At 47.4% G+C, this 288,358-nt stretch overlaps 1 pseudogene; it reads left to right on the forward strand.

The window, feature by feature from the left end:
* Positions 1–62,328: 62,328 nt before the first annotated feature.
* On the forward strand, positions 62,329–170,215 carry LOC138296732 (glutamine synthetase-like; annotated as a pseudogene).
* Positions 170,216–288,358: the final 118,143 nt, after the last annotated feature.

Below are 288,358 nucleotides of genomic sequence, written 5' to 3' on the forward strand. Positions count from 1 at the left end.
CAGTCTTTTGCCCTTCATCCTTCATTGGTGATCATTGTTCCAGGTGGTAAGACGGTGGTTGGACTGTCCCAACACCGTTATTGCGAATTTTCATATTCTTGGTTTAATTCTTAAATGAGTAACAGATTACTTGCGTGCTACCATTTCTTGCCATTTATATGGTAGTTTACAAATGGGCAAGACGCGCGATTTGTTTCATCAAGGTTTGACTTTGTTATTCATTGCATGCTACCATTTCTTGACATTGGCATGGTGGCTTAAGAATCGGCAAGACGCGCGATTCGTTTTATGGTGTTTAAACATTGTTGTCCATTGTGCGCTACTATTTCTTGACATTTACATGATGTTTTACGAATTGGCAAGACGCGCAACTCGTTTCATGAGGATTTAACTTTGTTGTTCATTGCGCGCTACCATTTCTTGACATTTACATGGTGGCTTAAGAATCGGCAAAAGAAGCGCAATTCGTTTCATTGTACTTTGATCTTGTTATTTATTGTGAGCTGTTATTTCTTGACATTTACATTGTGTTTTACGAATGGGCAAGACGCGCGATTCGATTAATGATGATTTGACTTTGATATTCATTGCTTGCTACCATTTCTTGGTATTTTACATGATGAAACTCGAATCGGCAAGACGCACGATTCTCTCCTCGATTTTATTTCATGTTGTTTATTGTATGCCACTATTCTAAGATATTTATGATGTAATATTCGAGTTGACAAGTTATGTGATTTGTTTCCTGAATCCATATTGTGTTATTCATGGTGCACAATCCTTTTATGATGTTTACTATATAAATATATATATATGCAATATGCGCAATTTGTGTTGAAACATTTTAAGAGTACACAGAAGGCCAGAGTTTCTAGATGCAATATTGTATGGTCCTAGTATACATTCTCAAAACAGGATTTATATGACTGGTTTAAAATTTAGTCAGAATGTTTTTCTGATTCTCATGTAAAGGAAAGTATTTGAATAAGAAAGTTTTCATTTAATTCATCTTGATTCCCCTACAGGTATCCGGCCATCTTGAAACTTAGTCATTTTAAACTTAACTCTTAGATTGTTCATGTTTTCAGAGTGACTAGGCTTAGAATCATAGTCTAGTATTGATTTCAGGAGATATAATTTTCATACTGTGTGTTCTAACCTTTTTTTTTACTACAGGTCTCCTTCCCAGCTGTTCCCTTCCTAATCCCCTCTTCCCCTCTTGAACTCTCTCAGTCTCTGTGATTTATCTATCAGAGTCTTGGAGCTGTTCAGTGGTGGACGTGTTGGGAACGTGCACAGACCCCGAGGATCTGGTGACTCTGACAGGGTTGTAAAATGGGCTGGGGTGATGGTGTAGGTATGTCCATGGCAGAGTCCAGTCTATTTGTTTCACAGGTGCATTGTCCAAAGGGGCATAGGAAGTGGAGCAATGGCAGTTTAAGGATGGACAGGGTGAAATAGTGGGACAGAAGGGTGACATTCAGGAGAGACTTATTTCCTGGTGGGGGTCTTGGCAATGTTCTCTGTCTTGTTCCTGGATCTCATGGAACGTTTGCAGGGTGGTTCTCCATCTGCAGGGGGTGGGAAGCTGGTGTCCTGTTGTTCCTGTGGCTGTGCCTCCTGTCCAATAGCGCTGGTGGAGGTGGAGCGCTGTTCATCTTCCAGGCTAGTGTCAGGGGCCCGTTGGTGTGCCACTGTGTCCCTCCTGGTATTGAGAAGGTCTGCCAGCACCCCTGCAATGGTGGCCAGGGTGGTGTTAATGGACTTCAAGTCCTCCCTGATCCCCAGGTAGTGTTCCTCCTGCACCCGCTGTATCTCCTGAAACTTGGCCAGTACCGTTGCCATGGTCTCCTGGGAATGATGGTAAGCTCCCTTGATGTTGGAGAGTGCCTCGTGGAGAGTGGGTTCCCTGGGCCTGTCCTCCCCCTGTCGCACAGCAGTCCCCCCAGCTTCCCTGTTATCCTGTGCCTCTGTCCCCTGAACCGTGTGCCCACTACCCCCAGGTCCCTGATCATCCTGTGTTAGTGGGGTTGCCTGGCTTCCCTGTAGTGGTGGACACACTGCTGATTGATGTGTCCTGGGGACAGAGGGATGGGCCTGCTGGGTGGGTGCTGTGCTGGTGTTTCCTGAGGGGGGAGGCTCTGTGGTGGTTTGTGACTGTGTGAGGGGAACCGACTGTCCCGAGGTCCTTGATGGGCTGGGCTGGTCATCTTGATCCAGGCGTGCAGAGCTGCTGTCATCACTGTGGGTCTTTTCTGTGGGGGGACTGGATATGTCTGGCACCTCCTGTCCGGTGATGTTGGGTGTGGGTCCTGTTGGAGTGTAAATGCATAGGTATTGTATCTGTGTGTTCCATCTTGTGCAATGGGTGAGTGACTCTCTACTCCTGTGCTTGCATTATTGGCTTGGTTCTTGTGAGATTGGTGATTTTGGGGCATGAATGAGTCTCTGTACTGGACATGCTTTGGTGATGGGTGTCCATGCATTGGTGTTACATGCAGGGCTTGGTTTTGGGATGTGTGGGGTATCTGTGGGTTGTTGGGGTGATGGTTGTGAGGGTAAGGGTGGCGGTATGTGATGGACAAGGGTGGGGTGTGGGGGATATGTCTTACCAGAGTCCAGTCCTCCTGCTACTCCTGCGAGGCCATCAGGATGCAGTATTGCCAAGACTTGCTCCTTCCATGTTGTTAGTTGTGGGGGAGGAGGTGGGGGTCCACCGCCAGTCTTCTGTACAGCAATCTGGTGTCTTGATACCACAGAACGTACCTTCCCCCGTAGGCCGTTCCACCTCTTCCTGATGTCATCCTGTGTTCTTGGATGCTGCCCCACTGCGTTAACCCTGTCGACAATTCTGCGCCATAGCTCCATCTTCCTTGCAATGGATGTCTGCTGCACCTGTTATCCGAATAGCTGTGGCTCTACCCGGACGATTGCCTCCACCATGAACCTGAGCTCCTCCTCAAAGAACCTGGGCTGTCTTTGAGGTACCATGATGGGGTGTGGGTGATGTGTGAGGTGGTGTCTGTTGTGATGTGTGAGGGGATGTGTTGGTGTGTGTTGTTTGAGGTGCGTGGATGTTGTGTAAGTGATGGTGTTGTGTCTGTGGATGCTGGTGTTGTTTTAGGTAGTCTCTCTCTCTCTGGCCTTCTTTCAAAATTTTGGTAGTAAGGATTTGTGGGTGATGTGGGTGTGTGCTTTATATTGGATTGGGTGTGTGGGTGTGGTGTGTATATGTGTATCAGGTGTGTGTATTTGGAATTGTCCAATGTAGTTGTGTTTTGCAAATGTGTGTGTATTTTGAGCGCGGCAGTGTGTACCGCCAATGGATAAGCGCAGTTTAAAGAGGGTCGTGATACTGTGGGCATATTCCTGTTGGCGTGACGGTGTCGGTTTTGGTATCGCCAGCTTATCACTGATCTTTGGTGTGGTGGACTTGTGTGGGTGTCTGTATTGTGGCAGATTCCGAGCTGTGGGTCGTAATATCTGTAGCGGACTTCCGCGGCCGCATAGGTATGTTGGCGGTATTCTGCACAGCGGAAAGCGGGATTTACAGCCAGGGTTGCAATGAGGGCCTGTGTGTGAAGTTTAGAATAATACATTTTTCAGTACTGTACATTTTGTTTGTAGCTAAAGAATAAATCAAGTTAGATTATTTTAAAGGAAATGTAATGTAAGGTGGATTTGTAGAGCCGTGAGGGTGAGGGTAGGCATGTGAGGACAGACAGTCTTGATGGTCCAGCAAGAAGACTAATTGAAAAGCTAGGTCTTTAGCTGATATGTGGGTGGAGGTTGTTCCAGGATTAGGCAACTTATTGGGAGAATGAGCGATGTTCCTTTCTGCTTCTGTGGATGTGAGGTGCGTGTATGTGAGAGTGTGAATGACACTGAGCAAAGCTGTCTGCTGGTTTATGGAAGTGAAGCCAGTGATTGAGGTAGGCAGGTCCTGTGATGTTTAGTAACCACCCAACCCTGAGACATGCATGGCAGTTCTCCACAAGGCCTGACTTTCTGGGTGTGTGAATAGGTGTGAGAAGGTGTCTCTTTCTGTGAGAGTGAGTGTGACAGTGTCTGTCTGGGTGTGATAGTGAGTGTGAGCATGTCTGGGTGTGAGAGAAGGTGTGAGAGGGTGTCTCTGGATGTGAGAGTGGGTATGGGAGTGTCTTTGTGAATGGGTGTGTGAGTGTGTGGGTCTGTGACAGTCTGAGTGGGTCTGTGAGTGGGTGTATGAATGTCTGAGTGGGGGCATGAGTGTCTAAGTGGGTGCATGAATGTCTAAGTGGGTCTGTGAGTGAGTGAGTGTGTGAGTGAGTGAGTGAGTTTCTGAGTGGGTCGGGTCAGGGAGTAGGGTCATGAGTGTCTGAGTCGATCTATTAGTGGGTGCATGAGTCACTGAGTGGGTCTGTGAGTGAGAGTGTGAGTATGAGTGGGTGCATGAGTGTCTGAATGGGTCTGTGAGTAGGTGCATGAGGTTCTGAGTGGGTCTGTCAGTATGAATGTGAATGTCTGAGTCGGTGTGTGAGTGGGTGTGTGAATTGTCTGGGTGTGAGAGTGAGTGTGAGAGGGTCTGCCTGGGTGTGACAGAAGGTGTGAGAGGGTGTCTATGAATGTAAGTGTGGGTATGAGAGTGTCTCTGTGAGTGGGTGTGTGAGTGTGTGGATCTGTGAGTGGAAGTGTGTGACAGCGGATGAATGTCTGAGTGGGGGCATGAGTGTCTAAGTGGATGCATGAGCATCTAAGTGAGTCTGTGAGTGACTGGATGAGTCTCTAAGTGGGTTGGGCCTGTGAGTGGGTGTATGAGTCTCTGACCGTGTCGGAGTGCATCTGTGAGAGGTTGCATCAGAGTAGAAGTGGGCATGTGATGGTTGCATGAGGGTCTGAGTGGGTCTGTGAGTGGGTGCATGAATGTCTAACTGGGTCTGTGAGTTGATGTGTGAGTTGGTCTGTGAGTGGGTGCGTGAGTGTCTGAGTGAGTCTGTGAGTGAGTGCATGAGGGTCTGAGTGGGTCTGTGAGTATGTGCGTGAATGTCTGAGTGGGTGTGTGAGTAGGTGTGTGAATTGTCTGGGTGTGAGAGTGAGTGTGAGAGGGTCTGTCTGGGTGTGAGAGAAGGTGTGAGACGGTGTACCCGGATCTGAGGGTGGGTATGAGAGTGTCTCTGTGAGTGGGTGTGTGAGTGTGTGGGTCTGTGAGTGGAAGTGTGTGACAGTGTATGAATGTCTGAGTGGGGGCATTCTCCACCTCGGCAGATGATAAAACCGGTAAATCCACGCCAAAAACTATCAAGGAGCAGGTGTGTTCCATAGCCCCAGCTTCAACCAAGCGGCATCCCGTGCAGTGCCTGTGAATGAGTGAATGGTAACTTCCTCCAGGAAGGGTAGATCGTAATCGGCTTCGCTGAGCAAACGCAGCCGCAGCGCGCATGTCTGGTAATGAACCCTCAACGAGAACATCAACAGATCAGCATCAATCACTGAGGGGCGTTGCTGTGAGAGACAAACTTCTAGTGCCTGTTCAAAAGAGCACCAACAGCACCAAAACACGGGCTGCACACAATCCAAAACCGGTCTGAATGACAGAGACCAGTCACACCCCAAATGTTCCAGTAGTGTTGCTCCAAAGTGCTGCATCATGCGTTCACGACACAGCTGCGCTGATGGGAGCGCCCTCATTTGTCCTTGTTGCGGCGGGACAGCCATTGCGGAAAAACAACAGCAACAGCAAAATGCCGCCTAATAAAGCCAAAGTTATCAGAAATACCCCAAAAATGCTTCCGAAAATGTAATGAATAGCCAGAGGTATTAAACCGAATATGGAGGAAAAGGTGTGAACAAAACCAATACCAACAGCTTTGAAAAAATGTGCTATTCCAGCCGTGCTGGAGGCATTAAATATACGTCCCACGAGTTCACCAAAGTGTCTTGGAAAGTTTGTATTTAACAGGGACTGTATTTCCATTGATGCCCTTACCACCTGAAGTGCGTAGGTCTCGAGTGCAGATGTAAGGGCCACATGCTTCTGAAAGAATAAATCCTTCAGTCTACTTAACTTGTCAAAATTCACCAGTAGCAATGTGAGACCAAATATCTGCTACCTCCCTAATTTTAGTGGGGGGAAACAACACGTTCCCGCAGCATGTAACGACCTTAGAGACCGAAACAACGTAAACTATTCCGGTCTGCATGCCACAACAGTCTTCACTATTGAGAAGGACGTAGCTGCTGTTTGAAAGCACCTGGAATGTGCGTTTAATCATGGGGACTGGAACTCCCTTCAGATAGCAAGCCAAGTTTGCAACCGAGGCATTACACGCCCCATGCAAGGACAGCTGCTTACAAATCATCAAATGGTTGACTGAAGTCTCGCATTCACTACCACTAAGAAAGACCTCTTTTATACCATTGAGACATTTGTACGAGAAGGGAAGCTCCCACACCTCATGGATGTATTTATCTCCCAACTTTTCATATCTGCCTACCGGAACATGTTTCAAACAAGAAGTGAATTGTAATGTAGAAATAGGCAGATTAATAACCCAGTGTATCAACCACTCTGCTGAGGGAAGCTCGGCCACGGTAAAAGGCAATCTTTCTATCTTTTCAATGTTAAGCATGACATAAGTCACTTCCTTTTTAGCCATTAGTTGTTGTTGTCGCGTCAAATTAAAGGAAAAAATATTTCCCTGGCAGTGATGTGCTGCCACGGAACGCGACCTGCCTTTAATGTCTGAAGTGTCCAACCTAACTGCATAATGGACCTGGTCTGACTCTGTCCATGATATAAAGAAGACATATCAGATCGTATAATGTCTATAGCAGAAGAAACAATGTTGTTAATTGTGTATATCCGGTTGTTGTAATTTAGTAACGATTAGATTAAGCATTAGCAGAAGACATCTTGTATTTAGCATCTATTGTGAACATTTCGCGGAATCCATTTGTATTCATGGCAGCCATTTTCTCTGCCACATGCTGCCATGTGCTCGCCATGTGCTCTGTCCTACCTTCCTGTTAACTACTCTTGAAAATCTGTCTAGTGACAAGTTATGTTTAGCATCTCCCACTTTGCACATGCCCAGTAAGGTCTGCAGCTGTTAGTAATTAGTAACCAACAGTAATGTGTATACTACTCCTTAAAAACTGTTAGCCCCTCCTACCCGTCGACTGTGCATTTCCATATGACCTTATATGTATATACGTCTTGCTTCTATAACTGTACCATCTTCTTTTAGCCCCTGCGTTGGTATAAAAGGACCATGCTCTCTTAGTTCAGTTTGCTACTTCAAACATTACCGAAGGGTGCTGTTTGAACTGTAGTACCACCTCATGAGGTTTAATAAACGTTGTCTTTTATTTCAGTTTCCGTGCCAACTTCTTCCTATATGGTCTGAGGACTTTGTGCAGAGAAGGGCGAACCCCTTGCACTAGTAGGCTTTGCTGAGGCTTACTTCGACACGGTCGGACAAGGTGTGAATCCCACTATCCACAACAGCTAATGTCTTTTTCAGATTTTCCTGATCTATCTGCCTTAACCGGGCTGCAGCCTCTTTTTGGGAGAGTTTCCATATTTCATTGTATACCTCATACAAGAAACGCTTCCTACGTGGTATCTTTGGGCCTGACAAAGAATGTGTACATTAGTGTTGTTAGACAGGAGACTGAGGTGTGTCTTAACCACATCTAGTGAGGATGATTTTAGCCAATGTTGGCACAATTTTCCTACACTATATGTTGTAATTATTTCAGCATGTTCTGGTGATATATAGCGAGGGTCTGACCTACTCATTCAGAAACCCCCTGAGGAGGTGACAAAACATTGATGACACCCGTTGGTATCTATTGGCCACAATAACCACCCGCCTGGATGTGTCAATGAAGCATTAAACATACCATTCTGGACCCACTCATTAAGCTCACTAAAGGTTGCATTTGTGTATTTTTGCCAGTCATTAAATTTTGCAGGGGCAGGTATACTGGGCATGTTTAATTCTCTAATTGTAGCTAAGCCTAAGCAACTGGTCTGTTGTACTGTCATTTAAAAAAATCATTTGTACGGGGATGAGACATGCTCTAAACAATGTTTCACTACCCTTGGTCTGCCAATTTTTTGTTCCCCAAACACTTTTCAAATCGCCATTTTTTGACCAATATTCATAACCTTCAATTGATAACCGGGAAACAAAGGAGTCCGAATATATAAATTTTGTGTTGGTCAACAACATTTGTTTATCCCTAGTCGGAGTTATCTTAAAATAATATGACTCAGCATTTTTTTGATGATGCCCAGAAAAATACGCACATTTTTCAAAATAAGTTTTCGAACTCCCTTGCGGGGGAGTTGGGCAATGTTCCTATTGTACATAATCAAATATCGTTTTTGGACTGCTCGCTTTATGTATGAAGTGGTGCCCATAATAATTATAGCAAAACACGTCACCATAATTGTCTTTAAACTGGTAAACATCTTCGTTTTCATAGACAGTATAATATTGCAATTCTGTCATCATTGAATCAACTGTTTTCACATCCCAATCATCAGATACAATGCCTGGTATTACTATATCGTACATAGATAACTTTAACACATACGGTATTTGAATTATTTCAGTGGGACTATATATATCAAACATTACTTTATCCCACACAATCCCATCCGGAATTGGCACTGCAGAAATATTCACAAATGACAAGTCTCTTCGAACCTTATGTGACGAAAAATGTGGTTTCATTACCTCCTCCACCTATTCAACCGCTGATCTCTCGGGAAGAAAATGACCATGTATTATCAGAAAAAGGTAGTAACAAACCCAATCCAAAGAAAAAACGCTAGGACAGTCAAGGAAAGCCACACATAGTTCCATGGAAAAATGAAATACGTATCTTTAAGCCAATGTATCAGCTTACGTGCACCTGACAGTTTAGTAGTCGAGGAGGCAAACAACTCCGATAGACCGTCGTTGTAGTCGGCAAAGTAACCAGAGGCAGTTCGTGCAAAAGGCGTTGCCGTAGTCAGTGGAGGAGTTGGTGTTTCCTGTGGTGGTACACTGTAAATAGCACCATCCGTCTTGCTTGTAGTCATAGTGACTTGATCAAATGTTTCTAATTTGCTTGTCGTTAGTGGAACCAATGCAAGATCATCATCATCCACCCTCCCCAAGCTCGGAGAGGCATCAGTGTTGGTGTAAACAACTTGAAGCGGAACTTCTTCTCCAGTAGTGAGAGGGATTCGGGAACTACTGGATGTTCCTCTTGGCCGGCTGTGTAGAATCGGCCACATGTTGTACCTTGACATTGTCAATGGAAACAAAGCGGTTTTCTTTGGCACCTGGCAACGGTGGTAGAATAACAGTTCTGGTACCGTGTATCCCCAACACAGGGACTGGTGCTTGATAAGAAGGGCCAAATTATTTTTTCACTGTGACCTTTTCACGCACAAGATCCCCAACTCTGGGAATCCAGCCGGTAGGTGTTACTGGCACATCCTTAATTCCTGTGGAGGCAGCACTTTTAGAAGAGTTATCTTCACGGAACTGCTATAATTCCTGTAAAACAGTGACACGTTCATTTATGTCAAAAGGTGTTTCCGCCGCCTCCACACCAGGACCATCAAGATCTGGAACAAACATTTGTTTCCGAACAGGCACTCATATGAAGTACGACCCCCCCAGGGACCTTCTAGGCAGGTTATTTAGTGCTCTCTGAACTCCATACAGGTGGGTTAGCCAACTACGACCCGTACCTAAGACTCTGGCCGTTAAGGATTGCTTAAAATCATGGTTTAATCGCTCCACAACAGAATTTCCCTCAGGATGAAATGGAGACGAGTACTGGAGCTGGACCCCCAACGAAGCCTTGGTGTCCCTGAATGCCCTTGAGGCAAAAGCAGGGCCCTGGTCCGAATGGAATGCCGCAACTGCATATGTACCGACAAAGACTCGCAAATCTTAAATAACAGTCCGAGCGTCAGTCGAGCGTTGTGGCCACACCCACACAAATATGGAACAAGAATCAACAGCGACTATTATATATTTGTATGCAATATCAGGTGTTAATGGACCGCAATGATCCAAGTACACACAATGTAATGGTCTATTTGGGATTAAGAGGGGTGTCTGCGGCGGGCGCTTAGCTGTGGAAACTTTAATTTGTTGACAGATGTCACAACAAAGGACACACTGCTTAGTCTCTTTATAGAGACCAGGCCACCAGTAACGGGCCTGCAAGAGTGATATTTTAGTCGCCACGCCAGCATGTGCGGATGCCACCCCCTCATGCACTGCTTTAATCAATTGTGATCTTACATCTTTATTGGGGATGTTGCGTACACCTATGCCTGGAATTTTAACTTCAGCGTCCAGCATACTTCCCATCAAGTATTGATATTTATTTGGAAATCCTTTAGGGTAAGGCGTACCATCAACCGTAGCTTTTATGGCAGCCATAATGTCTGTGTCTGGTTTGGAACTCGAACGAGTCACTGCAGCTACAGTGGTAATGCCACTGCCGACTTTGCGTCTTCATCAGCCAAAGTATTTCCAGCAACGTGTATCCCAGCGCGCTGGTGTCCAAGTGTATGCACAACATGGACTTTGGGTAGCGTCTCTTTCAGGTCTGCTACCTTGCCCCACAGGAGTCTGTGTTTTATGGTGTTGCCTTTCGAATCTCTGAACCCATTCAAGCGCCAGTAATGCAGGTATTCGTTAAAAGACTGGACGCAATAATAAGAATCACAAACAATCAGTGTAAACTGTGTCGGATCTGTGTGTTCTAGTGCCACTAGTATAGCCTTTAGCTCAGCCAATTGTGCAGTACAATCCCCTAAGGTCTGTGTATAGGTATGTTGGGGACAGAATTTCTCCCCCTCCATATAGCCGCTCACGACCGCACATGCAGCTGAGTATTGATGTTTGGTTCCAATCGCTGGTTGCGCAGAGCCATCGCTGTACATGACTACATGATATCGATCAATAGGCAAGGTGTCAGCGGGAACTGGATATTCTACTTCATATTGTAGAAATTCCTGAGTTTGTAACTTTGGGTCATAGATGTAGTCTACATCAGTGGCTGTTAAAGACGTAGCCCATTGTATTCAACGTTGATGAAGTGCTTTTGCGCTCGTGACGCTAGCTTTTGTAACAGCCTCAAGGGCCGGAATAGGAGAAATGACAATAATGCGTTTTCCTTGGGCAAGAGGTCTTTCTTTAATAACAGCCATCTGGACAGCAGTGAGAATGTTCTCCGTGGGTGCAAAGCATTGTTCTGCAGCGGAATACAGGTGTGATTTATATGCAATCAGGACTGTCTCACCTTCATTAAAGGTGACTTATGTAAAACCAATGGCCCCAGCTATCACCCTGATGACCAAATGTGTCTTATTGTCCCGTGTGTGTAAATGTTTTGCTGCTAGCATGTCTGCCTGTAACTCTCAAAGAGTATGGGGGTGATTCTCACCCTGGCGGGCGGCGGAGTTCCCCCCTCCAGAATACCGCAACGCGGTCATTAGACCGCTGCGGGTATTCTGGATTTTACACTGGGCTGGCTGGCGACCGCCAAAAGGCCGCCCGCCAGCCCAGTGTAAAACAACCTTCCCACGAGGATGCCGGCTCCGAATGCAGTGGCACCCGTCGCGAATTTCACTGTCTGCAATGCAGACAGTGAAATTCATTGTGGGGCCCTCTTACGGGGGCCCCTGCAGTGCCCATGCCATTGGCATGGGCACTGCAGGGGCCCCCAGGGGCCCCACGACACCCCATACCGCCATCCTGTTCCTGGCGGGCGAACCGCCAGGAACAGGATGGCGGTATGGGGTGTCTGAATCCCCATGGCGGCGCAGCGAGCTGCGCCGCCATGGAGGATTCAGAAGGGCAGCGGAAAACCGGCGGGAGACCGCCGGTTTTCCACTTCTGACCGCGGCCGAACCGCTGCGGTCAGAATGCCCTGGGGGGCACCGCCAGCCTGTTGGCGGTGCCCCCGTCATTTTAGCCCTGGCGGTCGACGACCGCCAGGGTTAGAATGACCCCCTATGTGTATGTTCAATTGTCCAGTTTTTGCTTGAAAAATCAGGAAGTATCACTTCATATAAAGGTTTTATGCGTGTAACATAATCAGGAATGTATGTTCTACCAAAATTTAGAAAGCCCAGCAATGATTGTAGTTTTTTAATCGTATTTGGTGGTTGCAATTGTGCACATTTTTCTAAAAATTGTGGCGGTAGGCTTTTCCCTTCATTCGACAGCTCATATCCCAGGAACAGGACGCTGAGGAAGGCAATTTTAGATTTTTTTAAATTAAGTTTGTAGCCAATTTCGGCAAACCCTATAACAATGTGGGTTTCCCATCTTAAATGTTGTAGTGACTCGTCATCCATGAGATATATATCGTCCACGTATGACAATGCTTCAGGGTCTATCTCGTGTAAAATAACAGTCACACAAGCTGCAAACAGCCCTGGGCTGTTTTTATACCCTTGAGGCAAACAACAGAATTTTCTGGGAGCCTAGTGCGCTAAAGCTTGTTAAATCTCTACTTTCAGGCGCTATATTCTGGCAGAAGAATCCATTCGAGATATCTAAAGTCGTTTTATATTTTTTTCGCACAATGTTGCTCATTAGTGCAGTGCTATGCGAATTTTGTATAGCATATGTCCGTTTAAATGTCTGTAGTCCAAAACTATTCTGTTTGAATGGTCCGGTTTAGCTACAGGAAACAAGGGATTATTCGTCGGTGAGACACAGGGTTCAATCACCCCCTGGTATTCTAATTGCATAAGTATTTCTCTCACCGGTGCCCTTGCTTCATGTTTTATGGGATATTGCGGTTGTGGCTGAGGTTCACCTTTAATGGGAATTACATGGTATAGAGAATCCCTATCCCACCCTACGTGATTTCTATATACCGCAGGTGCTTGTGCTAGAGCCCGTTCTATAGAATAGGACTCAGCAAGTTCCTGCAGAACAAGGGGCGAGAAGGAAGGTTTAATAACCTCCTCTCCATATGGGCAGGTGCGGACAAAATCAGGCGGACAATCTTGTTCAGCCAACAAAATGTCATATATTTTTACTACACGATCCCAGAAGATTGCATGTATGCGTTCAATGTCTCCTAATTGTAGAGTTACTCAATACACCCTATCGGGTTCGGAGACACGCATATCTGATGTTTCTACTTGTATGAAGTCATCAATTGCTTTCACCTCCAGATGCTCTACAAGATTCCGGTGAACTATTGTGACCTCTGCCGCGCTGTCTAGCAGTGCTAGAGCCCATTTCTTGTTCTTCAAGAGAACCCTCAACCTGAGTGGCATGTCTAACTGAGACAGCTGCCACTTTTTTCTTTTTAAATTGTTGTTTTTGTTGTACCCGTTTCTCTTCCTTCTTAACAGAAACCTCCGAAGAGCGTTGTGATTTCTGTCTCGGTTTCACGTACTCTGTTCTCCGCTCTGATCGCCCACCTCTCTCATTTCTCTTTTCCGATGAGTCCTGAAAGGAACGAGATTGGCGTGTATCAGTATATTGATATCTATCAGGCATTTTTATATTCTCTCTATTTCTGAGATTATACCTATTCTGTGGGGTCTCCGTGCGTGAAGATTCTCCCCTTTGTTTTTTAGGCGTTTGTTGTTTTTTCTCCCAGCGTTTCTTATTACCCTCAGGTTGTTGTTTAGTATTTTCTTTATTAATTTTACCCTGAAATTGAGGTTTTTGTGGTCTAGCCCCAAGGCTATCTCGACCGATACTGGAATATGTTTCTGCTATTATTTTAGGCAGCTCTCATTCCTGATCTTGGTGCAGAACGTCACAGAGCCGCATGCGCACTGCGAGTGTAACTGCTTCCCCTTTAAGGTTACTTAGGATGAATGAAGAAACTGTGGCAAAGTTGCCCATCAGTTGCATTCCCAAGTCTAGGGCCGGGGCAGCCCTGTATTCATCTTGAATTTGTTTAAGCACTTCCGGTAGATTGGCTAGCGTCGGTGTACCGTGTGCCATTGTATAGAGCGCGGCAAATACCGTGCCCCATGTATTACAGTGTTCAACTGTATGAACCATCCCAAAGGGCAAGCACATAGTTAATATTCTATGTTTATCCTGAGGTCCTGTATTGGGAAATACTTCCTCCAGCGTATTCATTTTTTGTGCTAGCCAAAACGGAGTCTCCTCTCGTTTGGCTGGGACCTTACCCATAATAGAGTGTACAGTCACAGGATTTATACCTGGTGTTACTGCATGTGGTTGTGCTGGAGCAGCACGCGCTGGGTTTGTATTTAGTGTCTGCATCACAAATTGTACTAATCGTCTATACAGTATATTGCTGTCAATTCAATATATGAGCGTCGAACCTCAGCTACCACCATATTCGCAACCGCAGGATGAGGTGTATATGTGGCCAATAAAGGCCAGGTAGGACCATCATTACTTAGTGGACCTAACCTTACTGGTAATATTGTATGGGGTAAGGCGCCATCAAGCCAATGATTATGTTCTTGATAAGATAGAGGTATCTCTAAGTATGCGTACGCCCTGTACTGTCCAGGGGCGTTCGCAACTGTATATGTATGAAATGTATTTGTGTTCCCATCAACTGTTGGAAATGTGACCCAAGAGTAAAACAGTTCTGTTCTATAGGCTGCGCGAGCATCCACCACAAATGTGACTGGACCTCCCTGTGCTGTAAGACCATGTGCTAGTAAATGTGTCGTAAGTGGTTGTCTCATGTTAAGAGCTATTTGTACAGCCTGGGGATTCGCCATTATAAAGGCACTAAGAGTTCAGAGAAGGCACACCAAGATGGGTTTTTTTCCTTTTAAGATTCAAGCTTGAACAACCACCCGCTGTAAAATAGGGTTACCTATAGGGCGGTGGTGGAAATCCTCAGTACCACGGACGTACGTCTCCGTATATGGAACTGAGGGGTCATTATATAAAAATCAGACCGAGATATGCTGGTGGACCCGAAAATTAGAGCCTGACCAAACGTTGGCAGCGCCATGTCGCGTAGGCTCTCATTATCCTAATGAGACTACTGCATTTTGAGCAGCAAGATCGTTCACAGTGTGGAGGACTAAGTCTGACCCACGGTGAAGGACCCTTGTCACTCTAAATCCGGGTTTTGCTCCGGCTAACTAGCAGTGCCTCATCTCTCCCAAATGGGAAAGACAGTTGGGCAGCCGAGCGCATGACATCTTGGTGCTTCTCAGGGAAGTCGTGGTCACTCAGGTCACAACCGGTTCTCTCATACACAGTACGGTCTCATATATAAATGACAAAGGCAGTTTAAGTTTTAAAGATTGGTTTAATAAAACAACTGCATTTTAGATAGCAAAGCGTGAGCTGCAATAACCCGAACTACACAACACAGTATGATTAAAATAGTAACGATGAGAGTGAAGCACAAGAATAAGGCTATCATAGTGCTGCTAGATTATTTTCTCTCTAAGTTATATTTCGAGCACAGCATGTGAAGCCCTAAGCCTGCCTTTCAGGTTCCCCCGGGAGGACATCAACCCTCATACCTGAGCAAAGGCCTGTAATATGCATCAGCATCTGCAACGGGGCATTCAGCATCTAGTTGTAGGTTCCTGGCCAGAATCTCCCTCTTGACCTGTGCTAGGACTAGGAAGTGTTTTTATACTAACACGCAGATGTTCTAAGAAAATGTCCCTACTTAAGGATGTGTATTTTCTATGAATACAGGAGACTAAACTTCTACCACGTTTACCGGCAATGTACCAGACTGTAACCTTGACTGAAGCACAGGACGATCAAGAATGCATTATTTGAGAACACAGTGCTGAACTAAGCTAAACAATGCGACAGAAGAAATTAAAACAAGACCGTAAAACTGGTTAGTGTAAAATAACAGTACAAAGTTGAATAAAATATATCTAGGGCACAGCGGCCTAGTATGCTAAACTAACGTGCATGAAGCTATATTAAAAATGTCTACACTACAATGTGAGTGGTTGCATCAGTGTCTGAGTGGGCCTGTGAGTGGGTGCACAATTTTCGAATTGTGTGTGTGAGTGACTGCATGAGTCTCTGAGTGGGTCCGTGAGTGGGTGCATGAGTGTCTGAGTGGGTCTGTAAGAAGGTGTGTGAGGGTCTGGGTGGGTCATTGAGTGAGTGCATGAAAGTCTGAGAAGGTCTGTGATTGGGTGTGTGATTGTCTGAGTGGGTCTGTGAGTGGGTGTGTGAGTCTCCAGTGGGTCTGTGAGTGGGTGCATGCATGTTTGAGTGGCTCTGTGAGTGGGTTGATGAGGCTCTGAGTGGGTCAGTGAGCGGGTGCATGAGTGTCTGAGTGGGTCTGTGAGTGGGTTCATGAGTATCTGAGTGGATCTGTGAGTGTGTGCGTAAGTCTCTGAGTGAGGCTGTGAGAGAGTGCATGAGTGTCTGAGTGGGTCTGTGAGAAGGTGTGTGAGTGTATGAGTGGGTCTGTGATTCGGTGCATGAGAGTCTGAGTGGGTCTGTGAGTGGGTGCATGACTGTCTCAGTGAGTCTGTGAGTGGGCGCATGAGTGTTTGCATGGCTCTGTGAGTGGGTGCATCAGTGTCTGAGTGAGTTTGTGAGTGGGTGCATCAGTTTCTGAGTGGGTCTGTGAGTGGGTGTATAAAGGTCTGAGTGGGTCTCTGAATGGGTGCATGAGTGTCTGAGTGGGTCCGTGAGTGGGTGCATGAGTGTCTGAGTGGGTCTGTAAGAAGGTGTGTGAGGGTCTGGGTGGGTCATTGAGTGAGTGCATGAAAGTCTGAGAAGGTCTGTGATTGGGTGTGTGATTGTCTGAGTGGGTCTGTGAGTGGGTGCGTGAGTCTCCAGTGGGTCTGTGAGTGGGTGCATGCATGTTTGAGTGGCTCTGTGAGTGGGTTGATGAGGCTCTGAGTGGGTCAGTGAGTGGGTGCAGGAGTGTCTGAGTGGGTCTGTGAGTGGGTTCATGAGTATCTGAGTGGATCTGTGAGTGTGTGTGTAAGTCTCTGAGTGAGGCTGTGAGAGAGTGCATGAGTGTCTGAGTGGGTCTGTGAGAAGGTGTGTGAGTGTATGAGTGGGTCTGTGATTCGGTACATGAGAGTCTGAGTGGGTCTGTGAGTGGATGCATGACTGTCTCAGTGAGTCTGTGAGTGGGCGCATGAGTGTTTGCATGGCTCTGTGAGTGGGTGCATCAGTGTCTGAGTGGGTTTGTGAGTGGGTGCATCAGTTTCTGGGTGGGTCTGTGAGTGGGTGTATAAAGGTCTGAGTGGGTCTCTGAATGGGTGCATGAGTGGGATTGTGAGTGAGTGCATCAGTTTCTGAGTGGGTCTGTGAGTGGGTGTATAAAGGTCTGAGTGGGTCTCTGAATGGGTGCATGAGTGGGATTGTGAGTGAGTGCATGAGTGTCTGAGTGGGTCTGTGAGTGGGTTCATGAGTATCTGAGTGGATCTGTGAGTGTGTGCGTAAGTCTCTGAGTGAGGCTGTGAGAGAGTGCATGAGTGTCTGAGTGGGTCTGTGAGAAGGTGTGTGAGTGTATGAGTGGGTCTGTGATTCGGTACATGAGAGTCTGAGTGGGTCTGTGAGTGGATGCATGACTGTCTCAGTGAGTCTGTGAGTGGGCGCATGAGTGTTTGCATGGCTCTGTGAGTGGGTGCATCAGTGTCTGAGTGGGTTTGTGAGTGGGTGCATCAGTTTCTGAGTGGGTCTGTGAGTGGGTGTATAAAGGTCTGAGTGGGTCTCTGAATGGGTGCATGAGTGTCTGAGTGGGATTGTGAGTGAGTGCATGAGTGTCTGAGTGGGTCTGTGAGTGGGTGCATGAGTGACCGTGAGGCTATGTGAGTGGGTGCATCAGTGTCTGAGTGTGTCTGTAAGTGGGTGCATCAGTGTCTGAGTGGGTTTGTGACTGGGTGCATCAGTTTCTGAGTGGGTCTGTGACTGGGTGCATAAAGGTCTGAGTGGGTCTGTGAGTAGGTGTGTGGGTCAGTGAGTGGGTGCATAAGAGTCTGAGTGGGTCTATGAGTGGGTGCATCAGTGTCTGAGTGGGTCTGTGAGTGGGTGCGTCAGTGCCTGAGTGCATCTGTGAGAGGTTGCATCAGTGTCTGAGTGGGATTGAGAGTGGGTGCATGAGCGTCTAAGTGAGTCTGTGAGTGAGTGGATGAGTATCTAAGTGGGTTGGGTCTGTGAGTGGGTGCATGACTGTCTGACTGGATCTGTGAGTGGATGCATGAGTCTCTGAGTGGGTCTGTGAGTGAGTGCATGAATCTCTGAGTGGGTCTGTGAGTGGGTGTGGAGGGTCTGTGAGTGAGTGTGTTGGTATCTGAGTGGGTCTGTGAGTGGGTGCGTCAGTGCCTGAGTGCATCTGTGAGAGGTTGCATCAGTGTCTGAGTGGGATTGAGAGTGGGTGCATGAGTATCTAAGTGAGTCTGTGAGTGAGTGGATGAGTCTCTAAGTGGGTTGGGTCAGTGAGTGGGTGCATGAGTGTCTGACTGGATCTGTGAGTGGATGCATGAGTCTCAGAGTGGGTCTGTGAGTGAGTGCATGAATCTCTGAGTGGGTCTGTGAGTGGGTGTGGAGAGTCTGTGAGTGTGTTAGTATCTGAGTGGGTCTGTGAGTGGGTACGTGAATGTCTGAGTGGGTCTGTGATTGGGTGCATGAGAGTCTGAGTGGGTCTGTGAGTGGGTGCATGAGTGTCTACGTGGGTCTGTGAGTGGGTGTATCAGTGTCTGAGAGTGTCTGTGAGTAGGTGCCTGAGGGTCTGAGTGGGTCTGTGAGTGGGCGCATGAGTCTCTAAATGGGTCTGTGAGTGGCTGAGTGAGTTCCTGAGTGGCTCTGTGAGAGGGTGCATGCATATCTGACTGGGTCTGAGATTGGGGGCATGAGGCTCTGAGTGGGTCTGTGAGTGGGTGCATGGTTTCTGAGTGGGTCTGTGAGTGGGTGTTTGACTGTCTAAGAGGATCTGTGAGTGTGTACGTGAGTCTGTGAGTGGGTGCATGAGTATCTCAGTGGATCTGTGAGTGGGTGTGTGAGTCTCTGAGTGGGCCTGTGAGTGGGTGCATGAGTGTGTGAGCAGGTCTGTGATTGGGTGTATGAGTGTCTGAGTGGGTCTTTGATTGGGTACATGAGAGTCTGAGTGGGTCTGTGAGTGGGTGCATGAGTGCCTCAGTGGGTCTATGAGTGGGTGCATGAGTGTCTTCATGGCTCTGTGAGTGGGTGCATCAGTATCTGAGTGGATCCTTAAGTGGGTGCATCAGTGTCTGAGTGGGTCTGTGAGTGGGTGCATCAGTTTCTGAGTGGGTCTGTGAGTGGGTGTATAAAGCTCAGAGTGGGTCTGTGAGAGGATGCATGAGTGTCTGAGTGGGTCTGTGAGTGGGTGCATGAGTGTCTCAGTGGGTCTGTGAGTAGGTGCATGATGGTATGTGTGGTTCTGTGAGTGGGTGCATCAGTGTCTGAGTTGGTTTGTGAGTGGGTGCATTCGTATCTGAGTGGGTCTGTGAGTGGATGCATAAAGGTCTGAGTGGGTCTGTAAGTAGATGCATGAACATCTGAGTGGGTCTGTGAGTGGGTGCATGAGAGTCTGAGTAGGTCTGTCAGTGGGTGCATGAGTGTCTGAGTGGGTCTGTGAGCTGGTGCCTCAGTGTCTGAGTGGGTTAGTGAGTGGGTGCATGGGTCTCTGAAGGGGTTTGTGAGAGGGTGTGTCAGTGCCTGAGTGCATCTGTGAGTGGTTGCATCAGTGTCTGATTGGGCCTGTGAGTGGGTGCATGAGGGTCTGAGTGGGTCTGTGAGTGGATGTGTGACAGTCTGAGCAGGTCTGTCAGCGGGTGCATCAGTGTCTGAGAGGGTCTGTGAGTGGGTGCATAAAGGTCTAAGTGGGTCTGTGAGTGGGTGCATGAGTGTCTGAGTGGGCAGAACGTGGGTGTGTGAGGGTCTGAGTGGGTCTGGGAGTGGGTGTGTGAGGGTCTGGGAGTGGGTGCATGAGTGTCTAAGTGGGTCTCTGAGTGGGTGTAGCAGTGTTTTAGTGGGTCTGTGAGTGGGTGCCTGAGGCTCTGAGTGGGTCTGTGAATGGGTGCATGAGTGTCTGAGTGGGTCTGTGGATGGGTGTGTGAGTGTGTGAGTGGGTCGGGAGTAGGCGCATGAGTGTCTGAGTGGGTCTGTGAGTGGGTGCCTGAGGCTCTGAGTAGGTCTGTGAATGGGTGCATGAGTGTCTGAGTGGGTCTGTGAGTAGGTGCATCAGTGTCTGAGTGGGTGTGTGAGTGTGTGCATGGGTCTCTAATTGGGTCTGTGAGTGACTGTGTGAGTCTCTGAGTGGGTCTGTGAGTGGGTGCGTGAGTGTCTGAGTAGGTCTGTGAAAGGGTGTGTGAGGGTCTGAGTGGGTCTGTGAGTGGCCGTGTGACTGTCTAAGCGGATCTGTGAGTGCATGTATGAGTCTGTGAGGGGGTTTGTGAGTGTCTGAATGGGACTGTGAGTGAGTGCATGAGAGTCTGAGTGGGCCTGTGAGTGGGTGCAAAAGGCTCTAAGTGGGTCTGTGAGTGGGTGCATGAGAGTTTGGGTGGGTCTGTGAGTAAGTGTGTGACTGTCTAAGCGGGTCTGAGAGTGCGTGCGTGAGTCTGTGAGTGGGTGCATGAATATCTCATTGTATGTGTGAGTGGGTGCGTGAGTCTCTGAGTGGGCCTGTGAGTCAATGCATGAGTGTCTCAGTGGGTCTGTGAGTGGGTACATGAGTGTCTGAGTGGGTCTGTGATTGGGTACATGAGAGTCTGAGTGGGACTGTGAGTGGGTGAATGAGTGTCTCAGTGGGTATTTGAGTAGGTGCATGAGTGTCTGTGTGGCTCTGTGAAAGACTGCATCAGTGTCTGAGTGGGTCTGTAAGTGGGTGTATCAGTATCTGAGTGGGTTCATGAGTGGGTGCATCAGTTTCTGAGTGGGTCTGTGTGTGGGTGTATGGGTCTCTGACTGGGTCTGTGAGTGAATACATCAGTGTCTTAGTATACTTGTGAGTGCTTGCATCAGTCTCTGAGTGGGCCTGTGAGTGGGTGCATAAGTGAGCTAATTGGTCTGTGAGTGGGTGTGTGGGTGTCTGAGTGGGTCTGTGACTGGGTACACAAGAATCTGAGGGGATCTGTGAGTGGGTGCATGAGTGCCTCAGTGGGTTTGTGAGTGGGTGCATGAGTGTCTGCATGGCTCTGTGAGTGGGTGCATCAGTAGGTCTGTAAGTGGGTGATTCAATGTCTAAGTGGGTTTGTGAGTGGGTGCATCAGTTTCTGAGTGGGTCTGTGAGTGGGTATATAAAGGTCTGAGTCCGTCAGTGAGAGGGTGCATGAGTGTCTGAGTGGGTCTGTGACTGGGTGCATGAGTGTCTGTGTGGCTCTGTGAGGGGGTGCATCAGTGTCTTAGAGTGTCTGTAGTGGGTGCATCACTGTCTGAGTGGGATTGTGAGTGGGTGGATCAGTTTCTGAGTGGACCTGTGAGTGGGAGCATAAAGGTCTGAGTGGGTCTGTGAGTGGGTGCAAGAGTGTCCGAGTGGGTCTGTGAGCAGGTTCAGCAGTGTCTGAGTGGGTCTGTGAGCAGGAGCATGGGTCTCTGAGTGGGTATGTCAGTGCCTGTGTGCATCTTTGAGTGGTTGCATCAGTGTCTGAGTGGGTGTGTGAGTGGGTGCATGAGGGTCTAAATGGGCTTGTGAGTGGATTTGTGACAATCTGAGCAGATCTGTGGGTAGGTGCATCTGTATCTAATTGGATCTGTGAGTGGGTGCATAAAGGTCTGAGTGGGTCTGTGAGTGCCTATATGAGTGTCTGAGCGGGACTGAAAGTGGGTGTGTGACTGAGTGGCTCTGTGAGTGGGTGTGTGAGGGTCTGAGGGAGTCTGTGTGTTGATGTGTGAGTATCTGAGTGGGTCTGTGAGTGGGTGCATGAGTGTCTGAGTGGGACTGTGATTGGGTACATGAGAAAATGAGTGGGTCTGTGATTGTGTGCATGAGAAACTGAGTGGGTCTGTGAATGGGTGTATGAGCATCTAAGTGGGTCTGTGAGTGGGTGTATCAGTGTCTGAGTGGGTTTGTGAGTGAGTGCCTGAGGGTCTGAGTGCATCAGTGAATGCGTCTCTGAGTGGTTGCATGGGTCTGTGAGTGGTCCTGTGAGTGGGTGCGTCAGTGCCTGAGTGGGAATGTGAATTGGTGCATGACTCTCTAAGTGGGTCTGTGAGTGGGTGCATAAGTGTCTGAGTGGGTCTGTGAGAGGATGTGTGAGGGTCTGATTGGATTAGTGAGTGGGTGGGTGAAATTCTGAGTGGGTGTGTGAGTGTCTGAGTGGGTCTGTGAGTGGGTGCGTGAGTTTCTGAGTGGGTCTGTGAGTGGGCGCATGCATGACTGAGTGGTTCTGTGAGTGGGTGCATGAGTATCTGAGTGGGTCTGTGAGTGGGTGCATAAAGGTCTGAGTGGGGCTGAAAGTTGGTGTATGACTCTTTCAGTGGGTCTGTGAGTGGTTGTGTGGGTGTATGAGTGGGTATGTGAGTGGTTGCATGAGAGTCTGAGTGGGACTGTGATTGGGTGCATGAGTGTCTGAGTGGGTCTGTGAGTGGGTGTATCAGTGTATGAGTATGTCTGTGAGTGGATGCCTTAGGGTCTGAGTGGGTCTGCGAGTGGGTACATCAGAGTCTGAGTGGGTCTGTGAGTGGGTGCATGGGTCTGGGAGTGTGTGTGTTAGTGCCTGAGTTGGCGTGTGAGTGGGTGCAGGAGTCTCTAAGTGGGTCTGTGACTGGGTGTGTCAGTGTCTGAGTGGGCCTGTGAGTGGGTGAATGTGTTTCTATTTGGGTCTTTGAGTCACTGTGTGAGTCTCTGAGTGGGTCTGTAAGTGGGTGCGTGAGTATCTGAGTGGGTCTGTGAGAGGGTGTGTGAAGGTCTGAGTGGATCAGTGAGTGGGTCAGTGAAAGTCTGAGTGGGTGTGAGTGTCTAAGTGGGTCTGTGAATGGGTGGTTGAGTGTCTGAGTGGGTCTGTGAGTGGATGAATGCATGTCTGAATGGGTCTGTGAGTGGGTCCATGAGGCTCTAAGTGGGTCTGTGATTGGGTGCATGAGAGTCTGAGTAGGTCTGTGAGTGGTTGCATGAGGGTCTGAGTGGGTCTGTAACCTGGTGCATAAGTGTGTGAGTGGGTTTGTGAGTGGGTGCATGGGTCTCTGAGTGGGTCTCTGAGAGGGTATGTCAGTGCCTGAGTGCATCTGTGAGTGGTTGCATCAGTGTCTGAGTGGTCCTGTGAGTGGGTGCATCAGTGTCTGAGTGGATCTGTGAGTGGTTGTATAAAGGTATGAGTGGGTCTGTGAGAGGGTGCATGAGTGTCTGAGTGGGTCTGTGAGTAGGTGCATGAGTGTCTCAGTGGGTATGTGAGTGGGTGAATAAGTGTCTGTGTGGTGCTGTGAGTGGGTGCATCAGTGTCTGAGTGGGTCTGTAAGTGGGTGCATCAGTGTCTGAGTGGGTTTGTGAGTGGGTGCATCACTTTCTGAGTACATCTGTGAGTGGGTGCATAAAGGTCTGACTGGGTTTGTGTGTGGGTGCATGAGTGTCTGAGTGGGTCTGCGAGTGCATGCATGAGAGTCTGAGGGGGTCTGTGAATGGGGCATGAGTGTCTGAGTGGATCTGTGAGTGGGTTCATCAGTGTCTAAGTGGGTCTGTGAGTGGGTGCATGGGCCACTGAGTGGGTCTATGAGAGGGTATGTCAGTGCCTGAGTGCATCTGTGAGTGGTTGCATAAGTGTCTGAGTGGTCCTGTGAGTGGGTGCATCAGTGTCTGAGTGGATCTGTGAGTAGGTGCATGAGTATCTCAGTGGGTATGTGAGTGGGTGAATAAGTGTCTGTGTGGTGCTGTGAGTGGGTGCATCAGTGTCTGAATGGGTCTGTATGTGGGTGCATCAGTGTCTGAGTGGGTTTGTGAGTGGGTGCATCACTTTCTGAGTACGTCAGTGAGTGGGTGCATAAAGGTCTGACTGGGTTTGTGTGTGGGTGCATGAGTGTCTGAGTGGGTCTGTGATTGTGTGCATGAGAAACTGAGTGGGTCTGTGAATGGGTGTATGAGCATCTAAGTGGGTCTGTGAGTGGGTGTATCAGTGTCTGAGTGGGTTTGTGAGTGAGTGCCTGAGGGTCTGAGTGGGTCTGTGAGTGGGTGCATCAGTGAATGCGTCTCTGAGTGGTTGCATGCGTCTGTGAGTGGTCCTGTGAGTGGGTGCGTCAGAGCCTGAGTGGGAATGTGAATGGGTGCATGACTCTCTAAGTGGGTCTGTGAGTGCGTGCATAAGTGTCTGAGTGGGTCTGTGAGAGGGTGCATGAGTGTCTGAGTGGGTCTTTGAGCAGGTTCAGCAGTGTGTGAAGGTCTGAGTGGATCAGTGAGTGGGTTAGTGAAAGTCTGAGTGGGTGTGAGTGTCTAAGTGGGTCTGTGAATGGGTGGTTGAGTGTCGGAGTGGGTCTGTGAGTGGATGAATGCATGTCTGAATGGGTCTGTGAGTGGGTCCATGAGGCTCTAAGTGGGTCTGTGATTGGGTGCATGAGAGTCTGAGTAGGTCTGTGAGTGGTTGCATGAGGGTCTGAGTGGGTCTGTAACCTGGTGCATAAGTGTGTGAGTGGGTTTGTGAGTGGGTGCATGGGTCTCTGAGTGGGTCTCTGAGAGGGTATGTCAGTGCCTGAGTGCATCTGTGAGTGGTTGCATCAGTGTCTGAGTGGTCCTGTGAGTGGGTGCATCAGTGTCTGAGTGGATCTGTGAGTGGTTGTATAAAGGTATGAGTGGGTCTGTGAGCAGGAGCATGGGTCTCTGAGTGGGTATGTCAGTGCATGTGTGCATCTTTGAGTGGTTGCATCAGTGTCTGCATAGGTGTGTGAGTGGGTGCATGAGGGTCTAAATGGGCTTGTGAGTGGATGTGTGACAGTCTGAGCAGATCTGTGAGTAGGTGCATCTGTATCTAATTGGATCTGTGAGTGGGTGCATAAAGGTCTGAGTGGGTCTGTGAGTGCCTACATGAGTGTCTGAGCGGGACTGAAAGTGGGTGTGTGACTGAGTGGGTCTGTGAGTGGGTGTGTGAGGGTCTGAGGGAGTCTGTGAGTTGATGTGTGCATGAGTGTCTGAGTGGGTCTGTGAGTAGGTGCATGAGTGTCTCAGTGGGTATGTGAGTGGGTGAATAAGTGTCTGTGTGGTGCTGTGAGTGGGTGCATCAGTGTCTGAGTGGGTCTGTAAGTGGGTGCATCAGTGTCTGAGTGGGTTTGTGAGTGGGTGCATCACTTTCTGAGTACATCTGTGAGTGGGTGCATAAAGGTCTGACTGGGTTTGTGTGTGGGTGCATGAGTGTCTGAGTGGGTATGTGAGTGCGTGCATGAGAGTCTGAGGGGGTCTGTGAGTGGGGCATGAGTGTCTGAGTGGGTCTGTGAGTGGGTTCATCAGTGTCTAAGTGGGTATGTGAGTGGGTGCATGGGCCTCTGAGTGGGTCTGTGAGAGCGTATGTCAGTGCCTGAGTGCATCTGTGAGTGGTTGCATCAGTGTCTGAGTGGCCCTGTGAGTGGGTGCATCAGTGTCTGAGTGGATCTGTGAGTAGGTGCATGAGTATCTCAGTGGGTATGTGAGTGGGTGAATAAGTGTCTGTGTGGTGCTGTGAGTGGGTGCATCAGTGTCTGAATGGGTCTGTATGTGGGTGCATCAGTGTCTGAGTGGGTTTGTGAGTGGGTGCATCACTTTCTGAGTACGTCTGTGAGTGGGTGCATAAAGGTCTGACTGGGTTTGTGTGTGGGAGCATGAGTGTCTGAGTGGGTCTGTGAGTAGGTGCATGAGTGTCTCAGTGGGTATGTGAGTGTGTGTATGAGCATCTAAGTGGGTCTGTGAGTGGGTGTATCTGTGTCTGAGTGGGTTTGTGAGTGAGCGCCTGAGGGTCTGACTGGGTCTGTGAGTGGGTGCACAAGTGTCTGAGTGGGTCTGTGAGTGGGTGCATCAGTGAATGTGTCTCTGAGTGGGTACATAGGTCTGTGAGTGGGTCTGTGAGTGGGTGCATCAGTGCCTGAGTGGGAATGTGAATGGGTGCATGAGTCTCTAAGTGGGTCTGTGAGTGGGTGCATGAGTGTCTGAGTAGGTCTGTGAGAGGATGTGTGAGGGTCTGAGTGGATCAGTGAGTGGGTGTGTGAAATTCTGAGTGGGTGTGTGAGTGTCTGAGCTGGTCTGTGAGTGGGTGCGTGAGTTTCTAAGTGGGTCTGTAAGTGGGTGCATCAGTATCTGAGTGGGTTCATGAGTGGGTGCATCAGTTTCTGAGTGGGTCTGTGAGTGGGTGTATGGGTCTCTGACTGGGTCTGTGAGTGAATACATCAGTGTCTTAGTACACTGGTGAGTGGTTGCATCAGTCTCTGAGTGGGCCTGTGAGTGGGTGCATAAGTGTGTGAGTTGGTCTGTGAGTGGGTGTGTGGGTGTCTGAGTGAGTCTGTGACTGGGTACACAAGAATCTGAGGGGATCTGTGAGTGGGTGCATGAGTGTCTGCATGGCTCTGTGAGTGGGTGCATCAGTGGGTCTGTAAGTGGGTGATTCAATGTCTGAGTGGGTTTGTGAGTGGGTACATCAGTTTCTGAGTGGGTCTGTGAGTGGGTATATAAAGGTCTGAGTCCGTCAGTGAGAGGGTGCATGAGTGTCTGAGTGGGTCTGTGACTGGGTGCATGAGTGTCTGTGTGGCTCTGTGAGGGGGTGCATCAGTGTCTGAGTGTGTCTGTCAGTGGGTGCATCACTGTCTGAGTGGGATTGTGAGTGGGTGGATCAGTTTCTGAGTGGACCTGTGAGTGGGTGCATAAAGGTCTGAGTGGGTCTGTGAGTGGGTGCAAGAGTGTCTGAGTGGGTCTGTGAGCAGGTTCAGCAGTGTATGAGTGGGTCTGTGAGCAGGAGCATAGGTCTCTGAGTGGGTATGTCAGTGCCTGTGTGCATCTTTGAGTGGTTGCATCAGTGTCTGAGTGGGTGTGTGAGTGGGTACATGAGGGTCTAAATGGGCTTGTGAGTGGATGTGTGACAGTCTGAGCAGATCTGTGAGTAGGTGCATCAGTATCTAATTGGATCAGTGAGTGGGTGCATAAAAGTCTGAGTGGGTCTGTGAGTGCCTACATGAGTGTCTGAGTGGGACTGAAAGTGGGTGTGTGACTGAGTGGGTCTGTGAGTGGGTGTGTGAGGGTCTGAGGGCGTCTGTGAGTTGATGTGTGAGTATCTGAGTGGGTCTGTGAGTGGGTGCATGAGTGTCTGAGTGGGACTGTGATTGGGTACATGAGAATATGAGTGGGTCTGTGATTGTGTGCATGAGAAACTGAGTGGGTCTGTGAATGGGTGTATGAGCATCTAAGTGGGTCTGTGAGTGGGTGTATTAGTGTCTGAGTGGCTTTGTGAGTGAGCGGGTTAGGGTCTGAGTGGGTCTGTGAGTGGGTGCATCAGTGAATGCGTCTCTGAGTGGTTGCATGGGTCTGTGAGTGGGTGAGTCAGTGACTGAGTGTGAATGTGAATGGGTGCATGACTCTCTAAGTGGGTCTGCGAGTGGGTGCATAAGTGTCTGAGTGGGTCTGTGAGAGGATGTGTGAGGGTCTGATTGGATTAGTGAGTGGGTGGGTGAAATTCTGAGTGGGTGTGTGAGTGTCTGAGTGGGTCTGTGAGTAGGTGCGTGAGTTTCTGAGTGGGTCTGTGAGTGGGTGCATGCATGACTGAGTGGTTCTGTGAGTGGGTGCATGAGTATCTGAGTGGGTCTGTGAGTAGGTGCATAAAGGTCTGATTGGGGCTGAAAGTTGGTGTATGACTCTTTCAGTGGGTCTGTGAGTGGTTGTGTGGGTGTATGAGTGGGTATGTGAGTGGTTGCATGAGAGTCTGAGTGGGACTGTGATTGGGTGCATGAGTGTCTGAGTGGGTCTGTGAGTGGGTGTATCAGTGTTTAAGTATGTCTGTGAGTGGATGCCTTAGGGTCTAAGTGGGTCTGCGAGTGGGTACATCAGAGTCTGAGTGGGTCTGTGAGTAGGTGCATGGATCTGGGAGTGGGTGTGTCAGTGCCTGAGTTGGCCTGTGAGTGGGTGCAGGAGTCTCTAAGTGGGTCTGTGACTGGGTGTGTCAGTGTCTGAGTGGGCCTGTGAGTGGGTGAATGAGTTTCTATTTGGGTCTTTGAATCACTGTGTGAGTCTCTGAGTGCGTCTGTAAGTGGGTGCGTGAGTATCTGAGTGGGTCTGTGAGAGGGTGTGTGAAGGTCTGAGTAGATCAGTGAGTGGGACAGTGAAAGTCTGAGTGGGTGTGAGTGTCTAAGTGGGTCTGTGAATGGGTGGTTGAGTGTCTGAGTGGGTCTGTGAGTGGATGAATGCATGTCTGAATAGGTCTGTGAGTGGGTCCATGAGGCTCTAAGTGGGGCTGTGATTGGGTGCATGAGAGTCTGAGTAGGTCTGTGAGTGGTTGCATGAGGATCTGAGTGGGTCTGTAACCTGGTGCATAAGTGTGTGAGTGGGTTTGTGAGTGGGTGCATGGGTCTCTGAGTGGGTCTCTGAGAGGGTATGTCAGTGCCTGAGTGCATCTGTGAGTGGTTGCATCAGTGTCTGAGTGGTCCTGTGAGTGGGTGGATCAGTGTCTGAGTTGATCTGTGAGTGGTTGTATAAAGGTATGAGTGGGTCTGTGAGTGGGTGCATGAGTGTCTGAGTGGGTCTGTGAGTAGGTGCATGAGTGTCTCAGTGGGTATGTGAGTGGGTGAATAAGTGTCTGTGTGGTGCTGTGAGTGGGTGCATCAGTGTCTGAGTGGGTCTGTAAGTGGGTGCATCAGTGTCTGAGTGGGTTTGTGAGTGGGTGCATCACTGTCTGAGTACATCTGTGAGTGGGTGCATAAAGGTCTGACTGGGTTTGTGTGTGGGTGCATGAGTGTCTGAGTGGGTCTGTGAGTGCGTGCATGAGAGTCTGAGGGGGTCTGTGAGTGGGGCATGAGTGTCTGAGTGGGTCTGTGAGTGGGTTCATCAGTGTCTAAGTGGGTCTGTGAGTGGGTGCATGGGCCTCAGAGTGGGTCTGTGAGAGGGTATGTCAGTGCCTGAGTGCATCTGTGAGTGGTTGCATCAGTGTCTGAGTGGCCCTGTGAGTGGGTGCATCAGTGTCTGAGTGGATCTGTGAATAGGTACATGAGTATCTCAGTGGGTATGTGAGTGGGTGAATAAGTGTCTGTGTGGTGCTGTGAGTGGGTGCATCAGTGTCTGAATGGGTCTGTATGTGGGCGCATCAGTGTCTGAGTGGGTTTGTGAGTGGGTGCATCACTTTCTGAATACGTCTGTGAGTGGGTGCATAAAGGTCTGACTGGGTTTGCGTGTGGGTGCATGAGTGTCTGAGTGGGTCTGTGATTGTGTGCATGAGAAACTGAGTGGGTCTGTGAGTGTGTGTATGAGCATCTAAGTGGGTCTGTGAGTGGGTGTTTCAGTGTCTGAGTGGGTTTGTGAGTGAGTGCCTGAGGGTCTGAGTGGGTCTGTGAGAGGGTGCACAAGTGTCTGAGTGGGTCTTTGAGTGGGTGCATCAGTGAATGTGTCTCTGAGTGGGTGCATAGATCTGTGAGTGGGTCTGTGAGTGGGTGCATCAGTGCCTGAGTGGGAATGTGAATGGGTGCATGAGTCTCTAAGTGGGTCTGTGAGTGGGTGCATGAGTGTCTGAGTGGGTCTGTGAGAGGATGTGTGAGGTCTGAGTGGATCAGTGAGTGGGTGTGTGAAATTCTGAGTGGGTGTGTGAGTGTCTGAGCGGGTCTGTGAGTGGGTGCGTGAGTTTCTAAGTGGGTCTGTAAGTGGGTGCATCAGTATCTGAGTGGGTTCATGAGTGGGTGCATCAGTTTCTCAGTGGGTCTGTGAGTGGGTGTATGGGTCTCTGACTGGGTCTGTGAGTGAATACATCAGTGTCTTAGTACACTGGTGAGTGGTTGCATCAGTCTCTGAGTGGGCCTGTGAGTGGGTGCATAAGTGTGTGAGTTGGTCTGTGAGTGGGTGTGTGGGTGTCTGAGTGGGTTTGTGACTAGTTACACAAGAATCTGAGGGGATCTGTGAGTGGGTGCATGAGGGCCTCAGTGGGTTTGTGAGTGGGTGCATGAGTGTCTGCATGGCTCTGTGAGTGGGTGCATCAGTGGGTCTGTAAGTGGGTGATTCAATGTCTGAGTGGGTTTGTGAATGGGTGCATCAGTTTCTGAGTGGGTCTGTGAGTGGGTATATAAAGGTCTGAGTCCGTCAGTGAGAGGGTGCATGAGTGTCTGAGTGGGTCTGTGACTGGGTGCATGAGTGTCTGTGTGGCTCTGTGAGGGGGTGCATCAGTGTCTGAGTGTGTCTGTCAGTGGGTGCATCACTGTCTGAGTGGGATTGTGAGTGGGTGGATCAGTTTCTGAGTGGGCCTGTGAGTGGGTGCATAAAGGTCTGAGTGGGTCTGTGAGTGGGTGCAAGAGTGTCTGAGTGGGTCTGTGAGCAGGTTCAGCAGTGTCTGAGTGGGTCTGTGAGCAGGAGCATGGGTCTCTGAGTGGGTATGTCAGTTCCTGTGTGCATCTTTGAGTGGTTGCATCAGTGTCTGAGTGGGTGTGTGAGAGGATGTGTGAGGGTCTGAGTGGATCAGTGAGTGGGTGTGTGAAATTCTGAGGTTCTAAATGGGCTTGTGAGTGGATGTGTGACAGTCTGAGCAGATCTGTGAGTAGGTGCATCAGTATCTAATTGGATCAGTGAGTGGGTGCATAAAAGTCTGAGTGGGTCTGTGAGTGCCTACATGAGTGTCTGAGTGGGACTGAAAGTGGGTGTGTGACTGAGTGGGTCTGTGAGTGGGTGTGGGAGGGTCTGAGGGCGTCTGTGAGTTGATGTGTGAGTATCTGAGTGGGTCTGTGAGTGGGTGCATGAGTGTCTGAGTGGGACTGTGATTTGGTACATGAGAATATGAGTGGGTCTGTGATTGTGTGCATGAGAAACTGAGTGGGTCTGTGAATGGGTGTATGAGCATCTAAGTGGGTCTGTGAGTGGGTGCATCAGTGTCTGAGTGGCTTTGTGAGTGAGCGGCTTAGGGTCTGAGTGGGTCTGTGAGTGGGTGCATCAGTGAATGCGTCTCTGAGTGGTTGCATGGGTCTGTGAGTGGGTGTGTCAGTGCCTGAGTGTGAATGTGAATGGGTGCATGACTCTCTAAGTGGGTCTGTGAGTGGGTGCATAAGTGTCTGAGTGGGTCTGTGAGAGGATCTGTGAGGGTCTGATTGGATTAGTGAGTGCGTGTGTGAAATTCTGAGTGGGTGTGTGAGTGTCTGAGTGGGTCTGTGAGTAGGTGCGTGAGTTTCTGAGTGGGTCTGTGAGTGGGTGCATGCATGACTGAGTGGGTCTGTGAGTGGGTGCATGAGTATCTGAGTGGGTCTGTGAGTAGGTGCATAAAGGTCTGAATGGGGCTGAAAGTTGGTGTATGACTCTTTCAGTGGGTCTGTGAGTGGTTGTGTGGGTGTATGAGTGGGTATGTGAGTGGTTGCATGAGAGTCTGAGTGGGACTGTGATTGGGTGCATGAGTTTCTGAGTGGGTCTGTGAGTGGGTGTATCAGTGTTTAAGTATGTCTGTAAGTGGATGCCTTAGGGTCTAAGTGGGTCTGCGAGTGGGTACATCAGAGTCTGAGTGGGTCTGTGAGTAGGTGCATGGATCTGGGAGTGGGTGTGTCAGTGCCTGAGTTGGCCTGTGAGTGGGTGCAGGAGTCTCTAAGTGGGTCTGTGACTGGGTGTGTCAGTGTCTGAGTGGGCCTGTGAGTGGGTGAATGAGTTTCTATTTGGGTCTTTGAGTCACTGTGTGAGTCTCTGAGTGGGTCTGTAAGTGGGTGTGTGAGTATCTGAGTGGGTCTGTGAGAGGGTGTGTGAACGTCTGAGTGGATCAGTGAGTGGGTCAGTGAAAGTCTGAGTGGGTGTGAGTGTCTAAGTGGGTCTGTGAATGGGTGGTTGAGTGTCTGAGTGGGTCTGTGAGTGGATGAATGCATGTCTGAATAGGTCTGTGAGTGGGTCCATGAGGCTCTAAGTGGGGCTGTGATTGGGTGCATGAGAGTCTGAGTAGGTCTGTGAGTGGTTGCATGAGGATCTGAGTGCGTCTGTAACCTGGTGCATAAGTGTGTGAGTGGGTTTGTGAGTGGGTGCATGGGTCTCTGAGTGGGTCTCTGAGAGGGTATGTCAGTGCCTGAGTGCATCTGTGAGTGGTTGCATCAATGTCTGAGTGGTCCTGTGAGTCGGTGCATCAGTGTCTGAGTAGATCTGTGAGTGGTTGTATAAAGGTATGAGTGGGTCTGTGAGTGGGTGCATGAGTGTCTGAGTGGGTCTGTGAGTAGGTGCATGAGTGTCTCAGTGGGTATGTGAGTGGGTGAATAAGTGTCTGTGTGGTGCTGTGAGTGGGTGCATCAGTGTCTGAGTGGGTCTGTAAGTGGGTGCATCAGTGTCTGAGTGGGTTTGAGAGTGGGTGCATCATTTTCTGAGTACATCTGTGAGTGGGTGCATAAAGGTCTGACTGGGTTTGTGTGTGGGTGCATGAGTGTCTGAGTGGGTCTGTGAGTGCGTGCATGAGAGTCTGAGGGGGTCTGTGAGTGGGGCATGAGTGTCTGAGTGGGTCTGTGAGTGGGTTCATCAGTGTCTAAGTGGGTCTGTGAGTGGGTGCATGGGCCTCTGAGTGGGTCTGTGAGAGGGTATGTCAGTGCCTGAGTGCATCTGTGAGTGGTTGTATCAGTGTCTGAGTGGTCCTGTGAGTGGGTGCATCAGTGTCTGAGGGGATCTGTGAGTAGGTGCATGAGTATCTCAGTGGGTATGTGAGTCAGTGAATAAGTGTCTGTGTGGTGCTGTGAGTGGGTGCATCAGTGTCTGAATGGGTCTGTATGTGGGCGTATCAGTGTCTGAGTGGGTTTGTGAGTGGGTGCATCACTTTCTGAGTACGTCTGTGAGTGGGTGCATAAAGGTCTGACTGGGTTTGTGTGTGGGTGCCTGAGTGTCTGAGTGGGTCTGTGATTGTGTGCATGAGAAACTGAGTGGGTCTGTGAGTGGGTGTATGAGCATCTAAGTGGGTCTGTGAGTGGGTGTATTAGTGTCTGAGTGGGTTTGTGAGTGAGCGCCTGAGGGTCTGAGTGGGTCTGTGAGTGGCTGCACGAGTGTCTGAGTGGGTCTGTGAGTGGGTGCATCAGTGAATGTGTCTCTGAGTGGGTGCATGGGTCTGTGAGTGGGTGTGTGAGTGGGTGCGTCAGTGCCTGAGTGCGAATGTGAATGGGTGCATGAGTCTGTGAGTGGGTGCATGAGTGTCTGAGTGGGTCTGTGAGAGGATGTGTGAGGGTCTGAGTGGATCAGTGAGTGGGTGTGTGAAATTCTGAGTGGGTGTGTGAGTGTCTGAGCGGGTCTGTGATTGGGTGTGTGGGTTTCTGAGTGGGTCTCGAGTGGGTGCATGCATGTCTGAGTGGTTCTGTGAGTGGGTGAATGAGCATCTGAGTGGGTCTGTGAGTGGATGTGTGACTGTGTAAGCGGGTCTTTAAGTCCATGCATGACACTGTGAGTGATTGCATGAGTATCTGAGTGGATCTGTGAGTGGGTGCATGAGTCTCTGAGTGGGCCTCTGAGTGGGTGCATGAGTGTCTAAGTGGGTCTGTGAGTTGGTATGTGAGTGTCTGAGTAGGTCTGTGATTGGGTACATGAGAGCCTGACTGGGTCTGTGAGTGGGTGCATGAGTGTCTCAATGGGTCTGTGAGTAAGTGCATGAGTGTCTGTGTCACTCTGTGAGTGAGTGCATCAGTGTCTGAGTGGGTGTGTGAGTGGGTGCATCAGTGTTTGAGTGGGTTTGTGAGAGGGTGCATCCGTTTCTCAGTGGGTCTGTGAGTGGGCACATGGGTCTTTAACTGGGTCTGTGAGTGAATACATCAGTGTCTTAGTACACTTGTGAATGGTTGCATCAGTCTCTGAGTGGGCCTGTGAGTGGGAGCCTGAGTGTCTGAGTGGGTCTGTAATAGGATGTGCGAGTGTGTGAGTGGGTCTGTGATTGGGTACGTGAGAGTCTGAGTAGGTCTGTAAGAGGGTGCATGAGTGTCTCAGTGGGTCTGTGAGTGGGTGCATCAGTGTCTCAGTGGGTTTGTAAGTGGGTGCATCAATGCGTGAGTGGGTTTATGAGTGCGTACATCAATATCTGAGTGGGTCTGTGAGTGGGTGTATAAAGGTCTGTGTGGGTCTGCAAGATGGTGCAGGAGTCTCCAAGTGGGTCTGTGACTGGGTGCGTCAGTGTCTGAGTGGGCCTGTGAGTGGGTGAATGAGTTTCTAATTGGGTCTTTGAGTCACTGTGTGAGTCTCTGAGTGGGTCTATAAGTGGGTGTATGAGTATATGAGTGGGATTGTGAGAGGGTGTGTGAAGGTCTGAGTGGGTCAGTGAGTGGGTCAGTGTAAGTCTGAGTGGGTGTGAGTGTCTAAGTGGGTCTGTGAATGCGTGGTTGAGTGTCTGAGTGGGTCTATGAGTGGATGAATGCATGTCTGAATGGGTCTGTGAGTGGGTCCATGAGGCTCTAAGTGGATCTGTGATTGGGTGCATGCGAGTCTGAGTAGGTCTGTGAGTGGTTGCATGAGGGTCTGAGTGGGTCTGTAACCTGGTGCATAAGTTTGTGAGTGGGTTTGTGAGTGGGTGCATGGGTCTCTGAGTGGGTCTGTGAGAGGGTATGTCAGTGCCTGAGTGCATCTGTGAGTGGTTGCATCAGTGTCTGAGTGGTCCTGTGAGTGGGTGCATCAGTGTCTGAGTGGATCTGTTAGTGGGTGTATAAAGGTATGAGTGGGTCTGTGAGTGGGTGCATGAGTGTATGAGTGGGTCTGTGAGTAGGTGCATGAGTGTCTCACTGGGTATGTGAGTGGGTGCATGAGTGTCTGAGTGGGTCTGTGAGTGTGTGCATGAGAGTCTGAGTGGGTCTGTGAGTGGCTGCATGAGTGTCTGAGTGGGTCTGTGAGTGGGTTCATCAGTGTCTAAATGGGTCTGTGAGTGGGTGCATGGGTCTATGAGTTGGTCTGTGAGTGGGTGCGTCAGTGCCTGAGTGCATCTGTGAGGGGTTGAATCAGTGTCTGAGTGGGCCTGTGAGTGGGTGCATGAGGGTCTGAGTGGGTCTCTCAGTGCATGTGTGACAGTCTCAGCAGGTCTTTGAGTGGGTGCATCAGGGTCTGAGTGGGTCTGTGAGTGGGTGCATAAAGGTCTGAGTGGGGCTGAAAGTTGGTGTATGACTCTTTCAGTGGGTCTGTGAGTGGTTGTGTGGGTGTCTGAGTGGGTATGTGAGTGGTTGCATGAGAGTCTGAGTGGGACTGTGATTGGGTGCATGAGTGTATGAGTGGGTCTGTGAGTGGGTGTATCAGTGTCTGAGTGTGTCTGTGAGTGGATGCCTTAGGGTCTGAGTGGGTCTGCGTGTGGGTACATCAGATTCTGAGTGGGTCTGTGAGTGGGTGCATGGGTCTGGGAGTCGGTGTGTCAGTGCCTGAGTGGGCCTGTGAGTGGGTGCAGGAGTCTCTAAGTGGGTCTGTGACTGGGTGTGTCAGTGTCTGAGTGGGACTGTGAGTGGGTGAATGAGTTTCTAATTGGGCCTTTGAGTCACTGTGTGAGTCTCTGAGTGGCTCTGTAAGTGGGTGCCTGTGTATCTGAGCGGGTCTGTGAGAGGGTGTGTGAAGGTCTGAGTGGATCAGTGAGTGGGTCAGTGAAAGTCTGAGTGGGTGTGAGTGTCTAAGTGGGTCTGTGAATGGGTGGTTGAGTATCTGAGTGGGTCTGTGAGTGGATGAATGCATGTCTGAGTGGGTCTGTGAGTGGGTCTATGAGGCTCTAAGTGGGTCTGTGATTGGGTGCATGAGAGTCTGAGTAGGTCTGTGAGTGGTTACATGAGGGTCTGAGTGTGTCTGTAACCTGGTGCATAAGTGTGTGAGTGGGTTTGTGAGTGGGTGCATGGGTCTCTGAGTGGGTCTGTGAGAGGGTATGGCAGTGCCTGAGTGCATCTGTGAGTTGGTGCATCAGTGCCTGAGTGGGCATGCGAGTGGGTGCATGAGTGTCTGAGTGTGTCTGTGAGAGGATGTGTGAGGGTCTGAGCGGGTCTGTGAGTGGATGTGTGAGTGTCTGAGTGGGTCTGTGATTGGGTGCATGCATGTCTGAGTGGGTCTGTGAGAGGGTGCATGAGGCTCTGAGTGAATCTGTGAGTGGGTGTGTGAGTGTCTGAGTGGGTCTGTGAGTTGGTATGTGAGTGTCTGAGTGGGTCTGTGAGTGGGTACATGAGAGCCTGAGTGGGTCTGTGAGTGAGTGCATCAGTATCTGAGTGGGTCTGTGAGTGGGTGTATGAATGGGTGCCTCAGTTTCTCAGTGGGTTTGTGAGTGGGTACATGGGTCTTTGACTGGGTCTGTGAGTGAATGTGTAAGTGTCTTAGCACACTTGTGAATGGTTGCATCAGTCTCTGAGTGGGCCTGTGAGTGGGGGCATGAGTGTCTGAGTGGGTTTGTGAGTGGGTGCACCAGTGTCGGAGTGGGTTTGTGAGTGGGTACATCAGTTTCTGAGTGGGTCTGTGAGTGAGTGCATCAGTGACTGTGTGGGTCTATGAGTGGGTGCATGAGTGTCTCAGTGGATATGTGAGTGGGTGAATGAGTGTCTGTGTGGCTCTGTGAGTTGGTGCATCAGTGTCTGAGTAGGTTTGTGAGTGGGTGCATCAGTTTCTGAGTGCATCTGTGAGTGGGTGCATAAATGTCTGACTGGGTCTGTGAGTAGGTGCATGTGTGTCTGAGTGGGTTCTTGAGAGTTGAGTGGTACTGTGAGTGGGTGCAAGAGTATCTGTGTTTTTATGTGAGCACATTCATCAGTGTCTGATTGGGTCTGTAAGTGGGTGCATGGGTCTCTGAGTGGGTGTGTCAGTGCCTGAGTGGATCTGTGAGTGGTTGCATCAGTGTCTGAGTGGGCCTGTGAATTGGCACATGAGGGTCTGAGTGGGTCTGTGAGTTGATGTTTGACAGTCTCAGCAGGTCTCTGAGTGGGTGCATCAGTGTCTGAGTAGGTTTGTGAGTGGGTGCATCAGTTTCTCAGTGGGTCTGTGATTGGATTCATGGGTCTTTGACTGGGTCTGTGAATAAATACATCAGTATCTTAGTACACTTGTGAATGGTTGCATCAGTCTCTGAGTGGGCCTTTGATTGGGGGCAAGAGTGTCCGAGTGGGTCTGTGAGTTGGTGCATCAGTGTCTGAGGTGTCCTGTCAGTGGATGCATGAGGGTCTGAGTGGGCCTGTGAATGGATGTGTGACAGTCTGAGCAGGTCTGTGAGTGGGTGCATCAGTGTCTGAGTGGGTCTGTAAGTGGGTGCATGGGTCTCTGAGTGGATCTGTGAGTGGGTGCATCAGTGTTTGAGTGGGCCTGTGTGGGGGAGCATGAGTGACTGCGTGGGTCTGTGAGTAGGTGCATGACTGTTTTAGTGGGTATGTAAATGGGTGAATGAGTGTCTGTGTGGCACTGTGATTGGGTGCATCAGTGTCTGAGTGGATCTGTAAGTGGGCGCTTCAGTGTCTGAGTGGGTTTGTGAGGTGGGTGCATCAGTTTCTGCATCTGTGAGTAGGTGCATAAATGTCTGACTGGGTCTGTGAGTTGGTACATGAGTGTCTGAGTGGGTCTGTGAGTGGGTGCATGAGAGTCTGAGTGGCACTTTGAGTGGGTGCATGAGAGTCTGAGTGGGACTGTGAGTGGGTGTACAAGTGTCTGAGTGGGTCTGTGAGGGGGTTCATCAGTGTCTACGTGGGTCTGTGAGTGGGTCCATGGGTCTCTGAGTGGGTCTGTGAGTGGGTGCATCAGTCCCTGAGGACATCTGTGAGTGGTTGGATCAGTGTCTGAGTGGGCCTGTGAGTGGGTGCATGAGTGACTGCGTGGGTTGTGAGTGGGTGAATGACTGTCTCAGTGGTATGTGAGTGGGTGAATGAGTGTCTGTGTGGGACTGTGAGTGGGTGCATCAGTGTCTGAGTGGGTCTGTAAATGGGTGCTTCAGTGTCTGAGTGGGTTTGTGAGTGAGTGCTTCAGTTTCTGAGTGCGTCTGTTGGTGGGTGCATAAATGTCTGACTGGGTCTGTGAGTAGGTGCATGCGTGTCTGAGTGGGTCTGTGAGTGGGTGCATGAGAGTCTGAGCGGGTCTGTGAGTGGGTGCATGAGTGTATGAGTGGGTCTGTGAGCGGGTTCATCAGTGTCTAATTGGGTCTGTGAGTGGGTACATGGGTCTCTGAGTGGGTCTGTGAGTGGGTGCGTCAGAGCCTGAGTGCATCCGTGAGTGGTTGCATCAGTGTCAGAGTGGCCCTGTGAGTGGGTGCATGAGGGTCTGAGTGGGTTTGTGAGTGGATGTGTGACAGTCTTAACAGGTCTGTGGGTGGGTGCATCAGTGTCTGAGTGGGTCTGTGAGTGGGTGCAGAAAGGTGTGAGTGGGTCTGAAAGTTTGTGTATGACTCTCTTAGTGGGTCTGTGAGTTGTTGTGTGAGAGTCTGAGAGTGTCCGTGAGTGAGTGTATGAGTATCTGAGTGGGTCTCTGAGTGGGTCTATGAGGCTCTAAGTGGGTCTGTGATTGGGTGCATGAGAGTCTGAGTAGGTCTGTGAGTGGTTGCATGAGGGTCTGAGTGTGTCTGTAACCTGGTGCATAAGTGTGTGAGTGGGTTTGTGAGTGGGTGCATGGGTCTCTGAGTGGGTCTGTGAGAGGGTATGGCAGTGCCTAAGTGCATCTGTGAGTTGGTGCGTCAGTGCCTGAGTGGGCATGCGAGTGGGTGCATGAGTGTCTGAGTGGGTCTGTGAGAGGATGTGTGAGGGTCTGAGGTGATCAGTGAGAGGGTGCGTGAAAGTCTGAATAGGTGTGTGAGTGTCTGAGCGGGTCTGTGAGTGGATGTGTGAGTGTCTGAGTGGGTCTGTGAGTTGGTATGTGAGTGTCTGAGTGGGTCTGTGAGTGGGTACATGAGAGCCTGAGTGGGTCTGTGAGTGAGTGCATCAGTTTCTGAGTGGGTGTGTAAGTGGGTGCATCAGTGTGTGAGTGGGTGTATGAATGGGTGCCTCAGTTTCTCATTGGGTTTGTGAGTGGGTCCATGGGTCTTTGACTGGGTCTGTGAGTGAATGCGTAAGTGTCTTAGTACACTTGTGAATGGTTGCATCAGTCTCTGAGTGGGCCTGTGAGTGGGTGCATCAGTGTCGGAGTGGGTTTGTGAGTGGGTACATCAGTTTCTGAGTGGGTCTGTGAGTGGGTGCATCAGTCCCTGAGGACATCTGTGAGTGGTTGGATCAGTGTCTGAGTGGGCCTGTGAGTGGGTGCATGAGTGACTGAGTGGGTTGTGAGTGGGTGCATGACTGTCTCAGTGTTATGTGAGTGGGTGCATCAGTGTCTGAGTGGGTCTGTAAATGGGTGATTCAGTGTCTGAGTGGGTTTGTGAGTGAGTGCTTCAGTTTCTGGGTGCGTCTGTGAGTGGGTGCATAAATGTCTGACTGGGTCTGTGAGTAGGTGCATGCGTGTCTGAGTGGGTCTGTGAATGGGTGCATGAGAGTCTGAGTGGGTCTGTGAGTGGGTGCATGAGTGTATGAGTGGGTCTGTGAGCGGGTTCATCAGTGTCTAATTGGGTCTGTGAGTGGGTACATGGGTCTCTGAGTGGGTCTGTGAGTGGGTGCATGAGGGTCTGAGTGGGTTTGTGAGTGGATGTGTGACAGTCTTAACAGGTCTGTGGGTGGGTGCATCAGTGTCTGAGTGGGTCTGTGAGTGGGTGCAGAAAGGTCTGAGTGGGTCTGAAAGTTAGTGTATGACTCTCTGAGTGGGTCTGTGAGTTGTTGTGTGAGAGTCTGAGAGTGTCCGTGAGTGAGTGTATGAGTATCTGAGTGGGTCTCTGAGTGGGTCTATGAGGCTCTAAGTGGGTCTGTGATTGGGTGCATGAGAGTCTGAGTAGGTCTGTGAGTGGTTGCATGAGGGTCTGAGTGTGTCTGTAACCTGGTGCATAAGTGTGTGAGTGGGTTTGTGAGTGGGTGCATGGGTCTCTGAGTGGGTCTGTGAGAGGGTATGGCAGTGCCTGAGTGCATCTGTGAGTTGATGCGTCAGTGCCTGAGTGGGCATGCGAGTGGGTGCATGAGTGTCTGAGTGGGTCTGTGAGAGGATGTGGGAGGGTCTGAGGTGATCAGTGAGAGGGTGCGTGAAAGTCTGAATATGTGTGTGAGTGTATGAGCGGGTCTGTGAGTGGATGTGTGAGTGTCTGCGTGGGTCTGTGAGTGGGTGCATGCATGTCTGAGTGGGTCTGTGAGAGGGTGCATGAGGCTCTGAGTGAATCTGTGAGTGGGTGTGTGAGTGTCTGAGTGGGTCTGTGAGTTGGTATGTGAGTGTCTGAGTGGGTCTGTGAGTGGGTACATGAGAGCCTGAGTGGGTCTGTGAGTGAGTGCATCAGTATCTGAGTGGGTCTGTAAGTGGGTGCATCAGTGTGTGAGTGGGTGTATGAATGGGTGCCTCAGTTTCTCATTGGGTTTGTGAGTGGGTACATGGGTCTTTGACTGGGTCTGTGAGTGAATGCGTAAGTGTCTTAGTACACTTGTGAATGGTTGCATCAGTCTCTGAGTGGGCCTGTGAGTGGGGGCATGAGTGTCTGAGTGGGTTTGTGAGTGGGTGCATCAGTGTCGGAGTGGGTTTGTGAGTGGGTACATCAGTTTCTGAGTGGGTCTGTGAGTGGGTGTATAAAGGTCTGAGTGGGTCTGTGAGTGGGTGCATCAGTGACTGTGTGGGTCTATGAGTGGGGCATGAGTGTCTCAGTGGATATGTGAGTGGGTGAATGAGTGTCTGTGTGGCTCTGTGAGTTGGTGCATCAGTGTCTGAGTAGGTTTGTGAGTGGGTGCATCAGTTTCTGAGTGCATCTTTGAGTGGGTGCATAAATGTCTGACTGGGTCTTTGAGTAGGTGCATGAGTGTCTGAGTGGGTTCTTGAGAGTTGAGTGGTACTGTGAGTGGGTGCAAGAGTATCTGAGTTTTTATGTGAGCACATTCATCAGTGTCTGAGTGGGTCTGTAAGTGGGTGCATGGGTCTCTGAGTGGGTGTGTCAGTGCCTGAGTGGATCTGTGAGTGGTTGCATCAGTGTCTGAGTGGGCCTTTGAATGGGTACATGAGGGTCTGAGTGGGTCTGTGAGTTGATGTTTGACAGTCTCAGCAGGTCTCTGAGTGGGTGCATCAGTGTCTGAGTAGGTTTGTGAGTGGGTGCATCAGTTTCTCAGTGGGTCTGTGATTGGATTCATGGGTCTTTGACTGGGTCTGTGATTGAATACGTCAGTATCTTAGTACACTTGTGAATGGTTGCATCAGTCTCTGAGTGGGCCTGTGATTGGGGGCATGAGTGTCCGAGTGGGTCTGTGAGTTGGTGTATCAGTGTCTGAGGTGTCCTGTCAGTGGATGCATGAGGGTCTGAGTGGGCCTGTGAATGGATGTGTGACAGTCTGAGCAGGTCTGTGAGTGGGTGCATCAGTGTCTGAGTGGGTCTGTAAGTGGGTGCATGGGTCTCTGAGTGGGTCTGTGAGTGGGTGCATCAGTGTTTGAGTGGGCCTGTGTGGGGGAGCATGAGTGCCTGCGTGGGTCTGTGAGTGGGTGCATGACTGTTTTAGTGGGTATGTGAATGGGTGAATGAGTGTCTGTGTGGTACTGTGATTGGGTGCATCAGTGTCTGAGTGGATCTGTAAGTGGGCGCTTCAGTGTCTGAGTGGGTTTGTGAGGTGGGTGCATCAGTTTCTGCATCTGTGAGTAGGTGCATAAATGTCTGACTGGGTCTGTGAGTTGGTACATGAGTGTCTGAGTGGGTCTGTGAGTGGGTGCATGAGAGTCTGAGTGGGACTGTGAGTGGGTGCATGAGAGTCTGAGTGGGACTGTGAGTGGGTGCACAAGTTTCTGAGTTGGTCTGTGAGCGGGTTCATCAGTGTCTACGTGGGTCTGTGACGGACCATGGGTTTCTGAGTGGGTCTGTGAGTGGGTGCATCAGTCCCTGAGGACATCTGTGAGTGGTTGGATCAGTGTCTGAGTGGGCCTGTGAGTGGGTGCATGAGTGATTGCGTGGGTTGTGAGTGGGTGCATGACTGTCTCAGTGGTATGTGAGTGGGTGAATGAGTGTCTGTGTGGGACTGTGAGTGGGTGCATCAGTGTCTCAGTGGGTCTGTAAATGGGTGCTTCAGTGTCTGAGTGGGTTTGTGAGTGAGTGTTTCAGTTTCTGAGTGCGTCTGTGAGTGGGTGCATAAATGTCTGACTGGGTCTGTGAGTAGGTGCATGCATGTCTGAGTGGGTCTGTGAGTGGGTGCATGAGAGTCTGAGTGGGTCTGTGAGTGGGTGCATGAGTGTATGAGTGGGTCTGTGAGCGGGTTCATCAGTGTCTAATTGGGTCTGTGAGTGGGTACATGGGTCTCTGAGTGGGTCTGTGAGTGGGTGCGTCAGAGCCTGAGTGCATCCGTGAGTGGTTGCATCAGTGTCAGAGTGGCCCTGTGAGTGGGTGCATGAGGGTCTGAGTGGGTTTGTGAGTGGATGTGTGACAGTCTTAACAGGTCTGTGGGTGGGTGCATCAGTGTCTGAGTGGGTCTGTGAGTGGGTGCAGAAAGGTCTGAGTGGGTCTGAAAGTTGGTGTATGACTCTCTGAGTGGGTCTGTGAGTGGTTGTGTGAGAGTCTGAGAGTGTCCGTGAGTGGGTGTATGAGTATCTGAGTGGGTCTCTGAGTGGGTGTGTGAGTGTCTGAGTGGGTCTGTAATTGGGTGCATGAATGTCTAAGTGGGTGTGTGAGTGGATGTATCAATGTCTGAGTGTGTCTGTGAGTAGGTGTCTGATGGTCTGAGTGGGTCTGTGAGTGGGTACATCAGTGTCTGAGTGGGTCTGTGAGTGGGTGCATGGGTTTGTGAGTGGGTGTGTTAGTGCCTGAGTGAGCCTGTGAGTGAGTCCATGAGTCTCTAAGTGGGTCTGTGACTGGGTACCTCAGTGCCTGAGTGCACCTGTGAGTGGGTGCATGAGTGTCTGAGTGGGTGTGTGAGAGGGTGTGTGAGGGTCTGAGTGGGTACGTGAAAGTCTGAGTGGATGTGTGAGTCTCTGAGTGGGTCTGTGAGTGGGTGCTTGAGTGTCTGAGTGGGTCTGTGAATGGGTGCATGCATGTCTGAGTGGGTTTGTGAGTGGGTCCAAGAGGCTCTGAGTGGATCTGTGAGTGGGTGCACGAGAGTCTGAGTAGGTCTGTGAGTGGGTAAAAGAGTGTCTGAGTAGGTTTGTGAGCTGGTGCGTCAGTGTCTGAGTGGGTTTGTGAGTGAGTGCATGGGTCTCTGAGTGCATCTGTGAGAGGGTGCGTCAGTGCCCGAGTGCATCTGTGAGTGGTTGCATCAGTGTCTGAGTGTGCCTGTGAGTGGGTGCATGAGCATCTGAGTGGGTCTGTGAGTGGATGTGTGACAGTCTGAGCAGGACTGTCAGTGGGTGCATGAGTGTCTGAGTGGGGTCTGTGTGTGGGTGCATGAGGCTCTAAGTGGGTCTGTGAGTGGGTGCATGAGAGTCTGAGTGGGTCTGTGAGTGGGTGTGTGACTGTCTAAGCAGCTTTGTGAGTGGGTGTGTGAGTCTGTGAGTGGGTGCATGAGTATCTGAGTGGATCTGTGATTGGGTGCGTGAGTCTCCGAGTGGGCCTGTGAGAGGGTGCATGAGTGTCTGAGTGGGTCTGTTGTTGGGTACATGAGAGTCTGAGTGGGTCTGTGAGTGGGTGCATGAGTGTCTCAGTGGGTTTGTGAGTAGGTGCATGAGTGTCTGTGTGTGTCTGTGACTGAGGGCATCAGTGTCTCAGTGGTTCTGTAAGTGGGTGCATCAGTGTCTGAGTGGGTTTGTGAGTGGGTGCATCTGTTTCTGAGTCGGTCTGTGAGAGGGTGCATGGGTCTCTGAATGGGTCTGTGAGTGAATACGTCAGTGCCTTACTACACTTGTAAGTGGTTGCATCAGTCTCTGATTGGGCCTGTGAGTGGGTGTACGAGTGTCTGAGTGGGTCTGTGAGTGGGTCAGTGAGTGTCTGAGTGGGCCTGTGATTGGGTACATGAGAGTCTGAGTGGGTATGTGAGTGGGTGCATCAGTGTCTAAGTGGGTGTGTGAGTGGGTGCATAAGTGTCTGAATGGCCTGTGAGTGATTGCATCAGTGTCTGAGTGGGACTGTAAATGGGTGCATTAGTGTTTCAGTGGATTTGTGAGTGGGTTCATCAGTTTCTGGGTTTGTCTGTGAGTGGGTGTATAAAGTTCTGAGTGGGACTGTGAGTGGGTCCTTGAGTGTCTGAGTGGGTCTGTGAGTCGGTGCATGAGTGTCTGAGTGGGTTTGTGAGTGGGTGCATGAGTGTCTGTGTGGCTCGGTGAGTGGGTGCATCAGTGTCTGAGTAGGTCTGTACGTGGGTGCATCAGTGTCTGAGTGGGTTTTGAGTTGGTGCATCAGTGTCTGAGGTGGCCTGTCAGTGGGTGCATGAGGGCCTGAGTGGGCCTGTGAATGGATGTGTGACAGTCTGAGCAGGTCTGTGAGTGGGTGCCTCAGTGTCTGAGTGGATCAGTGAATGGGGCATAAAGATTTGAGTGGGTCTGTGAATGGGTGCATGTGTGTCTGAGTGGGTCTGAACATGGGTGTGTGACTGAGTGGTTGTGTGAGGGTCTGAGTGGGGCTGTGAGTTGATGTGTGAGCATCTGAGTGGGTCTGTGAGTGGGTGCATGAGTGTCTGAGTGGGTATGTGATTGGGTGCATGAGAATCTGAGTGGGTCTGTGAGTGGGTGCATGAGTGTCTAAGTGGGTCTGTGAGAGGGTGTATCAGTGTCAGAGTGTGTCTGTGAGTGAGTGCCTTAGGGTCTGAGTGGGTCTGTAAGTGGGTACATCAGTGTCTGAGTGGGTCTGTGACTGGGTGCGTTAGTGCCTCAGTGGGCCTCTGAGTGGGTGCATGAGTCTCTAAGTGGGTCTGTGAGTCTCTGAGTGGGTCCTTGAGTGGGTGCTTGAATGTCTGAGTGGGTTCTTGAGTGGGTGCTTGAATGTCTGACTGGGTCTGTGAGAGGGTGAGTGAGGGTCTGAGTGGGTGTCTGAGTGTCTGGGAGGGTCTTTGAATTGGTGCTTTAGTGTCTAAGTCGGTCTGTGAGTGGGTGAATGCATGTCTGAGTGGGTCTGTGAGAGGGTCCATGAGTGTCTGAGTGGGTCTGTGAGTGGGTGCATGAGTGTCTCAGTGGGTTTGTGAGTGGGTGCATGAGTGTCTGTGTGGCTCTGTGAGTGGGTGCACCAGTGTCTGAGTAGGTCTGTAAGTGGGTGCATCAGTGTCTAAGTGGGTTTTGAGTTGGTGCATCAGTGTCTGAGGTGGCCTGTCAGTGGGTGCATGAGGGTCTGAGTGGGCCTGTGAATGGATATGTGACAGTCTGAGCAGGTCTGTGAGTGGGTGCATCAGTGTCTGAGTGGATCTGTGAATGGGGGCATAAAGGTCTGAGTGGGTCTGTGAGTGGGTGTATGAGTGTCTGAGTGGGTCTGAATGTGGGTGTATGACTGAGTGTGTGTGTGAGGATCTGAGTGGGGCTGTGAGTTGATGTGTGAGCATCTGAGTGGGTCTGTGAGTGGGTGCATGAGTGTCTGAGTCGGTATGTGATTGGGTGCATGAGAATCTGAGTGGGTCTGTGAGTGGGCGCATGAGTGTCTAAGTGGGTCTGTGAGAAGGTGTATAAGTGTCAGAGTGTGCCTGTGAGTGGATCCCTTATTGTCTGAGTGGGTCTGTAAGTGAGTACATCAGTGTCTGAGTGGGTCTGTGACTGGGTGTGTTAGTGCCTCAGTGGGCCTCTGAGTGGGTGCATGAGTCTCTAAGTGGTCTGTGAGTGATTGTGTGAGTCTCTGAGTGGGTCCTTGAGTGGGTGCTTGAATGTCTGACTGGATCTGTGAGAGGGTGAGTGAGGGTCTGAGTGGGTCAGTGAGCGGGTACGTGAAAGTCTTAGTGGGTGTGTGAGTGTATGAGAGGGTCTTTGAATTTGTGCTTTAGGGTGTGAGTAGGTCTGTGAGTGGGTGAATGCATGTCTGAGTGGGTCTGTGAGAGGGTCCATGAGGCTCTGAGTGGGTCTGTGAGTGAGTGCATGAGAGTCTGACTAGGTCTGTGACTGGGTACATGAGTGTCTGAGTTGGTCTGTAAGCTGGTGCATGAGTGTCTGAGTGGGTTCGTGTGTGGGTGCATGGGTCTCTGAGTGGGTCTGTGAGTGGTTACATCAGTGTCTGAGTAGGTCTGTGAGTGGGTGCGTGAGTGTCTGAATGGGTCTGAAACTGAGTGCATGACTGAGTGGGTCTGTGAGTGGGTGTGTGAGGGTCCGAGTGGGTCTGTGAGTTGATGTGTGAGTATCTGAGTGGGACTGTGAGTGGGTGCATGAGTGTCTGAGAGGGTATGTGATTGGGTGCATGAGAATCTGAGTGGGTCTGTGAGTGGGTGCATGAGTGTCTAAGTGGGTTTGTGAGAGGTTGTATCAGTGTCTGAGTGGGTTTGTGAGTGAGTGCCTCAAGGTCTGAGTGGGACTGTGAGTGGGTGCATGAGTGTCTGAGTGGGTCTGTGAGTGGGTGCATCAGTGTCTGAGTGGGTCTGTGAGTGGGTGCATGCATCTGTGAGTGGGTGCGTCAGTGCCTGAGTGGGCATGTGAGTGGGTGCATGAGTCTTTTATTGGGTCTGTGAGTGATGGTGTAAATCTCAGAGTGGGTCTGGGAATGGGTGCATGAGTGTCTGAGTGGGTCTGTGAGAGGATGTGTGATGGTCTGAGTGGGTCAGTAAGTGGGTGCGTGAAAGTCTGAGTGGGTATGTGAGTGTCTGAGCGGGTATGTGAGTGGGTGGATGAGTGTCTGAGTGAGTCTGTGAGTGGGTGCATGCATGTCTGAGTGGGTCTGTGAGTGAGCACTGTGAGTGGGTGCATCAGTGTCTGAGTGGGTCTGTAAGTGGGCACTTCAGTGTCTGAGTGGGTTTGTGAGTGGGTGCATCAGTTTCTGAGTGCATCTGTTAGTGGTTGCATAAGTGTCTGACTGGGTCTGTGAGTAGGTGCATGAGTGTCTGAGTGGTTATGTGAGAGGGTGCATGAGAATCTGAGTGGGACTGTGAGTGGGTGCATGAGTGTCCGAGTGGGGCTGTGAGCGGGTTCATCAGTGTCTAAGTGGATCTGTGAATGGGTGCATGGGTCTCTGAGTAGGCCTGTGAGTGGGTGCGTCAGTGCCTGAATGCATATGTGGGTGGTTGCATCAGTGTCTCAGTGGGCCTGTGAGTAGGTGCATGAGTGACTGCATGGGTCTGTGAGTGGATGCATGAGTGAATCAGTGGGTATGTAAGTGGGTGAATGAGTGTCTGTGTGGCACTATGAGTGGGTGCAGCAGTGTCTGAGTGGGTCTGTAAGTGGGCGCTTCAGTGTCTGAGTGGGTTTGTGAGTGGGTGCATCAGTTTCTGAGTGAGTCTGAGAGTGGGTCCATAAATGTCTGAGTTGGTCTGTGAGTAGGTGCATGTGTGTCTGAGTGGGTCTGTGAGTGGGTGCATGAGAGTCTGAGTGGGTCTGTGAGTGGGTGCATGAGTGTATGAGTGGGTCTGTGAGCAGGTTCATCAGTGTCTAATCGGGTTTGTGAGTGGGTGCATGGGTCTCTGAGTGGGTCTGTGAGTGGGTGCATCAGTGCCTGAGTGCATCTATGAGTGGTTGCATCAGTGTCTGAGTGGCCCTGTGAATTGGTGCATGAGGGTCTGAGTGGGTCTGTGAGTAGATTTGTGACAGTCTCAGCAGGTCTGTGGGTGGGTGCATGAGTGTCTGAGTGTGTCCGTGAGTGGGTGCATAAAGGTCTGAGTGGATCTGATAGTTGGTGTATGACTCTCTGAATGGGTCTGTGAGTGGTTGTGTGAGAGTCTGAGAGGGTCTGTGAATGGGTAAGTGAGTATCTGAGTGGGTCTCTGAAAGGGTGCCTGAGTGTCTGAGTGGGTCTGAAATTGGGTGAATAAGAGTCTGAATGGGTCTGTGATTGGGTGCCTGAATGTCTAAGTGGGTCTGTGAGTGGGTGTATCAGTGTCTGAGTGTGTGTGTGTGAGTGGGTGTCTGATGGTCTGAGTGGGTCTGTGAGTGGGTACATCAGTGTCTGAGTGGGTGTGTGAGTGGGTGTGTGAGTGGGTGCATGGGTATGTGAGTGGGTGCATCAGTGCCTGAGTGGGCCTGTGAGTGGGTCCATGAGTCTCTAAGTGAGACTGTGACTGGGTGCATCAGTGCCTGAGTGCACCTGTGAGTGGTGCATGAGTCTCTGAGTGGGTCTGTGAGTGACTGTGTGAGTCTCTGAGTGGGTCTGTGAGTTGGTGTATGAGTGTCTGAGAGGGTCTGTGAGAGGGCGTGTGAGGGTCTGAGTGGGTCAGTGAGTGGGTATGTGAAAGTCTGAGTGGATGTGTGAGTGTCTGAGTGGGTCTGTGAGTGGGTGTTTGAGTGTCTGAGTGGGTCTATGACTGGGTGCGTGAGTGTCTGAGTGGGTCTGTGAATGTGTGCATGCATGTCTGAGTGGGTCTGTGAGTGGGTCCATGAGGCAGTGAGTGGGTCTGTGACTGGATGCATGAGAGTCAGAGTAGGTATGTGAGTGGGTGCATAAGTGTCTGAGTGGGTTTGTGAGCTGGTGCATCAGTGTCTGATTGGGTTTGTGAGTGGGGACATGGGTCTCTGAGTGGGTCTGTGAGAGGGTGCGTCAGTGCCCGAGTGCATCTGTGAGTGGTTGCATCAGTGTCTTAGCGGCCCTGTGAGTGGGTCATGAGCTTCTTAGTGGGTCTTTGAGTGGATGTGTGACAGTCCGAGCAGGTCTGTCAGTGGGTGCATGAGTGTCTCAGTGAGTCTGTGAGTGGTTGTGTGACTGTCTTCAGGTGTGTGAGTGGGTCTGTGAGTGGGTGCAAGAGTATCTGAGTGGATCTGTGAGTGGGTGCGTGACTGTCTGAGTGGGTCTGTGATTGAGTACATGAGAGTCTGAGTGGGTCTGCGAGTGGGTGCATGAGTGCCTCAGTGGGTTTGTGAGTAGGTGCATGAGTGTCTGTGTGTTTCTGTGACTGAGGGCATCAGCGTCTGAGTGGTTCTGTAAGTGTGTGCATCAGTGTCTGATTGGGTTTGGGAGTGGGTGCATCTGTTTCTGAGTGGGTCTGTGAGCGGGTGCATGGGTCTCTGAATGGGTCTGTGAGTGAATACGTCAGTGGCTTACTACATTTGTAAGTGGTTGCTCAGTCTCTGATTCGGCCTGTGAGTGGGTGTACGAGAGTCTCAGTGGGTCTGTGAGTGGGTCTATGTGTGTCTGAGTGGGCCTGTGATTGGGTACATGAGAGTCTGAGTGGGTCTGTGAGTGGGTGCATCAGTGTCTAAGTGGGTCTGTGAGTGGGTGCATGAGTGTCTGCATGGCCTGTGAGTGGTTGCATCGGTGTCTGAGTGGGTCTGTGAGTGGGAGCATTAGTGTCTGAGTGGATTTGTGAGTGGTGTATCAGTTTCTGAGTGGGACTGGGAGTGGGGGTATAAAGTTCTGAGTGGGTCTGTGAGTGGGTGCATGAGTGTCTCAGTGGGTTTGTGAGTGGGTGCATGGGTGTCTGTGTGGCTCTGTGAGTGGGTGCATCAGTGTCTGAGTAGGTCTCTATGTGGGTGCATCAGTGTCTGAGTGGGTTTGTGAGTTGGTGCATCAGTTTCTGAGTGGGTCTGTGAGTGGGTGCATAAAGGTCTGACTTGGTCTGTGAGTAGGTACATGAGTGTCTGAGTGGTTCTGTGAGTAGGTGAATGAGTGTCTGAGTGGGTCTGTGAGTGGGTGTATCAGTGTCTAAGTGGGTCTGTGAGTGGTTGCTTGGGTCTCTAAGTGGGTCTGTGACTGGGTTCATGAGGATGTGAGTGGGTCTGTTAGTGGATGTGTGACAGTCTGATCAGGTCTGTGAGTGGGTGCATTAGTGTCTGAGTGGGTCTGTGAGTGGGTGCACAAAGGTCTGAGTGTGTCTGTGAGTGGGTTAATGAGTGTCTGAGTGGGTCTGAAATTGAGTGTATGACTCTGAGTGGGTCTGTGAGTGGTTGTGTGAGGGTCTGAGTGGGTCGGTGAGTGGTTGTGTGAGTATCTCAGTAGGTCTGTGAGTGGATGCATGAGTGTCTGAGTGGGTCTGTGAGTGGGTGCATAAATATGTGTGTGTCTCTGTGAGTGGGTGCATCAGTGTCTGAGTAGGTTTGTGAGTGGCTGCTTCAGTTTCTGAGTGGGTCTGTGAATGAGTGCATAAAAGTCTGAGTGGGTCTGTCAGCACGCCATGAATGTCTGAGTGGGTTTGTGAGTGGGTGCATGATAGTCTGAGTGGGTCCTTGAGTGGGTGCATCAGTGTCTGAGTGGGTCTGTGAATGGGTGCATGGCTCTCTGAGTGGGTCTGTGATTGGGTGCGACAGTGCCTGATTTCATCTGTGAGTGGTTGCATCAGTGTCTGAGTAGGCCTGTGAGTGGGTGCATGAGGGTCTGAGTGGGGCTGTGAGTGGATGTGTGACAGTCTGAGCCTGTGTGTTAGTAGGTGCATTAGTGTTTGAGTGGTTCTGTGAGTGGGTGCAGAAAGGACTGAGTGGGTCTGTGAGTGGGTGCATGAGTGTCTGAGTGGGTCTGAAAGTTGGTGTATGACTCTCTGAGTGGGTATGTGAGTGGGTGTTTGAGAGTCTGAGTGGTCTGTGAGTGGGTGTGTGAGTGGGTGTGTGAGTATCTGAGTGGGTCTCTGAGTGGGTGCATGAGTGTCTGAGTGGGTCTGTAATTGGGTGCATAAGAGTCTGAGTGGGTCTGTGAGTGGGTGTATCAGTTTCTGAGTTTGTGTGTGAGTGGGTGTCTGATGGTCTGAGTGGGTCTGTGAGTGGGTACATCAGTGTCTGAGTGGGTGCATGGGTCTGTGAGGGGGTGCAACAGTGCCTGAGTGGGCCTGTGAGTGGGTGCATGAGTCTCTAAGTGTGTCTGTGAGTGACTGTGTGAGTCGCTGAGTGGGTCTGTGAGTGGGTGCATGAGGGTCTGTGTGGGTCTGTGAGAGGGTGTGTGAGGGTCTGAGTGGGTCAGTGAGTGGGTATGTGAAAGTCTGAGTGGATGTGTGAGTGTCTCAGTGTGTCTGTGAGTGCCTGAGTGGGTCTGTGAGTGTGTGCGTGAGTGTCTGTGTGGGTCTGTGAATGGGTGCATTCATGTTTTCAGTGGGTCTGTGATTGGGTCCATGAGGCTCTGAGTGGGTCTGTGAGTGGGTCCATGAGAGTCTGAGTAGCTCTGTGAGTGGGTGCATAAGTGTCTGAATGGGTTTGTGAGCTGGTGCATCAGTGTCTGAGTGGGTTTGTGAGTGGGGGCATGGGTTTCTGAGTGGGTCTGTGAGAGGGTGTGCCAGTGCAAGAGTGCATCTGTGAGTGGTTGCATCGGTGTCTGAGTGGGCCTGTGAGTGGGTGCATGAGCATCTGAGTGGGTCTGTGAGTGGATGTGTGACAGTCTGAGCAGGTCTATCAGTGGGTGCATGAGTGTCTGAGTGGATCTGTGAGTGGGTGCATGAGGCTCTATGTGGGTCTGTGAATGGGTGCATGAGTGTCTGAGTGGGTCTGTGAGTGGTTGTGTGACTGTCTAAGCAGGTGTGTGAGTGGCTGTGCGAGTGGGTTCATGAGTATCTGAGTGGATCTGTGAGTGGGTGTGTGACTCTCTGAGTGGGCCTGTGAGTGGGTGCATGAGTGTCTGAGTCAGTCTGTGAGTTGGTGCATGAGTGTCTGAGTGGGTCTGTGATTGGGTACAGGACAGTCTGAGTGGGTCTGTGAGTGGGTGCATAAGTGTCTGTGTGGGTCTGTGAGTGAAGGCATCAGTGTCTGAGTGGTTCTGTAACTGAGTGCTTCAGTGTCTGAGTGGGTTTGTGAGTGGGAGCATCTGTTTCTAAGTCGGTCTCTGAATGGGTCTGTGAGTGAATATGTCAGTGTCTTACTACACTTGTGGTGAGTGGTTGCATGAGTCTCTGATTGGGCCTGTGAGTGGGTGTACGAGTGTCTGAGTGGGTCTGTGAGTGTGTCTGTGAGTGTCTGAGTGGGCCTGTGATTGGGTACATGAGAGTCTGAGTTGGTCTGTGAGTGGGTGCATCAGTGTCTAAGTGGGTCTGTGAGTGGGTGCATGAGTGTCTGCATGGCCTGTGAGTGGTTGCATCAGTGTCTGAGTGGGTCTGTAAGTGGGTGCATTAGTGTCTGAGTGGATTTGTGAGTGGGTGCATCGGTTTCTGAGTGGGTCTGTGAGTGGATGCATTAGTGTCTCAGTGGGTTTGTTAGTGGGTGCATGAGTGTTTGTGTGGCTCTGTGAGTGGGTGCATCAGTGTCTGATTAGGTCCGTAAGTAGGTGCATCAGTGTCTGAGTGGGTTTGTGAGTTGGTGCATCAGTTTCTGAGTGGGTCTTTGAGTGGGTGCTTAAAGGTCTGACGTGGTCTGTGAGTAGGTGCATGAGTGTCTGAGTGGATCTGTGAGTGGGTGCATCAGTGTCTAAGTGCGTCTGTGAGTGGTTGCATGGGTCTTTAAGTGGGTCTGTGAGTGGGTGCATGAGGTTGTGAGTGGGTTTGTTAGTGGATGTGTGACAGTCTGATCAGGTCTGTGAGTGGGTGCAGTAGTGTCTGAGTGGGTCTGTGAGTGGGTGCATAAAGGTATGAGTGTGTCTGTGAGTAGGTGCACGAGTGTCTAAGTGTGTCTGAAAGTGAGTATATGACTCTGAGTGGGTCTGTGAGTGGTTGTGTGAGGATCTGAGCGGATCTGTTAGTGGGTGTGTGAATATCTGAGTAGGTCTGTGAGTGGATGCATAAGTGTCTGAGTGGGTCTGTGAGTAGCTGCATGAGTGTCTGTGTCACTCTGTGATTGAGTGTATCAGTGTCTGAGTGGGTCTGTAAGTGGGTGCATCAGTGTCTGAGTTGGTTTGTGAGTGGGTGCATCAGTTTCTGAGTGGGTCTGTGAATGGTGCATAAAGGTCTGAGTGGGTCTATCAGTAGGCACATGAATGTCTGAGTGGGTTTGTGAGTGGGTGCATGAGAGTCTGAGTCGGTCTGTGAGTGGGTGCATCAGTGTCTGAGTGGGTCTGTGAGTGGGTGCATGGGTCTCTGAGTGGGTCTGTGATTGGGCGCAACGGTGCCTGAGTTAATCTGTGAGTGGTTGCATCAGTGTCTGAGTAGGCCTGTGAGTGGGTGCATTAGTGTCTGAGTGGGTCTGTGAATGTGTGCATGAGTTTCGGAGAGGGTCTGTGAGTGGGTGCAGAAAGGTCTGAGTGAGTCTGTGAGTGGGTGCATGAGTGCCTGAGTGGGTCTGTGAGTGGGTGTATGACTCTCTGAGTGGGTCTGTGAGTGGGTGTGTGAGGGTCTGCATGGGTCTGTGAGTGGGCGTGTGAGTATCTGAGTGGGTATGTGAGTGGGTGTGTGAGTGTCTGAGTGGGTCTGTGATTGTGTGCATGAGAGTCTGAGTGGGTCTGTGAGTGGGTGTATCAGTTTCTGAGTGGGTCTGTGAGTGGTTGCCTGAGGGTCTGGGTGCATCTGTGAGTGGGTACTTGAATGTCTGAGTGGGTCTGTGAGTGGGTGCGTCAGTGCCTGAGTTGGAATGTGAGTGGGTGCATGAGCCTTTAAGCAGCTCTGTGAGTGACTGTGTTGGTCTCTGAGTGGGTCTTTGAGTGGGTGTGTGAGTGTCTGAGTGTGTCTGTGAGAGGGTGTGTGAGGGGCTGAGTGGGTCAGTGAGTGGGTGCGTGAAAGTCTGAGTGGGTGTGTGAGTGTCTGAGTGGGTGTGTGAGTGAGTATGTGAGTGTCTGAGTGGGTCTGTGAGTGGGTGCATGAGGCTCTGAATGGGTCTGGAAGTAGGTGTATGACTGTCTAAGTGGATCTTTGAGTGGTTGTGTGAGTGTCTAAGCGGGTCTGTGAGTGCATGTTTGGGTATGTGAGTGGGTGGATGAGTATCTGAGTGGATCTGTGAGTGGGTGTATGACTCTCTGAGTGGGTCTGTGAGTGGGTGTGTGAGGGTCTGCATGGGTCTGTGAGTGGGTGTGTGAGTATCTGAGTGGGTATGTGAGTGGGTGTGTGAATGTCTGAGTGGGTCTGTGATTGTGTGTGTGAGAGTCTGAGTGGGTCTGGAAGTGGGTGTGAGTGCCTAAATGGGTCTGTGAGTGGGTGTATCAGTTTCTGAGTGGGTCTGTGAGTGGTTGCCTGAGGGTCTGAGTGTGTCTGTGAGTGGGTGCTTGAATGTCTGAGTGGGTCTGTGAGTTGGTGCATCAGTGTCTGAGTTGGCCTGTGAGTGGGTGCATGGGTCTGTGAGTGGGTGCGTCAGTGCCTGAGTGGGCCTGTGAGTGGGTGCATGAGTATTTAAGCAGCTCTGTGAGTGACTGTGTTGGTCTCTGAGTGGGTCTGTGAGTGGGTGTGTGACTGTGTAAGCGGGTCTTTAAGTCCATGCATGACACTGTGAGTGATTGCATGAGTATCTGAGTGGATCTGTGAGTGGGTGTATGACTCTCTGAGTGGGTCTGTGAGTGGGTGTGTGAGGGTCTGCATGGGTCTGTGAGTGGGTGTGTGAGTATCTGAGTGGGTATGTGAGTGGCTGTGTGAATGTCTGAGTGGGTCTGTGATTGTGTGCGTGAGTGTCTGAATGGGTCTGGAAGTGGGTGTATGAGTGCCTAAATGGGTCTGTGAGTGGGTGTATCAGTTTCTGAGTGGGTCTGTGAGTGGTTGCCTGAGGGTCTGAGTGCGTCTGTGAGTGGGTGCTTGAATGTCTGAGTGGGTCTGTGAGTTGGTGCATCAGTGTCTGAGTTGGCCTGTGAGTGGGTGCATGGGTCTGTGAGTGGGTGCGTCAGTGCCTGAGTGGGCCTGTGAGTGGGTGCATGAGTCTTTAAGCAGCTCTGTGAGTGACTGTGTTGGTCTCTGAGTGGGTCTGTGAGTGGGTGTATGAGTGTCTGAGTGTGTCTGTGAGAGGGTGTGTGAGGGTCTGAGTGGGTCAGTGAGTGGGTGCGTGAAAGTCTGAGTGGGTGTCTGAGTGTCTGAGTGGGTGTGTGAGTGGGTGTGTGAGTGTCTGAGTGGGTCTGTGAGTGGGTGCATGAGGCTCTGAATGGGTCTGGAAGTAGGTGCATGACTGTTGGAGTGGATCTTTGAGTGGTTGTGTGAGTGTCTAAGCGGGTCTGTGAGTGCATGTTTGGGTATGTGAGTGGGTGGATGAGTATCTGAGTGGATCTGTGAGTGGGTGTGTGAGTCTCTGAGTGGGCCTCTGAGTGGGTGCATGAGTGTCTGAGTGGGTCTGTGAGTGGGTGTGTGAGTGTCTGTGATTGGGTACATGAGAGTCTCAGTGTGCCTGTGAGTAGGTGCATGAGTGTCCTTGTGGCTCTGTGGGTGAGTGCATCAGTGTCTGTGTGGGACTGTAAGTGGGTACCATCAGTGTCTAAGTGGGTTTGTGAGTTGGTGTCTGTGTTTGGGTACTTGAGAGTCTGAGTGGCTCTGTGAGTGGGTGCTTGAGTGTCTTAGTGGGTCAGTGAGTAGGTGCATGAGTTTCTGTGTGGCTCTGTGAGTGAGTGCATCAGTGTCTGAGTGCATCTGTTAATGGGTCCATCAGTGTCTGAGTGGGTTTGTGAGTGGGTGCATCAGTTTCTGAGTGGATCTGTGAGTGGGTACATGAGTGTCTAGGTGGGTCTGTGAGTGGTTGTATGACTGTCTAAGCGGGTCTGTGAGTGCATATTTGAGTATGTGAGTGGGTGCATGAGTATCTGAGTTGGTCTATGAGTGGGTGCTTGAGTCTCTGAGTGGGCCTGTGAGTGGGTGCATGAGTGTCTGAGTGGGTCTGTGAGTGGGTGGGTGAGTGTCTGTGATTGGGTGCATGAGAGTCTGAGTGTGTCTGTGAGTGGGTGCATGAGTGTCTCAGTGTGTCTCTGAGTAGGTGCATGAGTGTCTGTGTGGCTCTGTGGCTGAGTGCATCAGTGTCTGAGTGGGTCTGGAAGTGGGTACCATCAGTGTCTGAGTGGGTTTGTGAGTTGGTACATCAGTTTCTGAATGGGTCTGTGAGTGGGTGCATGGGTCTCTGACTGGGTCTGTGAATGAAAATATCAGTGTCTTAGTATACTTGTGAGTGGTTGCATCAGTGTCTGAGTGAGCCTGTGAATGGGTGCATGAGGGTCTGAGTGGGCCTGTGAGTGGATGTGTGACAGTCTGAGTAGGTCTGTGAGTGGTTGCATAAAGGTCTGAGTGGGTCTGTGTGTGGGTGCATGAGTGTCTGATTGGGTCTATGAGTGGGTGTGGGTGTGTGAGTGTCAGAGTGAGTCTGAAAGTGGGTGTATGACTCTATGAGTGGGTCTGTGAGTGGGTGTGTGATGGTCTGAGTGGGTCTGTGGGTGGGTGCATGAGTGTCTGAGTGGGTCTGTGAGTGGGTGCATGAGTATCTGAGTGGGTCTGTGAGTGGACACTGAGTGGGTGCATCAGTGTCTGAGTGGGTTTTGAGTTGGTGCATCAGTGTCTGAGGTGGCCTGTCAGTGGGTGCATGAGGGTCTGAGTAATTTGACCCTCAGAGAGCCCTATATCACACCCCTGATGCCCGGGTACATCCACCTTGACCCCATAAACCCCTTTTTATTTTAGTTTTGAGCCATGGGGACCGTGTCTCATAACCTAAAATGGCAGTGACAACTTTCTGGTCAGGTTTGCTGCCAGCCAATCACAGCATTCCTGTTGGCGTGTGCATTCGCAAATTCACTGTGATAATCGCAGAAAATCGCAACGGATCTGCTGCCCTAAGATATACAAATCTAGCTTTCTGTCAAATTTGGTGTAATTCCATCCAGCGGTTAGGGCTGTTGTCGTGTTCATAACTCCTATGGGAATTAACATATGAAATGCACTTTATTTTACCACCCCTACCTCTTTTTCTCAGCCCCCGCTGAAAAGATCACCCTGAAACTTTTATATGTGCAACAAGAATCACTGGCACACTTTTTTTGGGAAAATGTTGTTAAGACTTGTCAAATGGCACCAATGATACAGAGAAGTCAAAAAATTATTTTCCTATGGAAACATGGTCCTAACTAAACTACCTACTGGCTATATTTGGGCAGACAGAAGCTGCTGATGGGTGTCAGATCACCAGTGTTGCTTGGTGGGACGTTGCAGCTCTTCAGCATGTGATAATTGAACTTCGCCTCACTCTTCTAAAAGAGACGTCCGGCACTCAAGAAACCATTGTTCAATTTAGTTTTATTCCATTTTAGGAGTGGCAGAAAAGAGAAAATAGCATACAGCATTTGCAAGTTTTGGTGTTCAAGCCTTGTTCATGATGCTGGCCGCCATCTCGTCCATTATTTTAAAGTAATCATGAACACAAAAAATGCACTGCACATCTCAGCAAATTCTGCGCCATATTGCGAGGGTACATTTCAAAACAAACTATAGTATTACGTCATATTTAGTTGTTTGGTGATCTTTTTTCTTTACAAAGCATGTTTGTTTATACATATCACTTCCAAAATATGAAACAATATATATTAAGGATACACATAATTTATCAACATCACATCTTCTATAAAAACAGATTATTGTCCTTTCATTTCCATATTGCTCAATCAAGTCCAAGTGGGCTATTTCATTCATTTTAAGATTGGTTCTTGAAATCTCCTATTTTATTGTTTTTGTAAATCATAACAGTGTTCATTTTATGTTTCATCACTTTTTCTAGCAGTACCTGAACATTTTTGACATACTACCTTGAAACTAATGCTTCCAGCATAGACATCAGCTCCTACTTTAAAACTTAAAAAGGTGCTTATAAATATTCAGGTCATGGGATTCCTTCGAAGCTAGTCTCAGACTATATCGTGATTTGAACCTTTGCAAGCCTCTCTCTCTCTGTCACTCCCCTTCATTGCTTGGGGCACACTATCTATAACACTGAACTTCAAAAGAGTTTAATTACCTGCATGGAACTTATAAAAGTGCCGGGTCACTGGATATCTACCATCATTTTTTCTTATAGTCCTTATTTGCTGTTTTGTGCAGGGGCAATATGTTACTATCTAAGTATTCTGCATATTCTGTGTTATAGCTCTGCGCTTTATGTATCTTGATGTTCTTTCGGAAAGGGGTGGTTATTTCTTTCAGATTTACTCCATGTTTACAGGCTTTACACTTACTGCATTCTTACCCCCCCCCCTCCCCCAGAGGGTTTGAACCAAGTTTATTTTTCCTTGATCTCACCTTTTACCAGGATATCCCTCAGAGATTTAGCCTTCCTGAAAGTGATCTGTGGTCTCCTAGGCATCTCTTTACCTATAACAGGGGCGTTCCTGGTCATATGCCAATGCCTATAGAAAATGGCCTGGAATTTATCATGCTGACTATGATAACTTGAGATGAATCTCACTGTGCTACCATTTGGTCCTTTTACCCTGTCTTTGCAAACAAAATGTCTTCTCTCATCTATCTCCACACCTTTTCTCTTGCCATGGCCAGAGTTTCACTTGAGCATCCTTTGGTTCTCAAACTTGTCATCGTCTGAGCCTGTACCTTCTCAAAATCACCCAGGTTGCTGCATATTCTCGTAGCATGCGATAAGTTTCCATAGGCTATACTATTCTTCAGGGTTGCTGATTGGAAGTTTTCTACGTGTAAAATGCTGATTCCTGTTGTAGGCTTCTGAAATACTGATGTTGCCAATCTTTTGCCCTCCACCCTTAACTTCACTTCTTAAAACTTAAATTATTGTTTACTGATGTTGCCCATAAAAGACAGGTTAAGATCATTTTTATTAAGTTGTTCAACAAATCAGGATGCGGCCAAGCAAGATGGCCGGCGGGGCGCGCTCTCAGTGAGCTCCCACTCCCCGGCCTAATCCTATATTTATCCTGGGGAGCCCATGATTGAAGATTCCCTCCCATGGCTGGGGAAGGTGTCCAGACCTTAAGGAAACCCTTTGGTGCCTGATTTAGGGCTTTGATCCACGGTTTCTGGGCCAAACAGATCAGCCTGAAGTTGCCGGGCGGCAGGAGACAGAGGTGTGCGCGCAGCGGCCCGTCGGGTGTGCCACGCTTGGATCGGCATAGCAGGGGGCAGATCACCACCCCACCCCGAGTGGAGGAATCCCGGATCGGCTGGCCTAATAGGAATGCTGTGCCGCTGTGTGGGTGGATCCGGTTGCCGAGGTGCTGCGGCCCAGCGTTGGAGTGGGTCTGTGCGCTCCAACGCCTGCAGAGGGCCCTGGCTGGGCCGACCTGTCAGTATTGGTGCACGGTGAGGAGAGGGGGCCTGACAACAAATTTTGGATTGGCTGAGTGGGGGCAGTGAAGGAGCAGCTTGTAGCTCCTGGACAATCTGTGGTGCTGCCTGCATGGTTTGGCTGCGGACTCTAGAGTGGTGACTTGGCTGGCCAGTGAAGGGCTAGAATCCCAGTTGTGGGCCTGCCTGGTGAAGCCATATGGGACTTGCTGCTTGGGACTCCAGCGGTAGAACGAACACACTGTCCCCCGGGCTGCCTCTCTACGATAACAACGCCATGCGGCTGGCGCAGTGCACAGCCTAGCGACTGCTCCTGCTACTGTGAGTGGTGCTGCATTTGTTGGGCACTTCTGCTCCCCGTTTGGATTGCTTGTGGTGTGAATGTCGTATGGTCCCTTGCCAACTGCGTTATGGGACAGAACCGACAGTCAGCGGCATCACAGGGAACACCATTGAACAATACACCACGCTGGTGCCGCTGCCCCAGCGCCAGGCGCAATCTGTGGGGTCTGAGAATGCTCTGGGTGTGCCCGGGACCATTGTTGAGCCTTCGCGGGTGGAACTTCTTGCAGCTATACAGGGCTCCAGGGTGGCCCTCGAGGGAAAAACAGAGACGGTGGCGGTGGAGGTCAAACTCCTGCTGGCGGATCACAGGAAGGTCTCGGAGAAGGTCAAGGTAGTGGAGGGTTCCATAGTGGAGCTGCAGGCCGAGGTGGGCTCTCTACGCAAACAGATGATGCAAGTCAACTCCAAGGTCGGAAGGTTGGAGGCTAGATCGGAGGATGCAGAGGGCAGGTCACGTCCGTATAATGTCAGTTTGCTGGGTTTCCCAGAACGTGCAGAGGGAGACAAGGTGGAAGGATTCGTGGAAAGTTGGATAAAGGATGTGTTGCAACCAGTTGGATTGTCCAGGGAGTTTGTGGTGGAGCGAGCTCGCAGAGCCCTGGTGGCGCCACCTCATCCTGGGGCACCCCTGAGATCTATCATTGCCTGACTATTGAATTATAAGGACAGGGACTGTATCCTGAGGGCAGCTCGCGAGTCTGAGAGAGTGATTTTTGAGAATTATAAAATCTACATCAGACCTCTAGAAAGGGGTTTATGGAGGTGAAAGCCAAGCTCCACGCCATGAATGTCAGATACATGTTGCTATACCCGGCACGCCAGAAGGTGATATCCAGGGGGAAATCCCACTTTTTAGATCGACCGGAGGAGGTTTGGAGATGGTTGGAGATCTGGGACAAAGCTGCTCCTGGTAGGATGGAGAGAACCGGCTTGACTGTTCATTGTCCTTCAGGCCCGGCTAGCCCAGATTGGAGATCTTGCAGGGAGAGACAGTGGGAGGGCACCGCAGACCAAGTAGTGGACATGACTGCAACCACCAGAGTCGAGATTCAACAAGATGGGACAATGGCTGTGGTAACTCCTCGTTCGACTGATGGGTCGAAAGGAACGATGGTCCTTGGTGCAGAGGTGCTCACTGTAGACACTTGACCTCGTTTCTGGCTTTGGAATGCCAATGTCGTGCTCTCTTGATGGAAGGCCTGGATCCCCGTGGAAGGTGTCTGGAATGTCTATTGGGGGTGCTGCGATAATGGGGGACACTGTTGAACTTTGAATTTGCATATGAGTTGTATGATTGGGGGGGACAGCCCATTTATTGCATTTTATTAGTAGGTACTCAACTACTCAAATGTTGTGGTCAGGGTGGAGGGTGGTCACTCCACTGTTGTGGTAGGAACTTGTAATTGGGGAGTTGGGGCTTAGGCTGTTGTCCTGGCAGCAATTATATATATGGATCTACAGTATGGTTTGATGTGTTTGCATTACTGTCCATCTGGGGTGGGAACTGGGGAGCTGGGTTGTTTGGTTGGCCCAGTGTGTAAATGTTTGCAGTTTACAATAGCAGTGAATATGTGTGTACAGGAGAAGGAATGGGATCTTACTCTGGTTTGTCTCCCTGGCAGGGAGGACAGGAATGAAGGGCAAGTAGGACGGAAGGGGAAAACTTTTTTGGTATGGGGCGGCAGATTAATATACTGACATGGAACGTCAGGGGGCTGAAGAATTACACTACATCGTATAGGGTGCACTCCTTTTTGAAGCGTCATAAGGGTCATATTGCCTGTCTCCAGGAAACACATATGACTGAGGAGGAAACTCAAAAGTTAGCAAAGAAATGGCGGGGTTAGATGTTTTCCTCGTCTTTCTCCTCCTAAGTGGGAGGATTGATGATATGGATTTCCCCTGTGGTCCTCTTCACTCATGTATGCAGTGAGGTGAAAGTTGAGGGGAGATATGTGCTTGTGCAAGGCACATTAGACAGGGAGCACCTCACCATACTGAATATATATGCACCCAATGTGGATGATCACTCCTTTTATGACTGTATCCCTGAGATTATAGGGGATGGGTTGGACGCGCCTCTGATTTGGGGCGGGTGATTATAACTGTATCCTAGATGGTGAAAAGAATTGTCTCCTGCCCAGATTGAGGACTAAACCACTGATGGCAAGATCCCTGAAGGAGGTAATGCTATGGGATGCATGGAGGGCACTATATCCGGATGGCAGGGAACATACATGTCACTGTAAGACACACAATGCACATAGTAGGCTTGATCGGTTTCTCTTGGGTGGCCTGAACTCCTCGCAGATTTTGGACGTTAGTCATCTGGGCTGGTTTCTATCTGATCATGCACCTGTGTTGATGCAGCTGCGGTGGGGAACAGATAACACTGAGCTAACATGTAGTTGAAGGATTCCTGTGGGCTTTCTGGAAGATGCTGGGTGTCGTGATAAGGTGGTGGTAACTATCAAGGACTATTTGGACCTAAATTGGTCCACTACGTACTGTAGAGGTACGGAATGGGAAGCATTGAAGGCGGTTGTGAGGGGGGGTGTGCATTGGTACCACGTGTGGGGTACGTAAACAAATGGAGCAAGAACTTACTGAGTGGGAGGACAAGTTGCCGGAGTTGCAGTGTCAGACACCATTTACACAGGAGACTGAGAGGGAACAGCTTCGGCTGTACAAATTGTGAATAACTGTTGGGACACATTAAGCAAGGTAACACTTTGAGCATTCAGACAGCGTCTGCATAGGGAGGGAGATAAATCAGGTACATTTTTGGGATGGATCCTAAAAAGAGAAGTGGAGAATCCCCCCATATTGTATATTAGGAATCCTGAAGATGAGAGGATTACCAAGCTCAAGGATATACTTAAGAGTATCATGGGCTGGTGCGGTAATGACAGATGATGATTTGGCAGGGTTTCTACAGCTCATGTGGCTGCTGCGCTTGGAGCCAGAATGTAGGGAGGCTCTTGAGAAAGCAATAACAGTAGAGGAGGTGAGTGAGGCGGTGGAGGCAATGGCAAAATCTAAGTCACCAGGGGGTGATGGGTTCACGATTGAGCTATATCAAGCATTCCCCTACTTCTGCGGGAGAAATTCTTAGTGGTGTTTGAAGGTGCGCTTCAGCGTGACATCCTGCCGGAAACCATGTGCCAGGGCATTGTTTGTTTGATGCTTAAACCTGGGGGGGATCCTTGTGATCCCTCCTCCTACCGCCCGCTTACAATGTTGAATAGTGATGTGAAGATCCTTTGACAATATTGGCCACTAGGCTTTGAGGAGTGATTCGGAGATTGGTGCATGAAGATCAATGTGGTTTCATCTCGGGTCGTAGCACGACCTATAATTTACGTTGCTTGCCACATGTGCTGCATGAGACTGTGGGTGGGAAAGATGAGCTAGCGCTGGTGTCATTGGACCTGGAGAAAGAATTTGACACGGTGGAATGGGGATATCTTCTAGCAGTGCTGCGGGGTATGGGGTTTGGCCCACAATTTTGTGCGTGGGTGAGGCTGCTCTATGCTGCACCCATTGCGCGTGTTGGGGTGGGGGAAGAACTCTCAGAAGCATGGGAGATTGGCGGGGGAACAAGGCAGGGCTGTGTGCTTTCTACGCTTCTATTTGCCTCAGCTGTGGAGCCACTGGCGATTTGGATCAGAGTGGGGCAGGCTACACATACCGTCTCTTTATATGCGGATGATGCGCTGGTGTATCTTCGTGAAACCAGTGTTTCGGTGCCTGAGCTCTTGCAGTTGTTGGAGGTTTTGGATCTGTGTCCGGTCTTTGAGTGAATAGGAAGAAGTCACTCCTGTACCCGTTGGGTTCTCTCTGTGGTGCCCCCAGGAGGGGCTACCAAGGGTTGGGTTCCGATGAGGGATTTGGAGGAGGGAGGATTGGCAATCCCTAACATTAGATATTACTGCTATGCAGCGCACCTGCAGCATGCTGCAAAGTAGACGGTGGACGACTGACTCAGACAACTGGGAGAAGAGACTGTTTGTAGGATTGTTGGGTGGGAAGACACTAGCGACTACTGATGTCAGGTGGCCCGTCTGAGTCAGATGTACCATATCTGGTTAGAACTACTGCCTGGATATGGGAGCAGAAGGCCAAGAAGGTTCTCAAAGTGCCCGTTTGATAGAGAGTTAAAGATCTGGGACTTGGCCCCCTTCGGGGATATGGCAACCTTAATGTCAATGGAAGGCTGGAGATTGGGAGGATGTGCAGTGGTGGGAGACTTAAGCCCCATCTGAGAGTTTATGTCATTCCCGGATGCTAGGGGATGCGTTCGGACTGGGCCCAGGTCAGTTCTTGCAATATGCCAAGATGGAGAGTGTAGCCAAGGAGATCTGGTGTGGGTTTCCACCGGCCCCTAAGGCATCAGTGGTATTGAATGGACTATTGAATTGGGCCAATGAGACACATCTGATTACTTGGTTTTATAAGGCCCTTCGGGAGGACCAACCAGGTCCTACGAGTGTTGCACGCAGGACATGGGAGCGTGATTTTGGAGAATCTCTGGAGGATGCAGACTGGGCAGTGGCGTTATCACTAGTGCATGCAGTGTACTGCAATCACAGGTTCAAATTATTACATTTTAACTTTGTGCACAGAACATACATTACACCTGCCCAGCTCAATAAGATTGACCCAGCAAGGGGGGCGAGTTGTCCTAGATGTGGCTGTTGGATACTTCTTTTCTTCATTTTGCCTGGTCCTGTCAGGTGGTGCACCAATTCTAGCGGGAGGTATTAGGTTGAGTGGAGGAGGTAACAGGACTAGGGCTAGACGTATCGCCTGTGACATGCCTTCTAGGAGTTGTGAGGAGACCACAGGGTAGGAATATCCCATATAAACTCACTCAACTGGCCTTAGTGTTGGCCAAACACAAGGTGGCCATTGGTTGCCCTTCCATCTCTTGCTGGATTTGAGACTTGATGGAATGGGGTGCTGCCGAAGAACAACAAATGCGCATGTCGTGGAAGGGGGAGGGGGCACTTATGGATGAGATTGCGTTGGGGACATTACTGAATCGGTTCTCTGGTGTGGAGGAGTTAGGTACAGAGGGGAGCACGGATGAGGATGACTGATGGAATTCTTCTTGTCTTGTTTAAAGGAGCGGCAACCAACTGTGGTGAGGTTGTGTCTACGTGATTCTTAAGACATGTAAGATTTTGTCTCCGGTAGATTTTTCTTGGGTGGGCGAGTGGAGTGTAAAATCTATTGCAGAGGGTATTACAGATTATTATACCTAACTATGGGGGTTATTCCAACTTTGGAGGAAGTGGTAATCCGTCCCAAAAGTGACAGTAAAGTGATGGATATACCACCAGCCGTATTACGAGTCCATTATATCCTATGGAACTCGTAATACGGCTGGTGGTAAATCCGTCACATTTGGGACGGATTACCACCTCCTCCAAAGTTGGAATAACCCCCTGTGTGTCTGCCTCGTCCTATAAGAATCTGATTATCAGGTACATAAGATGAAGGTTTTGTTATACTTTGTCTTGATATGCACTGCACTGTAACGTTTTTGATGGTATGTTTTTAAAAATCAATAAAAACAGAGTTATAAAAAAAAAAGTTGTTCAACAAATAAATTGGCCTGTCTTACTGTTCCTCTCTAGATAACAAATAGATTATCTATAAATCGGACCTACAGCAGTATATTGTCTGACCATTCCTCTAATTCTGGACCACGCAGCACCTGCTACTCCCGCCATCCTATATGCAAATTTGCTGGGGGTAAATGTGTGTATGTGTGTTTTCCATGGGAAAAGCATTTTTGTGTTGCTAGTAACTTTGGCAACATTTGATGAATCTTCATGACACATTCCAAAAAGGTGCTACTTTTTTATTACTTGTGTAGGGGAAGTTTCATGGTGCTTCGTCAAGCAGGGCCCCAAAATACAAAATCCCCATGCATTTTTAATAGACTTTATTGGACAAGGCTTCAGCAAATAAATACTGAAATATGCCAAATTGGGCAGGAAGCTAGATCTCAGCACCATATTGTGCCTTTTGTGATTTGATGTAATCCGTTCAGGACACAGCAGTTTCCATGCCTGCACTGGCACAGGCAGGGAGGTTTGTGTTTGCTCCTGCTTCAGTCTCATTTCGGGATGGACGAAGGCAGTTACACTGCTGTACAGAGGGTTCGGGAATGCCCCTGGAACGCTCACTTCAAATATATCCAATTTTTCTATTTACATCAGGCTCACCTCACTCCTTGGTGAATACACACTATGGCCCTCATTCTGACCGCGCCGCCCGCCATGCGGTCACCGCCATTTGGCCGCTCCGCGGTCAAAAGACCGCGGAGGCCATTCTGGCTTTCCTGCTGGGCCGGCGGGCGCCTACCAAAGGAGCGCCCGCCGGCCCAGCGGGAAAGGCCCTGCAACATAGAAGCCGGCTCCGAATGGAGCCGGCGGTGTTGCAGGGGTGCGACGGGTGCAGTTGCACCCGTCGCGATTTTCACTGTCTGCTGGTCACTGTTCACTGGTCTTGCTCCATCTTGTCCCCATATCAGGCTTTGGTCCTCCAGGTGGTCCATAGACCCACCGAGTAGGAATGTGCTCAGTCCATAGCTGAGTTTACTGGGCCTCCCCGAGCGCACCGGATAGATTCCTAGATCTGGCCCTAACCCTTGCTCGCAGACAATTATCTATGAGCTGGACGTCTGCTTGAGACCTGGATATATATAGATGGAGTCAGGAACTGGTGAGGTTTGCGGAATGCGAGAGAGAGGTGATTAGCATGGAGGAGGCCAGGGGAGTGCAGAAGGTGCCGATCCTGCCTGCGTGAGATGCCACATTGATGGACCGTGCGGGCTGACTTATTGTAGACGAACCGCTTCCGAATGTCCCCTCGCCCACTGCTGACTTGGTCGAAGAGCCGTCCCTGGAGGACCGTCCTTGAGGATGCCTTGTTATCCTAGCAGGCATACCAATGTGTGCACAAGTATGTCGAAGTGTGCCAGAGGACGGATGGGTGAGTGGATAACCATGCTGAAGGGTGTGGCATTAGATTAGTGGGGCTTCGGGGGCCCCACCACAGGCTCGCACCCATATTTATAATAATGGGTCTGGTACTACTGTTCTTTTCATGTGATATGTATACTGCCTTTGTACGCTCCGCCTGGTGACTAATCATTCTTTCTTTGTTGTACTAGAATGCAATCTCAATAGCAATGTTGAAAAAAAAAAAATGAAATTTACATTTTTGATGGAATTAACGGTTTACTGCACAACTCTGATTGCTGTGGGCAAAGGGATTTAACTGACACATTTTTTCATATGCTTTATTGGCACGGGGCCCCCTGATCCCATTTGCTTGTAATGTGCTGCTCGTGATAGTCAACGCAAGTCAGGCCCTATATGATAAAGCAGAGCTGAATGTAACCAGTCTTTCACCGGCACAAACCTCTCAGAATTTATATGCTAAGTGGCAAGTAATAAAAAGGTTTTATAAGTCACATAAGCTACCGCACACCAGTTCTGGCCATTTCCTTCGAGCTAGGATTGAAGTTATGCCTTTCCAGTTGACTAAATTTGTTTTACTTTTATTTTCATTGGTACCGCGGCACGCTTTACTCTTGGCAAGAACTAAAACATCATCGCTACCTTCTATTTATGCCAGTCATGGTATTTTAATGCTCTCTTTATAGCGAAGGAACTTGGCAAAACTGTCCCCCGGCCGACCTCAACCAGTTTAACAGTGACGCAGCAATGCTGAAATAATGGGCCCAGCTCTCATTACTTTTACAGGCTGCATAGATGATTTACTGTCCACGTTCCCGGACCCCATAAAACAGCACAGCCTGAACGCCTCTAAGTCGCGTGCATATAGATGCCTAATTAAAGACATAGTTAAATAGGTTGACCCGTCAAAACTATGACCGTTAGAGACATTAAAAAAAGGGAAAAATTACACCGCGAGGCAAAGGACTGTTATGAATAATGTTCCTATCAAAAGTAGGGCAAACTATAGAAAAACGTTAGCCAATTCAAGTAAAAAAAATTAGGAAGCCAAATGATTGAAAGTATTTAATAATGCAGTGTATCTAATGCGGCCGAAAGCCTGTTTCAAAATCATTGAGACGCCACAGAAACTGGTTACTTTATGCTGGTGTTAGCAGGCGTGGGCACCCGTGCTCATTTTAGGGAACCACCACTCATTTGGGGGGGGGGGTCAGGGAATATTTTTCGCTGTCATATTTTGAGCCAGGACAGGAAAGAGAGAGGCAGAACAGTGAGAAAGTAGGAGGAGACGAAATATAGGAAAACACGGAGAAAGGAAGAATACTGAATGCAAGGGGACCTACAAAAGTGAAACAATGAAACAGGAAGTTTAGGGTGGCGGACGTAAGGGGCATTTATCAACTCTGGAATTCAGGGGAGCTCCTAAAAAAACTCCAGGTCCCTGCTCTTATTATTAATATTTATAACTTGTTCACAAAAAAGTAGTATTCTTAAATTAAGAAATTACTTCTGCGCCGTGTACAAGTCCTTAAGAATTCCCGCAAAAGCTGCTTATGTCATAATTAGGGATATGCTGCATTTACAAGCCCAAATAGCAATATGGATAGGAACTTGTAGGGATGAAGCTTGGTTTGGTGAAATAATTAAGTAGAAGATTCAAGAGGTATGCTAGTGCCTTAGAATAAATAGCTATTTTTCTATAACGATCTGAACATAACATGAGAAGATGACTCTTCCGGGAAAGGAGTACAGCACAAATGAGCAGGTAACCGTAACTAAGGTTATTTTTGTAAAAATCTATTGGTCGCATGAAAAATAGATACATGGTATTGATGAAAAGCAGCACATTTTGGAAATGGCATGTGAAAAGGAGTCCTGTAACAATCTTCTCTCTCCCAAGTCTCAGGTCTCAAGTTTCAGGAGTAAGCAGTAGTAGGCTAGACTACACCCTATGTCTTGTTTCACCAGCATTGGACTGCACGTTCTGTAGAATCAGGCCAAGTGGCATGGAGTTGCAAGGAGTGGGGTTGTGGACCTCCGAGGCACAGATGACAATTGTGAGAAATTGATTGTTGGTTGACTGGAGTATGAGCCCTGGTCAAGCAGCAACCACAATCCTTGCCAGGGTAAGGCACAAGCAAACACAAAATTTAACCTGTGCTTAAACCCCTTATAGCTTGGCAAAGAGCAGTCAGGCTTAACATAGAGGCAATGTGTAAAGTATTTGTGAAACACTGCAAACAGTAACACAGTGAAAACACACCACAGAATTAGAATAATAGGGTGTTTTTAATAAATAAAACAAGACCAAAATGACAAAGATCCAATTAGTAGAACCAGAGAGATTGAATTTTACATCTTTTAGAGAAAATAGCACGAAAAGCGTAAAGCGCCTACTGTGTATATCTGATCACATCGTACTGGAACAAGTTCACAAGTTCAGGCCAATTGTGATGCAGTGTGGGCTGGTTACAGGGACTCAGTTAGGCCTGCTGAACAGGGTACCTTAAATCCTGGTTTGTGGAGCATTGCCTGTATTGGCGTCAAAGATTCATTGTGCAGCCAAAGTGATGTGCCGGTTCTGAGATGTGACAAGGTTGCAGTGCAAGGTACTCCTGCAACAACGTCGAGGATCCTGTCAATAAGGGCTTGCAATACAAAGTCCAGAGTCGGGGATGTGTCGCACAGTCTGCGCGATGAGCCTGCTCTGATGATCTGTGAGGCTACGATGCAGAGTTTGCCATCGTCATCGAGGCTGCCATCAATGAGAGGTGCCAGAGCCTGAACTGAGAATGTGTTGTGCAGGGGCGGTTCCAAAGATGATGCATATTGCTGCCGCAATATGAGTCTTTGCAATAAGTCCAATCCACATGGCAGAGGAGATACGTCGGTTCTGCTTGGGGTTGTGTCGCGCAGCAGAGGAGATGCATCAGTTCCACTGGATCCACAGAAGTTAGTAAAGCACCTTATGCCCACTTCCAAGGGTCCAGGACTTGGGTGGCACCAACTGGCAGGCAGACTCACAGATGGCAGAGTCCAGGTGTGCCGTCATGGTTGTTAGAGCCCTATGACGTCCCTGAGGCTTCAGATCAGGAGGCCAGCCAAGTAGCCCTTGGAGTGACTCTGGGTTCTAGGTTCAAGAGCTGCAGGTCCAGTCCTATTCACCCAAGTGAGAGGGCAGCAAGCAGCAGCAGGTCAGCTCAGCAAAGCAGGAGTCCAGCAGAGTGCAGCCCATCAGAGTGGCAGTACTGAAGTAGTGGTGTCTGAGGTCCAATATTTATACCCAGTTGTGTCTTTGAATTGGGGAGATGATTTTAGAGGCATGTCTTTGAAGTTGCCCTGCCTTCCTGGCCCTTGCTCCAGACTAACTACAGGGGGTGTGCAGCTTTGTGTGGAGACAAGACACAGTCTATTCAGGTTTAAGTGAGGTTTTGGCCCAGGTCATGTGTGACATGTATGTATTAATTAATAAGGAAAGTTTGGGCCTGGAAAAATATTTATTTTGCTAGGTTGAAGTGGCAGTTTAAAACTGCACACAGGCTTGCAATGGCAGGCCTGAGACATGTTTCAAATGCTACGTAAGTGGTTGGCACAAACAGTGCTGCAGGCCTACTAGTAGCATTTAATTTACAGACCCAGGTAAAAGTAATACCACTTTACTAGGGACTTGTAAGTAACATTAAAAATGCCAACTGGGGATAAACAAGTATAACCATGTTTAGAGGAGTGAACACAACATGCATTTTGGCACTGTTTAGCAGTGGTAAGGTGTGCAGAGTCCTAATGCCAGAAAAAACAATATCAGAAAAATATGAAGAAAGAATACAGAAAGTTGGGGGAAGACCACCCTAAGGCTGACAGGTCTAACATATGTGGTCCATGGGGATTAAGTACGGTATATAGTGCAAACTGCCATCTGTCTCTAATTCCACAAAGTAGTAGGTAAGTTTCCTACCCAGTACTCTTCTTTCTAAGAAGGTGACTTACAGACTGTACAGGGGGAAAGCATAAGTCATGGGACAGGGAATGCCAGGCTCAAATGTTTATGTGCAAAATAATAATAAATGGAAAAGTCATGGCGAAAAATGGGTAGAGCATGCAGAATGACTGACTTACATCTCTTTTTCCCAGCCCCAGAATTCAACAACAATGCAGGTCTCCATTGGGCCTCCTTCTTCCTTTTGTAGTGTGACTGTCATCTCCAGTACATCATCAAGGCAACAACACACATGGTAAGGGCTGATCATAGCCGCTAGACATAGAGTATTAAGTGCAGAGGTAAGAAGATTGAATGTACTGTGGCCACTCCCACCTCAGACCTCCCTAACCACTAGCATCTTTGAGCCGCAACAAGCAACAGTCCATTCGCTATCAAGGGAGGATGTGTGGCCTAATTCCTAGACCTGCCAAGTTTGGAGCCTGAGAATCCAGGCTCAAATCCTAGCCTTGACAGTTAACTCAATATTGTGTGAGTCTGGGTAAATCACTTAATCTGCCTGTCCCTGAGAGCGTGAAATGTTTTTTTAATCCCTACTCAATGTTATTCCAACCCCCACCATGCATTAATTATACAGCTCTCTGTTACTTACTTCCTAGTTAGTTATATGCTATATACATACATACATGCTATCGTCCTTTGCCTTTTAGCTGGGTCATTCTGTGGAACAATGCCTGGTGACATCATACATGACTTGGTTGATAAATACAGATGGCTGTGTATCTGATAGTCCATGGTGAGAGGAAATCATGAATCACTGTGAAACTATGGTTGCTAAATCATAACTGACCTTTAACTGAAATTTTCAGTGAAGTTCATGGATTGTTTTATGTATTGTATTGTAATAGTATTTATATAGTGCTTACTACCCTGACGAGGCATCAAAGCGCTTTTCGGCGAGTAGCACGCTACTCTGGAACCCAAAAGGAGTTAGTGGTGGATTAGTATAGGGAAACATGAGTACAGTTTTAGTATTATTATGAGTTAATTTGAGCTGCGTATATGTGAGTTTGTTAGTTAAATTGACTGGAGTAATGGAGGGATGGGGGATGGAAGAATCCAGAGGTGTTAATTGGGAGTTTATGGTAGTAGGAGTTAGGCTTGGGATGAGTAAAGGGGGGATGGAGGAGGGAAGAGTCTGTGGAAAGGGTTAGGGAGATCATAGTAGCAGGGTGAGATAAATGAGGGAGAATATAGTAGGGTTGTTTGGGAGATCATGGTAGTAAAGTGAGGTTTGGGTGAGTTAGATGTGGAAGAGGAGGGAAGAGCTTAGGCAGAGTTATTTAGGAGATTAAAGTAGTAGAATGGATTTGGGATGGGAGAGTGGGAATGGAGGATAGATTGATAGAGACATGACATATGGTGATGGGTAGATAAGTGTGATATAAGATGAGAGCAGAGATTCATAAGTATCTAGTATAGCAACTGATCTAGGAGTTATGAAATGACCTATGAACATGTTAAGCATAGAATAACTTACACACATGTATATATATATATACATATATATATATATATATATATATATATATATATATATATATATATATATATATATATATATATATATATATATATATCTATATACACACACACATACACACATGAATACACAAACATATGCGCACATATATGTACATGCATATACATATTTAAACCATGAGTAAATATACATTAGTTAAACAGGTTTAAAGAGTGTGTGTGTAGTTTAGTGTTATGACATAGTATGTTAACTTTATCCTAGCAACGTGCACACTCATTTATATAAATACAAAGAAACTACGTAGCCAAGGCACCATTGGCGATCGGACCCTTTATTAGGATTTAATAATACAACAATCAGGCTAACCTGTTTTCTTCATTTTATCACAGTTTCAAAGCACCTATTCATCCAGGCATCACTGTCTACACTGTACTAGTAGCAGAAGAATTTGTGATTACTCAAACTTGAACATTTCTAAGGTTTTCTGACCTCCATTATCCACGGAGCAGGGCATCTGTATAATTGCTTTAAGATAATTGGCGCACTTGCGGTAGAAAAAACGAGGACCTCTCTCCAAGATAGTGTACTCTATCCATATCTTCATTGCCAGAAACATGTATGTGAAGGAAAATGTGTCTGAGGCATGTAACACAGTGAAATCTCTAAATGATATTGCACAACAGCTTAGTAACCCTGAAGTAGAACATTATGTGATTACCCCTTTATCTTTGAAGAGGCTTTAATTTGTTACAGACAAATTGTATCAGTCTGCAAACCTTTTTCAAACTTCACCTGCTCCTTGGTTATCGATGCAAGAGGAATCAGGCAGATAACTTTACGTCAATGCCTTCCTCCATTTTTCTGAAGCTGATTTCATGAACAGCCTCATCTATTACACCTGACTTAGAGCACCCCTGTTCAAATGAGAAAGGTGATGTCTGTTGCTTCAGTCTTCTGCCAGTGTCTTAATTCCATCATGCAGGTGGCCTTAGACTCCTCCAACCCTCAAGGTGGAGTTTGAGGCTACAGACACTGCCTCCGGGCAGTTTCAGGCTTATAAGGCAGTACCACCACCTGCACATTATAAGGCTTACCAAGATTTGGAAATCCCTTTAATTTACCAGGAACACCAGAATTGGCTTCCTGGTCAGTTACCAGAGACAGACATGTCCATCTGGGACCCCTGAGCGATGAAGGTGCTATGTGGGAGGTACTAGATGGTCGCACACCTGCTCCACATCCTGACACATTAGCTCTTGCTCATGTTGTAGGGATCTTGAATAACAGTTGCCTTATACAGGAAGCTTGTACAGTGTACAATAATTTCTAGACCCACTCTTGGGGTGAGACCAGCAGTTAGGGGACAGGTACAATCCCTAATTATGTGCTACTGCATTGGCCCAACATGTACCCATTCTGCACTGTGTGCTTGGCATAACCAACAGAAAGCTAAACCTTAAACATGTCTGCCAAATTTTGGGCAGATTCATCTAATTATGCCAAATGTATTAGCAAATGAACACTTCTTTACTCCCTGCCCCCATTCAACCTGTTACACCAATGGATCTGTGTAAAACTGAGAAAAACAAACATGCGATGTCTCTGCCAAATTTCACTCAGATCCATTAAGAGCACCAAATCTATTAGGAAATCATCTATTGACCTTACCATATTTTAACTCCCCTTCATTGGAGCTGCACACAACCTGAACTATCTGCACTGGGTGTAACTTGCCCTGAGATCTCTTTCAAGTACACCTGTCAACAACAGTAGTTTGGATCTCTACCTCTGTTTCCTTTTCCTTGTTAGAAATATAGAAGGAAACAAAGTGGGATCTAAATTGCAATTATCCTCCATTCCAGGAAATCCGGAATGGTGGGCTAATACCGCATCCAGTAAACACCGCTTCCAGCAGTCTCGTATTTACTGGGCGTGGAATTACCTCCCAACGTTATAGGCAACTTAGAAAGCCCCTTGGGAAACGTAATTGCCATACACATAATTAGAGTCTACAATAATAACCTAAAGATAGCAAACAGGAGAACGGAACAATTCAACAGACAATGACTGCTGGCAGGATCTTCAGCAAACACATGAGAACTGCTTAATTAAAGCATGCTCCTCCAGAAAGCCTCAGTGTGATTGCAGCATTTTCTGTTGTTTGCCAAACCTCTGCCACAAAGAGGTTTGTTCTTATTCAGGCCCAGCTCTGCCCAGTCATGAAAAGAGGTTTGCAAAATTATAGTTCTGCAGGTGTAATTTGTAATTTCAGAAACCTGCACATTGTCTCACCTTCAAAAAGTTTGGCACAATTTCATGCAAATCATATTAATATTTCACATGGGTGTTACACACACACACACACATTAGAGGCAGCAACAGCACCTCTTTACTCAAGTTAGGTTTAATTTCTTATATTTTCTTTGTATTTTGCTTTGATGCAGTTTCAAGAATTTGTAGGGCTCTTTAAAAAAAAAACCTTTATCTTTTTTGAGTTTGGCACATGCCAAGGTTTCTGCACATTTGTGCTACAGGTCGAAGGAAGGACAAAAAGTGACATTTCTCATTTAAATTCCCCTATGAAGTTTTTGACAGAGCTATAGAAAAATACAGATGACCCTAATTACACCAAACTTGGCCTGTAAGCAGAATTTTACTCCAGGAGGTGCCTTTGCCTGATTTTGTGTAAATCTATATGTAACGTTTGGAGACAATAGTATTAGGAAAGTGTTTTTGTGGACCTTAAATTGAGCCAACCTGTTAGACTTTGGAAGATTTCGATATCTGAATAAGTAGTCCACAAATAGTCCATAAACTCAAGCTTTCTCTCTGGTTGAAAATTCACAAATACTACACAAATCAGATTGGATGAGGGAGCTTCTTTTCCGGTCTTCCATTTTATAGTCCAGATTGGAAGCTCTCTGATTGAGTGGCCATAACATGAAGAAACAATGTTGCAACTGCCATTACAGAACACAAGGACTCAGTTCCCAGGTCCTGAAAAAATGTGAAGGAGCCATAAAGGGGATTGGGGTCTGTTAGACCTGACAGCCTTAGGGTGTTCATCCTCCAACTTTTTGCCTTCCTCCTTCTACTTTTCTGACACTGTTTTTGCTGGTTTTAGGACTCTGAGCACTTTACCACTGCTAACCAGTGCTAAAGTGCATATGCTCTCTCCCTTAAACATGGTAACATTGGTTCATTCCCAATTGGCATATCTGATTTACTTGTAAGTCCCTAGTAAAGTGCACTACATGTGCCCAGGGCCTGTAAAGTGAATGCTACTAGTGGGCCTGTAGCACTGGTTGTGCCACCCACACAAGTAGCACCTTAACTATGTTTAAGGCCTGCCATTGCAAGGCCTCTGTATGCAGTTTCCCTGCCACTTCGACTTGGCATGTAAAATTACTTGCCAAGCCCTCTCCATTTTCCACACATAAGTCACTCCTGAGGTAGGCCCTAGGTAACCCATAGGGCAGGGTGCTATGTAGGTAAAAGGCAGGACATGTGCATGTGTGTTTTATATGTCCTGGCAGTGGAAAACTCCTAAATTTGTTTTCCACTACTGGGAGGCCTGCTGCTTTCATAGGATACCATTAGGACTACCGTCATATACTATTTGAGTGGTAGATTCTGATCAGAAAGGGGTAACCAGGTCATATTTAGTATGGCCAGAATGGTAATAGAAAATCCTGCTTATTGGTGAGCTTAGATTTTATATTACTATTTTAGAAATGCTACTTTTAGAAAGTGAGCATTTCTCTGCACTTAAAATCCATTTGTGCCTTACAGCTTGTCTCCAATCAACGTCTGGGCTGAGCTGGTTGACAGCTCCCTTGTGTATTTCACCCAGACAACCACAAACACAGGACACTCAGTCACACCTGCACTCATCTGCATACTGAATGGGTCTTCCTGGGCTGGAAGGGTGGAGCGCCTGACACATTTCAAAGGTTAGTGGCCTGCCCTCACACAATGGACTGGCAAACCCTCTACTGGGACCCTGACAGACAGCCCTATACTGAAAGGGGACATTGTGCACTTCAAAACCACTCTTTGAAGTCTCTCCCACTTCAAATACATTTTTGGGTATATAAACTGTATCCCTGACCCCACGAACTCAGACACTTCTGGACCTGAACCTGCAACCTGTCAAGAGGAACTGCCTGGCTGCACAAATGACTAATCTGCACTGCTTTGCTGAGATGGACTGATGACCTGCTGTTGTCCTGCTGCCTTGCTGCCTTCTGACTTTGCTGAGAAGTGTTCTCCAAGGGCTTGGATTGAGCTTGCCTCCTGTTTTCTGAAGACTCAGGGCCAATAAGACTTAGGCTCCCATTATGACATTGGCGGTAAATGATGCTTAGCGCCGCACTGACGGCTGCCAACTTAGCGCTGTGGTGGCAAATATCCGTTCACCATATTATGACACACACACACCAATCCGACAGAATACAGCCACATACACAAATCCGCCAGACCAAAGGCCAGTGATAAACTGGCGGTCCCAAAACCCACACCGTTACGCCAACAGAACAACGCCCATCACATTATGACCCACGAGTCACCACAGCGGATATTCAATGGCGGTAAACAATTGGCAGTACATACTGCTGTGCTCACAATTGACACCCACATACAAAACAACACTACATTGGCCAATACCAAATACACACACCTGACACTCATACACGCACCGTGCCCACACACCCACACCACTATAAAACACACACCCACTTTACACACAACCCTTTACCAACAACTAATGCCACCACAAGACTGAAAAGAAGAGCACAAAGACAACTAGACCAATCACCACTCACACCCATAAACCCCTCAAGCACTCCACATCACACATCCCACCATATTACTCAACACACCCTCACAAACACACATCACACAACACCCATGGCACCACAAATGCACCCCCGTTTCACTGAGGAGTATTTAAGGGTCATGGTGGAGGAAATCTTCAGGGTAGAGCCACAGCTCTTTGGAGCACAGGTGCAGCCGATATCAATAGCAAGGAAGATGGAGCTATGGCGGAGAATCATGGACAGGGTCAACGCTGTGGGACACCATCCAAGAACAAGGGCTGACATCAGGAAAAGGTGGAATGACCAACTGGGGAAGGTACGTTCCATTGCAGCAAGACACCAGCTCGCCATACAGAGGACTGGCGATGGACCCCCATCTCCTCCCCACACAACTCTCAGCATGGGAGGAGCAAGTCTTGGCATTACTGCATCCTGAGGGACTCGCCGGAGTTGGAGGAGGACTGGACACTGGTAAGTCTACTTTTAACAATTATCACCCCCCCATACCTGCATGCCATCACACACCCTCCCTCTCACTCCCATTACTCCACCACATCCCACACACTACACCATCCCATCTCACTAATCCCAGTGCCAAGCCCTGCATGCTGTACCAATGCTGTACACCACTCCCAGCCCTGCTCGGATACACATCACCAAAGCATGCACAGCATGGGGTAAACTAACATAACCACAATACACCAACATACACAAGCAAGAGCTGGCAGGGGAATAACAACCATAGAGGGGAAGCTACAGACGTACAAATGTCAGACACCTGAAGCATAATACATCACTTACATCCCCACAGGTACTCCAGCCAATGTCACTGGAGAAGAGGTGCCACCACTATCCAGTCCCCCAACAGAAGAGGCCCACAATGATGACAGTTACTCTGCACTTCAGGATCTGGACAATCTACCTGGCCCATCAGGGACCACTGGACAGCCGGTCACCCAAGCCCACTCACAGACCACCACAGAGCCTCCCCCATCAGGATCCAAGACCATAGCACCCACCCAGCGTACCCACACCTCTGTCCCCAGGACACGTCAATCAGCAGTGTACCCACCTGTACATGGTCCCAGGCCACACCTCGCACACAAGACAATCAGGGACCTGGGGTCAGTGGCAGTGGGCACACCGTTCAGAGGACAGAGGCACAGGCCAACAGGGATACTGGGAGGACTGCTGTGTGCCTGGGGGAGGACAGGAGCAGGGAACCAACTCTCCAGGAGGCACTCTCTGAGATCCTGGGAGCCTACCAACATTCCCAGGACACGATGGGCCAGATCCTAGACAACTTGCAGGAGAACAGGCGGCTGCAGGAGGGACAGTATCAGGGGATCAGGGAGGACTTGCAGGCCATTAACAACACACTGATCTCCATAGCAGGAGTGCTGGCAGACATGGCCAACATCATGAGGTAGGCAACAGCACACCAGCGGGCTTCTGCCTATAGCCAGTCATCTGAACAGCCCTCCACTTCTGCTGCCGCTAGTGGCCAGGAGCAAAAACAACAGATGATGGACGGAAGGCAAAGCAAATCAAACATTCACCCTCAGTCACAGATATGGGTTTAATCCATCAGTTTTTTTGCTTGCCATGACATTACAGTTTGGACCCAGCCAAATGCAAATCAGTCTTGACCCTGTTCCCCATGGGAACAGTCCAGCCCGAACTGCCAGGCCAGGTCCTCCCTAGACTGGAAACAAGCATCCTGGGAGTGGTTTCCGGGTATCACCCTTCATCAGCCAGGCTAGCTTGATTCTGGTGACATTGCAAGCACAGGACCCACGTCTGGGCATACCCTTCCTAATCGGGGCAGCAAATGCAAAAACAACAGATGATGGACGGAATGCAGAGCAAATCAAACATTCACCCCAGTCACAGATCTGGGTTGAATCCATCAGTTTTTGATGCCCCCGCAACAGGACCAACAGGCCACCAGCAACCCTACCCCTGCAGAAGGTGAACCACCCCGCAAACGTTCCCTGCGAACCAGACAGAAGACAGAGACACTTGCCAAGACCACCACCAGGAAATGAAACTCTCCTGATTGTCCACTTGTGTCCCACTCAGTCACCTTGTCCACCTTGAACTGCAATTACTCCCCTTCCTATGTACTCATGGACAATGCACATGTCTTACAAACAGACTGAAACAGTATCCATGACTTTCCTCCATCATCACCCCATTCCATTGCACTTTCCCCTCTATATATTACACAACAATAAACACCCTTGGATAAAACTTGACTACTAGTATTTCATGTATTGCAAATTTGTATTGACTGAAACAGCTACAATAATTGCAAATGAACTATAGGTAGTATGAGCACAGAATTAATGACCTGTAGCTGGCTGTTGTGATCACACCAGGAGAATGTTGTCATATCACCAACACCTGCAAAATGAATATCCATAGGTAACAGCAAGTAGGGCAAAGAAGTGGGTAATGCCAGCATGCCAATGCAACACAAAATACACCAATACTCATAGAAATGTGAAGTTGTACCATCTCACCTGTGTGTCATTGGAAGTACTGACGTATCACTGATGTTCTGTTGTCCACATCCACATCCTATGTCTCCTCCTCCTCACTGTCCTCAGGGTCCACTGCTGCCACAGGGGCATCTCCAGTCTCCTCCTCCTGCAGAAAAGGTACATGGCGTCTGAGGGCCAGGATGTGCAACATGCAGCATGCCACTACTATCTGGCAGACCTTCTTGGGTGAGTAGCACAGGGATCCACCTGTCAGATGGAGGCATCTGAACCTGGCCTTCAGGAGGCCAAAGGTCTCTGGTTCACCCATGTGCTTCATTATAACGTCGTTCAGCCCTTGTCCTGGCATTCCTCACAGGGGTCAGCAGCCAAATTCGGTTTGGGTAACCAGAGTCACCTGCAAATATTGAGGAACAACATTTAGCCAAACACTAGCCTATATGGCCAACACCATAGACATACACCAACATATACTGGGTGGGAACCAGGGCTCACCTAATAGCCACACCCTGTGCCTCTGTAGTTGGGACATCACATTTGGGATGCTGCTATTTCTCAGGTCAAAGGCATCATGCACCGACCCTGGATACTTAGCATTGACGTGGGAGATGTACAGTTCGGCCGAGCATACCATCTGCACATTCATGGATTTGAAACTCTTACGATTCCTGAACACCTGTTCATTCTGGCGGGGAGTACAAATGCAATATGTGTTCCGTCAATCGCCCCAATTATAGTGGGGATATGTCCCATTGCAACAAACCCGGCCTTCACAGTAGCCAAATCCTCAACCTGGGGGAAAGCAATGTAGCTGCACATGTGTTTTATCAGGGCAGACAAGACTCTTACTAGCACGATTGAGAACATTGGCTGTGATATTTCTGCTGCCTGGCCCACTGTCACTTGGGAAGAACCAGTTGCCAGGAAATGGAGCACTGATAGATCCTGCACAAAAGGGGGGATCCCAGTGGGCTGATGGATAGCTGATATCAGGTCAGGTTCTAATTTGTCACACAGTTCTGTGATTGTGGCCCTGTCCAGTCTATAGGTGAGTATTATGTGCCTGTCCTCCAGTGTAGCCAAGTCCTCCAGGAGTCTGTACACGGGGGGATGTCTCCATCTCCTATTCATCTGCAGTGGTAGGTATCTAAGGGACACAAGAGTGAGTAGGCTGTCACAAACGGAACAATGGAGCCAGAACAGCAGTCCACATCATGCAAACATGTTATGGGACAGTGTAATTTATAAAGTATGTCCCTATTTATCCAGTGACGCAGTAAATATTGATAGGCCTGTTCACCACTCCTGAAATGGCGACCACCTGTCCTGTGAGGAGGGACAGGTGGAAGTGAGGTAATGCCACCGACGTTTTGCACCATGGCAGTAGGCGGTCGTGAACCACTGTGCTATTCCTCATTGGTTAATATTAGGCTCTATAGGGTACAGTGGCCTTTGGTGATCTATGCAGGCGGTGACAGTATGCACCACTACGGACGTGACTGCCATTTTCTATCTGATTCCTCACTTGTTTCCTGACCTTCCATGGGAGAGGACCTACACTGCATGTGCTGCTGTGACCCGTGTCTGGACCCTACCATGGCCTGTGTGACCGGGGAAAGGACCCACCCTTTACTTCTGAGGAGATGGAGCAACTGGTGGATGGGGTCCTACCCAGTATGGACTGCTGTATGGGCCTCCAGACCAACAGGTAAGTACACTGTGGGCACAATGCATGTGGCATGAATGCATGGAGGTGTGTGTGAAGGCCTTGTGTAAGGGGGGTTGGTGGATATCCTCTTGGCGGTGTACATGTTGTGGGCTGGGCTATGTGTGTGCCAATGGTGATGCAAATGAGTATGGTGGGCCATTTGTGTGACAGGCTGGTCTGTTTGTCTAATGTTGTTCTCCTGTGTGTATTGCCTCTGCAGGTCATTGGCCATCAAAAGAAGGGAATATGGCGTGCCATCGCCAAGGAAGTGCGGACCCTGGGGGTCTATGGCAGGTGGAGCACCCACTGTCGGAGACGGTGGGAGGACCTGAGACCCTGGCAAGGAAGACCGCAGAGGCCCAGCTGGTGATGGCCTCCCAACGAAGAAGGGGTGCCCATTGGATTCTGACTCCCCTGATGGCCCGCATACTGTTTTTGGCCTACCTTGAGCTGGATGGGCGCTTGATGGCATCACAGCAGACACAATGGGGTGGGTACAGTGGCTATCATTACAACTTACGGCTGGTGGAGTGGTATCCGGGTGGTGGTTGTGTGTCCATGGGTGCCCCTAGGCCAGGCCAGACATAGCAGCATAGGTCCTCTGGTGGCTAAGGGTTTGAATGTAAAATACTGTTTACCTAGCTTGTTAGAATTCATTTCTGGGCAGGGCTGCATGGGTCCCAGGTGTGCTGCAGTTGGTGGTGTGTGCCCTTCCTCATTCCTCGGTAACTAGCCATTTCACTGGTAGTGCCATGCATAGTGCATAGGCCTGTTCCCTGTGTGTGAGGGTGCTTTATATGCCAACAGTGGTGTTGGTGCAGTCATTGACCCTGTGTATCCTTTCTCTCTCTCCCTCCACTTTCTTGTCATTCTGTCCTTATGTGCAATAGCATCATCTGGCAGAGGAGCAGAGGCACCGACGACAGAGGGAGCTGCATCCCACAGGACCCTGGAGGCAGAGTCCACCGATGCTGTGTGAACCAGTGGAATGGAGGGCGAGGGGAGCACCACAGCAGAGACTGGAGGGGACAACACAGACTCTGATACCTCCTCCGATGGGAGCTCCCTGGTGGGAGTGAACACCGCTGTGACCTCCCCAGCTGCAGGTACAGACGTCACCCACGTACCAGCACCGCCCTCCCAGTAGCACCTCAACGAGTTGCCCGTGTCCACTCACCCAGGAGGGTGGGCATCTCCTTCGCCCCAGGCACCTCAGGCCCTGCCCCAGTGAGCCCTGCTGCCCTGAGTGAGGAGGCTATTGACCTCCTGAGATCCATCTCTGTAGGGCAATCAACCATTGTGAATGCGATCCAGGGGCTGGCATCCCAGATGCAGCAATGCAATGCATTCCTGGAGGGCATTCCCAGTCCCATTCTCCTCAACCCCAACCCATCCCAAGAACACAGACAGACACGCATGCACACAAGACAACACCCAAGAGGGGCACAGGCAAACACAAGCACCACACTTCATACCACAGGCACTCACACAAACACCATTCAGTAGCAGACACAACAACATCCACTGTCTCCCCCTCCTCCTCCTCCTCCACCTCCCACCCAGTTATGTCTACACTCACACCTGCATGCACTACATCAATATCCACTACCAGCATCATCACCACAGCAAGTAGAACACACACCTCACTGGCAGACACCTCAACAACGTCCATGCGCGCGTCACCTGTGTCCTCTCCCACCGTGTTCCCCCCATCCTAAAGGACATAAATGCAATCACTCAGACACCAAACAGCCATCCACCTCACAACAGCATACAGCCCATGCACCTGCACCCAATTCCAGTAGACATACACCTCCGACGACCACTCCCTCATCATCCACTCCCATTACTCCTCCCTCTTCCTGCCCCAATGTACCTAAAAAGCTTTTCCTTTCCACGATTGACCTCTTCGTACCCCTCCCCCCGTCCTGCACGTATGGGCAGGGTACCAAGGACCCAGCCCAGCACCTCAGCCAAACAGTCCATGGGGACAGTGGTAGCACCACCTACTCATGGTGGTAGGGATACCAGACCAACAATACTGAAGGAGAAGGAGGCAGCACAACCTGGGATGAAAAGGAAGAGTCCAGCACCAGCTGTGAAGAAGGTGAAGGAGCTTGCACCAACTGTGAGGAGGGGGACGGAGCCTGCACCAGCTGGGAAGAAGGGGAAGGAGCCTGCACCACCAGGCAGAGGGGGGAAGAGACCATCCACCCCTGCCAGGAAAGGTAAGGGATCCCCAACCCATGACCAGGAGGAGAGGAGGCAATCTACGCCGGGGAAGATGTCAGCCAAACACCGCCACCACCAGCAGCTGTCACAGGGCCCCCACCACCAGCCGTGGTTGTGCAGCCATCACAGAGTGCAGGGGCTGTCCAGGAGCCTCCCCCAACCACCACCACAATACAGCCATCACAAAGTGCAGGGCTGACCAGGAGTCTCCCCCAACCACAACCACAGTGCAGCCATCACAGAGTACAGGGGCTGTCCAGGAGCCTCCCCAACCACCACCACAGTGCAGCCATCACCGCCCGCGGACTTCATGTAGCCCACCCTCCAGGGGCTACTGTGTGGGCTGCCCCCTCCAGAACCAGTGAGCAAGTCAACCACTCGAGAGACTGTGGCCGTGCACTCCCCAGGATAAAGCACAGGGCACGTTGCCCCCTCCAGAACCAGTGGGCAAGACACCCACTTGAGAGACTGTGGGCTTGCACTCCCCAGGACCAAGCACAGGGCATGTTGCCCCCTCCAGAACCAGTGGGCAAGACACCCACTTAGGAGACTGTGGCCTTGCGCTCCCCAGGACAAAGCACAGGGCATGTGGCACCTCCAGAACCAGTGGGGAAGACACCCAATTGAGAGACTGTGGCCCTGCACTACCCAGGACAAAGCACAGGGCATGTTGTCCCCTCCAGAACCGGTGGGCAAGACACCCACTCAAGAGACTGTGGCCTTGCACTCCCCAGGACAAAGCAATGGGCATGTTGCCCCCTCCAGAACCAGTGGGCTTGTTCCCGCCTCCGGGCTGAGGTGCCCCCCTACCCCTGAGGTGCCTGCCTATTTGACAACTGAGGCCCCTGCAGTGTTCTTTCCGGATTTGGCCAAGATTCGAGTTGGGCCTTGGACTGTGCCCTGTGGCCATGTGGGCCCTTTGAACTATGGACTGGGCAGTGTCGACGCACAGCTGAACCGGAATGATGCAGCAGATTCCCCGAGTACAAAATCAACGCAGCGTGTGCCGTGTGACAGAAAATTTGACACATTGCCCTACTGGATCAATGTAAATGCCTGTGACTTCTACCAGCGCGTCCAGGATTTCCCTGCATCATCCTCGGGCATCAAAAAGATCCCTGCATCGCAGTGAGGAACCAAGACTATGTGCCGAAAAATGACGCAAAGCCCCTTGCAGCATGGAAAGAAACAACGCATCGTATGTGCCACATCCGAAAACCTGTGTGGTGTATTTTTGTGGTGTTTTCACTGTTTTACTGTATGATTTATGCTACAAATACTTTACACATTGTCTTCTAAGTTAAGCCTGATGGCCTAGTTCCTGGCTACCAGAGGGTGGGCACAGAATAATTTGGATTGTGTGTTACTTACCCTGATTAGGATTGTGGTCCCTACCTGGACAAGGGTGTATATCTCAGCCAACTAGAAACCCCATTTCTAACAGGGTCCATTATTGACCCCCTGCTTCCAGTGGTGGGCCCCACAGGGACTCCCTCTCCTGAGAAGATTAAAAAAACAACTGATTTTGCCACAAGGTTCATGGACCCTGAAGCTAGATAAGCAGTGTCCAATGCAGCATGCCAGGGCCACAAATCAAAATCATGTGATCTGTTAATGACATGATCAAGCTCCTGGACCCTCCTTGGACTTGCTCCTAGGTTTGTAGTTCTGTCAACTGGCTCTCAAACCTGTGCCCCTGGCATGCATTGTGTTGTTATCAATGATGTCATTTCATATCTCATTACATCACAGATATTATCATGTCATGAGTTATGTAATATGTGAGGCCAGAGCATGGTGAGGCTGTGAAATACAGTTTGTTTGGATATGAGTTATAGTTACTTAAGATAACTACAACTGGTAAATTTCCAAGTTGTTTAGTTTAAAATGATGCCTTGTCAGTGACATTTTCACCTAACTACAACATCACTGTAACCTTTGTTTTTATGCTGCATTTGTGTTTTAATATAAGTACTGATATAAAGGGGTGTCATGTTAAGTAAAGCAAACCTACTGGCTTTGCCAAAGGGTCACAACACCAAACTATGAAAGGCAGGCCTACTAGCTTTATCAGAAGGTGACCACATCAACATATATAAAGCAGACCTATAGGCATTGTCAAAAGTCACCAATACCTATAATCAAATGTATATTTTATACACACACACATTGCAATGCTTAATTGTGGTTGTCATAGAATATTTTCAATAAATCATTTGAAAAACATTAACATGTCTTTTATTCTTTTTTAACATTTTCCGGGCCACAACATGCAGCCATTGACCTAACCACAAGGAGTCCCTGCATGGCAACTGAAGAGCATTCAACTCCAGCTTGAAGAGCATAAAAAAAAAAAAAAAAAAACCTTGCTGTGTATTATGGGGCACTCCCCAGGTAGAGCAGTGAATCGGAAATGAGCGGCTACTATGGTCATTTCACATTCCTGATTTATTTGTTTTTTTTTTCTTAGGGGAAGGGGGGTGTCCCCCTGTTCGTGAGCCATATAATGACCACAGGGACCCCATCCAGTGGGGCCTGATGCATTTTTTGAAAGGGGAGAGGGGCCTGGGCCCCCCTTCCCAAGCCTTTTGAAGGCCCCAGGGACCCCATCCTCAGGACCAGAATCTTTTCATAAAATTGCTACTAAAAAGCTTAACCTAAGACATATATGTAATTAAAAAAAAAATGTAAATCATGACAAGTCGAAGGGACACATGAGCATATAAAAGGACAATTTGAAACGTGAACATGTGGCATAAAAAGACCGAATTTCAAGAGTCAAAATTATTTTTTAGAATTTCCAATCGATTCCGGGACCATAGAGGACAAGAAATCTTCCACTTCGGCAGATGTTAAAGTTGGAAAGGCATTGCCAAGAAGGACCAAGGAGCAGTTGTGTTCCATTGCCTCAGCCTCAGCCAAGACGACATTCCGTGGTGTACTCAAAGATGAGATAAGAGCCCCATCCTCAGGAAGGGCAACTCATAAGTTGCTTCCCGCAGCAAACGCAACCTCAACGCGCATGTCTGGTAATGAGCCCTCAGCGAGAACATCAACAGATCAGTGTCCAATGAAAGCAAACGCTGCGTAGAAAGACAGACTTTCAGTGCGTATTTTAAAGAGCACCAGAGGCACCGAAACACGGGCTGCACACAATGAAAAACCAGTCTGAATGACAGAGACCAGTCACACTCCAATTGCTCCAGGAGTGTTGCTCCGAAATACTGCATCATGCGTTCACGACACAGCTGCGCTGATGGGATAAATTTCATTCCTCCTTGTTGCAGCGGGACAGCCATTGCGCATAAAAAATAGCAACAGCAAAACGCCAATGATTATAGCCAAAGGTATTGGAAATCCCCCCAAAATACTGGAGAAAATTGAATGAATGGCTGATGGTATTAAACCGAATATGGAGAAGAAGGTGTGAACTAAATCAGAACCAACAGCCTTAAAAATGTTTGCGATTCCAGTAATACTGGAGGCATTACATTTCCGTCCCACGAGTTCACAAAAGTGTCTCGGAAAGTTGATACTTAAAAAGGACTGTACCTCTGCTGATGACCTTGCCACCTGAAGTGCGTAGGTCTCGCGTGCAGATGTAAGGGCCACATACTTCTGAAACAATAAAGCCTTGAGTCTGCTCAACTTGTCAAAATTCACATTAGAAGTAGCAATGTGAGGCCAAATGTCTGCTACCTCTTTTATTTTAGTAGGAGGAAACAGTACGTTCCCGCAGCATGTAACAATCTTAGAGACCAAAACAACATAAACTATGCTGGCTCGTATCCCACAACAGTCTTCACCATTGAGGAGAACATAGCTGCCGTTTGAAAGCACCTGGACGTAGGTCTAATCAAGGGGACAGGAACTCCCTTTAGATAACAAGCTAAATTTGCTGCAGACGCGTTACACACCCCATGCAAAGACAGCTGGTTACAAACCATCGAATGGCTGACTGAAGTCTCACATTCACTACTGCTAAGAAAGACCTTTTTCATTCCACTGAGAAATTTGTACGAGAAGGGAAGCTCCCACACCTCATGGATGTAACTATCTCCTAGCCTTTCATATCTGCCCCCTGGAATGTGTTTTAAACAAGAGGTGAATTTAAGTGTGGAAATAAGCAGATTGATGACCCTGTGTATTAACCATTCAGCAGATGGTATTTCGGCCACAGTAAAAGGCAATTGTTCTAATTTCTCGATGTTTAACATGACACAAGTCACTTCTTTCTTAGCCATTAGTTGTTGTTGTCATGTTAAATTAAAGGAAGAAAATATTTCCCTTGCACTGACATGCTGCCAGGGAACGCGACCCGCCTTCAGTGTTTGAAGTGTCCAACCCAACTGCATGATGGACTTTAGCTGACTCTGTCCGTGGTGTAAGGAAGACATATCTGTTTGTATATAGTCTATAGCAGAAGAGACAATGTTATTTAAGGTGTATATCCGGTCGGACAGGGTATTAATCCCATTATCCACAACAGCTAATGCCTTTTTTTAATTTTCCTGGTCTATTTGCCTTAACCGGGCAGCTGCTTCTTGTTGGGAAAGCTTCCAAATTTCATTATATACTTCATATAAGAAACGCTTTCTACGATGTTTACTGGGGCCTAACAGGAAGTCCTGTAAATCGGAATTATTGACAGGAGACTGAGGTGTTCTCTAACCGCATCTAGTGAGGAAGTTCTTAACCATTGCTGGCATATTTTCCCTACAATAAATGTTGTTACTATACCCGCATGTTCGGATGATATATAGCAAGGGTCCGGCCTATTCGCTCTAAAACCCCGCTAGGAGTTAATGAAACATTTGTGACACCCATTGGTATCTACTGGCCACAATAACCACCCGCTTAGACGTGTCAGTGAAACATTAAATGTACCATTCTGGACCCATTCGTCGAGCTGATCTTCAGTGGCATTTGTATATTTATGCCATTTATAAAATTTTGCAGGGGCAGGTATTCTGGGCGTGTTTAATTATTTAATCTTTGCTAAGCCTAGTCAACTTGTTTGTTGTACTGTTTCATTGAAGAATATCATTTGCATAAGTATCAGGCATGCTCTGAATAAAGCTTCCTTCCCCCTTATTTGCCAATGTATAGTTCCCCACACACTTTTTAAGGCTATCGACTTCAGCCAATATTCATAGCCTTCTATAGTCAACCGGGAAACAAAGGAATCCGAATATATAAATTTTGTATTTTTCAATAATATGCGTATGTTTTCCATAGGTGGCAATTTAAAATAATACTACTCAGCATTCTTAACATCATTCCCAGAAAAATATGTAAACTTTTCAGAATACGTTTTGGAACTCCCTTGTGGTGGAGTCGGACAATATTCCCACTGTGTATAATTAAAAACAGTTTTGGGACTGCTTGGTCTGTTTTTAAAATGGTGCCCATAATAATTATAGAAAAACATATCACCATAATTTTCTTTAGATTGATAAACATCTTCGTTTTCAAATACAGTATAATACTGCAATTCAGTCATCATAGAATCAACTGTTTTCACATCCCAATCATCAGAAACAATGTCTGGTATTATTATTTAATTCATAGAAAGTTTGAACACATATGTTATTTGAATGACCTCCGTAGGGGCGTATATTTCAAAAGTTACCTCATCCCAAACAATACCATCAGGAATTGGTATTGCGGAAACGTTCACAAAGGACAAGTCTCTTTGGACTTCGTGTGATGAAAAATGTGGTTTTAGGACCTCATCCACCAGTTCAACCGTTGATTTTTCAGGAAGAAAATGACCCCCGAGGGACCTTCAAGGCAGATTGTTAAGTGTTCTCTGAACTCCATACAGATGATTAAGCCAACTACGACCCGTACCTAAGACTCTGGTTGTTAAGGATTGCTTTAAATCAGAGTTTAACCTATACCACGTTCATCAGCAACCTATCTTGCTGTAGCCTTGGAAGAAGCACAGAGTGAGCAAGAATGTCTTGTTTGAGAACAGAGTGCTGGTCTAGGCAAAACAGTTAGATAAACAGAAAATAAAACAAGACCATAAAAGTGGCTATTATAACAATAATAAAATAAAGCTGAATAAAATATATCTAGGTTAGAGTACACAGCGGCATGGCCTAGTGTGTTAAAATAACATGCATGAAGCTATAGCTAAAATGGCTACACAACATCACCATACACAACCAAAGTTGGGAGGACTACAGCGACATCATTGGGAAAGGTAGAAATGCACAATATGTGACAGACAATTACCCTAACAAATCATCCACATCCCCAGAGGTGCCCTAGCCAATGTCAGCGGCGAGGAGGTGCTATGGCAACCCAGTCCCGCACCATAAGATCCCCTCAGTGATGACAACAACTCTGGAGGTCTTGATCTGGATGAACTCCCTGGCCCATCTGGGACCACTGGTCACTTGGCTACCACATCCTACAGCCAGTCCACCACAGGGCCCCCCTCAGACTCAAACACCACAGCAGCCAGCTAACGCCACCAAACCTCTGTGCCCAGGACTAGTCAATCAGTAGTGTGCCCACCTGTACAGGTGACCCAAGTCGATATTACACAGGCAAGACGATGAAGGTCCTGGTGTCAGTAGGAGTGGGCACACCTTCAGGGGACACAGGTACAGGGTGCCAGGGACAGTCAGAGGACAGCTGTGCGCAGGGAACCGACTGCCCAGGAGGCACTCACAAATGCCCTGGGGCATACCAACAATCCCAGGACAGGATGGGTGAGGTGTTAAACATCATGCAGGAGAACTAGCGGCTGCAGATGTAATGCAACAATTGCAGGCCTTGAATACCACCATGGCCTCCATTGCAGGGGTGCTAAGTGACATGGCAAACATCATTCCGGAGTACACAGTACACCAGTGAGCCCGTACCACTAGCCAGTGTACTAACCATCCCTCCACATCTGGTGCAGCTAGTGGACAGGAGGCCCTGCCACAGGACTCACAAGCCACCAGCACCCTTCCCCCTGCAGAAGGAGAACCACCCTGCAAACGTCCCTGCAACCCAGACAGACACCAGAGACAGTTGCCAAGACCAAGACCGCCGCCAGGAAATGAGACCCTCAAGAATGTCTCTCTTGTGTTCCAATGAGTCACCTAGTTCACTTTGGACTGCCATTTCTCCTCTTCCCAGGGCCCCTTGGATACTGGACCTGTGCTACAAACAGACTGGCCCACTACACTGGACTGTACCCAACTATTACCCCACTTAATTGCACTTCCAATTGCATTTGTAAAGCTCAAATAAACACCCTTGAACACAAATTGGGTAATAGTGCTTTATCAGATTGAAATGTGCAATGTATTGAACAGTATTGAACTTCATTATCCTGTGCAAATGTCCTTTCATGTGTCAATCCATCCAACAAATGTGTTTCTGCAGTCTGTAGTCATGAAATCAGTACACTGATCTGCAATATGGGAAGGCATAGGTGACAGTCAATTGTGATGCAAAGGTAGTGACAGGCACAACACTACAGCCACACAGCACTTTACTGAAAAGGAGACATGTATAGATCAACAGTCTTACCTGAGAGCCATTGGAAGTATTGTTGAATGATATGTGTCCTGTTGTCCACATCCTATTCCTCTTCCTCCTCCTCACTGTCCCCAGTGTCCACTTCTGCCACAGGTGCATTGTCACCCCACCTCCTGCAGATAGGGCACATGGCATCTCAGGGCCAAATTGTGAAGTATGCAGTAGACCACCACAATCGTGCAGACCTGTCAACCAAGGAACTATACTGCCCCTTGACCTGTCCCCAGCTACTCTCTAGAACCTGCATGAACAACTGCTCCCTGATTTTACCTCAGTGTCTGACTATCTTGGCGGCAGGGAGGATATGAGTCGATTCCTCCCTCCCTGCTACATTGAAGGATAGCAGATGATGATCGGACCAGTCAAGGGCTAAGTTCTCCATAAGAGTGCAACTGTCATGTTGTGAAAAAATACAGTCCAGGGTATGCCCGGCCCGATTGGTTGCCGACTGAACCTTAAGGTCCCAGTCAAAGTTAGTCATCAGGTCCATAAAGGTACCCGTAGCACTGTCCAGTTTGTCCTCTAGGTGAAAGATGAAGTCCCCTAGCACAATAGATTTAGAGGTCGTTAATAACTGTTCAATAATAGAGGGCCAGTGTGATAGGAAAGAGTTCTTAGGAGCAGGAGGACGATAAATCAGGAGGCCATCAAGGCAGATCAGGTTCCTAAGTCAGACCTTAAAGAAGGCGCCTTCACACATATCTGGGCTGATTTTTATAGGATCCAAGGAAAAGTGGAATTTATTCCTGAAAATCACTGCTAGCCCATCTCCCCATTTACTAGGTCTATCGAGCCTTGGGGATTCATAGCCTGCAGGAGTGGCTAAAACAAAGTCAGGACCAGAATCTTCCCTGGCTCAAGTTTCTGTAATGAACAAGCAGTCCAGAGCCAAGGTGTCAATAGTGTCGCCAATATCAACAGTATGGTCCTTATTATGACCTTGACGGAGGGGTTTCCTCCATCACAAATGTGACGGATATTCTGTCTGCCATATTATGATCCCATTATATTCAATGAAGAACATAATACGGCGGACAGGATATTCATCACATTTGTGATGGAGGAAACTCCTCCTTGAATGTCGTAATGAGGCTCTATGTTTGATAAGGGAACGTACATTAGTCAAACCGCATTTAAGCCTAGTCAAATCATAGGCCCCCCCGGGCAATAGGAGTAGGAGATACATTTTTCAAGGTAATATGATGTGATACATGCCCAGCTTCCCATTTGCAATTTCTGCATTTCCAGCCTCCTAGCTGATTCAGCAAGGCCGGCTTCCCGTCCTTACAAGAAAACTAGGAGGCGAGACTAAGCAACAGCTGTCTGGAGTCGTGGGCCATCCCGGTCCGGCCATGCAGCATTCCCAGCCCCCAGACCCTGGTGGGCACAGACGGGCGCCGATGGGCTTGCCGTGGGTGCGTCTTTGGTGCGCTAGCGGCGCACCTGCGGCCCGATCAGTTTATGAACTGATGGCCGATCCATGTGGTGTCAGCAGGACCTGAGAGACTAGCTTGCTAACCTGCCCTGGGGCTCCTATTCCCCAAAAATGGCCGCTCCAACCACGGGTGGGCTCTAACAGGTCTTTTAATCCCCCAGGCAGTGGAAAACCATCTGGGAATGCCACGTGGGTCCCAACAGAGCTGGGCAGAAAAGTGGCAAGTGCAAAGCTCACACACAGTAAAAATCGAAAAAGGAACACACACACAGATTTTTTACTTATTTTTACCAATTTTTTTTTCCAAAGAGTAAAAACGGAATCACCATAACATGTGTGGTCCCACCACAATCAGTACTTGCTCTCTGTGCCTCTGTGTGCCCGCGGCCCGATCGGTTTATGAACCGATGGCCGATCATTGCGGCGTCAGCGAGGCCCGAGAGACTAGCCTGCTAACCTGCCCTGGGGCTCCTATTCCCCCAAAATGGCCGCTCCAAACACGGGGGAGGGCTCTAACAGACCTTTTAATCTTACAGGCACCAGAAAACCACTGGGGAATGCCATGCGTGTCCCAACAGAGCAGGGCAGAAAAGTGCCAAGTGCAAAGCTTACACACAGTAAAAATCAAGAGGAACACACACACACAGATTTTGTAAGTTATTTTTTCAAAATATTTTCCAAAGAGTAAAAACGGAATCGCCATAACATGTGCGGCCTCACCACAATCAGTGCTTGCTCTCTGTGCCTACACACCAATGGTGTGTCTTCTTCTCTTTTGGCCTCATTCACAAAGTTTTGTCACAAGGTAGCGTCACAAGCCTTTTTGCTGGGTTGCTCTACATCAAAACAAAAGGGCATGAATGCACCATATCTACAAGATACGGCGCATTCCTGTCCTTGTCCGCTGCACTGGTGCACAAATTGGTGCCATGCGCCAAAGAAGGCATCCTTGCATCATGGTGCAAGGATGCCTGCTTTGTGGAGATGATTGTTTTTGTGCAGGAAGGACACCTTCCTGCACAAAAACAATCAAAAGAGGCGTTTTCCTCCTTCTATGTGTGCTGCAGAATGCATCACACATAGAAAGAGGAAATAATGGGGAGAAATAATGTTATTTGTCCCAGTTGCGCCTCCCTTACGCCACCCCTGGTGTTGCACAGGAAACTGACACATTCCCAGGTTTACAAAAGCTTGTAAATCCAGAAAGTCATCAGATACTATGGGTGTTGCATGGGAACACCAAAAGCAAGACCCATGGAACACCCCTTTCAAGCAGAGTAATGCATGAAAGGGGGCCATATCTACAAGGCCATGTAAAGCCACGCAAAGTGGCTTTGAGAGGCCTTGTAGAAATGGTCTTGCAACGTGCGCTGCTGAGGCATAAAAAAAATGTGACGCACTGGTGGCGCATGATGCTTGTAATTGAGGCCCTCTGTTTGTTCCTCCCCTAGAGCGTAGCTTCTCTATAATCCACTTGATTAGCTTACTTGCATCCTTCTACCGCTCACATTTAGAGAACTACTTAATTTCTTTTTCAATCAGTACTCCATGAGATTGCATGTTTTTTCTAGCTCTGACTCAGTTTCTTGAGTGAAAGGTATTTAAAAAATAAACCATGTAATTTATAAATATTTAAAATATTGAGTTCAAAGTACAGTTTTGTGATTCTCAAAAAAGTATTTGCTTCTATGCCAGAATTTAAAATGTAATTTGATTTCACTTTTTTTAAGCATTACCTTACAGACAAACATTAGCACAGCCAATAGCTGGCGGTTGCATTATTTCAGTGAGACCTATTGGTTTTGCCAGTGCTTGTTTTCTGTAGAGCAGCAACAAAGTTCTCGCTAAAGCACAGGGCTTTGTTATATTTCGCATGAAAAAATCTTCATCTTCTAGGCTATTAGAAAATCAGGAGAACGTTTTAACAAACAAAGATACAGTCACTAATAGTCACGCTTCACAACTTGGTAGATAATTCCCCACTAAACCTTTCTCTGCTCTTTTAAATCTAGCAGACCAGTGACTTCCTTACAAAAGTATTACTTAAAAGTTTTACTTTTGATGGATATGTGTCGTTGAAAGCGATATCCTGAGTACTTTAACATTTAGCTAACTGCTCATCGCCCTTTTTAATTTGATGAAAGTCGATAAAGTTCAGGAGTTGGACAAATCAACCTTAGATTGCACAGCTGCCTCCGGGCTACAGCCTCTGAATACAAACTCACTGACAAAGGCTCCCATTCAAATGCATGTGTCCATAGTCACCACCAGAGAGAAAATGGGTCGAACATTTTTCTCAAAAGACTCTTTCTTTTGCATGCAGCAGCTTGCCATCAAGTTTGTACTGTGCATACTCAATATCCCTTTGTCAGTATGGCCATGCGGTCAGCAAAAAGAACTTTGTGTACTTATTTCCACGCCGATAAATACAGATCCCTTCCATTATACAAAGGTAACTCGTGTAGCAAAAGGTCAAATAAACGTGTTCTTCTTGGTTTTGTGCTTTTTTCTGACCTCTTGAATTGTTTTGTTCTGTCTCATCGTTTTTTATACTTTTCCTAAATGATATACTTTTGCTTCACAAATCATGACGGATATATCGTTTTGTAGCAGAAACACATAGAACTAATTGAGTAGCTATTAGATCGGAGAACATCAGTTAGAACATATATTTACTGAGGTAAAAATCTAGTAAACTGAAGACCGACAGGGGTTTCACAGCATTGGCAACCCAGAGTCAGCAGGCACTGACTGGGCTTGTCGGTCTTCGAAACATTACATAATAAAACATGGTTTGTTAGTGTTTTACCTGCATGTGCTCTGCTTGAGACATTCAGCTCCTTGGGAAAACTGTTTCCCATTGGTCAACGCATGCCGGATAAAAAGGCTGACAATTGTGTAAATGTCTTTAGTAAATGGCGTTCCTTTTGATTTTGCTGACGCAGACCTGCCTTTATGCATCGCAGTGAGAAACGTATCACCTGCCCCGCTTCAAGAGCGCTCGTTGCGTAGATCTCAGGCTGATCAACTCTGCTGAGGTGGAAAAACAAAGAAAAACAGACAAAACAGTAAGTTGATATCTCCCGAAAAAATAAGACACAGTAATTAAAAAAATAGTTTTACAGTAACCAAATATTTCAAAATGACATACTTTAGGTATATTTGAATTCAAAGGCCAGAGTTTAAGACATAGGCCCTCATTACAACATTGGTGGTAAATCCCGCTTACCGCTGTGCAGAAGACCGCCAACACACCGCTGCGACCGCAGAAATCCACAACAGCTATTACGACCCCCAGGCCGGAATCTGCCAAAATCTAGACACCCACACAAGTCTGCCACACAAAAGGTCAGTGATAAACTGGCGATAACAAAACCTCCACCGTCACGCCAACAGGAATACACCCACAGTATCAAGACCCACAAATCCACGCGGCGGTCTTTCAACTGTGGTATTCCATTGGCGGTACACACCGCTGCGCTCAAAATACATGCACACAAACAAAACACAACCACATTGGACAATTCGAAATACACACACCTGTACACATACACACACCACTCCCACACACTCAATACAATATATAACACACACTGACATCACCCACAAACCCCTACGACAAAAATTTGAGAACGAAGCACAGAGAGAGACACCACCATCAACAAACTAGCATCCACTGGCACACAACACCATCACTCACACACCATCCACGCACCTCACACAACACACACAAACACATCCCCTCACACATCACAACACACACCACCTCACACATCACTGACACCACACCATGGCACCGCAAAGACACCCCAGGTTCTCTGAGGAGGAGCTCAGGGTCATGGTGGAGGAAATCGTCTGGGTAGAGCCACAGCTATTCGGATCACAGGTGCAGCACACCTCCATTGGTAGGAAGATGGAGATATGGCGCAGAATCTTAGACAGTGTCAACGCAGTGGGACAGCATCCAAGAACACGGGATGACATCAGGAAGAGGTGGAACGACCTAAGGGGGAAGGTGCATTCCGTGGTCTCAAGACACCAGATTGCAGTTCAGAGGACTGGCGGCGGACTCCCATCTCCTCCCCCACAACTAACAACATGGGAGCAGCAGGTCTTGGCTATACTGCATCCTGAGGGCCTTGCAGGAGTAGCAGGAGGAATGGACTGTGGTAAGTCAAATCTTAACTATTACATCCCCCACCCTACCTGCATGCTATCACATACCCCGACCCTCACCCCATCACTCCAACATCTCACATATGTCCCACTATCACAAACCACACATCCCAACACCAAGCCCTGCATGCAACACCAAAGCATGGACACCCATCACCAAAGCATGTCCACTACAGATACCCACACAGATCCCCAAACCAAATATCACACAAGGTCTTAGACAAGAATGTAAGCACTGGGGTACAGGGTCACTCACCCATTGCACACCATGGCACACACAGATGCAATAATCATGCCTTTACACCCCTGCAGGACCCCTACCCAACGTCACCGGACAGGAGGTTCCAGACATGTCCACACCCCCACAGAAGAGGCCCGCAGTGATGACAGCAGCTCTGTCCAACTGGATCTAGATGACCAGCCTGGCCCATCTGGGACCTCGGGACAGTCGGTTTCCCACACACTGGCACATGCCACCACAGAGCCTCCCCCTCAGGAAACACCAGCACAGCACCCACCCAGCGGGTCCATCCCTCTGTCCCCAGGACACGTCAAGCAGCAGTGTGTCCACCACTGCAGGGAACCCAGGCAAACCCACAAACCCACGAACTTCAGGGACCTGGGGGCAGTGGCAGTGGGTACACGGTTCAGGGGACAGAGGAACAGGAAAACAGGGGAACTGGGAGGACTGCTGTGTGACAGGGGGAGGACAGGCCCAGGGAACCCACTCTCCACGAGGCACTCTCCAACATCATGGGAGCGTACCATAATTCCCAGGAGACAATGGCAATTGTACTGGCCAAGTTTTAGGAGACCCAGCGGCTGCAGGAGGAACAGTATTTGGGGATCAGGGAGGAAATCAAGTCCATCAACACCTCCCTGGTCACCATTTTAGGGGTGCTGAAGGACCTTGTGAACACCAGGAGGGACACTGTGGCACAACAAGGGGCCCCTGACACTAGCCTCAATGATGAACAGCCGACCACCTCCACCGGCGCTAGTGGACAGGAGGCACCGCCACAGGATCACAATACCAGCACCCCACTCCCTGCAGATGGAGAACCTCCCCGCAAACGGTCCCTGAGATCCAGGACAAAGACAGAGAACAATGCCAAGACCCCTGCCAAGAAATGAGACCACCCTGAATGTCATCCTTCTGTCCCACTTCGTCACCCTGTCCATACTTAAACTGCCCTACCTCCACTTCCTATGCCCCTTTGGACAATGCACCTGTGAGACAAATAGACTGAACTCTGCCATGGACATTCCTCCACCATCACCCCTGACCATTTTACAACCCCCTCCACTAATTTGCACTTAAATAAACACCCTTGAATCACAAAACAATCTGGAGTCAGTCTGTGCTTTCACTAATGTGCATTTGCAATAACTGAGGAAAATAGCAATGTCCATTGTATTGTCAACATACCTATGTCACACAGCTCTAGTCCATGAGGTAACATAGCAGAGTTCACACAGTGGGACCCACATCTGGGAAAGGCAAAGTGACAGGTCAAGGTCCATACACTGGTGAAAGTGACAGACATATGATAGGTCTAACAATTGTATGAGATGTAGGAGGCTGTGACGTCTTCTTACCTGTGTCTCACTGGAAGTATTGCTGGATCACGTTGTTTCTGTTGTCGTTATCCTCTTCTTCTGCCTCCTCTTCTTCACTGTCCACAGGCTCCACAGCTGCCACAAGACCTCCTTCTGGACCATCCTCCTGCAGAAAAGGCACCTGTCGTTCCAAAGCCAGGTTGTGCAGCATACAGCAGGCCACGATGATCTGGCACACCTTCTTTGGTGAGTAGTAGAGAGAACCACCTGTCATATGGAGGCACCGGAATCTGGCCTTCAGGAGACCGAAGGTCCTTTCTATTACTCTCCTAGTTCGCCCATGTGCCTCATTGTAGCATTCCTCTGCCCTTGTCCTGGGATTTCTCACTGGGGTCAGTAGCCATGACAGGTTGGGTTAGCCAGAGTCACCTGCAAATGTCGAGGGACAACTGTTAGACACACACTAACCCGTAGGGACAACCCCAGACCCAGACAACTATTCACACGGTAAAGGGTCCTTGTACTCACCTATTAGCCACACACGGTGCCTCTGGAGTTGCCCCATCACATAAGGGATGCTGCTATTCCTCAGAATGTAAGCGTCATGCACTGAGCCAGGAAACTTGGCGTTCACATGGGAGATGTACTGGTCTGCCAAAAACACCATCTGCACATTCATTGAATGGTAGCTCTTCCAGTTTCTGTACACCTGTTCACTCCTGCGGGGGGTACCAAGGCCAAATGTGTCCCATCAATGGCACCTATGATGTTGGGGATATGTCCCAGGGCATAGAAGTCACCTTTCATTGTGGGCAAATCCTCCACCTGTGGGAAAACGATGTAGCTGCGCATGTGTTTCAGCAGGGCAGACGACACTCTGGACAACACGTTGGAGAACATAGGCTGGGACATCACTGATGCAATGGCCACTGTTGTTTGAAAACACCCACTTGCCAGGAAATGGAGTACTGACAGGATCTGCACTAGAGGGGGGATCCCTGTGGGATGGCAGATAGTTGAAATCAGGTCTGGCTCCAACTGGGCACACAGTTCCTGGATTGTGGCACGATCAAGCCTGTAGGTGACGATTACATGTCTCTCTTCCATTGTCGACAGGTCCACCAGCGGTCTGTACACCGGAGGATGCCGCCATCTCCTCACCTGCCCCAGGGGACGTGCCCTATGGACGAGAACAGCTAGCACAGAGTCAGCCAACACTGAGGTAGTAAAAAAAGATTTTATTGCACACATTTGTCAATCCGCTATGTGCCTGTCTCTGTGTGTATGGAAGGCCTAGATATGTGTGACGCATTTACATATAATGCCATGTGGCCACCTGAAATGGCGCCTGCCTGACCTGTAAGGTGGGACAAGGGGATATAAGGTAATAGCGCTGGCGTTCTACACCACCGCGGTGGGTGGTCGAAGACCGCAGAGCAATCCTGCATTGGTTAACATTGGACCCTATGGGTCTGAGGAGCCAATGACGATGTACGCTGGCGGTACGCACCGCCGCGGACGTGACCACCCTTTTCTGGCTGTTCACTCACTTGATACCTGACCTTCGACAGGAGAGGACCTACACTGCAAGTGCTGCTGTGACCTGTGTCTGGATGCGACAATGGCTCATGTGTCTGGGGAAAGGGCCCCTGCCTTCACTTCGGAGGAGTTGGAGAAGTTAGTGGATGAAGTCCTCCCCCAGTACACGCTACTCTACGGTCCTCCAGACAAACAGGTGAGTACACTGTGAGAATGCTCTATGGGCAATGCCTGTTTGGAGTGGTGTGGATGGAAGATACAGGGGGGACTGAGGCCTACATGAGCGGACGGTGAGTGTATGTGCGTCAGGGCAAGGGTGGGAACGTGGGCCAATGACTGTGACAGTCCGGATGGTTAAAGTTTTTCCTTTTGCCCTGTACTATTCCTCTAGGTCAGCGCCCACCAGAAGAAGGATATTTTTTCGTGCCATCACCAAGGACGTCCGGACCCTGGGGGTCCACCACAGACGGAGCACCCACTGCTGGAAAAGATGGGAGGACATTCGTCGCTGGAGCAAGAAGACGGCGGAGGCCCAGCTGGGAATGGCCTCCCAATGTGGAATGGGTGCCCGTCACACCATGACCCCCCTGATGTTCTGGATCCTGGCGGTGGTGTATCCGGAGTTGGCTGGGCACTTGAGGGCATCACAGCAGCCAAAAGGGGGTGAGTGCAGTCACATCCATCTGACGCTGCGCGCATTAGGAGGTGTCTGGGTGGGGGAGGTGGGCAGTGGGTTACCCTAGGCCAGGGCGAGCTTTGTAGGCAAGGACCCTTTGTGAGGCAGGATATGTGGCACCCCAACCCAACCAGTGGTAAGAGCCATCTACACCTAGTCAGGCTCCTGTGACTTCCATGTGTGCAGCAATCGGGCATAGGCCTTGTACCCCATGTCCCTGTGATTAATTAGGGAACTCTAAGTGCATGGTGTAGTGCAGAGGGCTGCTGTGTCTGTTATGTCCGCCAACAGTAGCGGTATTGCATGCACTGAACATGTCTTTCTTCTTTCTCCCCCCCCCCTTTTTTGTGGTCTCCCTGTTCTTGTGTGCATTAGCATCATTAGGCAGAGGAGCAGTGCCACCGGAGCAGGAGGGAGCTGCATCCCACATGGCCCTGGAGGGCGAGACAACGGAGTCTGAAGCCACCAGTGGGACGGAGGGGAGATCCACGGCGGGGACAGGAGCAGAGACCGGCGACACCGACTCCTTCTCTGATGAGAGCTCCCTTGCGGTGGTGGGCCCCTCTGTGCCCACCGCATCTACAGGTACAGCCGCCACCCCCCCTACCAGCACCGCCCTCCCAGCAGCCCCTCAGCGTGTGTCCTGTGGCCGCTCACCCAGGAGGGTGGGCATCTCCATCGCCCCAGGCACCTCAGGCCCTGCTCCAGTCAGCCCTGCGGCCCTCAGTGAGGAGGCTATTGACCTCCTGAGATCCTTCACTGTTGGGCAATCTACCATTTTGAATGCCATCCAGAGTGTAGAGAGGCAGTTGCAACAAACAAATGCATACCTGGAGGGCATTCATTCTGGCCAGGCAGCCCAACAGCAAGCATTTCAGGCTCTGGCCTCAGCACTGATGGCAGTCATTGTTCCTGTGTCCAGCCTCCCCCCTCCAACCTCCTCCACCCAGACCCAATCCCCTGTACCTCAGCCTATCCAAGCACACCATCAGACCAGCATGCACACACCTCAACACACAAGGGTGGCTCAGGCAAACATAAGCACCACACATCCCACAGGCACTCACACGTAGCATCATACCCATGCAGACATACCAACATCCACTGCCTCCACTGTGTCCCCCTCCTCCACGTCTCCCTCCTCCCTACTCCCTTCCAGTCTTGTCCCCACTCACACCTGCATGCACTACATCCTCAGCCACTACCTCCATCACCAGCACACCCATCACCACACACCGCTCAGGTCCACTCACCACCCCCACTACATCCCCTGTGTCCTCTCCCAGTGTCTGTGAGCCCTCCTCCCAAAATACACAAACAAAGTCACAGACCCACCCAACAGCCATCCACCTCACAACAGCCTCCAGCCCATGCACCTTCACCCAATGTCAGCAAACATACACCTCCTACATCCACTACCTCTTCCTCCAATCCCAAACCCCCTCCACCTACCCATCCCAGTGTGTCTAAAAAGCTTTTCCTTTCAAAGTTGACCTCTTCCCTACTCCTTCCCCCTCCGTCCATCCCCTAGGGCCCGCCTTTCCAGGTCCCAACTCAGCACCTCAGCCACCACATCACCAGGCACACTGGTGCCAGCAATAGCAGGATTTTGGAGTGCGCCAAGCAACAGGGCTGCCAGTGTCCCAAGGAGCGAGGCCAAGGACATTCCCCACCTCCAAATCAGAAAAATTTGCCCACAGGGCACAGGGAGAAGGCGAAAACACCTGCCACCAAGGGCTCAGGAAAAACAAAAGTTGAAAGTGGCAAGACAGCTGCGCCACCATCCAAGGTGGGGAAGGGCCAAAAAAACAATGGCAGGTCCACGTCGACGCCAACCTGAACGGCGTACAAGACTGCCACCAGCACTGCCACCGGCACTGCCGCCAGAGACACCGCCGCAAGCACCGCAGACACTGTGCCCTTCACCAGCACCGCAGTCAGTAAGGCCGCCACCAGCACCGCTGCTAGTGACACCGCTGCCAGAACCGCAGTCAGTGAGCCCACCACCAGCACCACCGCTACTGACACCGCCACCAGCCACGCAGTCAGTGAGCCCGCCACCAGCACGCCGCTACTGACACCGCCGCCAGCACCGCAGTCAGTGAGGCCACCACCAGCACCGCAGTCAGTGAGGCCACCACCAGCACTGCCGTCAGTGAGGCCGCCACCAGCACCGCCACCACAGAGACCGCCACCAGCACCGATGCCACAGAGTCTGCTGCAAGCACCGACGCTACTGACCCCGCCGCCAGCACCACCAGCGGCCCGCGACATCCTGAGCCAGTGGCACCACCGCAGACATGGCTGGCATCCCCAGTGGTCAGTTGTACGCGGCTGGTGGTCAGTTCCAGGAGCCTGGGCAGCTTGCATGTTGCACCACCGTCAGTGGAGTGTCACATCCACTACCTCAGTCCTTGGCAGGATGAAGCACTCTGGGCACCAAGCCCCCTCCAGAACCAGTGGAGATTCACATCCACTATCTCAGTCCTTGGCAGGATGAAGCACTCTGGGCACCAAGCCCCCTCCAGAACCGGTGGAGATTCACATCCACTACCTCAGTTCTTGGCAGGATAAAGCACTCTGGGCACAAAGCCCCCTCCAGAATCAGTGGAGATTCACATCCACTACCTCAGTCCTTGACAGGATAAAGCACTCTGGGCACCAAGCCCCCTCCAGAACCAGTGGAGATTCACATCCACTACCTCAGTCCTTGGCAGGATGAAGCACTCTGGGCACAAAGCCCCCTCCAGAACCAGTGGAGAAAGGCATCCAATACCTCAGTCCTTGGCAGGATGAAGCACTCTGGGCATAAAGCCCCCTCCAGAACCAGTGGAGAAAGGCATCCACTTGAGAGACTGTGGCTTTGCACTCCCCAGGATAAAGCAGTGGGCAACCGACCCACTGGAGAGACTTGAGAGACTGTGGCTTTGCACTCCCCAGGACACAGCAGTGGGCAAACCACCCACTGGAGAGACTTGAGAGACTGTGGCTTTGCACTCCCCAGGATAAAGCAGTGGGCAAACCACCCACTGGAGAGACTTGAGAGACTGGGGCTTTGTGCTCCCCAGGATACAGCAGTGGGCAAACCACCCACTGGAGAGAATTGAGAGACTGTGGCTTTGCACTCCCCAGGATAAAGCAGTGGGCAAACCACCCACTGGAGAGACTTGAGAGACTGTGGCTTTGCACTCCCCAGGATATATCATTGGGCATGGAGCCCCCTCGTGGAGCTGGTGTTGTGCACTCATCCGGCTCAGGTGCCCCGCCTTCCCTTCCCCCTGAGGTGCCTGTTTCATTTTGATCTGATGCCCCAGCAGTGTTCTCTCCGTTTCGAGTCGGGTATCAAGTGTGGGCTTCGCCCATGCATTTTGGGCCCAGTGGTCCACGGACTATGAATGGTGCAGTACCCGGACTTGAATTGTTGGTGTACATAATTGTTTATACTGTATTTAAAGTTTTGACTAATGGATATTTATTGATTACAATGGTTACAATCATTTTCTTTTGTCCTTGCATTCTTCCGGGGGGGGTGTAAATGTAATGTTGCAGCAAGTATTGGTGTGTGTGTTGTTGTGGGTGGGGGTGTTGCGTGTGTGTGTCACTCTCTTTTCCCTCCCCCCTCCCCTGTGTTGTAGGTGCAGTACTCACCGTGGTCGTCGCCGCCGTCTTTCGTGCTCCTGGTAGAGGAGCAGGAAGACAATCGCAGGGAGGATTTGTAGTTCTGGCTCCATGGCGTCTTGGTTCCTCGTGGGTTGTGTGGAGGTGAGTGTTTTCCCTTCCAAATCCTGTTGCCGCCGTGTTTTTGTTCGCGTTGAATCTGCCCCAAAAAAGGTGGCAGATTGGCCTCTCATAATAGTGTGGGCGGTACATTGTCTTCCGCCTGTCTGTTGGCGGTGACCGCCATGCTGTTTGTTTGCACCGCCGTGGCGGTTGGAGTGTTAAAGTCGCTGTCTATGTTGGCGGTTTCCGCCATGGTCGTAATCCCTTTTTGTTTACCGCCGGCCTGTTGGCGGTTTTACCGCCTCTTTACCACTGACCACCAGGGTTGTAATGAGGGCCATAGGCCCTCATTTCGTGTCTGGCGGTCTTAAGACCGCCAGACTCACGGTGGTGGTTTTACCGCAGACGGGCCGGCTGTAAAGACCGCCATATTATGAGTTCAGCGGTTTGGCCAAAGCCAAACCGCCCAAAAACTGGCAGTACCATCACTCTTGGGCAGTTCCCCAGGCTGGAGGTGAGCACCTCCAGCCCGGTGGCAGACGTAGTACCGCTAGCGGTATTACGAAGTGGCAGACCGCAAGCATTTTAGTGGCAGTTGCAACACCATGAAAATGCTGGTGGTCCTGCACCCGGCGACAGGAATCTTCATTCATCTCGCCGGGACACACCCCCCCACACGTCCACAAACCTGCACACATGCACCCACACACTTCTGCACTCTTACAAACATTCACCCACACACTTGCTACATACACCCCCATTCACTCGAGCACACGCACACATACATTCACATTCACTCTCATACACGCATGCACGCATACACCACCCCTCCACATACACGCATGCATACGACCCCCTATCCACATACTTGCGCACTCACACACACACAGATCTCCCATCCCCCGCATTCATTACATTCTCACACGCAGATACGCACACACAGACACCCCCTCTCCCCTGTCGGATGATCACTTACCTTTTTCTGGGAGGAAGTCGTCTGGGAGGGGATGGATACCGATGCTTCCACCTCCAACATCCCACTGCCTTCAGGACACTGCTGCGCCGTATTACAGGTCATAATACGGCAGGTGGAATCCCTTTGGCGTAGCGGTGCCGCGGTAGAACCGCCTCTCCACCGCCATAAGCCAGGCCGACTGCTGTTGGATTTCTGCCTGAAATCGTGTGGAAATCTGAAAGCAGTTGTAATAAGGCAGTCTTGAGACCACTAGCACTGACGGTCTTTCAGCGCCCGTGGCTTCGGCGGTCTTTTGAAAGACTGCCTAAGTCGTAATGTCAGCCATTGTATTTGGCTTGCAGGAATACAACAAACATTATTCAATTTTAACAATGACTCTAAAAAGTATCCTTCCATATGATAATTCGTCATCTAAAATTTATTATTGATTTATGGCGATGATTCTTCAATATTTGATGGAACATCACTATAAATATATCTCAAAATGAATACTTCATTGGTATAATTGTTCATAAGATATCCAATATTACCTCGTCTGCCATCCTTGTTCCATCCCTTACTCACTGGGTGTATCCATTCACTCCCAGCAGTCACTACTGAAAAGCTATTTTCCCTTTCCATTAAAGGGTCAAAAGATGTTCCATAAAACCCCTCCGTTTCCCCTCTCCCCTATTCCTTCCTATTTTCGTTTTTGTGCCCTATAAACTGCAAGGGCTTCTGAAGGATGCTGGGGTACCTCCCGGGATGTTTAGTTATGTTTTTTCTTTATTTTATTTCTTCTAGATGGCTGCTTGGGCACTGCATCTTTTATTTACTCAGCAGCTGCTTGGGCATTGCGCAGTGGCATCACAAAACTTGAGAGCACTCCCTGGACCCCTCCTGACTCACTCAAAAGCTCTCAGGCCAGTGTACTTTGTTGAGGTGGCCCCCTAGAGTGTGCTGCCACCACGCACCGCAGGGGTTGCAGGGGCCTTCGTTTTAACACTGGCACTCCATGATTTCTTGGCTAGCAGCTCCATGGGCAGCATGATTTGTTTCTGGTATGGCGGTAGCGTGGGTGCTACCTTCATTATTCAGGTAGTGGTTTCCCCTATACCACTTTTCTTTTACTGGTGTGGCAGCCTCTTGGGTGCCAGTTTCTCTTCAGTTAGCGGTTGCCTGAGCACTGTGTTTTCTTTATTTATCACCAGCTGCTTGGGTACCCTATACTTTATTGATTAGAGGTCGCTCAGGGGCCAAGCCTTGATATGTTTAGGGGCTGCCTGGGTGCCGCATTACTGATTTGTTTGATGGACGGCCCCAGCACCACACTCTCTATACTAGGAAATTAGTGGCTGCCTGGGTGCTGCATTTCCTTTATTTCCTTTGCCAAATATGTGGTGTAGGATGGCCTGCGTTGCATCCAAATGTTTTTGTCAGGGGGCTTTGCATTAGCCCACTATACAAATGATAAATTAGGATATTTGAGTGGGAAAAGAAAAGTGTCTCATCTGCTGCTTTTGGTTATGGAGGGCAGAGCTCCGCCCACTCTTGTTTTTTTCATCTTTCCTAAGGTGCCTTTCTGGCTGCCTTCACCTAGCCTTCCTATCCTTTCTTTTGATCAGGCAGTGGGCAGATACACCACATTAAAGACTCCTGTGGGATATGTATGCTCTCCCTCCTCCCCTTTCTGCTGTCTGCTTTGAGACTTGCTGATTAGCTATGGGAAAGCACTCTCATAAGAGTCATCATGCATCCCCTGATAGGCTCCTACATAGAGTTGGGGAGGACGTCATAAGTGTCATTCTCCTTATGTTTCAGAATTTCATCTTCAAGAGACAGTCAATAAATTGTCAGAAGCTTATAATAGACACTGGTGAAAGTTAATCTCCGGACTCTTCGGCTCATACCGGTTGTGTTCCTCCCCATTGTCAGAGTATTCCTGGGCCTCTCCCGATTTCAATCAACAGAAGGTGTGTTTTTTCTATCAGATGCTTTCTTAAGAGGGAAGTATATATTATAGGTGGGCTTGGAACCAGTTGTCTGACACTTATTGTACAATCTTTAGCTTCCACCCAACGAGAATCAGCCAAGTGAGAGTGGAGAATGATCTGACAGTTCCAGTGACCTTCAGTTCCAAAAGTTCCAGTGTTACCTGCAAATCAGAGCCAGAAATTGAGAGATCATGAGAGGGTCTCCCTACCCAGGTTTATGTGAAGATTGTGTCATTTGAAGAAAGGGAGACAGAGTTACCTTAGGTTCTCACTATTTAGCCTTCACTTACCAACCTAACTGGGAAACCTTCTCTGCTGACTGAGAAAGTAACCTTTCATGACCAGGTGGACAAGAAGGTATAGGCTACTTTAAAGACAGTTCATGCTGTTCTCAGCCTTGCCTTAATGTTGGAGCTTTACGGTGTGTATACTTCCCAGTCTTTAGTTAAGGATTTCCAGGCACTCTCTTCTGCCATCCAAGAGGAGGATGACTTTTCACAGTTATTAGGCCGCATGGAGGTGTAGACAGAGTTCCTCTCTGACATTGCCTTAGATAATCTTAAAGCCTCAGTGATGGTATTTGCCAGTTCAGCTGCTGCAAGAAGACATTTGCATTTTACAGGTTGGAGAGTAGAAGCAGTACAAAAAAATTCCTGTTGAGAATGCCTTACACGGTAGCAGGCTCTTTGGTGAAGAATTAGAGGAGATTCTTAAATGTCTTTTAGGATCCAAAAGCATGAACATCCTTTCCATCACAAACAGAAGTCCTGGGAGAGGAGCAAAAGGAGGACTGAACCATACAGAAGAAGAACAAACTTCCAACAGATCTGGTCCCAGTTGTAAAGAGAGAATTCTCAACCTACTAATGCCTCCCATCAGTCTGGTAATATGGGAAGTTTCAAGCAGGCCTCCTAACTAAGCTGCAACCTCCCTTAGTCCTGTGAGAAGCCATTTGTTGAAGTTCCAATAAATATGAAAGAAATGTTTTTTGGACAACTAGGTTCTTCACATTGCTTCTAACCGTTACATTCTGAAGGTCTCTTAAGACTTTTAACAACAACACTTTGTTTAGACCTCCTGGCCCAGTGAGATGGTAAGGAGGGTAGCCTTGGAGGATACATTAAGTCCCTGCTGCACAAAATTATCATAGTCAAAGTTCCCTCTCGGGAGAGAGGTTGCAGTTGTAATTCAAGAGTGTTACTTGCCAGAAAATTCTCAGGTGAGTTTTGAACGATAATAGACTTTCAATTCCTGAACAAGTTCATTCAAACTCTTTATTTCAGGATGAATATCCTACAACAGGTCATTCCCCTAGTGTCTCCTGGGGATTTCTCGTCAAAAGTTGACCTCCAGGATGCTTACTTTCATATTTGTGTGGCTCTGATTTTCAGTTCGGAGCCATGACATGCAGCGGCGACCACTGCAAATCTCAAGGGGGGGGACAGGGGAGTGGGGGTGGAAATAAAATAATAAGTGAAAAAACGTACCTTTGCTGCTGCTGACTCCTCGTTCCTCTTCCCTCAATGGTGTCCCAGCAGTTGCTGGGACATCAGCACAGGCTCCAATGCAATCCTAGCACTGTTCCCATGCTATACCTAGCATGAGAGCAACATCAGGATTGGTCTGAGTGGGTTGGCCTGCCGCTCAGACAGTGATTGGGAGTCTGTGCAGTTTCTCTAACCCGGCTGTGCAACACAGCCGGGTTGGAGAAACCTAAGTGTGCATGTCAGTTTGGCCGGCCTAAGACAGCCAGCCAAACTAACATGTACACTTAGGTGCACTCCAATCCCCCTTCCCGCCCCCCACTCCCGTGGCCCAGCTCTGCCCCACCCTGCATGTGCTGGCTGAACCAGCAGCTGAAAAAGAAAACAATAGTAAAATATTGTTTTATTTTTCAGCTGCTGGCTCAGCCAGTGGGGTGACGCTCCTTCGCCATTGGAAAGATGCTGCCCTGATGATAGGCAGTTCTGTTTTCTTCTGTTTGGACTAGAGACCTCCCCTCCCCAAACCCCAAAATTCTAACAACCAATGCCAGCAGGTTGGTTTGGGAAGAGGTTTTAGAAGACCAGACAGCTCAGAGTCTCTTGACTTTAGAGGAGAGCGGCTGTTCCTCAAACTAGAAAGAGTTGAGAGGAGTATTGAATGCTCTTCAATTCTTTTTGGCCCACTTAACATGACTATCTGTAGTGGTTCACATGGACAACCCCATGGCAATGTCATCCATGAATCACCAGTTCAGCACAGGTTCCCTCTCTGTCAAAAACTTGGTGCACCTTTTTTGATCTTGGTCAAAGAGCCATTTTCAGAGGTTGAAAGTCTTTCTGTTGTATTATAGTGGGTGTTAGTTAAGGTTCTATTAGTGCTTAGCAACTGTGGAATGCTGAATAGAATGTAAGGTGGACTCAGTTTGCTGCTGGGATCTGCCAGGGTTGGATGTATACATCTGGACTGGAATAAAGAAGATATACTTAAGGAATGCGGTGTCTTCGGTTCCTTTACTTTCACATTCAGAGGGCTCTGAATTCTCCACCAGATTACTTGAGTCTGTCTTTTCCATCCTCTTAGGAGTTTGTCTTACATCCACATGTTTTCAACAAAATCTGTGCAAGATGAGGGGGTTCCAGTAGTGGCCTTGTTAGTCTCTTCCCTGGACTCCAAGGTGCCTCAATTTGTCTTGAGGTTCCAGAATTTGGGGCATTGGGAACAAATGCCCACACAGGTCCTTGGGCACCAGGCCTCCTATACTCCTTTCCTCCATATATTTCATTGTGAGCGTTCTGGCAAAAATGATAAGGGAAACAGCAGAGGTAATCATGCTTTTTCCCTTTGGGACTTGGAGATCTTGGTTTCCTCTCCTCAAGCTTCTATCTCTGGGTGGGTGGGCTGTTTCCATTGACTTCATCTCCTTGCTCTTACATTAGAGATATTGGCCAAATTAAACATCTTGTTAGAAAGTTGAGAGGGAAGGCTGGCTAAATAAGTGACTCTTTATCTATTTCATATTCCCCTCAGTCTTCAATGTGGTGATCCACTTATAAGGCCCATGAACCTGATTAGGGTTCTTTTGATAGGTGGTGCAGGTAAATGAGTTTGTCGGCTATTTCTGCTCCCACTAAAGAGATTTTGCGATTTCGCTATGATGGGTTTGAGAAGAGCGTTTCAGTCTCCACTCATACCAGTGATTCTCCATCAAGGCATTCTGTTCCCATTTGAGAATTTGTCTTCAATTGAACAGATGGCTGCTAAGCTTTTTGGGTTTTTTAAATATTAAGAAAAACAGTCTGTGCTTCCTTTCCTTCCTGCGACCAACCATTGGTCCTTTCCCAGCTGCAAAAGCACCTACAAGAACCATTAGATGCAGTATCAGTGAAATATTTTACCCTCAAAGTGTTTTTCTTGGTAGCCGTCACCTCAACAAGGCGTCTGGGGAAGTTAAATAATCTGGTATGCCACCACTCATACTTCAGAACATTTGATGATGGGATAGTTGTGTCCTTGGATCCTAGATCCTTACCAAAAATCAATTCAGCATTCCACAGGGACCAGGAGATAGTTCTACCTGTAATGCATGAGGAGATTGATGAATCTGACACTCTACTGTGGCTCTTGGATGTAATTAGAGCTCTTGATATATACCCCTCTAAATCATCTGACTTTAGAAATTCTGATAGACTGGCAGGTAGAACTGGTAACAAGATGATGCTGTCAACCCTTGTCCTGACAGAAAAAAATGTGGCAATCCCATTGAGAAAAAGAACCTCATACCACACAAATTTAGGATCCTACTATTCTACATCTTGGATTGGGGATTTCTGTTACTGATGTGGGGAGGATGGTCACATTCTTAGACTATGCCAGAATGCAGAAAATTACAAGTAGTGTTGTGTAAACTAAGACTCTGGTTCAGCTCTACAAGCTTTGTTTTCATACCCACGGGTGACAATATGGAACTTAGTTCAATACAACCGCGACTGAATGTGAAGGAGCAGTTCTTGTAGCCCCGCAGGACCCCACCCAATACATAGTTGAAGTGGTGTCAGTGATTTTGAGTTACTAACAGTCCCTAAACAGGGATTCTGGGACACAATGGTATTTCGTTTTTTACAATATCTCACACCCAAACTGCACTTTGAAAAATACACTTTAACTGAAAAGTGTTTATCTCAACAGTCTCATCCTTCTGCTTAGAATATCTAAAATAACCTCACAGAAACAGCACAAATGCATGTTGTGAAAACAAGAATAACATGAACATTTCCACCACAGTTAAAATGTCATCTAGCAACTTAACTCCCTAAAACTGACTTCTACGCCATACACTCGGAGAGCATGGAGCAGCATATCTTGCATCTAGTGAGGGAGAATCAATGCACTTCCTACCTATTTATAGTAAAACCTGTAAAGCTGTAGTTATCAGCAGCCAATAGCAAGTGTTCCTCGAGAAGGAAAACACACATAGGATGCAACTTCTCCCCTCCTGGAATTGACTTGGTATCAGCTTTTCAGCACAGAACGAGATCCAGCAGCATCACAGCAATTTGAAGATCTTCTTTGGCAGTATCTTGCACAATAATCTGGGGCACAGGACCTCTCCTGTGTTCGATTGGAGAGCCTTTCGTGCTAAATCTTATCTGAGATTGGAATTTCTGACATAACTTTAGGAATGTCTGACATAACCTATATTCATCAAGATGCTACTCTTAGACGCATCCTCACAAGCAAATTAGGTTAAAAAAAACTTCAATTCAGACTGCAGTGTTTATGTTATGATTTTTACTATCTGACCTTGAAATAGCGATGATAAGGAGCGTGTCCCAGACTGATGACACATTAGGCGTTCTAATGAGGTCATTGTTTGTGCACCAGTCATCCTATCAATGCCATTGTCTTGTTGACTTGACACTTTCACAGATTCTTAGAAAGATAAGAACAGACAATATTTGTGTCAAAAGCAGACATTTCAATGATTATGTAAATAGAGAAAATAGAGCCTTGGTCTGCTCAAGATGGAGTCTGGCCTTCTGGACTATATGTCAGTAGTTTTCCGAAAGGTTCATGTTGGACTTTTTTTGCTTATGCAGGGTCATCCCCAATCTTTTTGCCTCCTGCCACCTATTTTTTCTGACCTGTTGCTGTTGGCTTTTGAACTCTGAGCACTTAACCACTGCTAACCAGTGCTAAAGTACATTTGCTCTCTGTGTAAATTGTATGGTTGATTGGTTTATCCATGATTGGCATATTTGATTTACTAGTAAGTCCCTAGTAAGGTGCACAAGAGGTGCCAGGGCCTGTAAATCAAATGCTACTAGTGGGCCTGCAGCACTGGTTGTGCCACCCACATAAGTAGCTCTGTAATCATGTCGCAGACCTGCTACTGCAGTGTATGTGTGTGCAGTTTTAACTGTAAATTCGACTTGGCAAGTGTAACCACTTGCAAGGCCTAAACCTTACCTTTTCTTACAAGTAAGGCACCCCTAAGGTAGGCCCTAGGTAGCCCCAAGGGCAGGGTGCAGTGTATGGTTAAGGTAGGACATATAGTAATGTGTTTTATATGTCCTGACAGTGAAATATTGCTAAATTCGTTCTTCACTGTTGCAAGGCCTGTCGCTCTCATAGGTTAACATGGGGGCTACCTTTAAATCTGATTAAAGTGTAGATTCCCTTTGGGAGCGGATGGACATGTGGAGTTTGGGGTCTCTGAGCTCACAATTTAAAAATACATCTTTTAGTAAAGTTGATATTAAGATTGTGTGTTTGAAAATGCCACTTTTAGAAAGTGAGCATTTTCTTGCTAATACCATTTCTGTGACTCTGCCTGTTTGTGTATTCCCTGTCTGGGTCAGTTTGACAGTTGGGCTGGTTGCACCTCACACTAGACAGTGACACAAAGGGAGCTGGGGTGTAGTCTGCATTTCCTGATGAGCCATCTGTGCTAGGAGGGAGGAGAGGAGTGGTCACTTACACCTGAAAGGGCTGTGCCTGTCCTCATACAATGCAGTCTCTGACCCACTGGTGAGTGTCTGGGGCCTGACCTGGGCAAGGCAGGATTTCACATTCAAAAGAGACTTCACTTTGAAGTAGGCCTACTTCAAAGGAGAAATTGGGTATAAGAAGGGCACCCAAAACCACAGGCTTTAGAAACACTTCTGGAACCAAGAGGGACCTCTGCCTGGAGAAGTGCTGAATAGCCGAGGAAGAAGAGCTGCCCTGCCTGTGACTGTGCTTTGTGGAGCTATCCTGCAGTTGCTGCTTCTGCCAGAGTAAGAGGGCAAAGACTGGACTTTGTGTGCCTTCCATCTTGAGAAGAAATCTCCAAGGGCTTGATTCAGAGCTTGCCTCCTGTTGTTTGACGTCTCAGGGACAGCAAAGACTTCTCTCTGCCAGCACCTGGAGTCTCTGGAGAGACTCCTACTCTGCCCTGTGGTGCCCATTCAGTTCCTGGGACCCTGAAAGGAGAAGCTGGCAGCCTAAGAGGACGAAATCCACGCACAGAGCGCCGTGCAAGGAAAAGATCGATGTGACTCCGATCTGCGGCTGAGAATCGACGCTCGCCGGAAACGCAACCGAAGAATGCATCGCTGACAGAGGCTGGGAGATCGCAACCCGCGCTGCTTGGTTTTTGGATCATCATGCGGCTAAATTTCGGACGTGAACCATCGTGTGCGTGCAAAAGCAACGCAAAGCCTGCCCGGACCTGTGTGCAGACCGAATCGACGCATCGCTCTCCTGCAGAGAGAAGAACAGATGCACGCCGACTCGACAGAAGGGGGAAACGATCAAGGTCTCGCTCGTGAGCAACATCGACGCACTGCAAGCCCTTTTTGACGCACACCCGCCAGAGCGGGGTTATTTTTGACACGCACCAGGAACATTTTCACGCTAGCAGCGCTAGCGTGTGTTTAAAACTACTTAAAGACTCTTTTTGCATTTTTATTGATAACTTGACTTGTCTATTGTGGATTTTTTGTCAATTTGGTCTTGTTTTGTTTAGATAAATATTTCCTATTTTTCTAAACTGGTGTTGTGTCATTTTGTATTGCTTTCATTAAGTTACTGTGTGTGTTGGTACAAATACTTTACACCTAGCACTCTGAAGTTAAGCCTACTGCTCTGCCAAGCTACCAAGGGGGTAAGCAGGGGTTAGCTGAGGGTGATTCTCTTTTACCCTGACTAGAGTGCGGGTCCTTGCTTGAACAGGGGGTAACCTGACTGTCAACCAAAGACCCCAATTCTAACAGCTCACTACTTGTGAGTGGCCATCCTGCTGGAATGTAATCAGGAAATGACAACAACGTTAAGATTAGTGATAATCCCAGCCTCAAAAAAATGTGAGGTCTGAAATGTAGTCTCCTGAATACAAGATGAATTGGAAGGTGAGAAGATAGATATCTGAATTTGGGTAGAATACAGAAGACAGGATTGCTGGAGAGTGTATGGCAAATCTCTGTCATTTACGAGCCTACTGTTGATGACACATAGACATCTGATCACTAGAAGAGCAATACATCCATATCACATGTGATTATATTATCTACATAAAAGTGATGATTTGCATCCCAGAGATCACTGGAGTGCCAGCTGAACAGTAATTCCTTGTCCTGGTAGCTAGAACTAAAGATGACAGAGGGAGAACGCTCAGTACGTTAGCCACCAATTCAGCTGCGTTTAGAGTCCCAGAGAGAACATAAGACTGATTTACAGGTTGATGAAAAGGGCTGTTCATTGCAACAGCGGAGGAGTGCCGTCTCTGCCAAACTCTTGGTCTGCCAACTCAATTTAGGGCAGGACAGACCAGCAGTATGTTGACGACGGGGCCTTCTCAGGGTCTGTCGCTGACATACTTCTCCGTAGATACAACGGAGAGCAGGCAGTCAGAGGTAAGTATTTTGCGCATCCATCTAATTTAGAGTGGGTGGTCAGATGGCTTTTGTTTGCTGTCCATCACATCCAGGTAATGAAGGACAAGAAAATATAAAAATGACCCCACAAAATATTTGCCCCTACACCATGATGTGGGAGACATTAGTTTTATATTTTTCAAAGCAAACTCTCACTCTAGGGCTTTTAATTTGACAAATGTAAAACTTTCAAAGGTTTGGAGTAAGTGTCCTTCAACAAAGACAGACACACACCAAATATTTTATTGGTTTTGTGTAAAGCCCCGTGATGTCATTTCATATAAATCCATTGTCAACAGTGAACTCTTAACTTGGCAGGTGGAGTAAAGACAGAGTAGCAGATGTAAAGTCTTTCCACACCCTGACTGCCTGTACTCGATCTGCCGAACCTTAAATCAGGCCCTATGTATGAAACTATCAGGTCCTCAGAATGCCACTATGTTGACAATGTACCCGTCTCCAGCCTGAAGTGTGAAATGCTGCGGTGTGGGGGAAAGTACTCTATAGGGCAAAGTACTCCATCCCAGTTGACAACGGTCTCTGCTGCTACTAAGACATTTTTCTGAAAGGGATCTTATTGCAATAGCCCTACCTGCTGTTCAGAGAAGGAAAGTGGCAAAACACAATCATAGCTAGAGGGACCAAGAAATCTAAGTGTCAACTGACCTCCAAAGGGATTCAAGCCTTCAGTGTCCAATACTAGGAGGCCAGACTGGAGTCTGCTGAACTGAATATCGAAACCTCTACCCAAAACAGAAAAAGAAAAGCTGAGAGCCTAGCAGGTCCTTAGTATTGACCATTGAATCTGCCTGCCTGATGACAGGCTCTTCAAACAAAGATCAATTAGTTTGTCAACTGGGCCACAAATGACACTGTGTCTGCTCAGTCCATAAAGGAAAGAGTGGATGATGCCCTGGCCCTGGCATAACAAAGGCCTCTGCAGCACCCGCGATGCAGGGTGGCCTCGAGCTACAGTGGCCCCCCTCAGCACACCTGGCACCGTGCACAGACTCTGGCCTGAGAGCTCCTGATTGGGTCCAGGGGGAGGGGCGCCTGCATATACTTTGCAGGGGTTCCCACAAGTTTCATTACAATACTGTGCCCTGGAGTTTTAGAAAAGAAGCCTAAGTAACTTTATCCTTGAATTAAGATGTGTTTTCAAACAAATCTTGATGGCTGGCAAGGCAAAGAGGAAAACATCAATCTGACCACTGCATACTCTAGGCATATATAGAGTCCCAGCAACAATTTAAAGACATATGGAAAAACTGTGTGGGGCATGAACCTCGTGATAGTATTAGTGTAATGCAGTTACATCACTGCATATGACAGAAAGCTAGAAGACCCTGTCTATTATACAATGATTTAAGTCACATGGACTCACACTTTCATTAGACAAGTGGCAATTTGGTCATCAAAGTGTGAAATATGCAGGGCATATTTTCTCCAAAGAAAGCATTGCTGTTGATGTTTTCAAATTGGAAGCATTTCAAACTGACTAAAGTAAAACAACCTCAAAGGACTGTAAAGTTCATTGTCATTGTATGGCTCATATTGCCAATTAGTTCTAAGATTTGACAAAATCAGCAAGCCCTTCATGAGATAATGGTATGGTAGTCCATGAAAAAAAAGGCTAGAAAACTGTCCCAAAGCCTGAGGTCAGTGACAGCTACATTTACACAACTTATGAAAACATGCACTGCTGCCATAGTGCTGGCCCATGCACCTCTGCTGTGGCCATACAAACTTCATGTCAATGCCAGTCAAGAGGGATTAGGAAAGTTTTAAACCAAGTGGAAGACAAGGAGGAGTGACTTGCAGCAGACTGCAGGTTGGACCTGCAGTCCTCTACAGGCCTGCCAGCAGAGGACTGCCCATCCACTGTCCAAACACTGAACTGGAATATCTTCCCTTCAAATAACTAATACCGAAAGGTTTTGTGGCTACCTTTATGTGGACAAATTTACTTTACAGATTGACAAGTCTTTGACCTTTTAGGTAGGTAAAGCAAAATTAGATGACATCAGCCACAGGTGGCTCACTGCTCTTTCATTGGATGAATGGGCTTGGCAAAACCAATATTGATGCTGTGGCAAGCAGAGACCAACCACTCATCTCCATTGGAGAAAGGGTGTGTGAGGCAGTGAACGTCCTGCCATGGAGCTCCAGAACACCCTGAGAGCCATAGAGTGTTTGGGGCTAGCACCTGAGTGTATCAAACATGAGTATTTGGAAAGTGCATGTTCACTCTTGGATCTCTTGACATTAAAGCAATAGATTTTTATTGTTACCCAACTCAATTTCACTTATTTTATCAACGTCGGAAGGATGAAAGTCTAAGTGGATCTGCCAGGATTCAAACGTGTGCTGTGAACATAAACTCAAAAACAGGTTTTAGGAGGAGACATGTTGGACCTGGCCCTTTTTTGCAGGGTTATCCCCAAACTTTTTGTTGCCCTCCTATTTTTTCTGACCTGTTTTTGTTAGCTTTAAGCCTTTGGGCTCTTTACCACTGCTAACCTGTGCTAAAGTTCATATGCTTTCTGTCTAAATTGTATTGGTGATTGGTTTATCCATGATTGGCATATTTGATTCACTAGTAAGTCCCTAGTATAGTGCACCCTGTGTGCCCAGGGCCTGTAAATCAAATGCTACTTGTGGGCCTGCAGCACTGATTCTGCCAACCACGTGAGTAGCCCTGGAACCACGTCTCAGACCTGCCATTGCAGTGTCTGTGTATGCAGGTCTGAACTGCCAGTTTGACCTGGCAAGTGTACCCACTTGCCAAGCTCAAACCTCCCATTTTACTACATGTACGTCACCCCTAGTGTAAGCTCCATGGGCAGGGTGCAGTATATTTAAAAGGTAGGACAAGTACCAGTGTGTTTTACAAGTCCTGTTAGTGAAATACGGCTAAATTTGTTTTTCACTATTGCAAGGCCTATCTCTTCCATAGGGGAACATGGGGAATCGCTTTGAAATATCGTTTAAGTGCAGTTTCAAATTGGGAGCAGAGAGAAAGATGCGGAGTTTGGGGTCTCTGAACTCACAATTTAAAAATACATTTTTGTCAAAGTTGGTTTTTAGATTGCAAGTTTAAAAATGCCACTTTTAGAAAGTGGGCATTTTCTTGCTTAACCATTCTGTGCCTCTGCCTGGCTGCTGAATACACATCTGGGTCATACTTACAGTTGGGTTGTTTGTGAAATTACTCTAGACAGTCACACAAAGGGAGCAGAGGTGTGTCCTGCATATCCTGGTGGGACTTCCTGGGTTAGAGTGGAGGCAGGAGCTGACACATGCACTTGAATAGAGCTGTGCCTGCCCTGACACAAAGCAGTCTCCAACCCATTAGAGTGTGTTTGGGCACAGGACAGGGAGAGGCAGGGTCTTGTGCATTGCAAAGACTTTCATTTGAAGTTGGCCTACTTCAAAGGCAGAAATGAGTAGAAGTATGGGACTGCTGATCCCACAACTTCAGAACACTTCTTGACTGAGGACAGTCTGTCAGGAAGAGGAGCTGGATGCTGTAGGAGGCACTGCTACTCTGCCTGTTGTTCATCTGTACTGGTCTGCTGTTTGCTGCTTCTGTCCTGGGAGTGAAAGGACTGGACTTGGCTTTCTACATCCTGCTTTCCAAGGTTCTCTGAAGCCTTGAACTGAGCTTGTCTCCTGTTGTGAAGTCTCAGGAACAACAAAGACTTCACCTGCCAGTGCCGGGGCTCTTCTGCTGAGAGTTCTGACTTGCCAAATGGTGCCAAATCCAGTCCCTGGGCTCTTGGAAGTGGAAGCTGGTGACCTAAAGTAAAATTCACGCACTGAGGCTGTTGCAGCAGAAAAATCTGTGCAGCGCCTGAACCGTGGCTGAATAATCGATGCAGATCTTATCTCGGGGCTGCAAAATCAATGCATTACCTGCTTCAGCACGATCCATCACTGTCGTGTGTCTGGATTTTTCACGCATTTTCCCTGGGTGTCATTTTCTTCATTGAGGCTGTACCGCAGGAAAAGAATCCATGTATCGTCCAGCCAGCGGGAAAAATTCCATGCATCGTAAACCCGGTGGGAAAAGAATCCAAGCATTGCCCGTCCAGCAGGGAATTAATCAACGCATCCCTTGCTTTTCCAGTGCATCACCTCTTTTGCGGCCTGCATCATCTTTGTTTTTAACGTATCCAAGGTGCTGTGTGTAATAGGGATACAACCACTGAATTCTCAGGATTAAAACTCTTTTCAACCTTCAAAAAGTGATAACTTTATTTGTGTATGTTGAATTTGTGTAATTTTGGTCTTGTTGAGCTTAAATAAATATTGGCTTTTTTTTTAAACTGGTGTGTTGTACTTTGTGGTGTTTTCACTGTGTCACTGTGTGTGTGGTTACAAATACTTCACACATTGCCTCTGAGATTAGCCTGACTGCTTGTTCCAAGCTACCAAGGGGGTGAGAGGGGTTGTTTTAGGTGTGTGACTCCCTTACCCTGACTACAGTGAGGGTCCCTACTTGGACAGGGAGTAAACTGACTGCCAACTAGAGAAACCATTTCTAACATTGGTGGCAGCGGTGGGATAGGACTTGTATTTGTACTTTGCATTCAGTGATTGGAGTATGCTACTACTTAGTGCAGACCACTACGCAACCACATACTGTTATTTTTTAAGGATTTTTTTCCTTGCCTTCTTGAAACTTGGCGACTCTCGAGTTTGGGCCACAGTCATGTCTCAGTCTGGTGAGCACACAAAACATGCACGTAATGTGGTGAAGAGGAGAAAGCAGCCTGTGGGGTGGAGGACCAACAATGAAAGTGGGAGAGCTCCCTCCAGAGCAAGCAGTAGGGGATTTTGTGGAATTTCAGTACATTTTTTATTTTTTTCCTATATTCTACCATGGGAACATCTCTGCTCCGACTGTGAAGTCTCCCCATGAAAAGTACAGGGAAAATGAACAAAGATGTTGTTTGTTTGTTTTATGCCCCTGTGGCATGAACTATCAAGCAATGTTATGCACCCCCCCTCAACGCCAGTGTTCTGAAATTGCAACTTCTGGCTTAAGCAGTTCATAAAAAATATAAATAATAATATATGCATAGGGCACCTCTTACCAATTTAGGGTATCTGATCACTTTACATCATATACACATTTTAAACAGATGCAATGAATGAATAAAAGTCAATGTATAGGCGATGTTACATAAGACAATGAAGGTCACGGGGTCTAGTAATAACATGTCGCCAATAATGGTAGCCAGTATTTGTTAAGAATGCTTCATCTGAAGAAGCGAAGGGGCAGATTTACTAAGTTTGAACACATCACAGTGCACTAACCAAAGGAAGGAGCACAACAGTGCCATCTGTACTAATCTATGGCACTGTTGCTCTTTCGCCTAGCGCTGGCTCACCCTAGGCTGCCTGGCACCAACACACACGATTGCACCATACTACCAAGGTGTGTACGTAATGCCAAGCATAGTTTTTGTCTTGAGGGATGTCCTTTTGTTTTGTACTGGAAAGTTATCCTTTCATTACAACATTCTACACTTTGAAACTGTTTAACACTTTATCACTTGTATGTATACTGAACAGTTACTACTGGTTTGAGGAGGTGTAATTGTTTACACAAATCCCTTTCTATCAATGATAGTAGATAGGGATTAGCATCAAAATCCTTGAGTGGTTGCATGGCAACGTCCAGGTACCGCCCATGGGACATCTTCTTACGCAAAGTAGCACAAAGTAGAGCATTGTGGTACTTCACACCACTTTAGAGCTATTTTCCAACTCAAGTCAGGATTTAAGTTGGATGTAAGCCCCAAAACAACACTTTATGTTAGTAAAACTGCCTCACAAACTCAGGATATAAAATGTAACATGGTAGTTGGGGCTGTCTATATTAACAAAAATAGATTACTATACAAAGGAATATTTTTTTGATAATCGATTTTATTTAATTTTTACACATGAAATGTAAATGTAATGTAGGTTGTTGTCCAAGGCCGAAGGCCCAGACATAAAACACTAGATTACTTAGATCAGTAGTATATAAATCCATTTCATAGCCTCAAATCATCCCCAGTGGGAGCCCCACCCCTTAAATCTCCTACCATTTCCCCCATCCTTGCAGATTAGCTTTTCTTGTTGTTCACACCAGTCCACACCCTTCCTCCATGTGGCCAGACTGGGTAGTTGTGGGTTCTTCCAGTTATGAACAATATGTCTTTTGGCCACTAAGGTAGCCATCCTCATCAGCCTTTTCTCCCCTCTTCTGTCCCTCAGACTGTACCGCCTAGGATTCCCAATAGAGGGGACTTCGGTGTCAGGTCTATGGTGTGTCCTAAGACTCGAAAAAGGGTACTACTGATTCAGCTTCAGAAGTACGTTATCACAGGAAATTCCCAAACCATATCAAAACCTGGCATTAGGCCATTGACAACCTGTACAGGTAGGGCTTGTGATGCAGTCCACGTGCCATTATCTTGGGGGCATAGGATAGGTGAAATAGAGATAGTGGAGTTGGATCATTTGAGTCTGGAGTATATGGCTAACTGCCGGAGGGCCATTCATGCCACATGCCAGTCGGTATCACCTAGGGTCCCGCCCAGTTTTCCCATTTTTATTTAAGATATCTTAGTGGCTCCAGTGCATTGAACATTAGTATGCAGTAGATTTGAGAAATCCCCCCTTCCTGATAGTCCCCATATGGAGTTTGGCTTCAAGAGGGTTGAATTCAGGAATGTTCTCTAATTTAGACTGGTACACTTCCATGGGATGTCTTTGCTGAAGCTTATGGAGGAATTGCGTCTTGGAAAGCTGAAATTGGGGTTGTAGTTCTCTAAATGGGAGTATGTGACTCCCTTGCCAAATGTCCCCCAAAGTGGAAATCCGGATTTGGTCCCATCTGTTGAACCCCTGTAGTTGTGTGGCGTGAAGAACTTAACAGCCCTCACAGGGAAGGGGGGAAGTCCATTAAATCAGCAGTTCTCCCACCCCATGGCTTGCAGCAAAGCCCTCAAGGTCAGGAGCACAAACCTGGTGGCCACCTTGGTGGCCTGAGGGAGGTGTTTTGGGATTAGCTCGTCATAGAGGAGGCCGATCAGTTTGTCAGCCCCAGAAGGGAGAGTTCCACCCTCCGCTAAGCCATTCACTTACCACGAGCACTTGGGTCACGTGAAAGTATAGTAGAGGCATAGCAGTTTAAGGCACCAAGGGCTTGAAAGGTGGGGATTTGTCAAAAACACTAGCAGTTATCCTCATAGAGCACAATTTTCTCTTCTATCCTGTTACAAATTGGGTGTCTGGTTGGTAAAGGTATGCACCCTGTCCAAGTAGGGGACCACAATCCCAGTCAGGACAAGTCAGATACTCACCCTAAAATTAACCTGTGCTCACCCTCTGGGAGTTTAGCACAGAGTAGTCAGGCTTAACTTAGGAGGCAATGTGTAAAGTATTTGTGCAACTCTGGATTACAGTAACACAGTAAAAAACACCACACAAAAGACTCCACAACAGTTTAGAAAAATATAGAATATTTATCTTAGTAACATAAGACCAAAAATGACATAATTCAATAAATAGATCTAGGAATATGCAAATTTGAAGTTAGCACATTTTGTCATGAAGTAGGAAGTTCATACCAGGAAGAAGCACGTGTATCCTTTTAAAGTGATGCAGGTTTGAAAGTGTGCTGCTATGTGAGCCCTTGCGCATCTATCCTATGGTCACACTAGCCTCGCGGGTATAGGCGTTGCACTGTACCTCTCGAGTAGAAGAGAAGAGCAGTCTTTCCTTGCCGGGGACCATGCAGGGGTGGTTATCCTCCTGTTGGCATCACGGGCAATGTTGAGTTACTCAATGTCTTGCAGGTGACACAGCACGCACCAGCAGTGCACCACGAAGGCAGTGGTATTGGGTGGAAGGGCACTGCCACACACATTGATTGCATTACAAGGGCAGACACAGCTGCTCGATCGGCACACTATGAAGGCAGATGCACTTGTCAAACCCAAAGCAGCGGTACCCAGGATGATCACACAGCAGGGGTAGTCACTTCAGCCCGGTCAGTGCACCACAAAGGTAGATGCGCCTGATGAAACCAAAGCGGCTGTGTACACAATGAACACACGGCAAGGGCAGTCATGTTGGCCAGTCCACCACACCACGAAGACAGATGTGCCTGATGAAACCAAAGGGGCTGTGCACACGCTAATCTCATGGAAAGAGGCAGGCATGGCAGCCTGACTGTTGCAAAATAAGGCCCTCATTACAACCCTGGCGGTCGGTGATGAAGCGGCTGTAATACCGCCAACAGGCCGGCGGTAACAAAAATGGAATTATGACAACGGGCGGAAACTGCTCAGACAAACAGCCATTTTAACACACCTACCACCACAGTGGAATAAACAAGCACCACGGCGGTAACCGCCAACAGCTAGGCGGAAGACAATGTACCGCCCACACTATTATCACCAGGCTATCGCCACCTTTTCCAGGGCGGTACCAACGACATCAAAAGCCTGGCGGAAACAGATCTCAGAAGTCAAAGGACTCACCTGTGGAGACTCAGGGAACAACCATGACGCCATGGTGCTCGAGTTGCACATATTCCCCATGCTCGTCAACCTTCTGCTGCATTATGAACATCAACGCTGGCGAAGACGACCACAGTGAGTACTGTCGTCTAGCACAGTAGGGAGGGGGGAGGAAAAAGAGAGTGACACACACACGCAACACCCCCACCCCCAACACCAGGCACACAAACAGATGCAGTAACATTACATATTCTCCCAGTACCCCCCAGGAATAATGCAAGGACACAATGATTTGAAGAAAGTGAGTGTAATACGAAAAAATACTAGGAATAAGTGCATCAAAATCCAAACGTATATACATATTTACAAATGTAGGGACACTGCCCAGTCCTCAATGTCCGTGGGCCACAGGGCCGTATCACATAGGCCAAGGCCCCACCTCACTCCTGCAACAACGCGGAGAGAACATTGCAGGGGCATCAGGTCGAAAATACACAGGCACCTCAGGGGTACGGGGAATGGGGGTGCACCTCAGCCGGAAGATGGTACAATGCCACTGGTCCTGGATGGGGCTACATGCCCACTGCTTGGTCCTGGGGAGTGCAAGGCCACAGTCTCTCAAGTAGGTGGTTTGCCCACATGCTCTGGAGGGGGCAACATGCCCTGTGCTTGGTACTGGGGAGTGCAACGCCACAGTCTCTCAAGTGGGTGATTTGCCCACTGCTTGGTCCTGGGGAGTGCAAGGCCACAGTCTCTCAAGTGGGTGGTTTGCTCACATGCTCTGGAGGGGAAAACATGCCCTGTGCTTGGTACTGGGGAGTGCAACGCCACAGTCTCTCAAGTGGGTGATTTGCCCACTGCTTGGTCCTGGAGAGTGCAAGGCTACAGTCTCTCTAGTGGATGGCTTTGCCACTGGTTCTGGATGGGGCATTGTGCCCAGTGTGCTTCATCCTGGGAAGGATAGGGTGAGTGGATGGCTTCTTCCACTGGTTCTGGAGGGGGCATTGTGCCCAGTGTGCTTCATCCTGGGAAGGATGGGGTGAGTGGATGGCTTCTTCCACTGGTTCTGGACGGGGCATTGTGCCCAGTGTGCTTCATCTTGGGAAGGATGGGGTGAGTGGATGGCTTCTCCACTGGTTCTGAAGGGGGCATACTCTATAGACAAGAGAATCACATTCAAGATCCTCATCCATGCACACAAATCCCTCCACAACACCGGCCTAACCTACCTCAATGAAAGAGTGAACTTCCACACTCCCACACGCAACCTCCGATCAGCTGCCCTCGCCCTAGCCGCAGTCCCCCGCATCCAACGCACCACCACAGGAGGCAGGTCCTTCTCCTACCTCGCCCCCAAAACCTGGAACTCCCTCCCCACCAACCTTCGCAAAACCAAAGACCTCCTGCTCTTCAGAAAGAACCTCAAGACATGGTTGTTCGAACAGTGAAACTTGACCCCCCCCCCCCAGTGCCTTGAGACCCTCAAGGGTGAGTAGCGCGCTCTATACATTTTTTTGATTGATTGATTGATTGATTGAATGTGCTTCATCCTGGGAAGGATGGGGTGAGTGGATGGCTTCTCCACTGGGTCTGGAGGGGGCATTGTGCCCAATGTGCTTCATCTTGGGAAGGATGTGGTGAGTGGATGGCTTCTTCCACTGGTTCTGGAGGGGGCATTGTGCCCAGTGTGCTTCATCCTGGGAAGGATGGTATGAGTGGATGGCTTCTCCACTGGTTCTGGAGGGGGCATTGTGTCCAGTGATGCAGATCTTGGGGAGTGCAAGGTCACAGTCACTCAGCTGGGTGTCAGATCCACAGGATTTGCAGGGGCCAGGCTGCACAACAGCCCATGGATGCAGGACTACACACTGCCGGCCGACGGTGACGGCTGATCAGTGGTGGCAGTGGTGGTGCAGGTGGCAGTGCTGGCAGTGGTGGGGGGAGACTCCAGCCCATCCCCTGCAGCCTCGGATGGCTGCCCACTGGGGCTACTGCTGCTGGTGGCAGTGATGGCGGCAGTGCTGGCAATGGTGGGGAGAGGCTCCAGCCCTTCCCCTGCAGCCTCGGGCGGCTGAACCACTATGGTTGTTGGTGGGGGCTCCAACTGAGTCCCAGCACCAGGCCTCTTGTCCTTTTTGCCTGCTGGTGCAACCCCCTTGCTATTTCTGTCAGCAGCCGTGGATTGCTCCTTGCCCTTCCCTGTAGCAGCTGGTGGTGTCTCCTTCCCATTCCCTGTAGCAGCCGGTGGGGCCTCCTTGCCCTTCCTAGATGCAGCTGGTGGAGCCTCCTTGCCCTTCCCTGTAGCAGCTGGTGGCGCCTCCTTGCCATTCCTAGATGCAGCTGGTGGTACCTCCTTGCCCTTCCTAGATGCTGCTGGTGCAGGCACCCTTTCAGTGTGGCTGCCTGGTGCCCAGTTTCCTCTCCCACCTGCAGTAGCTGTCGACAATAATGTGCCCGTGGACTGGGTGGCTGAGATGCTTGCCTGGGTTCTGACCACCCTGGCCCGACGGGGGGAGTGGTAGGGAAGAGGTCAACGGGGAAGAGGAAAAGCTTCTTAGGGGCATTGGGGCAGGAAGATGGAGAAGGTTTGGGAGTGGAGGAAAAACAAGTGGTTGCAGGAGGTGTCTGCTGATTTTGGGTGCAGGTGCATGGGCTGGTTGCTGTTGTGAGGTGGATGGATGTTGGGTGTCTGAGGGCTTGCGTTTGTGTACTTTGGGAGGAGGGGTCACAAACACAGTGGGAGAGGACAAAGGGGACGTGTGCATGGATGTGGGGTTGGTGACTGCCAGTGAGGGGTGTAGTGATAGGCGTGATGGTGGTAGTGGATGAGGATGTAGTGCATGCAGGTGTGAGTGTAGATGCTGCTGGGAGGGAGGTGGACGAGGAGGAGGATGGGGACACAGTGGAGTAAGTGGATGATGGTATGTTTGATTCTGGATGGTGTTTGTGTGAGTGCCTGTGAGATGATGTGTGGTACTTGTGTTTGCCTGAACCACTCATGTGTGTTGTCCTGTGTGCATGTTGGTCTGCCTGTGTGCTTGGAATAGGTTGGGGTTGAGGGGAATAGGATTGGGTAGAGGAAGTTGGAGGGGGGAGGCTAGAAACAGGGACAATGGCTGCCATCAGGGAGGAGGCCAGAGCTTGGATTGATCTCTTTTGGGCCTCCATGCCAGAGTGAATGCCCTCCAGGAATGCATTAGTCTGTTGCAAATGGGCTGCCAGCCCCTGGATGGCATTCACAATGGATGACTGCCCAACAGAGATGGATCGCAGGAGGTCAATAGCCTCCTCACTCAGGGCAGCAGGGCTAACTAGGGCAGGGCCTGAGGTGCCTGGGGCGAAGGAGATGCCCATCCTCCTGGTGAGCGGGCACGCGAAACACGCTGAGGGGCTGCTGGGAGGGCAGTGCTGGTACGGGGTGTCGGCTGAACCTGTAGTTGGGGTGGGCATAGAGGTGTCTGCCACCACCACGGAGCTTCCATCAGAGGAGGTATCACTGTCTGAACTGTCCCCTCCAGTCTCCGCTGTGGTGCTCCCCTCGTCCTCCGTCCCACTGGTGACCTCACCGTCGGTGGACTTAGCCTCTTGAGCCCTGTAGGATGCAGCTCTCCCCGTCACCGGTCCCTCTGCTCTTCCGCCAGATGATGCTAATGCACAAAAGGACAGGGTGACAAAACAAAAAGGGGGGAGAGAGACTAAGGATACACTTGATCAATGGCGGCAACAACACCACCGTTGGTGTACACAGCACACTCACACAGGGAACAGCCCTACGCACTAGGCAATGCACTAATAGTCACAATGCTAGTCACCAGCCCATGGACAGGGACACTTAATGCCTATTGCAGCATACCTGAGACCCACAGACCCCTGCCCAGTAGTGGATGCCTACTAGCTTGGTTGGAGGTATTTTACATCAGAACCCTGCCCAAATTGGGACCTACCCTGCAATGTCCAGCCTGGCCTAGGGGCACCCACAGGCCCACATCCCCCACCCAGATGCCACCCCACTACACACAAGTAGTAATTGGGGCACTGTACTCACCCCCTTGTGGCTGCTGTGATGCCCCCAAGCGCCCATCCATATCCGGATAGGCCACCACCAGTATGCGGGCCATCAGGGGGGTCAGGGTTCAACGGGCACCCCTTCCTCGTTGGGAGGCCATCCCCAGCTGGGCCTCCACGGTCTTTCGTGCCCGGCATCTCAGGTCCTCCCACTGTTTCCAACAGTGGGTACTCCGTCTGCCCTTGGGGTCCACAGGTGTTTGGCGATGGCACGCCATATACCCTTTTTCTGATGGGCACTGACCTGCAGAGAAATACACATAGGAAAATGTATCAGTCAGACCGTCCTGCCTGTTACACTCATGGCCCACCATAGCCCTCACATCCCCTTACACACAGACATGGCCCACCATACATGCAGCACGCTGCCCAGTGCCCTTCCACCAACCCCCCCCACACGAGGCCTTCACACACACCACTCCATGCATTCATGCCCCACGCATCGTGCTCACAGTGTACTCACCTGTTGGTCTGGAGGCCCATACAGAATTCAGTACTGGGGTAGGACCCCATCCACCAGTGGCTCCAGCTCCGTCGCGGTGAAGGCAGGGGCCCTTTCCCCAGTGACACGAGCCATGGAAGGTTCCAGACACAAGTCACAGCAGCACCTGCATTGTGGGGCCACTCTTGTTGAAGGTTAGTTAGCAAGTGAGTGAACAGATAGAAAATGGCGATCACGGCTGTGGCGGTGCGCACCGTCACCGCCGGCGTACATCACCATTGGCCACTGTAACCCATAGGGCCCAATGTTAACCAATGAGGAGTTGCACAGCTGTTTTCAACCACGCCTCGCAACGGCACACAACGTCTGCACAATTATGTCATTTCCACATGTCCCTCCTAACAGGACAGGCGGATGCCATTTCTGGGGGTGGGGGCAGGCCATGGCACCTTACTGCATCACAGTACATATAAGCACCATTTGGGCCTATCCAACAATATACTGTTACAGTCACAACATGCAATGAAGTGTAGTGTTTGGAAATATGGGATACTGACCAGCTGCTCACCGTTTTGCCCCCTAGATTGCTACCACTGCGGATGAATAGGAGATGGAGACATCCCACCGTGTACAGGCCCCTGGTGGACTTAGCAACAATGGAGGACATACACATTATCCTCACCTATAGACTGGACAGGGCCACAATCACAGAGCTGTGTGACCAATTAGAGCCTGACCTGATATCTGCTATCCATCACCCCACCGGGATCCCCCCTCTTGTGCAAGTCCTATCAGTGCTCCATTTCTTGGCAACTGGTTCTTTCCAAGTGACAGTGAGCTTGGCAGCAGCAATGTCACAGCCAATGTTCTCAATAGTGCTGATCAGAGTGATGTCTGCCCTGATTCAACACATGCGCAGCTACGTCGTCTTCCCCTAGGTGGAGGATTTGGCCACAGTAACAGCTGATTTCTATGCAATGGGACATATCCCCAACATTATTGGGGCTATTGATGGTACACATATTGCATTTGTCCCCCCCGGAGAAATGAACAGGTCTTCAGAAATCGAAAAAGCTTTCACTGTATGAATGTGCAGATAGTGTGCCTGGCGGACCAGTACGTCTCCCATGTCAATGCAAAGTTTTCCTGGTCTGTGCATGATGCCTTTATCCTGAGGAATAGCAGCATCCCATATGTGATGGCTCAACTCCAGAGGCACAGGGTGTGGCTAATAAATGAGCTCTGGTTCCCACCCAGTGGATGTTGGTGTATGGTGTGGGCCCTAAGGGTGAATGTGTGGCTAACAGTTGTCCCGCAATATTTGCAGGTGACTCTGGATACCCCAACCTCTCATGGCTACTGACCCCTGTGAGGAATCCCAGGACAAGGGCAGAAGAATGTTACAATGAGGCACATGGGCGAACAAGAAGAATCATAGAGAGGACATTCGGCCTCCTGAAGGCTAGGTTTCGTTGCCTCCATCTGACAGGTGGTCCCTGTGCTACTCACCCAAGAAGGTCCGCCAGATCATCGTAGCATGCTGTATGTTGCACAACCTTGCCTTACGTCGCCAGGTGCCTTTTCTGCAGGAGGATGAGGCTGGAGATGGGCGTGTAGCAGCAGTGGATCCTGTGGACAGTAAAGATGAGGAGGCAGAGGATGAGGACAACAGAAGTGCAATAATTCGACAATACTTCCAATGACACACATGTAAGACAGTGTAACTTCACATTTAAATGACTGTTTTGTGTTTGACATTGTCACTGGCAGGCTGATTTTCCCACTTCTGTGGCCACTCACGGTATCCTTTGGCATCTCTTTTTTCAGATTTTTGTGCCCCACTATTGCTCGTGGTGTGTTGACTACAGCCAACTACAGGTCATTCCTATGGATACATTACTGTACAGTTGTATTGCAGTGTTTAAAGCTTGTTAAACGAATACATAGTTAAATCATTTGACAGACTCCATCTTATTTCCTGGTGGGGGTCTTGGCAATAGTCTCTGGCTTCTGCCTGGATCACAGGGACCGTATGCAAGGTGGTTCTCCTTCTGCAGGGGGAGGGGTGCTGGTGGCATGTTGGTCCTGTGGTGGGGCCTCCTGTCCACTAACAGCAGCGGAGGTGGAGGGCTGGTCATCGGTTTGGCTAGTGGTAGGGGCCCGGTGGGGTGCCACTGCCTCCCTCATAGTGTTGGCCATGTCTGCCAGCACTCTTGCAATGGAGACCAAGGTGGAGTTAATGGACTTCAAGTCCTCCCTGATCCCCAGGTACTGTTCCTCCTGCAGCCGCTGGTTCTCCTGCAACTTGTCCAGTATCTTGCCCATCGTCTCCTGGGAATGGTGGTGTGCTCCCAGGATCTTGGTGAGTGCTTCCTGGAGAGTCGGTTCCCTGGGCCTGTTCTCCCCCTGTCGCACATTAGTCCTCCCAGCTTCCCTGTTGTCCTGTACCTCTGTCCCCTGAACCGTGTTCCCACTGCCACTGACCCCAGGTCCCTGGTCTTCCTGTGTTTGTGGGGTGGCCTGGGGTCCCTGTAGTGGTGGACACACTGCTGATTGATGTGTCTTGGGGGCAGAGGTATGGGCCCGCTGGGTGGGTACTGTGGTGGTGTTTCCTGAGGGGGGAGGCTCTGTGTTGGTATGGGACTGTGCCTGGGTAACTGACTGTCCGGAAATCCCCGATGGGCCTGGTTGGTGACCCAGTTCCAGGCGTCCAGAGCTGCTGTCATCACTGTGGGCCTCTTCTGGGGGAGGGGACTGGATGTTGCTGGCACCTCCTCTCCAGTGACGTTGGCTGGGGTGTCGAAGTAAGCCTCAGCAAGGCCTACTAGTGGAAGGAGTTCGCCCTTCTCTGCACAAAGTCCTCAGACCATATAGGAAGAAGTTGGCACAGAAACTGAAATAAAAGACAAAGTTTATTAAGCCTCAAGAGGTGGTACTACAGTTCAAACAGCACCCTTTGGTAATGTTTGAAGTAGCACACTGAACTAAGAGAGCATGGTCCTTTTATACCCACGCAGGGGCTAAAAAGAAGGTGGTAGAATTATAGAAGCAAGACTTATATACATATAAGGTCATATGGAAATGCACAGTTGACAGGTAGGAGGGGCTAACAGTTTTCAAGGACTAGAAGACACATTACTGTCTGTTACTAATTACTAACAGCTGCAGACCTTAATGAGCATGTGCGAAAGTGGGGGATGCTAAATATAACTTGTCACTAGACAGATTTTCAAGAGTAGTTAACAGGAAGGTAGGACAGATCACATGGCGAGCACATGGCAGCATGTGGCAGAGAAAATGGCTGCCATGAATACAAATGGATTCCTCGAACTGTTCACAATAGTTGTTAAATACAAGATGTCTTCTGCTAATGCTTAATCTAATCGCTACTAAATTACAACAGACGACCCTTTCAGCATTAGCTGAAGACATTCGTCTTTCTGGGATAATCTAAATATTCATCTTGTATATTTATGCTCATCATTTCAGCTATTTCCTTATCTAACATATGTTGTGCTTTAATTTCTGTAATATCTCTTTTGGTAGGCATACAAGCAGTAATACACATTGAGCAGAACATTGGACCACACTGAATACACATACAGCATGTGAAAAGTATTGCAATCATTACACACAGGATAGTCAGTAGTTTCCAGCCCCAAGTGGAAACAAGAGCCCAAAACCATCTAGAAAAATTCCAAGTACCAGTCTCTGTGTGAATTTCTGCAGCAATTGTATGCAATTTAGATATTGCATCATATACTGAAGGTGAGTGATCTACAATGAAAACGCAGAAACTACTACCGATGATGCGACATGCACCACCTTGTTCAGCTAATATCACATCTAGTACCATACGATTTTGGAGCGCTACAATCCTCGCAATTTGGAGCTCCTCTGTAATATTCCCAAGTGCCAGAGCTGCCTGATTGGTAACAGCTTCCACAACCCTAGTCAATCGTCTCACTTTCCTACTGTTTAACGCAGCACCCACAAAGAAGAAATACCCTAAATTAAAATCAACATATTGTTGCAGGCTAGTGTCCGTTTGGTCTACCTGATCTGGAATGAAAACGCAGCACCCACAAAGAAGAACAACCCTAAATTAAAATCAACATATTGTTGCAGGCTAGTGTCCGTTTGGTCTACCTCATTTGTACTTATTGTCCTTTTATATCTATTTTTAATGATGTCATTGAACAGGTTAAAATCTCAGTGATATGATGCAGGCGCCAAAAACACAGGGGGTAATAGAAAAGATACATAACACACACCTGACAACCTAACAGGTAATATCCATAGTTACCACAAACAAAATATGTATTATGTGAAGCTGTAAAACTACTATTATCTACACTCTCAATAGTTAAAATCAAGGTACAATCTCTTATCCCCACTGGAATTCGCCCAATGCTACGTATACATAAATCTGCTTTAGTTTTTGTAACAGAAATCACAAATTGATCTTTCTTGTCAGAGTCTCTTATATTTGTGAAGACATATGGTATTGAAACATTGTCCGGTTGATACTCTTCCCATTCCCATTTAGTTCCTTTGGCTTGTCTTGGTAGCATACTTTATTATGGCGAAAAATAAGTCAGCCCTCTGTGCGTTTTCCAGATGCAAACAAAAGCGTATACCAAGCTTGACAAGAACCATTGTGTGAAAAAGGAAGAGGAATAAAAGGTGTTCCTCCTTTCTTTTGATGCGCAGATATCATTCCACATACCCAACAGTTAGTAGTATTTGTAGCATTATGAGTATGATGCAACATCTGAATGAAAGTATTATTGAAGTACGATTGACCTTGCTTCTGCTCATGATAGGGAAGCGTAAAGTAATAGTGATCCTCTGGTACTGGAGTAGTGGCAACAAAAAACTCACGAACAGGAGCCATCTTTTCAACAAACCAGGTGATTATTGCCATAACCACCAAAACAACAACAAACCCCAAAGTACTAATAATCACTTTGTTATTCATTTTAACAACAGTGATAATCGACCCTTCCAGAAATTTATTAAAAACAATCGTTGGAGCACTTATCCCTGGGCAGCTGCTGATTTCTTCACCACGTGCCAAGACGGGTGTCACTACTCTAATGTATGGCTGATCCCCCCCTTGCCACATTGGCTCTCCGTTTCACTAACCCAGGGCGGTTGCTTAACCAGTTTTCTCCAGCACTACAGATTCTTTCCTCGGTCTCAAATTATATCGCGACACTCCAGAAATCGTATGGTCCGGGAAGAACTCCGCAGATTCGTCAGGTGATATAGCATGGCCTTTCTCCGTAGTCAAGATCTCTCGATGATCAGTCAGCACAGCAGGTTCCACCAAGGTAGGTAGCACTCTCTTGCAGTGAGTACCATGGACCCAATTATTTTGGTTCGTCACTCGAACTGCTGTCCTTGTCGCAAGGAGCAGCTGCTCTGGGCCTCGCCACCTTGGTTCCAAGCTGCTTGATCTTTCAAAGGACTTAATCATCACCTGGTCACGAGGTCGGAGTTCATGGCCTTCACCTGTAGATCTGTCAGGAAGTGCTTCTCGAACCTGTTGATGAATAGAAACCAAATTGTCGGTTAACTGTGCCAAATAATCATTCATCAGGACACAAGGAACATCATATACAGAATTTGGCTTAGGAACTCCCCAAATGTTCATTGGCCTTCCAAATACTATTTCATAGGGGGTAAGGCCTGTTCGAGAGTGTGGCACTGACCTAATAGACAATAATGCCAACGGTAATGCATCCGGCCAAGTTAAATATGTGGAAGCCTGTATCTTCGCTAACTTCAGCTTCAAAGTAGCATTATACCTTTCCACCAACCCTGCTGATTGTGGGGAGAAAACCGCATGGAACTTCTGATTGATCCCTAATGCTTTCAGGACATACTTAATAACTTCCTCAACAAAATGAGGTCCGTTATCATTCCATAAAAGTCTGCTAACACCAAACCTAGGGAAAAATTATTTCAAAAGCACCTACGCTGTGGTAATGGCAGTATTATCCTTTGTGGGGTACGCCTCTATCCATTTACTAAAGGCACCTACCACCACCAAGACATACTTTAAATTGTTGCAGCATTCAAGCTGAATATAATCCATTTGTAGAACTTCGAAAGGTGCAGTTGGTGTAGCAAACCCTCCCGCAGGAGTTCGTGTCCCTTTTCCAGGATTGTATTGTAAACACATCAAACAAGACTGTACTACTCTCTTAGCTGTACGAAACAGCTGCAGACCTTACTGGGCATGTGCTAAAGTGGGGGATGCTAAATATAACTTGTCAATAGACAGATTTTCAAGAGTAGTTAACAGGAAGGTAGGACAGAACACATGGCAAGCACATGGCAGCATGTGGCAGAGAAAATGGCTTCCATGAATACAGATGGATTCCACAAAATGTTCACAATAGTTGCTACATACCAGATGTCTTCTGCTAATGCTTAATCTAATCGCTACTAAATTACAACAGGGGGGCCTGTGGGGATGTAAATGCAGTGTTATTGTTTCTGCATGTGACATCTTGTGTATGGGTGTGTTGCCCCCTGAGGTTGTTATTGCCCTGGCAGCTTTGCCTTGTGTGAGTAGTTATTTGGTGGGCTTGCTGTTTCCCTCTAGTGTGCATGCTTTAGTGATAGGTGTCCATGCAGGTCTGTGATGGGGGTCCATGTATTGGTGTTGCATACAGGGCTTGGTATTGGGAAGGGTGGGTTGTGATGGTGGGGTGTGTAGGAGATAGTGGAGTGATGGGAGTGTGGGTAAGGGTGTGGGTTTGTGGTGGCATGCAGGTGAGGGGGTGATAGTCGTAAAGCGTTGACTTACCAGAGTCCAGTCCTCCTCCTACTCCTGCCACACCCTCAGGATGCATGATTGCCAAGACTTGCTCCTCCCATGTTGTTAGTTTTGGGGGATGATGGGGGGTCCACCACCAGTCCTCTGTACACTTATTTGGTGTCTTGCTGCTGTGGAATGCACCTTCCCCCGTAGGTCGTTCCACCTTTCCTGATGTCATCCCTTGTTCTGGGGTGCTGTCCCACGGCGTTGACCCTGTCCACGATTCTCCGCCATAGCTCTATCTTCCTTGAAATGGATGTCTGCTGCACCTGTGAACCAAATAGCTGTGGCTCTACCCAGATGATTTCCTCCACCATGACCCTCAGCTCCTTCTCAGAGAATCTGGGGTGTTGTTGTGGTACTATGGGTGTAGTGTGAGTGGTGTGGGTGAGGGTGTGTGGGGTGATGTGTTGAGGTGTGTGATGTAAGGTGGTGGGTGATGTATAGGTGATGGTGGTATGTGGCTCTGGTTGTGTGGGTGCTCTTGCTGTATCTCTCTCTGTTGGCAATTCTTTATATTCATAAAGGGTTGTGGGTAATGTGGGTGTGTGTTTTATAGTGGTGTGGATGTGTGGGTGTGGTGTGTGTATGGGTGTCAGGTGTGTGTAGTTTGAATTGTCCAATGTGGTGTTGTTTTGTATGTGTGTGTGTATTTTGAGTGCAGCGGTATGTAGTGCCAATGGTTTACTTCCATTGAATGTCCGCCGTAGTGATTCGTGGATCATAATGTGGTAGGCCTAGTTCTGTTGGCGTAACGGTGTGGGTTTTGCTACCGCCAGTTTATCACTGACTTTTGGGCTGGTGGACTTGTGTGTGTGGCTGTATAGTGATGGATTGCTATGTGTGTGTCATAATATGGGTAGCGGTGATCTGCCGCGGCGGCGGTATGTTGCCGGCAGTCAGCATGGCGATAAGCAGTACTTACCGCCAATGTCATAATGAGGGCCTAAGTCTTTTATGGTCCTGAGACTTTGGGGAACAGAAGGCAAGCCAACAAGCACTTGGAGAATTTGGTTCCAGGAGATAGAGATAGGGTTAGTCCTTCTCACTCAGGCATGAAGCAGCAGGCAGCAGGCCAACGTAGCAAAGCAATTAGCAAAGGGGCAGTCCCTCCCACAGCACACCACACAGCAAGCAGTAGGTCAACCCAGCAATGCAGTTAGCAGAATGGCAGTCCCTCCTGGCAGCATAGCAGTCCTCCTTCCTGTCAGAATGCCCTTGGTTCCAGTAGCGTTCTGAATTTGAGGTGTTTGGGGTTCAGTACTTATAACCAAATGTGCCTTTGAAGTGGGGAAATTTTCAAAGAGGCCTTTGAAGGTAACAAGGTCGCTGCCTTTCCTTCCCTGGCTCCAGACACTCTACAGGGGGTTATGTAGCCCTTTCTATGAGGAGATGTACAGTCCTATTCAGGTCTATCAGCTCCTCTCACCCATCTAACTCAGGAAGACTGGTCAGCCTGGTGATTACCCATCAGGATGCAGATGTCACCCCCAAGCTGCCTTTGTGGGTGACTGTCTAAAGGGAATGCGCAAAGCTCAGCAGTCATTTACCCCTGATGTGTATTCAGAGACAGAAGGAGGCACTGAATGTAAGAAACTTAAAGTAAGAAAATGCCAGCTTTCTACAAGTGGCATTTCCAGACTTACAATTTAAAATGGGGCTTCAGCATAAGTTGTGATTTTAAATTTTGAGTCCAGAGACACCAAAATTCTATCTTTTCCCAATTAAAAGGTACACTTAAAGGATGTTTCAAAGTAGCCCCAATGTAAACCCATTGATCAGATAGGCCTTGCAATGGTGAAAAATACATTTAGTGGTTTTTCACTACCTGAAAATGTTAAACTTAAAAGTACATGTCCAACTTTTTAAATACATTGCACCCTGCCCTTAGGAATAACCAGGGCCTACCTTAGGGGTGTCTTATATGTAATAAAAAGGAAGCTGTCAAGTGGGGGCACTAGCCAGCTTGCAGTGGCAGTTTAAAGCTACACAGCCAGGCCCTGCAGTGGCAGACCTGAGACATGTTTGAAAGGCTACTGTAGTGTGTGGCACAATCAGTGCTGCAGGCCCACTAGTAGCATTTAATTTACAGGCCATTGGCACATATAGTGCACTTTACTAGGAGCTTGCAAGTAAACTAAATATGTCAATTGTGGATAAGACAATGTTTCCATGTACAGAGTACAGAGCATCTGCACTTTAACACTGATCAGCAGTGGTAAAGTGTCCAGAATCCTAAAAGCCAGCAAAAATGGAGTCATAAAAACAGGAGGTCGCAGGGCAAAACGTTAGGGGAAACCACACCAAGGATTCCAGGTCTAACATATCCCATCACATTAGCCAGGCCAGAGGAATCCTTTTATTTAGCAACTGTAGCATGATGAAAGATTGAAAAAAAAGCATAAATGTCCTAAATATATGTCTTGCAGTTTGCAATACAGAACATTGATGCCTGTTCATAGCTCACTGTGTTATAGTCAAAGGATGGTAACATGAAGAGAAAAGAACAGAATGATATCTGTGACAAAAGCAGTAACCTGCTGATCTCTCTGCAAAAATACAAATTTGTGATATGCTTGCTAAATGTTGTGCTTTACAGCAGGAGCATTAACCCTCTTTGCTACTTTAGCATGAGTCAGAACTATCACTTGACAAATCACAGCTCCCTTCATCAAGTGCATCAATCACAGTGTTATCATGCTGTTTTTATCCCCTGAAAAATGGAGCACACAGAAACATCTCTGTAGGCTGCTCTTATCTCCCTAAGGCTGTCATTCAAAGGGCGCCCCACACGACCTTGGTGCCCGGTGCAATGGTCACACCGCCATGAAGCTGGCACTGCGTGCAACCTTTAAGAAGCTCGTAATAGATCTTCCTCTGACAGAACAGCACGCTCCACAAGTGCAGGGTTCATCTTAATGAAAGTGACCAGCTACATCTGCGGTTCCATCATTTCTATGATTGGTCTTGGGTGCCATCTTTGTGATTGTGAGCTGACACTGACAGCTGCGAGTTTGCCCATACAGATTCAAGATAAGCAGGGCAGTTGAGCAGGAAAAACTCAATATGTGCAACTACTGTGAGTCCAATCATATAGGCTCCCTACATTTACTAGTGCCTGCCATGAAGTATGTTTTTTTGTTAAACATTCAAAGAGAAAGTCCAAAACGAGATAATGAAAACATAAAATCATGGACTGCGTGTATGCTTGTCGCTTTTTTCTGAGTTGTTTCATTTGTTCGGTGGGTAAAAGTCGTTTATTTGAAGTTTTTATGTTCCTCTATAGCTCTGTCCTCTGACACAATATGCACCTCGCGTACTAAGAGTTCAGGTCACTGTCGAGCATGTGAGAAAGGTTCTCCCTAGATGGTAGCTATTCGACAGCATGATATTTGTGTCTGCCCCATGGCGGACAGTGATGACGGGAGAAGAATGTACCACCTAGGACCTCATTACTCCATGGCAGCTGTAAGCATTGAACTTACAAATGGGACTCCTGGGATAATACTTTATAGAATTCATAACTCCCAAGTGCTTGGCCTCAAGGTTATATATTTATACATCTATATGAAATTATATTAGCAAATTTAAGAGACCCTCTGTTTTGTTTAGGTCTGGCTAGCCTTTCTCTGCAAGGTCTATTGTTACCATTTTAGTTACCATTTTTTATTTAAAAAAATAGACATAGAATGAGGTTTGGCTGCACCTGGAGAAGTAACGCTTTCTCACCACATTCTATTGGCTATTTGGTGTATCTATCTTTTTACTTTCTGTGGAGTACGTGCCTTATCATGCTTGAGGACTATTTTATATCTCAAAGTACATTGAATAATTACAGATTCAATACTTTATCTCATATATGTATTATATGTGTGAAGCAATTGTTTTTTTGTGTTAGTTTTGTCACTGCTGTGGGCATTTTAAATGTTTTAGTCGCTGCCCAAAATTCAAGCCAGACCTATTGGGATTTGTGCATGCATTTATAGCATAGCTCAAACTCCTATCTAATGTGATTCATTTCATGTATGAGCTACTTATGTGCTAGAGTACTGTGTACATCTTCCTCTTCATTGCATGTTCCCTCACCTGTCAAAGGCTGTCCTCACTGGTAGAGTCCTGTGAAAGTTCATGCTTTCAGTGAATCATCACTGTTAATTTGTTTGCTCTGGCTTATCACAGCTTGAGCCTTCGTTTCTGTTTATCACCTTCATCTCACAGATGAAACTCCCAATTAATCAATGATTCATCTTTCTGGGCTTCTTAACTCAATATGAGGTCTGCTGACATTGCCTTGTAAATAATTGTTACCAAGAGACCTTTTAGCTCTGACACTGACCACACCAATACATGTTGCAGAGTAATGAGTGTTTTCCCTACAGTGACACTGATGTGCTGCTAGATATGTTCACCAATCTCTGGTCTGCATGCAGCACTGAATATAAGAGTCCTTTAACATGACATGACTAGGCTTGGGAGTAATTTTAATTAAGCCTGGGTAATCAAAGAAATTTTGGTGAATCCTGTTACCCTATCATGTGTAATTACTGATTACACCAGCTTGCATAATTGTGATTAGTTGACAGGGGAAATTAGTACAGAAACAACAAATTTAGCAAGTGGTTGCTCGTTCTGCTATTCATGTTGTTTTGCATTAAGCATTGTTTTCTTAGTGCAAAATGCTTCCTCTTATCTATTTTGGATATGCAGGCCATTTTACACTATGAAACTAGCACTAAATGCCAGAAGTAAATTGGTGGAAATCCTACCTTAAGAGAGGGGTTAGACCTGGCATTCTTAGGGTGATCTAACCCCAGACTGTTTGCCTTTCACCTCCTGTTTTAGCTGTATCTTTTTGATGGCCTCAGGACTCTGAGCACTTTACCACTGCTACCCAGTGCTAAAGTGTATGTGCCAGCACTGGGAATTCCTTTTTTAAGGAATATATTTTAAGCTGCAATTCCTGATCAGAAAGGAGTAGCTGCATCATGTTTCATATCATTGGAATGGCAATGATAAATTCTTTTTACTGGTAAAGTCAGATTTATTATTGCTATTTTAGAAGTACCACTTTTAGAAAGTGGGCATTTATCTGCCCTCACTGTCCTGTGTGCCTGACAGCCTGTCTCCAATACACATCTGGCCTAGGCTGGGTGACAGCTACATTTGTGCATTCCCTTCAGGCACCAACAACACAGGATACTCTACTGCATCTGCATTCATCTGCATGCTGATGGGTCTTCGGGGGGACGAAGTTGGGAAGGGCTTACACTTACACTTCAAAGGGTAGTGGCCTGAGCCCACACTAAGGTATGATTACCCCCCACTGAAAGTCTGGAGCCAGTGCTGGGCTGAAAGGGGGAACTGTGCACCTCATAGAGATCCTTTGAAGTCATCCCTCACATCAAAGGCACTTTTGGGTATAAGTACTGGGTCCCTGAGCCCCTGAAATCACCTCACTACTGGACTTGGGAAGACTAGGGTAAGTATACTTGTCACTCATGGAACACAGTACATCTTGCTCATTATAAATGGGCACAATAGGTTGTGGTTTAACAGGAAAATGTGACATAACAAGCAGAATCACTTTTTAAATCAGCATGGTTCCCTTTTTCTAAGAACTTTATTTAAATTATATCCATAGGTTTGACCTGCAGGAATCTATCAGGGAAAAACTACAAGAGTGCAAACAAGAGTTTGCATGGGGTTTAGAATTCAGAAATAAAAACCTATATCACAATACACAAGGCTCATTGAATACATTTCCTACATATGTAAAAGCACCTATTTAAAAATAATGTGGCCTGAATATGATTGCTCTCGGTCGGATATGATAATTATTGCACTCAATAAAATCCAACATAGAGGTGTTCAAAGTTTATGGGATGTGATCATTATTCCTACCTATTCCAATCTTTTTAGAATAACATGCTGGGTTCATGGGTATTGGTCACAACCTGATGGACACACTCACATGACTACATAATAACACCACTGAACAAGTTAGGTGGGGATCAGGTGGTAACCTGACAGTTTGCATACCGGTACAGCGAGGTGTGCGACGAGGGTGCATACCTGTGCGGACACTCTTCTCATTGTACATCAATGAAATGGCCAGTCAGTCAGTCAAAAATCTTTATTTCACTGCATTTCTGTAACATAAAAGTACAGAAATATAAAACAATCAAAAAAGAACCATAAAACATACCATATTCCATCCAGATAAAAATCTAAAAACATCAAAGATTAGCAGCAGTAGATTATAAAGCGCGTGTCAGAGCATAAAGACTGGCCAGGTCCTGATGCATTACCCCTTTCTGTAGTATAACTGCCTACCAAATGAACGAGATCAGCAGATTATCTAAATTTTGTGAAAACAACATTGCTTGCCCACATTATCTTAATCCATACTTCTTAAAAATGGGAATTAAAAACTGTTTTCTTGGAATTCCATAAAATGTGCAAAAAAGCATAATGTGCATAGTTGATTGTACAGAATAATGATCACATGGGCACAGGGATAAATCAGCTTGATTAAAAAAAAAATCAGGGAAACCAGGCATAAGGGCCAGAAGATTCAAACGAAGTCTAGTCAGAGAAAATCTGTTTTGGACATGCTGTATCTGGCATAAACAAAACAGAAGAACTTCATGGGGTAGCAATTCATTATAAAGTTTATCTGACTGTTTGACCTGGCATCCTTGGTGTGGTCTCCCCTTACCTTTTGCCTCTACTTCCCAGGTTGTTGGTGTGTGCTGGACTCTTTTTTTGCCGTTTTTGTTACTCTGGGCACTTTACAACTGCTGACCATTGCTAAAGTGCAAGTGCTCCCTATGTGAAATTACATGTGTAATTGGCTTTTCCATGATTGGCATATTTGATTTACTAGTAAGTCCCTAGTAAAGTGCACTAGAGGTGCCTAGGGCCTGTAAATCAAATGTTACTATTGGGCCTGCAGCACTGATTGTGCCACCCACATGAGTAGCCCTATAAACATGGCTCAGACCTACCACTGCAGTGTCTGTGTATGCAGTTTTTAAACTGTACAACATGTAACCACTTGCCAGGCCCAAACCTGCCCTTTTTATACATGTATGGCACCCCTAAGGTAGGCCCTAGGTAGCCCCATGGGCAGGGTGCAGTGTATGTTTAAGACAGGACATGTACTGATGTGTTTTACATGTCCTAACAGTGAAATACTGCCAAATTCGATTTTCACTGTTGCGTGGCCTATCTCTCTCACAGGTTAACATGTGGGTTGCCTTTAAATATCCTTAAAGTGCAGTTTCCCTTTCAGAGCAGATAGATATGTGGAGTTTGGGGTCTCTGAACTGACATCTTAAAAATACATATTTTAGTGAAGTTGGTTTTTAGATTGTTAGTTTTAAAATGCCACTTTTAGAAAGTAGGCATTTTCTTGCTTATACCATTCTGTGACTCTGCCTGTTTGTGGATTCCCTGTCGGGGTCAGACTGACAGTTGGGCTGCTTGTGAATTTCCTCTAGACAGTGACACAAAGGGAGCTGGGCTGTAGCCTGCATATCCTAATGAGCCATCTGTGTTAGAGTGGAGGGAGGAGTGGTCACTTACACCTGAATGGGCTGTGCCTGCCCTCACACAATGCAGTCTACAACCCCCTGGTGTGTGCCTGGGACCTGGCCTAGGCAAAGCAGGATCCTGTAAACAACAGAGACTTTTCTTTGATGTTGGGAAACTTCAAAGGCAGAAAGGGGTATAAGTATTGGACCCAAAACCCCTGACTTTAGATCACCTCAAGGGCGCTTGACGGATCAAAAGAAACTCTGCCAGGAGAAGAGCTGAAGAGCTGAGGAGAAGTGGTGCTCCTGCCTGTGGCTGTGCTTTGCTGGGCTATCCTGCAGTTGCTGCTTCTGATGTGAAAGGGGACAAAGACTGGACTTTGTTGTGCATTCCTGCTTGAGAAGAATCTCCAAGGGCTTAGATTGAGCTTGCGTCCTGTTTTGAAGTCTCAGGGTCATCAAAGACTTCATCTGCCAGCACCTGGACTGTCTGCTGAGACTCCTGCCCTGCCAAATGGTGTCCCAACCAGTCCCTGTGCCCTTGAAAGGTGAGGTTGGCAGAACAAGGACAGAACACTGTGCAGGGAAATTTTCAACGTACCACCTGCAACGCAGCTGAAAAACGAGACGCCACCGCTTCACCGTTAGAATTGATGCCCCACCTGAATCACAGCTGGGAGATCGACGCATCGCGGCTGGAGAAACGATGCAATGCCCACTTGCGGCTGCTGATGACAATGCAAACCCCACACAGTGTGGTTTTCTAACACTGTGCGACCGGATTTCTCACCCATTGTCGCTAGGCGTCAAAGTCATCATGAACCTGCGTGGATCCAAGGTGCCCTGTGAAGAAATCGATACATTGCTCTCTTGCGAGGGAGAAAAACAACGCATCGCCTGCCATTTCGGAGAAGAAACAACACACGACCTTACTTGTGAGTAAGGAATCGATGCGTCGCTGACTTTTCAGTGTGGCTTTATTTTTTTTGTTTGTTATTATTTTATTTTTGATGTGAAGCAGGTACTTTGTGTAAAATCAACATTTCCATTGTTTTCTATGGAGTAAGACTCTTAATCTTTAGAAACCTCATATCTTGACCTGTGTATGCTGGATTTTTGTCGTTTTGGTCTTGTTTGATTCAAATAAATATTACCCATTTCTCTAAACTGGTGTGGTGTCCATTTTGTAGTGCTTTCACTGTATTACTGTGTGTGTTGGTACAGATACATTACACATTGCCTTTGAGATAAACCTGATTGCTTGTGCCAAGCTACCAAGGGGGTGAGCAGGGGTCATCTTGGGTGTGTAACTCCCTTGCCCTGACTAGAGTGGGTGGGTTCTGCCTGGCTTAGGTGCATACTCTAGCCAACCAGAAACCCCATTTCTAACACTGATGGTTTTGAAATATATCTGCTTGCTTCTTTTTAGCTGGACCCAGTTCATTTAAAGTTGCATAATATGCCTCTTACTGATACTGACACAAGATTTCTGCTCCCTAAATAACTAGGGGCAGTCACTCTCCTTGCAGGTCGCCCTGACATAAGCTAGCCAGGGGATATTCTGGGCAGCATGGAGATGTAAACCATCCTTCAAAATCAACTTAGTTAATGCTGTTTCCTCCCTTTTCCAGACAGCGTGCCAGAGTGACAAAGGGGCCAAATTCGTAAGGTCCCTAATATAAGAAATATACAATTTGTTATGGACAATAACATTAGAACAACGTGCTGGGATGGCTAGCAGGTTTTTAAAAAACATTTTTTCCACCAGTTGAAGATTTTTTGCATTCTGCCAACCCCAAATGTCGCCCCCTATATATAGCAATAGACACACATTTGTTGGCATAAATTGTTAAGACCTCTTTAATAGGTTAGAGCCTAACTTTTATATAAGTTTGACTACCTTGAGTTAAGAATAGATAAGAGCAAAACTTGGAAATCTCACATCTAGAAAAGTGAATTGGTGTTAAATTTTGCTTGTTCAATCACCAAGAGGTTTAAGGCAACACTCCTAAATCTGTATGCCCAGCTGTAGAGGTTTATAGGCCAAACGCCCAGGCTGCAGCCCTCTATGGGGCAGATGTTTGGAGGATTGCAAACACTAAAGGTCTGATTACAAAAGAAAATAATTGTTTGAGATCCCTATTTAACCTTCCACAGACATAGAACACCTCTACTTTACCATTATTTTTTGACACAGGGCTTAAAAGGCTGGGAGAATTGGAAATGCTGCAACCCCTTTTAAACTTTGTCAGACTATGGTCCACCAAAGAGCTTCGTCACTACAGACTGGTAGCGGAAGTAAAGTGCAACTACCTCCCTGGTTCAGGTTTGTCAAATTTCACCTTAACGATCTTGATCTGGTGATAATCCAACCACTATCGAAGCTAGTGCCAAGGGAAGAGTCAAAACCGCTTTTTAGAACAGAAATACCGTTGAATAACCGGAAGGCCAAACCCAGGGGTCTGGTGGAGGAATTTCTAGCTCATAAAAACTCACCCCAGCAAAAGAATTATATTTAGATCAGATTCACCCTCAAATAGCTCGCACACTATGTATTCCATTTAGGTTGGGATTACTACTAGGTAATAATTTCACGTTTAAATGGAAATATCACCAACCTATTTCGGCAGCACGTGGGTTTTGCAAACATGTGAGAGGATATTAAACATCTGTTATTTTTCTGCCCCAGGTATGGCAGGCCCAGGCAGGTTTGGCTTAACCCCTTGTGTTGCTCCATCGGGGATAAGACATTATCGGGAGGTTTAATAAATTCTGTAAAGAGACACAAGCCAAGTTTAAGTCTTTGGAATTAGTCGATAATTGTATACAGCATGGTTACTTAGGAAAAATGTGAAAGCGTTGTTTTGAATCTTATATGTATATTTATGTTTGTAATCTTTTTTTAACATGACTCCTGGAACAAATGTTGAATTGCAGTACATTTTTATGGTAATTTTTTTAAGGACATTTTTTTTACTCATGTAGGGCCAGATGTAGGAAACTGTTTGCGACTCGCAAACGGCAAAATTTGCCGTTTGCGAGTCGCAAAACGCAGTTTCCTATGCAGAAATGCATTTTGCGAGTCGGAACCGACTCGCAAAATGGATTTCCGACTCGCAAATAGGAAGGGGTGTTCCCTTCCTATTTGCGAGTCGCAGTGGGATGCAATACCATTTGCAACCGCGTACGCGGTCGCAAATGGCATCGCAGTTACCATCCACTTCAAGTGGATGGTAACCCACTCGCAAATTGGAAGGGGTCCCCATGGGACCCCTTCCAGTTTGTGACTGGACCCAAAAATATTTTTTCAGGGCAGGGAGTGGTCCAAGGGACCACTCCCTGCCCTGAAAATATACCGAAACAAAAGGTTTCGGTTTTTTTAAGTGCAGCTCGTTTTCCTGTAAGGAAAACGGGCTACACTTAAAAAAAAAAAAACTGCTTTATTTAAAAGCAGGTCACGAACATGGAGGTCTGCTGACGTCAGCAGGCCTCCATGTTAGCGAGTGCCTATACTCGCTATGGGGCCGCAATTTGCGACCCACCTCATGAATATTCATGAGGTGGGTCATTGCGACCCCATAGCGAGTCGCAGTCGGTGTCTGAGACACCGTACTGCATAGCAATTTGCAACTTGCAAATTGCGAGTCGCAGGGACTCGCAATTTGCAAGTCGCAAATTGCCGATTTGCTACATCTGGCCCCTAATGTATTATATTATGTTTGATGTGTTGTATGCGCAAGTGCCCGAATTAAACTTGAATGAACTGAACTGAACGTGCTGCGATCATAGGGTCCAACCTTATGTAAATTGTCCACACCCAACAAAAAGAGTTCAGTGCGAACTGCAAGAGTATGATGTTTTGATGGAAAGACAACAACCATTGCTCAGCCTTATCAGCGTGGTGTAGCATGAATACATTGAACTATGTGATTCAAGCCCTGTATGCCTGTTTCACTTACTGAGGAACAAAACGTAGACAGAATAAGGTAGGGTTAGAACGCCTGAATTCATCTCAGCCACTGGAAATTACTCTGACCACAGAATAATTGTATATTGCCAGTGGCTGAGATTAAGGGCCTCATTTAAATCTTGACAGATGGCCCCTCCTTCTCTAGGATGATGGAGTAAATTACTCCACCGCCCTGACAGAGCTGCTGCACACCAGATTTAGAAATGTCCGGTGGTCCAACCGAATTTAATCAGGTGGGTGGACCATAATGTTGGCAGGGAGGGAACCTATCTCTATTGTCACCAAGTTCCCTCTCCATCAATATTTAAATGAGGCCCTCATTCTACCCTTTCCTTCAGCAATTTGTGTTTTTCAGAGTTAGAGGCCCTAAGTAGGCTGGGTATAAACACATGTGGCTCTAGTAGCCATCAGTTCTAAACTGCATCTCACTGTTGAGGACCAAGAAGGTTGAAATAAGTGCAGGGTTTACTGTGTGTTTGCACAGAGGGTTGAGCTGGATTGTCATTTTCATGGTGGGTTAAGAGTGATTTATTATAGATGGTCTCTGCCTGTAGGGGCACATTGAGTAAAAAAAAATCTATGAACTGGAATCCGGCATTAGGTTACATTGATTTGAGCATTGCATGCTTAAAATTATTTTGTTCCTGTTGTTTAGTGGCAAACTGAAGGTGTTTAACACGGAGGAGCACTTTATCTGGAGAGAAAACTCAAAATATTCTCAGCTCCTTAGGATGAAGTATGTGTGCTGAGAATGGCTTGAGGCACCTGAATGGTTTACAGTTCTTGAAGAGTGTGGTCAAATAAGCTGGCACAGTGCCATGAACAGACCTGTGAACTATGCACAGTGTTTTAAATGCAATTGCCCATGATAAAAAGCAAGTACAGAGGTCTGATGGATGCGTTCATTGCTCCGTGGGCCACAAAAGAACATTGCTGTTGGATTTTGAACTTTTTACTTGTTGGAATCTTAGGGTGCTGGGTAAAAAAACAGATAACAGCCCACCACATCTAGAACTAGCGCAATTTTATGGGACAGTTGGAGTAATGGGAGGATGTCTTAAAGCAAGTATACATAGTAGAATATGCTTCTTGTGACCAACTTTATATGACAGGTAACCCTGTGAACTGGCATTGTAGGCGGCCTTCTTAAGATGTGAAGATATAAACAACACTCCCCTACTAGGAAATGTGGCAAAACCTTTTCCATCAAGCATTTGGATTTCAGCATTCAAATCTGATGTGGACTAAGCCAGCATCTGATTTAAACATAGACGGTATGTATACTTTATCATAATAGCAACAGAGTATACATACCACCAACATGGAAGGTCCAACCACTTGATTTAAATGTGGGTGGACCTTCGGTTTGGCTATGGCGGTGAGTACTCTGTAACCGCCATAGGAAAGTCTCTCCAAAGGCCCTACAGAGTAGGAACTGTCAGAGAAATGGCTACATGTTCACCCACCCAATCCAGATAAGCAGACATGTGGGAGTGAGGGACAGCACAAATCAAATAATGCTCCTCCTACCATGGGGGGTGACTCTTAAGGTGAGGGGACATCACTTTTATTTATTTCCAAAAAGAAAATCCCATTTCTGAATTTTCTTTTTGAAAATGAAACAATAAAACTGTCTGGTGCAGAGTTGCATCATGCAGTCCTCATCAAAAAGTGAGATGCATGAACAGGAACTGCTGTGATGGCAGTTCCTGCCAATGCTTTAGAAAAGACTACCTGCTTGGTGGTCATTTATACATTTGATGGGCGGTCCCTTCATCATGGGTATGGAGTAATTTACTCTCCCCCCGGCAGATGGTGGGCCATCCATCTATATATAATCTGGCCATTTGTGACATGGATTTACATAATCATTTTTTTTTTCTGCACTGGTGTGCGGATGTCCAGCCTAGATGCAGGGGGGATGGATCCATTCCATATTAACTGGTTTACCACTGATAATGTTCATTAGTTGTCTTTATGTTATTTATATGAACATATGTAATATCTGGTATCTTGGTAACTCAATATACTCATCCTGCACACTTGTCTATCATTGTCAGATTCTTTTCATTGTTATCCTCCGCAGATTGCATGGATGTAAAATGCAGCAGATTAATTGTGATATTTGTGATGCTCAGCATTTTACCCAGAGAGTGATAGGATCACTGACAGATTATTGGCAACAGAAATATTGTGTGGACAGACTATTGTGTCAAAAATATAGAGGGAAAAAATATTGAGAAGGTAAGTGCAAATAGGTAAATAAAGATTTGCTATTCTTAACTTCACATCTATATGCCCTGAAGATATATATATCTCCAAGGTACATATGAGTAGAGTTAAATATAGGAAAACTTTGCTCACCTATTGAAACTTACCTTCACAATATTTGTCAGGCTACCACAGCACAGCTAAACAACTAAAATGTCTTTGGACCAGTTGATACTCACCATATTCGGTAGACTGGCGTCCATGCATGACCACTTAGGAAATCGTAGTAGTGTTCCTGGCAAGCTTGCAACATGTCCCTGGTGTGCCGGGTGAAATCTCCTTGACCCGTAGGGACATTTCTGATAAAATCAAATAAAATACAATTTAAATCAGTTTCCATTCATATCCCTGTTTTGGGAGTACATTTCCTATACCCACTTTTGTGACAGCAGATCCACCATGGCGTCATTAGGTGATGGCCATCCAATTACATCGATTTTATTCCAAAAATGTAGATAGGGTCAGTTTGGGAGCAAAAGCCAGTATAACAGGCTGAAAAATCAAAATCAGAGGTCCTCCTTTTGCCGGTGTGGAAAAGATAATTTCTCCACTTACTAAAAGATTTGTGAGGGTAACATCATGCCCTTATTAAACAGCCACTTGACCTAATGACATTGCAGACTGGAAAGAGAAAGCACTAGATGTAACTGTAAAATTCTTTGGTAGGAGCAATCAGTAGTTTCTGTCAATTTCCTATGATTTTTTTCAACACCTAGCATTTCAGCCAGTTTAGATGTATTTGATGTCACATCATCTGCATACTCCAAGAATGTATTTAATCCCTGAGGTGACTATTTGAGGATTATGAAGAATTGTAGAAATTAAAGGTTTAAGAATATTAATAGTGACAGCAACATCCCTCAAGTCTACCATTTTTTATGAAGGACATGGCCAAAGACACCTGTCTACAGAATTTAGGAGGTTGTAGATGTACGTCCATACCAAGATCAGGATCTTTAAAAACATACATGCAAACATAGACTTGCTCTAATAAATGTATCACTGTGGTGGAAAAGCTAAGCAATATGGGATCACAAACAGTTCACCCATAAGCAGCAAAAGTACCAATGAAAGTAAAGGCTTCATTTAGAGATTTCAAGAAATGGGGCAGCAACCAAACATTACTGGATGCCCAGTTATTGTAATTGAAGAAGCCGGAGGCAGCAGGTAAGTTCACACATTTACTTTCAGGCAACTTGTCTTCGACAGATGGTGACCAGCCAGCTCAGATTCCAACTGACTAGGTCAGCTGGAATCCTCCCCTGCAGCTCCATCTGCCAGCACGAGCCATATCCAAATATAAACACCATTATACAGAGCGAATGCACAAGCTGCACTAACACAAAGAGTTAACACATTGCAATACACTACATCACCTTCCCCCTATAATGAAAATGAAAAAGGAAAGTGGGAATAAGAGAAAAAAGTTCAAAACTATTCAATGAAATAACAATCCTGCTAAATACATGAACAGACATACTGAGAATGTGTAAGGAGGAGTAAAATAAAGAACTGATCATCAACACATCACATAGGCTCTCATTACAACCCTAGCGGTTGGTGTTAAAGCGTCGGTAATACCACCAACAGGCTGGCGGTAAAAAAAAATGGATTTTGACCATGGCGGTTATTGCCATCCAAGACCACCACTTTAACACACCGACCGCCAGGGTGGTAACAGCCGCTGGGCTGGAGACTTCAGTCTCCAGCCCGGCAGCCATCACATTCCCACCCTCGGGATTACGACCCGGCCTACCGCCATGGTTTTCGTGCCAAACTTACTGCCATGAAAACCATGGTGGTAGGCACTATCAGTGCCAGGGAATTCCTTCCCTGGCACTGATAGGGGTCTCTCCCGCCCCCTCGCCCCCCCCAGAGTCCTCCCCCACCCTCCCCCTCCCTCTCCTTCCCCCGCACATATACACACCCACACGCGCACCCATATACACACATGCACACATGCATACCCACCCCTGCACACATACACACCCACACACCGCAACACACACCAACATACATTGTCACACACATGCATTCACAACACTCACAATCACTCATTCATGCATGCATCCTACGCGACTCACACCCGCATGCACACATATCAAAACATACACCCACCCACATACACACAACACCCCACACCCCCCTCTCTGGTAGGAGAACCTGACTTACCTGCTTGCAGAGGGTCCTCCTGCTGGAGACGGTCTACGGCACTGCTGTCAGCAGCAGCGTCCACCAGCAAAACACAGCCAGGCCGTATCATTGCTCATGATACGGTTGGCGGTGTTTTGCTGCCATGGCGGTGCTGCTATCGGCAGCACCGCCTTACTGCTGTCTGCCGCCATGACCGTCGGCAGTTTCCGCCAGCATTCTAGCGGAATACTGTTGGTGGTCATGGCAAACACCGGCTCCAGAAATTTAATTGCTGAGTCTGAGGAGGTAGAACTGACAAAAGAAAAGTACAACCACTTAGGAAAGTAGTCAACTAAAAGGATGACATATCTCATGTCCCCCGGGAGTGAAACAAAGGGTCCCGAAAACTTGTACTAAGCAGCTTCATGGTGTGGAGGGGTGTTCTTTACCATTCCCGATGTTTATCACTTGCCAATCACTTTCTTTACCTGGCTAGCTAGAGCAGGCCACCAATAATGTTACTTGATATGCAGACAAGTCTTCGTGCTACCTAGATGCCCTTGATGCACTTTGGAAATAATGGACTCACGTAACATGAAAGGAGGAACATGAAAATCCCCCCAAGACCAATCCATTGACCAACCAAAGCTGCCCTGCCACTTGAGCGCAGGTCTTCAAATCACTTTGGGCCAACCCGGCATTATATACAAACTGACCTATATAAAAGTTTCATCTTCTTGGAAAGCATTCAACCAATCATCATCTCCGAATGTGAAATCACCATCTTGAAGGACCTGGGCATCATCAATGGAAGCAACACACACAGCATCTTCCATGTCAAGCTTTCCACCTATTTATGGCAGCAGTATACGAGACAGGCAATCTGCCCGAAAATTCTTGCCCCTGCCACATGACTAATGTTAAAAGTGTACTCATGGAGCTTTGAATCAAATCTTGTCAGTCTTGCAGACAAGTTGCTGTGAATCCCCCCTTTGAAAATGTAAACTAGGGGCTTGTTGTCCGCATGCAATACAAAGCGGTGTCCCGAGAAGTACATTTTAAACTTTTGGACTGCCCAAATACAAGCCAGGGCCTCATGCTCAATCATCCTAAATTGTTGTTCAAACTTCCTGTGAGACCGGGAGGTGAATGAAATGGTTTGCTCTCTGCCCCTATCCTTAGGCTGAGGACCACCCCCAAACCATGGAGGCTGGCATCTACAGAAATCACAGAAGTGCAATCATTTCTGAAAACTGGTGAAGCTGGTGCATTTACAATTAAGTATTTTACCTCGTCAAAAGCAATTTGCACTTCCTACCCCCAAATAAACTTATGCCCTTTACGCAATAGGGATCTGAGTGGCTCTACTACTACTGCATATTCTGGCACAAATGAAGCATAATATTCTGCTAGACATAGAAAGAAACGCAGAGCATCATGGCCAGTGGGTGCACTAGCTTCTTTGATGCCTTTAACCAGTAAGAACTTGGGTTTAATGCCAGAGTCTGTGATGGTATGACCTAGGTAATCCAATTCTTTGGTGACAAACTTGCATTTATCTTTTCTGACGGTCATACCTCTGTGTATGAGAATGGACAGGACTATATCAAGTATGTGACTGTGTTGATCCAAAGAATCTGCAAAAATAAGTATATCACCCTGGTAAGCTTGTACTCCTTTATGATCAGCAAACAGGACATCCGTGAGCATCTGGAAGACACTGGTGGATGATACAACCCAAATGGTAGCCTTGTGTATTTGTAGGCACTGAAAGGGGTGACAAAAGCTGTCAGTTTTTACGATTCCTTGTCTAAGGCAATTTGGTGGTATGCCAACTTGAAATCATTAATGGAAAAGCATTTTTGAATTGCCCAGGTTAGCCAACATTTCATGCAGAGCCTGCTCTCTGTTTCCCAGTCCTGTTCCTGCTTGCTTCAGTCAGAGCCTGCTCTCTGTTTCCCAGTCATGTTCATGTTTGCTTCAGCCAGAGCCTGCTCCCTGTTTTCCAGTCCTGTTCCTGCTTGTTTCCACCAGAGCCTGCTCCCTGTTTTTCAGTCCTGTTCCTGCTTTGCTTCAGCCTGAGTCTATTCCCTGTTCTCTAGGCCTACCCAGCTTTGCCTCCTAGTTTGTTCCTTCTGTTTCTGTTTCTGTTTCCTCTTGGGTTACTGTGTCTGTTAAGTGTACTATCAGTCCTCACCTGTGTATAAGTGTTTTCCTTTGTACTGGGGTTGACTCCTGGGTTCTAGGAGGCAATTCCTGCCCCATTCTTTGTCTAGTATTGTATGTATTTTCAAGTGCCTAACTGTGACCGTGTGCTATTGCTATTTTCCAGGAATTGTCACTGTGTCTCCAGCTGGACCACAAGGGTTTATCTCCTGTATGTAAGTACAATCCTGGTTTGTGCCCTATGGGTTCATAGACAGAATAACGTCTGCTGCCTCCTTCCTATGGGGCTTGCGGTGTGACTATCTGTAAGAGAAATCTGCACAGGGGCACTGTTGTTTCCTGTTGCTGTGGAAAGTTCTGAGCCCTACCTGTGTACAACCTTAGTGGTAACCCCAATGTAGCTGTCCATTACTGATCTGTTCCCTGTTTGTTCACACTAAAGTTGCTATGCCTTCACTATCCTGTTTCTGTGCCTTACTATAGCTTTTCATTTCCAGTGTATGTCTTAAGCTGCCCTTCTGCTTCGGTACAATACCTCCATATGGAGATATTCTGTGACCTCAAGGGGTGCCCCGCCCAGATTCCAGACAGAATGCCCGGAACCATGACACAAAACCCCAGATTTTCAGATTACTTGTGGAACCAAGAGGAACCTCTGTCAAGGAGAAGAGCTGAAGAGCTGGAGGAGGAGTACTGTCCCTTTGCTCGTGACTGTGCTTTGCTGGGCTTGCCTGCAGTTGCTGCTTCTGCCTGAAAGAGAACAAAGACTGGACTTTGTGGTATATTCCTCCCTGTGAAGTGTCTCCAAGGGCTTGGACTGAGCGTGCCTCCTGAAAGGTGAAGCTGGTGGAACCAAGGTGGAAATCCACGCACAGGAGCCGTGTGAAGAAAATTTTGCACCACCTGCAACGCCGCTGTAAAAACGAAGCCCCACCCTTCTCGCAGCTGAAATCGGCACACCACCCGGATTGCAGCTGGGAAATCGACACAACACCTGCATCGTGGATGGAGAAAGGACTCATCATCGGCTTGCGGCTACTAAAATCAATGCAAACCCCATGCAGTGCCGTCTTCCATCACCGTGTGACCGTATTTCGCACTCTGAGCATCATAATCAACGTGAACCTGAGCAGACACAAGGTGCCCCGTCTGGAATTCGATGCAGCGCTCTCTTGCGGGAGATAAAAATGACGCATCGCCTACTCGACCAGGGAAGAAATTACGCACGGCCTCACTAGCGAGTAAGGAATCGACGCATCGTTGACTTTTCCAAAGCAAGCTTGCTCGTGCAGCTTAATTTTTTATGCAAACCAGGTACTTTGTGTAACATTGTTTTATATGGAGTAAGATTCTATTATTTTAAACATTCATAATTTTACTTGTGTATGTTGGATTTTTATCGTTTTGGTCTTGTTTGATTTAGATAAATATTGGTTATTTTTCTAAACTGGTGTGGTGTCCATTTTTTTGTGTTTTCACCTTATTACTGTATGTGTTGGTACAAATACTTTACACATTGCCTTTGAGATAAGCCTGACTGCTTGTGCCAAGCTACCAAGGGGGTGAGCAGGGGTTATCCTAAGTGTGCACCTCCATTACCCTGACTAGATTGAGGGTCCCTGCTTGGACAGAGTGCAAACTGACTGCCAACCAGAGACCCCATTTCTTACAGTTCCAGAATCTTTTTCACACACAATTAAAAACAAACTGGTCTCATATATATTTCACCAAATTTGGACCAAACTTGCACGTAGCCGCCAAGATTCTAAGTGCTGCCACATATTTTTCCACCCCTTCATCAATTAGTTGTTCCCGTTTTAAGAAGTTATGTCGTTCCAGCATGACATTGGGTTGCTCTGCAAAGTGTTTCTGCAACCTTTCAATTGCCTCCATGTATACATTCCAATTGTCACCAGCCTGAGCTCCAGGAGCAGCAATTGGTGGCAAATTATCAAATATTTGCAGTGCAGTAAGACCAAAACTGATGAATAAAAGTGCACATTTCCTGTGTGGGCTGCAACCTCCCACATCTATGGCAATGAGATGATTTTCAAAAAGGCAAAATCACTGAGCCCATTTGATGGTGGGTTTGGCTGGTTGAGCCAAGAAAGGAGGTGGTTGGGTAATTTGTTGACTTGATTGAAAAATCACAATAAAATGTGGTTGTGTCAGGAAGTATTAGTGCCAGAACAGGAGCTGCTGAACAAATCCAGGAATGGAAGGAAGAAACATAGCCAAGCGACAATAAATGAAAATTATAAATTCAAAAGAAACAGTACTTGGAAATACGAGTATGCACCAGAATATAAGCTGTATGTATATTTGAAAATTGTTGGAGAAAATGAAGATGAAAGAAAATACCTTAAACTGTTGTGATGGTAATGCAACAGTGTGGTCTCCTAAATAGATCCATGTTGCAACAGACCCAAACGATGAGGAAAGTCTAATATGGCCGCTGCATCCATATACATCCAGCCGAGCATTGCTGGCAGACAGTTGCCGAGCAACATGAGATGAAGTTGCATGACCTGATTGATGGGTGCGCCTCGAACCAGGAAGGACAAAATACCTCTGAGAAGAAATGTGTGTGTACCACACAACACAAAAGTTGGAGGAAGCTGGAGAGGATTCACATGTCATCAGAAGCAACACAAGTAATTTGCAGGCTCGGGAGGAATGAATGAATCAATCAAGGATTTGTAGAACGCGGCTGACCACCCGTGGGGCCTCAAAGCGCTGTATGTGGGCGTGCTGCTCAGTCGAAGAGCCAGGTCTTGAGGAATGGCTCGATGCGCAGCTTCAAGAGCAGGAGCCAATCTCAAAAACCTGAAAAATGTAGAGAGGTGAAGAAGAAGGAAGTGTTGGTGGGCGAGGCTTGCTCGTCTCCAAATATGCTAATTGAAAAAGCCGGAGACAGCTGGTAAGTTCACACGTTTATTTCCACGCAACTCTCCCATGACAGACAATGACCGTCCAGCTCAGTTTCCAATACAAACTGGCAAGGTCAGCTGGAATGCTCGCCTGCTGCTCCATCTGCCAGCATGAGCCATGTTCAAATATAAACACCATCATACAGAGCGAGTGCACGAGGACTAGTTGGGGTCACTCTCCCTGCTTCACTTAGTAGAGGGAAGAATGGCTGTGTTCTATCATGTAAGCCAAAGTCATCTCTGCCACTGGAGCCACCTTTACCGATTCTAGACTACGAGCTGATGTGGCATCGAAATGCCCGCCCTAAGGTGAGCGGGCCTTCTAACATCATAGCAACCTATTCTTTTCAGCCTGTGACAGGCATGCACAGCATGGCAGTAAAGGACAGGACAAAGTAAGTGATATTCCCTATGCGTTAAAAGAAAACACCCACCACTTTTGCAACATTGATTTTTTTTAAAAAACAAAACCTGGCTTTTTCAACAGCAAAGACATTATAACTGACCCTCAGCAAGAAATTGAAAACTACGAAAAGGGGAAAGAAGGAGGAAGACAAATAAAGAAAACAGTGACAAAAGTTTCAAGTAGGGAAGAAAAGGAATATGCAAGAGTGGGATGAAGGGGCAAGGAGTATATGATGGTGGATGAAAGAGGCATGAGCTGAAATTAAGACTACGAAGTCTTGGTATTCAGCACCCTGACATTAGGTAGCACTGACTGTGTGCTTCTAAAGAATATTTTTCCCGCCAGCCCGAATTATTTTACAAGTTAAGCCCTGTACCCCTCCCTGGCATCAAGGGCTGGCAATTAGTAGTTGACGTTCATCTAAAGTCATAAAGCTCTGTGGGCAAGAACATTTTTAACAAAGAAGGCCTCTGAATCATTCACCACTCTAGCTATGGCGAGAAGCCTGTGGCTGGGTCAGACGTCTTGTCAGATTAGAAATAAAACCTTAAGAGTGGAGGTGAAGAGAACATATCAAATTTACTGGATAAAATTACTAATTGCTCAATAAAAAGTTTGATTTTGAGTGTAAAATGCATTTTGGAGAATGCTGGGGGTTAGGACATTAAAATACCATCATTAATCTGCCAACACAAACATTGTAATAACTTGCATCTAACAACTCTCATGTTACTACTTCAACTGTCCCTAACTTGACTTACCATTACATAAATGCCACTAACTTGGTGTACCACTACATGGACATACCACTAAATCATTACAAGTCTCTTCTCCTTACCCAAACTCTAACCCTAGCCCTAAAGCTCGCCTGACCCAAATACTAGCAATGCTACCCTCTAACCGTACACATACAAGTAAACTACTGCCACTTCTATTATCTGAACCCTTTCAAAGTCCATCTCTAAGCATATCCCTAGTTCTGGCTGCTTCAAAACCTTAATCCTCATTCCTTAGTTCTAACTTTTACTACGAAATAACCTAACAATTACGTTCATCCTTACTCTAAGCCTCTAAACCTAAGCATAATACTGCCAATGTAGAAGTGTTTTTCAGTGATATGTTGTTCCGATGGAGTTGATGTAACGCTAAGTGCTATTATGGTTGTGTGTATGTAGAATTATGTAGCTGTAGTGGAACCTAATAACTCAAGCCGCTCGTTTAGAGGCAACACAGAAAACTGTACCCACTCTATTCATATTTACTCCTGTAAATTTGAGGACATTTTTCCACGATTGAGAAGGAAGTCACGTTGTTGTGAGTGACCAAGGTAAAGGCATTGGTTTCAAGGACCAATGTTTATAACGATAGACAATGTAACAGAATTGTTCCAGGACATAGAAAGACCAACTTCTACCATTTTAAATAAATCTGACATTTCCAGCCTTGAATAATATTTATCTTTAAAAACGAGTCTAATTCACGAAGGAACACTTTCGCTTGCTCTTTTCAATTTGCATTTTGCAGAATGTAGGCAAGATTTAGAAAGCCCTTTTGCAGTTCACTAAATCATACTTTCAGCTCGTACAATAACCTTTGCAAATCTTTCCAAACCTCAAATAGGAGGGGCATGAATGGGGTGCACTTTCCTAATTCTGATTAGGAAAGGAATGCATCAATTATTTGTGTCCGCAAATGCAAATTATTGATCAGCTACCACGAGCAAATTAGGGTGGTAACTGTTTGGAATGGACAAAATGTCTCTTTGGCACATCTTGCCATTGTGAAGCTGGCAACTTTTGGGGGACCAAGGAGTGGTCCAGAGGACTGCTGTCTGCTCCCCCCACCTCTATGTCTTCCAAAAAATATATTTTTTTAAAACGTACTGTGCCCTTCAGGGGCATGGGCTGCATTTAATAGAAAGTATTTCGCATTTTGGAAAGAAAATGCAGAGACGTAGGTCTGCTAAGCTCTGCAGGCATCCCTCCTTACACTAGTAGCCAATCAAACTGTATTGCGAATAAGGTCACATCACAAATTTCGTTCCCATTCACAAACCAATTGGGGAGCAAATTGCACATCCCTTGTTTGCTAATGGGAATTATGTATCCTGGTCCAATGCTTATTAGTGAAAAGTACGCTTGGATCCATACCTACAGGCCCGTTAATCAATATTTGCACGATTAAGCGTTTGGCATGTGACCTCTGTCAATAGTTTTGTGGCTTTCAATCTTGAAAGCATGTGCAGATGCCAGGCACCTCAACCCCCCAACAACCTGTGCCCCTCTAAACTGACTGATTTTCATTGCACAATTTAACCTCCGATTCTATAGTGAAGCTACATCACTGTCTACCATTAGAGTCGTTTTATTGTATTTATTTTCCTCTTTCAAAACTCGAGAAATAAATACTTCATCATTAACCAAAAATCCCAAGTATGTTCCAGCTACCGCTTATGACGGCTTTAAAGGTACCGTCTTCAAGATTCAGTGGCACACAAGGTGCAGCTCCTTTTTGTGAACCTAGAAGTGCATTTTGTGCAGTTATGAATCTTTCCTCGTGTCATAACCCTAATGTACTTGTGGAAACCTAAAGGTTGTCACACTTGGATGGACCGTGGTGGCTGTGTGGTCTAGCATTTGGCAAAACAGTAGAATTATGAGCTTGTGCCGTATAATTTCAAACGTATTTATTTAAACTGTGGGACACCATAGACCTGGCTACGTACCCAACAGTTGCCTCAAAGTTCTACCCTAAGTTCAGTACTGCAATAAGAAATGTATCAGAGCAGGTTTAGAGGTTTTATTTTACAGCACACCCTTGGGGTCTTCTTTACAGTGTCTCCAAAGGCAAGGGATGACTCCTGGGCTCAGTAGTAAGGAGCTATATCCATTGCTTGGATCCATGTTGTGAATTGCCCTGAACCCCTAAGCAAGCCTTTGAATTCAACTAATGACATTTTATGCATTTGTGAGATTGAGCAACTTCACTTACGCTTACCTTTTGACGTTTTCCAAAGTTTCTTCCGTTTCATTATCTTCACCAAACAAGTGTAGTTTTTTTTTAATGCATTTGAAAGTTACAAAACAAATAGCCTTTGTAGGAGAAAACATATTCAAAATGTACTTTTTGTGGGTGTAAAAAAAGGAGTTTTTTTTATATGAATTTATCCTGCTCACATTTTGAGGGAAAACTTGTTGCCGGATGGGATGTAAATAATTCATACAGGTGCAAATTTGTGAACTTTGCACAACTCTGCCGCAACACAAAATGTCATAAATGACCTGGCACTTGCACATTTAGTTCACCATGCTGGTCTAAAGAAATGTTAGAACAATAGCCAGAAATGATTGTCAAGTCTTAAAGAGGTGGAGTGTGCACTGCAGTTTTTATCAATGTCATCTGCTTTGTTTAGTCAGGTCAGAGGACTTCTACATTCTGCTGACCTTTATCTCATAGTCAATCTACCCCTAAGCAGAGGGGACGTGCTGACAGTGGGTAACCTTGTAGACACCTGTGTTAATATTATCTATTGTTTCCATCCACAGTTTTCAATTGATTTTTTCTTTAACTAATTACAAAAAATCTATTCTCAAGAGCTAAATAAGTCAGCTATCTACATATTCATTACTAAATATACTATACTAAAGGAACCTTTCAAGTATGATGAATGAGGAATAACACTAAAGATATGCATACTGCATTTAAATGCTATAAATAAATGTTGAACCAGAAGAGGCTGCAAATCGGGTTGTGCAAGTATTACCCCTAGTTAATGTTAATCTTTACAGTGACACATTACATATTTTTTAATAACCAGGGGCTAGATTGTTAATTTGGTTGAGAGGTCCAACCAAATTATCAATTAGTGTTTTCTTGGTAAAAGCAGGCCACTAGGAGGAATCTTGGGCTCACTCCTATTAGCACATGGCTCAAGCTTCAGACCTGTACAATGGAAAGCATGGAAAGTATATGAAAAAAAAATGTTAAAGTCCTGAAATAAATAATAACACTTCCAAACCAATTGAATAATAAGAAAAAGTATGTAGAAAGTAAAATGGTACCATAATGTCCAAAATCAGATGAAAGGATTAGGAAATGCGATTTTTCTAAACATAGAAGGTCAAAAGAAACTAAGAAACAACAACGAACCAATTTAATTCTATAGGTACATGATACCAGGTCATAGGTGTCTTTCCAGGCTGACCATTAAGGAGTACTTTTTTTTTTTTTAAATATCTTTTATTGCTTTTAACAAGGGATTATGTCTCATAACAAATACAGATACTAAGTTATTCCCAACTGTGTATTATACCCCCCTCCCCCCAGCTCGCATTTTGTCCATCATCTATTGTTCTAATTACAACTCTCCTTGCTGCCACAATATTAGTCGGTAATCCTTATTGTATGTTATGTTGTATTGTTTGTTGACTGCACAGGGTCCGATTCCGAGTCAGATGTGCTATCCTCTGATGTGGAGGCATCCATCGCCTTTAGACTGTCCAGCAGTGTGTCCCAGTGTTTGGTGCTGTCTCGGGGTCTTTGACCTTGCAGCGCTTCTTTCAGCAGTGCTGTGCTTTCGATTTCAGCCCACTTCACTAGTGCGTTTTGCCATCTGTCCACCAGAGGGCCTCCTGGGTCCTTCCAGTGGGAGGTTATTTCCCTCTTGGCGAGTATTAGTGCCAGATCTATGAACCTCTTGGATATTTTTTTTGCTGAGGGGCGAGGAAAATCTCCCAGTAGAGCAACCAGTGGCGTGGGCGAGATTGTTCTTTCTGTGCTGGAGGCTAGTTTCCTGAACACTTCAGTCCAGAACAAGTTTATTCTTGGGCAACTCCATAGTATGTGCAGAAGGTCCGCTGATAATTCTTCGCATCTGGGCTTTTAGAGTTATTTGTGTTAAAGAATTTGGTTATTAATTGTGGAGTCAGGTAAGCTCTATGATAAATGTATAAATTTATCAATTTGAACCTTGCGTTCCTGGATACAGAGTAAATGTGGGAGGTGATTCTGGCCCATTGGGTATCCTCTAGGGTACAATCCAGGTCGGTCTGCCATTTGGATTTAAGTTTGTTCAGTGGGAGACAGGTGGTGTTTTGTAGGGATTTATATATTCTCGATACTACCCCCCTCTGGTCTCCCGTTGTGCAGAGGAGGTGGCAACTTTCGTGTATGTCAGGTTCACTCGATATTGCGCCCCATAGTTTTTGGATAGTATTTATTAAGGCAGAGTGGGAAAGGAATAAGCCCGAGGGTAGGCTGAACCGTTCTTGTAATTCAATATATTTGCAAAGTTTACCATTGTTAAACAAGTCTCCTATTTTCGTGATGTTATACTTTGTCATTTTGTTAGAGTGCTCTATGATGTGTCCCTTCGGGGTGAGGTTTAGCGTTTTAGGAATTGGTCCCAACAATGTCTAGGTGCCTCCCATTCTAATGGGAGCTGTTGCAATAGTTTTTTGGGGTTCAGTAAGATTTTTAAAATGTTTTCTAGAGGACAGTTTAATGAGATTCGTGGGTTGCTATTGTTTAGGAACTCGCTGCTTATCCTTGCTGTCCATTGTAGTTTCCCTGCCCAATAGTAAATCTCTAGGTTTGGTGCAGCTAATCCTCCCTCTGAGGTAGGCCTCTGGAGTGTGTTAAGCGCGATTCTGCGTCTGTTCGATCCCCATATAAAATTCACAATTAGGGAGTCTATGTTTTTGAATACTCTTTTTGGGATTATTAGAGGGATGGTGGAAAAATAGTACAGTAGTCTGGGCAGTGCTATCATTTTTATCAGGGCAACCCTCCCAAAGACAGTCAGGGGGAGTGTATTCCAAAATTGCATATTAGTTTTGAGTCCATTAATAGCTCTCTGTATGTTTCCTTCTAGGAGGTCTTCAATTTTATGGTACACATTGATCCCCAAGTATTTAAATGTACTCGGGGACTAGGGAAGACCTCTAGTATCTGCGGGCTCAGGAGTGTCTGCGGTAAGTGGAAAGATGGTGGATTTTCTCCAGTTGATTCGGAGACCAGGAGCCCTACCGAAATTTTCGAGCATGTCTATTGTCCCTGGTAGGCCAGTGTCCAGCTTTTTGAGAAACAATAGCATGTCGTCTGCTTATAGTGCTATGTGGTGTGTTTGATTGTTAATCGATATACCCTCAAAGTACCTCCCTGTTCTCGCTGTTTGTGCAAGGGGTTCCACTGCCATGACGAACAGGAGGGGGGACAGTGGGCAGCCCTGTCTGGTTCCCCTGCCCACCGGGAAAGAGTCGGAAATAATAAACGTACTCTCGCCGTGGGGTTGGTGTAGAGTAGCCTTGTCCAGCGCGTAAAGCCCTCCCCAAGCCCTAGTTTTAGCATAACCAGTTCCAGATAGTCCCACCGTAGGCTATCAAAGGCTTTTTCTATATCTAATGAGATTATCGCTGCTTGGGGTAGCGTTGTAGTTGATGGCATGGCGTGTAATATTGAGAATAAGCGTCTAATATTTTGCGCTGTACTGCGTTGGGGTATGAATCCTGCCTGGTCTTGATGGATTAGTGACGTCATGTGGGGTAATAGTCTATTTGCCAGTATTCTGCTTAATATTTTATAATCTAGGTTTAACATGGAAAGTGGATGGTATGAGCGAACATCTGTGGGAGGTTTATTGGGTTTTAGTAGGGGGATCATTACGGCCTCATTAGTTGATTGGGGCAGTTTATTGTTATGCCAGGCTTCTGCGTATAGTTCGCATAGTCTAGGAGCCAACAGGTCTTGGTCCAACAGATAAAACTCCATAGGGAGTCCGTCTGTTCTGTTCCAGGGACTTTTCCCCTAGCCATACCCTGTATAGCTGCTTTAATCTCTGCGATTGAGATAGGCACAGCTAGTGCCTGACTGTCCTCTGCGCCTAATGTTGAGAGGGTGAGTGAATCTAATTCCTGGATCTGGGTATTACAGATAGTAACCACTGGGGGGGCGTAGAGGGTTGAGTAGTATTCAAGGAAACATGTGTTTATTTCCTTTTGACCGTGTATGCTGCCCCTTGTGAGTGTCATGATCTCAACTATGGGGGTTTGTTGTTTATGGGGCCTGGCAAGCCATGTTAGCAGGGCTCCTGCTTTATCGCCCTCTGTATGTTGTCTGTTTAGGTGCTGTTTGTAGTCAAAGTGGGACAATCTTGAGCCAGCTTTGACTATTTTAGTTTTCGTCTCGTTCAGGAGGGACATCAATTCGGGATGTGTTGGGAGCTTCGCTCGGTTTCTCTGAGGGAGTCCTCTAGGTTTTTGAGTTCAGTTTCGATAGATTTTCGAACGCCAGTGCTCTCTCCAATGCAGTTACCTCTTGTTACTACTTTGAAGGTTTCCCACTCCAGGGTTCTAGAAGGAGTTGACCCTGCATTTAGAGAGAAAAATTCCTCAATGCTTTGGTGTAGGGTATGTTTGAACGCCTCGTCTTCGAGTGCCTCAGTTCTCAGACGCCAAGTGGGGATTACTGGTCTCTCCCCACCCCATGCCAGTGAAATCATCAGGGGATTATGATCCGATATAGTGCGACTTAGGTATTCGGCTGTTGTTACAATATGTTGCAGTTCCTGGGAGACCAGGAAGGTATCTAGTCTAACGTGTAGATCGTGTGCTGTCGAGTAATAGGAGTAATCTCTGCCTTGTGGATTGTGTTGTCTCCAACAATCTTCAAGTTGCCAGTCTTGTTGCCATTCCGCAAAGTATTTGGCGGTGTTTTGAGTTTGCGTGTGTTGTAAAGGGGGGTGTGGTCTATCTAAGTGTGTGTTAGTTATGCAGTTGAAGTCCCCACCGAGTATTTTTGGGCCTGTAATGGTCGGTCCTAAGTCTCATGATAACTTATCTAGGAAAAGTTTTTGGTCTGAGTTCGGTGCATAGAGACCTCCTATTGTCACTTCTTTTCCATCCAGCCTTCCCCTGATTACCACATATCTCCTTCTTTATCTATCGACGTTAGAAGTGCCTGGAATGGGACCCCTGGACGGATCCATATTAGTACCCCCCTGGCATAAGCGGAGTAGTTAGTGGCAAATATTTGGCCTCTCCATCTTTTTTTGAGCGCTGTGACTTCCTGCTCTAGTAGGTGTGTTTCTTGGAGCAGGGCTATATGTGCTCCTCTGCGTTTAAGGTAGCTATGTACTTTATATCTTTTGGACATGCTATTTAAGCCCCTGATGTTCCATGTTATAATTTTGTAGGTTACAGCCATGTATTATGAATTGTAAATTGTTGACTATGTGTGGGACTGGACCGCTGGACAGGAGTTCTGTTATGTGAGTTGGTTGAGGAGTGAAGACGAGAGTTGTTAGGTTCGTGGATGATTAATGCGACGTGGACCCCTATAACTATAAGAACAAATTTAAACCCCAAATCCCATACCCCAGGACCGGTAACCAAAATTTTCCCCGTCCAAACCATGAACATTCTTAGTTTAAAGTCCTATAGGTGGGAGGCGTGGCAGGGGCCGAGAGCTTCCGTCCCGAGTCGCTCCCGGGGCCCGGCTGTGTCATATCTAGGACCCAACAGAGTGTACTTAGTAAACCTAGCTTAGTAGCAGGGTGGAAGGGGTCTCTACCTGAAGACGGTAAAGGACGTGCCAGTATGCATACAGGGCATGATCTTTGAAGGTAGAGATTAGATAATCTCCTCAGCAGTGCCTGGTGTGATTTTCGGCAGGCTTGTTAAGGTGTCATGCGACAATGAGGAGCTCCCGCAGTCCGAGTCAAGATCCGATGTATTTTCCGGGGATTACGGGCGAGGGCTCGTTCCCCCGCTTAGGGCTGCAGCAGTTTCCACCACGTTTCTCATCTCACATAGGGATTAGTGTTTGGGAGGGGCCGCCATCGTAGTTCGTTTGGAGGATCTGCTGGGTTTTCCACCCGGTTTGCGCAGGGTCCCAGTGGAGTGGTTCAAGGTGGACATATTCTGAGCTTCCAGCCACTCCCAAACTAGTTGCGGCGAGGTGAAGAAGTGCGTTTTACCGTCATGTTCCACCCTGCGTTTAGCTGGGAAGAGCATTGCATATTTTATGCCGTTCTCACGCAATGTGCGTATGGGGACATTAAAGGAGGCCCTTTGTGTTTGCGTTTCCCTGGTGAAATCTGGAAAGATCATGATCCGTTGGTTGTTGCAGGTGATCTCTCTGAGTTGACGTGTTTGTGAGAGAATATAGTCTCTGTCTCTGTATTGGACGTGGTCTAGCTCCTGGGGGTGGGATCCTGTTGGGTACTCTATGTGCTCTTTCTATTGCGAAGAAAGCTGAGAGGCCCTCCGGGGCCACTGTGGTCTTAATCCAGTTTTCTAAGAAGGACTCCATACTGTCTGCGGACGTTTCAGTTTGCTCAGGGATCCCAACCAGCCTAAGGTTACTCCTGCGAGCACGATTTTCTGCGTCTTCTGCTCTGGTTTCTAAGGTTTTGATGCGGGAGGTGAGAGCTGTGGGTTCTGTAGTTGTTGTTTTTTGTGTTAAAGTCACTGCCACAAGCAATGTTTCGTTGGTTCCTACTCTCTCCTTCAGATTGCGATGGTCATCTCTCAGTAGAGTGAGGTCCGTTGCCAAGTTATCTATTTTCTTCTCCAGTGCTTCTCGGGACTCTCTGATGGCCAGGAGAACCGTGTCCAGAGTAGTTTCATGTAGTGACAGATCGTCTGTGGAGTGCGATTTTGTGGGGAGGGTAGTGGGTTTAGTGCTTGCGGCCTCACCCTGGCTCTGCTCTTCACGTTTTTTGTTTTTCCCCATGGTTAAAGGAGTCTTTAGTATTCGTTGATTTTTTTCGGCGGGGGAAGCCGGGGCCGCAGAAACAATGGAGGATGGGAGCAGAGCCAGGGGCGCCCCCAGTAACTTTTCCTCCCCCAGCCAGGTCAGGGGTCCTTGGTGCCAGGGTCCCCCTTCTTAAAGTCCAGAATGGTAGCCTTGCTAGCCTGCAGACCCCGATTTCTGAGCTCTTCCTCTCTTTGATTACAGCGTTGTGGGACAGGTATCTCGCCGGCATTGGGGTTGATAGTTAATTGTCTCCGGCCTCCTGAGCCGTTCTGAGGCCCCCGGTTGCCGGTTTGGGTTCCCCCGGGGGGCGCAACTCCTCTGGGGAGGGGGGGTGGGGTCTCCCATTTCACTCGCCACCCTCCTTTGGGCCGGGGGCTCCCCCGCTCCACTCACCGCTTTTCGTGAGGCCTCAGGGGTCCAGGGCCCAGTTGTGGTTCACACCCGGGTGAGGAGGCCGCAGCCCCTTGGGCGTCCGTCTCTTCCACCTACCGGTTTCACTTCTGCCCAGTTGGAGGATCGTCGGAGTCAGATGGTTCCGCTAGGCCGATTTCAGTCCTCCGGGTCCCGTAGCACTTGCCCCGGCCTCTCCGCTCCCCTCCACAGGATTGCTGCTCATTCAGTTAGTGGCGGCCTCCATTTTGACTCGGGCGGTCGCTGTGTGAAAAATCGTTCTGCGCTGCGTTTAATGCATGATCCGAGTCCATGAGAGTTCCTCTGCGCTCCCACTGCTCTGTGGTATTATTGCCTGCGGCCAGCTTCGGTTTTAAGGCGTCGATCAGGGGTTTTAAGCTGGCCGGGCCCCGTTTGCAGCCCCGGACCTCTTCCCTAAGCATGCGGCTCCATCAGCCGCTAGCCACACCCCCGACCATTAAGGAGTACTTGTTAGGTAAGCCTAGCAGTTCCCCACCTTCAACAATTTTCTCGAGGCAAGACAGGATCCTGAGGCGGATTAGTTTGCCACAAGGCCAGATGTAGGTTTTGCTAAAAACTTCAGTTTGGTGCCACAAGATTGAGAGTGGCTAAGCCAGTAATCATAGCCTCCCAAGTCAACTTGTCGCTAGGGTCTTTCCACAGTCTTCATCTGGTTGTGATTTATAACTTTGGCCTTTCTAATTATGTGCAGATAAGAGTCTTACTAGCTCATGGCTGAGCGTCCCATCCAGACACGAAGCCCTATGCTTGGATTGCACAGTCCCACTAAAGCCTCAAAATGCAGCAGTAAAAATGAAATGCTGCCCTTAGCTGTTGTGTCTATCCCATGAACCGTTGGTGATTCATCCCAGTCCTCTGGAAGCTTAATTTATTCCAAGACCAATAGTTCTTGGGGTTTTGAAGTTCTTCTTGGCTACTCAAGTGTACACATTACAATGGGCAGCTACTAAGGCACCAGAGCACATTTACATGTGGCAGGCAAGTGCAATCACTTTCTTTAGGAAAAGCACATCCACAGTCCAGTCAACTGGGCAGGTGTTTCTTTCTGCCTTTCCTGTTCTTTAAACCCCGGGGGTTACAGGAGGCCAGCTCGTCAGAACCCTGAAAAGCAATCCCAAAGCTTGGTTTCCAGTAAAAGCAGGTAACCCAAAATGAGAGAAGAGAGAATCAATTAACTACTCTGCAGACAATCGCCATGGGAAAACAACTCTGCACTGGAATAACTTTCAACAGTTCTCACATATCTCTGACTTCAAGGGGCAGAGACTTTAGGTACTGCGCATGCAAACATCACAATTTATTTTTAGGTAACTTAACAATTGATGGCTCAGTAGATCTAGATGTGGTTAGATTAATCAACGCAAACCAAACATATTGTAAATCAATTGTTAGCTAATATCTTATGAACTGTAGCGTTGTCACAATGAAAAACAACTGTATCTACAACTGTATAGAGCTACAGTTCTTCCTGAAAACGAAACTAAGGTTTCGACGAAGAAAACAATAAATAGGTTATCCCGCTATTTTGAATATTTGACATACATAGAAAAAAATTGTGCCTATTTCTATCCCACTACAATCATATACTTGACAGAAACCAAAGAAATAAGGCACACTCTTACAGATTTCAGTTAACAGTCTAGGTCCAAGAATAGGACGCTCTGGCTCATGACTAAATTCATCCATACAACCTTATCACTGAGTAAAAGGCTTTGAAATGACTGTTTAGCAGCAAAGTAGATACAAACAAATCAGCTAAGCATCTGTTGAACAGCGTGCCTATTTCAAAGAAAAGTGTCTCTGTTTTAAACAAACTGTATCATATAATATTTCTTAAAGAACGTAGTATGTGCTATGCACAGGATAACAGAACTTGAAAAAAATGGAATCTACCAATTTGGGTATGCCCTTTTGAGATGCTAGACTGCAGCCTGGGAGGCCATTGAGTAGAGAGTAATACCATCTTCTGCAAGAGTACAAGGGCTTAAGCAGCAGTTCTGAAGTTGCTTTCTGGAAGAAACAGTTTCACATTCTTCAGAATAGAGAACTGGTACCAGGCTGTCTTTGTTTTTTGACAAGGTGCTCTTGGAGGGTGAGGTTGGTGTCTGGGCTAATTCCAAGTTACCTGGCATTCAGTTAAAGTTGTAGTTCAAAACCGCATTGGGCCAGGTTTGCACTGTTTCCTATTTGTTGTTCTTGGCACCTAAGGAATTCTGTTTTGGTGGAGTTGAGCTTCAGCTTGGTGTTGTGTCTGGATGATATGGGAGACTGTTGAACCCTTGGCGGCTCCGCAGGTGATAGTTATCTTTTGTGGCCTGGTGGTACTACCAACAAATTTGACTTTTCTGCATGGTCCCAGCAGTTTTCACACATTTTATGGATTCTATTTTCGCTGCAATTAGGACGCCATGGACATTTCAATGCTACTCGGTGCCATAATGTGTGTGATGTGGCCTTAAAATGGCATTGGTAAATTTGGCTTTACCCAATTGGTCAATCTAATCCCCCTGTAAAACCATAGTAGATAGCGCAGAAAATGCACTAATGGCAGGAGAGCTGAATGGCACATGTGGAATAGAATGTGTATTTACACCTCCACATATATCACAAAAATATGGTTGCCAGGACCACTGATGTGTTCTAGCTCGGGTGTCTGTTAAAACCCTAAGTCAGCTCTGAAGCAAACCTTTTAAGCCTGCAAGGCAGAGTGGGTAATATAAAAAACAAATGCCACTCTATTTATTTAAAAAGAGTACCCTCATAGTGACTGAAGGCCCACAAGCTATTTCACTGTGTAAGTTCAGCTATATTTTCCATAACAAAACCCTAGGTGTGATTAAAATTTTTAAATCTATCTCTAGCTGTTAAAATTCAAGTAAAGTCAATCAACGTTTTTTCCTACTTTCATCTCTCTCAACAACAGGAGAAATCGATTCTGTCACCATGTTGGTTCTCAGAGTTTCAAACTGAACAAGTCTGTGTAGGAGCAGAACATGAAACTTTCTCCGAGGGATCAAGTATAGGTCACTTACATCTGGATTGATGGGACCGAAGAGGGAGTCCACTGTAAAACCAAAAACTTGGACTATAAACCCAAGACCACAGAAAATGTCCCAGAATGGAATTTTTATAGCTCCAGTACCTACCAAACAGAGGGCTTCAACAATGACATGTACTTGATCTTGGTCTCATGTTTTGAGACCCTTTCTGCTTGGACCACAACAAGCTGGTGATGTGCAAAGTATGAACTACAACAGAAAGCCAGCATAGACCAACCTGCAGCACACATGTAAGACTGTGATGAGAAGGTGATGGACTGCCGCCCATATTGTTTGACATGGAGCAGGAGTGCAAGGTGCTGGATGTAATGTTTGACCGGGAGTAGGAGTGCAGGGTGCTGGATGAAAAAAAGACCTGCATATGATTTGCCAAAAATGCTTTTTCAAGACCCCAAGGTCCATACTACTGTGATGCTGGTGCAGACAAGGTCTATGTATTAGATATTGTACAGTCCTACTACAAGACATGCCTACATGCCGGAGGTCAAGATTTGTGGGACCAATGCTGCAGCCATGCCTTCTCAGTAGTAGTTCCAGGTAGATCTCTGGCATTACCTTGGGAGATTATCTCTGGATTGCTTACTTCATTCTCTATAGAGTATATGAAGGCTTTTGGGTCATGGCTACACTGGATCCCAAGCCAATGACTGGAATCTAGAACAGTGCTGGATGTCACATTAACTAGAGCACCGAAGCTATGCGCAAGGAATGCGGGCTCTAAAACATTGAGGATGCCATTAAGAAGCTCAGCAAGAGGCACAACTATAACACATGTGGGCATTACCCCCATAGCAGCAAGGACAACTCCTGGCAGCTGACTGGCCAACATGAGACCTCCAGGATCCACAATTTTTCTGCTGGTGTGGCCAACCATGGTGCCGGCACCTGCATCCTACACCAGGTGGGCCAAGAAGGTTTTAGCTACTTGGAAGGCCACTGACCTTCTGCCAACTGTGACCCTTATACTGTCACAGAAGTCTTGGTGAGGACACTTGTCAACAAGACCAGCAGTGAAACTAGAGTCTACTGTAAGCACTAGTTTTTTAAATGGCCAACGTTTGCCTGCACCCTTTTTCTACATTTCATTCCTTTCAACTTCCTGAACATACTGTCTTTATTCCAGTGATGCCAGCATCCAATTCCAGTGGCAGAAGGCACTATTCACTTTGCTTTCTCATGGCCAATGTTACGTTTGGCATGACCTAGGTTAGTGCATTGCTGGCAACTCAAATTCTGACTTGTCTGGAATTCCACTGTCAGAGAGGGGTATAGAACATTGACTGCCTGATTTTGTAGAGTTCTAACTCTAAGTATCCTAATCTTTCTGCCCATCTCATTGGCTAGAGCTTTATCAACCCTGGCTGGCGCTGTTGTTCATAATCCAGCCAACAAGTTGGCACTTGCTAGAGTGGTCTTCCACTAGAGTAGAAACTAAAGCAGAAGGCAAAAATGTGTACCATGACAACCCCATTGGTGTATCCAACCTCTGCTTCATTGCGTCAGTCTAAAATCACTAATAGGTTTCAGTCAACCACAAACTGTTGTTTTTCAATGGTGCTTTACTTTTTCTAGGCGTTGTTTGCTTTAATACTTCAAAAATGCATATCCCTGGTTTCCCCTCACAGTTTTTAATGAACTTGATGTCTTTTTGTTCAATATTTTTTCTTTAATTTTCTAAATTAATTTGGGAATATTATTCTGTTGTTTTCTTGACTTTAAAATTGTTAGTACTTCTTATACTTAACATGTACTTTTTTGGGGATTGCCTGTTGCTTGTGCCAGAGGTACCAGGGGTTGAACTGAGATTCTCGCAGAACTCTGTTTTGTCCTAACCAGACTGTGTTTATTGAGTTGGTGGAGTCTACCAAATTAATGGCCAAATGTCTGGCACTACTCTGTTTCTATTTCCCAAGAGGCCTTCTCTTTCCTTCATTTAGCAAACTTAGCAATGAGATCGCTATACAAAAATTATTGGATCATTCTTCTCAGTACTAGTTTATGCAACCACAGCTCCTCAACCTAAGTAGAACGAATTACTTGTCAAGTCTGGAAAGACCTCACGTCACCAGACAACAAATTACAACATTGAACATACATATACTCATACAGTCAATGAGGCCACTGGTCAGTCAGCTCACCAAATACATTATGAAGTTTAGTGGGGTCTGTAAAAGGTTAATTAAAAAAAGGTAACATTCCCTCTACTCTGCTAATTTCCTTGAAAGGCCATCAGCACAGAAAAGCGTGTGATCTTTGCCCAGCCACATTGAATCAGCCTTTAGTTCTCCTGACATGCACCTATCAAGTATGAGTGAGCTTATTTAAATAACATTATAAGGCAGTACCACTGCAAAACAGCCACCTTATTAACCAGCTACAACATGGAGTTCAGTGGAGCCAGTGACAGATTAAAAAGAAGACACCCCCTCCGTCTGTCTTTTCTTTTCATTACTGAGGCATCAGAACCAAAGTAGCTTAACTTTGCCCAGCTACATCTCGATACTCCAGGTTCTCCTGGTGCCTATTGATGCCCTGCTGCTGCTCCCCTCTGAACCTTGCATTGGTTCCCTCCTCCGGGTTCTCGAGAACAGTGATGAGGCGCAGTGGCCCACTCTCATACATTTCCACATTTGGAAGTAGGAAAGAGGAAGGCTTTCAAAACTAAATTAGGAGAATTCATTTTTTCCATTTACTTGCACTGAAATGATGGTGATTTTAGGAGAGGAAAGCTATAATAAAGTAATTTTTAACTTTAAAAATCGGAAGTCGGGGCGTGGCCTTGCAAGATGGCTGACGGGACGTGCTCCGAGTGAGCTCCCGCTGTCCCGGCACAATCCTGCGATGATCCTGCGGTGCCATATGTGATTGGACCTCCCCCATCGGCGAGGTTTAGAGCCCGAGGGGTAGCGGCGCCTTCTGGCTGCAATTTGGGGCTCTTCATCCCTGGATTAATTCCTTCTTCGTGCAGGGCCTGCTGAGGGCCACAAGGACTTCGGCTGGGCGGGGCGCAGGAGAGGCTCCTGTGCGCCCCCTGTTGGTGGATCATCTCCCCTGTCTCTGGGGGCGGCGGCTGTTCTGCAGGCCCCCCGGACGAAGAATTGGGGGCCCGCTTCTTCCTGGCGCGGGTCATTTTGCCACTTGGTTGGGGCGGCGGCCTGCCGTGTGCGGGCCTCCTGCGGCGCTGCAGAGGACTCTGCAGATTCAGGGCTCGAGCAGGTTGGGGCCTGGGTTGGCTCCAGCACGGATTGGCGGCACTGAAGGGGTGCTTGGCTGGCTGCCTCATGGGAGCGGCCCGGGCACTACCTGGTGGACTGCGCTGCAGCCCTGATGAGGAGGGCTGGGGTGCCCTGTTGGGGGACCCGCCTGGAGGTGGGCATTTCCTTTCCTGATTGTGGACCCATTGGAGTGTGGAGGGTCCACCCGGCTGTGTGAGGATTCTGCGGGGGAGTCGGACCTTCTGGCCCTTGGACCCCCTGTGTGCTGTGACTGCATGGTCATTTGTGGTGAATCCTCAGGGACTTGAGGATTGGACTGCTCTGTTTAGGAGTGTGGTCCTGGACCGTGCTCTATTGCCACCCTCTGACTTAGCTATAGTGGTGTTGCATTTTGATTGTCATTGAGTGGCTGGTGAGATGGAGAGGCATCGGCAATCCACTACCCCACAAGGGAATACTATGGAGCAATATACTATGCCTGCCCAGTTGCCACAGCACAGACTCGTATGGGGGGTCCTGAGGAGGTTCGGGAACCGTCGGCCCCGGCGGAGGAGCCTACCCGCTCTGAACTGCTGGCTGCAATACAGGGCTCCCGTGTGGTCCTCGAGGGGAAGATCGAAGCTGTGGCTGTGGAGGTAAACCTTCTTCGGACGGACCTTCGTAAGGTTTCTGATAAGGTCAAAGTGGAGGAGAGGTCCATTGTGGACTTTCAAACGGAGGTAAGCACTCTGCACAAGCAGATGGCACAGTCACTTCCACGTTTGGGATGTTGGAGGGCTCGGAGGGCAGATCCCGTAGGAACAAAGTGCGCCTCCGTGGGTTTCCGGAACGAGCGGAGGGCTCCTCGGCAGAGGGCTTTGTGGAGCAATGGATCACGGATGTGCTGAAACCTGAGGGTTTGTGTAGGGCGTTTGTGGTGGAGCGAGCACACAGGGCTCTGGTCGCCCATCCTAGACCTGGAGCGCCTTCAAGGGCCATTATCACGTGCCTCTTGAACTATAAAGATAAGGACTGTATCCTACGGGCTGCTCGAGAGACTGACAGGGCTGTGTTTGAAAACTGCAAGATCTCCATCTCTCCGGACTACACAAACAAAGTTCAGACCTCCAGAAAGGGGTTTTTGGAGGTGAAGGCTAAACTGCGCGCCATGAACATCAGATATATGCTATTATAGCTGGCACGTCTGAAGGTGCTCTCAGGGGGCAAATCGCACTTTTTTGAACTTTTCCTTCCTGAGGAGGTTTGGAGATGGTTGGAAATATGGGACAAGGCTGGCACGGGTCGCTCTGTGCGGCCCACCAAGGGGGCTGCTCGTGCTTCTGGTGTGGACGATATGCATTGAAGGAAGCGTAGGGAGAGCCAGACACAGATCTCTGCCCAAGGGGCTGACATGTCCAATAGCAGGGTTGAAATTCAGCAGGACGGTACTATGACTGTTGTGGGGCCTGAGATGGCTGTTGAGAGCAGTGAACCATTGGATGCACGAGTGGCACTGCGTTCTGTTGACACTTGATATTGTTCGCTCCTGGTTGGTGCTGTCTAAATGGGAGCGCTGGGGTGCTTGGGTTTGTGTCTCAGGAGCGCACTCTGTATGGTCTGGGATCCCGGGCACTGTGATGGGCATGGCTACCAGGAGACACTGTATGGAATTGATCAACAAGATGAGGGGGGGTCTGTTATTTTTCTACCTTTTAGCTGATAAAAGTCTTAGGCACACTGACCTCTGTTTACGGGGATGGGGGTGGTTACTTCCACTGTTGTGGTAGGAAGTGGGACATTGGGTATTAGGCTGTTGTCCTGGCAGCATACATATATATGGATCTACACTATGTTTTGATGCATCTGTTTTACTGTTTATCCTGGGTGGGTTGTGGTTGGTTAGTTTGTGAAGGTTTGCATGTGTTTGTTGGTTACATCAGCAGTGCATGGATGTGTGTGAGATATGATGTACGGACTTGCAATGCTTTTGCTACTCTGGAGGGAGGGGGGGAGGAGAATTAAGGGGGATGGAATTTCTGCACCACTCACATGGGAAGACAAATTAACACACTGACATGGAATGTCAGAGGGTTGAAAACCTATACTATGCGTTACAGGGTGCACTCTTTTCTAAGGCGACATAAGATTCATGGAACCTGTCTCCAGGAAATGCACATGACTGAGGAGGAGTCGCAAAAACTGGCTAAGAAGTGGCAGGAGCAGATGTTCTCCTCGTCCTTCTCCTCATATGCAAGGGGTGTGATGGCTTAGATTGCGCCGGGTGTCCCATTTACGCGTAGCTATAGCGAAGCAGATGTGGATGGGAGATATATACTTGTACAGGGCACACTGGATGGATTACCACTTACTATTCTCAACACTTATGCACCTAACATAGACGAACAAGCTTTCTTTGACAATGTCCATGCGGTACTGGGGGAGGGTGTTGGTGATCCCCTAATATGGGCAGGAGATTATAATTGTATATTGGATGGTGAAAGGGATCGCTATCCGGCTAAACTGGGTGCCAAGCCTCTGATGGTAAGGTCTCTCACAGAGGTTATGCATAACTTAGGGCTCTGGGATGGATGGAGGGAACTGCATCCAGCAAGCACGGAGTATACTTGTCACTCGAAGACGCATAATACATATAGTCGTCTGGACCGTTTCCTCTTGGGTGGCTTAACTCGTTCACAGGTGGGGGACATCAAACATCTAGGGAGGTTTTTATCTGATCAAGCACCAGTGTTGCTGCAAATGCAGTGGGGAGCTGATACGGAGGTGAGGCGCAGTTGGCGCATGCCTACGAATTTCCTGATAGATGCGTGCTGTTGTGAGAAAATAGCGGTGGCTCTTGGAGACTATATGGATCACAATTGGGGGGTGACAGACTCCTGGGGAGTGGAATGGGAAGCCCTGAAGGTGGTTTATGAGAGGGGTTTGTATAGGCACGCTCTGTGGTGTACGTAAGGAAATGGAACAGGAGCTATCCAGGTCTGAGGGGGAGCTGGAGGCGATGCAACACCGAGTGGCATTAACAGGGGAGGTTGAACCAGAGCAGCTCAGATTGTATAAGAAGGTTGGTAGCTACTGGGAGACATTGGATAAGGTCACAGTTAGATCGTATAGGCAGCGCCTTCATAGGGAGGGTGATAACTTTGGTAAATTACTGGCGTGGATCATCAAGCGAGAAGTTGAATCTCCTCCCATTTTACGTATTAGGAATGCTGATGGTGCGCAGATCACTAATTGGAGGGAGATTTTTCAGGTGTTAATGGAGTGCCTGTCTAGGACTCTGAATTAGTAGGGTTTCTGCAACGGATGTGTCTGCCGCGGCTAGAGTCGGACCACATGGAGATTCTAGATGCCGAAATAATAGTGGAGTAAGTGACGGTGGCAGTGGAGGCACTATCAAAAGCTAAATCTCCGGGCAGGGATGAATTCCCGATTGAGCTGTACCAAGCATTTTCCTCTCAGCTGAGGGAGCGGTTGTTGGAGGTGTTCGAGGAGGCTCGGGTGCGGGGTATACTCCCGGAAACCATGTGTCAAGGCGTTGTTTGTCTAATGCTCAAGCCTGGCGGGGACCCTTGTGACCCCTCCTCCTATTGCCCGCTTACTATGCTGAATAGCGATATGAAGATTCTATGTAAAATACTGTCCACTCAGCTACGTTAAGTGATTCGGGGCTTGGTGCATGATGATCAATGTGGTTTCATGCCTGGTCATAGCACGACTTATAATTTGCGTCGTCTAGCACATGTCATGCATGAAACTATGGGGGTTGGGGAAGATTTGGCGCTGGTGTCATTGGATCTAGAGAAGGCATTTGACATGGTTGAGTGGGGCTACTTACTGGCGGTCTTGCGGGGAATGAGGTTTGGCCTTCATTTCTGTTCTTGGGTCCCTTTGCTGTACACTGCACTTACTGGGCGCGTCCAGGTGGGCGGGTATCACTCAGACTCCTGGGTAATCTGGAGGGGTACCAGGCAGGGTTGCCCTCTCTCACGGCTTCTTTTTGCATTGGCGGTGGAGCCACTGGCGGTTTGGCTTCGTGGCGAGCTGGCGCCCTGCGGCGTGCAGGTGTGATGGGTCACTCACATTATCTCCCTGCATGCTGATGATGCATTGTTGTATCTACAGGAGCCGGGGATTTCATTGCCTCTGTTGTTGCGGTTACTGGAGGAATTTGGAGTTATGTCTGGTCTTCGGGTAAACAGGAAGAATTTGCTACTGTTTCCCTTAGGATCCTTATGTGGTGCCCCGTTTGAGGATTTGCCGGGGGTGTGGTTCAGGTGGGAGATTGAGAGTTTTAGATACCTGGGTATCTGGGTCACCCATACGGTGGAGGCACATTTGAAGCATAATGTTGAGTGGGTGGGGACCGGGCTGGAGCGCTCTGTGTCTTTTTGGAATAGGCTGCCTCTCTAGGTTATGGGGAGGACGTCAGTGGCCAAGATGATGTTCTTGCCACAGTGCCTCTATCTTGTGCAGAATTCTTTATTTCCGTTAGCAGCTCAGCTTTTCAATCAGCTGGATAATTTGTTGATCTCGTTGGTTTGGGCTGGTCATCGTAGTAAAGTGGCGTTGTCTACACTGCAGAGAGAAATGGTAGACGGAGGGTTGGCTATCCCCAATAGAAGGCATTATGATTATGCAGCACATCTACAACATGCTTCAAAGTGGATGACTCCATTTGATAATTGGGAGAAGCGACATTTTTTAGGTCTAATGGGAGGAGAGGAACTGGTGCATGCCTTGATGACGGGAGGTCAATCGGAGACTGCTGTTCCTTACTTGGTTAGAACTACTGCATGGATTTGGGAGCAGGAAGTTAAGAAACGGCTTTGCCGCGCTTCATTTGATAGGGAGTTGAAGATCTGGGATTTAGCCCCTTTCAGGAATATGGATACTTTAATGTCTATCGATGCCTGGAGAGCGTGAGGTTTCCTAGTAGCGGGTGACTCATATCCAAACGGGGCGTTTATCTCCTTTCAGGAAGCGCGAGATACGTTTGGACTGAGCTCTGGTCAGTTTTTGCAGTATGCCAAGATGGAGAGCGTGGCTCAAGAGGTTTGGTCTGGATTTCTGGTGGCCCCTCCTACATCGCAGGTGATGAATGGATTGATAAACTGGGAGGAGGAATCTCACTTGATTACCCTGTTTTATAAGGCGCTTCGGGGGGATCAGCCGGGTTTGGAGTGTGTGGCGCGTAGGGCATGGGATCGAGAACTGGAAGATCCATTGGAGGACGCGGAATGGGATATGGCTCTCTCGTTGGTGTGCACGGTCTCCTGTAATAATAGATTTAAGCTTTTACATTTTAACTTTGTTCATCGTGTATATCTTATGCCTGCCCATCTTAATAAGATTAACCAGACAAAAGTGGTTGGGTGTCCTTGATGTGGGGAGATAGGTGCTACTTTTCTTCACTTGGCTTGGTCCTGTAGGGTCCTCTTCTGGCGGGAAGTGATCCGGATAACAGATGGGGTCACAGGAATGGGACTCGAAGCGACACCTTTATTCTGTCTTTTAGGTGTGATGCGTAGATCAAAGGGCAAGCGTATCCCATACAGACTTGCACAGCTTGCATTGGTATTAGCTAGACGTAGAGTGGCTATAGGCTGGATGAGTGTTCGGAGCCCTTCCATTTCTTATTGGACCCGAGATGTTCTGGAGTGGGGCACTGCTGAAGAGCAAAATATGAGAATGATGTGTAGGGAGGAGGGTGCCCTAAGAGATATAATGGCCTGGGGGGCATTATTGGAACGCTTCACTGGGGCGGAGGAGTCTAGCTCTGACCATAGCACTGAAGATGAGGGCTGATGCATGGGTTGTTGTGTGGTTCGGAAGATGTGACAACCAACTGTGGTGTACTTGTGTGGTTATGCCCATGGTAGAACTAGGAATTGGTTACACAGCAAATCCTCGGTAAGGGAGGTTGGGGATTTCCTCTGTTTTAATACTTGGCTGTGCTCAGTTTGTCGACTATTATATGCCTCTTCCTCTACTCTGGGGTTCTGTAGATAATATGATGTCTCGCAGTGATCGTTTTGTTTAACAAAAATTAATAAAACAGAGTTACAAAAAAAAAAAATCGTTAGTCTCCCACCTGAATCAGATGTGTTGGAATATCTGCACTTGGTACCCAGTGGCCCAAGAACCGCCTATTGCCTGAAACTGCTGCATTTTTATATGAATAAGCATCTCTTCCTCCTCTGCCACCCATGCATGCTGGTCAACAGTACAGGAGCAGGCAACGAAGCAGCCAGCAACCCTGGCATTGAATTACAGTGGCATTTTTATAGTGCTTTCGACCCCTGACTAGGCGCTAAAGCATTTTGGTTACATTTACTTACTTGTCCTAAGGAAGTTTAAGCAAACTTCCCTGAAATCATTAGGCCGTCAAGCAACATTTGTTCATGAATGTGTTTACGTGCATTACTACCATATTAAGCTCAGACTTGGCTTTGCGGTGCTTTTTCCCCGCGCCCACCATTGCTGCTCCAGTTTACTTTCTGTTTTCCCCTCATAAATACCTGATTTATAATGCTAGGGTTTGCTCCCTCGTATTTCCTTTTCTCCCTCGTATTTCCTTTGCCATGAACCACCACAAAGCTGACTCATGGTTCGATTATTTTTGCATAGGGTGGTATGATTAGTTCACGTGGGTTTATGCATCGATATCTATATGAAACTGCCATGCATCACCCGGGATTGCTTCTGCATAAGCCCATCACCCTGGTTCCATGATGTGCCTAAGAACTGTCAGCCATCTGTCTCTAAGTCACATTTTAAAATTACGCTAATTATATTCAAAACCTTCAAATTGGGCCTTTTTTCTCATGCCCATCCCATGTCATTTATTTATTTATCATATTCACCCTTGTTTGTTTAAGCTCTCTTCTTTTGACTGTAATTCAAAGCCAATATCACCTGTTCTTTGTTCAAATAAGAATACTATTTTCCTGTGCTGAGCATTAAAAATGAAAATGGTTAAATGGAAAGGATTACTATAACTTTTGTGGGGAAGGCACCCCTATTACAAATATGTGCAATGTTTTTTTAGTGTAAATATTTTTTTGCAAGGATATGACTCCTATATTTCGGTGGCTTTCTTTTCTTTCTCAATCTGTGGCATATTCTTTCATTAAAAAATAAATAAATCTCTATATTGTAACCACACCTATTGGATTTGCCAATGCTTGTTAAATGGAGGACATGATTGCAGAACTGAGGGTATGTTTGACTGTTGCTCTTAACAAGCACTTACAGCCAAGACCACTACTAAACTGTGTCATGCTACATAATAGGGTGGATGCCAAAACTAAGAGGCCATGAATGAAACCACCTCTGGGCAGGTCACTGTTTCACTTCATCCCCAAAACATATTCTGTGGTCAGACCCCGGCTGTCCAGCAGAAGAGCGTTCATATTACTAGGCCAAGGGCACAAGACCCACAGCCTGATCTGTGCTTACAATTGCCAGATCAGCCGCTGGACAGCTGATCTGAGCTCCATTCTGGGGACTGGGCAGCATTTTTAAATACAATACAATAACATAATTTATGACACAGCATTTTTAAATACAATACAATAACATAATTTATGACACAGCATATAGCAACATAAAGTAACATGTTGCCATTCTGTTTTGTATTTTAAGTTACACCTTGTGTTTTTGGGTGTGGATTTCAATTGCCAAATGACCACACACAATAAGTTAGGTTTGCGGGGACAAATATATACTGAGATGATACTTAATGCCCGGTGTTAGACCTGACATCTTTAGTGAGGTCTTCCCACAAACCTTTTGCCTTGACCCCTCCTGTTTTCTGAATTTTGTTTTTGTTGGCATTATGATTCTGTGCACTTTACCATCGCTGACCAGTGCTAAAGTGCTTGTGCTCTCTTCCTAAAACATGGTACATTGACCCACACTTGATTGGCACATTGTAAGAAATTGGGTTAATGGTGGAGGGGGTGAAACCCTACTCAAACCGGAACCACAATCCTTGTCAGGGTGAAATCACAAGCAAACCCTAAATTAATCTGTGCTTGACCTTCGTGTAGCTTGGCTCAGAGCTCTATGCTTAACTCAGAGATAATGTGGTGAGTATTTTTGCAACTCTTCAAACAGTAACACAGTGAAAACACACCCCAAATGGATTCCAATCTAGTTTAGAGAAATAGAGTAATTTTGTAATAAATAAAACAAAAACAAAACAACAGAAATCCAATCAGTATTACTGGAAATATGCAATTTTAAGAATTTCAGTAAAAATAGCGCCAAAATGCACAAATCATCCACTGTGGATATCTGGTTACGTTGGACCATGAAAAATTCACAAGTTCTGGGAGTGGGCCAATGATAGAGTGCGGGTCGGTTACAAGGACCCAGTTAGCCCCGCTGAGCAGAGTACCTTAAATCCTGATTTGCAGATTGCTGCGAGGATCCACGCCGAAGATGCATTGCACAGCTGAAGCGATGCACTGTTTCAAGATGCAGCGAGGTCCTGCGTCATCATTGAGGATGCTTTTGATGAGGGCTTGTGATGCAAAATCTGGCATTGAGGATGTGTTGTGCAGTCAGGTGATGCATTGGCTCAGAGGAGCTGCAAGGTTGCAATGCTGAGTTCAGTGATTTTGTTGAGGCTGCCGCTGATGAGGGATGCAAGGGCCTGCACTGGGATTGCGGTTTGGAAGAGGCTGCCCGCTGCAAGGAGGGCATGGGTATTTGCGATGGGTCTGATCCACGCAGTAGCAGTGATGCATCAGTTCTGCTTGGGGTTATGCCGAGCAGCAAATGAGATGCATTGGTTTTGCCCATCTCCAAGGGTGGTACCACTTGGCAGGGTAGACTCACAGATGGTAGAGTCCAGGTGCTGGGCTCACAGCAGTTGGAGCCTTCTGTCCCTTCTCATGTCAGGAGGCCAGCTCTAAGAAATTGGGTTGTTGGTTGACTGGGGTATGAACCCTGGTCAAGCAGCAACCACAATCCTTGTCAGGGTGCAACACAATCCAACCCTAAATGAACTTGTGCTCAACCTTCTGATAGCTTGCCACAGAGCAGTCAGGCTTAACTTAGAGGCAATGTGTGAAGAATTTGAGCAGCACGTCAAACAGCAATAAAGTGACAAATAGCACACAAAAAGACTTCCTCACCAACTTAGAAATATGGGGCCTTCATTAATAAATAACACAAGACTAAAACAATAAAAACCCAACCAATAGAACCCCAGACATGCAATTTTAAAGATTTTAGTAAAATTAGCGCCAAAAAGCACTAAACGCCAACTCTGTCCTGGTCCGGCATGACAAGATACCCATTGTCACAAATTCAGCCAGCCCGTGATGGTGTGCAAACCGGCTACAGGGCCCAGTTAGGCCCGCTGGACAAAGTACCTTAAATCTTGATTTGGGGAGCATTGTGAGGATCCGCATCGAAGCTGCATTATGCAGCTGAAGCAATGCGTTGGTGCTGAGATGTGTCTAGGCTGCGGTGCGAGGTTCTGGGTCATTGTTGGAGATGACGTTGGCTTGGGATGCAAAGTCCGCTGTCGAGGATACATGCACAGTCGAGGCGATGTGTCAGTTCTGAGGAATTGCAAAACTGTGATGAGGAGTCTGGCATTGTCGTCGAGGTTGCGCGATGAGAGGGTCTGCACTGAGGATGCATCGAGCAGCGATGGTTCTGATCAGCTGCGATGTGATGCAGGTCTTTGTGGCGGGTCTACTCCATGCAGCAGTTGTGATATGTGGGTTGTCCTCAGGTTTGTGCTGCGCAGTAGAGAAGATGCTTTAGTTCCACTGGATCACACAGGCTGGCAGAGTACCTTAAGCCCACTTCCAAGGGTCAAGGACTGGAGTGGCACCACTTAGCAGGGTACGCTAACAGATGGCAGAAAGTAGGTGTAGGTCAGCACAGCAGAGCTGCAATCCTTTCAGAGCATCAGTCCAGCAGAGCGGAGGCCCTTTCAGTAGCACAGTGGTCCTTCTTCCTGGCAGAGTGTCAACAGGTCCAGAAGTGTAATAAAGATATGGTGTCTGAGGTCCAGCATTTTTACACAGTTGTGCCTTCTAGATGCAAGTCTTTGAAAGGTGCCCTACCTTCCTGGCCTTGTCTGCAGACTGACTACAGGGGTATGAAGCCCTTTGTGTCAGGATGGGACACAGCCCATTCAAGTGTACGTAGGGTTGACCCAGCTCCTCTTTCCCATCACGCCAGAGATGAACTATCCATGTATACCTAAGCTCCCTATTATATGTGGCTGTCTAGGAGCAAATCACAAAGCCCACCTGTCAACTACACCCAGTCATGTGACCCAGAAACAGGCTGCAAAATTGTAATTTAAAATCAGACTTCACCATAAGTTAGGATTTTTCATTACAATTCCAAAGACACCAAACATGAACTGATTACTTGCTACCATTTGAGAATTAAAGCGTATTAAATGTAATAAGGTAACTTCAATGTTATCCAAGGGAGAGTTAGGCCTTGCAGTAGTGAAAAACAAATTTCACAGTTTTTCATTACCAGGGCATTGTAAAACTTAAAATTACATGTCCTACTTTTTAAATACACAGCACACTGCCCCCTGGGTTGTCCAGGGCCTACCCTTAGGGTGACTTATATACATTAAAAAGGAAGGATTTGACCCAGCAAAAGGTTTATTTTCCCAGATTGAAACAGCAGTTAAAATTGCACACACAGGCTGCAATGGCAGGCCTGAGGCATGTTTCAAGTGTTATTTAAGTGGGTTGCACAATCAGTGCTGCAGGCCCACTAGTAGCATTTCATTTACAGACCCTGGGCACAGGTTTGTGCCACATTACTAGGGTCTTACTTGTAAATTAAATGTGCTAATTGGATATAAGCCAATTCTACCATATTTGAAGAAGAGAGCACTCATGCTTTAGCTCTGGTTAGTTGTGTAAAGTCAGTAAAAGAAAAGTCAGCAAACAGGAATTCTGATGGTAAAAAGTTAGGGGTAAAAGCGCACTAATGATGCCAGAACTAAGACCAGCCAACTAACCATTGCAGTCACTCTGGTGGACATGCGTCCACAGATGCGGGTCTAGTCTATGTCACTCAGGCAAGAGGGCAGCAGGCAGCAAGTCAGCACAGCAGGGTACCTTCAGAGCAGTAGTACAAAGAATGGCAGTCCTTTCAGCAGCAAAGCAGTCCTTCTTCCGGCAGAATATCTACAGGATCAGAAGTGTACTAAAGCTGTCTGAAGTCCAATATTTATACTTGGTGCCCTCCCTCTGGAAGGGGGAGATGCTTCTAGAGTTTTCCTTTTGAAGTCCCCAGGCATCCTGCCTTCCCTGACCTATTTCCAGGCTAACTATAGGGGGTATGTAACTCTTTGTGTGGAGGCAAGACACGGCTAATTTAAGTTTACATAGGGCTGTGCCCAGCTCCCCCCTTCTATCCTGTCAATGATGGCCCATCCCGGCACACCAAAGCTCTTCTCTCTATTGAGTGAGGCTTTGTAGGAGGAATTCACAAAGCCCAACTGTCAGCTACTCCTAATCATTTGACACAGAGACAAGCTACAGGCACTAAATGGATAAGGCAGGAAGATGACAACTTTCTAAAAGTGTCATTTTCAAAATTGTAATTTAAAATCTGGCTTTAACATGAGAGAGGATTTTCATTACAATTCCAAATACACTAAACATCACCTGGCTACCTGCTACTATTTGGAAATTACACCTTGTAAAATGTAATAATTTTTGGGCCTGGCAAAAGGTTTATTTCACTAGGTCAAAATGGCAATTTAAAAATGTGCACTCTGGCTGCAATGGCAGGCCTGAGACATGTTTAAATGTGCAAAGTAACGGGGTGGCTCAAGCAGTGCTGCAGGCCCAATAGTAACATTCAATTTACAAGCCCTGGGTATATGGAGTATCACTTTACTAGAGACTTATACATAAATTAAATATGCCAGTGGGGATAAGCCAATGTTACCATGTTTTAATGAGTGAGCTTTAGCACTGGTCAGTAGTGATAAAGTGTGCAGAGCCCTATGACCAGCAAAAACAATATCAGCAAAGACAGAGGGGGAAGGCAAACTTTTTGTCACATGACTATCTAAGGCTGATAGGTCTAACACACGTTTAATTTCACGTATAAGTTCCAAAAATATGGTTCTACATGGTACACAGAGCCTGTAAATTAATGATACCAGTCGGCCTGCAGCACTCATTGTTCTACCCACTAAAGTAACACGTTAAAACTTGTGCCAGGCCTGACACTGCAGTCTGTAGTGCAGTTTTAAACTGCCATTATGACCTGACAAAATGAATCTTTTGCGATGCCTAAACCTTCCTTTTTAATACAGAATACACACATTTTAATAGACATAAATCATCCCAAAGTTAGGCCCTAAAAGCCCGTGGAGCAGGGAACACTGTATTTAAAAAGTAGAATATGTGTTTTTAAGTTTTACATGCCCAGTTAGTAAAACAAACTCCTAAATTCATTTGTCGCTACTGTAATGCCTACTTCTCCCATAGGATATTATTAGGTTACCTTACTACATTTAATAAGTGCTTTTAATTGTGAACATTTTGAAATGTCATGTTTGAACTTGAATATAGTTTAAAATCCTAATGGTAAAGTTTGATCTCAAGTCACACTTATAAATATGCCACTTTTGGAAAGTTGGATTTTGCTTTCCTATCCAACTGGTTCTTGCTGTCAGTGTTCCGGGTCACATGACTGTGAATGGCTTAGTTGTTGGGCTTTTTGTATTTCTCTCAGGCAGAGAGACAAAGGGGAATTGGTTTTGGCAGGATGGGCCATCCTGCCTAAATTGCAGGAGGGGGAGGTGCTCCCTGTCTCCAGCACACACACAGAGGAACCTAACACTAGTCTAGGGGAAGGAAAGAACTTTTCAGAACCAGATATGTGGGTAGCCCAGAAGGTTCACCCACCTCAAAGGCTGTCGCCAGGTATAAATATTGGACCCTCAAAGCAACTCTTCAGTACATTCCTGAACCTGTGGACATTACAGAAGAAGGCTTGCCTTGTTCTACTGAGGACTGCCCTGCTGCTACCAGAGGACTGCCCTGTTGTTTGAGGACTACCTTGACTGCCAGAGCATTGCCCTGGTGCTTGAGGACTGCCCTGCTCTCTGAAAAGAGAGACTGGACCTGCTCCCTTCATCCCAGGCTGACCTGAGGGACTCCAAGGAGGTTGCGGGTACACTAGTACATCCAAGAGTTTGATTACAATAAGCTGCTGTTGCTTGCAACATTTAGACTTATTTTGATATTTTCATTACATCCTTGAATATCATGTTTGCAATAACCAATGCTTGTTAAATGTCTCATTTATTATAACCAATGCTCGTTGATTATGAGCATTGTATTCCACCTGCTCCAACTTTAAGTGCTAAAACATGTGCCCTTCACAATGTGATCTGTATTGAACGGGAAAAATCCCCAATGACGACTCCGAACAATGAAGTCGTGGACAACGAAAGCGGAACAACGCTTTCATTAATCACGACTTCCTTGTTTGGTGCCTTAACTATGCATGTGCTGAACAACGCACATGCGTGGTTAAGGCACAGAAGAAGGGAGTTGGCTTCGTCGGAGGATGTGATCAGTTAAGTGGGGCTGGGGCTGTTTTAGGGGCAGGGTGGGGGTCGGGGCATTTTTAGTATTTGGGGTTGGGTGGTCGGGATAGTTTAGGTTTAGGAGCAGGGGTGGGGTGTTCGGGCATTTTTAGTTTTAGGGACGGGGTGGAGGTCGGGGTATTTTTAGTCTTTAGGGGCAGGGTTGATTAGGATTTAGGGAAGGTGGGGGGTTGGTGTAGTTTTAGGGGTGGGGTGGGCAGTTTAGGTTTTAGGGGAGTCATAGTTTTAGGGGCAGGGGTGGGGGGTCGGGGTAGTTTAGTTTTTAGGGGTGAGGGCTTGTGGTAGTTTTAGGGGTAGGGTGGGGGGGTTGGGTTATTTTTAGTTTTTGGGGGTTGGGTTAGTTTCGGTTTAGGGGCAGGGGTGGGGGGTTGGGGTATTTTTAGTTTTTAGGGGAGGGGGTGGGGAGTCGGGTAGTTTAGGTTTTAGGGGGGTTGGAGGGTTGTGGTAGTTTTACGGGAGGGGGCTTGGGGTAGTTTAGGTTTTAGGGGGGTGGGGGATCATGGTAGTTTTAGGGGCGGGGTAGTTTTAGGGGTGGGGGTTGGGGCAGTGGTAGAATTGTTTTTAGGGGTAAGGGTGCGGGGTTCGGGTACAATTGTATTAGGGGTGGTGGGGCTGGGGGAGTTGCATGCAGGAACCACGCATGCCGTTCACGCATACCTTTTCCAGGAATGCCTTTACAACGAAAAATCGTTGTTAAGGCATTCGTGGTAAAGGCATTCGTAGTAGCAACGCAGTTGTTGTTCTGACAGCGTTGTTTAGGCATGCGTGGTTCTAGCATGTGTTGTTCCGACTCCTATTCGTATTGAACATGTGCCAAAAATCAGGAGGATAATTGCTAATTTCCTTAACAAGCAACCAACTGCCTTTTCACCTGCTCCACCTGTAACTGCCAAAACATGTGCTCTTCACAATGTGATCTGTATTGAAAATGTGCCACAATCAGGAGTACAATTACTAATTTCCTTTACAGGAAATCAACTGCCAAAAGGCACATGTGCACATTTGATTATTTAAGGATGCGTGTGAGTCTGAGGCCTTGCTTGGCTTCATACCCATTGCTCTGCTCACATGTTGCCAGTCAAGTCAGGTTTCTTGTCCTCAAGCCTGCCTACGGACGAGTTCCAGTGCAAGTGAAGTTCCTCGGTCTCCAGTCTGCCTCTAGTCGAGTTCCAGTGTTCCTCATTCTCCGATCAGCTTCCAGTCGAGTTCCAGCATTTCTAGTCCTCTGAACAGCCTCCAGTCAGGTTCCAGCGATCCTCGGCCTCCCGTGAGCTTCCTACGGAGCCTCGACTCTCCTCTACCATCTTCTGCTGATAATCCCATATTTCCTCTAAAAGTGGGAAAACAAGAAAGGTGAAAAAACCCAGTCTGGGTTCTTCGGAAATTTTCAAGCAAGTAACTTAATTTCAAGGTAAAGAAAGATTATTCGCTTTAATGAAACAAAACAGAGCTCTGTCTTTTAAATAATTCATGACACTAAGAATTACTGTGATTTATTGATTGTTTAAGTGGGAATACTAGATACTGCTAAACAGACATTAAGGAAAGACTTATTTCCTGTAACAAGCTAAGAATTAGGAGATTGGAAATATAACAAATTTATCAAAACTATTATTGGAAAGAGATTACGTCAGAACACAAAGAAGCCCTTTAGCCCTTTAGTCAAGTTGATTGTTCTTGAACTTGGACATTGTTTGATAGACTCTGAAAATATTGTAAAAAAAGGAAGAGTCTTGTTTAGCCTTATAGAAACGTATGCACAATGTGTCAACAATAACTTACATTATGCAATGTACAATAGTTAATGCAAGTTCAATGTATTAATGAAGTAATTATTTTGCAGCCCAAAATCTGAAAAACCAGAAAGCCAGTGTTTTGAGAAATCAGAAGGCCTGACGCCTAACATGACATGCAGTCCAGGGTCCAGCAGTTCGATTCTGCAGTCCAGAAGCTGGTATTTTCAATTTTTCTCTTCCCAAAACCCTCTTCCCCTTGAAGGCTTGCAAGAGGGCAATGTACTCTTCATCATGGTCACGTTAGTCCTAACTGGGGTTGGGGAATTGTCATGGCCCCATCGGAACACCTGGAATTCAGGTGAGTGGCTCACACAGAGCAAAGGGTCAGTTGGCTCTCCTCATGTCTGAGCCACAGGGACACGGAAAGCCCCAGGGGTCTCCCTTCCTGACTGACCTGCTGCACTGTACATGCCAAGGCCTGAAACAGACTTGCCTGAGCCATTATGGCTTCTGCTGGATTGACTTTCTGATTCCCAAGGTGTGCCTCTTCAGGTCCTGAACACTTACCAGGCATCAGTTGAGCGGGTGAGGTGAAATCTTTAGTTTTGTGTTCTTCTTGACCCCGTGCTGGCCGTTTGTGTTGATACTGTGCCGTCCGGTGGACCCAACTCTTCACACTAAAGTGATCCCCAGTGACAGCTGGTAAGGCAAGATCTGCACTTTGTGCTAAGGAATGACAGCCCATAGTGAGTCTCAACGAGAAACTTTAGCCCTCATTGTATGCAACACTTAACTGGCCTGGTCTTCGTGCTGCAATCATGACCATATGCAACACTCTTCTTGCTTCTCACAGCCTCCCCCACCATGAACAGAACTTTTCGTGCCAGACTTTGAGAAGGTAACTTTTACAGCTGTGTCCGACCCACTCTCCGTCACTGTCGGTCAGAATTCTAACTTTCTCCAGTCTTGCATGACCAGATAGCTGGGAGTGGCGCTTTGTGTTTGAGGCGCTATATCTTCTTCAGACCGTGAAATTGCATATCTCCAGTTATACTGATGGAAGTTTGTCATTCTGGTGTCATTTTATTATTTCAATTTACTCCATTTTTCAAAATTGGATTGGGATTTTCCTTGTGTTGTGTTTCGACTTTATTACTGTTTGTGTGCTGCAGAAAGACTTTACACATTGCTGCTAAGTTAATCCTGACAGCTTCGTGCCAGACTACTAGAAGATCACACACAGGCCAGTTTAGTGACTTTTGTGGTTCACCCTGACAGGGATAGTGATTGTTGTCTGAATGAGACTTCCACCCTCCTCAATCATTATCCATGTTCTTACACCCACATACCAAAATTTCATTACTAGTAGAATTTGAACTTTGCACAGCTCTGCCGTTGGAAATAAATTCTTGCACACCCATAGCTGGAAGGTGAATTGCCAATTGTATAGAATTTTAAAGCGAGTGATGCCATGTAACTCTATTTTTCCAGTTGCTCATGTTATTTTCTGCTGCTGTTTCCAGATTCATACAGAACCTGGCACTGTGAACATGTTTGACACTAAAGACTAGCCCTATCTTTGATACACACATTTATTTCAGTTTCAATGTTATTCTTTTCCAGAAAGCAAGTGCACTTCCGAGATATTGCTTTGTGGGCACCTTACATGAAGTAGATATGGGGTAGGATTTATAGTATGACTTTGAATCACCAGAAGCACTGCTGCAGAGGGTTTGGCCAGAGTTGTCGTAAATTATTTTTCAGAACCCATTAGGAACACAACTACACTTGTAAAAATGCTACAGGAGGAATGTTAAGTCATTGCGTAGTGGATTCTGGTTGTTCTCTGCAACTGATTAGAAAGGAGTTAGTCAGCATCCCTTTAATGTCCTGGGTCATTGCTAAAACTATAGTTGAGGGAACAAATCCTGAAGATTGTGCATCACTTAGAGGTTTACAAAACTGCTAATCCAGGCATATCTAAACTTCACATAATTGTTTTTTAAACTTTTCCAGCATGCAAACTTTGAAGCTGTTGAAGTATGAAAACACACATTTGCAAAACAATATATTTCACCTTAATGTGTGTGTTAGAAATAGGGTCTTTGGTTGGCAGTCAGGTTACCTCCTGTCCAAAGCAAGGACCCTAACTCTAGTCAGGGTAAGTCACACACAATCCAAATTATCCTGTGGCCACCATCTGGTAGCTTGGCACTGAGCAGTCAGGCTTAACTTAGAAGGCAATGTGTAAATCATGCAATAACACAGTATAGCACCACAAAAATACACCACACAGTGTTTAGAAAAATACATAATATTAACTGATAAGATGCAGGTCAAAACGATTAAGATGCAATAAGTATATGTAGAGATGTCACTGTGAAAAGGATATAAAGTGTCTTTAGTCTTTTAAAAGCAACAAATGTCTCTTGCAAGCACAAAGTACCTGTTTTGCGTTCAAATTCTCCGCAAGGGACCGCAGAGGAGGAGATGTGTGGAAAACGGGGAGGTGTGCGTCGGTTTTTCTGGTGCACACAGGTGATGTGCCGTCGAGTTTTCATGCAGGGTAGGCTTTGCGTCGATTTCCGGCACGTAGACTGGGATCTTCTTTGAGTTGCAAGGTTTTCTGACGCCCCGGGGATGATGCATTGAAATGCGGCGCTTGCAAGATGAAGTGACAGGGGCTGAGTGGATCAATTTCTACCACATGGCAGGCGCTGCATCGATTCCTCTCAGGAAGTTGGGCTGCATCGTTCTGGCTCGGCTGTGCATTGATCCAGAGGGCTGTGCGTTGAATTTCCGGTCGCTACACTGGTGCTGCGTCGATCTTCTCCTTGCGAAGTCAGGCTGCATCATTCCGGTTCGGCGTGTGATGATTTTCTCACCGTGATGCAGGCTGTGCGTCGTTTCTTGCAGGCCGTGCATCAATTTTTTGGAATGAAGTCTTTTTGGTTCTGAGACTTCAGGGAACAGGAGGCAAGCTCTATCCAAACCCTGGAGAGCACTTCTTCAGCACAGCCAGAGAGCAGCAAGGCAGAAGGGCAAAAGCAAGACAGCAGTCCTTCTCAGAAAGTAGTCAGGTGAGTCCTTTTGGCAGCCAGGCAGTTCTTCTTGGCAGGTTGCAGGTTCTGCTTCAGGTTCTTCTCCAGAAAGTGTGTGTGACAAGAGTGTCTAGTCAAGAAGTGTCTGAGTTGGTAGGGGCAGAGGCCCTGTTTAGATACCCAAATCTGCCTTTGAAGTGGGAGAGACTTCAAAGAGTGGCTTAGAAGTGCACAAGGTCCCCTTTCAGTTCTATCCTGTTTACCAGGAGTACAGTAGGGGGTGTGGCAGTCCTTTGTGTGAGGGCAGGCTACTGTCGTTTGATATGTAAGTGTCAGGCCCTCCACCCTCCCAGCCCAGGAAGACCCATTCAATATGCAGACGTATGCAAGTGTGACTGAGCATCCTGTGATTGGGGTTGTCTGAGTGAATGCATAAGGGAGCTGTCAACTAAATCTAGCCAGATGTGGATTGGAAGTCACAGAAGGATTTAAGTGTAGAGAAATGCTCACTTCCTAAAAGTGCCATTTCTGAAATAGTAATATAAAATCCAACTTCACCATTAAGCAGGATTTTGTATCACCATTCTGGCCATACTAAATATGACCTGGCTACTCCTTTCAGATCAGGATCTATCACTCAAACAGTATATGAGGGTATCTCTAATGCTATCCTATGAAAGGAGCAGGCCTCACAGCATTGTAAAACGCATTTAGGAGTTTTACACTACCAGGACATATAGAACACACATGTTCATGTCCTACCTTTTACCTACATAGCATCCTGCCCTATGGGCTACCTAGGGCCTAACTTAGGAGTGACTTATACGTAGAAAAAGGGGAGTTGAAGGTTTGGCAAGTACTTTTAAATGCCAAGTCGAAGTGGCAGTGAAACTGTACACACAGGCACTGCAGAGGCAGGCCTGAGACATGGTTAGGTCCAGTGCTGCAGCCCACTAGTAGCATTTAATTTACAGGTCCTGGGCACATGTAGTGCACTTGACTAGGGACTTACAAGTAAATTAAATAAGCCAATTGGGTATGAGCCAATGTTACCATGTTTTAAGGAGAGAGCATATGCACTTTAGCACTGATCAGCAGTGGTAAAGTGCACAGAGTCCTGAAGCCAGCAATAATGAGGTCAGAAAAAGAGGAGGAGGAAGGCAAAATGTTTGGGGGCGACCCTACCGAAAGGCCATTTCCAACATATCCCTTTCCAGCCTAAAGCCAGGGTAGGCTAATCAACACTCTGATGGACTTCCCTGCTTAAGGCGATAGAACATGGACAATGGCCCACTGCTGCAGGGGCACTTGCCAGTTCTATGCCATTCTGAACTCAGTGATGCTCCTCTGTCTATACTCTCTGGGGCCACTGAACAGACCCCTGGGGAACCCTTCTCCTCATCTGAGGACCTCATCTGTGAAGCTCCTAACTTTAATTTGCTCACTGATGCATCCCAGTAGGTAGACAGTACCACCAGGGCCAACAAAGTGATGAGGCACGTTCTATTCCTTGGGTCTGACTTCTGTCCCCAACCCAGAGAAAACTCTATCCACAAATACAGGAACAGAAACAGGCCACTGACAGCTGTCAGTGTCAGAAGCCAGGCCCCAGACCATCCACTGCTAAGTGGAGACCCTGAGTGGGGCCTTTGGATGAGCTCCTCCAACTGGGGTCTGGTAAGGGGCTCCCAGGGGGCTCCTAAGGTACCTCAGAATGGGTGGCAGTAGCCCCAGGGGTCTTGCACCCCTTCTCTACTCTACCTCTCACCAGTTCAGGTGTAGTACCCTGACACTGGCCACTCAGCCCTGGGGCTGTACCCTTAGGCTGAACAAGGGACAAGGGTGAGTCCTTTCTCACCTTGCCCCTCCCTCTGGACTTCTGTGCCCTCCTCTGAGGAGTGGTACTGCCAGCCAATTGAACTGTCAGGGGGCCTTCAGGGGTCATCCATCTTAGCTCACATGACACTGGGGAGCTCCTATCAGGGGTTGGTCTTTCAGTGTAGACTAGGTTAACCTGCTTGGCTCAGTGTGGGAACAGTCTAAGCACTGGGGATGAGAATAGGGCTTTCTGGGCCTCTGCCCACCCCACCTCTCCTCCTACCTTAAGAAGGGACATGGGATCCTTTTCCCCCTTACCTTTCTGGGACCTATCTTGGTCACTGTGTACCTCCCCCCAACTCTGTTGAGGGGAACCTAAACCCCTCTCCATAGGATCACTCCCAAATGCCTTTTCAGACACTCTGGTACTCACCCAGAGGTCTGCCTCCTTTGCAAGTTCCCTGGGGTCAGAAAACTTACATTAAACCAAGTGCTGGTGTAGCTCTGGAAAACAGTGACTGAACATGTGCTCTCTGTCCATCAAATTGTACAGCCCCTCAAATTGCACCCTTCACCCAGCCATCAAGTGCCTTGCAAAAGGGTCCTACAAAATCCCCCCATGACTGGTGAGGCAGTTTCCTACTGCCCCTGAATCTGAACCTGCACTCCTCTTGGGTGAAGCCATATCTCTTGACAAGGGTCTCCTTCATTGGTGGATACCTCAATCTGTCTCTCCCATCTAGGGCCAGAAGGGCATCCCTCCCATTACCAGGTATATGCCCCCATAGGACAGCCACCCAATCCTCCTCAGGGATCCTGTGCGCTACTAGGGGTGACCTCATACACCTCAAACCACTTGTCTATGTCCTCCACCTGTCTGAAGTCAGGTACCAAATCTCTGGGTAGGTTGTTCTCTTTTTCAGCACTGGACATTGTAGTTTTGCTGCCACCACTGGATTCTACTTGCTGTGCTTTTAAGTCCAGTTCCTTCAGACTCAGGTCATGAGCTATCTTTCTTTCTGCTAAGGCCCTCTCAGCCTCAGCTCTTCTCTCCTCTGCAGCCCCAGGTCCTTCTCAGCATGTCTGTCCCTAAGCTCCTCAGGAGACAGAGCATAGGAGGAGACACTGCTTCCCACATATGCTCCAGTAGGGGACGAAGCCAGCAATAATGGCGGACGCGAGCTGAGCGAGCTCCGCATCCTGCCCGGCTCATCAGACAGCACACGGGGGCTTGAAGGCTGGCGGCGCCCAGTCGGCAGGAGCGCTGGATTGCTGCTGCGCCCCAGTTCATGGCAATCCTGGACGCCGGCTCCCGGGGGCGGTGCGGAGCGGTGCCGGGCCGGACCCATGAGGATCTGCGGCCTGCCGGGCCCAGGTGAGCGGCGGGCGCTGACTCGTAGAGGCGCACGGCTGAAGCGCCGGAGGGGCCTGTCTGCCAGGGCCTGCTGGAAGAAGGCGCCTCGGGGGCTATTGTTCCTTTGGGGGTGAAGCAGAGCCTGGGGAGCTTAGAGGTGCGCGGCGGCGTGGGCCGGCCTCCCAGACAGGGCGCTACAGCGCTGGAGGGGAGTGCCGGGCCTGCCAGCCGTGTGGCCTGGATCGCGCTGTCTGCCCCAGACTGGGAAGTCTACCTGAGGCATCTGAGGCCTGGAGTTGGCGATCTGCGGCCCGAGGCGGGCGGAAGGAGGAAGGCTGCAGGACGGTTGTTGGTTGGGCTGCTCGTGCTGCTGCGAGGCACCGTTCTGGGGGCGCATGCAAGCGGGCCCGGCCTTTCGGTGAGCTGGCGAAGCGCTGGTCCAGAGGACACCAGAAGTGATTTAAAGGACGTGCCACTGGTTTCAGAGCTTGTGGCGGGGGATCGGTCCCCACCGGCTTTTAGTGCTGAGAGATCACGCCACCGAATTGGCTGACTGAGAGGGGCCGGGGGCTGACTTGGAGGGCCCGCTCTGCCGCACGACTGCCTCAATTGTTGTGTCGCTCTCCTGGCCTGGTCCTCCTGCTCTGGGTGGGTGCACCGGTGGACTCTTGCCTAACAACACTGGTGGAGTGTCGGCTGGTGAGTGGAGTGGCGCCAGTTGTAGTCCACATAGACTTTGGTTATGGCGGGGACGGGCCGCCTTCGCTCTGGTACTGGAGCTGGGAGGTCACAGGACGCCAATAGCTGGATGCTGTGCTGGCTGCGGAGGAGCACATCGGCGACTCACTGGAGCGGGCTAGCACATCTCTGGAAGCCAAGATCGACAAGGTGGCCAGACACGCTGACCACCGCAGCCTGGCGGACAAGACAGGTTTGATAGAGGAACGAGTGGATGAGCTGACTCCGGCGACGTCTCGCTTGGAGGTCAAAATGGGGTTTGCACTGGCACATATAGGAGAATTGGAGCACCGTGTTGAAGACGCGGAAGGCCGTACCAGGTGAAATAACATACGGGTGATTGGATTATCGTAAGGTGCGGAGGGCCGGGATGCGGTGGCCGACTCTGAGAGATGGCTTAGGGGGTTAGTGCCGGATGGTACACTGACCCCATTTTTTTCGGTGGAGCGGGCTCATCGAATCCCCATGCGACCAAGACCTCCAGGTAGCGGCCCTCGTCCCTTTATAATTCGATTGCTCCACTATGCAGACCGAGATATTATTCTCAAAACTGTGAGATCCTCCCCGCCGCCTCGGGTGGACGATGCACAAATAATGCTTTTTCCGGACTACACTCTGGCAGTGCAAAGAGATCGGGTCTCCTACCTGCCCATGAAGCGTAGACCTCGGGCACTGCGCCTGGAGTACTCTCTCTTATTCCCAGCCAAGCTCCGCATTATAGCTGAGAACAAATCTCACTTCTTCACCACGCCAGAAGCGGCGTGGGAATGGCTGGAGTCGACAGGCCACGTTTCCAGCCACGAGGAGGAGAGGAACCCACCTGCGTCGAAGAGCAGGCGCAACCGGGTGAGGCGTGGCCGTAGGGGGGGCGGTGTGGCCGCTGAGGCTGCGACACACGGTCCAGACCTGGAACAGCTCATACAGGAGCGGCGCGAGGCGCTGCAGTCGGCAGTGGCTATCAGTGCTTCTCCGGCGGCATCGGAATCGGAAACTGAACTTTCACAGCCTCCCATCGATCGCCCTACCACACCCGATCGGCTCTCGGAGTTGGGTTTTCCGGAGTGCCCCCTGTAACCCCTGGCACTGCGGATGACCTTTTCTAGGCCCTGCAGGGGCCTATTTGAATGGCCCGGAAATGATGTAACTTTTTGCTTGATGTAAACGGGGCATCTGGTCGACAGAGATGACATGCTACTCAATATGTGCCGACTGAGGGCGCGACTGCCAGGCATGGGATACTTTGTGGGTAGACTGTGCAGCTTTCACTGGTATTGTAATTGTCTCAGACCACTATTTAAAAGTGCAGCTCGCCGCTGGCTCCCTCCACTCTGTTATCCACTCTAGCCGGGATGACTGACTTAGTTCGTGCTTACTTTTTGTGTGATATGGCCTACCCCACTCTCCTACTATCGGAGAATTAGCATGTGTGATTATTTTGTTGAATGTTAAAATTGTTGGGTTTGGGCGGGAACCGGTTGTTCATCTGCTCTGATGGTATTGGTTTTGTTCTGGTTATGTTGGAGGCTATACCCGGGATGTCTGACTGAGTGCTGGGAACCCGCCATTGTGCGCGCAGTATTACGCTTAAGGGCAGGACGGGCAGTATACAGGCACATTGAGCTGATACCGCCATGAATCCATCTATTGCGATCACTTGGAATGTGCGCGACATACACACGCCTAGGCGCAGGTACTCCATATATTCATATCTTAAAAGGCACTCAGAACACCTCGCCTTTTTGCAGGAGACCCATTTGGCGCTCTGAGAGCTCCCTCGCTTGCAGCAGCGCTGGAGGGGGCAATTATATGCAACAGGCCACTCCACTTATGCTAGGGGAGCCCTGATCTGGATTAAACCTAGTGTCCCCTTTGTAGCAGAGGACCAGGTCATAGATGCGCAAGGGAGATTCGCCCTGGTCTGTGGGTGGCTTGCGGGTCGGGCCATAGTGCTAGGCTCTATATACGCCCCAAATGTAGATCAGACTTCCTTCCTGCACACTCTGTCCCATCAATTATCAGGTTGGAGCGAATATCCCTGGTTACTGGGAGGGGACTTCAACAGTGTGCCAGATACTGACTTAAATCGTTCCTTCCCCCCACTGACTACATCACCTACTGTGGCAGCTGCACGTGGGCTGGTCACTTGGACCCAACACTGGCACCTGATAGATATATGGCGGCAGCGAAATGCTGCAGACAGAGTTTACTCGTACTATTCTGCCCCGCACTCCCTGCATGTGCGACTTAATAGAATACTCTGCACGCAAAACATGACCTCTGCGGTTGTGGACGCGGACTATCTGGGATGCACGCACTCAGACCACAACCCACAGATTGTGCGTTTGGGCTGGGATGTCTCCCCTTCAGCTGTCCCTACCTGGAAACTCTGACATGAGGTCCTGGAGGATACAGCCTTTAAAGCATCGCTCGATGTGGCGATCCCTGAATTTTTTTAGCATAACGACAGTACTGCCTCTACGGGCCTGTTAGAATGGGATGCCTTTAAGGTCTTCATCTGTGGTCACTGTATGGGGACCCAGTGGAATTTGCGCCGCTCGATCGAGCATGATCTTGGTCATATAGAGCGAGACTCGCTGCGCCCTGAGGGAGAGGCTGCTCGAAACCCCGCAGTGGAGGCTTTGTTATCCAGGGCCCACGCTAAACGCTTTTCCCTACTTGAACGGCTGCGTGGCTTGAATTACGCTGCTCACTCTGTGAGAACGCATGCCTCAGCAGGCAAGTCGGGTAGACTTCTGGCCTGGTTGATTAGAGGCGATCGTGACCACGGACCAATTATGGAGGTTCGCTCAGAGTCTGGTCTTCTGCTACATACACCTGAGGAAATACACTCTGCGTTCACGCAGCATTACGAGACACTGTACGCCTCAGCTGTGGCTTCTTCTGAACAGTCCTACGTCGAGTTTCTCTCTGGGGTGGAACTCCCATGTCTGACAGCTGACCAGAGGAGTGCACTGGAGGAGCCTCTTGACCTCACTGAGATACAGGCCAGTATTCGCGAGCTGGCGTCTGGCAAGATGCCGGGTCTGGATGGTCTGCCGGCTGACTTTTACAAGGCATTTACTTCAATCCTTGCACCCAAGCTGCTCTGTGTCTATGAGGAGGCGGTACAGAGGGGATGCTTGACGACATCTCAGAGGGAGGCGATGCTTGTGTCCCTTCCCAAGCCTGGCAAAGATCCGGCAGAGTTGGGCTCGTACCGACCATTGGCAATGCTCAACACGGATTATAAAATTCTGGCCAAAACCCTGGCAATGCGACTAGCGCCTATAACACCGGGCCTGGTGCACCCGGATCAAAATGGGTTTTTACCGGTGAGAGTTACGTCACACAACATCAGGCGGCTGTTCCGTGTCATGCACTATGCGAGACTGGACTGGCCACGGGCAGGATGTCTTGCCCTAAGTGCGCCGGGTATGCCCAGACGTGGGTCCCGGGCTCACTGTGCCACTGGATTCAAGCTAGCCTGGCTGATGAGGGGTGTAACCCCGAAACCGGTCCCAGGATGCTTGTTTCCGGTCCAGGGAGAACCTGGCCTGGCAGTTCGGGCTGGACTGTTCCCATGGGGAACAGGGTCAAGATTGATTTGCATATGGCTGGGTTCAAACTGGGGTGGCATGGTGAGCAAAATAATGGATGGATTAAACCCAGATCTGTGACTGGGGGTGAATGTTTGATTGGTTCCGCATTCCGTCCATCCAGTTACGCTATCCCACAGTGTTTATATTTTGCTTTGCTTTTGCCGCCCTAAGTGCGCCGGGTATGCCCAGATGTGGGTCCCGGGCTCACTGTGCCACTGGATTCAAGCTAGCCTGGCTGATGAGGGGTGTAACCCCGAAACCGGTCCCAGGATGCTTGTTTCCGGTCCAGGGAGAACCTGGCCTGGCAGTTCGGGCTGGACTGTTCCCATGAGGAACAGGGTCAAGACTGATTTGCATATGGCTGGGTTCAAACTGGGGTGTAGAGAAATGCTTACTTTCTAAAAGTGGCATTTGTAAAATAGTAATATAAAAACCAACTTCACCATTAAGCAGGATTTTGTATCACCATTCTGGCCATACTAAATATGACTATGACCTGGCTACTCCTTTCAGATCAGGATCTACCACTCAAACAGTATATGAAGGTAGCCCTAATGCTATCCTATGAAAGGAACAGGCCTCACAGCGTTGTAAAACGAATTTAGATGTTTTACACTAACAGGACATATAGAACACACATGTTCATGTCCTGCCTTTTACCTATAGCACCCTGCCCTATGGGCTACCTAGGGCCTACCTTAGGGGTGACTTATATGTAGAAAAAGGGGACTTTAAGGCTTGGCAAGTACTTTTGAATGCCAAGTCGAAGCCGCAGTGAAACTGCACACACAGACTCTGCAGAGGCAGGCCTGAGATATGGTTAGGGGGCTACTGATGATGTGGGTGGCGCAACCAGTGCTGCAGCCCACTAGTAGCATTTAATTTACAGATCCTGGGCACGTGTAGTGCACTTGACCAGGGACTTACAAGTAAATTAAATATGCCAATTGGGTATGAGCCAATGTCACCATGTTTTAAGGAGAGAGCATATGCACTTTAGCACTGATTAACAGTGGTAAAGTGTATAGAGTCCAAAAGCCAGTAAAAGTGAGGTCAGAAAAAGAGAAGGAGGAAGGCAAACTGTTTGGGGGTGACCCTGCAAAAAGGCTATTTACAACAGTGTGTATTTATGCTTGCCAGTGTTAGCATACTAAAACCATAATAGTTGGTTGTGTCAATGCCTGCTTTACATTATATTTTAAATACTCCAGAAGGTATAATGCAAGTCCTGATTAAAACAATAAAAAATGCCTTCTGTAGTGAAAGAAAAAAACAAAAAAGTATTTTGTTCAGTATACATTGTAAATATTATAAAGGTTGTAATGTGTGATGATTCTGTTTACTTTTGAGATGTAAAATATTCCCTCATTCAGTGCAATGCAAGCACCTGTTAGGAGGTGGAATGATACCCCAAATAATCAGGAGCATGAAGTGAGAGCAATTAGTCGTCTGTGTGGAACAAAAGCCCACTCAATGTATAATTGGTAGACTGACAGCTGCACTGTCAAGCCAGATCTCAAACAAGAGAAAAATGGACCCCTCATGATAGAGAAAGAAATTCCTGTTCCTAATCACTGCTACATATCGCCCACTGCCAAATGTCCATAACCCCTCTCGCAGGAAGTCCTGTTCTAAGAAGCGGCTCTGGGAAGCAGGGAATTGATGATGCTTGTCTGCAGAATGGCCGCCCTTACTGAAAGCATCCCTTAGTAATATCAGGGAAAATTTCTTCTGCTGGCTGTAAAGGCGGGAGATTCCCTGCACCTGAGAGTTGTACCATGGTTGGGTGGGACTTTCTGCTACAGGGAAATAAGGCTGCTACTGAGAAAACACCAGCACAGGGAGCCCTAAGTTAAGCCTCAGCGGTTCATTTTGAGTTTTTCATATGGGATGCTCCACCTCGAACATGGCAGACATCCCATCAGAGGTATTAAAAGTACATTATAGCCCATGGCACTTGGAATACGGCAGACTGGTTATATGTCATGTTTTGGCAGTGTCCTATTCACCAACCTCTACATAAGGCCCTTAGTCCCTGCCACAGGTTTTGGTTCACTGATGTCTTAGTTGAAGAGCTGGAGCAGGGACATTTGCCAACTTGAACAGTGGTAAATGGTTGCTTTTCACAGGAATTTTCAAGGCATATATGCTTTTGGCTGGAAATGTAGCAGCATTTTATACATATCTAAAGTATACAGTACATAAAACAAACACAAAGCAACATAACAGCACAATCAAAACATAACTAGGCACATCACAGCAAAACTGTGAAAACAGAACTTAAAACACCAACAGTACAACACAGCAAAATAATTTTGTATTTATGTAGCACAACATAGCAGCTTAAAAATAACAAACCACATCACCACCAAAGTAAAATTCCACACAACAAATATGCACAAATGTTCTTGCTGCATAATGCCAACTCCCAATTCTTGTTTTAAAAATAGAGCAGTTAAAGGTGTCTGAAGCAAGCCTTAACATACCACCAAGGACATGAAATAGCACCAAACAAACATGTTTTGTGAACTGATACCTGGTGACTGCAAACATTGCCTCAGGACAAGCTACACATATTTGGAAAACTCCACCTACCTTCAAAAAGGGCAAAGTTAACATTTACCTAGACTCTTCTATGCTTGTGTCAGATTTTTTATGCTGTTGCTTAGTTTCCTTCCGGGCCATCTTTTTCAGAGGTTTATGGGGAGCAAGCACCTGCAGGAGCAAAACTCCCAACCATGTGATTCCACAGCATATTGAACAGGGGAAAGGAAGAATGATGAGCAGGACATTAACTGTATCTTTTGCCACATTGCACACAAAGCCTCTTTTCACTCCACTGTGCACCTTATGTGGACAATAGTTTGATAATATGTTGCCCAAGAGACCAGTTGTATGTCGGAATAACAAATGACTTTACCGCGCATGCCGATGCATCGCAGGCATTACACCGAATGTGTCTTTAACACGCATTCCTGTACCAAGCATATCATTACAACGACATGCCTTAGGGAAAGAGTTTGACTTTGGAAAGATACAATTTACTATTCCAACTCCAGTCTGTGCATCAGTAGGGAAAGCATTGGACTTTGAAGTCCAGCGTCGCTTTCCCCAAGGCAGGTCATTGTAAGGACAGGCGTGGCAAAGGAATGTGTGTTAAAGACACATTTGTTGTAACACTTGCAATGTAACAGCATGTATGGTTCGTGCTGCGTTGTGAATCCTGTTTCCCCAGGAGACCCGCAACTGTGGAGAATGTTGTAACTTGAACAAGAAACTTTATCAAGGGAAAGTGACTATAATTAGGTACTAATATGACTGAGGGTCTGAATGAGAGTTTGGCATGAATGTGGTGGAGTACCTTGTTTGCCAAACTGACTGTCCACCTGCTCTATTTAGAGTCTGGTAGATCATCATGTTTCCGACAGTGATTCCCCAATGCGCTCCGCCAAAGGAACCTTAAACCAGCAAGCTTGGCACATTTGATTTAAGTATATCAGACAATCCCCCTTATTAGGAGCAGATGGTCTAATTGACTATTTCATCTCTTCCAAATCGCCAGGAAAAGGCTGGAAAAAGAGAAAATGTGACCACCCAGGGTGAACACTCAGGTGGGAATATTGCTGTGGTAGGTTCAACTGTTAGCCACACAACGCACAGCAGCAGGTATACCTTCCAGCTGACACAAGTACTCCGTAATTTGACTGTATTTACCAAAGAACGTGGTAAATATCATGTTCCTAATAGCACCTGGCATTTACTTCTTCCAAGCAGAAAAATGAAAGAAGACCTTTTAGATAAAAGGTGTGGAAACGAGCAAATAATGTGGGTTGAGAACGTCTGCACACGTGCTGGCAGACTTAGAAATATTAGTAATATGTATGCCTCCCTGATTTGAGCACATCAATTTACAGGCGTTAAAACATTCAGAAGGCTTTTGCACACAGCAGGTTTTGGTCAGATCCAGCCCAGGGACTTAATTGGGCTACTACAGGTGGGATTTGTCAAAAGTCACACGATTTGTCCTTGAGGTACTGGGATCACCACGCCTTTGTATGAACATTTGTTCGTTTGAGCTCTGTTTGAATAGCACCACGATTAAAAGGAGCGCCAAAAAGCAATGGAACTTTGACAACTCATTGCTAACAGGCTTTGGTGCAACAGTTAAAAGGAAATGAAAGAGAAATGTGTTGACCTTTCAGCAGTCATTGCCAAGATCTGGGAAGCCGGTTCTTGCTAAACAGACACACTTGAAGTCAGTCAGGTTGTTTGGGAATTTGAATGGCATTACCACACCTCATGCACGTGAGGTTATTACTAGTTTTAAATTACATGAGGAATAACATACGGGAACAGTGTTTTTCTGTGTGTTTTTCTGCATTTAACTTCCATGTTAGCACAAGATTTTGGCTCTTGCTAACAAGCGCGACTTTCAGTCATGTGAAAGAGAGAAGAGGGTTCATCAGGGCCCATAACTCTAAAATCCCCGCATCATCCAAAGGCTTAACACAGGCCCCTACAGCTCCTGGGGCGCAGGAAGGCCTCCAGCCTTTCAGGGAATCAGCCCTTTAGTGCACCACCATTCACCCCAACGCCACTGAGAGACTCAGGACCCCTATTCACATTCTGCAGTGGAGCTCCCAAAATTCTACACTATGCCATTGCCACGTGCTAAATATTATTGGTGTGTGCCATCCACAACAGCTGGCCAGCGAACTGAGTGCCACACTGAGTGTGGCACAGTGTTTTACAAGAAAGTATGGTCCATATTTAAGAAAAAGTGGTGCTTCAGCTATGATGCGCCACTTTTCTTGCGCCCCCCCTGTAGGAGTCTGGCCTGGTTTGTAGTGGGTACCTATGACACTTACACCCCCTTTGCATACATTATGCCTGGCGCAGGTATAATGTGGAGCAAGGGGTTACAAAGTGGCGCAATGCAGACATTCTGCCACTTTGTAAATATGGTGTGGCAGAAAAGCCACTTTAGCACTGCCTTTAGTGTAAAATATTGATGCTATGGCGGCGCTAACGGCTCTTAAATATTCCCCTATGTTGTCTAATCGCAACCAGTACAGAGTGCAAATACCCGAGTTACTCTTACTAAGAGAGCAAAGGAGCCAAAACTGAACCCATTTTGATAATTAATACAGCAAGTACTTCATGTCTTTACTGGTGGCAGGGAGCCTATTATATAACACGATTAACAGAACATAACACAACTTAAAAAATGCAGAAATGATAGGGTAGTACCACTTCGTCCCCACAGTCCAGCTTTGAATTGAGGGCACTAAGGAAGTCTGGGGCACAGCAAACCTGCAGACCTTGACAAAGGGACCCTTCATCTGAGGCGACTTCCGTTGAATTTGATGGGTGGGCACCATGTTAGCTAGAGATGCAGGTTTCGATGGTTCGGAGCGCGCTGTTCGACGTTCACCATGCACCAGTCCTAATTGCAAATCACTAATTTGCTTTACTTTGCTCGTTAAAATGGTCGTGGTCAACAGATTTTGTGGCCGGTATCTAAAATAATGCCTACATATTTGCAGAAGTACTTCTATAGTTCTAAACATAGCAAATCTAACTGCTGCAAACATACTGGTGTTGGAGTGTGACTTTTAAAATTAATATTAACATGAAAAGCCTGCAATATAATGTGTAACAGAGCCGCGTAGAAGATATGTTAACCTAGAAGAAAAATAATGTGCGCGTTTGAAATGTGCCCACGGGAAGTGGCCACCAATGTATACAATGATTAATGAAACTGACTAATAATGAATTAACAATGTACTAATGTACGACTTTGTATTAGGAATAAGAATTATGTATTAGATTATGCTAAATTAATCACTAGGCCTTAGTTAGTGAGGGTCTGGGCCTAGCTACCTGGTCTCATATTAATTGTGTTTTTCTAACGTGCAATGTGCTGCTTTCCTGAAGGACATGAAGCTGTACTTTTCCAGAAGCTAGAGATATGTGTAGCTGTAGTAAATTCTTTCTCATGGGACCCGACTTCCTCAAGGAGACATTCTTGCCGAATGCAACAGTGTAATTCGCAACAGGTGCAAGGTCGCCTCGACTAGGAGAAGACAATGGAACTACTGACTGGAGCGACAAGTGTAACTTTTCTTACCTGACATTCCACCCGTTGAAGATGTCAATCACAGGAGCCAATCAACTGCATGAGAACTGTGTTAGGTGAAAATTCTAGTAAGCTGTGTGGAGAATTAGTGGACAGAGATAACGATGCACCAAATATTGCCCAATGGGAAATTGGAGACTTGTTCGACAGATTTGATATAACGGCGTGACTCGAGGAGAAATCAGCCATTATCGAGCCACTCTTAGCCATTACTTTGCCACACTTGAAGCCATTCCTCGCCCTTCTTCTTCATCATCCCTCTGCCATTCTGAGAGACTTTGGGGGTCATTACGACCTCGGCGGTCTTTTGAAAAGACCGCCGAGGCCGCGGGAGACAGAATACCGCCACTGCCGGCGGTATTCCTGTCTCCCTATTATGACATTTCCGCTGGGCCAGCGGACGGTAACAGTGTTACCGTCCACTGGCCCAGCGGAAATGTCACATCAACATTGCAGCTGGCTCGTAATAGAGCCGGCGGCAATGCTGATGTGCAGCGGGTGCAGTAGCACCCGTCGCGCATTTCACTGCCCGAAATTCGGGCAGTGAAATGCGCGACGGGGCTATGCCTGGGGGCACCTGCACTGCCCATGCCAAGTGCATGGGCAGTGCAGGGGCCCCCAGGGGCACCCCAAGTCCCCTTACCACCGGCCTTTCAATGGCGGTGTGTACCGCCACGGACAGGCCGGCGGTCGGGGACTCATAATCCCCAGGGCAGCGGTGCTTGCACCGCTGCCCTGGGGATTATGACCGCCAGGCGGAATCCTGGCGGGAAAATGGAGGGGCCGGCGGTATGGCCGTGGCAATTCCGCCATGGTCATAATTGCTGGCGGAACACCACCAGCCTGTTGGCGTGTGTTACCGCCAACATACCGCCGGCCGCCAGGGTCGTAATGACCCCCTTTGTCTTTTAGCTGTCTTATACCTAAAAACATCCTCATCCTACTTCCTTGCTTGTTATGCACTTCTCCTCCTTATGAGGGAAGAGCCCTTTCTTGCTATGCCCTATTGAGACTTACCTGTCTGCCCTGGCTGATGGCGAATCGACTGATGTCCTGAGGACGAAGACTGACGATGCTTGCTGACTCATTCGGATGGGTAACTATCTGATGAAATTGTCTGTTTGCCTTTTCTTTCTAGGTACCAACTGCTCTTTTGTTAGAGACTATAGTTAAATGTTTTCCAAATTCATGTTGCCAAATTGTTTTGCATGAAGCCCAACATGCTGATGCTAATTTGAGGTTAGTTAAGGAGATCACTAATATCGGATGCAAATAGACAAATGACCGAATTCTTGCTTTGTTGAATAATGTACTAATGATACTCTGCTAAAGTTAACTCATGCTAATGTCGTGCTTTATTCTAATGTGCATGATCTATGCTTTGATAAAGTTTTGCTCGAGTTGCCAAATTATAGTGGTTTTGATGTGCTTGCTATTGTTGAGACGAATAAACATGATATTAGATTGTAACTAATAGGGAATAAATATCCTAACTCTTACTAGATTTGTTGTGGTTATTCATGTCTGAAAGGTCATGGTGCGTTCCTTGTATTGATCTATATTAAATGCTATTGATTAGCTGTATTGATTAGTATTGTGAATATTGCTGAGGTTATTGGTCTATTGATCGTGATGCCAAAAGATATCTCGTCCTGGGAAGTCCCCAAACGCGGTCAAAAGGTTCATTGGCCTAGACGTGTCTCCTTGTAAGTTTACTTATCAAGGTTCCGACGCATTATCACTAGCAGCATGAGAAAAGTGAAAGTGATTCATGGTAGACCACATCCGGATATCAAGGTAACCTTCAACCGTCCAGCTCCTCCCTGCAGCTCTGATATCTGCCTTTGAATTTAACCGATACCCCATTTCTGCTGTTGTAAAGCTGATATTTAATTATATGAGTCTGGGGACAGAGGCCTGCTCATGTAGACTTTCATCCCAGGACTTTCAACCTTGGATTTAGAATCATGTAGATTTAGTTGAAAGGGCATTTCCATAAAATGTTTTCTTAGATCGTAGATTTGATTAAACTTACATTAACAATATGACATTATGTGCTAATCAACACCGATAACTTTGGTTTAAATATTCCTATTTCTTACTGTTCTATAATGACATACGTTGCCCTCCTACCTTCCACCATTCCATACAAATTGTAAGATTTGCCATATTTAATAGAAATCACATAATGTAAACATTCTCCATTAAAAAACATAATACCTTGAATGTGTGTATTACAATCAAGTCAGATGATGTTGAAATTTTCTATTTAAATAGTATTACCTTCAGTCTCGCTTCTGAGTCAATTTATTCAGTAATGTCCATTGTCCCATTAATACATTTAAACTTATAACTTCTCCAATTAAGTCTGTAACTACAAAAAACATAAAGTATGGTGCATTGTTCTAAAAACAATTCTGTAGCTTATCTGTCTCAGACAATGCTAGAAATGTCCATTACCTTATTAGATTATAGTTGACAGTCTATATCTAACATACCTCTATGAGAGTAGTTTAAGTGTCCTCTTTTCTAAACACGATCTCCTAAAATGGCCGCAGTTGCACATCCTACAAGTCCATGGAAAAGCCAGTTACTATATGGCTGTAGTTCCAAAATGTCTTACTTGTTTGACCGAATATTTATGCACGTGGTCAATCTCATCTCTCAAAGTTCTTTTAACTCACAGCATATGTCTTTGTGATCATCATATTTAAAACATTATCTCAACATAATTGCCAAAAAATTTACATATATAAAAACATGATAACATTGACACAAAAGAAACATTATGAAATTCCAGAGTGTTTTGAATGGAATTAACACTTCCTTCATTCCTCTCAACTATTCTTCTATTCATCCAGGTATATGCACTTATCATCCGAACGTCCTTAGAATTAATTATTCAGTTAAAAATACTAACTAGTTATTAGCATTAATCAAACACTGACAGAGCAATCAATGAGCAGCCTTAAGCACTGCTCTGAAGAGACTCCTCAGCTATATACGTGGCATCATTCCTTAAACCAGTGGTTCCCAATCTTTTGACATCTGTGGACCCTCACTGAATCATTATTGGAATCCCCGGACCCCCTACTGAGTCATTACTGAAAGCTGCGGACCTAATCTGTTAATATTATTTAATTTTAATTTTCTAAGCAGTCACGGACCCCCAGGGTTCCCCAGACCACAGGTTGGGAACCACTGCCTTAAACGATCCCTTTGCTTTAGAGCTGGAGAGTTTTTTATCCTACATTTTTCCATCACAATTTACAATTGACAATATTTTCTTTTTCTGTTCTTTCTTCTACAGAATTCAAGAACTTCATTTCACCTAAATTATGATATTACCGATATTACATCACACCGTTGACGATGCTCACTTTTGACATAAAGGACAAAGAGGGAAATGTCATCTTTTCAGTTTTGACATTTGTCCATACATTTACACTTCCATTGAGGCTACAATGTACCTCTGATTTACCCCTTCAAACCATTAGTTCTAACCATTTAACATCTAAAGTCTGTACTCCTTTACTACAGTATGGATATCATTCCGTTCTCATACGAGGAGAAATCCATGTTGTTGGACCTGGCCCTTTTTGCAGGGTCATTCCTAGACATTTTTGCCTTTTCCCTCCACCTTTTGCTGAATTTGTTTTTGTTAGCTTTCGGGCTCTGCGCATTTTACCACTGTTAACCAGTTTTAAAGTGCATATGCTCACTACCCTAAAACATGGTAACATTGGTGTAGCCACAACTGGTATTTTTAAGTTACTTATAAGACCCTAGTACGGTGCACTAAAACTGCCCAGGGCCTGTAAATGAAATGCTACTAGCGGGCTTGCAACACAAATTGTGGCACCTACTTAAGTAGCCCTTTAAACATGTCTCAGCCCTACTACTGCAGAGCCTGAATGCACAGTTTCACTGCCATGTCAACTTGCAATTTAAAACCCTTCCAAGCATCAAATTCCCCTTTTATTATACATAAGACACCCCTAAGCTAGGTCCTAGGTAGTCTATAAGGCAGGAGATATACATTTTAGTTTTACTTGTCCTGCTAGTGAAAAACTCTTGAATTAATTTTTCACTACTGTGAGGCCTACCCCTCTCATAGGATAACATTGGGGATTCCTTAATACATGTATTAAGTGTAATTACTAATTGGAAGGAGGTAGTCCTGTCATGTTTAGCATCTATGGAATTGTAATGATAAATCCACTTTGATGGTAAAGTTGAATTTATCATTACAATTTTAAAAATGCCACTTTTAGAAAGTTGGCACTTTGCTGCTTTTAGGGATGTTTGCCTGGTTCCTGTCTCCAATACATGTCTGGGGTGGGTGACAGCTGGGCCTTGTGCATTCCCTCTAGATAGACACACACAATAGAAGATTAGGTGTGACTTGATGGGCCTTAATGGGCCATTAACTGGCTCCATGGGGGGGGGGGGTGAAGCTTAACACTGCCTCACTTACAAAGAATAGGCTTGTCCTGTCCATAACCATTAGGGCTTAACTGCCCTGCATTGTCAGTCCAGCCAGCTTGGAGCCAGGATAGGGGAGGTAGGGCATTTGTGCACTTCAAAAGAATGCCTCTAGTAGCTTCTCCCATCTTCCAGAACAAGGGCACCAAAGTATAAATACTGGACCTCGGACACCACCACTTCAGAACATGTCTGGACCTGTGGATACTCTGCAATGAAGAAGCACTGCTGTGCTGCTGACAGGACTTCCACTCTGCTGAACTGCTGCTTTACTGGACTCCTGCTTTGCTGTGCTGACCTGTGCCAGCTGCCCTCCTGCCTGGCAGTCAGAAGGACTGGAGCTGCATCTCTCCAACCCAGAGCCCAAAGTGACTCCAAGAGCCAGCTGACTGGCCTTCTGTTTTCTGAAGTCTCAGAGACACAAAATACTTCCAAACAAGGTGCTCCTGCTCCTGTACCTGTACTCTGCCATCTGTGAGTTTTCCCTGCCAAGTGGCACCACCCCTGTGCTGGACCCTTGGAAGTAGGCCTAAGGTGCTCTGACCCCTGTGATGCTCACGGAACTGCAGCAAAACCTTTCAAAGCAACGCAGCACAGACAACATACCTACTGTGTTCAGCGGGGCTAGGTGGGTCTCTGTATCCGGTTTGTACTCTACTGCGGTCAGCCTGAACTCTTGAATTTGTCATGGTCCAGCGAGACTGGATAACCACAGTTGGCTCTTTTTGGATTTCTGTTGTCTTGGTCTTGTTTTGTTCATTAAATAAAGCTCTATTTTTCTAACCTGGTGCAGGGAATTTTTCTGAAGTGTTTTCACAGTTTTACTGTTTTAGGTGTTGGACAAATACTTTACACATTACCGCTTAACTTAAGCCTCACTATTGCGGTGTGCCAAGCTACCAGAGGGTAGCTTGGTAGAGTAAATACTTATATATATATATAGATAGCTACAAAGTAAATGTCACAATCCAAAAATGTTAATGCCATTAGATCATTTTACTAAACTCCAGGATGAGTTGTACGTTATAATAATTTCTTTTGAGAATCGTAGGAAACAGTTTGAGGTCCTCAGTAGCCCCTTTCCATACCAGCAAAACATCATAAACAACACAACACCATAAAAATTATGCTTCGATCAAATTTCTGCAAATCTATGTTGCCCATCCACTTCCTCTAAAACTTCCCCTTAAAAGGGTTGGCATAGGAAGGAGCGAATCTGGAGCACATCACAGAACTACACTATAACTCTCCTTCATGCTACATCTGTCCCCACATATTTAAGAAATAAAGAATTCTCACCCTCTATCTATTGACAATATTTCAGGTAATGGGCTTGCTCTATGGTATAAAATAACCCTACCTGCAATTTCTTCTTTATGGTTGCAATAAAAAAGAACAGCACTTCACTACCTCTCTGACTCTCTTTCCCATTATGCAACTCCACATAGCTTAATATGCACCAACCACAAAGACTTTGGGGGTCATTACAAGTGTGGCAGTTTGCAGACTACCAAACTAACAGTGGTTGTCTGGACCGCCGCCAATGTGGCGGTCCGACCGCCACATTAAAACCCTGGTGGTCGGACTGCCAGGGAACCACCAGCTCCACTAGGATCTTGGATCCCGGCAATCAGGAGGTGGTGGAGATCCTAATCCGCCAGGGAAGCGCTGCAAGCAGTGCTGCCCTGGGAATTACGACCTTGTTCTCTGCCAGCCTTTTCATTGTGGTTACACTGCCAGGGAGCCCTCTGCACTGCTCATGCACTTGCCCAGCACCATCGCAATGATCACTGTCTGCTTTGCAGAGAGTGAACATTGCGTGGGTGATACTGCACCCTGTGGGCTACAGCATTGCCACCACTCGATTTCAAGCCGGAAACAATGCTGTAGCATGTTTCCCACTAGGCTGGCAGGCGGAAACCAAGGATTTCACCCTCCAGCCAAGCGGGAAACTCTTAATAGGGCTGACAGGGAGGTAGCTTGTGTGGCGGAAACCTCCCTGTCTGAAGTTCGACGGATGATGAAAACAGTTCGCCAAACTCGCAATGACCCCCATTGTCCTATTAAAGCAACCATGTGCAGCTTGCAAGTTCCATTTCTTTTGCCTTCTGGGTCATCTTTGTTGGAAGGCCCTACCGCTAGGCACCTGATCAATCTCATCTTTTCAGGAGTTCAAAAAAAGAGTTGAAATGTCATTGTTGCAATTAGAGGGAAATTAGTATTTATAGTAGCAGCCTTAACTCTGCTGTAACTATGTAGGTTTCCTGCCTCCTCACTATATTAGTTACAAACATTTTTATTTTAGGTATGTGTGTGCCTTCACCAGTGAGATCAACATAACTGGTGTAATGAATTAACAATGCACTTATTTGATTTGAACTTATATTGACCATTCGACCATCTGTTCCCACTGGTTCATCTAGAATTTTTGTGCTATCTAGGACTATTCTGGTCATAATGTTATTTAATGCTACTCTCTAAATCATCCTCCATTACTCACTCTTTTATATACTTTGAGAAATGAATAGGCAGAATTGGCAGAGTACAGATCAAAAGGTTTAAGAAGCTTGGGCCCAATTTATATCTTGGCGGTAAGAATACTCCCTCGCGACAATAACCAAGTATGCTTTCAACCAAGATGATGGTTGGCCTGCAAGCAGACCATAGGTTTCGCTAAGGAGTTGATGATTCTGTCACTGCCATAGCCAAGCCTCTCTGGTGGCCCAACAGAGTAAGGGCTGTCAAATAAACGGTTATATGTCCATCTAGAAAATTAGGATGGGCAGACATATAGCTCTTTTCTGCTCTCAGTGAATGCCAGGCAAACCCTGGCTCTGAGGGACAGTAATAAAGGAATAATGACTCCCTCTCCATGACAGATGGCTTTTATGGTGTGGGGTCATTTTCCTTTTAATTTTCAAAAAGAAAATCCCTTTTGGGGATTTTTGTAAATGAAAAAGAAAACTGTTTGGTGTAGGGCTCCGTCGTGTCAAAGAAGCTCTGCGTCAAACAGCAAAGAGCATTGATAGGAACCACAGTGACAGCGGTTCCTGTCAATGCATTACAAATGACTGCCTGCTATACTGTTATATGTAATTTTGTGGGTGGTCCTTCTACCTGGGGGACAGAGCAATCTACTCTGCCCCCCTGGAGGAGCAACGGACCATCCGTCAACATAAAAATCAGGGCCTTAGTGTTCTGTAGCTAAACTTTCCCAACAGCTTAATTCTACATTTTCATAAATCGATTTCTGTAAAAAGAACCTTTAAGTATCCATTTCCCTGACTTGAGGTAACTTGACAAGGCCCACAAAGCAGCCCCCAGAAGTGCTAGGAATGCAGAAATCAATACGTACAATGCAATACTGTTAAAAACTAAGAATTTGGGGGGAGTGGCCTAATTCGCAGTGCAGTAGGATGCAAGTCTCTGTCTCTCCAGTCCTCCGTAGCACTGGGCCTGGCCCGCACATCAAGAGAGCACGGCGAGGCACTCCTGTTGACCCCTCTGCATATCACTTAGAGCTTGGTGGGACACATCAAGCCGGCTCCGGCCGATATGAATAGGCCCTGACACATGGCCCAGCCTCCCTGCACTTGCGATCTTGTGAGCCACAGCCTGCATCACATGACTGATGGATGCCTTGTGACAACCCTCGATCCACTGGGCGGGCACTGACCCGGGAGTCCTGATCCTCCATTGGCTTGGTGTACGGGAGAGCCCTACCCTGCATGGCACCGGGCTGGCTACATCTGCCCTGGCCTGCCGACACCACCACCCTGACTGACCAGCTGCAGATCTGGCTGGGATGAATGGGTGCTGATCTTTGTGAAGTCAACGGGAGTGGCCCTGAATTTGCCGAGTCATAATACGAAGAGTTCTGCAGTGGGGCATACATCTTTCCCTGCATCTGCAACAGCGGTAGGGAGATGGAGAGGAGTAGCACAATGGTGACCATTTAAGCGCTCTGACCTCCTGCTGACGCTAGAGCCTTCACACGACAGAGGCCAAGAATACAGAGGGCCCAGGAGCAAGAATGAAAAAAAGGTAAGCTGCTGAGCAACAACACCCAGCACCGCCACCCCTTTAGGGTCCGACTGCCCTAAGTGATGAGATACTTCCCCGAGTGATGAGAGACTCCCACTGAACTGTTGGAGACTCCCCCAGAGGGGCATTTCCTGGGGACTGGGGAGCTCCCTCGCCGTGGAGTACCGGGAGCAGCGTGACACAATTACACCATTCGGGCCTACAGCACGTATTTGCTGCACACCATGGAAACTTTAGTCCCATGATCTGAGTGCTGGAAAGTATCATAAACTATATGCTCCCCCACCACCACCAGCCTTCAGCAGCATCAACCACCACCTGGTGGTGCCTGGGGTTCTGGGCGGGCCCCTCCCTGGGGACAACACAACCCGGCAGTTCTGTGGCCCCACCTGTGACGATTCCCTGGGGCATCTGGGACCTGGCGCTGGATGACATCCAGGGGGCTTATTAGGCAAGCATACTGACACAGGACATCTCTTGCCATTCCATGCATATAACCCCTTCCCAGCACATAAACCACTGAGTTCAATAGGGTCCTTACGTGCTGCCTCCTGCTACAGATTGTCTTTAGAGCCCTTAGCCATTCGCATCAAATACTCACAACAGAGGACCTCATTTAAACGCTAGAACACAACCCCACTAGAGGAGGGGATAGCTCATTTAAAACGCTAGAACACAACCCCACTAGTGGAGGGGCTGCTGCAAGTAATGCTGGAGTAAACAGTCCCTTGACCTTGCATGCCCGATGAAGGGGGGGAAAGCCCTCTCTGGCCTGTATTGATAGCCCTCATGCCGGAAGCACAAGTGTTTCCCCAGAACCCAGGACCCCTCTCGTAGCACCACTGGTGAAGAGACACACTTACAAGGAGAACAATCCCTGCTCAACCTGGTGGTAATAACATTAGGAACTCACCTTCGGACCCTATCTTCCCGTGGTTTGCTGGCGACCTCCCACCAACATGGCATGCAACAAGTCCACCAAGGAAACCCAAGACCTCTTTTTGGACTAAAATAACTTCTGCTGAAATAGCTAAGACATCTACACCCCAGGACCAGTCTGCAGAGCTCCCCCCCCCAAGTCCTATCACGCAGGACTGATTATTACCAAGCCCTCTATATTTGCGAAGAGCCCACACATGTGCTAATAAATGATTATCTGGCAGCATGTGATGGGAAAATCTACAGCATGAGGAGATTTTGGAGTTGCAAATCTCATTGGGTGAACTTTGCCTAACGCTCCAAGCATTGCCCCTTGGTAAGATACCTGGGCCAGATGGTGTATAGCTACTACAGGCTATTCTTACCTGAAGTGGGTGAACACCTGATATGCCTGTTTAACTCATTCACATATGAGACCAACCTCACCCCCTTCATGGCAGCTGCAGAAATTTAGCTTATTCCCAAACCAGGAAAAGACCTGACGCTCTTTTCCTCTTATCATCCTATTGCTATGTTGAACACTGACGCGAAAATCTTCACTAAGATCTTGGCCACCAGGATCGAGTGCTATTTTCCACATCTTATAGACCCAGACCAAGTAGGCTTCACTCGTAATAGACAGGGCTGACAATGTCCGTCAGGTGGTGCACCAGCGGAGAAAGTGCATCACTACCATATTCCGGCATGCCTTCTATCACTAGACTTGAGGAAGGCTTTTGACTGGGTTAGCTGGGACTTTCTTGGTGCAGGTTGATTAAAATAGGGATGGGCCCACTCATGACCTCCAGAATTATGGCCACCTATGTCACTCCAGTGGCAACCATCCGGCTCAATGGACACTACACAAAACCCATAACCATTCGGAGAGGCACCAGAAAGGGCTGCCACTTGTCACCCCTCTTATTTGCTTTAGTTGTACAACCATTGGCCATCACCATCCTGTGTGCCAAAGGCATATAAGGAAAATCCTTTTTGGGATCAGATACATAACAGTAACTTGTTCGCCGACGACCTGCTATTTACTCTCTCGCAGCCACCCACCTCCCTCCCAGCAGTGGTGTTTACCCTAAACAAATTTTCAGTCATATTGGGCTTTAAAGTAAACATGTCGAAACCAAGCATACTCAAACTCATAGTCCCAGCAACTGAAGTACCTCAGCTAAAGGGCTTGATCCCTTTTCAGTGGTGCTCTGACAACATCGTGTACCCGGGCCTCTACCTCACACCCACCCTTGCCACTTGGACAAGTGTGAATTGGCCCCCCTCTGCCGAGCCATATTAGAGGACCTTCGGAGGTGGAAGCACCTTCCTATCTTGTGGTTTGGAAGAGTAAATGTGGTTAAAATGAACACCTAACAGCGAGCCCTTTACTTGTTCCACACTCTTCCCAGCCCAGTCCCACAAGAGGATATTGCGGTACTGCATTGTGATATTTTTGCATTTATATGAAATGGAAAATAGTGGAGGATATCCCATGCCCTGGGGATGCAACCCCAGAATAGAGGAGGCCTTGTTTGCCCCAACCTTTTCGAATATTATTGGGTGGCACATTTGCGATTCATCTCTGCCTTGGTAGCACAGGAAAGTGAGTCTCACTGGTTCCACATGAAGAGAGCTGTTGCATGTAGCCCCCTATGAGATATGTCTTGGTTACCCAAAAGCCCACGCAGTGCCTACATTGCCTACCCAACTAAGACCATCCTTGACATCTGGGACAAACTAGCACTTATGAAGGGATTGACCAGTTTTCCCTCTCCTAACACCACTATAGCGCAGAACCCCGAATTTATACCTCCAGGATGCCTATGTTCAATTGAAGCACTAGGAACACCACCCCTCTGTGTACCCCGAAGTTTTCAGACCATTCACTCCCTTCTAAAAATTGGTAAGAGCCTATGATTGTTTGAGAGGGCTTATCACTAAACACTTTGGAGCAAAGCTAGTGCTGAAAAGATAATGGCTTAACAATGGGAAACCCTGTGGCAGTACATACCAAAAACGTACTGAAGCATCGGAAACAGCATACAAACGTATATTTCGGTGGTATTATACATCATCTGCCTTGTCCACTGTTGGACCTGGCTTTTTGACAGGGACATCCCCAAACTTTTTGCCTCCTTCCTCCTATTTTTTCTGACCTGTTGTTGTTGGCTTTTGACCTCTGGGCACTTTACCACTGCTAACCAGTGCTAAAGTGCATATGCTCTCTGTGTAAATTGTACTACTGATTGGTTTATCCATGATTGACTATTTAATTTACTTGTAGGTCCCTGGTAGAGTGCACTACATGTGCCTAGGGCAGGTAGATTAAATGCTACTAGTGGGCCTGCAGCACTGGTTGTGCCACCCACCTCAGTAGCCCCTTAACCTTGTCTCAGGCCTGCCATTGCAAGGCCTGTGTGTGCAGTTTCACTGCCACTTCGACTTGGCATTTAAAGGTACTTGCCAAGCCTAGAACTCCCCTTTTTCTATACATAAGTCACCCCTAATGTGTGCCCTAGGTAACCCCTAGAGCAGGGTGTTGTGTGGGTAAAAGGCAGGACATGTACTTGTGTGGTTATATGTCCTGGTAGTGTAAAACTCCTAAATTCGTTTTTACACTACTGTGAGGCCTGCTCCCTTCATAGGCTAACATTGGGGCTGCTCTCATACATTGTTGAAGTGGCAGCTGCTGATCTGAAAGGAGCAGGAAGGTCATATTTAGTATGGCCAGAATGGTAATATAAAATCCTGCTCACTGGTGAAGTCGGATTTAATATTACCATTCTAGAAATGCCACTTTTAGAAAATGAGCATTTCTTTGCACTAAAATCTTGTTGTGCCCTTCAATCCACGTCTGGCTAGGTTTAGTTGACAGCTCCTTGTGCATTCACTCAGACACACCCCAAACACAGCCTCACTTGCATACATCTGCATTTTGAATGGGTCTTCCTGGGCTGGGAGGGTGGAGGGCCTGCCCTCACACAAAGGACTGCCACACCCCCTACTGGGACTCTGACAGACAGGATTGAACTGAAAGGGGGCTTGGTGCATTTCTTAGAGACTCTTTGAAGTCACCCCCACTTCAAAGGCACAACTTAGTATAAAACAGGGCCTCTGTCCTACCTCATCAGACACTTGCTGGAGAAGAAACCTGAACCAGAAACTACATCCTGCCAAGAAGAACTGCCTGGCTGCTCAAAGGACTCACCTGTCTGCTTTTCTACAAAGGACTGCTGCCTTGCTGTTGGCCTGCTGCCTTGCTGAACTCTTGTCTGGCTGTAAGAGTGCTCTCCAAGGGCTTGGATAGAGCTTGCCTCCTGTTCCCTGAAGTCTCAGGACCAAAAAGACTTCTCTCTTCCTCTTGGATGCTCCGTGCGCCGAACTTTTCGACGCACAGCTTGTTCCGCGGCAAGAAAAACGCCGCACACCGACGCTGATCGACGCGACGTCTTCGGGACGACCGAAACTTTGACGCACGGTCTCGCAAGGACAACGCCGCCCGACTCCGCAGGAGAAATCGACGTGACGCCTGCCGTGAGATCGAAACTTTGACGCATGGCCTTGCAAGGACAACGCCGCCCGACTTCCCAGGAGAAATCGACGCGACGCCTGCCGTGAGATCGAAACTTTGACGCATGGCCTTGCAAGGACAACGCCGCCCGACTTCCCAGGAGAAATCGACGCAACGCCTGCCGTGAGATCAAAACTTTGACGCACGGCCTCGCAAGGACAACGCCGCCTAACTCCGCAGGAGAAATCGACGCGACGCCTGCCGTGAGATCGAAACTTCGACACGCAGCCCCGCAGAATGACGCGCAGCCCGAAAACAAGCAGGAACATCCACGCACAGACCCGGGACATCTGGTACTCCCCGCAAACCACAGTAAGAGACTGTGATTTAATAACAGTTATGAATGTGTATATATATATATATATATATATGAATATATATATATATATATATGTATATATATATATATATATATATATATATATATATATATATATATATATATATATATATATATATATATGCTTTAATCATTTCCTTTTCAGGTCTCCTTCCCTGCAGTCCCTATCCTAATTCCCCTTACCCCCACATGGCGTTATCAAGACTCAGTGCTTTAATAGCTTTCTGAGTTGGTGGCGCCGGGAGGTGGGCCTTTTGCTCGGCAGCGTGCAGATCCCGAGGAAAGGGCACTGTGACACTAATACATCATGCAAACCTGAAATCATGTAAACCTAAGCAACAGACAAATATGAATCAACCAGTTCCGAAGAGAATTATCCCACTGTCTCCTACACTGTCACCTTCCCAAATGCAACCCTCTGTCAGCTGTGCACAAATCCACAAATATGTGTTTCCCGGAAAGTATGTAAAACATTACATTACAGAAACTAGATAGCAAATTCAAGAAATTTGAAAAGGTGAATTATCAAACTTGCTCAATGTTCACTGTGTTCAATGTTCTACATGAGCTCCCACCTTGTTGATCTTTTGGAAACAGAAACAGATCTCTGCTCACACCCAAGGTAGCTTCCGATCTCCCAATCCTGCATGTCAAAAAGTCAGAATTGAATTGAATATCCCTCAAATCAAGTTAAAGTAAGGAAGATGTCCAAAAGCTTTTATACAAATAATTTATTTATTTAAACATTTATGAAGCGCAGCTGTCACCTGAAATATATCCTGCCACTAAAAAGCAAGAACCAGTCATCCCATAGCGGGTAAAGAACATGATGAGATTGTCAGGGAAAGAGGCAGGTTTTCACGGTCTTTCTGAAACATAACAGGTCAGATATGCATCTATGGAAAAAGGCAGCTGATTCCAGAGTTGGGGTGCCTTCAAAGAGAAAGTACGTCCTCCCCGGCAACTCTTTTTTAAATTAGTGACATTGACCAGATTAGCTAATGATGAATGGAGACACCTTTCCGGAATATACTTCTGGAACCTATTCTGGAAAAATCTGGGACCATGTCCCTAGAGGGCCTTAAACACTATGCAGAGGGCTTTAAATGCAATCCTCTGCTTAATCGGGAGGCCTCAGAAGGTGAAAGATCTTCTAGGCCTATTTAAAGCCAGTTTGGCCACTACTGCTTGAACTCGATATAGTCTATACAAGAGATTGACAGGAGCTCCAAGAAGGAGTCTAGTCTACTTAAGATCACACTGCGTATAACTATAGATTTAACAGATGAAGAAAGAAGGGGAAGAATTTTCTGCAGGCCCCGTAATAATGAGAAACAAGTCCCAACAGCCCATGCCCTGGTGATGCAACCCCAGAATAGAGGAGGCCTGGTTTGCCCCAACCTTTTAGAATATTATTGGGTGGCACATTTGCGATTCATCCTTGCCTTGGTAGCATAGGAAAGTGAGTCTCACTGGTTCCACATGAACTGAGCTGTTGCATGTAGCCCCCTATGAGATCGGTCTTGGTTACCTAAAAGCCCACGCAGTGCCTACATTGCCTACCCAACTAAGACCATCCTTGACATCTGGGACAAACTAGCACTTATGAAGGGATTGACCAGTTTTCCCTCTCCTAACACCACTATAGTGCAGAACCCCGAATTTACACCTCCAGGATGCCTATATTCAGTTGAAGCGCTGGGAACACCACCCCTCTGTGTACCCCAACGTTTTCCGACCATTCACTCTCTTCTAAACATTGGTAAGAGCCTATGATTGTTTGAGAGGGCTTATCTCTAACTCATACTGCACGATTCAACACTCCACACCTACCCGTATTCACCCACACTAAACACTTTGAGGCACAGCCTGTGGCAGTACATACCAAAAAGGTACTGAAGCATCTCCCTAAGAGAAACAGCATACAAACGTATGTTTCAGTGGTATTATACATCATCTTGCTTGTCCACCATTTACACTGGGTCATTGGACCTCTGTTGGCGATGTTGATGCACCCACTGAAACTTCTTTCACATTTGGTGGTCATGTGCCCCCATCTCTACCTTCTGGAAGGAGGTCCTTGGTCACATGAAAGCCACAACAGGATACACCCTCCCTACTTCATACAACATGGCGATAGTAGGTGTTAGTACCTCATCCCTTAAAGCAATTGTTCAGGCTGAATGGACGCTCATTAGCTATGTGTTTCATGCAGCTAGACAATTTATTGCATTGGCCTGGAAAAAAACAGCCCGCCCACTGTAGCATAGTGGATTACCTGATTATGGCACATCCTGGCCATGGAATAACTTTCACACAACTTAACCAGAACTGACACCAAGTTTTAAAACATGTGGCGTCCCCTGTTGCACTACCTCACATGTATTAAATTCACCTGCTTTACCCCACCACGACTCAGAGCACTGCAGTTATTCTCTTGATTCAGCCCCGCAATGCACCCCTAACCCCCGCTATTGTTGCTTGATACCTTCTAAGACCTGTGTCACGCTTGTACTACATGATCCAGTCTTGTACTTTAGGCTTGTTTATTGTTTGAGACCAGTGTTTACGAATATTTGATTCATGCAATAACAGATTTTCTAGTGCTCATCCTGCTGGTAGTTTGTCACTGCTGCATTACGCATATGTTTTGAAATGTTTCAATAAAGAGATTCAAACAAAATAAAAAACAAAGCCTTTAAGGCCTAACTATTATCATTGGAGAACTCAATTTTCAAAATGCATGTTTGCACTGTATAGAGCAACATTGTAAGTGAGTAGGAAAGGAACATTACATTCTAAGGGGAAGCTAGAATGCTTCAAAATCATTTACATTTTCATTATGGGTCTTTTAGAAGAACTGCTATCGAACGGGTAGCCAAAGTACCATTGGACCTGGCTGGCCTGCAGGTGGTGATATAGCCCCGTACAAAGTTTTTTTTTTATTATTGATTAATGAATACTTGTAAGACCGAAAAATATTGTTAAAGCCTTACCTTTACAAGTAGGAGAGATTTTGAAGTTGATCTCACCCAGTCATGACTTCTACACACATGATGCACATACTCTGACTAGTTTGACTGAACACCTTGGTGCGGACATACTAAAGTATTCAAATATTTGAATGATGGAATGCTTGAACTAATATCAGTCACTGGTAATTACTCAGGGCTGCATCCCAGTCCATTGTTATTTTGCACACCATGCCCCCCCCAGTTAAATGCAAATCAGTGTTGACCCTGCTCTAATGGGAACAGTGCAGCCCAAACTGGCAAGCCAGCCTGGGAACCGGAACTCAAGTAGCCCAAAATTGCTTTTGTACTTGTTGTGGGCTATATCTTGGTTCCAGTGTCACAGTGTACATGGGTCCCACATCTGGGCATGCCCGTCCCACTCAGGGCAGCATTCTAAAGTGTTCACAAAATGATGGTTGGAATGCTTAAATGAATCTCAGTCACTGGTATTCAATTAGGGCCTCATCCTAATCCATCTTTATTTTGCACACCATGCCACCTGAGTTTGTACCAAGCTACATGCAAATCATTCTTGACCCTGCTCCAATGGAAACAGTCCAGTTCGAATCGGTTAAACAGGTTATCCCTGAACTGGAACACAAGCAACTGAGGATGAATTTGTCCTTGCTATGGGCTCATCTGCCAGGTATAGTTTGGTTCCAGTGACACAGTGTGCATGGGATCACCATCTGGCATACCAGTCCCACTTTGGGCGACATACTAAAGAATACAAGGACCATGGGCCAGATGTACCAAAGGATTTTACCCATTCTGTATCTATGGGAAAAAGCTTTCGTACATATGGCCCCATGTTCGTAGGAGTGAGTGCAGCCTGAGTAGGTAAAGCTCAAAACTTAGATGGTAAATCAAATGAAGCTTTATTGAATTTCAAAGAGTTGGCATTTAGCCAAGTAGCAATATCTTTCATGCAATTATGAAAGGCCATGATTCCTGGCTGGTGGTCGCTGTCCAGTGCCAAAACGTGCACATATTCACCATACATTGGCTTGTGAGAAACTCATTTGCATAGGTTAGTTCTAAAACTCTACATTTGAAATTCTCTAAACAAGAAAGCAAAATAAGATGTAAAGTATGGAATGAGTATACCTTTGTGTGCATTTTGGTGAATGTCAAATGGAAGCACATCGCTGCACATAGCTTTTGCTTTAGTGAGTCTAATGTAGCATGCGTGTGTGTGTGTGTATTTATTTACACAGAAAGGGCAAAATTGGTCACTAAACAAATGTTCTCCACAATTGAACCTTCTCCACCTCCATTGGTGTAAATGTGTGCACTCCATATTTTCAAGGACTCTTCAACGTAGTTTAAAGGAAGACACTCACGTGCTGCTCTAAAAATGTGCAATGGCATACCACGTGGTAGGTGCACACCATGGAAAACTTCTGTTACTAATGAATCCACGATGCATGCTGTAGATTGGCAGTTTATGCATCTATCATTTTACTACACTCCACACACATTAAAATATGACTTCAGTATGCAACGTTAAAATATGACTTCAGTATGCACAAGTAGATATGTATTGACTTGCAGATCCACGTCTCTAGGCAAGTTTCCTAAGCCTATGACAATAAGGCCATTTTATTTTATTTTATCTTATCTTCTGAATACCTATAATTTTTTTATGACTATTTAAAAATATATTCTTTATTGGTTAAGGCAGTGCGCCCTTATAAAAACATATCGCAATGCCTTCTCCAATCTGCATAAATGCTGGCAGTAAAACTAATTAAACTTCACAAATATACCTCCGCTCCCCCCCAGCATTATAACGTCAAATAAAACCCACTGGCCTACACCTGGAATCATTGGCATTTTTGAAACCATAAATGCAAAACTTGGGTCTGGCTGGTTGTGCTTAGTCTGTAGCAGTGTTGCCACGTCCCAAAGAGATAACCTCATTTAACCCAGCGGCTAGTTTTTTTCTGGACAAGAGAATGATGACTGCTTAGGTGGCAGCAGAGGAGCAATAGAAGCTGACTCCTAATCAGAATGATGGGACAAGCTGTTCAGGCCAATACCACTCACTAATGAGATCCATTACAATTCAGAGTTTCTTGTGCATTGACAGAAAGGGCATCATTTATCTTCTTAGTGAGGATTACCTCATTTGAACAGAACATCAAGAACAGTTTCCATGTCTCCATCCTCCCTTCTGCCTCCTCCCGCCTCCTATGCCTTTATCCCTGAATGCACGATTCTCATCTCTTCCTTAATTGTCAATCCTTCCCTGATACTTTTTCTCTCCCTCTCCACTCCTCTCTCGCTCTGTCTTCATTTACTCTCGCTGCTATCTCTCTCCCTCGAATGCTTTCTCAATATCTTATACTATCTTACGCTCTCACACCCTTTGGCTCTTTCATTCGTTATCTTTATTCCATTCTTGGTATCTTCTCTTCGGTTGTGCTTCTCTTTTCTTTCGGTTGCCACCACCGTTTCACTTCTCTTTCTCTCAACCTCTCTCCCAGCTCCCTGTCTCTTTCTCCCTCTCTTTCTGTCTCATCCTTTATCTAACTCATTCTCTCTCTCAATGTCGTCTCTCCATCTCTTATTTCCTCTCAGTCGGTTTCTCTTCCTCCCCATTCACCTCCTTCCTCTCTCCACCTGACCTTTTTCTCTTTCTCTCCTCCCATTCTAAATTTAATGTTCTCTTACACACTCTCTGCCCCTCTCTCAACCCTCCTTTGATCTCTTTCTCTCTCTGTTCTTCTCTCCCCTCTCCGTCTCTCTCCGTCTCTCTCCTCCTGTCTTTATCTATCGCAGCTCTCTCTCACTGTTTTCCTCTTTACTCTAGGACCTTTCTCTCTATTTTTCCTCTCGATCTGTCCTCTTTGTCCTAGCCTCTCTTCATCTCTCTGCTCTCGATCTCTAGTCTCTCTCTCACTCTATCACCCATGTCATTGCCTCTCTATCCCTTAATTCTCTCTCTCTGTTATCCCTCTCTCTGTCCCACTCTCTTCCATTTCCCTCTTTCTCCTCATTCTCTCTCTTCCTGTCCTCTTGCTCTGGCTCACTGCACGCTCTCTGTCCTCTCCTTCAGCCCTCTTTCTCTCTCTCACTCTCCCTGCTCTCTCTGACCTTCTTTTATGTTCTCTCAGTTTGTCATTACTGTTTCTCTTCCTCTCTTTGTCTCTCACTATCGCGATCTTTCTGTCCTCAACCTACTTCTCTTCCTCTGCACTCTCTCCATTCTTTCTCTCGCTCTCTCCTTTGCCTCATTGTCTGTCCTCCCTCTCCCTCCTCTCTGGCATTTCCATGTTGCCTCCCTTGTATTTTTGCCTCCTCTTTCTCTCTCGCAGTCTCATATTTCGCACTCTCTGTGTCCTCTCTGTCTCTTTGTCTTGTGTCGATATGTTCTTTGTCTCCTCTCTCTTGTTGTCAGTGCTCTTTTTCTCTCTCGCTTTCTATCTCTGTGTCGTCTTGTACGTGCTTTCCCTCCCCTGTCGCTCTTTCTATCTTGCCTTTTATCTTGCTCGTGTTCTCTGTTTTCAGTGTCACTCTTTCCCTCTCCCTCTCGCCCACTCACTCACACTGCCTCTTCGCATTCGCTACCCTCTCTTGTATTCTCTCTCTCTCTCCCTCTCTCTCTTTGTCCCTTTCGCTCTCTATTTCTCAACCCATTGCTTTCTCGTGCTTTCTCTCTCGGTCACCTCCCTCCCCGTCCTCTTGCTTACCCTCTCTCCCAATCCCTCCCAAGCCCCTCTGTGTCACTCAGTGCATTGCATAGCCCTCTCTTGCGTCGTCCTCTCACTTCCTGCCCCACCTTCCTCTGTTCTCCAGCTCTCCCTCTTTGTGTGTCACCTCTGTCCCTGTCCTCTTTCTCGTTCAGTACTCGCCCTCGGACTCTTTCCTTCTGTCATTGCTGCTGTTTTTCTGTTTTCTCTCATAACTTTCTCTCTCTTTCTGCCCTTTCCTCTCTCGCTCTTATTCACTCTTTCGTGTTTTGTTCGCGCCGCCTCTCTCTGCTCTCTCTTTGTCTTCTTTGTCTTCCACTCTCTCTGTTATGTCTCTTTGTCTCTCTTATTTTGTAATCTCACCTTCTCACTGTCTATCTCTCTGTCTCATCGCTCTATTTGGCCCTCTCCGTTTTGTATCATCTCTTGCTTCCCTTCTATTAGCTCCTCTATCTCTTTTTCGTCTCTCTCTTAGGTCACTTCTCCCTCTGTTTCTGTTACCTCTCTTGTTCTCGATCACACTGTTTTTCCTGTCTAGCCACTCTCTTTCTCTCTTTATCTGTCCTTTCTCTCTCTGGCCTCTCACTTTCTCTCTATCTCTTGCTACACCGTTTCTACTCTCTCTTTATTCTTCTCTCTCTCTTTCACCGTTTCTCTTCATGTCTCTCCGGTTTTTCGCTCTCATACCACTTTGTTGGGCAATACACGCACAGTATGCTCAATCAATACACTGCTGATATCATGTGTTGTGCATAAATGTCCCCACCGAGGCTCTCAACAATCCTGTGTTTATGGTGACGGCCCTCTTTGACAAGGATTGTGACCCAGAGCAGGGCTCTGTGGTCTGCAGCGGCACACAATGCGAACCCCCTCCTCTCTGAGCGTGGATACGATCGGTTTTCTGGTATTGAGGACTGACACTGGTGGTGGTGACTGTTTCTAACTGCAGAGTAGGGATATTTACAGTCAAATGTATGTGTCCTTGTATGTTGCATAATTTTGTGTAATCTTCCTGAATGTTCACTTAATTAAGCAAATTGGAACAATTTTACGCCCCTATTTATAACCTGACCTCTCCTTCCTGCTGACACTAGAGGACAGACTGTGGGAGGGATACACAAAAAGTGCCTGAAAAAAGTCCAAGAGCTGGACCTATGAAATCCACAAGTGTAAGTGTGGGCAGAAATCACCGGTCAGTGTGCCAGGATTTATCATTGACCAGCGCCTGCGATCCCACATCAGTGGAGACCCAGAAAGACATTGGAGTTCCAGGGCAGGAGTGACTGTCGACTTCCCTTGTGAGGTTCAGCAACAGGAACTTAGAAGTTTTGAATCCTACAAGAAGGAGCTGTCCTGAAGCCACCTTATGGGAAGGAGCCAACTGATAGCTGAGGAATGATACTGGAAGCACTCTTGCACTAAGGATAGATAAATGGAAGGCGGTGAGAATCTACTCAGAAATAGCTGAAATTTAGCCCATGCAGTCTCAGAATCGATCTGCACAGGGACCATGTGGCAAGGCATTGTTATGATCCTTCCATTTTGTACCCTGCAGTACGCAAGGCAACACCCCTTCACCCAAATGTGTGTTTGCATGTGGGCACTGTGATCACCCACTCTTTTCAGAAGGTGGCCAGAGTCGGCAAATTGATGACAGAGGACAGACTCAAAAAAGAGGCACCTGTGATTGCTTGGCATTAAGAGAATTAATAATATTGCCTGGTAGCTTTATCACCAGAATAATTGCATGTGAATGCTTGGTGCTAGAAGAAATTATGACAGCATTTGGGCTTGAGTTTTGGTCCAGAGAAAGATCCAGCATTGAAGATTTTCCTCCCATTGACAACTCGAAGCAAGCGCTAAATCTGCCAACCTGTGCAGGTGTAGCCTTTCCTCTGCAGACCCAGGGGTACATGCTTACACACAACGGCACCACCTGAAGCCATCACTGGTGTCAGCATGGGAGGGACTAAATCAGTTCTGCTGTTCCTCATGACCTGTGTGCAAGTGTGCATGCCAGCAAGTGTGGCACCTTATCGAAGCCAGTGGTATACAGTGGAGAAATTGTGGCCCAGATTTACCAAAGCTTTGCGTCATTGCAAAGTGACTGGAAGCGGTGCATTCTGTTTACTATCCTGAACAAAAGGTGTTTTGCTGTGAAAAGCTGCTATTTTCTCAGCACAAAAAACACTTACATCCACTTTGCATCAAAAGGGCATTACTGAGATGGATTAGCGCAAACAACCATAGGTTTAGAAACAAAACCTGCTCTACTAAGACAGCCACACTGGACTTTGCATCAGAAAGTGCCACCTGCTTTTAAGTTTTAAGAACGTCCACATAAGCTGACATTAGCTAGTTTCTCCCAAAAACTGACATTTCTTAGGTGCTACCGTGCACAGCATACATCCAATGTGTGGGAACAGCCTCAGGAGCATATTTATACTCTGTTTGCGCTGAATGTGCGACAAACATTTTGACGCACATTCAGTGCAAACCATGCACCATATTTAAACTATGACGCACGACCCCGCGGATGTCAAAAAACCTCCCTGTGCGTCTTTTTTTGGATGCGGGAAACCGCCTTGCGTTAATTACATGCAAGGTAGGCGTTCCCGTCCAAAAAATGACTTTAAGGCCTGTTCCTTATTAATACTCCTGTGTCATTTTGACTCACAGGAGGGGGCGAGCCTTAAAAAACGGCGCACAGCCTGATGTGTGCTGTTTTCTAAAGTCTGGGTGAGGGCAGGCGTTAAGGGACCTGTGGGCTCACTTCCATGGTCTCAGACCATGGAAGCAGTCCAGAGGTGCCCTTCCCTGCCCCCAGGGACACCCCCTGCCACCCTCACCCACCCCAGGAGGACACCCATGAATTGGGGGACCCATCCCAGGTAAGTACAGGTAAGTGGAGGTAAGTATTATTTTTTTATTTTTTAAAGTGGCATATGGGGGCCTAATTTGGCCCCCCCTACATGCCACTGTGCCCAATGGCCATGCCCAAGGGAAGGGGGCATGACTCCTGTCTTTGCTAAGACAGGAGTCATTTCAATGGGGGTTGTGCGTCAAAAAATGGTGCAAGTCTGGTTTGAGCCATGATTTTTGATTCAAACCTGACTTTCACCATTTTTTGACGCACAACCCCCATTTTCCCCTACGCCAGCGCTGCCTGGTTTGAGTCATTTTTTTTCACTCTGACCAGCCCGCAGCGCCGGCTAATGTCAATCCCTAAATAAGGTGCCAGCATGGCACGTAGGAATGGCGTTAGCTGGCGGTAAATGTTTTTACGCAAGCCAGCGCTGGTTTGAGTCAAAAAGTATAAATATGGGCCTAAGTTTGTCTACGCACAGAAATGTGTACTGGAAGGGTATGCTTCCAGTACAAGTTATGTGTCAGACAGTTCACATTTACCTTTGTACAATGATGGCGCCTATACGTTTCGCACTCACATCTGTACCATGATGGGAGCCTGTATGTTGTGTAGGGTAGCCTTGATTAGCCCCAGCACAAAGCATGCCAGCAGCAGCAGCCAGTCTTAGTAGACAGAACTCAGCAATGTGCAATGCACTGCAGTGCCGAGAGTCTGAATACTGCCTTGAGCTGCATCAAAAATGAGTAACCCTGGGCCGTGCTTCAACATTCAAAGGTACAGTTCGCAATCAAGGTTTCAGGGATCACAGTAACGTTAACAGGCAACGGAGAAGCTAAGCAGGTAGAAAAAGGGTGGATAGACTTACAAGTCTCAGCAGTGGCGCATCGACAGCCTTGGGAAAATGAAAGAAGATTGTTCACCGCAGCCTTGCGCGACTCAATGTGCTACAGATTGCTTTTGTCATGATACTTGTAAGAATCTGAGGCTAGCCCACAGTCGGAATTGGCAAACTCTCTGGCCTCACAAATCCCAGTGAATTGTTCATAATAGTTTTCCATGTAGTATTTAGCTGTGTGTTATAATCGAAAGCACTGGCTGCACCATGATTGTTTAGCTGTTGTTATCTGCTTGATGGAGTTCTGAGCCTCGGCCCCACACTACCTCTGAATAAGCCTGGACCTCTCTGGCCACCTACACCGAGGGTCAAGCGCTACAGCGGTGACGAGGTTTAAGTCAAACAGTAAGGTAAGCCCCAGAGCACCGTATGTAAAAGGTTCTTGTTATCACGATTTGAGCTCAGTATCCCTTATTGCCCTGGATTTCCCGTGGAGGTTCCCATGCCAATGCGTACTCGTTCAAATCCCCAAATACGTCTACATCACGACTCCTCCACGAACTTCTCAGTAGATGGAACTCCCGACTTGCAAAAACGTGACAAACCTCTTTCTAAATCGGCGAGCAAACTTTTTATTACACTGTTGAATACATTTTGATGTTATTCAGGAATAGATATTTGCGTAAGATTTTACTGCACAATTTTGTAAGTGTTAAGAACTATGTAGAAGCTCTTTATTACAGAGGTTGCATTGCATTAAAGCGCTCTCCAGCCTGTGGCCTAGCTCTGCTCACAAACCATGCAAAGAAAATATCGAAAACTAGCTCTGGGTATTTTCGTAACTGGTTCTTCTTCGTTCTTCTGCTTCACTCTCCAGTCGCCGTTCCCCCGGGTATCTCGCAGACTTGATCTGGTTTTGGGTACCTCTGTTTAATCTCTGGCAACATCTCCCAGTGATCTGTCCCAAGTCCAGCTTTCTCTGGCCCAGCAAGAATAACAATGGCTCTATTTATTAGGTAATGCAACCTTAGCTCCTGGCCCTGTTATAGCAATACTGCTTTAAATGCGCCTTGTCGACTCTCATTTCCTCTTCTTTGACCCCAGACCCCCACTTTGAATGTTTTAATAAACGTCACCTGCCACACAGACTATATTTGACCAACACATTTTTTATCTTTACAGTGGTGCTGGAACAATTTTCAGAGTGGGGCTACTACCATCAATGTTGCATCACTGAGCATATAGGGATTCCACAAACGTCAAGCTTTACAGAAAGAACAAGTGTCAAATGGGCCACACCCAATCAGCAGGAGATTGGCAAGGGGGTAGTCTGTAGTTGATTTCGCATTTTGTCGCATACTGCCACAAATATATCACTGAAGCATGAGCATAAAATCTAATGTGTGAAAGTTAGGCTTTAGAGAATATTTTTAATTTGCGCATCACCATGTACAGTGTCTTGATTTGTTTTTATCCTATTAAAACCTTTGTTTCCATCACAGAAACAATGGCTTCATTTGTTCTTTTCAATCTATTTATTTTTAAATATTTGCATAGTTCATTTATAGGTATTTAAACTTTGTTGTGCGTAAAAAGAAAATGACATCCTTCAGCCTTTCATTTCACATCAGCAAGATTGTCACATAGTGCTTTTAGAGAAAAGTAAGTAAACTTCAATTTCCATGTTAAAAGAATAAGAAGCAATTTGTCAGCAAACTAGATTGGCATTTGATCTCTATCTTTGAATGCACAGAAAATGTGACAATATAAAACAAATGTAAAGTCATCTTTAGTGCTTGTTCACCTTCGGAACTCCAGCATTGTTATTTTGGGGGTGATGGGCCAGCACGGCAAGATAGCAGACGTTATTTAGGCCCGCTCTGTGCTGCTGCCCTCTGATCCTGCACTATCAATCTACTACTGGTACTCCAGAGCCTCACTTGCAACTGTGGGTGTTGTATAGGAGCATGCCGTTCCCTTGCGTCCATCCAGACCGGGCTGAGCCATAATACGCCACTATGAACCGTCTGGGCCTACATGGCTGGAGGGCCGCCACTCTGTGCCTACTCTCCCCGCCCGCTACCTTCAACACATCTCCAGCTTCGGCGAACCTCTAGGTGGCTCAAGTTCGACTCGCCACCCCATCCATACTCCCTCGGGGAGTGGCCTGAGCGTGCAGGCCAGACAGTGCAGTGTGGCGCTACTGCAATCGGGATAGCTCTGTGGTATAGGAGCGGGTCGGCCACCACATTAAGTGAAAACCGCTGCCCAGGCCGCCGGTGAGATGGGCTGTCTGCATCCATGTTTGCTCCTCCTGGCTGCCAGCGAGTGATGGTGCCAACAGGAGATAGAGGACTGGGCCCTCCCCTCTGGACAAAGATGCACTCAGGAGAGCAGCATGATGGTGAGTGGGGCCTAAAGTGGCCACTGTATTCAGCCATGTGTAGTGCTAGGCCTTTACACCTGGTGAGCCCTAGTGGTGGTGGTGGGGTTGGGGGTGGTGGTGATACTGCCTCCCTGGCCACCTGGTGACGAATCAGTGCCATTTTTGCAATCAGGAGATGCTGGGTGTTTCACTGGGAAGCTGCCCCAGAGTCCCTGCCCTTGCACTTAGTGCCCCCTTGGACTGGCTCTGTTCCTGACTGCTGTTGTGATCACCGGAGGCTGTAAGGTCCAAGACACGCACAGTGAGGGGTACCCTGATTGGGTACCAGTGGCTGTCCTGAGATTGTCCACAGTGCCAGGGACCCTGAGGTTGTGGCAGAGGACTTGGCTCACTCACCACACTGGAGGTCACAAGGAAGTTCACTTACCCTCCTGTTTCTCATGCTGCTGCAGACTGCTTGTGCCCCCCCTACTGGATATGTTGGATTCACCTGCTGGGGGAGGACGGTTTGAGGTGGGTCTGTACTACAACCCAGGGAATGAAGTGTCTGCTGCCACCCCCAACACTCGAGTGGGGAGAGTATACCCTGACTGAAATGGCCATATTGGACTAGCAGGCAGAGGGAGAGGACCACCTCTGATCATTAGACTTGAGGCTGGGGACACATATTGTCTCTATCGTCACTCACCCCCCATGCTACTGTGGACTGCTTGTACCCTCCTGTATTGCATATACTAGTATCTTCGACCAGGGGGAGGTGGGTCCATAGTGCCATTCTGGACCTACACACCAATGTTACTTCTGCCAACATTTGCTTATTTGTCCTAGCGCTTGCCCTCCCCTCATTTTTGATGTGTTGATACATCCAGGATGTTTGATTCCAGCTCACAAGGAGGAGTTGGCGTAACACATGAACATTACCCACCACAAACTGAAGCCATGGGTATATCCACTCGGCCCACACAAATTGAACCACTGATCGCTTTGAGCTGCGCTCAGGGCCATGAAAGGCCATACATCTCCTGCTGTATCCGTTGTGTTGGTGACTGCTGTGGTCCTTGACGGAGCAGATTGCTAATTCCATCCTGATGTCCCTCTCACCGAGCGGGGATTGGGGTAAGGCGGGTCCACTCCGATTCCATGCAGAGATCCACTTTTCGATACACAGTTGCTATTTTTAGCCCAAACATGTTGACTGCAATGGGGCAACACACCCGTCAGAATTTGCAGGTGCCAGGCAAAAGGACCCTGACTGCAACATCGACTCCCACGTAGCTATGAGCCCAACTCCCACTGATTTTAAATTGGACCAGATACTGATAGCAATAGCAGAAACCAGACAGGCTCTCGAGGGCAGAGTGGATGCTGCTGCGATAGAACTTATCCTATTACGCGACTGTTAGACCTGGCATCCTTATGGTGGTCTTACTCCAGACATTTCCCACTACAAAGCAGTACAAAAGTGCATGTGCTTTTCTCCTAAAACCTGGTAGAGTTGATGTATCCACAATTGGCATATTTAATTTACCTGCAAGTCCCTTGTAGAGTGGTCTCCCAAATACCCAGGGCATGTACATTGAATGCTACTAGTGGGCCTGCAGCACTGATTGTTCCACCCATTTAAGTAGCCCTTCAATAATGTCTCAGGCCTGCCATGGCAGAGCCTGTGTGTGCAATCTCGCCGCCACCCTGACTTGGCATTTAAAACCTCTTGCCCAGTACTCCTCTTTTCTTACATATAAGTCACCCCTAAAGTAGGCCCTAGGTAGCCTATAGGACAGGGTGCCATGTAAGCAAAAGGCAGGACATATACTTTTAAGTTCTCATGTCCTGATAATGAGATACTCCCTAAAATCGTTTTCCATTACTGTGAGACCTGCCCCTCTCATAGGCTAGCATTGGGAAATGCTAATAATACCTTTAAGCTGTAATTCCGGATCTGAGAGGAGTAGCATCATGTTTAGTACCATTGAAATGGTAATAATAAATCATTTTTACTTGTAAAGTCAAATGTATTATTACTATTTTAGAAATGCCACTTTTAGTAAGTAGGCATTTCTCTGCACTCACTGTCGTGTGTCTACAGCCTATCTCCGATACATGCTTGGCTTGGGCTGGGTGACCTCTACACTTGTGCTTGCTCTTCAGACACCCACAACACAGGATACTCAGCTGCATCTGCATGCATCTGCATACTGATGGGTCTTCTTGGGAAGGAGGTTGTGTGGGGCTCACACTTACATCTCAAAGAGTAGTGTCTAGAGTCTACACAAAGGGGCTTACTCCCTCCCACTGAAAGTCTTGAGTATGGGCTGACCTGAAAGGGGGACCTGTGCAATTCACAAGAGCTCTTTGTAGTCACCCCCCACATCCAAGGCACTTTCTAGTATAAGTACTGGATTCCTGACTGCCTACATCAGTACACTTCTGGACTCAAGAAAACACTGCAGTAGTAAAAAGTGCTGAGTGCCAGGATTGCCACTCTGCCAGGATTGACTGCTGTCATGGACTGATGCCCTGCTTTGCTGTGTCACCCTGCTGCCTACTGATCTCTGCCCAGTAGCCCAAGACTCATCCTCCTGACCCGGAGTGACTCCAAGCGGCTTGTGCTTTCCTTTGCCGCTCACCTTTAATTTCAACCGAGTGGCTTTTGCCAAACATCTCACCTGTAACTTGCCCGGAGCAGCCCTGCTTTACTTTACCACTTGCCTTCAACTTCAACTAGAGCGGCTTTTGCCAAACTTTCCTACTCGCATCTATAACCTGCCCAGAGCAGCCCTGTTTTCCTTTGCCGCTCACCTTCAATTTTAACCCAAGCAGCTTTTGCCAAACTTCGCCGCTCACATCTATAACCTGCCAGGAGCAGTCCTGCTTTCCTTGGTTGCTCACCTTCAATTTTAACTCAAGCAGCTCTTGTCAAACTTTGCCGCTCACATCTGTAACTCGCCAGATCAGCCGTACTTTACTTTACCGCTTGCCTTCAACTTCAACTCAAGAGGCTTTTGCCAAACTTTGCCACTCACATATATAACTTGCCTGGAGCCGCCCTGCTTTCCTTTGCCACTCACCTTAAATTTTAACCCAAGCAGCTTTAGCCAAACTTTGCTGCTTGCATCTATAAAGTGCCTGGAGCAGCCCTGCTTTCCTTTGCCACTCACCTTCAATTTTAACCCGAGCAGCTTTTGCCAAAGTTCACCGCTCTCATCTACAACCTGCCCGGAGCAGCGCTGATTTTCTTTGCCACTCACCTTCAATTTCAACCCAGACGGCTTTTGCCAAACTTCGCCACTCGCTTCTGTGGCCGGATCAGAAAGACCCTGCTTTCCTTTGCCGACTGCTTTCAACTTCAACCCGAGTGTCTTTTGTCAAACTTTGACACTCGCTACTTTCAACTTCAACCTGAGTGGCCTTTTGTCAAATTTTGCTGCTTGCTATTTTCAAACTCAATCTGAGGGGCTTTGTCAACCTTTGCTGCTTACACCTGGAAACTGTCTGCAGTGACCCCACTTTTCTTCGCTGCTCGCTGCTTTCATTCAAACCAAGCGTCTCTGACCAACCTACCCACACACAGATCTCCGAGAGGAGAGCAACCAAGACAGAACCGGAGTCAATTAGGACATCATCCACTCATGCTGAGGAATCCCCAGCCCCACCCCTTTGATCTATTACATTTGCTAACTAATCTTGCTCTTTTTGATTCTACAAAGCCTATACTTGGACATTTGTGAATTGAAACTATAACACGCTGAACCTAAAAGTAACCAGATAACTAGGCTTTATGTTTCTACATCCATGTGTAGTTTTTTTCCTACGGTGTGTCTCATGAGATTATTTTGTGTGTGTTGCTCAAGTACTTTACACGTTGCCTTCTAAGTTAGGCCTGCCTGCTCTGCGCCAAGCTACCAGAAAGTGAGCACAGACTAATTTATTTTGTGGTATTGACGTGCCCTGACTAGGATTGTGGTCCCTACTTGGACAGGGTGCATATCTCTGCCAGCTAGCGAGCCAATTTCTAGCATTGGTGGTAGCGGTGGGATAGGATTTGTGTTTGTGCAATGCCACATAATGATTCAGTGTACACACACTTAGGCCTATTCTCCTATTTATGCCTGACCTGTATCAGAGGCATTTTTCTTTTGTTTTGTTTTCAGCTCTCCCTGATTGACGTTTTTAAAAATATTTCTTCTAAATTATGTCCCACTCTGGAGAAGTCATACCTGCACCTTCAATAATTGACTTTGAGCTGACCAGGTTGGAATCTTACATTGTGCAGCAGCTGAGAGATTTGTGCAAGGGCTTTCAAGTGTCTACAAGGGGTTTCACCAGGAAGGTGGAACTACAGAAGGCTTTGAGGGCCTGTGCAGAAGCCCAGGTTGTAAGGGAAGACATCCCAGAGGAGGAGCAAGAACTTCTTAAGGAGGAGAAGGATGACTGGATCCTCGATTTCCATAAGGAAGTGGGATCTCCCGTGGAAAGGGTCAACAATTAGCCAGAAGCAAGAATGGTTTCAAGACCTGGGAGCTGTGTCTCTTCCAGGAACCTGCCACCAGAGTAGCTGGCAGACAGAAGAGAGGAGAGGAAACTCTGGTTGGAACTTGCTAGATTCAAGCAGGCCCGCAAGGAGGTAAAACTGGCTCTTGAGCAGAAGAAATTGGCCCATGAGCTCAGTTTGAGAGAGCTGTATATAAGAGTCCTGGAAGCGGGATCCAGCAATGGAAATGGCGGCAGCATAACTGAAGTGTCTTCAAGTGAGTCTAAAATCCACATCCAAAAAGATGTGGGTCCCAGTTTCCATGTGAGGGATGACGTGGATAAGTGGCTAGCAGCCTATGAATTGGCTTTAAAAGTGCACAGAGTCCCAGAGGAGTTCTGGGGAGGTAGTCTTTGGCAGTACATTCCCCCAGTGGGGAGGGACACCTTTCTTACTTTAGAGGTGGGGGACCAGACCAACTACTCTGCTGTGAAAGCCATCCTAGTCAAGAAGTTTGGCCTCACACCTGACAAGTATAGGCAAACGTTCAGAAACAGCCACAAACTCAACACACAAACCTGGGTAGATTTTCTAGACTATGCTGGTAAGGCACTGAAGGGCTGGGTAAAGGGCAGCAATGTGAATGATTTTGATGGGCTGTACAACTTGATCTTGAAGGAGCACATTCCTGATAGTTGTTTTACAGAGCTGCACCAACACCTGGTAGATAGCAATCTGACTGAACCGAGGAAGCTTGCTGATGAGGCAGACATCTAGTTCTGCATCAGAGTGTCCTCAAAGGTATCTGGGGGGACTCCCAAAAGGGTGGTCAGGGTTCCCACCAGAGGAACGATGGGGGAGATAAAAAGAAGGAGTTTTCTAAACACCCCCAAAACAACTCACACAGGAAAGGGTCTGGTTCTCATTCCCAATCTGGCCACCATAAACCAAACTACCCTGACAAAAGTCAGCAGCCCAAAACATCCAACTGCTATGACTGTGGCAATTATGGACATTACAAGTGGGACCTCAAATGTCCAAAAAGAGCACACTCTCCCACTGGAGGTAAGAACCCAGGGGTGGCTAGCACAGTGCTGGGAGAGGAGTGTGTTCCAGTTAATCGGGGTGGAGTTTAGTGGGGTTACCTTATAGCCCTGGGTGACAGTGAGATGATTCCTAAGATCCATGTTCCCTCAAATACTACTAAGTATATGTAATGGGTCACTATCAATGGGCAAGGTGTTGAGGCTCTCAGAGACACAGGTGCCAGCATGACTATGGTAAGGAGTCAGCTGGTGCCCCCAGAGCAGGTGATTCCCAATGCATCTCACTACGTTGTGGTGGCTGACAACAGAGAGGGTCACTATCCAGTGGTCCTGGTTCAATTTGAGTGAGGAGGGGTTCTAAGTCATCTGAGAGTTGCTGTAAGCCCTGCAATGCCTGTGGACTGTTTACTAGGTAATGACCTGGAGTCCTTTGCCGGGAAGGAGGTAGAATTCAAGGACCATGTCGAGATGTTGGGGTTACCTGACTGGATCTGTGCTACAACAAGATCCATGATTGCCTGGGAGGGAAGTCAAGAGGGGCTGCAGCCTGGATCAATGGCCCAGATGGCTGCTAAAAAGGGGAGAGGCAGAGGGCATGGTAAACCAGTCCCTGAGTGTACCCCTAGTGAGATAGATGGTGTGCCCACTGAGGTCACTCCAGAGTCCACTGAGGAGGGCACTGCTTCCCTAGGTGACCTGCCCTAACCTTCAGACTGGCAGGTAAAAGGAGTACCTGCAAGAAGGAGTTCTGTAGGGCACAGAGATAGTGTCCAACCCTTGAGGGCATGAGGTGACAGACCTAAGCCCAAGCAGCAGGTGATGTCTCTGGGAGCTATCACATTTACTAGGAGGACTACATAGTGTGCCTAAGGCTCCAGTGCAAGGGACAATAAGGGCACTGGTGGCCTCCCAGTGCTACAGGGCCTTCCTACTGGTGCTGGCTCATGAGATTTCCTTGGCAGGACACTTGGGCCAAGACAAGACATTTGCAAGGCTTGTCCCCCACTATTATTGGCCCAAGATGAGAACCTTCTCAGACATGATCTGTAGGACCTGTGTGACCTGCCAAGTCAGTGGGAATATAGGGCAGAAGCTGAAAGCTCCCCTAGAACCACTACCAGTCGTTAGCACCCCCTTTGAAAGGGTGGGCATCAGCATCATTGGGCATATGGATCGCCAGACTACTTCTGGTCACAGGTTCATCCTGGTCCTAGTGGATCATGCCACTTGGTACCCAGAGGCCATACCTCTGAGGACCATCACTGCACCTTTAGTGGCAAAAGCCCTTATGTAGATTTTCACCCAGGTAGGTTTCCCCAAGGACGTGGTGTCTGACAGGGGCACCAACTTCATGTCAGCTTACCTGCTGTCCATGTGGAAAGAGTGCAGAGTAACTTACAAGTTTTCCACCTCCTACCACTCCCAAACCAACAGGCTTGTTGAGAGGTTTACCATGACCCTAAAAGGCATAATCAGAGTCTGCTTGAGGGCCTGAGAAGGAAGTGGGATATACTCTTGCCCTGTTTGGTGTTTGCATACAGGGAGTTAACACAGAAGGCAGTGGGCCTCAGCCCCTTTGAGATTTTGTATGGGCACCCTGTCAGGGGACCCTGTTAGCTTGGTTAAGGAAGGTTGGGTGCAGACTCCCAAGAAAGTCCCCCAGGATGCAGTGAACTACATTCTGGCCTTTTGTAGCCAAATGGCTAAGTTGTGGAAGCAAGCTTCTGACAACTTAGAATCCTGCCAGGCTTTAATGAAGGAGTGGTACAACCAAAACTCTACCACTGTGCAATTTCAGCATGGGCAGAAAGTATGGGTGATGGAACCTCTGGAGCCTGGGGTTTTCCAGGACCACTTGTCTAGACCCTACAAGGCATTTGAGAGAAAGGGGAGGGTCACCTACGTGGTGGACCTTAAGACCCTTAGTCAACCCCCATAGAGTGCTTGATATCAATCGCCTCAAACCCCACTTTGAGAGGTCTGAGTTCTGTGGTCACCATGTTGCTGGTGACTGATGGGGCTGATGAGGAGGAGAGTGAACCTCTGCCTGACCTCTTAGCCACCAAAGAAAAGGATGGGTCTGTAGAAGGAGTGATCCTTTCCCCCTCCTTGACTTCTGAGCTGCAGAGGGACTGCTGCCAAGTATTGGAACAGTTCTCCTCTCTTTTCTCCTTCGCTCTTGGGATTACCCACCTGTGTGCCTATAATGTGGATACAGGTGACAACCTCCCTGTCAAGCACAAGTCTTACAGGTTGTCGGATAAGGTGAAGAGCAGCATCAAGAGTGAGGTTACTAAGATGCTGGGTTTGAGGGTGATAGAACCCTCCAGTAGCTCCTGGTCCAGCCCTGTTGTTCTGGTAACAAAAGCTGCCCCACTGGGTTCCACCCCTGAACTGAGGTTGTATGTGGATTAAGGAGGGCTCAGTTCTGTGACCAAGACTGATGTTCATCTGATCCCCCGGGTGGATGAGCTGATTGAAAGGTTAGGGGCTTCCACGTACCTTTGGTCTGACATTAGGAGACTGACAGATGACCCTAACTGAAGGAGCAAGGGAGAGATCAGCCTTCTTCACTCCAGAGGACCAATACCAGTTCAAATTAATGCCCTTTGGATTAAAAAATGATCCTGCCACCTTCCAGAGGCTGTTGAACCTAGTACTTGTTGGGTTGGCGGCCTTCTCTGCTGCCTCCTTGGATGACATAGCTGTTCTCAGTAGCAGCTGGGAAGACCACCACTACAACCTCAGGGAAGTGCTTCAGTCCCTGCAACAGGCAAGCCTCACTATCAAGGCCAGTAAGTGCCATATAGGGCCGGGGTCAGTGGTGTACTTGGGACACCCGGTGGGGGAGGGACTAGGTGCAGCCCCTCTTGGTCAAGATTGGGACCATCATGGCTTGGAAACCCCACAAAGCCCAGGCAGAGTTCAGAGCCTTCTTGACTTCTTGGGCCTCAATGGGTACTATAGGTTTGTCAAGGGATACCGCACCATTGTTGCCCCGTTTCCTAAGCTGACTTCCAAGATGCAGCCCAGAAATGTGATTTGGACAGAGGCATGCCAAAAAGCATTTGACTTCCTGAAGCAAGCCATGTGCACAGTTCCTGTGCTCAAGGCCCCTGACGTCTCCAAAGAAGTTATTGTGCAAACTGATGCCTCAGAGCATGGCGTAGGGTCAGTATTGTCACAACTCAATAAAGAAGGCCTAGATCAATCTATAGCCTTCATCTCTCGGAGATTACTCCCCTGGGAACAGAGGTGGAGTTCTCTGGAAAGAGAAGCTTTTCCTGTGGTTTGTGCCCTAAAGAAGTTGAGGCCATACCTGTATGGTATTCACTTCCTAATTCAGACCAACCACAGGCCCCCCAGGTGGCTAATGCAAATGATGGGCAAAAACCCCAAACTGTTGAGGTGGTCTATTTCCCTACAGGGTATGGACTATAGGTTGGAACTGCGACCTGGGGCAGACAACACCATTGCTGACGGTCACTCCAGATTCTACCGCCTTAGTGATGAGAACTCCCTAGAGGTTGGGTAGCTCTCCCCACTTTCAGCTGGAGGGGACACGTGTTAGACATGGCATCCACAGGGTGGTCTTACCCCAAACCTTTTGCCTTTACCTCTTGTTTTGTTGCTGTATCTTGTTATTGGCCTTAGGACTCTGAGCACATTGCCAGTGCTGACCGATGCTAAAGTACACGTGTTTCTCCCCTAAAACATGGTAACATTGGTGTATCCACAATCGTCATATTTAATTGACCTGTGAGTCCCTTGTAGAGTGGTATACCACATACCCAGGGCCTGTAAATTAAATGCTACTAGTGGGCCTGCAGCACAGATTGCACACTTAAGTAGCCCTATACATATGTCTCAGGCCTGCCACTGTACATCCTGTGTGTGCAGCCTCACTGCCACCCTGAATAAGCATTTAAAACCTCTTGCCAAGCACAGAAATCTCCTTTTCTTACATATAGGCCACCCTAAAGTAGGTCCTAGCTAGCCTTTAGGGCAGGGTGCCATATAAGCAAAAGGCAGGACATTTACTTTAAGTTCTCATGTCCTGGTAATGAAAAACTCCCCAAAGTTATTTTTCATTACTGTGAGGTCTGCCCTTCTCAGAGGCCAGCATTGAAAATTCCTTATAATACATTTAAACTGTACTTCTGGATCTGAAAGGAATAGCTGCATCATGTTTAGTATCATTGGAATGGTAATAATAAATCCTCGTTGCTGGTAAAGTCAGATTTATTATTACTATCTTAGAAATGCCACTTTGAGAAAGTAGGCATTTCACTACACTCACTGCCCTGTATGCCCACAGCCTATCTCCAATACACATCTGGCTTGGCTAGGTGACAGCTGTACTTGTGCATTCCCTTCCCTTTGCCAAACTTCACTACTCACATCCACAACCTGTCTGGTGCAGCCCTGCTTTCCTTTGCCGCTAACATTCAATTTCACCCCAGGCAGCTTTTGCCAAACTTCACCGCTCATATCTGTGACCTGCCCGGAGCAGTCCTGCTTTCCTTTGCTATTCACCTTCAACTTCAACCCAAGTGGCTTTTGCCAAACTTAACCGCTCGCATCTGTGACCGTCCTGGAGTGGCCCTGCTTTCCCTTGCTGCACGCGTTCAAGTTTAACCCAAGCGGTTTTTGTCACACCTTGCCACTCGCTAAACTCAACCCAAGCAGCTTCATCAACCTTTGCGCCTTACACCTGGAAATCATCTGGAGTGGCCCTGATTTCATTTACCATTCCCGCTCTCAGTCAAACTAAGCCTAGCTGCAATCCGCTCCCCTAGAGGAGAGCAACCAGGGCAGAACTAGAGTCCATCAGGATATCGTACACCGATGCTGAGAAGTCCCCGGCACCACCCCTTTGAAATATTACATTTGCTCATTAATCTTGCTATTTTTGAATCTACAAAGTCTACACTACGCTACTTGTGAATTGGATCTGTATCGTACTGAACTTCAAAGTAACCAAATAAACAAGTTTTATTTTTCTACATCCTTGTGCAGTCTTTTTCTGTGCTGTGCCTTATGAGGTTATTGTGTGTGTGTTGCACAAATGCTTTACACATTGCCTTCAAGTTAGGCCTTCCTGCTCTGCACCAAGCTACCAGAGGGTGATTAATTTATGTTATATTATTGACTTGCCTTGATTAGGATTGTGGTCTCTACTTGGACAGGGTGCATACCTCTGCCGACTAGAGACCCAATTTCTAACAGCGATGTTGAGAAGAAAGTCTCTGTATGTGTAACACAGACTGAGGGGATACTTGATGCACTCCAGCTAACAAGGACGGACCTCACGGAAAAAAACAATGCCCTGGAGCCAAACGCTGGGGAACTGGAACACAGAGCAGAAGACTCAGAAGGGAGCTCGCAACAGAATATTTGCATAGTAGGGTTACCGGAAAGCACCGAGACATAATATCCTGTCTCCTTTTTTTAAACATGGTTGACGACCCATGTGGTGCCCACTCCCCTATCAACCCACTATTTGCTTAAGAGAACGCACCAGGTACTGGCGAGGTGGCCGCTGCCTGGAACAATACTGCACCCAGTCGTGGCCCGTTTCCTCAGTTATAAAGAGAAGGACTCTATCTTGCAAGCAGCAAGGCCCGGAGGCCCTTTTGAATTTGAAAATGGCAAGATCCTTCTCTTTCAGGACTATACACTTGCAGTCCAGAGATGCAGGGTCTCTTTCCTAAGCATTAAGAAATGGCAGCACACTGTGGGTCTCATATACTCACTACTTTTCACAGCTAAGCTTAAAAGTATAGCCAACCACACCACTTACCTTTTCACAGAACCGCCCAGAGCCTAGGACTGGGTGGAGCAGCACTGTTACGAATCCTCTGCACTCCTTTTGCAACAGTCTCAAACACAGAAACAGGAAAGGTACATGGCTGACACAAATGACAGAGCAAAAACACAACCATACCCAGACCCCCTGCCCGAGTCCAGGCCCGAGAAGAACAATTACGGGTGCTGTCCACTACCAATAATTTATGGCTTAAGCGTTGGTCCTCACTGGACAGAACCCATGACGAACTGGCATCTGACACAGGTTCCAACATATCTGAAGAAAGTGACACACTAGAAGTCATCCTACAAGTCATGCTGCAAGCACCTTAATTTGACTCACTACTTGGCTGCCGCTAACAGCGCAGTATATTATGCCTGGTATCCGTAAGTACAGAAATCAGAACAGATTGGCTGCCATACCACAGTGCTGATCCATGTGCATTATGTTCAGGTTGGCATAGCTCCTATTAATGACTGGTTTGGTGGAATTCCATGCCACCTCATGGCTAGGTATGAATTGGTCAACGACTTGCTCATTCCTGCGCCACTCAACCTGCCCACCACAAGACTTTGAGGTTGATGGTCGCCCCCTTAATTGAGAACCACATAAATCCTGATACCTTGGCATCAACATTTATGACACGGCTGCAGACTTGGTAATCTCTCTAAAGCCATTGCTAAACTTCACCCATTTGGGTGCACGCTTCCATTGTCAGTACAGGGCAGGGTCGCTGTTTCCAAGATGGTCATCCTTCTGCAATTAATGTACTACTTTCCTAATCTCCCGGTGACAATTCCTCGCAGCACATTCCACATGTTACACACACTATTGGGTGGCTTCCTGTGGAACAAAGGGAGGAGACAAGTGGCGTTAGCCAAATGACAGTGCCCAGTAGAGAAGGGAGGTCTAGGTGCTCCTAACATCGAATGTTATTATTTGGTGGCCCAGCTCCAGTGGCCAGCCTGCTGGCTGACAAGGTCAACATGTAGAGGAACTGAGAGCAGACCTAGCAGACTGTGTGCAGCGAATAGTTGACGAGGCCTTCCTACCACAGGGAGGATTTCCCTGCCAAGGTAATAATCTCCTATGTAAGGCTCATAAGAGTTACAGCAGGAGTTTGTGGCATATTGCCCGTATGTACCTGCAGTACTCAGAAGCTACATATGGTCATTTAAGGAACGTACTGGGGAGACTGGAGTGACACTGTGGGAGAAGGCAGTAGTGGCTACATTAGGAGACTTATTCCAAGATGGTACCCTGGTTCCGTTTGCACAGCTGAGTGAAGAAAGAGAGCTCCCAGCGGGCCAGTTCTTAGCCCATAGGTGTCTAACTGTGGAGCTCAAAAGACTATGGCAGATCACTCACACTGAACCCATCTGATTGTACAGTCACTGCACATGGTGGGCACTGGTCCCGCTGGTCCCCACCTAATAATATGGCCAAACCAAGCTTTTTCTCAACATACACAACACCCCCTGCTCCCACTCCACAGAGTCTGGCAAGATGACATAGGCCGAGAGCTCACTCAAGAGAAATGGTATAGAACTCTCTTATATCCATGGAAGGGCCCACAGAACGCCAGGTTCCTATACATTCAGTATAATGTATTACATAAGGCCTACCTCACCACAGCTAGATTCCACAGACTCTTCCCTGACTTGTCCCTCAGTTGCCCGTGTTGCATGGGACCGAGAGCTGATATAATACATATGTTTTGGCACTGTAATGTAGCACATAGCCTGTGGCTAGAGGTAACAAGCAAACTGACAGACCTCACAGATTGAACTAATCTATTTAATATGGCCAGCTGTCTGCTTGGACTATACAAGGTGAACAGTAAGAGTCACTACATGTTTCATTGACCTAGTGATGCTCATTACTCATAGACTGCTAGTTATGCTTTAGAAAGCCAGAGTGTTTCCAGGGATAGAACGATGGAGAGTGGATATGCTCTTATTGGATTAAGCGGAAGTGACATCACTGCGACAAGACGAGTCCCGCAGCCTGCAGAAACATCCTATAGCAGCAGACTGGGAAGAACTGCTGGAGGGCCTGCATTCGCCTGCAGATGACTAAAATCCATAACTGTCTGTGATACTTCCCGAGAGTGTAGATCCTTTTACTTGGATAGCTAATCATTCAGCATTGGGGCAACCCTGGACATGTGCCAATGCCTCTAGCGGTGTGTGATATATTGTCAAAGCAATAAAATGTGGGGTTGTGGGGGAGTGAGGGTTAGGGACTTCATCATTATTTTTGATAGGCTCCCAAATCTATGAGGATTCTTGAACATGGCGTTTGCGTGCTTGGTTGATTGTTCTCTTTTTTTCTGTTTTTGTTATCTACCACCTTGAGAGCACACAACTCCTGTAAGTGCAACCATTACATGATACCTTGGCAGTATGTGGACAGATATAACATACCTATTCTGTAGTGCACACCTGCTAGAGATTCCTAGCACTCTGCTACATGTTAAGTATGAAAATGCTAATAAAGATGGATTAAAAAAAGATGGGGGGTGCTGTGGCACCCCACCCTGCCCAACTCCAGTACCTAGATATCTTTATATTGGTTAACTGTTGCCTATGGATCGCTTTATAGAATTCATGCATTGCTACTATAGGCTCCAGTAAACTGCCTATCTGCTTCCAGTCCAATGTCCACAAGATACCAAGCCTGAGTCTACACCATAGTGTTATTTGTGAACCAACATTTGTGGTTTAGTGCATCGCAAAGTGTAGCTGCATTTTTTTCACAGATGTTTGCACCATCTAGCAAATGCAAAAAACATAATTTGCATACACTGACCAGAACAAGTAAAGCATTTTGAAGCAGTTGCTGTTGCAAATGTCATTCCTAAATTCCGTTACTGGAATCCCTATAATTAGACCCCATCTGTCATCTTCTTACTACTGATAATTTCTAAGAGCCCTAAAAACACCATGGCAGACATTAGCATTTCCATTAAAAAGGCCCCAGGGCAGACAGTTGTGAAGTCGGGCGTACTGGAAAGTTTCCAACTTTACGAAGAACTGCAAAGTCCCCCAGTTGTAATTTACTTCTCCTGTTCCCCTTACCTGCTCATATGTCCATTTTCCTGCCCAACTCATCCTGGACTGTCAACAGGTTGCCGGGAATCGTGTTCTGGCACTGTGACCCACATGCAGCAGGGAAACTCAATAGTGGCAGCTTTGCAGCGCATCATCAGCCTTCCCACTGCCAGAGGTCTTGAAACTTCTAACAGCAGCAAAAGCAGTCGTGGCTCACGGGAGGGAAATGGGGTGGGGTGGCGCAGCACGTGGCAAGGAGTGTGGAGGGGGGCAGGCAGGACGACAAAAAATATATATATAATAATTTTAAAAACGTACCTTTCTCTCTGCGCCGCTCGACTCCAGTTCTCCACTGCAGGCACAGGCTCCCACCCTGCCCTGAGTCCATTGCTAACGCTGCATGAAAGCAGCGTTAGGATTGGATGTAGCACCCAGCTAGGGTGCTCCGAAGCCAAGTGAGAGTCTCTGCCTGCTCTCTCCCACCCGACAACACAGTGCCGGGTTGGAGAGACCCTAGGGCGCATGTAAGTTCTGTCAGCCCGAGATGGCTGGCCAAACATACATGCGCACTAAGGGGGAGTACTCTCCCTCCTCTGTCCCTATCACACTCCATGGCTCCCCCCTTTTACTTTAAAAGGTTTGCAGCTGCTGGTGGGGGATGCAAAGCTCCTCTGCCATAGCGAAGGAGCAGCCCCGGAGTAAATATGATAAACTGTCACATAGTAGTATAAGGAGTCCCCACAGCCCTACACGTTTTCTCCAAACATTGAAAGCTGTACGGTTCGTGAAGATGGCAGAGTTTACATGTTTTCACAAAGTTGCATTCTTAAGGACATCACAACTTCACACCACTTTAACTCCAATCCATTGACATAAATTACCCTTACCTCCTTAGTCCTCGTCACAGTCATTATTTATGTGGACAAATGCACCTTGGGACAGGAAAGTACAGGAAATGCTGTGCATGTCTGCCATGTATAGGGTTGGCCTTCCAAACATTCTCCTGTTTTTTCTAGTGATGGTCAACATATTGGAAATAAAAATATTGATTGACAGGAATATCGGGTCAAACATATTGTGGCAACCAAAATATCGTGGAACAGAATACCTAATGTAAGAATATTCAGATTTTTTTGGTATATAATACGGTATTTAATATTGCTTTTAAGAATATCATTGAATTTGAAATTGTTTACTTTAACACAGTTGTAATAAATATAATGTTATATTCATTTACTATTAATTAGTTAGTATATTAATGTTACCTGCTAGTATTGTTGGTAGGCCTAGGAAGAATTTTCAATTCAGCTTGTGGAATTGAGGAATTTTAGTAATTCTTGTAACGCAGAATTACTGATAAATTAAAATTTGGCTGCTCCGCCAGTGGAATTAAAAATTATGCAATGCTTTCTAAAGTTAGAAACCGCTGCATACCACTCCACGCCCTTACATGCTCTGCAGTGATTAAGGGCCTGATTAGGACTTTGGCAGTCCTGGGACTGCCATGGCGCCGGTGGCTGTGGTCCGACTGCTGCTGTGCTGGAGGTCCGACCGCTGTATTATGATTCACTGAGTTAAATAGATGAAAGACCACTGTGGTCTAGCCCACACTGCCAGCAAATCTAGACCGCGGTGTTGACGAGATTGGCCAATGCGTCTATTGGAGGGCGGACCACTAGTGCAACCGCTGTTTCAATTACGATGTTGCTTCTCACTGACGTGACTATGGCGGTCCAACCACCATATTTGAGCTGGCGGAAATGGCCAAAAGTCACCTGTAGGCAGCCTCACCCATCCATTGCCACCATGGAGCTGATACTACATGTCCTGCTGATGCTCGTGCTGCTCGACGGCAAACAAAATCGACTTCTTCATCGACGCAACTGATGGGAAGTCAAACACATTGCAGAGTCCTCCAACTTCACATCAACTCAACTGGCTGCCATTGACCTGGAATGTGTGCTGTGCTCCGTGCCCCAGATATATTTTGTGTGGCCCAGGATGGAGTTGTACACAATGTATGTCCCAACACAGCCCCAAGGCCCCCCCTCTAGCCAGGTCACTGACATTGCACCGCCACACACTACAAAACTTGATATGTGTGCACATTCCAGTTCCACGGATATTGATGTGTTCAATACATTGTGTCACACAACAGCAAATCCACATCAATATCACACCTGCAAATTGAAGTGACACACTCACATTGTACATGGCCTGTCGTGACAGAACACATACATCTGTATGGATGTGTCATTGAACCCAAACACACCTTCCCTTAAAAATCCTTGTATTGGACTCACGCATAACAACCACATTGCAAGAGAATGTAAAGTAAATGGGATGCAGATTAATTTGTGTGACAAACATCCAAAGCACACAATGTAAACAATCCCTGCAGAATAGGTTTGGTGGCATCGGGGGGAGGGTCCAGGAAGGCTGCCCTCTGGCACAGTTCATTTTGCATGTGCCTCAATATATATTTGCACAGGAACTGTGACCTGATGAATATCAAGGACAACCAATAGCATAACCAAGTACCATGCCCATGTGGTAATTGTGTAAGACCATCTCTAGAAAGCAAATACACCAGTAACAGCATGGGTCACACATTTTGATAAAGTAGTTGTAAGGTAGACACATTAAAATGTACACATATCCATTCAACTGTATAGGAAGGTAGCACAATTGAATGCCCTCCATGTGTGGACAAACAAATCTCTAGCTTCCACACATTAAACAAATGTCCAATCTACATGGGGGGATGTAACCCTATAATTGTTGACAGAGACAAAACCAATAGGACTCACTATATGAAGCAACACCCAATACAGTGCCAACCCAATTGGATCACAGCCCACACATCCACCCAGATATTACCAACCCCAGCAAATGGATCATCAATCAGGGTGAAACAAACACAACTAGATTCATACCTCATACATTAATCATGAACATCAAAAAGGTTGAAAAGTAATGGCAGGACCAACATATATCAAAGCAAACAACTAAACTTTATTTACAAGACTCCAAAAATGGAGAATAGGCCAATGGTCAGTCCTTGGTGAAAGGGGTGCTGAGCAAATTGCTGTGCTCTACAACTTGCCCCACAGATCACTGCCACAAAAACCTCCAGAGCAAGGGACATTTAGTGGGCATTCCAGGCACCTCAACGATCAAACCCTTGAGTGTGGTGGGGTGGGGTTTAGGATGGGTGAGTTTGGTCTTGGGCGGGGTGGGCTTCACTTTGGGAGGGGTCAGTTTCTTCTTGATTTTTAGTGGGGTATGACGGGGCACAGGGAGGAGTTTCCTCAGAGGAGGACTTGGACGGGGTGGCTTGGGGTGTGGTTGGAGTCCTTTTTGCTTTGGGGGGTGAGTTCCACAGTGATAAGGGCAAAGGCAAGCATAAAACTTTCTTTAGGAAAATAAGGACAGTGTACAGGAGGGATTAGAGGTTGGGAAGTTGAGTCTGTGTCTGGTGTGGCTTTGGGTGCTGTTGGTGCTGGTGTGTGTCTGAAGTATGTTTGTGAGAAGGCTAGAATCATTACTGGTGCACAGCATGTGAAGAAGTTTGAAGTACTGAGTTTGTACATTGGTATTGAGATATAGGGAACCAACACATATTAAGATTTCCTGCACAAGAAATAGTGGGTGCCCTCCTAGAGCCAGAAAATCACTCTAGGGGATGTCAATTCTCACTTGCGCTTGCCAACTTATCATTGAGAAATAATTATGCCACACAGCAGTTGGCCGAATTTGGGTGGGACACAGCATTAGGCTTGTAATGCGGAGAGGTCAAAATTTCTACAACTCAGCAGACGGAGAGGAATTTATCTCCCACTCCTAACAAGAAGATGTCAAGGAGGAAGCCTCTATTCTTGAAAAAAGCACTCACTGCTTTAGAAGAGCATTATTTGAAGACCATGTTTAGATTTTCATCCTATCACATTGCTATATTTATTTTGAGTTTTTATAGAGCAAACCACAGCCAGCCAAATCATAGAGTAGGGAGGTAGGAAGAAACATGGTAGACACAGCAATGTAGATAAAAACTTAGCAAAGATTAAATCCCACAGCAGGAGAAATAATCAAGGCCCATGAAGTAGGGGTATGTAAAATGTGTGCATTTTGTTTTTGTGCACTTACACAAAACTTTGCAAAATTACAGGTAGTGCCGAACTGGATTTTAGCACAATCACTTAGGGCCTCGCCAAGAATTTGGCTGTCCATGGACCGCCATGGTGGTGTTAGCAGTCCAATTGCTTTTGGGTTGGCGGTCGAACCACTGTTTTACGAGTCATGCAGTCCTATTGAGCAAAGACCACCGCGGTCCTGTCAGCAATACCAGGCAGTGCAGACTGCCGCGGTCACGAGTCAGCACAAACAGGCCAGCGGATCCTGTGTTTCCGCCAGACACATTATGAGGTTGCACACTGCCAATGTGACCGTGACGGTCCAACCACCACATCTCAGCAGGCGGAAATGGGGAAAATAAAGGGAGACACTCATCTGCACGCAGCCTTACAAATCAGGTGCTGCCATGGAGCCCATCACACACGTCCTGCTGCTGCTGCTGATCATCGAAGGTGCACAAAATCCACACCACCGTGAACTCAACCGACCATAAGTACACACACACCTACCTGTGTCATTATGCTCAACAACCAGAAGGACACACTCACAGTCTCCAAATGCCCCCTTTGGACCGGTCACTCACTGCACTCACTGCACCACAACATTACCCAAAAACACACTTCTGCTAATTTCAGGCACAGGAACAGAGAAGCATACACAACATTGTGTCACACAACACCAACAACACAGCAACATCACCTCTACAAATACAACTCACACACTCACATGGCACACATGCATTGGACTGTCATCACATTCAATACACATGTATGGATGTAGCTTGGAACCCAAACACCACCCCATTAAACATCCCTGGTATGGACCCCACACATCACCCACATTGCAACACAACAGACGGACAATGGGATGCACAATAGACAAAGAGACAAATATACAAAGCTCACTATGGAAACAATACTTGCACAATGGGGATGGGTGCATCAGGAGCACTTAGTAAAGGATGCTGCACTGGGACACATTACATTTTTCACATGCCCCTTAAACAACATTTGCACAGGAACTGGCCCTTCAGGTATCTCTGGGACAAATAATACTAGACTCAAGTGGCATGCCAATCTGCACAATCTGCACAATGTATGTATGGGACATACATCTACATGAAGTAGCTGCAAGGTACATACAGCTAAATGGACACATGCACAGTCAAATGCAAAGGAAGCTAGCACAACTGAACACCCTCTGTGTCTGCACAAAGAAAACTCAAGCTTCCACACATTAGATGAATCTATAATCCATATCAGGAGGACAAGTCTAACACCGTGCATGCTCACATGCATACATGCTCACATTGGACAACACCAGATGAAATACTTACCATACCAAACATAACACAATGCATTGATACCACAATTGCATTAACAAACACATAGCCATACAGTCAACATATATCCTTGTCTTGGGGGACAACAGCACTGTCCACAAAGTCAGATACTGAAAACAACAGCAAATGGATCAGCAAGCAGTCTGAAACACACACAGCTGTAGGCAGACAACACAAGTTATTCAGGAACAAAATAAAGGTCATAAAGGAATTGCGGGACAAATGTGTGCTCAAAAAAACAATTGTTTGGATAACCAAATTGGAAAAGTCCAAGGCCATTGGCCAGTCCATATGGAACTGTCCATGCACATCATTGTGCTCTCACTTGAATCCTTCACTGTCAGGGGACCTCCACAGGAAGGGGCATCAAGTGGGCAGGCAGCATCCTTGTGGGGGAGGTCGGATTTGAGATGGGGTTTGGGTTTGAGAGAGGCAAACTGCTTCTTAGGAGGTGAGGGCTTCTTCTTTGGGGAAGGGTATAGGTGCTTGCAGGTGGGGGGCAGGTGTGACATAGGAGGACTTGGAGGTGGAAGGGACGGGTTGGGAGGTGGGTGGGGGCCTCTTGGGTTTGGGATGGAGATGGAGGGAACAGGGGAAATGGCAAGCTCAAACGTGTCTTAGAACATGGGGATGGACAGCAGAAGGGGCAGGGATTTGGAGGTTGAGGAGTAGTTGTCTGCTGTGTTGGCTTGGATGTCTTGGGTGTGTTTGAGAGGTATGATTATGTTTGGGTGGTGTCTGTTGCATGTGTGAGTTAGGGCATTTGCGTGTCTTGGGGGCTGGGAGGTGGAGGTGCTGGGTGATGGAGTGGTAGATGTCTATATATCTGCTGGGGTGGCATCTACACGTATGCTTGTAGTGGTGGATGTGTGTGTCTGTTGGGGTGGTGTCTGCAGGTATGGTGGATGTGGTGGATGTCTGGGTGTCTGTTGTGGTGGTGTCTGTGGGTAAAATAGATGTAGTGGATGTCTATGACTCTGTTGGGGTGGTGTCTGCGGGTATGGTGGGTGTGATGGGTGTCTCACTGACTGTTGTGGTGGTAATTGTGGGTATGCTTGATGTGGTGTGTGGTTTTCTGGGGGTGCCTAGGGAAGTGGTGGCTGATGTTGTGTGTGGGTGTCTGTTGAGTGCTTGTGTCCCGGTGTGTCTTGTGATGTTTGTGTTTATGTGTACAGCTTTTGTGTGTTGAGGTGGGTGCATGTGGATCAGTGTGTGTGCTTGGGATAGGTAGGTCAATGGGGGTTTTGGATTGGGGAGAGGGAGCTGGAGGGGGGGCGGAAGGTGGGGGTTGACTGGCTGCCATCAGTGTGAAGGCCAGAGCCGGAAAAGATCTCTGTATGCCAGACATTGCACTATGAATGCCTTCCAGGAATGCATTTCTCTGCTGCAGTTGAATAGACAGCACCTGGATGGCTGTCTGACCCACAGAGATACTCCTTGGGAGGTTAATAGAGTCCTCACTGAGAGGAAAAGGGGTAACAGGGGCTGGGGTGGAGGTGCAGGCACCAAATGAGATGCCCACCCTCTTGGGTGAGTGGGTACAGCTAACTGGATGGGGAGCAACAGGGAGGGTGGCAATAGAACTGGGGGTGGCAGACAAAGAGGGTACAGGGGTATGTCCTGATGGAGAAAGAATCTGATGATGATGAGAATGAAGATCCTGTCTCTCTCATGGCACTACGCTTAGCCTCCGGGCCACTGGGTCCCTCGGTGTTGGTGGTGTCTTGACCCGAGGTCCCCTGGCCAGATGCTTCCCCACTCAGCTGTGTCATGTCTCCTTCGCTTCCCTGTGCTGATGTTGCAAATGCAAAGAGAAATAGGGTCATCATCATGATCACACTTGAATAACAGTTGTGATTAGCATACATTAACATGATGTCAACTAGGCCCCAGCAACAAACTCCACCTAAGTGGCCTATACTTGTGCCATACCACATGCATGCATTTCATCTGACCTGTCAACAGTTGCCCAGAGGAAAATCAGGATCTCACACAACTACAATTGCATGGCTGAAGTTGTGCAATCACAGTAACCATTGAACAAGTAGGAGACCTCATCACCTTCAATGCTTTGACTCATGGAGCATATATCACTTACCTGTTGTCATACAATAGTAGGCCAATGCCAACTCCATTCCCACAGATCCCACACAAGGTCTTGCAGACATCTATTTGTCCCATACACAATGACACAACAATAATAAATGATGCTCTCAGAACATGCCATGTTGCTAACAACAGTACAATTAGCTTGGAGAAGGTGATATGGAAATACTCATGTCACACTGGAAACAGTTCCACAATGCACACTTCATCAAGTAATATTTGTCCCAATGGAGTCATGGGGGTAGTACTAATATTGTTCAAATGGGCCATACATTTAGCATACAAATGTTCACTGTAGACAAAATGTGCAAAATATTAGGGAGACTCCACAACACAATGAACCAGCAAGTCCCAGGGAAATCACCACAAATGTCTGGCACCCCTTACAACAAAATACTCTGAGTGCATCAGTAGACACCATTAGTCATTTGTATGTTGGAGAGGCCCAGAGTTTTGCAAGTACTTGTAGAATACCCTCAACATATTGGCCAGTTGGAAGCTACATCATTGTTTCCATTTTGGCCATGCAAACCCAGATGTCTGTGGATGAATGCTTGTACACAAAAACATGCGTGTCTAATATAAATGCAAGTCACTCCATGATGCATGCCAAAAGTCAAGTTACAAATCTTACCCTTGTCACATGTTCGAAGCACTTTGCTACATTAATCTGTATCAATGGTATTTATCGTCATTTCCCTCATTGCTCCTAAAGTTGTACATGCCAAATGACATGCTATGACAGGTGAGGGTATGTGTCAGCCATTAATCAATGGTGACACACTACTGTTATTGGCACACCAAGAAACGTACCCCCATTATAAATGTCCTATTCCACACAGGGTTGGTGTGCACATATATGTGAGGGAATACAGAAATGATCACCTCAACACAGGTAGACCATGCATGAAATAGCAGCTTACAAATGTTTTTCTAAAGAGAAAGGGGCACGTGCTGACACGTAGACACAAGGAATGTTGGCAACAGTGATGGCATATAAATCATGTTGATGGACACTCCCACTTACTAAGGAAAAGTATCGATCTATAACTACACCCCAAAAAAAATGTAAGCACTGTCACATGTATGATGGCCATCTTCACATTACAGACAGTAGTCAGGAACCAGCACCAATCATATGCTGAAGACAAGTAGCCTCTGGGTGGCACAGGTCAATATACGCATTTCACCAGACACATGGCTGAGGACAGTGATCCATCGCCACCTTTCTTTTGGCCTGTAACACCAAGAAGTAGTGGTCTGTTGCATAGAAATCACACCCACCACAAAAACAAACAGTACTTGATTGATCACTGTGCACAGCCGTATGTTGTCCCTCAAGAGCAAATTGTTTGTGGATTGTACACAGTGGTGTCCTAGGGCCTTGAGACAATAGGCAAGGCACATCAGTATGCAACACATGACATGTCTACACAGATAATCACTCATCTACTGTGTGACACATTTCTCATCCCTAATTGTCCGGGGGATCTGTCAGAAAATAACACATTCACTTGGCATTGTGACAGGCAGGAATATGCCCTGTACTCACCCCTTTGAGGCTGCTGTGCTCTCCTCAAACGCCCATCAAGGTTTGGGTAGGCCACCACCAGAATGCGGGCCATTGGGGGGGTCATGGTCCGACGGGCCCCCTACCCACATTGGAAGGACATTCCCAACTGGACCTCTGCGATCTTCTGGGCCCAGCGTCTCATGTCCTCCCACCTTCTACAACAGTGGGTGGTTTGCTGCCTGTGGACCCCCAGGGTCCACACCTTCTTGGCGATGGCTCTCAATAGCTTGTTTTTCTAATGGGCATTTGCCTGCAAGGATGCTAAAAACAAATCAAGAGATTACAATCACAAGTATCGTCACAAATGGGTGTGTCACATACATGTCAGAAACACTAATCTAAAACCTTTCAGTTTGTTACCACTCAACAAGAGTGAAACACACAAGCACATAAGTACACAGGCATGACAACAGACATATGTATTTGCATCTGCAGACTAACCCACTACCCTGCTCATGGCCTACACTGGCATAGCAACTTACTAACATCAGGTAGCCCCTGCTCCAGCAACCTGTACTGTGATGTGAGCCATAATTAAAGACTACACATCTATTTGGCTTCTGAATAGTAAATTCCTTAGGCCTGACTGGACCAACACATTCACACTTTGTGAGATTGACTCACTGCACAAAGTCCCTAAAGACAACTGCCATTGTACAAACTTCACCATTACACTTGAGTAACAGTCAAGGGGCTGGCATGGTGGGTACACAAAGTGTCTTCCTTGTCCATGTGTGGAAATGTGGAATAACAAATGCAGACTCATGCCACTTCAGGGGGTGGGTTCTGTAGTATGTACCTGTACCACAGAACAGTCCTTTGGACATACGTGTCTGTCCTACAGAGATGGCATCCAACAGACAAAGACATGCATTATTCAGTTTCTGCTATGTGATCAAGCTAGTGAGTCACATATCATGGCCCCACAGGAATCAATACACTGTCTGCACTGTGGGACTGTCATTTATGCAATACGTCTGTACAGGACAAATATGACCTTTGTGAAGGCGACAACAGAGATGTGGGAGTAAGAGACCTCTCATGAGTCTAAGACACACATTGACAATGATGCAAAATACACATATGGACTAGATGTATGATTTATCTCTTTACCCATTGCTAATCTAGTCAAAGGAATGAGGCATCCAGGGCAGGTTTTGCCATCAGAGCATCATAGTGGCCAAATGCTAGGATATGCTGGGGTCATGGGAGTGGGCACAGTGCCACAGTTGCATAGCCATAGTGCCACTCCTACAGCCTGGACTAGGTCTCATACTGGGAGATACATTTGACAGACCCTGGTCTCTGCAGCTGCAGCAGAACCTACATGACTCTCCATTCCCATCACTTCCATGCATGACAGTACATCATGTGGCCATCAGAAATTTGGCATGTGGTGTGTGTGGCAACCTGAAGGGCACAGTGAGTCATGATATGCCTTCCACAAAACAGTTTAGTAAGTCCAAATGTGGCTTGAAAGACCTGTGGCACAATACACATTGCTCAAATGGTTTTTAAATTACTCATACAACATGTACCCACAGCTCAAGATGTCTTGCACATACATGTTGTCCAACATTTACAACAATCATTAGGAAAGATATGTCATTGGATGGCAGTAATGTCTCCTTACCTAGTTATGTGCATCCAACACAAGGATAATCTATGGCACAATGCGACTGAACATATCATATGGTACTGGCCACCAATATCTGCGCATTCTACTTCCCATTGATGCCACACAGACTGCAACAACAGGCAGACAAGAAGTCTAACTGGCATACAGGGACACATTTTAGCTTTGAGGAGGAAAAGGATGGTGAAGTATAGAGAAAAGTGTGCAAATGAGGTGCTTACCTGCTCCTCTGGTGAGCCATAGAGCTGTCCATACAGGGGTAAGACCTCTTTCACAACCTTCTCCAGCTCCTCTGGACAGAAGGCAGGGGCCCTATCACCTGCTGGATGTGGCATGATTACTCCAAGAGGCGGTACACAGCAGCTTAGGTCATGGAGGTGTTGCTGGCAGCAGTGTCAGGAGTCAAGTGAGTGAATCTGCAGAACATGGCGGTCATGTCCGCAATGTATGTGATCGTCACCGCCAGCGGACACTGCCATTGGACCCTTACCGTCACTGGCAACCACATTAGCCTATGACTCTGTCTGCCACGGTTGCAACCACCTACCGCCATGATGACTTCTGCCGGCAATCGGTGGCAATTTTTAATGTTCAGTGGAGTAGGTCAGGCATTTGCCATCCGGCGGCCAAAATACTGTATTAGGCTATATAAACTGCACTACACCTACAAAACATGATTTTTTTACCTCACAAATATCATTATCCTGTCTTGTCATGTAGGTCCTGCCACTCAACTACCATTCTAGTGTGATGCAGGACACAGATGGCACTTAACAGCGTGACACAGTCCACCACTGCCGACAGTCATTTTGGCAGTTGGGACATACAGTCACCTTTCGAGGGGCAATTGTGATGTACATCTTTGAGTTTGGTCCAAATCTATGTTGTGGACACGTGTTGAAAACCATCGGGGTCAAATGTGACTCTTGCGTAGTTGGTAGATGTGATGTGTACTGTGTGTCATGTCTGTACAGTCAGAAATGCATTGTCACATGATATAATTGACATGCATCATGTATGTTGCTGTGGACACACTAACTAAAAATTATGGTCCTCATCATGACGTTGGCGGTAAGTGATATAGTGGCGTAAATACCACCAACAGGCCGACAGTAATTACTGCCAAATTATGATCATGGCGGTGATCCCTCCCATAGACAACCAATGTACCACACCATCCGCCAGGGCGTTAAAACCACGCACGCCAGCGGTCACCATCAACAGCCAGGCGGAAGACAAAGAACCGCCCACCATATCACGACACAGCACACAGCCACAATTGCTGGGGCGGAACCAACGCCATAAAAATCCTGGCGGAAACAGAACACAGAAGACCAAAGACTCACATACAGAGACAAAGAGAAGACCAACACCGCCATGGAACCGGAACTGCAAGTCTTCCCGATCCTCTTCTACGCCATGCTCCACCTGGAACACCAACGCCAACGAAGACGAAGAAGGTGAGTTCAGCTGCCTAGCACACAAGGGAGGGAGGGAGGAAAAGGAGAGTGACACACACACGTACAACACACTCCATTCACACATGCACCATACACACAACCAGCTGCAGACGACAAACAGTGGCACATGACACACAGCAGAATAATGCAAGGACAACAAGAAGACAGTAATGAGAATATATTGAATGTGAAAATCCACCAAATGAACCTGTCAGCATCAAGGCTGTGCGCGGTCCAGGTTCCACCCGAAGATCCGCTGCGCGGATTTGCAGCGCGTTATGCACACCACTGGTCATCCCCGTGTGTTCCAAGAATGGCCAGCAGCGTCCCTTGCCCTGTGGTAAAACCCACATAGCTGCAGGTTCAGGCCATTGGTGGTCAAGTACTATTCTATGAAGGGACTACATTTCCCATGTTTTTAGAGGCAGCAGCCATCTTGGGGTGTGGCTGGCCTATAAAGCCCAGCCACACCCAACCTCGTGGCTCACTATTTTGAAGACTTCGATGCAGTCAGACCCAAGGGACCTTCCTCTGGAGCAAAGCAGAATTTCTTCAAAGGCAGCTTGGCAGAAGCTCGAAGGTTCCAGTTATTCCTTTTGGGAATTAAGACATGAGTAGGTCGTACTCGTGGGCGGTAAGGTCATGAAGAGCCCAAGTCAGAAGGGAGTTGTTTCTCCCTAACTTTCAGCATTCCCCTAGACTAACGAGCATGACGTTGTAGGCCGCTTCAGTTCACGGCCGCAAATGCGCCCAGTAAGGCGCTTCAGTTCACGACAGCAAACGTGCTCAGTAAAGCGCTTCAGTTCACCACAGCAAAAGGCGCTCTGTAAAGCGCTTCAGTTCAAGGAAGCAACGCGCTCCATGTAAAAGCGCTTTTCATGCACAGGAGAACCTTTATTGAAAAAGGGTTTCAAAGATAAAGAAATCACAGTTTCATTGTTTAAGATGCATGATATGCGAGATACATATTAAGATGTTTTACATGATTTGAAAAGTCCTCTTTAAGTGTTTTATGAGTCATCTAAACAGAGATCTAATGTTTAGAGTTTTATCAATGCATAAGTGGTTCTATGATTGATATTTCAGAGAGTGTCCATGGTCTAAAGCTCTGGTCTTCTTGGGACTCAGAGGTATCAGTTCATTCTGGTGTTGTGATTTACAGAAGGGGCTATTGCCCAATCACAAAGAGTTTCAATCTGGTATTTTGGAGATGCATGTACGCAAAGGCTCTAATGGTGAATTAGATTGTCATTAATAAGTATATGCATGCTTGTTCTAACCTCTTCCTTTTCAGATCTCTCTCCCAGCTATTCCCTACCCTAATTCCCTTCCCCCCGCCTGGCTTCATCATAACTCTGTGCTATTAAAGCTTTCTGAGTCGATGACCCCGGGAGGTGGGTCTTCTTGTTTAGCAGCGTGCAGATCCCGAGGAAAAGACACCGTGACAGAACCCATTGGATAAAAAAGAGATGTGTACAAATATCCACAAAGGGCCAATGCCCAGTTCAAGAGGTCAAGTTGGGCAAGGAAAAGCTTTTTAGGGACGGTGGGGTGGGTAGAGGGAGGAGGGATGGGGTGAAGGTTGAGGGAATGGTCGTTGGAGGGGTACATCTGCTGGACCTGGGTGCAGGTGCATGGGGAGTGTGCTGATGTGAGGTGGATGGCAGTTGGGTGTCTGTGTGCTTGCGTTTGTGACCTTTGGGAGGAGGGGACAGACAGGGTTGAAGAGGACACAGGGGACGCGTGCATGGATGTTGTGGAGGTGTCTGCTAGTGAGGTCTGTGTGCTGTTTGGTGTGGTGATGCTGGTGGAGGATGTTGAAGCAGTGCATGCAGGTGTGAGTGTCGACGTGACTGTGAGGGAGGTGGAGGAGAAGGAGGGGGGACAGTGAAGGCAGTGGATGTGGTTGTGTCTGCAATTGTCTGGTGTTTGCGTGAGTGCTTGTGGGCTGAACTGTGGTGCCTGTGTTTGACTGTGCCACCCTTGTGTGTTGTCTTGTGTGCATGCTCATCTGTATGTGTGCATGGGATGGGTTGAGATTGAGGAGACTGGGACTGGGAAGTGGTAGTTGGAGGGGGGACGGTAGTGACAGGGACAATGGCTGCCATCAGAGAGGAGGCCAGAGCCTGAATCAATCTCTGTTGGACCACCAATCCGCCATGGATGCCCTCCAGGAATGCATTGCATTGCTGCATCTGGGATGCCAGCCCCTGGATGGCATTCACAATGGTTGACTGCCCTACAGAGATGGATCTCAGGAGGTCAATAGCCTCCTCACTCAGGGCAGCAGGGCTCCCTGGGGCAGGGCCTGAGGTGTCTGGGGCGAAGGAGATGCCCACCCTCATGGGTGAGCGGTCACGGGCAACTTGCTGAGGGGCTACTGGGAGTGCAGTGCTGGTACAGAGTGGCGGCTGTACCTGCAGCTGGGGTGGTCACAGAGGTGTTTACCACCACCAGGGATCTTCTATTAGAGGAGATATCTGAGTCAGTGTTGTCACCTCCTGTTTCCGCCGTGGTGATCCTCTCGCCCTCTGTCCCACTGGTTCCCTCAGCATTGGTGGACTTTTCCTCCTGGGACCTGTGGGATGCAGCTCCCTCTGTCACCGGTGCCCCTGTTCCTCTGCCAGATGATGCTAATGCACACATGGCGGTGCTGGTATGGGGTGACGGCTGTACCTGCAGCTGGGGTGGTCACAGAGGTGTTCACCACCACCAGGGAGCTTCCATCGGAGGAGGTATCTGAGTCACTGTTGTCACCTCCTGTTTCCGCCGTGGTGGTCCTCTCGCCCTCCGTCCCACTGGTTCCCTCGGCATCGGTGAACTTTTCCTCCTGGGACCTGTTGGATGCAGCTCCCTCTGTCGCCGGTGCCCCTGCTCCTCCGCCAGATGATGCTAATGCACACATGGACAGGATGACAGAAGATAAAAGTGGGGGGAGAGAGAGAGAAAGGGAACATTGGGTCAATTACTGCACCAACACCACAGTTGGCATACACAGCACAGTCACACACAGGGATCAGGATTGAGCACTATGCATTGCACTGCCATTGATTTGGGTAGATGCCACAGCAAGAAGAGGGCCAAACACCACCAACTGCACACCTTCTGGGACCCACTAAGCCCTGTCTGATATGGAATGCAACCTAGCTAGGTTACCTTGTTTTCCCTCTTAACCATTACCCTGGAGCTGGATCACACTGCAATGTCTGGCCCGGCATTAAGGGGCACCCACTAACTGACACCCACCACCCGGATCCCATGCCACCTACAAGTTATTTTTGTAATGGCCACTGTACTCACCCCCATTGTCGCTGCTGTGATGCCCTCAAGCGCCCATGCAGCTCTGGGTAAGGCACAGCCAGTATGCCGGCCATCAGGGGGGTCAGGTTCCGACGGGCACACCTTCCTCGTTGGGAGGCCATCTCCAGCTGGGCCTCCATGGTCTTCCGTGCCCAGTGTCTCAGGTCCTCCCACGTTTCCGACAGTGTGTGCTCTGACCTGCCATGGACCCCCAGAGTCCGCGCGTCCTTGGAGATGGCACGCCATAATCCCTTCTTTTGATGGGCGCTGACCTGCAGAGGCGATACAGATGGGAGGACACCATTAGACATACAATCCAGCCTGTCACAAATATGGCCCACCAATCCTGTTTCCTTCACCATTGGCACACACATAGCCTGGCGCACACCATGTGCACCACCACATGACATTCCCCCAATGACACGATGCTTGCACACACATCTCTGTGCATCCTTCCCACATGCATTGTGCCAAAAGTGTACTCACCTGTTGGTCTGGAGGCCCATACAGCAGTCTGTACTGGGGTAGGACCCCATCCACCAATCGCTCCAACTCCCCCGAAGTGAAGGCAGGGACCCTTTTCCCGGTCACACGGGCCATGGTAGGTTCCAGTCACAGGTCACAGCAGCACACGCAGTGTAGGTGTTCTCCTATTGAAGGTCAGGAGAGAAATGAGGAATCAGATAGAAAATGGCAGTCACGTCCGCAGCGGTGTACACCGTCACCACTGGCGTATATCCCCATTGGCCACTGTACTCCATAGAGCCCCATATTATCCTATGAGGAATTGCACGGTGGTGCAAGACCGACTTCCACCACGACGAACAATGTCAGCAGAGTCACCTCACTTTCACCTGTCCTTACATACAGGACAGGCGGTCGGATGTCATGGTGATGGACAATGATCAGATTTACCTTTACTGCGTCACTGCCTAGATTTGCACATACCTTGCCATTCCCATTGTCCCATCACATAAATGCAACATGTACACTGAGGTAGTGGTTCCATTGTTTAAATTGTGACAGCCTACTCACTCTTGTGTCCCTTAGATACCTGCCGCTGCGGATGAATGGGAGAAGAAGACAAACCCCCGTGTACAGACCCCTTGTGGACTTGGCTACACTGGAGGACAGGCACATTATACTGACTTATAGACTGGACAGGGCCACAATCACAGAGTTGTGTGCCCAAATGGAGCCTGACCTGATATCAGCTATCCATCATTCCACTGGGATCCCACTTCTTGTGCGAGTGCTATCAGTGCTCTATTTTCTGGCAACTGGTTTGTTCCAAGTGACAGTGGGCTTGGCAGCTGGAATGTCACAGCCAATGTTTTCTATCATGCTGCCCTGGTGAAACACATGTGCAGCTACATTGCTTTCCCCCAGGTGGAAGATTTGGCAACTGTGAAGGCAGGATTCTATTCAATGGGCTATATCTCCAATATTATTGGGGTGATTGACGGTACACATATTGCGTTAGTCCCCCCACCAGATTGAACAGGTGTTCAGGAATCGTAAGAGTTTTCACTCACTGAATGTGCAAATGGTGCGTCTGGCAGACCAGTACATCTCCCACGTCACTGCCATGTATCCTGGGTCGGTGCATGACGTCTTCGTCCTGAGGAATAGCAGCATCCCAAATGTGATGGCCCAACTACAGAGGCACAGGGTGTGGCTAATAGGTGAGTCAGAGCCCCAACCCACTGTATGGCAGTGTATGCCTTCAGGTATTCTCCCCATAGGATTGTGTAAGGCTAAATGTTGTTCCCCAAAACTTGCAGGTGACTCTGGCTACCCAAACCTATCGTGGCTTCTGACCCCTTTGAGGAATGCCAGGAGAGGGGCAGAGGAACATTATAATGAGGCACATGGGCGAACCACAAGAATAATTGAGCGGACCTTCGGCCTCATGAAGGCCAGGTTCAGGTGCCTCCATCTGACAGGTGGATCACTGTCCTACTCACCCAGAAAGGTCTGCCAGATAGTAGTGGCATGCTGTATGTTGCACAACCTGGCCCTCAGATGACATGTGCCATTTATGCCGGAGGAGGGGACTGGAGATGACCCTGTGGCAGCAGTGGACCCTGAGGACAGTGAGGATGAGGAGGCAGAGGAAGAGGATGAGGACAACAGAACTTCCGTTATACGACACACAGGCGAGACAGTGGAACTGACCATTACTCTGACTATTGATTTATCTGTGTGGCTGTAGCATGATGGCATCCACTTCCTTTGCATCTCAACTTACTGTCACCTATGGCTTCTCATTTTCCAGATGTTGGTGATATGACAACAATGTCCTGATGTGATCACCACAGACAGCTACAGGTCATTATTTGTATGTTATCACAGTGTTCAGATCTTTTGCACTCGATTTGACTGTTCCCACAAATACACATTTTCAAAACATAAAACAGTGTCATTCAAATTGTGTTCAAGGGTGTTTATTGTAGTGCTATAAAATTGAGGGTAAAGTTCAATGGAGTGGGGTGATGGTGGAGGAAAATCCAGGGTATTGTTCTAGTGTGTTTGTTGCACAGGTCCAGTGTCCAAGGGTCCATAGAAAGGGGAGCAAAGGCAGTTCAACGTGGACAAGGTGACAGAGTGGGACACAAGGGGGACAATCAGGAAAGTCTCATTTGCTGGTGGTGGTCTTGGTCTTGGCAAGTGTCTCTGGCTTCTGTCTGGTTTGCAGGGAATGTTTGCAGGGTAGTTCACCTTCTGCAGGGGGACAGGTGCTGGTGGCCTGTGGGTCCTGTGGCAGGGCCTCCTGTCCACTAGCTGCAGCAGATGTGGTGAGCTGGTCAATAGACTGGCTAGTAGTAGAGGCCCGCTGCTGTGCAGTCCATTCCATCAAAATGTTGGCCATGTCTGTCAGCACCCCTGCTATGGAGATCATGTTGGTGTTGAGGGCCTGTAAGTCCTCCCTGATCTCCTGATGGTGTTCCTCCTGCAGCCGCTTGCTCTCCTGCATGTTGTTCAGGATCTGGCCTATTGTGTCCAGGGATTGTTGGTAGGCACCCAGGACATTACTGAGTGCCTCCTGGAGGGTCGGTTCCCTCAGCCTGTCCTCCCCCTGGCACATGGTGGTCCTCCGAGTGTCCCTGTTGCCCTGTGCCCTGAACGGTGTGTTCACTGCCATTGACCCCAGATCTCTGATTGTCTTGGGTCTGAGGTGTGGACTGAGGTTCCTGTACAGGTGGGCACACTGCTGATTGACGTGTCCTGGGGACAGAGGTGTTGGAACGCTGGGTGGGTGCTGTGGTATTAGTAATTGAAGGGGGAGGCTCAGTGGTGGACTGTGTGTGGGCTGAGGTGACCGACTGACCAGTGGTCCCTGATGTGCTAGGTTGTTGATCCAGATCTTGAAGTCCAGAGTTACTGTCATCACTGGGGGCATCTTCTGTTGGGGGACTGGATAGTCGTGGCACCTTCTCTCCACTAAGATTGGCTGGGGCACCTGTGGGGATGTAAGTGATGTATTATGCTTCATGGCTGTGACATATTGTGCATCCCTATCTTCCCCTCTATAATTGCTGTTGCCCTGCCACCTTTGTTTGTATATTGTGGTGTATTGTGTGCATGTTAGTTCTACATGCTGTTCATGCTTTGGTGATGGGTGTCCATTCAGGGCTGGGAGGGCTGTTCATGCATTGGTATGGCATGCAGGGCTTGGCATTGGGGTTAGTCATCAGCGTTGGTGCAGTGCATGGGGTGGAGTGGAGTGATGGGAATGAGGGTGAGGGTGTGAGATGGCATGCAGGTATGTGGGGTGATAAGTGGTAAATGTTGAGGTACCAGTGTCCAGTCCTCCGGCTACTCCAGTGAGTCCCTCAGGATGCAGTAATGCCAAGACTTGCTTCTCCCATGCTGTGAGCTGTGGGGGAGAAAGCGGGGGTCCCCCGCAAGTCCTCTGTATGGCGAGCTGGTGCCTTGCTGCCACAAAACGTACCCTCCCCCGTAGGTCGTTCCACCTCTTCCTGATGTCTTCCCTTGTTCTTGGATGCTGTCCCACGGCATTCACCCTGTCCACAATTCTCCGCCATAGCTCCATCTTGCTTGCAATGGATATCTGCTGGAGCTGTGCTCCAAACAGCTGTGGCTCTACCCTGACTATTTCCTCCACCATGACCTGCAACTCCTTATCTGTGAAATGGGGGTGCCTTTGTGTCAGAGTCACCAGATCCTCGGGGTCTGCGCACGTTCCCAACACGTCCACCACTGAACAGCTCCAAGACTCTGATAGATAAATCACAGAGGCTAAGAGAGTTCAAGAGGGGAAGTGGGGATTAGGAAGGGAAACAGCTGGGAAGGAGACCTGTAGTAAGAAAAAGGTTAGAACACACAATATGAAAATGATATCTCCTGAAATCAATACTAGACTATGATTCTAAGCATAGTCATTCTGAAAACATGAACAATCTAAGAATTAAGTTTAAAATGACTAAGTTTCAAGATGGCCGGATACCTGTAAGGGAATCAAGATGGATTACTTTCTTATTCAAGTACTTTCCTTTACATGAGAATCAGAAAAACGTTCTGACTAAACTTTAAACCGGTCATATAAATCCTTTTTTGAGAATGCATACTAGGGACATACAATATTGCATCTAGACACTCTGATCTTCTGTGTACTGTAAAATGTTTCAACACAAATTGTGCATATTGTAGATTTATATATATATATATATATATATAGTAAACACCATAAAAGGATTGTGCACCATGAATAACACAATATGGATTCAGGAAAAACAAATCACATAACTTGTCAACTCGAATATTACATGATAAATATCTTAGAATAGTGGCATACAATAAACAACATGAATTAAACTTGAGGAGAGAATCGTGTGTCTTGCCGATTCGTAAACAACAATGTAAATGCCAAGAAATAACAGCTCACAATGAATAACAAGATCAAAGTACAATGAAACGAATTGCGCGTCTTTTGCCGATTCTTAAGCCACCATGTAAATGTCAAGAAATGGTAGCGCGCAATGAACAACAAAGTTAAAACACCATAAAACGAATCACGTGTCTTGCCGATTCTTAAGCCACCATGTAAATGTCAAGAAATGGTAGCGTGCAATAATTAACAATATTAAATTATCATGAAACGAATCGCGCGTCTTGCCGATTCGCAAGTCACCCTGCAAATGTCACAAACACTCAAGCGCATATTTCACACGCGCAAAGTACTCTGTCAAATCATAAAAGAATTAGGCCCAAGAACATGAGAGTTCTCGATAACGGCGTTGGGAGGCAAGCCCAACCACTGTCTTACCGCCCAGAACAAGGATCTCCAAATAAAGAATGAAAGTCAGATGTCTGGAAGATCAAATAGGCCACCGGGACAGGAGCTCAGGAAGTAGCTGCTGCTCTGCACCGGGACCTCTGAATAGTGAGCACTTGGAGCTGGGCTGGCTCCTTTTTATAGAGTCTTGGCCCAGCCCACAACCACACCCAGGCATGTTGCAGGGAAAGTCTCTAGAAGGCCCTGGAAAGGGACCACACCCTAACACACTCTGAAAGCCTGCAGCAATACATTGCAAATGAACAGCATTTGTAAGCACATTAAAAATAAGTCTTCAGGATTGAACTCTGCAATGCAAAAGGTTAAACAACAACATATCAGCACAATGCATAAATTACGTTGTTTTGAGAGTGCTGGGTTTTTGCATTCTAGTCGCCAATAGAGCGCGCACTGCCCTGGTGTTGACAGTACTCCCCTCTCCCAGATGCGCTCTAGGGCCTGGTTTGCCTGGATTAAGATGATGAAAGCATCTCACAAGTACTGGAGCTTGAACATCAGATGCGGAAACCCATGAATTACTTTCAAGACCATAACCTTTCCATGAGATTAAGTACCATAGATTACGCCCTCGTAGTTTAGAATCCAACACTTTTTTAACTTCATATTCTTCTTCTCCCTGTACTAGAACAGGAGCTGGATGAGGGTGGACCTTTTGGAGTGCCCTTTTCAATAGGGAAGTGTGGAACACTGTATGAATCCGTAAGGATCTGGACAATTGTAGTTTATAGGTTACCGGATTGATTTGCTGAAGGACTGTGTAAGGACCTATAGATTTGGGATTAAACATGTGTTTCTTCTTGAAGTCTATATGTTTTGTGGAAAGCCACACTTTGTCACCTGGTTGATATTGCGGTCCCTCACAATGTTTCTTGTCATAATGCCCTTTGTATTTTTGTTTGGCTTTTTCTAAATGCTGTTGAATCAGTTTCTGGGTTTGATGCAAATGCTGAATGGTTTCTGACACTGCTGGAGTAAGAAAACTCTCTTGAGGAATTGTGATGGGCAGGGTGTCAGGATGATAGCCAAATAAACCAAAAAAGGGTGTAACGCCAATAGAAGTGTGGAATGAGTTATTGTAAGATAACTCAGCTAACCAGAGCATAGATGTCCAAGAATGAAGTGCCTTTTCAGCGTAGGCACGTAGGTATTGTTTCAAAGTCTGATTTAGTCTCTCCGTTTGACCATCTGTTTGAGGATGGTGACTAGTAGATAACGTAGATGTCACTTGGAGTGTTTTACACCATGTCTTCCAGAAATTGGAGGCAAATTGCGACTCCCGATCGGAGAGGATAACTTTTGGCAGTCCACAAACCACTCTGTTCAGTAAAATAGTTGCCAGTTCACTAGAAGTGGGCAATTTTTTACAGGCAATGAAATGTCCATATTTCGTGAGACTATCTACTACCACCAGAATTACTGAATGCTGTTGAACCACTGGCAGACTGGTAATAAAGTCTAAAGAAATGTGCTACCATGGACGACTTGGGATTGGAAGTGGATGTAACAACCCTTTTGGTTTTGAATGACTTGTTTTAATGCGAGCACAAACTTCGCAGTTGTTTACCATTGCTTTTACATCTTTTGTTAGGGTAGGCCACCAAAAATAGCGTTGGATCAGTTCAAGAGTTTTAAGAGTACCTGGGTGACCTGCTGTCGGTATAACATGCAACCAATGAAACACTATCTTGCGTAGTTTGGTAGTGGGTACGAACAAACGAGCGTCATGAAAGGGTAGTCCTTGCTTGATTGACCTTTTGGGATCTGCTTGGGCCCATGTTTGCCATTTTTCAACAGTGAAAGAGTTGCGAATTTCTTCAAAGAAATCTTCAGTTTTTATGATACATAGAACTTTGTCAGGAGCAATGATAGCTCTGGAGGCTTGAAATGCAGGCAACGTGGTAGACTCTTGACGGGACAAGGCATCAGCTTTACGATTATCTTTACCAGGCCGGAAGGTTACTACAAAATCAAATTCGGCAAAAAACAGCATCCAGCATAATTGCCAAGGGGTCAAAAGTCTGGCGGAACTCATGAATTGAAGATTACGATGATCAGTATATACTGTGACAGTGTATTTGGCACCCAACAAATGATGTCTCCATTCTTTAAAGGTGTCACGATTCGCCAGAAGCTCTTTTTTTCAGCAATGACATAGTTCTGTTCGGCTTCGTTCAACTTCCGAGGCATATAAGCTACAGGATGAAGTTGACCAGTGTCTTTATTTCGTTGTGATAAGACGGCTCCTATTGCTACATCTGAAGCATCAGCTTCCACTATGAAAGGTCAATTCACATCAGGATGAGTCAAGACTGGGGCAGTGGAGAAAGCTTTCTTCAAAGTCGAGAAGGCTTGATCAGCTTCTGGGGACCATACAAACTTTTCTTTCTTTCTTAGTAGCTTAGTAATTGGAGCCACTGTCTGGGAGAAATGATTTATGAATCTCCGGTAAAATTTGCAAACCTCAGGAAACATTGTACATCACGAACCGTCTTTGGGATGGGCCAATCAGATACGGCTTTTACTTTCTTTTCTGCCATCACCATACCTTGAGGGGTAAGAATAACCCCTAAAAACTCAACTGTGGTAACATGAAACTCACACTTGTTTAGTTTGCAATATAAATGGTGCTTTCGAAGGGCAGCAATAATTTTCTTGACATGTTGGACATGTTCGTTTTAATTGTCAGAGTAGATCAAAATGTCATCGATGTAGACTATGGTAAATATGTCGAGGTACTCTCTAAGAACGTCATTCAAGAAAAATTGAAATGCTGCTGGAGCATTACACAGACCAAAAGGCATGACGGTGTATTCAAAAAGGCCATATCTTGTCTTGAACGCTGTTTTCCATTCGTCACCCTCTCTCATTCTGACCAAATGATAAGCACCTCGAAGGTCAAGCTTCGTGTAGATTTTTGCTCTCTTTACTTGTACCAATAATACCGGAATTAGGGGTAAAGGATATTTATTCTTGATGATGACTTTGTTCAAACCCCTATAGTTGATGCAAGTTCGAAGTTCTCCATTAGCTTTTGAAACAAAAAACAAAGGCGAAGCTGCAAGAGACTTAGAGGGGCAAATGAAGCCATTCTCCAAAAATGGATCTGGGTATTTTCGTAAATGTTGATTTTCATGTTCTGACAGGGCATATACACGACAGTTGGGAAGTATTGCACCTGGGGCTAGATCAATTTGACAGTCATAAGATCTATGAGGAGGTAGAGTCTCTGCTCCTTTCTCATCAAATACATCTTTGTAAGATGAATATTGTTTGGGCAGCTGAATTTCTTTCTCCGCGGCAGTAGCTATGTAAGAGTTACAAACTTTTGGTACTTGAATCTTTTGGAGACATTGTTTGTTACATAGCGCAGATGAGAACAAGATTTTTCGTTCTGCCCAATTGATCTCTGGATTGTGATGAGTTAACCATGGCAAGCCGAGGATAATCCCATATTGGGGAGCATGGATCACGTCAAGAATGATTTTCTCTTTATGTTTCTTTCTTTGATTCTTATCTTCACAAATTATCGACAAGGGGATAGTCTGAAGAGTTACTGGACCTCCAGTCAAGAGTTTTCCATCGACTGGCTGGATGATTTCTGGGGTCTTCTTTTCAATACATGGGATCCCCCATGCACGAACCAATTGGACATCAACAAAGTTCCCAGTAGCCCCAGAATCGACAAGAGCCTTTTTGAAATAGATCTTTTTCTTGACCTGTACTCTTATTTCCAGTTGAAGATGTCTAGATTGTGAAGGGTCCACGGTGACACCCAAGAGCAACCCTTCTCTGCATCTTGGGTGTTTTAGTTTTCCAACTCGACTGGTGCATTGGCTGCTACCTTCTGAACTGGACCTTGCTTGTTTTTTGGTTTGATTGGACAATCTTTGGCAAAATGACCCTTCCACCCACAATAAAGATATTGTCCATTTTTTCTGCGTAGGTCCTTTTCATCTTTGGTCAAAGGTCTTCTGATGGTTCCAATTTCCATTGGTTCCGGCGTTCTCTCTTTCGGAGTTCTTGAGTCTCTGTTATCATGAACACCATGAATATTTTTCAATCTTATTGCGTGTTCCTTTACGTTCTGCTAAACGATGATCAAGCCTCAAGACAAGGTTTATTAATTCTTGACAGTCTGTAGGTTGTGGGTCGATTTGCGCTAAGATATCTTTTAGTTCCTCTTTGAGTCCTTTGTAACACAAGACCGCTTGTTTTTCTTCAAGCCAGGATGTCTCGGCAACCAGCCGGTTAAAGTTGGCTAAATACGACACTAGGTCTTGATTCCCTTGGCGTAAATCTAATAATTCACGATATGCTGACTGTGTTACAGTTCTACGATCAAAAACTCTCTCAAACTAACGAACAAAATTTCTCCAGTTATACAACAAGGGACTATTTTTACGCACAAGAGGAATTGCCCAAGTAGCTGCATCCCCAGCCAAATATGATAACAAGAAAGCTACTTTGGACTGGGCATCGGGGAAAGTATGTGGTCTGCAGGTGAAGTATAGTCCCACTCGGACCAGGAAAGATTGCGCTTTCAAAGGGTCACCTGAGAAACGTTCTGGGGGAGCTAAAGGAATTGTAGAAGGAACATTTAGGGAAATGTTTGTCGGATTACTTCTAGAAGCCTGAGAAGAATTACCTGGCCAGGACACACCTGTGGGACTTTGTTCCTTCTTCTGTACCTTATCTTGCAACTGACTCTACTCTCTCAGCTAAGCTAGTTGTCAATTCTTTGGATGATACCACCTCTGCCTGGAGCTGGGTGATAGCCTTGACTAACTCGTCCAGCGTGGCCATGCTGAGAACATACACAAACCAGGAGGATAATAATTTGTGGGCTCACTATTCTGTCAGAGTCACCAGATCCTCGGGGTCTGCGCACGTTCCCAACACGTCCACCACTGAACAGCTCCAAGACTCTGATAGATAAATCACAGAGGCTAAGAGAGTTCAAGAGGGGAAGAGGGGATTAGGAAGGGAAACAGCTGGGAAGGAGACCTGTAGTAAGAAAAAGGTTAGAACACACAATATGAAAATTATATCTCCTAAAATCAATACTAGACTATGATTCTAAGCATAGTCATTCTGAAAACATGAACAATCTACGAATTAAGTTTAAAATGACTAAGTTTCAAGATGGCCGGATACCTGTAAGGGAATCAAGATGGATTAAATGAAAACTTTCTTATTCAAGTACTTTCTTTCACATGAGAATCAGAAAAACGTTCTGACTAAATTTTAAACCAGTCATATAAATCCTTTTTTGAGAATGCATACTAGGACCATACAATATTGCATCTAGACACTCTGATCTTCTGTGTACGCTTAAAATGTTTCAACACAAATTGCTCATATTGTAGATTTATATATATATATATATATATATATATATATATATATATATATATATATATATATATATATATAGTAAACACCATAAAAGGCATGTGCACCATGAATAACACAATATGGATTCAGGAAAAACAAATCACATAACTTGTCAACTCGAATAGTACATGATAAATATCTTAGAATAGTGGCATACAATAAACAACATGAATTAAACTCGAGGAGAGAATCGTGCGTCTTGCTGATTCGTAAACCACAATGTAAATGCCAAGAAATAACAGCTCACAATGAATAACAAGATCAAAGTACAATGAAACGAATCGCGCGTCTTTTGCCGATTCTTAAGCCACCATGTAAATGTCAAGAAATGGTAGCGCGCAATGAACAAAAAAGTTAAAACACCATAAAACGAATCACGCGTCTTGCCAATTCTTAAGCCACCATGTAAATGTAAAGAAATGGTAGCGTGCAATAATTAACAAGATTAAATTATCATGAAACAAATCGCGCGTCTTGCCGATTCGCAAGTCACCCTGCAAATGTCACAAACACTCAAGCGCATATTTCACACGCGCAAAGTACTCTGTCAAATCATAAAAAGAATTAGGCCCAAGAACATGAGAGTTCTCGATAACGGCGTCGGGAGGCAAGCCCAACCACCGTCTTACCGCCCAGAACAAGGATCTCCAAATGAAGAATGAAAGTCAGATGTCTGGAAGATCAAATACGCCACCGGGACAGGAGCTCAGGAAGTAGCTGCTGCTCTGCACCGGGACCTCTGAATAGTGAGCACTTGGAGCTGGGCTTGCTCCTTTTTATAGAGTCTTGGCCCAGCCCACAACCACACCCAGGCATGTTGCAGGGAAAGTCTCTAAAAGGCCCTGGAAAGGGACCACACCCTAACACACTCTGAAAGCCTGCAGCAATACATTGCAAATGAACAGCATTTGTAAGCACATTAAAAATAAGTCTTCAGGATTGAACTCTGCAATGCAAAAGATTAAACAACAACATATCAGCACAATGCATAAATTACGTTGTTTTTTAGAGTGCTGGGTTTTTGCATTCTAGTCGCCAATAGAGCACGCACTGCCCTGGTGTTGACACTTTGTGGGGCTATGGGTGTTGCGTGGTGTGTGTAAGTCTGTGGGTGTTCGGTAGTGTGATTGGGTTGTGTAGTGGAGTGCGTGAGGGATGTATGGGTGTGTGTAGTTGTCGCAGTGGTCTTAATGTCTGTCTGGTGGCAATGATTTGGATTTGTAAAGAGTTGTGGGCAATGTGGGTTTGTTTTCTAGTGGTCTGAGTGGGTGGGTGTGGTGTGTGTATGGGTGTCAGGTGTGTGTTATTTGAACTGGACAATGTTGTGTAGTTTAGTATCTGGGTGTCCATTCTGAGCATGGCGGTGTGTACCGCTAATGGTTTACCGCCGTTGAATGTCCACCGTGGTGATTCGTGGGTCTTGATGTGGTAGGAGTTGTTTTGTTGGCATAACGGTTTGGGTGTTGGTACCGACAGTTTACCACTGACCTTTGGGCTGATGGATTTTTGCATGTGGCTGTATTCTGTCGGTTTGGTGTATGTGTGTCATAATATTCCGAACGGATATTCACCATCGTGGTGGTATGTTGGTGGCCGTCAGCGTGGCGGTAAGCGTTTTTTACCACCAATGTCGAAATGACCACCTATGTCTTGTCAGACATAGGTACCCTGGGAGAGGGAGGATGCGTCAACCTCCTATCTACCGTCCACTGCTAGACCTTCAGACAATGGAGCAATGCCACATTATCATGTACTGCCGCATGTACAGGCAAACAATAGTGGTCTTATGCGGTCAGTTGAAGCCAGATCTGATGCCAACTCTTAGTTATCCAACCAGCATACCACCCATTGAACAAGTCATGTCAGTATTGCACTTCCTGGCCACAGGCTCCTTCCAACATACAGTTGTAGTGAATCCTAGTTTGTTTTAATGGGATAAAAGGAGTTACCTTAGCCTTTTGCTTGCAGACTTGTGCCCGTGTCAGCTAGTAACTCTTAACCTACTTAGCTTGCTCTGTCTTAGCCCATTTAATTATTTAATTCTTCTAAGATGGCTGCCTTGTTTATAGTAAGGCCACTTGTTATGATTTGCATTATCAGTGCCACCGCGTGAAGGCGTCAAGATCAAGTGACAAACAAACAGTAGGTGTTCACACTTAGGGAATTTCCCTCTCCATGCTTTAGAGGGAATTGTTTATATTAATTGCTGCCCCAAGCATGCCTGTTATCTATTGTTTGGGAACACACCTACGTCAGGGGTCCAAGTAGATCTGTATAAATACATCACACTTTAGACAGATAATCAGTGGGATTTCAACCAGAAGGCATTGCCACCATTGCTGATATCGATGCTGCATGTTGTCTTGATGCTGACTCAGTCTTCGTGTCCCTGCAGAGTCTGAGATAGAGACCTCATTCCAAGGTAACGAGGGTTGGGGGCTCCTCTCATGGACATGGCATTGGCAGATTAAGTTTAACATACCCAGCTCTCCTTTAAGTAGGAGGTTAGGCCTATCAAGATAGGGTATTAGGACATATTCCACACTTTAAGTCTTTTCATGTTATTGCAAGATGGTGGAGGTCTTTGTAATAATGACTCTTTTCTTTACAAATCTGTTTCTTGCACTGTTCATTATCCTAATCATTGCAGCCGATGCAACTTGTCGCAGATTGCAGTTGTGTTAAATAAAAACTATTGAAACTTCACTGCATCTTCGTTATTGCCTGAGTTTGGATGAGACATGATATATTTGTGAGAAAGGGGTAATCGCCTTTTAACCACGACACTCCCTGAGATGTCATACTCTCAAGTCCATGCGTAAAGGCTGCCACAAATCACCTTTTACTATTTGGGTTTTTGGTGAGGTGCTGCTAGTGAACCGGAAGGGTTGGGATGACAGTTGCGACTTGCTGTAGGAGAGGCATAGTCGCCTACAAACATAAGTACTGTCATCCATAATCCAGCAGTCTTGCCTAGAGCAAGAGTCCAAACTATGACATGGCGCCACCAACGATGGTGTTTAGGCACTAATTTACGGATACCCTGACTATCACTGTCTCACAGACAACAGGTACCCTAAGTACCATTAAACGGAGACGTCCGTGGTCTTGGGGATGATCCTCCTCAGCTGAAAAAGTAACACCTGCTTATGCTGTAGGTTGTTCGAGCTCAAACTCATAAAAGGACTTCACTCCCCATTTGGTGTTCTGTTTCTCTAAACAAATATGGCTAATGCCATAAAAATACCTGGGAATGGTAGACAAGCATCAACACAACACTTACTAGCGCATGGCCTTACAACAGAGGGCGGGGATGTTCCTCTTATAATAGAAGTTAATAAAGCATACCAAACAGAAACATTTTACTACTGGGTCACCTTTCCTGAGGTGGACCAAAGAACACATACATTCCACACATGCATGCAGCAGGCCACGATGATCTGGCACACCTTCTTTGGTGAGTAGAATAGGGATCCACCTGTCATATGGAGGCACCGAAACCTGGCCTTCAGGAGGCCGAAGGTCCGCTCGATCACCCTCCTAGTTCGCCCATGGGCCACATTGTAGCGTTCCTCTGCCCTTGTCCTGGGATTCCTCACTGGAGTCAGTAATCATGACAGGTTGGGGTAACCAGAGTCACCTGCAAATGGCGAGGGACAACTGTTAGACATGCACTAACCTGTAGGGATATCCCCAGACCCAGACAACCATTCCCACTGTCTTGCTTCCAGGTGCTTACCTAATAGCCACACACGGTGCCTCTGGAGTTGACTCATCACATAAGGGATGCTGCTATTCCGCAGGATGTAGGCGTCATGCACTGAGCCAGGGAACATGGCATTCACATGGGAGATGTACTGGTCTGCCAAACATACCATCTGTACATTCATTGAATGATGACTCTTCCGGTTTTTGTACACCTTTTCACTCCTGTGGGGGGGTACCAAAGCCACCTGGGTCCCATCAATGGCACCTATGATGTTGGGGATGTGTCCCAGGGCATAGAAATCACCTTTCACTGTAGGCAAATCCTCCACCTGAGGGAAAACGATGTAACTCCGCCTGTGTTTCAGAAGGGCAGACAACACTCTGGACAATACTTTGGAAAACATAGGCTGGGACATCCCTGATGCAATGGCCACTGTTGTTTGAAAAGACCCACTTGCAAGGAAATGGAGCACTGACAGCACCTGCACTTGAGGGGGGATCCCTGTGGGATGGCGGATAGTTGACATCAGGTCTGGCTCCAGCTGGGCACACAGTTCCTGGATTGTGGCACGATCAAGCCTGTAGGTGATGATCACATGCCGCTCCTTGTAGGAGGCTGGACTGGCTTGTAGTGAGTACCAAGGGGTACTTGCACCTTGCACCAGGCCCAGTTATCCCTTATTAGTGTATAGGGTGTCTAGCAGCTTAGGCTGATAGATAATGGTAGCTTAGCAGAGCAGCTTAGGCTGAACTAGGAGACGTGTGAAGCTACTACAGTACCACTTAGTGTCATATGCACAATATCATAAGAAAACACAATACACAGTTATACTAAAAATAAAGGTACTTTATTTTTATGACAATATGCCAAAGTATCTTAGAGTGTACCCTCAGTGAGAGGATAGCAAATATACACAAGATATATATACACAATAGCAAAAATATGCAGTATAGTGTTAGAAAACAGTGCAAACAATGTATAGTTACAATAGGATGCAATGGGGAAACATAGGGATAGGGGCAACACAAACCATATACTCCAAAAGTGGAATGCGAACCACGAATGGACCCCAAACCTATGTGACCTTGTAGAGGGTCGCTGGGACTATTAGAAAATAGTGAGAGTTAGAAAAATAACCCTCCCCAAGACCCTGAAAAGTGAGTGCAAAGTGCACTAAAGTTCCCCTAAGGACAAAGAAGTTGTGTTAGAGGAATAATGCAGGAAAGACACAAACCAACAATGCAACAACTGTGGATTTCCAATCTAGGGTACCTGTGGAACAAGGGGACCAAGTCCAAAAGTCACAAGCAAGTCGGAGATGGGCATATGCCCAGGAAATGGCAGCTGCGGGTGCAAAGAAGCTTCTACTGGACAGAAGAAGCTGAGGTTTCTGCAGGAACGAAAAGGGCTAGAGACTTCCCCTTTGGTAGACGGATCCCTCTCGCCGTGGAGAGTCGTGCAGAAGTGCTTTCCCGCCGAAAGAACGCCAACAAGCCTTGCTAGCTGCAAATCGTGCAGTTAGCGTTTTTGGACGCTGCTGTGGCCCTGGAGAGACCAGGAGGTTGCAAATTGCACCAGGAGAGAGAGAAGACGTCGAGCAAGACAAGGAGCCCTCTCAGCAGCAGGTAGCACCTGGAGAAGTGCCAGAAACAGGCACTATGAGGATGCGTGAAACGGTGCTCACCCGAAGTTGCACAAAGGAGTCCCACGTCGCCGGAGACCAACTTAGAAAGTCGTGCAATGCAGGTTAGAGTGCAGTGGACACAGGCTTGGCTGTGCACAAAGGATTTCCGCCGGAAGTGCACAGGGGCCGGAGTAGCTGCAAAAGTCGCGGTTCCCAGCAATGCAGTCCAGCGAGGTGAGGCAAGGACTTACCTCCACCAAACTTGGACTGAAGAGTCACTGGACTGTGGGGGTCACTTGGACAGAGTCGCTGGATTCGAGGGACCTCGCTCGTCGTGCTGAGAGGAGACCCAAGGGACCGGAAATGCAGCTTTTTGGTGCCTGCGGTTGCAGGGGGAAGATTCCGTCGACCCACGGGAGATTTCTTCGGAGCTTCTGGTGCAGAGAGGAGGCAGACTACCCCCACAGCATGCACAAGCAGGAAAACAGTCGAGAAGGCGGCAGGATCAGCGTTACAGAGTTGCAGTAGTCGTCTTTGCTACTATGTTGCAGGTTTGCAGGCTTCCAGCGCGGTCAGCAGTCGATTCCTTGGCAGAAGGTGAAGAGAGAGATGCAGAGGAACTCGGATGAGCTCTTGCATTCGTTATCTAAAGTTTCCCCAGAGACAGAGACCCTAAATAGCCAGAAAAGAGGGTTTGGCTACCTAGGAGAGAGGATAGGCTACTAACACCTGAAGGAGCCTATCAGAAGGAGTCTCTGACGTCACCTGGTGGCACTGGCCACTCAGAGCAGTCCAGTGTGCCAGCAGCACCTCTGTTTCCAAGATGGCTGAGGTCTGGAGCACACTGGAGGAGCTCTGGACACCTCCCAGGGGAGGTGCAGGTCAGGGGAGTGGTCACTCCCCTTTCCTTTGTCCAGTTTCGCACCAGAGCAGGGCTACGGGGTCCCCTGAACCGGTGTAGACTGGCTTATGCAGAATTGGGCACATCTGTGCCCAACAAAGCATTTCCAGAGGCTGGGGGAGGCTACTCCTCCCCTGCCTTCACACCATTTTCCAAAGGGAGAGGGTGTCACACCCTCTCTCAGAGGAAGTTCTTTGTTCTGCCATCCTGGGCCAGGCCTGGCTGGACCCCAGGAGGGCAGATGCCTGTCTGAGGGGTTGGCAGCAGCAGCTGCAGTGAAACCCCAGGAAGGGCAGTTTGGCAGTACCAGGGTCTGTGCTACAGACCACTGGGATCATGGGATTGTGCCAACTATGCCAGGATGGCATAGAGGGGGCAATTCCATGATCATAGACATGTTACATGGCCATATTCGGAGTTACCATTGTGAAGCCACATATAAGTCGTGACCTATATGTAGTGCACGCGTGTAATGGTGTCCCCGCACTCACAAAGTTCAGGGAATTGGCTCTGAACAATGTGGGGGCACCTTGGCTAGTGCCAGGGTGCCCTCACACTAAGTAACTTTGCACCTAACCTTTACCAGGTAAAGGTTAGACATATAGGTGACTTATAAGTTACTTAAGTGCAGTGTAAAATGGCTGTGAAATAACGTGGACGTTATTTCACTCAGGCTGCAGTGGCAGGCCTGTGTAAGAATTGTCAGAGCTCCCTATGGGTGGCAAAAGAAATGCTGCAGCCCATAGGGATCTCCTGGAACCCCAATACCCTGGGTACCTCAGTACCATATACTAGGGAAATATAAGGGTGTTCCAGTAAGCCAATGTAAATTGGTAAAAATGGTCACTAGCCTGTTAGTGACAATTTGGAAAGAAATGAGAGAGCATAACCACTGAGGTTCTGATTAGCAGAGCCTCAGTGAGACAGTTAGTCACTACACAGGTAACACATTCAGGCACACTTATGAGCACTGGGGCCCTGGGTTACCAGGGTCCCAGTGACACATACAACTAAAACAACATATATACAGTGAAAAATGGGGGTAACATGCCAGGCAAGATGGTACTTTCCTACACAACCCCCCACCCAAACGAAGGACAATAAGACTAGCCATGACCTGATGAGTCTTCATTGTCGAAGTGGAAATATCTGGAGAGTCCATCTGCATTGGAGTGGCTACTCCCAGGTCTATGTTCCACTGTATAGTCCATTCCCTGTAGGGATATGGACCACCTCAACAATTTAGGATTTTCACCTTTCATTTGTTTTAGCCAAAGTAGAGGTTTGTGGTCTGTCTGAACAATGAAGTGAGTGCCAAACAGGTATGGCCTCAACTTCTTCAGAGCCCAGACCACAGCAAAGGCCTCCCTCTCTATGGCAGACCAACGCTTTTCTCTAGGGGTCAACCTCCTACTAATAAAAGCAACAGGTTGATCCTGGCCCTCAGAATTAAGTTGTGATAGGACTGCCCCTACTCCTAATTCAGATGCATCAGTTTGGACATAGAATTTTTTAGAGTAACAAGGGCTTTTCATGACAGGTGCAGAGCACATGGCCTGCTTCAGCTCCTCAAAAGCTTTCTGACAGTTTGCTGTCCATAATACCTTTTTAGGCATCTTTTTGGAAGTGAGGTCATTAAGAGGGGCTGCAATGGAGCCATAGTTCTTAATGAACCTCCTGTAATACCCAGTGAGGCCTAGGAAGGCTCTCACCTGAGTCTGAGTGGTAGGGGGAACCCAATCAATAATTGTTTGGATTTTCCCCTGAAGTGGTGCAATCTGTTCCCCACCAACAAGGTGTCCCAGATAAACCACCTTCCCCTGCCCTATCTGGCACTTTGAAGCCTTGATAGTGAGGCCTGCCTTCTGCAGGGCCTCCAAAACTTTCCATAGGTGGACCAGGTGATCATCCCAGCTGGAGCTAAAGACAGCTATATCGTCCAAATATGCTGCACTGAAAGCTTCCAGCCCTTGCAGGACTGTGTTCACCAACCTTTGAAAAGTGGCAGGTGCATTTTTCAAACCAAAAGGCATTACAGTAAACTGGTAATGGCCTCCAATGGTAGAAAATGCAGTCTTAGGTTTAGCATCTTCTGACAATTTGATCTGCCAATACCCTGCAGTCAAGTCAAAAGTGCTTAGATACTTGGCAGATGCCAGTGTATCTATGAGCTCATCTGCCCTGGGTATAGGGTGAGCATCAGTTTTGGTTACCAAGTTGAGACCTCTATAGTCTACACAAAACCGCATTTCCTTCTTTCCATCTTTGGAATGGGGTTTTGGTACCAGTACCACAGGAGAAGCCCATGGACTGTCAGAGTGCTTAACCACTCCTAGTTCTAACATTTTCTGGACCTCTTGCTTTATGCAGTCCCTGACATGGTCAGGCTGCCTATAGATCTTACTTTTGACAGGCAAGCTGTCTCCAGTATCTATAGTGTGCTCACACCAAGAAGTGGTACCTGGCACAGTAGAGAAGAGTTCAGAGAATTGATCTAGGAGATTTATGCAATTGTCTTTCTGCTCAGCAGTAAGACAATCAGCCAAAACTACACCTTCCACCAGAGCATCTTGTTCTGTGGAAGTGAAGAGATCAGGTAGAGGATCACTGTCTTCTTCCTGTCCCTCATCAGTTGCCATGAGCAGGGTGAGATCAGCCCTGTCATAGTAGGGTTTCAGGCGGTTGACATGGAGCACCCTAAGGGGACTCCTGGCAGTGCCTAAGTCAACTAAATAGGTGACTTCTCCCTTCTTTTCAACAATTGTGTGGGGTCCACTCCATTTATCTTGGAGTGCTCTTGGGGCCACAGGCTCCAAGACCCACACTTTCTGCCCTGGTTGGTACTGAACCAAAACAGCCTTCTGATCATGCCATTGCTTCTGGAGCTCTTGGCTGGTCTGAAGGTTTTTACTGGCCTTTTTCATGTACTCAGCCATCCTTGATCTGAGGCCAAGTACATAATCCACAATATCCTGCTTAGGAGCTTTTAAAGGTTGTTCCCAACCCTCCTTTACAAGTGTGAGTGGACCCCTAACAGAGTGTCCAAAAAGAAGTTCAAAGGGGCTGAAGCCCACTCCTTTCTGGGGTACCTCCCTGTAGGCAAAAAGGAGGCATGGTAGAAGGATATCCCATCTCCTGCGGAGTTTTTCAGGGAGACCCATAATCATGCCTTTGAGAGTTTTATTAAATCTCTCCACCAGTCCATTTGTTTGTGGATGATAGGGTGTTGTGAACGTGTACGTTACACCACACTCCTTCCACATGGCCTTTAAGTATGCAGACATGAAATTGCTTCCCCCGTCTGATACTACTTCCTTTGGGAAGCCCACCCTGGAAAATATTCCCAGGAGGGCCTTTGCCACTGCAGGTGCTGTAGTGGTCCTTAAAGGAATAGCTTCAGGATATCTTGTGGCATGGTCCACTACCACCAAGATAAACCTATTGCCTGAAGCAGTAGGAGGGTCAAGGGGGCCAACTATGTCAACCCCTACCCTTTCAAAGGGAACCCCAACCACAGGCAGTGGGATAAGGGGTGCCTTTGGGGTGCCACCTGTCTTGCCACTGGCTTGACAGGTTTCACTGGACTTACAAAATTCCTTTGTGTCCTCAGACATTCTAGGCCAATGAAACAGGGGAACAAGCCTGTCCCAAGTTTTCATTTGTCCTAGATGCCCAGCTAGGGGAATGTCATGTGCCAGGGTTAGGAGGAACTTTCTGTACTCCTGAGGAATCACTAATCTCCTGGCAGCTCCAGGTTTAGGATCCCTATGCTCAGTGTACAAGAGGTTGTCCTCCCAGTAAACTCTGTGAGAGTCACTGACATCCCCATTAGCCTGTTTGACAGCTTGCTGTCTGAGACCCTCTAATGTGGGACAGGTTTGCTGTGCCACACTCAGCTCCTCTCTGGCAGGCCCCCCTTCACCCAAAAGCTCAGCAGTGTCTGCTTCCAGCTCCTCTGGTGTAGGTTCTGCACAGGGAGGGAATTCTTCTTCCTCAGAAGTTGAATCCTCTGTAGAGGGAGGGATAGTAGGAAGTGGTTTGCTTCTACTAGCCCTAGCTTTAGGGAGCACTTGGTCCATTGTTCTAGGATCCAAGCTTCCCTGTCCTTTTTGCTTTTTGGCCTGAGCCCTTGTCAAAGCAAAAATATGCCCTGGGATGCCCAGCATTGCTGCATGGGCCTCCAACTCCACATCTGACCAAGCTGATGTCTCCAAATCATTTCCTAGTAGACAGTCTACAGGTAAATCTGTGGCTACCACAACTTTCTTTGGACCAGTAACCCCCCCCCCAGTTGAGATTAACAACAGCCATGGGGTGGCTAAGTGTGTTGTTGTGAGCATCGGTTACTTGGTACTGGTGACCAAGTAGGTGTTGTTCAGGGTGGACCAGTTTCTCTATGACCATAGTCACACTGGCTCCAGTGTCCCTGTAGGCCTGAACCTCAACACCATTTATTAGGGGTAGTTGCTTGTACTTATCCATATTAAGGGGACAAGCAACTAAGGTGGCTAAATCAATAGCCCCCTCAGAGACTAACACAGCCTCTGTGGCCTCCCTAACAAGGCCAACCCCAACTAAGTTACCAATAGTGAGCCTAGCTACTCCCTTTGATTGGCTATTAGTAGGTTTGCTCCCACCACCACTGCTATTAGTAGGGACACTAGGGGTAGCAGTAGGGGTTGTAGTGGTAGGAGCATTGGTGCTTTTCTTTGGACAACTGGGATCTGTTGTCCAATGGCCTTTTATTTTACATAAATAGCACCATGGTTTCTTTTCCTTGTTCTGATTAAAAGAGGATTTGGGCCCACCACCCCCACCAGAGTGTTTTTGTGGGCCTGATGAAGACTCATTTTTAGATTTGTCCCCACCCTTGTCAGAAGACTTACCATCCTTCTTTTTGTTGCCATCTTTGTCACCCCCTGTATGAACTTTTCTGTTCACCCTTGTTCTGACCCATTTGTCTGCCTTCTTTCCCAATTCTTGGGGAGAGGTCAGATCAGAGTCCACCAAGTACTGGTGCAACAAATCAGACACACAATTATTAAGAATATGCTCTCTCAGGATTAAGTTATACAGGCTGTCATAATCAGTAACTTTACTGCCATGTAACCACCCCTCCAAGGCCTTCACTGAATGGTCAATGAAATCAACCCAGTCTTGTGAAGACTCCTTTTTGGTCTCTCTGAACTTTATCTTGTATTGTTCAGTGGTTAAGCCATAACCATCCAGGAGTGCATTCTTAAGAACTTGGAAATTATTCGCATCATTTTCTTTCACAGTAAGGAGCCTATCCCTGCCTTTTCCACTAAATGATAGCCATAGGATAGCAGCCCACTGCCTTTGAGGGACATCCTGTACAACACAGGCCCTCTCAAGTGCAGCAAACCACTTGTTAATGTCATCCCCCTCCTTATAAGGGGGAACTATCTTGTGCAGATTCCTTGAATCATGCTCTTTTGCAGGATGACTATGGGGAATACTGCTGCTGCCACCATGGGTTTCTAAACCCAACTTCTGTCTTTCCTTCTCTAGTTCAAAAGACTGTCTATCCAAATCCAGCTGTTGCTTTTTAAGCTTCAGTCTGGTTTGTTCCACCCTCAACTTATTGAGTTCCCTCTCTAACATTCTGTCATCAGGGTTGGTGGGAGGGACATTCCTAGATACAGAGGTATGATGGGAATGAACAGAAGGAGACCTGTCCCTTACAGAAGCCACCCTAACAGCTTGGCTAACAGACACATTACTACCAGTATGGTGAGAATAAATGCTTTTGCTATGATGTGAGACAACACTATTTGTATGGTGTGGCTCATCATCATTACCAACTATGCTAGACTGTCTAGTAATGGGCAGGCTAGGAAGTTTCTTTCCTGAATCTTTTCCTGGGGGAGTCCCTGGATCAGATTGGGAACCATTAGCTACCTTTTCAACAGATGGGGCACTTCTTGCCTTATCTTGTTCTCTAAGCATGTTAAGTAACAATTCCAAGGAAGGATTCTTCCCTACACTCAAACCTCTCTCTACACAGAGACTCCTTGCTCCTTTCCAGCTAAGGTGATCATATGCAAGTTTGGACAGATCAACATTTTGGCCTGTGCCAGACATTTTTAGAGAGAGTTAAAGTGATAGAAAAAGAGAAAAAAGTTTTTCAGAGCTTTTAGAAAGACAGAGAAAAAAACTTTTTAAACTTTTTAGTACTTTTTAGAAAGTTTAGAAGTACTTTTCAGCACTTAGAAAAGAGTGAAAAGAGGAAATGCTAAACTTTTTGGCTATGTGTATATACACTGACCTTGTTTTGTATATTTTTCTCTTATGAAAAGTACAAACGACAAGAGTGGTAAGTAGTCTCAAAGCACTTATCCCACCGCTGCACAACCAATGTAGGAGGCTGGACTGGCTTGTAGTGAGTACCAAGGGGTACTTGCACCTTGCACCAGGCCCAGTTATCCCTTATTAGTATGTAGGGTGTCTATCAGCTTAGGCTGATAGATAATGGTAGCTTAGCAGAGCAGCTTAGGCTGAATTAGGAGACGTGTGAAGCTACTACAGTACCACTTAGTGTCATATGCACAATATCATATGAAAACACAATACACAGTTATACTAAAAATAAAGGTACTTTATTTTTATGACAATATGCCAAAGTATCTTAGAGTGTACCCTCAGTGAGAGGATAGCAAATATACACAAGATATATATACACAATAGCAAAAATATGCAGTATAGTGTTAGAAAACAGTGCAAACAATGTATAGTTACAATAGGATGCAATGGGGAAACATAGGGATAGGGGCAACACAAACCATATACTCCAAAAGTGGAATGCGAACCACGAATGGACCCCAAACCTATGTGACCTTGTAGAGGGTCGCTGGGACTATTAGAAAATAGTGAGAGTTAGAAAAATAACCCTCCCCAAGACCCTGAAAAGTGAGTGCAAAATGCACTAAAGTTCCCCTAAGGACAAAGAAGTCGTGTTAGAGGAATAATGCAGGAAAGACACAAACCAACAATGCATCAACTGTGGATTCCCAATCTAGGGTACCTGTGGAACAAGGGGACCAAGTCCAAAAGTCACAAGCAAGTCGGAGATGGGCATATGCCCAGGAAATGGCAGCTGCGGGTGCAAAGAAGCTTCAACTGGACAGAAGAAGCTGAGGTTTCTGCAGGAACAAAAAGGGCTAGAGACTTCCTCTTTGGTGGACTGATCCCTCTTGCCGTGGAAAGTCGTGCAGAAGTGTTTTCCCGCCGAAAGAACGCCAACAAGCCTTGCTAGCTGCAAATCATGCAGTTAGCGTTTTTGGACGCTGCTGTTGCCCTGGAGGGACCAGGAGGTCGTAAATTGCACCAGGAGAGAGAGAAGACGTCGAGCAAGACAAGGAGCCCTCTCAGCAGCAGGTAGCACCCGGAAAAGTGCCAGAAACAGGCACTACGAGGATGCGTGAAACGGTGCTCACCCGAAGTCGCACAAAGGAGTCCCACGTCGCCGGAGACCAACTTAGAAAGTCGTGCAATGCAGGTTAGAGTGCCGTGAACCCAGGCCTGGCTGTGCACAAAGGATTTCCACCGGAAGTGCACAGGGGCCGGAGTAGCTGCAAAAGTCACGGTTCCCAGCAATGCAGTCCAGCGAGGTGAGGCAAGGACTTACCTCCACCAAACTTGGACTGAAGAGTCACTGGACTGTGGGGGTCACTTGGACAGAGTCGCTGGATTCGAGGGACCTCGCTCGTCGTGCTGAGAGGAGACCCAAGGGACCGGTAATGCAGCTTTTTGGTGCCTGGGGTTGCAGGGGGAAGATTCCGTCGACCCACAGGAGATTTCTTCGGAGCTTCTGGTGCAGAGAGGAGGCAGACTACCCCCACAGCATGCACAAGCAGGAAAACAGTCGAGAAGGCGGCAGGATCAGCGTTACAGGGTTGCAGTAGTCGTCTTTGCTACTATGTTGCAGGTTTGCAGGCTTCCAGCGCGGTCAGCAGTCGATTCCTTGGCAGAAGGTGAAGAGAGAGATGCAGAGGAACTCGGATGAGCTCTTGCATTCGTTATCTAAAGTTTCCCCAGAGACAGAGACCCTAAATAGCCAGAAAAGAGGGTTTGGCTACCTAGGAGAGAGGATAGGCTACTAACACCTGAAGGAGCCTATCAGAAGGAGTCTCTGACGTCACCTGGTGGCACTGGCCACTCAGAGCAGTCCAGTGTGCCAGCAGCACCTCTGTTTCCAAGATGGCAGAGGTCTGGAGCACACTGGAGGAGCTCTGGACACCTCCCAGGGGAGGTGCAGGTCAGGGGAGTGGTCACTCCCCTTTCCTTTGTCCAGTTTCGCGCCAGAGCAGGGCTAAGGGGTCCCCTGAACCGGTGTAGACTGGCTTATGCAGAATTGGGCACATCTGTGCCCAACAAAGCATTTCCAGAGGCTGGGGGAGGCTACTCCTCCCCTGCCTTCACACCATTTTCCAAAGGGAGAGGGTGTAACACCCTCTCTCAGAGGAAGTTCTTTGTTCTGCCATCCTGGGCCAGGCCTGGCTGGACCCCAGTAGGGCAGATGCCTGTCTGAGGCGTTGGCAGCAGCAGCTGCAGTGAAACCCCAGGAAGGGCAGTTTGGCAGTACCAGGGTCTGTGCTACAGACCACTGGGATCATGGGATTGTGCCAACTATGCCAGGATGGCATAGAGGGGGCAATTCCATGATCATAGACATGTTACATGGCCATATTCGGAGTTACCATTGTGAAGACACATATAGGTAGTGACCTATATGTAGTGCACGTGTGTAATGGTGTCCCCGCACTCACAAAGTTCAGGGAATTGGCTCTGAACAATGTGGGGGCACCTTGGCTAGTGCCAGGGTGCCCTCACACTAAGTAACTTTGCACCTAACCTTTACCAGGTAAAGGTTAGACATATAGGTGACTTATAAGTTACTTAAGTGCAGTGTAAAATGGCTGTGAAATAACGTGGACGTTATTTCACTCAGGCTGCAGTGGCAGGCCTGTGTAAGAATTGTCAGAGCTCCCTATGGGTGGCAAAAGAAATGCTGCAGCCCATAGGGATCTCCTGGAACCCCAATACCCTGGGTACCTCAGTACCATATACTAGGGAATTATAAGGGTGTTCCAGTAAGCCAATGTAAATTGGTAAAAATGGTCACTAGCCTGTTAGTGACAATTTGGAAAGAAATGAGAGAGCATAACCACTGAGGTTCTGATTAGCAGAGCCTCAGTGAGACAGTTAGTCACTACACAGGTAACACATTCAGGCACACTTATGAGCACTGGGGCCCTGGGTTACCAGGGTCCCAGTGACACATACAACTAAAACAACATATATACAGTGAAAAATGGGGGTAACATGCCAGGCAAGATGGTACTTTCCTACACTCCTCCATTGTCAACAGGTCCACCAGCGGTCTGTACACCGGAGGATTCCGCCATCTCCTCACATGTCCCAGCGGACGGTGCCTAGGAAGGACAAAAGCGACCATAGAGTCAAGCAACTCGGAGGTGTTTTCCCACAGCTACACAGAACACGAAACATAATCCAAAAAGTTGTCTGTAAGAGTGTTGAGTCCAGGCCTAGGTCTGTGTGACGCAGTTGTAAATAAAGCCATGTGGGCCCCTGAAATGGCTGACCTCTAAACTGTGACAATGGGATGTAAGGTAACTGCGCTGGCGTTGTACACCGTCGCGGTAGGCGGTCGAAGACCGCAGCGCAATGCTGCATTGGTTAACATTGGACCCTATGGGTCCCAGGAGCCAATACCGAAGTGCGCCGGCGGTGATGATACGCACCGCCGCGGACGTCACCGCCGCGGACGTGACCGTCATTTTCTATCTGTTCAATCACTCGATACCTGATCTTCGACAGGAGAGGACCTATACTGCAAGTGCTGCTGTGACCTCTGGAAGAGACAATGGCACGTGCGTCTGGGGAAAGGGCCCCTGCCTTCACTGCACAGGAGTTGGAGAAGCTCGTGGACGGGGTCCTCCCCCAGTACACACTACTCTACGGTCCTCTAGACCAACAGGTGAGTACATAGGGTGCAAGTTGTATGGGCTATGCCTGGGTGGAGAGGGCTGGTCGTAAGAAGGAAGGGGGCAGAGTTCTGTGAGCATGAAGGACTATGAATGCATGTGCCACATGGCAAGGGCAGGGATGTGGGCCACTCATTTCGACCGTGCAGTTGGTAATGACTTCTCTTCTTCCCCTGTCCATGTCATGTAGGTCAGCGCCCACCAGAAGAAGGATATTTGGCGTGCCATCGCCAAGGACGTCCGGACCCTGGGGGTCCACCAGAGACGGATCACCCACTGCCGTAAAAGATGGGAGGACATTTGCTGTTGGAGCAAGAAGACGGCGGAGGCTCAGCTGGGGATGGCCTCCCAACGTGGGAGGGGTGCCTGTCGCACCATGACCCCCCTGATGTTCAGGATCCTGGTGGTGGCCTACCCTGAGTTGGATGGGCGCTTGAGGGCATCACAGCAGACACAAGGGGGTGAGTACACTCTCATTCAGGTGACTTTGCGTGCAGTGGAGGGGTCTGGGTAGGGGAGGAGGGCTGTGGGTTTCCGTAGGCCAGGGCGAGTTCTGTAGGCTAGGCCCCTCCATAATGCAGGCCATGTGCCACTCAACCCTACCTCTGTAGAGTGCCAAGTACAGGTATACATGCCCCTGTGTCATCTATGTGTGCAGATGTCCACCATAGCCATGTAGGCCATATCCCAGGAACTGCATCTGTAGAGCCCAAAAGCACGGTGTAGTGCAGGGGGCTGCTGTGTCTTTATTGTCCGCCAACGGTAGCGGTAAGCCATGCACTCAACCTGTATTTCTTCTGTCACCCCCCCCCCCCATTTTTGTGTTCTCCCTGTTCTTTTGTGCATCAGCAT

This window comes from Pleurodeles waltl, chromosome 1_1, assembly GCF_031143425.1.
Source record: "Pleurodeles waltl isolate 20211129_DDA chromosome 1_1, aPleWal1.hap1.20221129, whole genome shotgun sequence".
Lineage (NCBI taxonomy): Eukaryota > Metazoa > Chordata > Amphibia > Caudata > Salamandridae > Pleurodeles > Pleurodeles waltl.